At 40.5% G+C, this 222,769-nt stretch overlaps 31 protein-coding genes, 5 long non-coding RNA genes and 1 pseudogene across 104 annotated transcripts in view; 20 read left to right on the forward strand and 17 right to left on the reverse strand.

Moving 5' to 3' along the window:
- Positions 1-8,940: 8,940 nt before the first annotated feature.
- On the reverse strand, positions 8,941-10,631 carry LOC147642525 (uncharacterized). 2 transcript variants are annotated; one of them, XR_015273236.1, is made up of 5 exons: positions 10,250-10,631; positions 9,946-10,189; positions 9,780-9,878; positions 9,616-9,712; positions 8,941-9,537 (listed from the first exon to the last, which is right to left on the reverse strand). It is a non-coding gene; the product is annotated as an uncharacterized LOC147642525 (long non-coding RNA). The 2 variants fall into 2 exon arrangements; XR_015273237.1 differs by having other exon boundaries at positions 8,941-9,540.
- Positions 10,632-15,286: 4,655 nt separating this feature from the next.
- On the forward strand, positions 15,287-15,818 carry RpL32 (Ribosomal protein L32). The gene is made up of 2 exons (XM_020955728.2): positions 15,287-15,381; positions 15,445-15,818. The coding sequence occupies exons 1-2, from the start codon at positions 15,289-15,291 to the stop codon at positions 15,754-15,756; spliced, it is 405 nt and encodes a 134-aa protein (XP_020811387.1). The 5' UTR covers positions 15,287-15,288; the 3' UTR covers positions 15,757-15,818.
- Positions 15,819-15,905: 87 nt separating this feature from the next.
- On the reverse strand, positions 15,906-17,730 carry Sry-delta (Serendipity delta). The gene has a single exon (XM_020955727.2). It carries the CDS (start codon positions 17,425-17,427, stop codon positions 16,156-16,158), a length of 1,272 nt encoding a protein of 423 aa, XP_020811386.1. The 5' UTR covers positions 17,428-17,730; the 3' UTR covers positions 15,906-16,155.
- A 7-nt stretch (positions 17,731-17,737) lies between these two features.
- Positions 17,738-19,579, reverse strand: Sry-alpha (Serendipity alpha). Its single transcript, XM_020956100.2, is given in 2 exon segments — positions 17,738-18,342; positions 18,344-19,579. Coding segments are annotated over 2 exon segments (1,452 nt in total). The 3' UTR covers positions 17,738-18,126.
- Positions 18,079-21,311, reverse strand: Sry-beta (Serendipity beta). The gene is made up of 2 exons (XM_020956101.2): positions 20,985-21,311; positions 18,079-20,924 (listed from the first exon to the last, which is right to left on the reverse strand). Exons 1-2 carry the CDS (start codon positions 21,055-21,057, stop codon positions 19,903-19,905), a joined length of 1,095 nt encoding a protein of 364 aa, XP_020811760.1. The 5' UTR covers positions 21,058-21,311; the 3' UTR covers positions 18,079-19,902.
- A 298-nt stretch (positions 21,312-21,609) lies between these two features.
- pont (RuvB-like helicase pontin) lies at positions 21,610-23,601 on the forward strand. Its single transcript, XM_020955643.2, has 3 exons — positions 21,610-22,680; positions 22,753-22,951; positions 23,179-23,601. The coding sequence occupies exons 1-3, from the start codon at positions 21,864-21,866 to the stop codon at positions 23,531-23,533; spliced, it is 1,371 nt and encodes a 456-aa protein (XP_020811302.1). The 5' UTR covers positions 21,610-21,863; the 3' UTR covers positions 23,534-23,601.
- Positions 23,602-23,890: 289 nt separating this feature from the next.
- Nuak (Nuak family kinase 1) lies at positions 23,891-64,952 on the forward strand. Of its 18 annotated transcripts, XM_086839953.1 has the most exons (18): positions 38,480-38,916; positions 39,298-39,363; positions 39,451-39,532; positions 46,482-46,825; positions 46,928-47,127; positions 47,181-47,398; positions 47,483-48,080; positions 48,504-49,655; positions 51,468-52,127; positions 52,765-53,143; positions 53,258-53,521; positions 53,616-53,744; positions 54,937-55,066; positions 55,149-55,291; positions 55,571-55,627; positions 55,928-56,049; positions 59,767-63,820; positions 63,893-64,952. In XM_086839953.1, the coding sequence occupies exons 4-18, from the start codon at positions 46,605-46,607 to the stop codon at positions 63,945-63,947; spliced, it is 8,382 nt and encodes a 2,793-aa protein (XP_086696079.1). In that variant the 5' UTR covers positions 38,480-38,916; positions 39,298-39,363; positions 39,451-39,532; positions 46,482-46,604; the 3' UTR covers positions 63,948-64,952. The 18 variants fall into 18 exon arrangements, with proteins under 18 accessions (XP_086696076.1, XP_086696082.1, XP_020811827.2 ...); XM_086839954.1 differs by lacking the exons at positions 38,480-38,916; positions 39,298-39,363; positions 39,451-39,532 and adding exons at positions 42,289-42,379; positions 42,511-42,639; XM_086839950.1 differs by lacking the exons at positions 38,480-38,916; positions 39,298-39,363; positions 39,451-39,532 and adding an exon at positions 23,891-24,403.
- Positions 64,953-73,950: 8,998 nt separating this feature from the next.
- On the forward strand, positions 73,951-74,751 carry LOC147642526 (uncharacterized; annotated as a pseudogene).
- Positions 74,752-75,767: 1,016 nt separating this feature from the next.
- Positions 75,768-77,358, forward strand: LOC147642527 (uncharacterized). The gene is made up of 2 exons (XR_015273239.1): positions 75,768-76,506; positions 76,585-77,358. It is a non-coding gene; the product is annotated as an uncharacterized LOC147642527 (long non-coding RNA).
- A 14,107-nt stretch (positions 77,359-91,465) lies between these two features.
- On the reverse strand, positions 91,466-94,954 carry LOC110186515 (solute carrier family 23 member 2). The gene is made up of 4 exons (XM_020955712.2): positions 94,683-94,954; positions 93,062-93,681; positions 92,166-92,682; positions 91,466-92,110 (listed from the first exon to the last, which is right to left on the reverse strand). Exons 1-4 carry the CDS (start codon positions 94,707-94,709, stop codon positions 91,559-91,561), a joined length of 1,716 nt encoding a protein of 571 aa, XP_020811371.2. The 5' UTR covers positions 94,710-94,954; the 3' UTR covers positions 91,466-91,558.
- Positions 94,955-95,274: 320 nt separating this feature from the next.
- On the reverse strand, positions 95,275-114,839 carry Bruce (BIR repeat containing ubiquitin-conjugating enzyme). Of its 18 annotated transcripts, none has more exons than XM_086839970.1 (32): positions 114,200-114,839; positions 112,930-113,240; positions 111,810-112,869; positions 110,909-111,682; positions 110,026-110,851; positions 109,750-109,970; positions 109,466-109,687; positions 108,846-109,148; positions 108,337-108,751; positions 107,834-108,261; positions 107,535-107,767; positions 107,361-107,469; positions 105,882-107,292; positions 105,530-105,798; positions 105,303-105,478; positions 104,753-105,241; positions 104,572-104,689; positions 104,327-104,398; positions 103,331-104,115; positions 103,014-103,272; positions 102,727-102,950; positions 102,550-102,667; positions 102,255-102,485; positions 102,009-102,193; positions 101,388-101,935; positions 100,858-101,321; positions 99,413-100,774; positions 99,027-99,317; positions 98,355-98,969; positions 97,445-98,288; positions 96,485-97,382; positions 95,275-96,422 (listed from the first exon to the last, which is right to left on the reverse strand). In XM_086839970.1, the coding sequence occupies exons 1-32, from the start codon at positions 114,405-114,407 to the stop codon at positions 95,880-95,882; spliced, it is 15,012 nt and encodes a 5,003-aa protein (XP_086696096.1). In that variant the 5' UTR covers positions 114,408-114,839; the 3' UTR covers positions 95,275-95,879. The 18 variants fall into 18 exon arrangements, with proteins under 18 accessions (XP_086696096.1, XP_086696097.1, XP_086696098.1 ...); XM_086839971.1 differs by having other exon boundaries at positions 105,303-105,475; positions 105,882-107,295; XM_086839972.1 differs by having other exon boundaries at positions 99,027-99,284; positions 105,882-107,295.
- Positions 114,840-115,273: 434 nt separating this feature from the next.
- janA (janus A) lies at positions 115,274-116,139 on the forward strand. Its single transcript, XM_020956003.2, has 3 exons — positions 115,274-115,685; positions 115,767-115,891; positions 115,947-116,139. Exons 1-3 carry the CDS (start codon positions 115,544-115,546, stop codon positions 116,037-116,039), a joined length of 360 nt encoding a protein of 119 aa, XP_020811662.2. The 5' UTR covers positions 115,274-115,543; the 3' UTR covers positions 116,040-116,139.
- On the forward strand, positions 116,120-116,859 carry janB (janus B). The gene is made up of 4 exons (XM_020956002.2): positions 116,120-116,259; positions 116,331-116,483; positions 116,539-116,663; positions 116,718-116,859. The coding sequence occupies exons 1-4, from the start codon at positions 116,208-116,210 to the stop codon at positions 116,805-116,807; spliced, it is 420 nt and encodes a 139-aa protein (XP_020811661.1). The 5' UTR covers positions 116,120-116,207; the 3' UTR covers positions 116,808-116,859.
- Positions 116,860-117,202: 343 nt separating this feature from the next.
- Positions 117,203-119,585, forward strand: ocn (ocnus). The gene is made up of 3 exons (XM_020956001.2): positions 117,203-117,520; positions 117,580-117,704; positions 117,757-119,585. Exons 1-3 carry the CDS (start codon positions 117,310-117,312, stop codon positions 117,853-117,855), a joined length of 435 nt encoding a protein of 144 aa, XP_020811660.2. The 5' UTR covers positions 117,203-117,309; the 3' UTR covers positions 117,856-119,585.
- On the forward strand, positions 118,022-119,585 carry ZIPIC (Zinc-finger protein interacting with CP190). The gene has a single exon (XM_020956000.2). The coding sequence runs from the start codon at positions 118,022-118,024 to the stop codon at positions 119,363-119,365; it is 1,344 nt and encodes a 447-aa protein (XP_020811659.1). The 3' UTR covers positions 119,366-119,585.
- Axn (protein axin) lies at positions 119,502-136,910 on the reverse strand. Of its 9 annotated transcripts, none has more exons than XM_020956308.2 (12): positions 136,031-136,910; positions 131,942-132,150; positions 124,228-124,533; positions 123,939-124,171; positions 123,139-123,816; positions 122,387-122,521; positions 122,162-122,258; positions 121,883-122,014; positions 121,339-121,597; positions 121,131-121,278; positions 120,671-121,021; positions 119,502-120,605 (listed from the first exon to the last, which is right to left on the reverse strand). In XM_020956308.2, the coding sequence occupies exons 3-12, from the start codon at positions 124,324-124,326 to the stop codon at positions 120,479-120,481; spliced, it is 2,259 nt and encodes a 752-aa protein (XP_020811967.1). In that variant the 5' UTR covers positions 124,327-124,533; positions 131,942-132,150; positions 136,031-136,910; the 3' UTR covers positions 119,502-120,478. The 9 variants fall into 9 exon arrangements, with proteins under 9 accessions (XP_020811967.1, XP_020811965.1, XP_086696117.1 ...); XM_020956306.2 differs by having other exon boundaries at positions 120,671-121,024; XM_086839991.1 differs by lacking the exon at positions 136,031-136,910 and adding an exon at positions 134,285-134,697 and having other exon boundaries at positions 120,671-121,024.
- LOC147642528 (uncharacterized) lies at positions 136,093-138,788 on the forward strand. 3 transcript variants are annotated; one of them, XR_015273242.1, is made up of 3 exons: positions 136,093-136,239; positions 137,036-137,176; positions 138,656-138,788. It is a non-coding gene; the product is annotated as an uncharacterized LOC147642528 (long non-coding RNA). The 3 variants fall into 3 exon arrangements; XR_015273244.1 differs by having other exon boundaries at positions 137,052-137,176; XR_015273243.1 differs by lacking the exon at positions 137,036-137,176.
- On the reverse strand, positions 137,223-137,976 carry Xrcc2 (X-ray repair cross complementing 2). Its single transcript, XM_020956313.2, has one exon. The coding sequence runs from the start codon at positions 137,974-137,976 to the stop codon at positions 137,278-137,280; it is 699 nt and encodes a 232-aa protein (XP_020811972.1). The 3' UTR covers positions 137,223-137,277.
- Mgat2 (alpha-1,6-mannosyl-glycoprotein 2-beta-N-acetylglucosaminyltransferase) lies at positions 138,277-144,352 on the forward strand. Of its 2 annotated transcripts, XM_020956310.2 has the most exons (11): positions 138,277-138,856; positions 140,129-140,223; positions 140,300-140,428; positions 140,496-140,633; positions 140,803-140,987; positions 141,040-141,281; positions 141,338-141,483; positions 141,542-141,702; positions 141,965-142,348; positions 143,097-143,311; positions 143,366-144,352. In XM_020956310.2, the coding sequence occupies exons 2-11, from the start codon at positions 140,208-140,210 to the stop codon at positions 143,586-143,588; spliced, it is 1,839 nt and encodes a 612-aa protein (XP_020811969.1). In that variant the 5' UTR covers positions 138,277-138,856; positions 140,129-140,207; the 3' UTR covers positions 143,589-144,352. The 2 variants fall into 2 exon arrangements, with proteins under 2 accessions (XP_020811969.1, XP_020811971.1); XM_020956312.2 differs by lacking the exon at positions 141,965-142,348 and having other exon boundaries at positions 138,281-138,856.
- LOC147642529 (uncharacterized) lies at positions 139,214-139,888 on the reverse strand. The gene is made up of 2 exons (XR_015273245.1): positions 139,522-139,888; positions 139,214-139,313 (listed from the first exon to the last, which is right to left on the reverse strand). It is a non-coding gene; the product is annotated as an uncharacterized LOC147642529 (long non-coding RNA).
- Positions 144,353-144,971: 619 nt separating the features above from the next.
- LOC110186988 (succinyl-CoA:acetate/propanoyl-CoA:succinate CoA transferase) lies at positions 144,972-149,209 on the forward strand. The gene is made up of 5 exons (XM_020956345.2): positions 144,972-145,272; positions 147,514-147,906; positions 147,969-148,373; positions 148,494-148,760; positions 148,830-149,209. Exons 1-5 carry the CDS (start codon positions 145,089-145,091, stop codon positions 149,015-149,017), a joined length of 1,437 nt encoding a protein of 478 aa, XP_020812004.1. The 5' UTR covers positions 144,972-145,088; the 3' UTR covers positions 149,018-149,209.
- A 115-nt stretch (positions 149,210-149,324) lies between these two features.
- On the reverse strand, positions 149,325-154,565 carry Nlp (Nucleoplasmin). The gene is made up of 3 exons (XM_020956346.2): positions 154,393-154,565; positions 154,078-154,211; positions 149,325-150,000 (listed from the first exon to the last, which is right to left on the reverse strand). Exons 1-3 carry the CDS (start codon positions 154,412-154,414, stop codon positions 149,698-149,700), a joined length of 459 nt encoding a protein of 152 aa, XP_020812005.1. The 5' UTR covers positions 154,415-154,565; the 3' UTR covers positions 149,325-149,697.
- Positions 150,493-153,716, forward strand: LOC110186990 (sodium-independent sulfate anion transporter). Of its 2 annotated transcripts, none has more exons than XM_086839997.1 (8): positions 150,493-150,693; positions 151,529-151,828; positions 151,890-152,230; positions 152,302-152,611; positions 152,684-152,986; positions 153,037-153,182; positions 153,251-153,418; positions 153,480-153,716. In XM_086839997.1, exons 1-8 carry the CDS (start codon positions 150,678-150,680, stop codon positions 153,684-153,686), a joined length of 1,791 nt encoding a protein of 596 aa, XP_086696123.1. In that variant the 5' UTR covers positions 150,493-150,677; the 3' UTR covers positions 153,687-153,716. The 2 variants fall into 2 exon arrangements, with proteins under 2 accessions (XP_086696123.1, XP_020812006.2); XM_020956347.2 differs by having other exon boundaries at positions 150,627-150,693; positions 151,532-151,828.
- Positions 154,566-155,560: 995 nt separating the features above from the next.
- Nph (Nucleophosmin) lies at positions 155,561-156,950 on the forward strand. Its single transcript, XM_020955577.2, has 4 exons — positions 155,561-155,709; positions 155,856-156,001; positions 156,512-156,679; positions 156,734-156,950. Exons 1-4 carry the CDS (start codon positions 155,688-155,690, stop codon positions 156,869-156,871), a joined length of 474 nt encoding a protein of 157 aa, XP_020811236.1. The 5' UTR covers positions 155,561-155,687; the 3' UTR covers positions 156,872-156,950.
- Positions 156,951-156,980: 30 nt separating this feature from the next.
- On the reverse strand, positions 156,981-160,258 carry Tace (ADAM 17-like protease Tace). 3 transcript variants are annotated; one of them, XR_015273241.1, is made up of 10 exons: positions 160,045-160,258; positions 159,735-159,974; positions 159,241-159,671; positions 158,989-159,183; positions 158,718-158,856; positions 158,352-158,587; positions 157,719-158,282; positions 157,553-157,662; positions 157,185-157,347; positions 156,981-157,128 (listed from the first exon to the last, which is right to left on the reverse strand). XR_015273241.1 is itself a non-coding variant. In XM_020955572.2 (10 exons), exons 1-10 carry the CDS (start codon positions 160,121-160,123, stop codon positions 157,086-157,088), a joined length of 2,196 nt encoding a protein of 731 aa, XP_020811231.2. In that variant the 5' UTR covers positions 160,124-160,258; the 3' UTR covers positions 156,981-157,085. The 3 variants fall into 3 exon arrangements, 2 of the variants coding, with proteins under 2 accessions (XP_020811231.2, XP_020811233.1); XM_020955572.2 differs by having other exon boundaries at positions 157,557-157,662; XM_020955574.2 differs by having other exon boundaries at positions 157,557-157,662; positions 159,241-159,682; positions 160,045-160,179.
- A 76-nt stretch (positions 160,259-160,334) lies between these two features.
- Positions 160,335-161,122, reverse strand: LOC110186404 (uncharacterized). The gene is made up of 2 exons (XM_020955571.2): positions 160,711-161,122; positions 160,335-160,529 (listed from the first exon to the last, which is right to left on the reverse strand). The coding sequence occupies exons 1-2, from the start codon at positions 161,016-161,018 to the stop codon at positions 160,418-160,420; spliced, it is 420 nt and encodes a 139-aa protein (XP_020811230.2). The 5' UTR covers positions 161,019-161,122; the 3' UTR covers positions 160,335-160,417.
- LOC110186403 (uncharacterized) lies at positions 161,106-162,985 on the reverse strand. 2 transcript variants are annotated; one of them, XM_020955569.2, is made up of 2 exons: positions 162,657-162,985; positions 161,106-162,569 (listed from the first exon to the last, which is right to left on the reverse strand). In XM_020955569.2, the coding sequence occupies exon 2, from the start codon at positions 162,500-162,502 to the stop codon at positions 161,258-161,260; it is 1,245 nt and encodes a 414-aa protein (XP_020811228.1). In that variant the 5' UTR covers positions 162,503-162,569; positions 162,657-162,985; the 3' UTR covers positions 161,106-161,257. The 2 variants fall into 2 exon arrangements, with proteins under 2 accessions (XP_020811228.1, XP_020811229.1); XM_020955570.2 differs by having other exon boundaries at positions 161,106-162,605; positions 162,657-162,984.
- LOC110186916 (leukocyte receptor cluster member 1 homolog) lies at positions 162,715-164,237 on the forward strand. Its single transcript, XM_020956238.2, has 3 exons — positions 162,715-163,147; positions 163,204-163,303; positions 163,363-164,237. Exons 1-3 carry the CDS (start codon positions 163,125-163,127, stop codon positions 164,164-164,166), a joined length of 927 nt encoding a protein of 308 aa, XP_020811897.2. The 5' UTR covers positions 162,715-163,124; the 3' UTR covers positions 164,167-164,237.
- A 345-nt stretch (positions 164,238-164,582) lies between these two features.
- Positions 164,583-169,540, forward strand: sle (slender lobes). Its single transcript, XM_020956234.2, has 5 exons — positions 164,583-164,780; positions 165,138-165,224; positions 165,294-168,310; positions 168,382-168,642; positions 168,697-169,540. The coding sequence occupies exons 1-5, from the start codon at positions 164,738-164,740 to the stop codon at positions 169,156-169,158; spliced, it is 3,870 nt and encodes a 1,289-aa protein (XP_020811893.2). The 5' UTR covers positions 164,583-164,737; the 3' UTR covers positions 169,159-169,540.
- Positions 169,503-172,953, forward strand: DppIII (dipeptidyl peptidase 3). 6 transcript variants are annotated; one of them, XM_086839986.1, is made up of 5 exons: positions 169,503-169,668; positions 169,791-169,904; positions 170,275-170,525; positions 170,597-171,795; positions 171,856-172,953. In XM_086839986.1, exons 3-5 carry the CDS (start codon positions 170,338-170,340, stop codon positions 172,857-172,859), a joined length of 2,391 nt encoding a protein of 796 aa, XP_086696112.1. In that variant the 5' UTR covers positions 169,503-169,668; positions 169,791-169,904; positions 170,275-170,337; the 3' UTR covers positions 172,860-172,953. The 6 variants fall into 6 exon arrangements, with proteins under 6 accessions (XP_086696112.1, XP_086696116.1, XP_086696114.1 ...); XM_086839990.1 differs by lacking the exon at positions 170,275-170,525 and having other exon boundaries at positions 169,562-169,668; positions 171,856-171,983; positions 172,037-172,953; XM_086839989.1 differs by lacking the exon at positions 169,503-169,668 and having other exon boundaries at positions 169,777-169,904; positions 171,856-171,983; positions 172,037-172,953.
- On the forward strand, positions 172,274-174,833 carry LOC110186915 (uncharacterized). The gene is made up of 2 exons (XM_020956237.2): positions 172,274-174,027; positions 174,089-174,833. Exons 1-2 carry the CDS (start codon positions 173,176-173,178, stop codon positions 174,629-174,631), a joined length of 1,395 nt encoding a protein of 464 aa, XP_020811896.2. The 5' UTR covers positions 172,274-173,175; the 3' UTR covers positions 174,632-174,833.
- Positions 174,834-175,033: 200 nt separating this feature from the next.
- On the forward strand, positions 175,034-177,864 carry Atg13 (Autophagy-related 13). Its single transcript, XM_020955530.2, has one exon. It carries the CDS (start codon positions 175,369-175,371, stop codon positions 176,962-176,964), a length of 1,596 nt encoding a protein of 531 aa, XP_020811189.1. The 5' UTR covers positions 175,034-175,368; the 3' UTR covers positions 176,965-177,864.
- A 3,018-nt stretch (positions 177,865-180,882) lies between these two features.
- Positions 180,883-184,318, forward strand: stck (LIM zinc finger domain containing stck). 7 transcript variants are annotated; one of them, XM_020955781.2, is made up of 7 exons: positions 180,883-181,521; positions 181,897-182,010; positions 182,913-183,032; positions 183,098-183,403; positions 183,466-183,607; positions 183,664-183,922; positions 183,984-184,318. In XM_020955781.2, the coding sequence occupies exons 2-7, from the start codon at positions 181,997-181,999 to the stop codon at positions 184,178-184,180; spliced, it is 1,038 nt and encodes a 345-aa protein (XP_020811440.1). In that variant the 5' UTR covers positions 180,883-181,521; positions 181,897-181,996; the 3' UTR covers positions 184,181-184,318. The 7 variants fall into 7 exon arrangements, with proteins under 7 accessions (XP_020811440.1, XP_020811442.1, XP_086696129.1 ...); XM_086840003.1 differs by having other exon boundaries at positions 181,259-181,525; positions 182,887-183,032; XM_086840000.1 differs by having other exon boundaries at positions 181,259-181,521; positions 182,887-183,032.
- Veneno (veneno) lies at positions 184,310-187,119 on the reverse strand. The gene is made up of 6 exons (XM_020955779.2): positions 186,963-187,119; positions 186,324-186,893; positions 185,208-186,203; positions 184,967-185,145; positions 184,707-184,909; positions 184,310-184,647 (listed from the first exon to the last, which is right to left on the reverse strand). The coding sequence occupies exons 1-6, from the start codon at positions 186,999-187,001 to the stop codon at positions 184,487-184,489; spliced, it is 2,148 nt and encodes a 715-aa protein (XP_020811438.1). The 5' UTR covers positions 187,002-187,119; the 3' UTR covers positions 184,310-184,486.
- A 14,106-nt stretch (positions 187,120-201,225) lies between these two features.
- Positions 201,226-202,334, reverse strand: LOC110186795 (uncharacterized). 7 transcript variants are annotated; one of them, XM_086839939.1, is made up of 4 exons: positions 202,145-202,334; positions 201,826-202,095; positions 201,718-201,757; positions 201,479-201,647 (listed from the first exon to the last, which is right to left on the reverse strand). In XM_086839939.1, exons 1-4 carry the CDS (start codon positions 202,230-202,232, stop codon positions 201,623-201,625), a joined length of 423 nt encoding a protein of 140 aa, XP_086696065.1. In that variant the 5' UTR covers positions 202,233-202,334; the 3' UTR covers positions 201,479-201,622. The 7 variants fall into 7 exon arrangements, with proteins under 7 accessions (XP_020811733.1, XP_020811732.1, XP_086696062.1 ...); XM_020956074.2 differs by lacking the exon at positions 201,718-201,757 and having other exon boundaries at positions 201,226-201,647; XM_020956073.2 differs by lacking the exon at positions 201,718-201,757 and having other exon boundaries at positions 201,226-201,647; positions 201,820-202,095.
- Positions 202,335-207,119: 4,785 nt separating this feature from the next.
- LOC110186822 (uncharacterized) lies at positions 207,120-214,917 on the reverse strand. 2 transcript variants are annotated; one of them, XR_015273246.1, is made up of 3 exons: positions 214,229-214,579; positions 213,816-214,159; positions 207,120-207,423 (listed from the first exon to the last, which is right to left on the reverse strand). It is a non-coding gene; the product is annotated as an uncharacterized LOC110186822 (long non-coding RNA). The 2 variants fall into 2 exon arrangements; XR_002319851.2 differs by lacking the exon at positions 207,120-207,423 and having other exon boundaries at positions 213,682-214,159; positions 214,229-214,917.
- A 218-nt stretch (positions 214,918-215,135) lies between these two features.
- E5 (empty spiracles homeobox protein E5) overlaps positions 215,136-222,769 on the reverse strand; it is a 9,516-nt gene continuing 1,882 nt past the window's right edge. Inside the window, exons 2-3 of the mRNA XM_020955647.2 lie at positions 216,556-216,713; positions 215,136-215,818 (exon numbers count right to left, since the gene is read on the reverse strand). Of these exons, the coding sequence (XP_020811306.2) occupies positions 215,276-215,818; positions 216,556-216,713 (701 nt within the window). The 3' untranslated portion in view covers positions 215,136-215,275. The remainder of the gene's footprint in view (positions 215,819-216,555; positions 216,714-222,769) is intronic.

A 222,769-nucleotide genomic window follows, 5' to 3' on the forward strand; every position in this document is an offset into this window, starting at 1 on the left:
TTTATCGGAAAGTGGTCTAAAAGTTATCGAAAAAGTGTTATCGGAATGTTATCGGAAAGTGGTCTAAAAGTTATCGAAAAAGTGTTATCGGAATGTTATCGGAAAGTGGTCTAAAAGTTATCGAAAAAGTGTTATCGGAATGTTATCGGAAAGTGGTCTAAAAGTTATCGAAAAAGTGTTATCGGAATGTTATCGGAAAGTGGTCTAAAAGTTATCGAAAAAGTGTTATCGGAATGTTATCGGAAAGTGGTCTAAAAGTTATCGAAAAAGTGTTATCGGAATGTTATCGGAAAGTGGTCTAAAAGTTATCGAAAAAGTGTTATCGGAATGTTATCGGAAAGTGGTCTAAAAGTTATCGAAAAAGTGTTATCGGAATGTTATCGGAAAGTGGTCTAAAAGTTATCGAAAAAGTGTTATCGGAATGTTATCGGAAAGTGGTCTAAAAGTTATCGAAAAAGTGTTATCGGAATGTTATCGGAAAGTGGTCTAAAAGTTATCGAAAAAGTGTTATCGGAATGTTATCGGAAAGTGGTCTAAAAGTTATCGAAAAAGTGTTATCGGAATGTTATCGGAAAGTGGTCTAAAAGTTATCGAAAAAGTGTTATCGGAATGTTATCGGAAAGTGGTCTAAAAGTTATCGAAAAAGTGTTATCGGAATGTTATCGGAAAGTGGTCTAAAAGTTATCGAAAAAGTGTTATCGGAATGTTATCGGAAAGTGGTCTAAAAGTTATCGAAAAAGTGTTATCGGAATGTTATCGGAAAGTGGTCTAAAAGTTATCGAAAAAGTGTTATCGGAATGTTATCGGAAAGTGGTCTAAAAGTTATCGAAAAAGTGTTATCGGAATGTTATCGGAAAGTGGTCTAAAAGTTATCGAAAAAGTGTTATCGGAATGTTATCGGAAAGTGGTCTAAAAGTTATCGAAAAAGTGTTATCGGAATGTTATCGGAAAGTGGTCTAAAAGTTATCGAAAAAGTGTTATCGGAATGTTATCGGAAAGTGGTCTAAAAGTTATCGAAAAAGTGTTATCGGAATGTTATCGGAAAGTGGTCTAAAAGTTATCGAAAAAGTGTTATCGGAATGTTATCGGAAAGTGGTCTAAAAGTTATCGAAAAAGTGTTATCGGAATGTTATCGGAAAGTGGTCTAAAAGTTATCGAAAAAGTGTTATCGGAATGTTATCGGAAAGTGGTCTAAAAGTTATCGAAAAAGTGTTATCGGAATGTTATCGGAAAGTGGTCTAAAAGTTATCGAAAAAGTGTTATCGGAATGTTATCGGAAAGTGGTCTAAAAGTTATCGAAAAAGTGTTATCGGAATGTTATCGGAAAGTGGTCTAAAAGTTATCGAAAAAGTGTTATCGGAATGTTATCGGAAAGTGGTCTAAAAGTTATCGAAAAAGTGTTATCGGAATGTTATCGGAAAGTGGTCTAAAAGTTATCGAAAAAGTGTTATCGGAATGTTATCGGAAAGTGGTCTAAAAGTTATCGAAAAAGTGTTATCGGAATGTTATCGGAAAGTGGTCTAAAAGTTATCGAAAAAGTGTTATCGGAATGTTATCGGAAAGTGGTCTAAAAGTTATCGAAAAAGTGTTATCGGAATGTTATCGGAAAGTGGTCTAAAAGTTATCGAAAAAGTGTTATCGGAATGTTATCGGAAAGTGGTCTAAAAGTTATCGAAAAAGTGTTATCGGAATGTTATCGGAAAGTGGTCTAAAAGTTATCGAAAAAGTGTTATCGGAATGTTATCGGAAAGTGGTCTAAAAGTTATCGAAAAAGTGTTATCGGAATGTTATCGGAAAGTGGTCTAAAAGTTATCGAAAAAGTGTTATCGGAATGTTATCGGAAAGTGGTCTAAAAGTTATCGAAAAAGTGTTATCGGAATGTTATCGGAAAGTGGTCTAAAAGTTATCGAAAAAGTGTTATCGGAATGTTATCGGAAAGTGGTCTAAAAGTTATCGAAAAAGTGTTATCGGAATGTTATCGGAAAGTGGTCTAAAAGTTATCGAAAAAGTGTTATCGGAATGTTATCGGAAAGTGGTCTAAAAGTTATCGAAAAAGTGTTATCGGAATGTTATCGGAAAGTGGTCTAAAAGTTATCGAAAAAGTGTTATCGGAATGTTATCGGAAAGTGGTCTAAAAGTTATCGAAAAAGTGTTATCGGAATGTTATCGGAAAGTGGTCTAAAAGTTATCGAAAAAGTGTTATCGGAATGTTATCGGAAAGTGGTCTAAAAGTTATCGAAAAAGTGTTATCGGAATGTTATCGGAAAGTGGTCTAAAAGTTATCGAAAAAGTGTTATCGGAATGTTATCGGAAAGTGGTCTAAAAGTTATCGAAAAAGTGTTATCGGAATGTTATCGGAAAGTGGTCTAAAAGTTATCGAAAAAGTGTTATCGGAATGTTATCGGAAAGTGGTCTAAAAGTTATCGAAAAAGTGTTATCGGAATGTTATCGGAAAGTGGTCTAAAAGTTATCGAAAAAGTGTTATCGGAATGTTATCGGAAAGTGGTCTAAAAGTTATCGAAAAAGTGTTATCGGAATGTTATCGGAAAGTGGTCTAAAAGTTATCGAAAAAGTGTTATCGGAATGTTATCGGAAAGTGGTCTAAAAGTTATCGAAAAAGTGTTATCGGAATGTTATCGGAAAGTGGTCTAAAAGTTATCGAAAAAGTGTTATCGGAATGTTATCGGAAAGTGGTCTAAAAGTTATCGAAAAAGTGTTATCGGAATGTTATCGGAAAGTGGTCTAAAAGTTATCGAAAAAGTGTTATCGGAATGTTATCGGAAAGTGGTCTAAAAGTTATCGAAAAAGTGTTATCGGAATGTTATCGGAAAGTGGTCTAAAAGTTATCGAAAAAGTGTTATCGGAATGTTATCGGAAAGTGGTCTAAAAGTTATCGAAAAAGTGTTATCGGAATGTTATCGGAAAGTGGTCTAAAAGTTATCGAAAAAGTGTTATCGGAATGTTATCGGAAAGTGGTCTAAAAGTTATCGAAAAAGTGTTATCGGAATGTTATCGGAAAGTGGTCTAAAAGTTATCGAAAAAGTGTTATCGGAATGTTATCGGAAAGTGGTCTAAAAGTTATCGAAAAAGTGTTATCGGAATGTTATCGGAAAGTGGTCTAAAAGTTATCGAAAAAGTGTTATCGGAATGTTATCGGAAAGTGGTCTAAAAGTTATCGAAAAAGTGTTATCGGAATGTTATCGGAAAGTGGTCTAAAAGTTATCGAAAAAGTGTTATCGGAATGTTATCGGAAAGTGGTCTAAAAGTTATCGAAAAAGTGTTATCGGAATGTTATCGGAAAGTGGTCTAAAAGTTATCGAAAAAGTGTTATCGGAATGTTATCGGAAAGTGGTCTAAAAGTTATCGAAAAAGTGTTATCGGAATGTTATCGGAAAGTGGTCTAAAAGTTATCGAAAAAGTGTTATCGGAATGTTATCGGAAAGTGGTCTAAAAGTTATCGAAAAAGTGTTATCGGAATGTTATCGGAAAGTGGTCTAAAAGTTATCGAAAAAGTGTTATCGGAATGTTATCGGAAAGTGGTCTAAAAGTTATCGAAAAAGTGTTATCGGAATGTTATCGGAAAGTGGTCTAAAAGTTATCGAAAAAGTGTTATCGGAATGTTATCGGAAAGTGGTCTAAAAGTTATCGAAAAAGTGTTATCGGAATGTTATCGGAAAGTGGTCTAAAAGTTATCGAAAAAGTGTTATCGGAATGTTATCGGAAAGTGGTCTAAAAGTTATCGAAAAAGTGTTATCGGAATGTTATCGGAAAGTGGTCTAAAAGTTATCGAAAAAGTGTTATCGGAATGTTATCGGAAAGTGGTCTAAAAGTTATCGAAAAAGTGTTATCGGAATGTTATCGGAAAGTGGTCTAAAAGTTATCGAAAAAGTGTTATCGGAATGTTATCGGAAAGTGGTCTAAAAGTTATCGAAAAAGTGTTATCGGAATGTTATCGGAAAGTGGTCTAAAAGTTATCGAAAAAGTGTTATCGGAATGTTATCGGAAAGTGGTCTAAAAGTTATCGAAAAAGTGTTATCGGAATGTTATCGGAAAGTGGTCTAAAAGTTATCGAAAAAGTGTTATCGGAATGTTATCGGAAAGTGGTCTAAAAGTTATCGAAAAAGTGTTATCGGAATGTTATCGGAAAGTGGTCTAAAAGTTATCGAAAAAGTGTTATCGGAATGTTATCGGAAAGTGGTCTAAAAGTTATCGAAAAAGTGTTATCGGAATGTTATCGGAAAGTGGTCTAAAAGTTATCGAAAAAGTGTTATCGGAATGTTATCGGAAAGTGGTCTAAAAGTTATCGAAAAAGTGTTATCGGAATGTTATCGGAAAGTGGTCTAAAAGTTATCGAAAAAGTGTTATCGGAATGTTATCGGAAAGTGGTCTAAAAGTTATCGAAAAAGTGTTATCGGAATGTTATCGGAAAGTGGTCTAAAAGTTATCGAAAAAGTGTTATCGGAATGTTATCGGAAAGTGGTCTAAAAGTTATCGAAAAAGTGTTATCGGAATGTTATCGGAAAGTGGTCTAAAAGTTATCGAAAAAGTGTTATCGGAATGTTATCGGAAAGTGGTCTAAAAGTTATCGAAAAAGTGTTATCGGAATGTTATCGGAAAGTGGTCTAAAAGTTATCGAAAAAGTGTTATCGGAATGTTATCGGAAAGTGGTCTAAAAGTTATCGAAAAAGTGTTATCGGAATGTTATCGGAAAGTGGTCTAAAAGTTATCGAAAAAGTGTTATCGGAATGTTATCGGAAAGTGGTCTAAAAGTTATCGAAAAAGTGTTATCGGAATGTTATCGGAAAGTGGTCTAAAAGTTATCGAAAAAGTGTTATCGGAATGTTATCGGAAAGTGGTCTAAAAGTTATCGAAAAAGTGTTATCGGAATGTTATCGGAAAGTGGTCTAAAAGTTATCGAAAAAGTGTTATCGGAATGTTATCGGAAAGTGGTCTAAAAGTTATCGAAAAAGTGTTATCGGAATGTTATCGGAAAGTGGTCTAAAAGTTATCGAAAAAGTGTTATCGGAATGTTATCGGAAAGTGGTCTAAAAGTTATCGAAAAAGTGTTATCGGAATGTTATCGGAAAGTGGTCTAAAAGTTATCGAAAAAGTGTTATCGGAATGTTATCGGAAAGTGGTCTAAAAGTTATCGAAAAAGTGTTATCGGAATGTTATCGGAAAGTGGTCTAAAAGTTATCGAAAAAGTGTTATCGGAATGTTATCGGAAAGTGGTCTAAAAGTTATCGAAAAAGTGTTATCGGAATGTTATCGGAAAGTGGTCTAAAAGTTATCGAAAAAGTGTTATCGGAATGTTATCGGAAAGTGGTCTAAAAGTTATCGAAAAAGTGTTATCGGAATGTTATCGGAAAGTGGTCTAAAAGTTATCGAAAAAGTGTTATCGGAATGTTATCGGAAAGTGGTCTAAAAGTTATCGAAAAAGTGTTATCGGAATGTTATCGGAAAGTGGTCTAAAAGTTATCGAAAAAGTGTTATCGGAATGTTATCGGAAAGTGGTCTAAAAGTTATCGAAAAAGTGTTATCGGAATGTTATCGGAAAGTGGTCTAAAAGTTATCGAAAAAGTGTTATCGGAATGTTATCGGAAAGTGGTCTAAAAGTTATCGAAAAAGTGTTATCGGAATGTTATCGGAAAGTGGTCTAAAAGTTATCGAAAAAGTGTTATCGGAATGTTATCGGAAAGTGGTCTAAAAGTTATCGAAAAAGTGTTATCGGAATGTTATCGGAAAGTGGTCTAAAAGTTATCGAAAAAGTGTTATCGGAATGTTATCGGAAAGTGGTCTAAAAGTTATCGAAAAAGTGTTATCGGAATGTTATCGGAAAGTGGTCTAAAAGTTATCGAAAAAGTGTTATCGGAATGTTATCGGAAAGTGGTCTAAAAGTTATCGAAAAAGTGTTATCGGAATGTTATCGGAAAGTGGTCTAAAAGTTATCGAAAAAGTGTTATCGGAATGTTATCGGAAAGTGGTCTAAAAGTTATCGAAAAAGTGTTATCGGAATGTTATCGGAAAGTGGTCTAAAAGTTATCGAAAAAGTGTTATCGGAATGTTATCGGAAAGTGGTCTAAAAGTTATCGAAAAAGTGTTATCGGAATGTTATCGGAAAGTGGTCTAAAAGTTATCGAAAAAGTGTTATCGGAATGTTATCGGAAAGTGGTCTAAAAGTTATCGAAAAAGTGTTATCGGAATGTTATCGGAAAGTGGTCTAAAAGTTATCGAAAAAGTGTTATCGGAATGTTATCGGAAAGTGGTCTAAAAGTTATCGAAAAAGTGTTATCGGAATGTTATCGGAAAGTGGTCTAAAAGTTATCGAAAAAGTGTTATCGGAATGTTATCGGAAAGTGGTCTAAAAGTTATCGAAAAAGTGTTATCGGAATGTTATCGGAAAGTGGTCTAAAAGTTATCGAAAAAGTGTTATCGGAATGTTATCGGAAAGTGGTCTAAAAGTTATCGAAAAAGTGTTATCGGAATGTTATCGGAAAGTGGTCTAAAAGTTATCGAAAAAGTGTTATCGGAATGTTATCGGAAAGTGGTCTAAAAGTTATCGAAAAAGTGTTATCGGAATGTTATCGGAAAGTGGTCTAAAAGTTATCGAAAAAGTGTTATCGGAATGTTATCGGAAAGTGGTCTAAAAGTTATCGAAAAAGTGTTATCGGAATGTTATCGGAAAGTGGTCTAAAAGTTATCGAAAAAGTGTTATCGGAATGTTATCGGAAAGTGGTCTAAAAGTTATCGAAAAAGTGTTATCGGAATGTTATCGGAAAGTGGTCTAAAAGTTATCGAAAAAGTGTTATCGGAATGTTATCGGAAAGTGGTCTAAAAGTTATCGAAAAAGTGTTATCGGAATGTTATCGGAAAGTGGTCTAAAAGTTATCGAAAAAGTGTTATCGGAATGTTATCGGAAAGTGGTCTAAAAGTTATCGAAAAAGTGTTATCGGAATGTTATCGGAAAGTGGTCTAAAAGTTATCGAAAAAGTGTTATCGGAATGTTATCGGAAAGTGGTCTAAAAGTTATCGAAAAAGTGTTATCGGAATGTTATCGGAAAGTGGTCTAAAAGTTATCGAAAAAGTGTTATCGGAATGTTATCGGAAAGTGGTCTAAAAGTTATCGAAAAAGTGTTATCGGAATGTTATCGGAAAGTGGTCTAAAAGTTATCGAAAAAGTGTTATCGGAATGTTATCGGAAAGTGGTCTAAAAGTTATCGAAAAAGTGTTATCGGAATGTTATCGGAAAGTGGTCTAAAAGTTATCGAAAAAGTGTTATCGGAATGTTATCGGAAAGTGGTCTAAAAGTTATCGAAAAAGTGTTATCGGAATGTTATCGGAAAGTGGTCTAAAAGTTATCGAAAAAGTGTTATCGGAATGTTATCGGAAAGTGGTCTAAAAGTTATCGAAAAAGTGTTATCGGAATGTTATCGGAAAGTGGTCTAAAAGTTATCGAAAAAGTGTTATCGGAATGTTATCGGAAAGTGGTCTAAAAGTTATCGAAAAAGTGTTATCGGAATGTTATCGGAAAGTGGTCTAAAAGTTATCGAAAAAGTGTTATCGGAATGTTATCGGAAAGTGGTCTAAAAGTTATCGAAAAAGTGTTATCGGAATGTTATCGGAAAGTGGTCTAAAAGTTATCGAAAAAGTGTTATCGGAATGTTATCGGAAAGTGGTCTAAAAGTTATCGAAAAAGTGTTATCGGAATGTTATCGGAAAGTGGTCTAAAAGTTATCGAAAAAGTGTTATCGGAATGTTATCGGAAAGTGGTCTAAAAGTTATCGAAAAAGTGTTATCGGAATGTTATCGGAAAGTGGTCTAAAAGTTATCGAAAAAGTGTTATCGGAATGTTATCGGAAAGTGGTCTAAAAGTTATCGAAAAAGTGTTATCGGAATGTTATCGGAAAGTGGTCTAAAAGTTATCGAAAAAGTGTTATCGGAATGTTATCGGAAAGTGGTCTAAAAGTTATCGAAAAAGTGTTATCGGAATGTTATCGGAAAGTGGTCTAAAAGTTATCGAAAAAGTGTTATCGGAATGTTATCGGAAAGTGGTCTAAAAGTTATCGAAAAAGTGTTATCGGAATGTTATCGGAAAGTGGTCTAAAAGTTATCGAAAAAGTGTTATCGGAATGTTATCGGAAAGTGGTCTAAAAGTTATCGAAAAAGTGTTATCGGAATGTTATCGGAAAGTGGTCTAAAAGTTATCGAAAAAGTGTTATCGGAATGTTATCGGAAAGTGGTCTAAAAGTTATCGAAAAAGTGTTATCGGAATGTTATCGGAAAGTGGTCTAAAAGTTATCGAAAAAGTGTTATCGGAATGTTATCGGAAAGTGGTCTAAAAGTTATCGAAAAAGTGTTATCGGAATGTTATCGGAAAGTGGTCTAAAAGTTATCGAAAAAGTGTTATCGGAATGTTATCGGAAAGTGGTCTAAAAGTTATTGAAAAAGTGTTATCGGAATGTTATCGGAAAGTGGTCTAAAAGTTGTCGAAAAAGTGTTATCAAAATGTTATTGATTAGTAGTCGGAAAGCTATCAAAAAGCTTTAATAAAGCTTCTAAAAATAATTTTAAAAAACGACTTAAATAGGTATAAAAAATAATATAAAGATATGCTAAATATAAATATATATTTATATCATACGCTACATTAAGTTTCGCATTCGCTTTTAGTACCCCTTTCCACGAATTGCCGTCATTAAATTTCAAATGGCAAAAAAAAGATGTAAACAACGGCAGCAGCCTTCTAAATACCAACATTCAAAACAACTGCGGATCATCCTCTTCCTATGTGCCACTCTTGCTTTTAGATTCCACCGAATAAGGCAAACAAGCTAACAATAATAGTAACGGCACTTTTTACGGGAATTCCAAAAGCAAAAACAATATAATAGCAAGAGTAGTGCAAATATACGTGAACAAATGCATGGAAAGACGAAGAACAAAGAAATAAGAAAATATATTTGTTTCATTCACTCCAATCACACGGGGCTGAACTTTCCTGCCGTTAATACGGAGAGAAAAACGAAAACAATGCATGTATGTACGCCTCGCCTTGTTACACACACAAATTTGCTGGCCACTAGCGTTTGGCATTGATGCTGATTTCCTTTTAATCGATTTCCTTGTCTCCTTTAAATGGTTCTTAATGCTGGTTTTGCTAAATACGACTCTATTTTATTCAGTGTGGTCGCGTCGAACTAGAATCTGAAATGTCAAGAAAAATAGAACAAAAATTACCACGGCAATTTCACAAATAATTTTGATGCGCAAAGGGTACGAACTTTGCTAAATGCAAGGCTGCCAGATCCTTATACTTGACCATATGGCGATGCCGGGCTTTTAGCCTCGCTTCAAACTTGCCAGACCATTCGCCTTGCCGCGTATTATTAATTATAATATTAAATTATTTGAGTTTAGCGTATAGGTATTGGACACGCATTAAAATATTTCTGTTATTCTTAATATAAATATTTGATTTGCTTCTACTGCTAGCGCTGCCTTGCTAATGATGTTGACTCTGCTGCTGCTTCTCCTCCTCTGCTGGCGTAGATTCATTAATATAAATAAAACACTGATTCTGTTAAACAAACCAAAAAAACGTATAAACACACTTACCGGTCGTCTCGCTTTCACACATATTATTTTTGCTGCCGCTCCTGCTGCCTGTTTCTCTACTGATCTTGCCGCTGCTCCTGTTGCTCTGCGGGCGTCGCTGCAATAATACAAATAAAACGTTGATTCAGTTATAAAAAAAAAAACAAATCGGATAAAGCACACACCTCTGTCATCTCGCTTTTACGCATACTTTTTTATATCCGTTTCTGCTTTCCCTTTTGCTCTGCCGTTCTTTCGCTGCCCTGAATACTCTGCTGGCGTTGCTTGAATAATACAAATAAACATTGATTCGGTAAAAAAAAAACACAAAACAGAAATAAGTCCACACACCGGTCATCTCGCTTTCACCCACATTTTTTTTTTACTGCCCCTGTTCCTCTGCTTATCTTGCCGCTGCTCTGCCGGCGTCGCTGCAATAATACAAATAAAAAATTGGTTTAGATAAACAAACCAGAAAAGATGAACGCACATACCGGTCGTCTCGCTTTAACGCATGTTTTTTTTTTGCCTATGCCGCTGCCCCTGTTCCTCTGCTGTTTCAGACTCTGCCGCTGCTGCTATGCTGGCGTCGCTGCTATAATACAAGTAAATAATTTCAAGTTAAACCAAAAATAAGGAATGAACGTAAACATACCGGTTGTCTTGCTTTCACACCCATTGTTTTTAATACGAGCAGGTTGCTAGCGCCTCTAATTAAGCTATTTCACAACAACACACGGCTAGCGGACTCACAAACATGCTGCCAGGTGAGAACCAAAAGTGGCCGGCTGTTCGAATATGGTCACCGATGCCACCGCTTCATCTCGCGTCATGTCCCGCTCTGCACACATATTTCCTGGCCACTAAAGTTTTGCGATCTCTGGCATCGATATTTTTCGTTTTCTTTTTTCTTTCGCTCCTACTGGCGGCAAGACGTTTTGTTTTAAAAGGACAAAGCTTCGAATTATCAATAGTTATATATAGGCAAAACATCAATGCTGGTGTCGATATGGCGTCGACTGAAAACTCACAAGTGCGTCGTACATCGGTAACTTCAGCAACAAAAAATATCAAATCGGACTGTATTAAAAACGCGTCATCCACTCACTAAACCAGACAACGTAACCAATAGCAACGGAAAAGACAAAAAATACCAAATCGGACTGTATTAAAAACGCGTCATCCAGTCACTGAACCAGACAACGTAACCAATAGCAACGGAAAAGACAAAAAATACCAAATCGGACTGTATTACAAACGCGTCATCCAGTCACTGAACCAGACAACGTAACCAATAGAACGGAAAAGACAACAAATACCAAATCGGACTGTTTTAAAAACGCGTCATCCAGTCACTGAAACAGACAACGTAAACAATAACAACGGAAAAGACAAAAAATACCAAATCGGACTGTATTACAAACGCTTCATCCAGTCACTGAACCAGACAACGTAACCAATAGAACGGTAAAGACAAAAAATACCAAATCGGACTATTAAAAACGCGTCATCCAGTCATTGAACCAGACAACGTAACCAATAGCAACGGAAAAAACAAAAAAAAAAAACAAATCGGACTGTATTAAAAACGCGTCATCCAGTTACTGAACCAGACAACGTAACCAATAGATCGGAAAAGACAACGAATACCAAATCGGACTGTTTTAAAAACGCGTCATCCAGTCACTGAACCAGACAACGTAACCAATAACAACGGAAAAGACAAAAAATACCAAATCGGACTGTATTACAAACGCGTCATCCAGTCACTGAACCAGACAACGTAACCAATAGAACGGAAAAGACAAAAAATACCAAATCGGACTGTATTAAAAACGCGTCATCCACTCACTGAACCAGAGAATGTAACCAATAGCAACGGAAAATACTTTAAATTTTTTGAGTTAACTGTTCAGTAAAATATATGTCAACTGATAGAAACGGCCTTTTTAGGCATTTTTTGTATTTTTTATATAGAATTCCGTCCATTATTATTTTTATTATTTAAAAGCCAAATAAATTCACCATTTGTAGCTAAACATTTTCCATTGCGAGGTTAACTTGTCTGGTTCAGCGACTGGATAACCCGTTTCAATAAGGTACGATTTGGTATTTTTATTTATGGTGTAGCCGTAAACGGAACAATTAGCGAGGGAAAATATTAAAAAGTTCTTTACTTAAATTTAAAAAAAATGTATGTCCAATTAAAGACTTGATTTTTCGTATATATCTTTGATTATTATTTAAAGCCGAATAAATTCACCATTTGTAGCTAAACATTTTCCGTTGCGAGGTTACCTTGTCTGGTTCAGCGACTGGATAACCCGTTTCAATAAGGCTCGATTTGGTATTTTTATTAAAGGTGTAACCGTAAACGGAACCATTAGCATGGAAAAATATTAAAAAGTGCTTTACTTAAACTAAAAAAAATTTATCTCCAATTTACGACATGAGTTTTCGTATATATCTTTGATTATTATTTAAAGCCAAATAAATTCACCATTTGTAGCTAAACATTTTCCATTGCGTGGTTACCTTGTCTGGTTCAGCGACTGGATAACCCGTTTCAATAAGGTCCGATTTGGTATTTTTATTAAAGGTGTAGCCGTAAACGGAACCATTAGCAAGGGAAAATATTAAAAAGTTCTTTACTTAAATTTAAAAAAATCTATATTCAATTTACGACATTATTTTTCAAATATATCTTTGATTATTATTTAAGGACAAATAAATTCACCATTTGTAGCTAAACATTTTCCATTGCGTGGTTACCTTGTCTGGTTCAGCGACTGGATAAGCCGTTTATAATAAGGTCCGATTTGGTATTTTTATTAAAGGTGTAACCGTAAACGGAACCATTAGCAATGGAAATATTAAAAAGTTCTTTAATTAAATTTAAAAAAAAATGTATGTCCAATTAACGACATGTTTTTTCGTATATATCTTTATTATTTAAAGCCAAATAAATTCACCATTTGTAGCTTAACATTTTCCGTTGCGAGGTTACCTTGTCTGGTTCAGCGACTGGATAACCCGTTTCAATAAGGTCCGATTTGGTATTTTTATTAAAGGTGTAACCGTAATTAAATTTAAAAAGTAATGCATGTTTAATTAACGGCTTGATTTTTCGTATATATCTTTGATTATTATTTACAAGCCAAATAAATTCACCATTTGTAGCTAAACATTTTCCATTGCGAGGTTACCTTGTCTGGTTCAGCGACTGGATAAGCCGTGTTCAAAAAGATCCGATTTGGTATTTTTCTTAAAGGTGTAAACGTAAACTGAATCATTAGCAACGGAAAATATTATCAATATCTTGAATTATGTGTTAAAAAAAACACGTCCATTGAACGACGTTGACTTTCTAAGCATTTTGGTATGTGTTTCATCAAAGTCCGATCAGTTGTTCAGATGAAAACTGATTTCTCGTATATAATTGTTATTGTATACAAGCCAATTACACCGTCATTTGTAGCTAAATAATAATCGAAATAAACATCTACCAAAATACTTAGCAAATCCGTGTCGTTAATACGAATCTTTTTGGAATATTAAATTCAAGAAATTAATATTTTTAAATCTAGTATATTTTGGATCGTTCCGTATCTGATTCAGCGACTGGTTCTCTGGAAGTTGAAGCCTGGTTCCTTAAAGCTCGCTCTTAGCTTAGCTATTTCTATAAAATTTCAATGTAAATGTACCAAAATAAATAATATCAACCAAAAGAAAATACACCGGATTCCCTATACGACAAAATAACTTATAATATCGGCTTTTGAAAATAGATGTTCGAATACAAATGGTCAATTCAATATTTTCATTTATTCAGTAACCCAAGGTCGCTGATAATATCGTCTAAAGGAATTTACAAAAATTGGGAGTAGAAATGTCAAATAAATTAACGTTCCAAACTCCTACAATCCAGTTAATTATAATACTTCCAGGTTATATAGGAGAACAAAAAAAATCTAAAATTAAGCCGACGGCTATTTTTGGGTCATTGGATATATATGAAATAGATACAAATAATAATAACCATAATTTATACTGATTTTTTTTTAATAAATAACATATCCGCCTCTTTTTCTTAGTATTTTCTATTCTGTTAAATGCAGCTGGTGTGGCAGCCCTTCACCCCACAGCAAACGAGAGAGAATTCTGTTAATTTATGCTATTTTTGTCTGGATAAAAGCAGATCTGTTTATAAATTCCTTCATTAAAATTCCACTCGATGTATATGTAAACGTGTAAAATGGTTTAATAGACGTGTATAGCGTATAATGTTAATAAACAGCATCTGAATTCAGAGTGACCAAAAATATGTAAAAAATAAATATCGCTACATCAGTATTGGGGCAAACAAAACATCGTGAAATAAATATATCATTTTGAGAACAATATCAATATAATGCACATGGATACAATCGGTACCTTTTTTCTTTTATTTTCTATGCCATCGGTCGCACTTTTTTTCAAAATCCGCAAAACGTAAAAATGTAAACGTGTAAAATGGTTGTATAGACGTGTATAATGTAAAATGTTAATTAACTGCCTCTGAATGCAGAGTAAATATCATCGGTTTTTGGGCCAACAAAATATCGCGATTTGTATATATAACTTTGAGAAAAATATTAATATAATGCACATAGATACAATCGGTACCGGTTTTCTTTTCCTATGCCTTCTATCGCACTTTTCTCAATACTCGCAATATTGTGTAAACTTTTTCTTTTATTTTACCCGAAAAATTCTGTAAACTTTTTTTTAATTTTCTAGCACTTCTCTCTTAAGGCTCTTTTCTTAGTACACGAGAGTACAAAAACGAACCGAAGATGTTCATTAATAAAGATATATATACTATTTGGCTACTGTTAATAGAATGAAAAAACATATGTATTTACAAAAATGGTTACACCATTCAATACATTCAATTTTGAGAAATATTTCATATGCCGTTATTTATATACAGTAAATGTAACGAAGAATGTAAAATAGCAACTAAAGTAAAATAGCAACCTATAAAATAAATAAAATTAACACTTGCAAAGTTTATACAATATAAATATATTATGGTAAAAATAAACGAACCCACTACATTCCTATACTTAATTTAAAAAAAATCATTAAAAACATATTTTGAATATAAGTTGTATGCTCATAGTAACCTTCAGTGTCCTCCTAATTCTCCAGCAACTTTTATTAAGTCTTTTTTATTTTACCGGAAAAATTCTGTTAGCGCCCCCATTTTTTTTTTTAAATTCAACCGCAAAATTCTGTTAAACTTTTTTTCATTTCACCAGAGTAATTCTGTTAACTCTCTTAAGTTTCTGTGACGTAGTCGGAATTAAGAGTGACAAAAAAAAATATATAAAAAAATATACCAACAACGATATTTAGGCAAATAAAATATCACGATATAAATATATCGATATATTGATATATTTTCAACAGCCCTACTGGTCACACTCTCTTTTCGCTATTGGTTTCCGGCAAGGTCTGTACATAAAATTAGGGTACACGTGCTAAATATATAGTTTTTTATAATAATTTCTGGTCGTTGTGCCTGTAAATTGACGTCTTTTAACTCCGAGCCGTTCCGTGCTTCATTGGATTATAAGAAAAACTGGCTGATGACTGAGCCGGCCCCTAGAGACTAATATGTGTTTTTAATTCCGTCATTGCAGCTCCAAAATGACCATTCGTCCAGCGTACAGACCCAAGATTGTAAAGAAGCGCACTAAGCACTTCATTCGCCATCAGTCGGATCGCTATGCCAAGTTGTCGGTAAGTGCGAATCAATTAATTTATTATCTGGCTCTTCATATCACATTTTTGTTGTCATTGCAGCACAAATGGCGCAAGCCCAAGGGTATCGACAACAGAGTCCGTCGTCGCTTTAAGGGCCAGTATCTGATGCCCAACATCGGTTACGGATCCAACAAGCTGACCCGCCACATGCTGCCCACCGGCTTTAAGAAGTTCTTGGTGCACAATGTGAAGGAGCTGGAGGTGCTGCTCATGCAAAACCGCGTATATTGCGGTGAGATCGCCCATGGCGTGTCTTCAAAGAAGCGCAAGGAGATTGTGGAACGCGCCAAGCAGCTGTCTATTCGCCTGACTAACCCCAACGGTCGTCTGCGTTCTCAAGAGAACGAGTAAGCTTAAGGTTAAGATCATAGCCCTTGTAACGTTTTCGGAATACAAGTTTCAAACGTTAAAAACACCAGTTTGACATATTTTTTGGGTTTTTGTGGAGAACCCCATAACGTTTTTTTTTTCGACTTGTCCCTTTTCCGTAAAAGTATAAATTCAATTTGTATATTTTATTCGTATTTTATATTATTAGTATTAGTACAAGTCGATGATACGGTTTGGATCTTTATTAGTTCCATTTACATAATTAAGTGCAGTCGAATTAACCGAGCATAAATTTCATAAACTCGATGCCTCTCGGATGCCAAAAATTAAATTTTAAAGGGACATCGATATCTACAATATAATGAAGTAAAAAGAAGGGAATATGCTAGCTGTTGATATTTGCAGGAAAAAATAATGTTCTTATTTCAGGACAACGTCGTGATCGAACTGTAAGTGGTGCTCCAGCTCTTTCTTGTTTTCAAAGTTGGTGCTGCAGATCAGGCAGAATCCGCTGTTATCGTCATTGTCCGACGACATAATCACGGTAACTGCCTGCTCCGATTCGTCCACGTCCACATGCAGCTCCTCCACTACCTGCTGCTCGTCGGCGGGTGCCTCCTCCCTAACGCCATAGACTAAATCGCCTTCGTGAGTCTTCATGTGCATCTTAAGTGTGTATCGCTCAGTGAAAGACTTTGGGCACACAGAACAGTAGTGGCGCGGCCGGTTCTCCTTGTGGATGAGGGTGTGATGGTTAAAGGTCTTTCGTGACTTGAACGACACATTGCATATGCTGCAAATAATAGGGTTCTCCTCAGCTTCATGGCGCAGACGGTGGTTATATAGTAAATTGTCCTGCGAAAACCGAAGTCCGCACTTTTCACACTGGTACTTCTTCTTATCCCAGTGCATTCGCATGTGACGCAATGTGTTTACTGGGCGCGAGAAGCTCTTTGGGCAGTAGCGACACTGCTTCTCCGTCTTGCCTTCGTGTACGTTCATGTGTAGTTCAAGGTACTCCTCGTCGCGACGTATTACCCCGCAAATGGGACAGACATGATTGGGCTGCTTAGAGTGCTCTTCGCTGATGTGCTTCTGGAGCTGGTACCACGAGTTGTACACCTTTCCGCAGGTGCTGCACTCCTGCTTGACCCGTTTTCGCATAGGCTTGTCTTCGCTGTCGCCCTTGGCATAATTTCCCTCAGACTCACCCACCTCCACCTCGCAGAGGAACTCATTTTCGTCGTCGCCTTCGTACTCCCGCTTGATCTCAGTATCCGAGTCTTCCTGGTCCTTAACTAGCTCTACGAACAGGGCCTCCGCTTCGGCATCGGCATCCGTGTCCTCCTCCTCCAGCGGCACTTCGTCCTCCTCCTCCTCCACTAAAAGATCCTCGCCGGACTCCGGTGCATCGAAATCCGACTTCAGGGCGTGTTTCAGTTGATTAGTGAGCCGCTTCTGTGTCGTCATCAGGTTGACCATAATGGTGTCGTAGTCCGACAGCTCGGTGAAGCAGCGCGGACATAGACGGGAGTTCGTCTTTACGTCCAGCGGCGTGTTGATGCAGTTGGCCAGGTGCGTGAGCACTAGGGAGACAGTCTTCTGTGACGAGGGCACTTTGGCCGACAGTTTTTCATACCGACTTGTTCCAGAGCTCAGCTCTACAGCGCCGCAAAAGAAACACGAGTCCATTGCGGCTTGGGATGTCCCGGATTTTGTTTACAATTCGTGTTTTGCCCGGGGAAATTGTGTATAAAATTTAATAGAGTTGGCAAAAAATGTGAGTATCGGAAACTATACCAAAACGCTTCAAATGCAACCCTAAGCATTTTCCAGGGCTGCAAACGCGGAGCGTGAGTCGATTTTTGGAGAAACGGTGAGAATTGAACATGGTGAAGGAAAAATTAGGTGTCCGCACAAATGTTTAATTTTTGTTATTGCTTATTTTAAAAAGATGATAAGTGTAAAATATGTACATATATGATTGATTATATCAATAATATGTAATAAACATCAATGTGTTGTTTTTTATTTGAATTTTCTGAGGTGACTTAAAAAATACAATATTTAACATATTTGTAATATCATTAGTTTGTAATTACTATGTAACTAGCTCGGCAAATGAGAACTAAGAAGACCTCTTTTCTTGGACAAAACCAAAACTTTAAAAATTGCCGAAATTAGTTTTGGTCTCAAAGGATTAGAAATAGAGTGACCATCAACGTGGCATACCCAAAATCTTCATAGGACGAGCCAGTTAAATTCAGCTGTTGGTACACAAGCAAAGGGCCAAGTAGCAGTGCGTAAAAAACAATTTTAAAATTAAAAAATGTCGTAAAAATGTTCGAACTAAATCAATTTTTATTTTTGATTAAATCTGTGACGTTTCAACTACTTTTTGACGGCTTTCTTAATAAAAGTTTTGCTTCTGCCACAGTGACTTTGTTCTTTGGATAAGATCGAGGCGTCTTCCAAGGTATCCTTGCAAATCAAATTCCTCAACTTTGCTAAAACAGAATAAAGCATCTTTAGACGCTTAGCAATGCGTTTCGGATCAAGAGAAAAGGCCAAATTGACCACAGCTTTGCATTCTCGAAGGATCAGTAGTGAAGTCCTTGTGTACCTCCTTGGCATTGTCGTCGAGGAGGGAATAATTAGCAGGTAAACGAAAATGATCCACTAATACACTGCCCATCTGAACAATCAAATTGAGTTGGTCCTTATCCAGCATCTGTATTCTTTCTGCCAGCGTATCTAGAAAATTATTAATTAGTGAGGAACTGTCGACGATCTCGTGGATGACACTGCGTAAGATCAACATTTCTTCATTAAAATGGTCCTCCAGGATTTTGACGTGATGGGCAGATGAAGTTGATTCAGGCAACTGCAGAGCCGGAACGATACAGGCGTCCAAAGACTCCAAGGAGGCAAGGCAACTGCGTACGATCGTCTTTGTTTTAATATTCTGTGAGAACGCTATGGCCAGCACTCCAATCTGCTGGATACGGTCCATATTGGTGTCGAATGAGTCTATCAGATCCCGGGCAGTATGAGAGTCCGACCTCACGGCTTCCTTTATTTTTGCCACCGATGTGTTTTCAAACTCGATTAAGCCGACGAACAGCAGGTGCAAAAGGGCCTCATTAAGGTACGATTCCAGGGCAAAGAGTGCCCGTTCCAAGGAGAGGGCTTCCAGCTTCCGATGACCAGGATTAAGATCGCCTCCCTCTTCATGGAATGTGGCGCATTCGCCAAGTAAGGTCTCGCAAAGAGCAGACAAGGCTTTTTTATCTGTTAAAATTGCAACATTGGCAAACGCTAACGCATGGCGGACAATGTGATTCACTATACTGGTTAGCGGATAATCCTCCAAAAGGCTTTCTTCAAAAATGTTTATAGAGATGTTACGTTTTTGATTCAGTTTTTCTATATAGGAATCTAAACGGTTCAACGCCAAATCCATGAGCTCTACGAAGGAAGTATCCTCCAGGCTCTTTTCAGCATTGCGACTAGTTTCCAGCTGCGTCAAAGAGATAAGCAGCCGGCGCATACACCACTCCAATCGATCGAGAAAGTGCAGCTTTGTCATCTGCGACGCGTCTGCTCTGATTCCCTTCTCTAGATGAGGGATGCAAGCAACCACCTGGTGGAGGCACAGGAAGATTGTCTCGACATCTATGTTGTCGCTGCACGGAGCTAATTCCGGCAATAGTGCCTTGAGGTCGCTGGCAAAATCCAGAAAAGTGGCGCAGAACTCGTTCAGCCAGACAAGATTTCCAGTGCTGGTGGCACCCTCTGCAATTAGCTCGCTGCACGCATTTAACTGACTTAACAATGCATCCATTTTCTAGGGTGTACACTGGCAAAGATAAACCTTTAGACTAAGGATGGCCAGGCAGCAGATGGTCCTTATATACGCAAACAGGTAGATGACGTACTACGGCAGTTGAAAAAAGACATCTGTCACTTTATTACCGAAATCCAGGTAAATCAATGTGGAAAATTCAGATTAAATTCACGATTTTACCTGCATACTTGAAGAATAAAATGTCGAGGATGTGGTAATTCCGTGGCGATAATAGATATTTAAATTTATAATACATACGCACGATTATGTACTTATGCGTACAGATGATAAGCTGCTTATAGATAACTAAACATTATAATTTAATATAGAGCTGCAGCCGCGGTCTTTTCCTCCTTCACTGCCGGCTGGTGGACGCGCTTGTGCACCTTAAGTGTGTACTTGTCGACAAAGGACTTCTCGCAGTCGGGACAGGGATACCGCGGTCGATCGGCCTGATGGGTTCGCAAGTGATGCTTGTAGGTGCGCTTAGTCTTAAACTGCTGGTGGCACACCTCGCAGATCAGAGCATTCTCTTCTGCATCGTGCCGCATCAGGTGGTTGTACATCAACCAGGAGAGCGAGAAACGCTCGCCGCATTTATCGCATTGGTACTTCTTCTTGTCCCAGTGCACTTCCATGTGACGAAGCACGTTGCGCTTGTGGGAGAACTTCTTGTCACAGTAGCGGCACTCTAGCTCCGTCTTACCTTCGTGGAGATTCATGTGCAGGTCTAGAACCTCGTCGTCTTTGACTTTTAGACCGCATATGTTGCAGGTGGTAAACTCGTCCTTCTGACAGTTGTCAGTCTTGATGTGCCTTTCCAGGATCTCTTGGCTAGAGAACATCTCTCCGCAAATGTGGCACGGTATATCCATGTTCTCAAAGAACATCTCCTCAGACGAGGGCATGCTGTCCTCTGCTTCGCTAAACCGGAAATCTTCATCCAGCATTTCCTCCTTCATGAACTCTTCATCCTCTTCTTCCTCATCTTTCATGGGCTGCGGCACTTCGGACGAGGACTGTGAAGCCTCCGTCTCTTTATTTTGCGTAGAGTGCAGTATTTTGAACGCCGGCACTTGAACCCTTGGCTTGGTGACCTGCTTCTTACCCGTTGATTTGAACTCGACTGCGTCTTCTCCTTGCCGGCATCCTAGGAGCGCGTCTGCAATCTGGCGCTGAACTTGACTGAGGTTCCGCACCAGCCTGTCGTAATTGAAAAGATACTCCAAGCAGTCCCGACAAGCAGCTGAGCTAGGTGTGAGCTCCAGGCGCTGGTTTATAATCTTCTCAAAGTACTTTAAAATATCCTTAATTGGTTTGAATGTGCCTGGCACTATACAGCCTGTAAAAATTTTCTCCCATTACATTTTCCCACCAGGAAAGCACCGCATCCAGTCGTTACCTTCAATAAGCTGAAACACTCCCACAGACTTAATCTTGCCGCAAACAAAGCAAAACGGGCGCGTTGAACTCATTTTCGCGTCGCTTTAAGATAGAAAATTATGAATAAAACTAACAAATTGTTTTATATTTCTTATAAAATGCTTGCAAATCAGTTGTGTGGCCAACTCTGAGCGAAAGTAAAAATACTGCACTAAAGAGTTGCCAAAATATCGATACCTATTTAGTTTTCATTTGCTGGAGATACAAAAAAATGTCTGTATATTTTCTCCAACATTCTTGCAAGTCAGCAGTGTGGCCAAGTCTCTACGATAGTTAAAATACTGCTTTAAAGAGTTGCCGAAATATCGATACCTATCTAATATTCATCTGCTTGCAATACAAATAAATTGCTGTACATTTCTTACAAAATAGTTGCAAATAAGCAGTGTGGTCAAATCTAAGCGATATTAAAATTACTACTCTTACAAGTTGTCGAAATAACGATACCTATCTAGTATTCATATGCTGGCGATAGAAATAATTTGCTGTATATTTCTTACAATATAGTTGCAAATCAGCAGTGTGGCCAATTCTCAGCAATAGTTAAAAAACTGCTCTAAACAGTTGTGAAAATATCGATATGTATTCATCTGCTGGCGATACAAATAAATTGCTGTATATTTTACGTGTACCTAGCTTTACAAATAAATTCAAATCAGCAGTGTGGCCAAATATGAGCGATAGTAGTAATAATGCTCTAAAGAGTTGTCAAAATATCGAATATCGATATCTATCTAGTTCTCATCTGGCGGCGAAAAGAAAATTTTACTTGGCAACAAATTTGTTTGAGTTAGTAACAATCTGTACCGGTCGGAAAACATATACTTGAGGCACAAGCATGAAGATTGAAGAAGTTAAGAGCACCGTGCGTACCCAACGCATCGCCGCCCACAGCCACGTGAAGGGGCTCGGGCTGGACGAGGCCGGATCGGCCATACAGAGCGCAGCTGGACTAGTGGGCCAGAAAGCGGCCCGCGAGGCAGCCGGCATCGTTGTCGACCTGATCAAGTCAAAAAAAATGGCCGGCAGAGCCCTGCTGCTGGCTGGCCCACCGGGTACCGGGAAAACCGCCATTGCCCTGGCCATCGCCCAGGAGCTGGGCAACAAAGTGCCCTTCTGCCCCATGGTGGGATCTGAGGTATTTAGCAACGAAATCAAGAAGACCGAGGTGTTGATGGAGAACTTCCGCCGCTCTATTGGGCTTCGCATCCGTGAGACCAAAGAGGTGTACGAGGGCGAAGTCACAGAACTCACTCCAGTGGAAACCGAGAATCCCATGGGTGGCTATGGCAAGACCATCAGCAACGTGGTCATAGGCCTGAAGACGGCCAAGGGCACCAAACAGCTAAAGCTCGATCCAAGCATCTTCGATGCCTTGCAAAAGGAGAAGGTGGAGGTTGGGGATGTGATATACATAGAGGCCAACAGTGGAGCAGTCAAGCGCCAGGGACGCAGCGACACTTTTGCCACTGAGTTTGATCTTGAAACCGAGGAGTACGTGCCGCTGCCCAAAGGCGATGTGCACAAGAAGAAAGAAGTGATCCAGGATGTCACTCTTCATGACCTGGATGTTGCCAATGCCCGTCCGCAGGGCGGTCAGGATGTGCTCTCTATGATGGGCCAACTCATGAAGCCCAAAAAGACAGAAATAACAGGTAAGCTCAATTTTGTTGTATATCTTATATTTATATAATATAATATATCCTTATACACTTTCTGGTTTCCAGACAAACTACGCTTGGAAATCAACAAGGTGGTAAACAAGTACATTGACCAGGGAATAGCAGAGCTAGTACCAGGTGTCCTTTTTATTGATGAGATACACATGCTTGACCTGGAGACCTTCACCTATCTGCACAAGTCGCTGGAGTCCCCCATAGCCCCAATTGTGATTTTTGCCACCAATCGCGGACGCTGTGTAATTCGGTAAGAGTTATAGCATATCATGAGGGCTTTTCTGTACCTTCCTTGTAGCAGTAACACTTAAAGTTTCCAATGTTACGTGTTGTCATGTGTTATGTGTTGTCTTAGCAACTCCGAGACTCTTTGTTTGGAATGGGAAGGCACTACCTTCATATACTAACTTTCCCCCACATTCAAAATTTTTGTATTTCGAATAATCCCAAGTTGTTAAATTTCTAAATATATTACAGTGGTACAACCGACATTGTCTCCCCTCACGGCATTCCGCTGGATCTTCTGGATCGCCTGTTGATCATCCGCACTTTACTTTACTCCACCGCCGACATGGAGCAGATCATTAAGCTTCGCGCCCAGACGGAGGGTCTTCAGCTGGAGGAGTCTGCCTTCGGGCGCCTAAGTGAGATTGGAACCAATTCTACGCTGCGCTATGCTGTGCAGCTCCTGACCCCTGCTCACCAGATGTCCAAGGTGAACGGTCGCAGCCAGATCAGCAAGGACGACATCGAGGATGTGCACTCACTCTTCCTCGATGCAAAGCGTTCCTCGAAGCATCTTTCCGAGAAGAACAATAAGTTTATGTTGTAAGTTTAGTGCTTGCGCCAGAATTGTAATTCCATTCGCACCAATTAATAAAAAAATAACGAATTTGGTCATTGGTTTTATGTGATAATGAAATTAAAAAAAGAGTGCAAACTTCGGACAGCTTAAATTTGTCCCCATGTGTGAACATTCTACATCATGTGTCTAAACGTGTAAAATGGTTATCTAAACGTGTAAGATGTAAAATATAAAAATTTTTTAACATCGATAGTACACGATATCGATGTTTTGAAAGCAATTTCCAAACATCGTTAGTATCGTGTAAAATTTTTGTCTACACGTGTATGATGTACAATATACAATTTTTTGAACATCGATAGTGCAAGATATCGATGTTTTGAAAACAATATCCAAACATCGATAGTGCTCTAATGTTTTGCCAGCACTAACATTTGGTTAAAAACTTCGAAAAAAAAAACACGTCGCGCGGAAAGTTGTATCAAGTATATGTATTTTTTAAACCCTTCGAGGTGTAGGACTCACCCTGCGCTCCCGCCCGTAAAGTGCATAAAGAATTTGTGTATTTCTTCAACTCCTATGCGGTGTAGGCGTCTTTTCACCGCCCCCGTGCCAGTGTCTAGTGTTTTGCGCCACGCTCTGACAACGCAACGCCGGCAGTGCGTGTGTTCCAACTGGAAATAATGTGAAATCATTATGATTTATAATTGTTATAGGCGTAATTAGTTATTACGCATTGTGTTTAAATTCAATGAATCCACCCCTGATGGCGAAATCAACGTGAAATGGAAACAGTTGGGATCCAGTGGCTGGAGAAGAAGAACCAACGGCTGCTAAAACAGGGCAAGAGCGAAAGAGAGCGAAGGCAAACAAACGAAACAAAAGAAACAACACAAGGTAAGTGCGTGTGTTGAGTAATGTCAATATGCATATATGCCTGTGTGTGGGCCGCACCTCGCAGACAGAAAATGTAGCAGTGTGTGGGGTGACTTTTCGTTTTTTTTGGCATTAACTGCTATTACTTTTTGAGTAGCATGAATGCGGGAATTACATAATTTCTGTCTCATGTTCGTCGCCAGCTTAGAAAGCGAAAGCGAAAACGATACCGAACTTCCATTCTGATTGGGATTCCAATTCCATTCTTTTACTGAATAAATTGGATTGTAAGAATTAAATGCATGCATACGAGTGGATTTGATTTTTGGAGCATTAACCAGTTGCGCTTTCCATCGCGTTCGCACACACATGACTGCTCTATAAATCAAATGTGAAATTTGCGAAAAGGCAACAAACAAAAGAGCAAAAAGCGTTGAACTCCCTCGCCTTGAAAACGTAGAGGAAGAAACTTTTGCAGCTGTTTCGCGCAATCGTATTTTGTATGTCGTTTTCAAGGAATTAATTTTTTTTTGCGCGCGAGTATTGCTGGTGAAAATTGGTTAAAAATAATAAACACACATTTATATGGAATGTTGACGGCGGCGCATGCTGTGAATTTCTCGCCCACACTGCTTCTCTTCCTCTTTCACTCTCGAACGTTGCCAAGTTTTTGACCGTAAGACTTAGGACTCAGCAGTGCCAAAAATTTAGTCGGCTAAAACTACCCCATTTTCTATTAAACTAGTTTCTAATTTGGCACGCCTTTAAACTCTTTATGATATGGTTGATTCTGTTAAAAAATGTTTTTACATGTCAAAGGGTTTTCTTAAAAGTTATATACATATATATATATATATATATAGAAACGCCGTATATATGATTGGCCGAAAAGTTAAGGTTTTGTCAAATCTGATACGTTTTTAGGAACAATTAGTTGTATTTTTATACCCATGCCGAGTATAATAGTTTTAGTTGGAAGTTTGCAGTGCAATTATAGATTCGTTTCCGACCTTATTACGTATACATACGTACATACATAAATACGTATGTATATTCTTGATCTGAATAAACAAGAGTCGATTTAGTTAGTCTGTCCGTTAGTCTGTCGTTTTCTTCGGATTTTATTATAAAGACCTAGGAAAAGTTCGGTGTTTTTATACTCTTGCAGGGTATTATAATTTCAGTCAGATGTTTGCAACGCAGTGAAGGAGGCACCTCCTACCATATAAATTATATATATTTTTGATCAGGATCAACAACCGATCGATCTAGCCATGTCCGTCTGTCCGTCTTTCCGTCTGTCCGTTTCTACGCAAACTAGTCTCTCAGTTTTAAAGCTATCTGAATGAAACCTTGTAGTTAGACTTCTATATACTCTCATTCGTATATAAGTCGGATCGGACGATCATATCATATAGCTGCCATAGGAATGATCAGAAAATTTTTACAAAACAAATTATTACATTTTCAGTTATCAACAGAACTTGATCAAATTTGAGATATACACATTTTATATTACTCTACAATTTTGTGTAAAATTTTATGAAAATCGGACTACTATATCCTATAACTCCCATAGGAACGATCAAGAAATAATTCAATTAAAAAACGATCGTAAGATATAGATGATAAATGCAAATCTGTGAATGTAAAACTGTAAATATAATATGTTTATGTGAATAAAATGAAACCAGGTATTACTTTATTGTTTTTTAACATAAATATATTGAATTTATATTGTATTGATTCCTAGTCAGCGAAGTTCTATCTGCAAGGGTATGTAATATAGGTTCGTTATTTTTCAGTTGACCGAAATTGACTGATTTTTAATGATTTAAATGAAAACTTCAGAGGTATATACACTATATATATATATACACGATTCGAAATTGGCTTAATTTTATGTTGTTCTATGCTTCAGTATTTGCCGAGGTTTTTCGACTGTGCGTGGGCGGTGGGGGTGTGGTAGTTTTAGTGGCAACGGTGTCTAAAAAACATTGCGCTGGGTTGCCAAACAAAAGCGGCAGCCGTGTACTGTCCCAGCCCTGGTCGCTGCTTTGGTGTTTAGTGTCCGGGGCTTTGTGAATGTGCAGCACACAGCCTTGTAAGCGCCACCCACACAAAGACAAACCACACAAAAATGTTTATGACGTGAGCAAAAGCTGGCAAAGTCGCCCACGCCCCAAGTCGCGCTTTAGAAGCGTCATTTGCTCAGCTGAGCTCGTTTTCCATTCTATGTTTTCGCTCTTTCTGCGCCTGCCTCTTTCAAGCCGAAGCTTTGAGCGTTCATCTCTGCCTGCGATTTCAAGGTTCTTTCAGCACCGATGTTTGCATTTAATAGGTGTAAGAGGACTCTAAGTGATAGCGTAGCGTAAATTTCATACTATGATAACTTGCTGAGTTTGCCCAAAATTCACATTTATTAATTTTGAATTAAAGCTCCTAGATTAATTATTTGCTCCATTCACAAAGGTAACATTCCTACCCAGTTTGTGTTTTGTTTCTCACAAAATGGCGGGTATGCGCATGTTTATGCATTCGCCCTCCATTCTTTGCTCAAGCTCTTGATCTGAAGTTCAATTTCGTTTGTGTGCCATTCGCCTCAACTTATCAATGACAAAAAAGTCGTCGCCTTGACATAATAAACTTTGCCATTTGTGCATCATCTTCGCCTTCTTTTCCCTCTTGGGCTCGGTCTCCTTGTTGTCCTAACCTTGTGCCAATAAAATATAAAAACAACACAATATATGCACCGCACACACTCTTTTCTGGCACAAGTTTCCACTTGCCATTGTGCATTGAAGGTGCGGGTGTTGGGAGGGAAAACTGACGAAATGGGGATATTTTAGTGTGTCGAGCAGCACTTCATTTCTGGCTAGTTATTTCGGCTAACCATCTCGGTTACGCCTCAGCTGTGCCACACGGAGGCGCCGGTCGCCGGTCTGTAGCTCGCTCCCATTAATATCCCATTTCGTTATATCTACCTGTTAGTTGGCGCTGAGGTGATCAACACCTTCTTCTATATAGGAGGCAGAGAGAGAGAAAGAGAGAGAGAGAGAGCGAGCGTAGGGGGAAACAGCTGTGTGTGTGGGCATTGCGAGGTGAGTGGGCTCGTTAAAAGCGCCTCGGTGAGTCAACTCGATTCAAAACACTCGGGTTGCTAAGTTTTTTTATTATTTTCTGCGGGCATGAAAAAGTCCACATTTGATCGGCCTAAAATGTACTGGGGAAAAAGAGTTGGTGGTAGTTTGAATTATTGTAAAAAATTCTTCAGATCTTATTCTTCACAGAATATCGATTGACTTACTAGATTGGGTATGGCTCTACTACCGCATTAGTTTTTAATTCAAAAATTATAATATCTTTGACTGCTGGAATTTTCAGTGTTCCAAAATGACTTTGGAGCCTATGTTTGTGTAAACATTTGTACGTGCCGATATTATACTGTAACAAGAAAGGAAGCTAACTTCGGCACGCCGAAGTTTATATACCCTTGCAGATAGAACTTCTATGAATAAAATGATACAATATAAATGATATATATTTGTGTTAAAAAACAATGAAGTAATACCTGCTATTATTGTATTCACCTATACATATTATATTTGCAGTTTTACATTCAAAGATTTGCATTTTTCCTCTACATCAAACGATCGTTTGTATGGCACCTATATGATATAATAGTCCGATTTTCATGAAATTTGACACAAAATTTAAGACTAATATAAAATGCCTATACCTAAAATTTGATGAACATAAGTTGAAAACTGAAAAGGTTATACATTTAATTGTATTAAATTCTCGATCGTTCCCATGGGAGCTATATGATATAGTAGTCCGATTTTTATAAAATTTTATGCAAAATTGTAGAGTATAGGAAAATGGCTATATCTCAAGTTTGATCCAATTCTATTGAAAACTGAAAAAGTTAACAATTTTTTTGTAAAAATTTTCCGATCATTCCTATGGCAGCTATATGATATAGTCGTCCGATCCGGCCCGTTCCGACATATATACGAGTGAGAGTATATAGAAGGCTAACTACAAAGTTTCATTCAGATAGCTTCAAAACTGAGAGACTAGTTTGCGTAGAAACGGACAGACGGACAGACGGACAGACGGACAGAAGGACAGACGGACAGACGGACAGACGGACAGACGGACATGGCTAGATCGACTCGGCTGTTGATCCTGATCAAGAATATATATACTTTATATAGTCGGAGGTGCCTCCTTCACTGCGTTGCAAACTTCTGACTGAAATTATAATACCCTGCAAGGGTATAATAAATATTTGCAAGTAAATGGACAGCTCACTTGGACTTGCATACACTTACCACCCATTTCTGGCAGCCTTTTATATTTGGCGGTTTCATTCATTAGCCTACTAAAGTATATCCCCCTATGTGTTTGTGACTGGTTAGTGCTTATCAAAAAAATTTTAGCGGTACGCGCGGGGGCTTAATTAACTTATTGCCGCACAACTGTCATCCAAAGACGTGAGAAAGAAATACCTAAAAATGAATGATTCATGAGCTTGGCATGTCGACATTAGGGTCGCTGCTTTTTTGTTGTGTTGGCAGGCACTTGGAAAAAATTAGGGCTGCTTAATGGTTTCAATATTGAAATGTAGCTTAGGATCTAATGTAATACCTTTACATCGTTGTGCATATTTTTTAAATTTTCCTCTATATATTGTTTAAAATATTTGGGCTCCAATTTTATTAATGTGGTTTACCTTTTAAACCGTTCAAAAATACAAAATTTTAAAAATGATTGAGTAATTACATATGTACCTTACACAGGCTAGTGACAGAATATGTTATTTCAAAGGATAATTCTTGTGGACTATAAAATTTAATAAGAACGGACAATTTGTTAAAAATATATTCTAAACAAGTGAGGTGGTGTCGTTTTAGTAAATTCTCTGTGTGTACTTCGATGGGCGGTGGTCGCTGATAAACTGATGTACATACGTGTTGGGATTTTAATTTGATTTTCTTAAATTGAATTTCGTTTGGCTAACGCCGCTCTTCAAATAAATCGAGTTTGTGTAAAGACAAATGTTACTTGCAGAAATACTTTACTTAAATATTGCAGTGAAAAACGAGCTTTGATTGCATTGCTCTGACCTGCAGCCAGAGCTGTCACCTCGCTCGCTCCTTCGCTCTCTAGAGGATCTTTCACCTGGCAGTCTTTACACTGTGTTAGCTCGTTGAGGTGCCTCTGGGAGCTGCCGTCGACTTGAGTAGCTGCTCCTCGCTTGCTGACCCGCTTTTCCATCTCCAATGCTCTTCTTCTTGTTCATCAAATTATGTTGCAAACTGAAAATGTTATAATTTTTTTTTTGTAAAAATGTTCCGATCATTCCTATGGCAGCTATATGATATAGTCGTCCGATCCGGCCCGTTTCGAAATATATACGAGTGAGAGTATATAGAAGACTAACTACAAAGTTTTATTCAGAAAGCTTCCAAAGTGAGGGACTAGTTTGCGTAGGAACGGACATGGCTAGATCAACTCGGCTGTTGATCCTGATCATGAATATATACATATACTTTAAATGGTCGGAGGCGCCTCCTTTTTTTTTGTAAAAATGTTCCGATCATTTCTATGGAAGCTATATGATATAGTCGTCCGATCCGGCCTGTTCCGAAATATATATGTTACGAGTGAGAGTCTTGTTGATCAAATTATGTTGCAAACTGAAAATGTTATAATTTTTTTTTTGTAAAAATGTTCCGATCATTCCTATATAGTCGTCCGATCCGGCCCGTTCCGAAATATATACGAGTGAGAGTATATAGAAAACTAACTACAAAGTTTTATTCAGAAAGCTTCCAAAGTGAGGGACTAGTTTGCGTAGGAACGGACATGGCTAGATCAACTCGGCTGTTGATCCTGATCATGAATATATACATATACTTTAAATGGTCGGAGGCGCCTCCTTCAGTGCGTTACAAACCTCTGACTGAAATTGTAATACCCTGCAAGGGTATAAAAAGCTTGTAAGACTCAGGAATTTTTGGTGAAGGCAACTTAAAATTCTATTGATATTTTTTTTGTACAGCTAAATTATCAAAGTATATCTAATACGCATTCCGAAACGTATTCGCAGGGCAAATGCATATGTTTAATTTATTCTCATATCTATGCCACTTTCTCATGTGTGTTTTCGTCTGCCTGTGAGTGTTTAATGCCATTGAGTCGGTGTTTAGCGCTCGAATATCGGTCAAGGCTGGCTATGGTGCCAAATGAAGAGCATTTGGGCGGCATTTAGTTGTCTGCCGCAACCTCTGCTTCTCAACTGCCACAGTTGCTGCTTTCTGTCTCACTTTTAGCGAATTATGTCATTAAACCAACATGTTCGACGCAGCAACAACCAGCAACTAGATACAGAACTGAGGAAAAGGCCATGTTTGACGTTTTTATACCCTTGCAGGATATTATAATTTCAGTCAGAAGTCCCATTTTTGGAGTCAGAGCAAAATCAGTGACAGGTGAGTGTCAGGAGACCATACGGATGGGCACATAGTGCCAGGTTCCAGAGTAATGATGCCAGTATGCGCTCTCGACTTTGTTGATTAATGTTGTTGGCCACCCAGCTAAGCGTTGAGTAATGCCATGCATGTCTATCTTTTTCAATAGAACGTTACACTTGGCTAGAAGTGTGTTCGAAATAATATGGACAAATGTTACATTCGAGGCAGGTATTATTTTATTATACCCTTGCAGGATATTATAATTTCAGTCAGAAGTTTGCAACGCAGGGAAGGAGGCACCTCCGACCATATAAAGTATTTACATATCTTCTTGATCAGGATCAACAACTGAGTCGATCTAGCCATGTCCGTCTGTCCGTTTCTACGCAACCTATTCTCCCAGTTTTTAAGCTATCTGAAGGAAACTTTGTAGTAAATCTTGTATATACTCTCACTCGTATATATGTCGGAAAGGGTCGGATCGGACGACTTTATCATATAGCTCCAATAGGAATGATCGGAAAATTTTTACAACAAAAAATTATAACATTTTCAGTTTTCAACAGAATTTAATCAAATTTGAGATATAGCCATTTCATATTATTCTATAATGTTGTGTAAAATTTTATGAAAATCGGACTACTATATCATATAGCTCACATGGGAACCATCGAAATATTAATCTAATTAAAAATTACAACTTCAGTTTTCAACAGATTTTCATCAAATTTGAGATGTTCTGTTTTCAACAGAATTTAATCAAATTTGAGATATAGCCATTTCATATTACCTTACAATTTTGTGTAAAATTTTATGAAAATCGGACTACTATATCCTATAGCTCCCATAGGAACGATCCAGAAATTAATCCAACCAAAAATTAGAACTTTAACAGTTTTCAACAAATTTTCATTAAATTTGAGATATAGCCATTTTACATTAGTAAATATATATAATTTATTTTGTATGGATTCCTAGTCATCGAAGTTCTATCTGCAAGGGTATATAAACTTCGGCGTGCCGAAGTGAGCTTTCTTTCTTGTTTCATTTAAAATTTAGTTACGGTCTGCGAATGTTTTAAGAAATAACTGTAATGTATTTATCTTAATGTATAAGCGAATAACTTATAATGTCATAAAAATATGCATGCAGGTTTCTTTCAGTGCGCCTCTGCCGATGGCATTAATGACACCTCAACAAAGCTTCTATCTTCTCGTACAACTTGTTTTCATCTTGGACCCAAAATTTAGAGTAAATATGTTTTGAGATATTTGGGTAGCTGCTTTATCCACACGGCAACAATCAACCCTGCCCTAAATTGTCCGATCCCAGTCGGCGATTTCCAGGAACACTCTCGTGTCCATTCCGTCACGGTAACATCAGAAGTGGTAACATTTAGAACAAAAACATCAAATATTAGCTTGTGGACATGGAAAATGGAAAACCAAAGAGCAATCAATTTAGACATTTTAAGCGTTTAACTAAGAATATCAATTATTCCCCAAGCACTCATATCCGAGGAGTAAATCTTTTCGACACTACTAAACATAGGGTTTGGAATTATAAATTCTTCAGTTCTAATTCAGTTTAATTCATTGCTTTTGATAAGCTTATACATCAGGGAAGATCTCAAATTAATGCTGCGTGTATAATCCTATGAAGCGTAATTAGTGCAGCTAATTCAAACCCAACACAACCGCAACTATCAAAACAGAGATTTGATTAATTATATGATCCGGGTTTGGCTTCCCAAACAGTTTGGAGTCAAATTTTCTCGGCTCATACCTCTAGTCGGTTGCTCGCAGATTAGTAAAATTAATTACGTGGAAATTAAACAAACCAGAACCAAAGGGTGACAGGAGATAGTGAAATAATCCTTTGTGTCTTTGGATTACATTTTTTGGGGAACAAATGACAATCTAACCAAGAAAGATGCACGACAAATTTAACTTGCATTTGAAATATTCAATATAATGTCCTCGAGCTCCCCGACAAAAAGCATTGAATATGGTGTTAACTCATTTAAATAAGCTGCTTTTCAGCAGTTGATTTGCTTCGTCTTGGGGTGTGTTTGAAATGGCTCTCTCCCCGATTTCCTCTTCTGCCCTATAGTAAGCTCGCTACCCGATTTTATCTTTTGTCCTATAGTATTCGGAATCCAGGGCTTACAAAGAATTTGTCTCCTTAACTGAAGCTCCTTGCTTTTTTCATTTCCTACAGAGGCGTCTCTTAATCTATTTGCTGCCTTCCACTGTCAGTCACGCCCACAAGCGTACACACACCCTTGCACAGTCTTACTTTACCCCTTACCTCGAGGTACTAACTTGATTCGGGGACAACAGCTTTCTGTTCTTATCAACAATTGGAAGCAAAAGCGACTGAATTAAAATATGATTTCTTAATAAAATGTATGAAATTGTAATGCCCTGCAAGGATATAAAAATGTTCTTTGAAATCTGTGTGAAAGGCGCAGTGATAGGCTATCACAGAGGACTGTTTGTGACCGGATTACGTGGGTCCGTCTCTATTTTTCCCTGTCAGGGAGGCGAGTGCCGCAGAATTGACCAGCTGGATGTGTATGCGGGTCACATATGCTTATCCCAATTTCCGGGGCGGGTCAATTTATAATGGTCGAATATTTAATTTATGCAAAAGACATCCTTAAGTACATTAATACCTTAAACCAATGGGGCGTAAAGTATGTGCTGCTATCTGCTCGCAGCAGCGTTTTACTTTAAACCCTTTACAACTCACAATTTGACGGAACTTTTTCAACGGAAATAATTTTGAAACTTGTTTAATGAATGTTTTGAATGAGATGAACAAACGACAGTTTGTTAGCTAGGTTTAGTTTTCAGCTTAGTTGTGAGAAGATCGAGGGTAGGCAAGAGGTTCGGGGAAAAAGCATAGGTTTTGGGCAACGCCCACATGCACAGCCAGGCATAGTTTTGAGGTGGCAATTCGACTGCCACTCGCCTGTCCAATTTATTTACAAAATTTGTGTTGTTTTATTTTCTGCAGCTGCTCACTCATTTCACTTGGTTTTCATATAGCTCTAAGTTTTTATTTGGTCCAGTATGCATTTAATTATTTAACTGCAATGTGCAACTTTTATGTGCACTTGCTGTTTGCTTAATTTAAAATCAATGTGGAGATCAAGTGAGCAATTGTTTATCGATGGTTTTACTTGAACTTTAAGCTTACTTTGAGTAAACTTCTTATCTCAATTTTAAACGGCGAACTTAAACATGTTTTATTTTTCGATTAGTATTCACAGGACAATGTAAATTTCAATCTTAATAAAATGCATCACCAAACATTATTGTTGGTAATAGTTTAACCATTTAATTAATAATTGTTACAAAAGCGCCCCTCTACCCCATTTCTCCCCTCCCAGCGCCACCAGCGCAAAATCCTTTTCAAAAAGAGAACAACTCTTGAACAACTACAAGGTACGCTGAAAAGTACAAAACAACACAAAAGTTAAAAAAGCATTTTAATTACATGCGTTTTACTAGGAAGCTACGACTGCTTTCCCTGCGTTCTTGAGTCCTACAGTCTGCACTTCAATTTAATGGGTAAAAACGCTTAAGGCGGCACAAAAAACAAGCAATTAAATTAATTTTCGGTTTATTTCAGTCTGCGCACTTTTTATTTTTTGATAGGCTTGGCCCAGTCCAATGCGTCCCAAGTGGACAGCGGTCAGCGAATAAAACGGCAGTGGGCCAGCCTGCGTTTGCTAACGATTGCGCGACAAGTGACAACCGACAAAACAATAAGAATGACCTTCGACTGAGAGGCAGAGGGAAATGGGCGATAGCGATTAAAAGTGCTGCCTTTCTTAACATCTTTTCGTTAGCTTTGTTATTTTAGAACACCAAGATTTGTTGTCTGCTTATGGCCAAACCACATATTGTTAAAAGTATTAAAGTTTTCTTTTTTTGTGTAAGAAATATATGTTAAATAAGAGAGTATTCTCAGGTAAATGTGCAGTAAATCTGCACTTAAAATCTCTTAGAAATCCAATACGTATTCAAATTGTTCAACTAATTGGCCAAGAGCCATTGGGTATATTCATTGTACTCACCTCTGCTGGCATCTCGAGAGAAATGAGCATTTCTTTTGTAAAGCATAAAAAATTTCTGTCTTCAAAACTTTTCCAATCACCTATTATTCTTGCACCCACCTAACGCCTTCTTGGTTTTTTTAAAGGAGCTTTTTATAGTAGGGGAAATAAGTGAAATATGTTTTTCGTATTATATATGATTATGGTATAGTATAGTATAGTATATGGTATAGTCCTCCGATTTATATAAAATTAAAATTGAAATTCTAGGATAATGTCAAATGGCTGTATCTCAAATGTGATGAAAAGCTGTTGAAAACCGAAAAAGTTATAATTTTTAATTGCATTAATTTCTTGATCGTTCCTATGGCAGCTTTATAATATAATAGTCCGATTTTCATAAAATTTAACAAAAAATTGTAAAGTAATATAAAATGGCTATATTTTAAATTTGATCAAATTCTGTTGAAAACTGAAAAAGTTATAATTTTTAATTGTATTATTTTTCGATCGTTCCTATGGGAGCTATAGGATAAAGTAGTCCGATTTTCATAAAATTTTACACAAAATTGTTGAGTAATATAAAATAATATATTTATATAATATATTTATATATATAATATAAAAATAATATCTTAATATAATATATTTATATATATAATATAAAAATAATATCTTAAATTTGATCAAGTTCTGTTGAAAACTGAAATTGTTATAACTTTTTATACCCTTGCAGGTTATTATAATTTCAGTCAGAAGTTTGCAACGCAGTAGAGGAGGCACCTCCGACTATATAAAGTATATATATTCTTGATCAGGACCAACAGCCGAGTCGATCTAGCCATGTCCGTCTGTCCGTCTGTCCGTTTCTACGCAAACTAGTCTCTCAGTTTTGAAGCTATCTGAATGAAACTTTGCAGTTAGTCTTCTATATGCTCTCACTCGTATATATGTCGGAACGGGCCGGATCGGCCCGTTAGTTTTAAACAGAATGTGATCAAATTTGAGATATAGCCATTTCATATTATTCTACAATTTTGTGTAAAATTTTATGAAAATCTGACTAATATATTATATAGATCCTATAGGAACGATCGAGAAATTTGAGAGGAATGAGAATGGCGGTGGCTGTTGTCGGAAGGCTGACAATCGCGGTGGTGATAACATTTTTAGTTTTCAACAGAATTTAATCAAATTTAAGATATAGCCATTTCATATTATTCTACAATTTTGTGTAAAATGTTATGAAAATTGGACGACTATATCATATAGCTCAAATAGGAACGATCGAGAAATTAATTCAATTAAAAAGTATAACATTTTCAGTTTTCAACAGATTTTCATCAAATTTGATACATCGCCATTTTATAAGAAATAAAAGAAATTAATAAAATTAAAGATTATAACTTCTTCAGTTTTCACCAGATTTTCATCAAATATGACATATAGCCATTTTATTTTAATCTACAATTTTGTGTAAAGTTATAAAAAAGCCGGACTACTATATCACATAGCTGACATAGGAATGATCAAAAAATGAATACAATTAAAAATTATAACGTTTACAGTTTTCAGCAGATTTTCATTAAATTTTAGATATAGCCATATCATATCAGTCATAAACTTTGTGTCAAATTTTATGAAAATCGGACGACTATATCACGTAGGTGCCATACAAAAGATCGTTAGATGTGGAGCAAAAATGCAAATCTGTGAATGTAAAACTGAAAATATAATATTTATAGGTGAATGAAATGAAAGCAGGTATTACTTCATTGTTTTTTAATATTAATATATATATATATTATATTGTATGGATTCCTAGTCATCGAAATTCTATCTGCAAGGGTATATAAACTTCGGTGCGCCGAAGTTAGCTTCCTTTCTTGTTTTTTTTTAATGTTTCGATCATTCCTATGGCAGCTATATGATAGTCGTCCGATCCGGCCCATTCTGACATATATACGAGTAAGAGTATATAGAAGACTAACTACAAAGTTTCTTTTAGATAGCTTTACAACTGACGGACATGGCTAGATCGGATCGGCTGTTAATATATATATATAGCCATATTATATCAGTCTTAAATTTTGTGTCAAATTTTATGAAAATCGGACGACTATATCACATAGGTGCCATACAAAAGATCGTTAGATGTGGAGCAAAAATGCAAATTTGTGAATGTAAAACTGACAATATAATATTTATAGGTGAATGAAATGAAAGCAGGTATTACTTCATTGTTTTTATACCCTTGCAGGGTATTATAATTTCAGTCAGAAGTTTGCAACGCAGTGAAGGAGGCACCTCCGACTATATAAAGTATATATATTCTTGATCAGGATCAACAGCCGAGTCGATCTAGCCATGTCCGTCTGTCCGTCTGTCCGTCTGTCCTTCTGTCCGTCTGTCCGTTTCTACGCAAACTAGTCTCTCAGTTTTAAAGCTATCTGAATGAAACTTTGTAGTTAGCCTTCTATATACTCTCACTCGTATATATGTCGGAACGGGCCGGATCGGACGACTATATCATATAGCTGCCATAGGAATGATCGGAAAATTTTTACAAAAATTTTTTTAACTTATTCAGTTTTCAATAGAATTGAATCAAATTTGAGATATAGCCATTTTACTATACTCTACAATTTTGCATAAAATTTTATGAAAATCGGACTAATATCATATAGCTCCCATAGGAACGATCGAGAAATTAATTCAATTAAATTTATAACTTTTTCAGTTTTCAACTGATTTTCATCAAATTTTAGGTATAGGCATTTTATATTAGTCTTAAATTTTGTGTCAAATTTCATGAAAATCGGACTATTATATCATATAGGTGCCATACGAACGATCGTTTGATGTAGAGGAAAAATGCAAATCTTTGAATGTAAAACTGCAAATATAATATGTATAGGTGAATACAATGAAAGCAGGTATTACTTCATTGTTTTTTAACACAAATATATATCATTTATATTGTATGGTTTTTTATTCATAGAAATTCTATATGCAAGGGTATATAAACTTCGGCGTGCCGAAGTTAGCTTCCTTTCTTGTTTAATATTAATATATATATATATTTTATATTGTATGGATTCCTAGTCATCGAAATTCTATCTGCAAGGGTATATAAACTTCGGTGCGCCGAAGTTAGCTTCCTTTCTTGTTTTTTTTTTTTAATGTTTCGATCATTCCTATGGCAGCTATATGATAGTCGTCCGATCCGGCCCATTCCGACATATATACGAGTAAGAGTATATAGAAGACTAACTACAAAGTTTCATTCAGATAGCTTTAAAACTGACGGACATGGCTAGATCGGATAGGCTGTTGATCATGATCAAGAATAACATATATATACTTTATATGGTCGGAGGTGCCTCCTTTACTGTGTTGCAAAGTTCTGACTGAAATTATAATACCCTGCAAGGGTATGAAAATAAGTCTTGAGAAAATTACGTATACGCCGCGATTGCAGATGCTGCTGCTTCCGTTCTCTTTACTCCTCTTTTCTTCTCTCTTGTCTTGCCATGTCTTACCCAAAAGAAGTTCAAAATACTGCTGATAAAGTGGTTGCCGGAGGCAATTTGCGTCAAGAGTATGGTGTGACTAACAACATGCGTAACTGCACAGTGGAAACTCGTGATGGAAAACGCAGGGCGAAAAGAAAAGGGGCGGCTAACCACGATGTGTGACAATTACAATGTCAGTGGCAACCATAACAGCAGTCGACCGCAGCGCTTAAGCACAAGCCCATTCCACGCTCACCTCGTTCGGCCGTTTTGGCCCGGTCCGCAAACTTGGCCACAGAAAGAAACAAGCGTATACGCAAAAAAAGGAGCACAACAACGGCAACGACAACTCAATTAAGTAAATGAGTGAAAACCGAGTTGGTGTAGTCGACGCCGTTGCTGCTTATGCTGCAAATGTTTGTGGATGTTGCGGATGTTGCTCTTGGCAGAGTGGCTTACTTCTGTAATTTAGTGAGCGAAACACTAAATAATTATCCACTTGTCGCTGAAATCACTCTCTGTTTAGCTTAACTTATATGTAATGCCATCATTGTAATTACCAAAAGAAATTTAATTATCACAATATTCCTGCCTGTTAGTCAGTCGTGAGTCAGGACAGTAACATAAAGCTCTCCCCTGCGTTATGCAAAGTCAATTACGCTTAGCGTGTAAATGGCTCACACTGACTATCGCACACTAGTTGTAGCAAACACAATCACAAAGATTCACTCACCAGTGTTCAAGCCATGTAGTTACCATATTGCATTCCCTAGCAGGCTGGTCATTCGATTTCAAGTGCAATGAAATTTGTTACGTGCAATGGAATGATTAAAGGTTTCTTTTCTTCTTTAGACTGACACTTTGAAAAAGTTGTGTAAGTGAGCAGCGAAAGATCATAAAGCAGATGTAAAAGTCGTGGTGAGTATGGGGGACAAATGCGAAAGACTTTTTTAGGTTACTCAAGTTAAGTTTTTAATAACCGCAGATATCTTTTATCTGTTTTAGGTGTGCAGTTTCGACTCGAGCGAAAGTTGGCTATTAATGAGCGCCTTCAAAATACTTAACGCATCCGTACAACATGGCATACGTAAATGTTACGTATACGTACGAGAGTCCCCACATCCTTTCCCTGCTTCTGGCACCAATCCAGTTTCCGTCCCCATTCTGCGGCTCCCTCTCCCGCGTCGAGCTTTATTGAACCAACAAAAAGTTGAACAGCCAGCGAAAATGGCACTTCCGGTTGAAGTTGGCGTACAAACAAAACTCCAGCAATGTCACATTTATTTTTAAGGCAGCTCCCGAAGCTGACACGCACATGTGCTACTGCCACCCTCCTACACACTCCCGCACCTTGATTTCACGCGGCTTTTGTTTTAGTTGGCGACGTTTTGGCAGGCAGGTTTTTCACTTTCCTTTTTCCACTTCTCTCTCTACATTTTGAGTGACTTTTTGCTGTTGCATGTGCCAAGTGCAGACGCAGGCATGAGGCGAAAACGAGGCGAGCGAGGTCTTAACTAGGTCGATCATTTGATGGCGCACGCACACATGTAAGCTCCTTCGACACCCATTACCCATTACCAGCACTGCGTGAAGAAAACACTTGATTTCAGGTGTTTTTAGGACGTTAACACTATATTTATGGGTTGTCTTCGGAATTAATTTTTTTCCGTGTCCATCTTCCTCTGACCTGGAGGCCTGATCTTGACTTAAGTTAACCCAAAACACAGAATAAATACCGAAATTTGGAAATTGTACTTGACATATACCATCATGCGCAGTGCGGAAATTATATAAGCTCCTTTTTGCTATTAAGCATTGACTTACTGCCTGGTCCGTCTGCCTTCCTGTATATACATCTGTCGGTATGTCTAGCCGACCGACTGACCGTCTACCGCTTTCAGACGAACTATGTATACATATATGGATAGATAAATGAGCACCCAGCCCGTAGGTTGTATCCTTTCAATTACATTACTTGACCCAGATTGCCAGCACGCTCCATTTCTCAGACGTTTCCTCGACGGAAACACGAAACTGGTCGCCCACCTTTAGCTGGGCAGATATTTACTTTTTCTTCCCCTAAAAGGTAATAAACTTGGCATGCAATATTTAATGCTCGAACAGACAATTAAAAGGTTAAATAATGCACTTATGATGTTTCCACCTCCTCATCCTTATTATGACTTTCTTCGCAGCTACCCGTCTAAAGCATTTGTCAATTGCTCGTCCAACGCTGATACGTTTTTTGTATATGCAAATGCAAAGTAAAAGTGCATTGCACAAACGAAAGTATTTTTTGTTAACCTAGTCAGTAATACTGAAGTTAAGATTTATATAAACAACTATATCAATATTTCAAAATGTGACTAGAACCAAAAAGCTGTTTATTTCTTATTAGTTCCTGTCTGGTATACCCAAATAGTCAATAATTTCCAACTGGTACCATTGCCGTTTTACCTTCCTTTGTTTTCAATTGTATAAAAATCCGGAGACTAAATCATAGAGTGTGCTAGCTAGTGTGTGCTCGAGCTTACTTACAGTCCCATTTTTGGAGTCAGAGCAAAATCAGTGACAGGTGAGTGTCAGGAGACCATACGGATGGGCACATAGTGCCAGGTTCCAGAGTTATGATGCCAGTATGCGCTCTCGACTGTGTTGATTAATGTTGTTGGCCACCCAGCTTAGCGTTGAGTAATGCCATGCATGTCCATCTTTTTCAATAGAACGTTACACTTAGCTAGAAGTGTGTTCGAAATAATATGGACAAATGTTACATTCGTGGCAGGTATTATTTTATTATACCCTTGGAGGATATTATATTTTTAGTCAGAAGTTTGCAACGCAGTGAAGGAGGCACATATATATATTCAGTATATATATTCTTGATCAGGATCAACAGCCGAGTCGATCTAGCCATGTCCGTCTGTCCGTCTGTCCGTCTGTCCGTCTGTCCTTCTGTCCGTTAGTATATACACTTCGGCGTGCCGAAGTTAGCTTCCTTTCTTGTTTTTATTAAAATTTAAATAAAATATTTACATTCCCAGAACAGAGGTTTATTGCAATTCGCTTTCGAAAAGTGAAACAAATAATTTGAAAATTTACGTAAAGAATTTTCCTTAATAGCAAGTAGTTTAATTTGGACTTGCTCCACATCCTCGATCTTTGCAGATGTGAGTTATGTGTTTAATTTTTGTACACAAAGGATTATGAAACGCGGATATTATGTCCAAATAAATCAACCCTCGTATGTATATGCTGTGCAGTGATCGTGAATCGGTTCTCACATAATGCCGTTTTATCACGGCACGCGCCTCACTCGTAAAGCTGAAATCGGGAGTATCTGAGGGAGAGATAAGAGAGTTTGATTTTAAGATAAAGACCGACCGACGCATCTACCGAAACCAAGATACAAACAGAAAAATAAAGAGAATGAGGGAGAGGTTGAGTTCTCACGCTCGAGCGTTTTCGGGGAGAGAATAGTGCATTTATTTTTAGGACAACAATGGGCCCCGAAGAGCATCAGCGAGACGCGATATTCAGCGGATTTCTGTATTTTCTTCGGGAAAATCGAGGAAAATTTTTCAGCGCTGTGTCAGTCGACCGCATAGAGCAACGCGAGCAAGGCGTCTGAAGACAAGTGCGCGAATTATTTGTATATATAGTCATATATACACACATATACCTAAAAACCTATAGATATCTATATGTGCACAGATAGCCCACGGTATAAAAATATATAAAGATGGATTTATACTACATATGGTAGAAGAGGGGAGCCAAAAGCGACCATTTTTCAATTCGACGAAAAGGAAAATGTGAAAAATAAATGTGAATTTTTGAATTTTAGTCTGTGTGTGGCGGTGGATGTGTGCGTGCAAGTGCTGGTCATGAAAAGTTGCAAGAAGAAAAATAATAAGCCAGAGCCAGCCGAAAGGTATCAGTGTGTATCTATAACAGCATTATCCCGAAAAGAACCAAATACGAAAAAAAATAAAGAGAAAATGCCGAGTCTCAGTCAGAAGAATATTAAGTAGAGGGACACGTTGCTGCTTTGCGTTCTTTCAGATATATACTAGTGCTTCAGATTTGTATTTGAATTTGCTCTTGGGGTTCGGTTTTGGCTTCTCCGGACCACATCCTCGTTCGTCGTTCCCTCCCATCACCATCGTGCAATCTATGCCACTTAGTTTCGGGGTATGTTTTCTAGTTTCCTAGCTAGCTGTCTCTTTTGGCTGCTTTTACATTTTTCGTATGCTTCGCTGCTGCTTTTCTGGCTGGTCTTTTGCTCAAATAAAAATTCCTCTTGCGTGTTAGCTAAAAGTTATTTTTAAAAATTTCTTTTAATTTTGTTTTCTCATTTACCAGGAGAACCGAGACTTTAAATACGGCGGAGACGACGTTTCCGCCTGTCGATTCTCTGAAAGATTTTCAGCTTCTGGCGGAGGCATTCGCAGATGCATTAATGCTGACAAGAAAACCTCAAAATATTACAGATTTTCGCTTCTCGTTGTAATGGAAGCGATCTGAGACACGAACTTAGATTGTCCAAATTGGCGAACTATACAATTAATTTGGCAATTATCACGATTTCCTTTCCCCCCCTTCAAAGTTATTTGCTTTCATTTTCGTTCTCACTATTTTGATATGAGTGTGTGCGGCACACAAAAGCCATTTCTTCATTTCCGCGAAATGTTACGTACACGCACGGTTGCCTTAATTTGACATAAGTGCACTATATATGCCTATATATGAACGCGCATGTCATCATCGTTTATGTGCATTTATGTATTAAATTTGAGAGTTTACACAGAGGCAATAGATAATCCAATAGGTGTGATTCGATTAGAACTAATTTTACTTTTACTGGCTCTTCTGTTTGTCAATGGAGTTTGTTCAGTGATTCTAAACTAAATCATTAAAATAGACTGGGTTCTTCAGAAAAACAGATTTCTCATATGTCAGTTTATGAACTCATGTGTATCCAATAAAATTCATTAGGTTTAATCGTTCACTTGTAGTTTAGCTCCTTTGCAGACTGGTGACAGTATATGGTAGTAGTAGTATGGCCAGTTTAGTTAGGATTTCAATAATAAGAATTTATACAAGCCATAAGAAGTTCACAGTCTTACGGATTTTTAGTTGCCTGAGATTATTAGTTACTTTTGCAAGCCTTTTTGAAAAGCTTTAATTGTAATGAATGCACAGCTGGAGCACTGCAAACGTAGTTTCACCAACTTGCAAATATTAGTTTTTTATGAAAGTTTCAGTACAATTTTTCACCCACCGTTTACACATGATTCTCCTTAGAACGATAGCCGTTTTCGTATGTCGTAACGACTAAACGTATTTTTTATTTATTTATTTATTTTTTTTTGAACCGGTAGGAAGAGCAGAGCGTGAAATTCCCACATCCACCAGGAAAACTCACACACAGTCACAAATTATGCGATGGAAAATTTGCAGTATACGCGAACTCTGTGGTGTGGGTGCGAGTGCGAACTTGCCTTAGTCAACTTTTTTGCGAGCGAAGGAAATGCCGTACATTTCTTGTTCCTCTCGCTGGCTTTCTTATTTTGCTGAACATTTTTTGTTTCTGCAGTTTTGTTTATGTTTAGCCACAAACATTAAAGAAATAAAACTGCGCTGTGCGTTTAGTTTCTCCTTCCTTTCCCTGTTGTAATTATTTACTTGATTGGTATATCTAAATGGGTAAAGTAAAGGCTAGAGACAATATTTTCTCCCCATTTTGAATATGAATTCTATTGTATAAAAATTAATTCTATGTATGTGGGTGTGGAATTTCTCTGAAACTAAAATAATATGGCAATACATTCGATATGTTCGCGCTTAGTGGCTGCCACTTTCTATAACTGCTGTCAGGCACTGCTACTTCCCACCCACTTATTGACTGCCGCCCCCCCTCGAATCACATGAAGCTAAAAGTTAATGATGCCATTAAATCCATGTTGGTGCTGCAGAGGACGATTTTTATCATTCATTTATGGTCGTTACTTAATTTATGCTATTGTTACCGATTTTATAAGACATTTCCCGCCTGGCTGGATGCACAGAAAATCTGAGAACTGGAAGAAACGCAGAAAAATCTAATATTTGCGTCTGGCAAAAATAGCTGGCCGAAATGTCGCACTTGACTTGACCCAGAAAAACATTCACATTTGCATATTTACATTGCCTATCTGGATGGAATTTATTGTTGCTGTCCCTGTCGAAAGTAGCAGTAGCCGGGGCTTCAGCGGCAAATACAAATAAAATGCCAACAGAAAAAATAAGAAAATATTTTCCCTTTACGTAAACGACAAAGATGCAAAAAATTCCGAACTGACGGAAGAGCAAGCGCAGATATTTCAACAACTTCGGCCAAGGAAAATGGAAGGGAACAGCTCTGGGTGTTTATCTCTGCCGGGTGCTATTCGCCGCCCCTGCCGCTTTGAATCTCAACCCAGCCACAGTGCATAGTTAGTTGTTTCGCTAGCTGCTCAATGACATGTGCTGTCTGAGTGCCAAAAAAATAAATTGAAAAAGAAAAAGTAGAGAAAAAAAATTGAAACGGAAAGTCTGGACGCCGCGCAATGTTATTGTATCTTGAAGACGTGAAACTGAAGCCACCAGGCCGAGTTCAGCGGCCTTTGAAAAATGTTCGATGCCCTGATTTTGATTTTGAATTTGGCTTTCCCAAGCAAATGCCCAAGATATCAAATTCTAGAATAAGCTTTTCTATCTGCAAACTGCAAATTGCGAAACAAATCTTACTCTTTGTGATAAATATGTACATTCCCAAAAATATTGTACCCATTGATATAAGAAAAGAAGGAATATTTGATCTCTGTGCAAAGGAATTCGGCATTATAATTGCATGTAAAGATGAATTTATTAATTTTAGCAACAAGAAGGTGGTTAGAGTATGAAAAGCTGATCGGAGGGATTTGTGCCAAGCACTGCACATGGCCCCAGCAAAAGGCTGCCCTTTCCGTAGCTCTGTTGTGGTTACATATTAATTTACTAGCCATTAAGTTCACATTTGTAATTGGAACGATGCCAGCCTAAGGGGGGCCAGTCCCTAAAGTGCCTGCTCTTATGGCTCTGCTTTCCTCCTTTTCATGGCTTGCTGGTCATAACTGTCCGAGACAAAACGCGGCAGCTTAAGCGCAGGCAGCTGCTCACAGGTGCAGTGCCAGAGCGCTACTGCTCCACAATGCTGATAGATTAGTTCTCTAAAAGCATCGCAATCCTCATTCAGGCAGCACAATGGGAGGCTAGGGGACCTGTGTGGGAAGTGGCTTTCAAGTGACCACTTTAAGCATGTCACTTTGTGAACTTTTGGGTGAAGGCAGATAGCAACGAGTAAGTTGCTCTGATGCTCCAAATTGCATAAACGTCCCACCCAAATGAGGAGATTGGTTTATCCCTGACAAAGTGGCAAAACTCTAAGTAAAAAATTCGTCATTCTTCTATGCAATCACTAATTATAAACCGGTATTTCAATAAGTTATTGTACTTTATCGACTGGCAATGTAGAAAATAATCCCTGTTCGTTCTCTGATTTCATTCATTTCAAACTATAGAATTTTTGAAATTATTGCCTGATGTCGGGAGAAATATTTTTTCCGTCGTTGACAGCTTTTGGCAATCTATTAATAACAAGCTGTGAAAAATGTGTATATATTTTAATATTAATATTTATGAACTACTGCTGGAACCCGAAATTTAAAAGAAACAAAACTTTCATGATACTGCGCGGTAAATATGCGTTGCCGGACTTCCAGCCGGGAGTAGAAATTGGGCTTGGCTTGGGCATAATTATAAACTGGGTCAAGTGTAGGTTTCGGTCGGCTCTGCCTCTTGCACGCTTTTCAGGAAAAAGCCCAGCACGTCTACCAACAAGCTTTTTCCCGATTTTCCCGCACTTTATGCCCGAGAGCGATTGCCCCCAATGCACTTAATTGATAGATGAGTGCTGCCCGAGTGTTTGGCTCAGTTGCTAACTAAACCCTTGTTTTCGATTCCGTCTATTTCAGTAATTTGCGTCGGCTGTTAGTGGTGCTGGCTCGACATCAGACCCAGCCACACATCCAGCTTTGAAAGCAGTTGTCGCATCCGTCGAATACCTCCCAGAGATATTTGCATTCACATCTACAGCAATGGTGATTAGCCAACCCGATACGACGCCCCATGGAGCAGCGGGTGGTGCGGGCGCAGGAGCCACGACAGAATCCGCTACTCCTGGGGGACTCGACGGCACTGGCAACAGTTCAGCGCATCCATCGGGGATACCGCAGGATCAAATAGACAATATCATGAGCAGCATCCACAATACGGGCAACGTCAAGATGAACAATCACCGCAAAAAGCTGCGTCAAAGGTAAGTGTTCCTAGTGTTGGTTTCGGGGGAAACTCTACCAAACAATTTTTACTTGATAATCTCTGTTCTCATTATTTATATATATTTTCCAATTGCCTTCAGGTTTGACATTATTAAGAAGCTGGGACAAGGCACCTACGGGAAAGTGCAGTTAGGAATTAATAAGGAGACCGGTCAGGAGGTGGCCATCAAAACTATAAAGAAGTGCAAAATCGAAGCAGAGGCTGACTTGGTGCGCATACGGCGCGAAGTGCAGATAATGAGCTCTGTGTATCACCCGAACATTATCCACATCTACGAGGGTAACTACTTCTTTCTTTTTTAAATAATGTAGAGAGTGACAGAGTCCTTGTAGTGTTCGAGAACCGCGAGAAAATGGTGCTTGTCATGGAGTTTGCCGCAGGCGGCGAACTTTACGACTACCTGTCTGAGCGGAAGGTCCTTAGCGAGGAGGAAGCCCGTCGCATTTTCCGCCAAGTAGCCACCGCAGTCTACTACTGTCACAAACACAAAATCTGCCACCGGGATCTCAAGCTGGAGAACATCCTGCTGGACGAGAAGGGCAACGCTAAGGTGCGCATAACTTTGATTAGATTTGTTTACCTAACGGAACAGTTCTTGCCGAAATGTTTTAAAGACTAATTTGTCCTAATTTAGATTGCCGATTTTGGTCTCTCAAATGTCTTCGATGATCAACGCCTGCTGGGCACGTTCTGCGGCTCACCACTGTACGCCTCCCCAGAGATCGTGGAGGGTACCCCGTACCAGGGACCCGAGGTGGACTGCTGGTCTTTGGGCGTACTCCTTTATACGCTGGTCTACGGCTCCATGCCATTTGACGGCTCCAACTTTAAGCGGCTAGTCAAGCAAATTAGCCAGGGGGACTATTATGAGCCGCGAAAACCCTCGCGCGCCTCCACCCTGATTCGCGATATGTTGACGGTTTGTCCAAAAAAGCGAGCCACCATCGAGCAGATCTGCTCTCATTGGTGGGTGAATGAGAATGATAACGTGTCCTGCCTGGATCTAGCCGAGGACCTGGCCAACCAAACGCCTGTTCGGCTTGATGTGCTGCTCTCCCTCACGCCTTCAGCCATCACGCCGGACCAGTTGGTGGTGCCGTCAGCGGATGGAGTAGCTGCTGCTAAGGCTGCAGCCAACGAACGCGTCCCACGCTCGCACTCCGTGGGCTCTATCCGGGATATGGGACCACCAAATACGGAGGCGGAGCGCCGTATACTGGACATGGTTGCCGGTGAGTGGGCCTTCTCGTCGGACTGCTTATTGCTTCTCGAATCATTTGAGTGATCCCCAGAGTATGAGATAGAGGTTCCCGTGCAGCAACCCGAGTTAAAATTAATAAGTAGTTTGTAGGCTGGGTCGCTTTGTTTGGATTTGTAACCATTCAGACATAAAATAGTCCGTCAAACCGCCCCAGCCTCTTGTGTATATAAACGAAGACTAACTGGCCGCCCCACACCAACACCAACACCCACCGACCCCGAATCCGACCTACTCACTAACTGATCCCCTCTCGGACCAATCCCGAAACAAATAACCAACGCCCCTCACTCGCGAGTGTCCTTGAAATCTTTGGAACCAAAGTCATTTAACCAAACTCATTAAACCACGCCACCCTCTCTTTCTGTCTCTGTCTTCGTTTCGTAATCTTTTCTAGCCGGAGGTGAAGCAGCTTTGATGCCCTCGCCTACCAGGACCATTACTCCTGCCCAGAGCCCGGTGCAAACCAAGAGGAAACTGCAACCTACTGTGTCCATGGAGAATGCGGCAGGAAACACGGCCAAAAAGGAGAAGCCGGCAAACAGCTCTTTTGTGATCAGAGTGGGTGCACCACAAGTAACTCCACTAGCTGAGATACCACAGGCTATCGTCATACACCAGGACATGCCAATGGAGGCGGATCCGATTGGTCATACTTCGGAGGAAGCTGGCGCAGCTCCCAGTTACTCCCAGAAAGACATGCAAATGGTTGGCGATTTATGCGAGCAACTGATCGGCGGCGGCATCGGTAATACTAATATCACATCGACCATGCCACCATCAGGTCCATCAGCAGTTGCCCGCGATGCCACCAGAGGAAAACTAGGTGCGGTGGCGGAGATTCCTGAGGAGAAGGACGCCACAAAGGTGATAAAGAAGTTTGTAAATAAGCACAAGACGGCCGATCTGGTCAATGCCATTAATGAGTGCGCCTCCAAAGCCGGGCAGCCGGCAGTAGGAGCTGCACAGCCTCCTCCGTTTGTGCGCAAGTGCAGTCTGCAGGATGAATCCACGTTAAATAATTTCAACGCCGATCGCCGAAAATCCCGCATCCTAGAGACAGCAGAGAAGTTCCAGCCCCCGCCGCCAGTAACCCTGACTGCAGAGAAGCCTAAGAAACTCAGCATACCCGGTGTAAGTGTGGGCAGCTTTAAGAAGGAGTTTGAGCGGAAGGCCATCAATCCTCCGGCTACGGGAAGCCCCACTCCCGGTGAGCTGAGGGCCCAGGAGCAAGTGGCGGCCGCTGCGGCTGCTGCTCAGGAAGCTGAGGCCTTGGGAACTCCACCCGCATCGCCAGTGTTGGCCAGTCAGTCCCTCGAGGCCAGTGACTCTAAGAACTCGGTGTCATCCCTTTCGCTGGACGAGGCGCGTCGTTCCATGGAGAACTCCATTGCTCTTTTGCTGCAAGCCCAGAAGGAGTCCAGCAAAGAGGTTGATCAGCTGTGCGCCCAGACGGAGACCATCGGTGTTAACGAGCCCGTGACGCTGCAGGATCGGGAGCGTAAGTTGAAGAACGCTCGCGCTATCATCGGAAATGCAATTCAACCGGGTAAGTGATCCTAGCATGCCTATTTCTTAAAGCTACGATAGCTTCGATAGCCACTACTACAACATCCGTAGTTAAGTTAAGCTAAACCACGCAGCGCTTTCAAGTTTGACTACTAGCACAACATTACTATTATTATCATAAGTATCCGGGATCTGGTTAAAGGTCGGCGCACAAGTCGAATGGAAGTTCCGCTTGGAGATTCCATAATGATATCGATATTTTTATACCCTTCCAGTCTGCAATTGGATAATTCAATTAAAAGAAATATCAATGCACAATTATTTCATCATCCTCGATGTTGGAAAATGCACAGATATATATGTATTTCTTTGATTTGTTTCTTAAAATATGACCCTTTAGCTTCAGTTTGTCCTTTTTTTAATTATTATAAAAGGGAATGCCTTTATTATTCATTTTGGCTAAAACACTATATATTAGGTCAATTAAAAATTATAAAAATTTTATAATGGGTGCATAATTTTAAAAGAGAATGTCTAATAGATAAGTTGTTTTGTATCAAAATAATATGCAACAAAAAGAATTCCCTTTGTCATAGTTCTACAAAAATGTAGTACACTTATATTTATATTTACAAGGCATGTTTCTAAGATGGTCATAGCGTCGTTATTTTAGCAATTAATTAATTAATTTTAAAAACATAAGACCATCACACACAATTCAATAACAAATAATATTTACTACCATTCTTATGCTTAGATATGGTGGGAAATAATAAATAGAATGCAATCTAGTTGGGATTTTCTATTGTTTAACATTTATTATATAAAATTTTTTATGTATTAATTATTATCGAATTGCATATTGCAAAGATATACAAACTCTACGTGCAGAAGTTAGTGTCCTTTTTTTTAAATTCTTAAGCTGTAACAAATACTTAAAATTCTAGAGGAAAATCATATTTTCGTGTATTTTTTATATACAGGTAATTTATATCTAACTAATTAAATGTACCACTGAAAAGACTTCTGAAGCAATATATGTAATATCTCTCCACGATAAAGGTTCGACTTGTGCTGACCGCAACCCGCCAGGTGCCATCGTCTTGTTTCTATATTTACTTTTTCATATATACTTAATTAATATCCATTTTTAATGTGTATGTGAACGTTTTGCAAGCCGAGTGCTGCATGGATTATATTTGGCTTTTGAAATATAATCTCCTCACCCAAATTCATCAGCAAAACCAACAAATATACGCGATTCCCTCTTCCGATTTGCTTTTTCGCTTGGCCCAGTGGTCCACAAAAGGCGAAAAAAGTTAATTAAAAGTCCTAAAGCAATAATACACTCACCAAGTCATCGACATTGAACTCACCTGTGTTCGTCTCTCGCCTTCTTTTTTGCTGACTATCACATCGTAGGGCTGGACTACTTGGGAATGGGCAAAGAGGCGAATTAAAATACATGAACTGTGGGAATAGTAAACATAAGTAGCATTTTTCTTTCATACATTAAATATTAAATTATTGTAAAAATATAATTAAACTTTTAAAATTTGAGTAGTTCTTGCCTCTTAACAATTCCTTTGATCTCTAAATCATTCCTCACGATAAATGTGTTTTAAATTTAACGATTTCATTGATATCAAGTCAATGTAATATATTGTCTCAAATTTTGCCATAAAGTTATAAAGTTTCAACATAGTCATAGGTGTGTGTTATCTAATATATATAAGGACTGAGAATCGTTTAAGGATTCCCTCGGCTCTGATTTTTGTCCAACCCAGTGCCAAGCCCATCCTTTCCCGCACACATACTCATCATATTCATTGACTCATCATCTTAATTTTAGTGATACGCCGGCCAACACCGTTTCATGGCATCGGCAACGGCTTTGGCAATGGCAGTGGGGGCGACGGGGTGGTGGGCGGAGCACCCAAGCGTGCCCAGAGTGGCAGCAGTTTCATGGGCTTCATGGGAGCAGGAGCGGTGGCCACATCCCGGTCTATCTTGTCACCTCAGACGGCTTCGCCCGTACTGATCTCGCCCCACGCTCTGGCTGCGGCCAAGCAAACGATACAACAGCGAATCTTTGGAGGCGGCGGAAACCAGGCTGGACCCGTGAATCGGAGGCCATCCACCTGGCAGCCGCAGGCGTCGTACAGCACAGCCAGTATCTTCCAGCCGGCCCAGTCTGAGCAGGGTGTTTCGTTCAAGATGCTGCAGCAGCAGTATCAGCAGCGGTGTCAGCAACAGGATCAGGATCAGAGAACGAGTGCTTTATTTACGCCGCCCCCGTCGCCGCAGTACGCCCCCAGCCACGGGCTCTCCCCTGGTAGCAGCAACAGCAGCAGCAGCTACAACAACAACAACAGCAGATTCAACACGATGCCCAATGCTAATTACAATGTAAATTCGCGCACGAGACCATTCAATCATAATCAAGCTCAAGACACACTCAATACCAAAGCCAGTGCTACATGTGCCTTGCCAGTGGTCATGTGGCTCAAATGTAAGTCTTGGCGGCGGCTCAGAAAATACAAAAATGCTATCCATATCCGAAACCCCACCAAAAATGTGCCTTATGCTATGTGTTCCCGCAGAAAAATAGAAAAACGAAAAACCAACCAACCGAATTCGTTTCCGTTTCCTGTTGCGTTCCTCGATTACTTAAATTTTCCTCTTGCTACTTGGACACTGAGAAGGCCGGCGGCGAAACCGAACCCTGCTAAGTTTCCATCGGTTAATCAGTGTCTAAATATCCTAGCTTGGTAGTCCTCGCTTTCCTGTTTTGATCACACCCAAAAACCTATTCCAAATCTGTGGCTCTCTGTTTTTTCGTTGTTTGTTTATTGCTGTGCGCGATGTGATATGATGTTGTCGTTGTTGTTGTTGCTGCTGTTGTTGTTCGTGCTCGTAGATTTAGTTTTGGTATAATTGCCTCTACTTAACACCTAAAACCATTAGGAGCGCCTTAACAAGAGTTTTTTTTTGCCCTTGAACTGCATTCTCCACTAGCACCATTGCGTAGTCGTGTTTTGCTCACTGTTACTGATGCTTTAATTGCTTGTTCCTTTGGCACCATAAACTACACCGGGTCCAGTCATTATCAGCCCAAAACAATCACTAATTTCTATACTTCTCCACAGCCTCGCCAGGAGAAGCCGAGGGACCGCCCACTCCGCCGGCAGCGGTTAAGACGTCGACGGCCTCAATAACGCTAAAATCGGCCACTCTGCCGCGACGCAAGATTAACGCCAAGGCTGAAGTACAGCTAGACATTAAACCGCGGATTCTGGAGCAGTCAGCGATGCCGCAATCGGCGATGCGCTTTAGCACAGAGATGCAGCATCCGGTTGCTGACCTGCGGAGCGCCCCACCCCGCGAGGGCCCAATCCCATACAGCCCCATCAAGACGACGCTCCAAGCCAGGGCCACTAGTCTGGAGCCCAAGGAGCACGTCATCACCATACAGCGGCCGCCCACGCAGCAGGCCTACGGACGCTCCGGTTCAAACACAACTACGCGGTAAGTAGCAGTGCCCAGCCGAATTAACTTTTATATACATATATGCACTTTAATCCTAAGTGCAATATAGATTGAGAGGTAGTATACAATTCCTGTATTCCATGACCTTTGCAGTTCCGGCTCGCTCTCACGACAGTCGACGGTGGAATCCGAGTCTGATGCTGCAACCACGACTACGAACATGTCGCAGGCTACAGTCACCAGTCAAGGCACCTCGCAGCCCATTAAGAAGAGTCCGAGGGAGTTCATCATACCGATTGCTGTCGAGGGTGGCGGTTTTGTCACACCGCGGGAGCGTAGCGTTGAGCCCTCTGAATTGAGTCACACCACCAGCAGTCGGTCCACATTCAGTCGCCTGCGTCCTTCGCGTCGCATAGGGTAAGTTAAGGTCCACTTTTGCTGTGATGGTGGGCGTGGGTGGTGCTTACTTGCAATCGACATCTTTCCGGACTCAATTCGATTTAATATGCAGCTCACTCCTAAGCGAGGCCGGCTTCGACGAAGGCTCGCCATTCCAAAAGATGCGCACCACTTCGATAACCCGGGATGGCGGCAGCGGAGGTGCTGAGGAGGAGCCTCGCTTCACCCCCCACCGACTCAGGTTGGTGCTTCACTCTATACCTGTACTTAAAAAAATAGCATTAGCGACCAGAATATATCATACTTGATTTTTAGCACCAAATTTTTCGGATCCAACGTAACTATTATTGGTTGTATCCCTAATCCCTAATCTCGTTTAAAAATATCGAACATACACGAACTTGATTTTTTGATAATATATGAAAATTAAATTTAGGTTTTACAAATACGGTTCTAGTTGCTTCTTTTCCCTAGTGCACGTCATGGATACGTAACTTTATTGCAAAATTTTCTGGTTCTGCTTGACTGTCGTTTGATTCGGTTACTTTCATATACATATTTTTATACCCTTGCAGGGTATTATAATTTCAGTCAGAAGTTTGCAACGCAGTGAAGGAGGCACCTCAGACTATATTTAGTATATATATTCTTGATCAGGATCAACAGCCGAGTCGATCTAGCCATGTCCGTCTGTCCGTCTGTCCTTCTGTCCGTCTGTCCGTTTCTACGCAAACTAGTCTCTCAGTTTTGAAGCTTTCTGAATGAAACTTTGTATTTAGCCTTCTATATACTCTCACTCGTATATATGTCGGAACGGGCCGGATCGGACGACTATATCATATAGCTGCCATAGGAATGATCGGAAAATTTTTACAAAATTTTTTTTTCACTTTTTCAGTTTTCAATAGAATTGGATCAAATTTGAGATATAGCCTTTTAACTATACTCTACAATTTTGCATAAAATTTTATGAAAATCAGACAACTAAATCATATAGCTCCCATAGGAACGATCGAGAAATTAATACAATTAAAAATTATAACATTTTAAGTTTTCAACAGATTTTCATCAAATTTGAGGAATAGCCATTTTATATTAGTCTTAAATTTTGTGTCAAATTTCATGAAAATCGGACGACTATATCATATAGGTGCCTTACAAACGATCGTTTGATGTAGAGAAAAAATGCAAATCTGTGAATGTAAAACTGCAAATATAATATGTATAGGTGAATGAAATGAAAGCAGGTATTACTTCATTGTTTTTTAACACAAATATATATAATTTATATTGTATAATATATATTGATTCCTATTCATAGAAGTTCTATCTGCAAGGGTATATAAACTTCGGCGTGCCGAAGTTAGCTTCCTTTCTTGTTAATATATCCGATACACATCTTTTTACCATCTTTCCATTTGGCGTACCCGCAGAAGTTCAAGACCTGTCAAGAAAATTAGTCAAGACAACGACTCGCAAAGCTCAAATGAGGAGGACGAGGATGACGACGATGGCTTTGAAATACTCACGGCGGAGAATCTGTTTTCGACGCTGCTCCAGCGGGTAAGCGCTCGTTCTCCGTCCTCCGTGCTTCTTAATGCGGTTCTTTTGCTCACCCAACTTATGCTCCGCTTATAATCCTTAGGTGCGAGCCCTGACGAATCGCTTAAATGTCAACAGCGACCTGCCTGTTGGATTCCCCAGCCATTCTAGTCGCCTGCTGACAGATATTTCGCGGCAGGCCCATAGTCACAGTCCGTTCTGGAGCCAAGGAGGTCCCTTCACCAGGTGAGTGAGTCCGTCCGACACGAAGATCTTTCAACCTACAGCTGCAGTGTCAACTAGAGTTGGCAGCCAACCACTTAGTCCACTTATATATACAAAGGGGCGGATTTCGGGCCTTTTTCCTTTGATACCCTTGCTTAACCACTGAACCTACCACTAACACTGTGCTAAAGTCTCATATGAACATTAACTGCAAATTTTATGTGCATTTCTTACATGCTGCCAATTGTTATCTTGCCTTCATCCTACAATCAATACCAACGCTTAACTAATCACTCACAGTGTGCAAAGATCCCAAGTTAGTTATACGTTTAGCGAGACGGTTGAGAAAAAGAAAGTGTAAGTACCCAACAACCAACTTTTCTCGTACGATAGAACCGTGCCGTATTCCGCCCCAATGTCCAATTATGCCCATTTCTGGCCTGCTTTTAAGTGCGGGGTACGCTGGATGAGGGCCTTGGGCATTACGAATCTGCTGCGCCGATGGTTGGGCCACGTCCATCTATCCGCACAGAATTATGGCTGCTAACTGTTAGTTGCAAGCTCCTGTAATGTATATGTCCCTCGGCGAACGTATGTAGCTCCGTTGCTGTGTCCACAATTTACTGACTTGCTCTCTTTTTACGATATCCTCCACAGTCGCCTAAACAGCAGCAGCAACAGTACCGGGCTTGGCGCGCCCTGGAGGCACAGCATGTCCCGGGACTTGGGGAGCGACATGGAATCGATGTTTACGCGTACAGGGGCCACGCTCCCAAGAGGTGAATATCACAGAATAAAGAGTAAATACCTAGATCAGTAGTGAATTATACGCGGCCTAGACAGATCCATATCCATCTCCGGAGTGGATCCAGATCCTCGTACACACAGAGACAAAAACCAGAGTAGAACTAAAAAAGCGCACTGAAAAGTATGCTAAGTAAATAAGAATGCCAATCTTTACACGTACGCGTTTGTACACCTCTTAACTTATTTAAGTTCAAGTAGTTTTGATGTCTGCTAAATAAACAAAAATTACAACAAAAACAAAAGAACATATACGAATAAAATTAATTATTACTCGACTTAGTTTAAACCCATGAAATGTCCCCTGAAACCAGAACATCAAGCAATAGCAAATAGTCATTAAGTGTCTACTTCAATTATCGATTGAAAATGCCAATTAATACACAATCATTATAATAGAACTTTATTTTTCCGTTAAAAGCTATATACTTTACTTGATTTTGTTTACTTGACTTTCTGTTTTGTGTCCGCGCACAGTTCTAATAGCAAGTAAATCTCTATCTACTATATTCACTTAATAGCTGTCTCTATCAAGTGATCTATACCTAACTACTTATAAAAACGCTATCTGTCCTAGAGCACAACTCTATTGTTATTAACCCCTTAATGCCGCCCATGCTTACGTGCCTAGGAATTTATTTTAATTGCTCAAAATTGAAAGTCAGCCAAATACCCGCCATTTAAGTTATTATTTACCCCTATATGCGTTTCCTTTCCTCTTCCCTTGAGCCTACATGCTATGATGATGATGATGAAAATAAAGTTATAAAATAAAAAATAAAGAGAAGGCCAAGCGATTTGTCCAGCTAGTAAAAGTTAAAATTGTCACGAAATCGTATTCAAAGTTCTGTATAAGCCAACGCCGACTTACACACACTTACGCTCAAGTATGAGAATATATATGGTTAAATATATATTTATGTATGACAAAGCCGACCTAAATGTTACTTAAAACGCGAGAAATTGTTTATGATATAAGGGAAATTGTATTTACATTAAATAAACTATAGCGAATGAAACACCAACACAACCTTATTAATGTACTACATTTTCCAGTGAGAACTACAACCACATTGATGACAATAAAACAAAAACAGTCCAAAACAAAAAAGGAAAAAATAAAAATAAAAATAAAAATAATTGTTTATATTATTATTATTGTAGTGACCACTCTAAGAATTTGTTTTCGCAACCATAAGAACATGTTTGAACTATTTTTTTTTGGTTATTTTAATTGTTGTACAGTTTGATGCAAATGGCCCCGCTACCATAAATTTGTTTTAGTTTTTACCAAATCGTTCGACTACAAATTATCTTAAATATTTATCCTACACTCAAGCAACACACAAAAAAAAAAAAGAAAAACAATTATTCTAATGAGCTAACACAAAAATCAAAAACAAAAACAAGTTTTTAGTTGAGTTTTCCAGTTATTCTTTTTGATGTTTTATTAGTTACGATTTAAAAAACAAAATTAAACCCCCAACTTTTGTGTGTTACAAGAAATTAATTTCTTTAACAAACCCACCAAGCTCACAAACATGCAAAGCAAATACAAATACATGCGCACCTACCAATCAGCACACTCTTAGCTTATCAATGTAGTTTACCCTAAGTCTCTGTTCACGCCGTTTAAAATCGCCAACAAGCTAAACAAAAAATAATAGAAACCACTAACTTGGCACTAAAATTGTAAATTAAAACAAACAAACAAAACAAAAACAAATTTTCGAGTTCTGGGCTTTTTTCTAATAACTATATCTAACAGAGTCTCAATTGTTAAAATGCGTCCCAATGGATGCAAATCAGAGTTGATAGAGCACACACACAATCAAGCAAGCAATTAATTGACGAAGAAAAAATGTCCAAAACTTTGAATACGATAATGTACAGAACTGAAATTCTCAGCTACTAATCGAACTGTTTATGTTCATCATCATTTCGTAGATTTCTAACCCCGAAAGCCATGATCATATTCAATATCACCACAATCACAGCCGTACACAGAAATAAAAATGTAGATTGTGTCAATAATGCAAGTCCTAATTTGGTTGTCTTCGTGTTAATTTTATTCGCATAATGATGTTTCCGGAAGCACAGCATGAATATCACCTAAAGTTCTAAAGTAAAAAGAAAATTCTTGAAACCAAACTTTACATACAATATTAGAATGCTCTTTTTCTCAACCGCCTAATACATAAAATTTCATCCTTCCATTACATGTTTTACAAATACTTTATGAATAATTTTATTATTGGCCGTTTACACATGTTTTGTACTTACTTTCGTTTACAGAAGGTTTAACTACTTTAACTACTACCACCACGCCCACAAAGCATGTTATAACCATTAACCAAAGTACGTTCAGTACAACCGCCACCAAACCGCATCCAGACATGTTCGTCTCCTTCTACTCCAAGACCAACTGCGGCAACCTCAATGGCAGAGGCGCTAAACAGCCTCCACGACAAGCAGCCATAACATCCGTCGCGGCCATAAGATCCGCCAGCTCATCCATATCCACGCCTATGCCCACGTCCAGCAGTGACCTCGGTAGAGAAACCCCGACCGCAGGAAGCCCCAGGAAGCTGTAACACCACATGACGTGTGTGCGCTGCGGTTGGGGGTGCGTGGAGTGCTGCTCTAGTTTTGGCCAAATCAACTTTTTACTTTGTTTGCATAATTGTTTACTGTTTAACCAAAAATTTTATTTTTGACATTTCCCGCTGGCAGAAGCGTTCTCAAAATCCCAGCCCAAGGAACAGCAGCTAGAATTGGCTGAAGGAGGCCCAAAAGAAGACAAGACAGAAATTTGTTTACATTTTAATTTATATATTTTAGTTAATTAAAATCCACTTGATTTGGTTACCACAAAACGTTCCCTAGTACAGTGAATAATAAATAATCTTAACCACTCAGGCTGAAAGTTTTTAATAAAGAGTGGAATCATTTATTTAGATATCGATCAGGCACAATTACATTGGATAATACATTTATACTACAGAGCATTCCCCAGTAGAATGAAAAAATGTATGATTTGTGATTTTAATTTTAAAGGAATTTTAAACGTTTCGGCTAGAAACTAAACGACAGCATTCAGTCATCTTATCAACTCCATTGTCCATTCTCAGTTGAGCATTTTCATGCGCAAGAGCTTCAAGCTTTAAGCATAAGCAATATTTTATTAAAACATGAAAAAGAATTCCTAAACCTGATAACTGAGAATTAAACTGATAACGGACTAAACCATTAAACGTAATACTATTTTTATACAAACTAAGTAGTACACCAAGTAAATAAAATGTGAAACCTTTATTCGACCAGCATTTGTTACTGCCCGTACCTTGCACGTGAGTTAATTATTTTTAGTTGTGTTTTGATTACGTTAACTTTTGCTGGAACACTTTAATCCTTAACCCTTCCTGCAAGTATGTTAAGTGTTCGGGTCTCTTCTGCTTTAGAATGTGATTCTTTTGGTTGCGAAAAAGAGAAAACAAGAAAAGGTTTTAGATATCTCTGGGCGGCGGCACTGTGGCATCGATCAGTCATGTAAGTAAAGAAAGAAGGTTTATACCTATCATCAGTGCACCGGACAAGTAAGTGGCTTCATTACTGATCCATCTAAAGATTTCCTTTTACTTTCCTATAAAGATATTTCTCCTTAAATTTGTCATTTTAAACTCTTCCCATAGGTCACCAAGGCTCCATGGGAAAGCCCAGCTCTGCACCTGGCCATGTGGAAAGAGCGTCAACCGAGTCAAAAACAAATTCAGCAAACAGCGAGGAGCCACTGGACTTGGCCGACCTCGATCTGTCCCGCCTGAAGCTCAGCAAAAAGGACTTGGCGACCTTGTCTAGCATAACTCCGGGACTGCCCAAATGCTTCCAGGAGCAGCTTCTAGCTAAGCTGCCGCCCACCCAGGCCCGGAAGCTATCACGCACCCTGAGCGTTCAGTCCGGTGCACCCAGCAGTTCCTCCACGCCAAAGGCCTACAAGCGCAGTCAAAGCGGGGGCAGGGGCCATACTTTGGATCATCAGCAGCGGCAGAACGATTTGTTAGACTTTAGATCTAAGACCGATGCACCTAAGACAACTTCTGCAAGTTCTGCCATTTACCGGAGGAGCCTTAGCCGCAGCCAGACGCCTGCGCAATCCTCGGTACAAGAAGCGGAGAGTAGATCCACACAAAGCACTAAGAGCCGGGGCAGCAGTGCCTGTAGGGACGACTACGGAAAATCGTCCTTATGCAGCAGCAGCACCTACACCAGTGAAATCAGCGACAAGTATAAGTACTACTCCCCCTATTTAAGCAAGTCAAGCAACGTGAGTCCATCAATTGCTCCAACAGATGCCCAGGAGAAGGGCTATAGTGGCGGTTTGGGGCGTCCTCCGAGTGGGTGCCTCTCACCTCCACCTCAACTCCCACAAGTTCCTGTCTCAGAGGGTACCAGCTCCCTTCGGATCGGACGGTCCTCGCAGCGCCGAATCTCGCGCTTTCTGCGACCCGACTTCTTTGATGATTCCAGAGATCGGGAAACCCAAACAATGTTAATGGAGATACGGGAAAAGTCCAATGACCAGCATGACCAGGGGCAGCTACAGTCTCAGGATTTGAGGCAACGAAAGCACAGCTTACCAAATGTGGAGCAAACGGAGCCACCTTTAAATCCAGGATCCATTCCATTATCCATTCGTCATTCGCGCAATAAGAGCATGGAACTATTTACTGATCTGCATTCAAAATTAGTTCAGCCTTCTAGTGTCCGGCTACGAAGTTCAAGGTCTCGGGAGCGGGAAACGGATCTAGATAAACATGAACTGGCGGACAATATACTGCAAGAGCTGCAACTCCTTTCCGCTGCGAGAACTCAAAGTGAGCAGACTAAGGATACTGAAAAAGCGGAGCAGACTTCCACCATTAGAAAAACCAGAAAGGTGAAACCCAAGGAGACCACAGCCAGTGAACCAGAAGTAGGCAGAATTTCAACTGCAAATACGTCGACAACGATGGCTATGGTGAGGAAGGTCAAGAAGGTAGCCAAGAAGGCAGATGAGGCCATTAAAGCCACAAATGCAGATAATACTGAATTGGCTAGCTGTGCTCCCAGGGAAACCAAGCTAAAGAGGCCGAAGTCGTACCCCATGAAGGATCTCGCACAGAGTATCAAGACCCCCGCAGATCTGACTGAGCAGACCTCCTCAATCATGCCCAGCAAATTGCCCAGCAAGCTTACCTCAGCAGTGACCAATGATTCTGTCTCAACGGAACCTGCTACTCGAGAGAGTCGACTGATCAGACCAAAAAGTTACCCGGCCACAAAGTTGGCCATTCCCAAAGAGCTGCGAAAGGTTACGCGAAGCGGAGTGGCTATACCAACAATAGCTGAAACCATTCCAGTTTCCACAGTTATGACCAGTACCACTAGTTCCAAGTCCACATCGGAAGAGAAATCACTGTCGGCCACGTCCACTGGAACCATAACGACGGTTACGGATGCAAAGGACACTGGAACCTCCTCAAGCGATTCGCGATCTACCACCATTAAGAAGATTATCAAGGTCTCAAAGAAGTCTAAGCTGGTGCCACCCATACCAGTTACACCGACCACTCCGGCAACTACTGCAACAACTACTGATGTAGATAGCTCTAAGGAATCCAGTCCGGTAATCAAAGTAAAGGAAAAGTCACCTGAGAAGAAATCCAGCAAGGGCTTGCTTTATGCCCTAGGTCAAAAGTTTGAGAAACTACGAGACTCTGCGATGAGCAAGGAAAAAAAGCATGGATCCACCGGAGGAGCTGCTTCTCTGGCCTGTACCCAAAACCGGGAATCGTCTGAAAATCGCATGTCTCCAGAAAAGTCAAAGAAAAAATTTTTCGATAGCGGGAAACTGGAACTGGAACTGGAACCGGAACTGGAACTGGAACCCACGGAAGACAAGCGATTAGACAAGAGATCTCGTTTTGAAACTATGCTGCGATCCTTCAGAGAAAGATCAGTGCCAAGAAATCAGCCCAATGAAATTATGCGTCCCAAGCGGGCGGCCAGCGTTGAGGAACTGCACGCGGCCTCTCAAGCGGCTCAGGCTAAGCAAGGAAGTGCAGTTAACAAGATGTTCGGTGGTCTACTGCGCCGCTTCGATAGGGAGATCAGTGAACAGCGGCGGGTTAGGAGTACTCGTTCCACCAGCAACATTGAGCGTCAGCTTCGAGAGGAGCAGGATCCGCAGGGGGATGTCTTGCTGCCAACCTCGCCCATCTATCAAAATGTGGTCAAGGCCACTAAGGTGAATATTTGTCCACTACCAACCAACGAGGAGAACTGCAACTGTGAGACGGCCTGCCCTGATTGCAGCCAAAACACCAGGCAAAGCTTTCAGACCTCCAGCAATATACCGCCGTCAGCCGCGACAATCAACAAGGAGAAGCGCAAGGGGCTAATGCTGGATTTGGCCGGCGCCAATGGGTCGAGCAACGCCTGTTCCGGTGAGTTGTCCACTGCCCCCGCATCAACAGGGGGCATCAGCTACCGAGGAGCTAAGACGAACCCAGCTTTGCTCAATGGAAACTCTGTATTGGGAATCTACTCTAACTTGCCACCCTATCCGGGTGCCATTAAGAGCGCTAGCTCCAATAATAGCTCCAGCCAGCAGTCTACGGAGAACGCCACCAACAACAATTCGACCAACACAAACCACAACTCCAATTCCCAGACCTCCGGCTACAGGACTTCCTCGGCATACGAGATCAATAGGAACAATACGCTGCTAACGCCCTCCAGCGAAAACATTGCCAATTGCTCGTCGGACTCCCATAGCTGCCAGGACGAATGCGCCTCTACCTCTACGTTCCTCTCACCCACCGAAGAGCCGGAACTGTACTTTGACAACTGGTCCATATGCTCCGAGGACAACTTTATGTTACACGCTACACCCTCACCAACGGTCTCCCGTCTATCTAGGGCGTCCCTGTCCTCACCCACGCGCTGCTCCGAGAGCTCCGATCCTAACGAGAGTGTGATCGACCGGATCAAGAGGCGAAGCTTCTACAGTCGATTCAATGAGCATAAAAAACCGCGTCGCACCAGCAGTATAGTGGGTCCCTCGGCGGTAAGGGACTACTACCGGGAGCAGCAGGCGTCGGTTAAGGCGCGCTCCAGTCACAAGGTGCACGCCGCAGATCTAGATCCACCACCGATACGAACGCACTCTCCGGACATAGCCCAGCAGTTCTTCAGGCCCCTTAAATTGAGTCCCGTGGGAACGGAGCTCAAGCCTCCTGTCTACCGCTCACCTCTGGACTACTCCTCGTCTTCAGCGGGAGCTACTAGCAAGCCGAGGCAGAGCCTGAATGACATTCGGAATTCCTCTCCTTCGTTTATCAGCAAGCGTTATGAAACGCACGACTACACCTCCGTGCCCATGCGTTACAAGACCTCCTCGAGCTCGAGTCCTAGCAATGGAGCGATCCCAAGTGGCTACTACAACACATACAATCCAAAAAGACGCTCCTCCTACACGATAAATGGTAGCCTGCCTACCACCAACAGCACAGGTAGCGGCGCAGCAAGCAGCCACCTGGATGGTTATGCAACCATTGGTAGACGATCCATCCGGGCGTATGATCACAGGACGATGTCCCTACTTGAGCCCTCGACGGCCAGCAGCAGGAGCGGAGAAGGCACCTCCTCCTACCAGCGGAGAGAGACGCGCACTCCTGTTCGAGATTACACATCCAGCATTTCAAGGTCAGTGAAGGGAGAATAAAATTTATGTATGTCTCTTATTTTTGATAGATATAAAATTAATTAATTTTACAGATCTGGATCGCATTATCGCACTTCATCTGCCACGCGCAGTCCCACAAACATTTGATGTACCACACCGCAGAATGGTTTCTGCATATTCTGCTATTACTCTAAGCGAAAGAAGGCGCCTCCCGGATACGGACAGGAAAGCGGGCACGGTTACAGACATGGACAGGTCTTAGGCACGCCACCCAACACTACCGCCTCGTCATTATCCTCCCGCGCCAGCAGTGGTGACTCCAGGAAGACACTGCCACAGCAACATTTTCACCTGCATCCTACTCCCAATCAGATCATGCAGCCTGGCCCCTTTCAGCATCATCGTCACACAAACGAGCACAAGTTCTAGACTGGTCCCGAATAGAGAGATTTTTTTATATTTTTTATATGGAAACTAGAAAAAAGTTATACTCTAGTTAAGATATTTGGATGTTACCAATATAGTCTTAGGTTTATTGGAGCTCAGAACGTAGCGGTTATACCGGAGTTCCGGACATACATACATAAATCGTGGCTTAATATACGATTTTCAAATGATTGTGCCTTGGTTTTTTCGGTGGTTTTATATTTAGCCAATATCCATATAACGTTGATTTTAGTATGTAAATGAGTAAGCGGAACCGAAACGAAAACAGACAAAGGTGAAGATTAAGAGAGTGACATGTTCTACAGATATTTATATGTATTTTATATGCTGTATTTTGTAAGGAAATCTCGTGCCGAAAATACGTTAAACTGTCTATTAACTTTATTTTAACTAGAGTTTTTTTTGCATGCATACAAAACTGATGATTTTATTAAATTTATTCGTTTCCCTAGATCTTTTAATATTATTGCTAAATAATAGAAAATATGCAAATTGCGAGCGAAGACTCACAAACAAATAGCGAATTTAAATTAACAAATTATGGAACCAACAAAAAATACTTGAAGCGTTTTGGATAAAATCGGAATTCTAAATAAAAAAAGATGTACTAAGAGCGTGAGAAGAAGCGGTGTATTTAAAAATAAATGCTGAGTCAACGAACATAATATTTGTTATTTTAATAAATTACAAGAATTTTACAAAAAATTGATAAAAATTTTAAATTATTACATTTTAAATTGAGTATGCAGTCGTACTAACATATTCAAAACTAGCACAGAACAGTCTTCCGTATCAAAATTAATGAATTTTTGGCCTAGTTATGAATTTTTTAAGCTTTGGATTGTACAAAAAATTGTCTTAAAAACAGATAAATATTGAAAAAAATGTGAAAATACGGAGTATTACAGTTTCAGTCGAAAGCTTGCCACGCAGTGAAGGAGTCATTTCCGACCCTATATACCATACATATTCTTGATCAGCATCAACAGGCAAATTTTTCTAGGCTTAAAAGAGAGAAGCAATTTTATGGTAAATTTTTTTTTTTAATTATAAGGGGTTACAAAAAAAAATAGTTTCAGTCAGAAGCTTGCAACGCAGTGAAGGAAACTTTTCCGACCCTATAAATCAAATATATTCTTGATCAGCATCAACAGGCGAATCTATAGGTTTGTATTTTTGGCTTAGTTATGAGTTTTTTAAGCTTTGGTTAGCAAAACACATTTTCGTACAAATATAGATAAATATTAAAAAAAATTTGAAAATACGGAGTATTACAGTTTCAGTCGAAAGCTTGCCACGCAGTGAAGGAAACATTTCCGACCCTATAAACCTACCAACCAAATAAATGAATATAAACCCGCTTTCCGAATTGAAATTGATGCAATTTTGGCTTAGTTATAAAATTTTTACATTTTGATTTGTAGTAAAATTTTCCTATAAAAATATAAATAATATCGATTAAAAAATGGTATTGCACCTACAGTCGAAAGCTTAAAACTAAGTGAAGGTGTCATTTCCGACCCTATAAACCCTATATTTTCTAGATCAGCAGCAACAGGCGAATATTTCTGGCTATCTCCGGGCAAAGAAATTTTTTTTCAGAAATTTAACATTATTTTTTTTAAATGGAAAGGGGTTACATCATTAAAATTTCCAAAAATCGGCCAAAAATTCACATTTTAAATTGAGTATGCACTTTTATCAACCTGCTCAACATATAAATTAATCCGCTTTCTGAATTGAAATTAATGCATTTTTGGATAAGTAATGAAATTTTTACATTTTGAATTGTAGTAAAAATATAATTAATATCGCTTAAAAAATGGTATTGCACCTTCAGTCGGAAGCTTAAAACTATGTGAAGGAGTCATTTCCGACCCTATAAATCCTATATATTTTTGATCAGCAGCAACAGGCGAATATTTCTGGCTACCTCGGGGCAAAGAAATTTTTTTTCAGAAATTTAACGTTTTTTTTTTTAAATGGAAAGGGGTTACATCATTAAAATTTCAAAAAATCGGCCATAAATTCACATATTAAATTGAGTATGCAGTTTTATTAAGCTGCTAAAAATGAACATAAATCCGCTTTCCGAATTGAAATTAATGCATTTTTGGATAAGTAATGAAATTTTTACATTTTGATTTGTAGTAAAATTTTCCTTTAAAAATATAAATAAAATCGATTAAAAAATGGTATTGCACCTTCAGTCGGAAGCTTAAAACTAAGTGAAGGAGTTATTTCCGACCCTATAAATCATATATATTCTTGATCAGCAGCAGCAGGCGAATATTTCTGAATTGACATTAATGCATTTTTGGATAAGTTATGAAATTTTTACATTTTGATTTGTGGTAAAATTCTATAAAAATATATAATATCGATTAAAAAATGGTATTGCACCTTCAGTCGGAAGCTTAAAACTATGTGAAGGAGTCATTTCCGACCCTATAAATCATATATATTCTTGATCAGCAGCAACAGGCGAATATTTCTGGCTATCTCCGGGCAAAGAAATTTTTTTTCAGAAATTTAACATTTTTTTTTTAAATGGAAAGGGGTTACATCATTAAAATTTCCAAAAATAGGCCAAAAATTCACATTTTAAATTGAGTATGCACTTTTATCAACCTGCTCAACATATAAATTAATCCGCTTTCTGAATTGAAATTAATGCATTTTTGGATAAGTAATGAAATTTTTATACCCTTGCAGGGTATTATAATTTCAGTCAGAAGTTTGCAACGCAGTGAAGGAGGCACCTCCGACTATATAAAGTATATATATTCTTGATCAGGATCAACAGCCGAGTCGATCTAGCCATGTCCGTCTGTCCGTCTGTCCGTCTGTCCGTCTGTCCGTCTGTCTGTCTGTCCGTCTGTCCGTTTCTACGCAAACTAGTCTCTCAGTTTTGAAGCTATCTAAATGAAACTTTGCAGTTAGTCTTCTATATACTCTCACTCGTATATATGTCGGAACGGGCCGGATCGGACGACTATATCATATAGCTGTCATAGGAATGATCGGAAAAGTTTTACAAAAAAAATTATAAAATTTTTAGTTTTCAACAGAATTTGTTCAAATTTGAGATATAGCCATTTCATATTATTCTACAATTTTGTGTAAAATTTTATGAAAATCTGACTAATATATCATATAGCTGCCATAGGAACGATCGAGAAATTTGAGAGGAATGAGAATGGCGGTGGCTGTTGTCGGAAGACTGACAATCGCGGTGGCGATAACATTTTTAGTTTTCAACAGAATTTAATCAAATTTAAAATATAGCCATTTTATATTATTCTAAAATTTTGTGTAAAATTTTATGAAAATCGGATTACTATATCATATAGCTCCCATAGGAACGATCGAGAAATTAATACAATTAAATTTATAACTTTTTTAGTTTTCAGCTGATTTTCATCAAATTTGAGGTATAGCCATTTTATATAAGTCTTAAATTTTGTGGCAAATTTCATAAAAATCGGACGACTATATCATATAGGTGCCATACAAACGATCGTTTGATGTAGAGGAAAAATGCAAATCTGTGAATGTAAAACTGCAAATATAATATGTATATGTGAATGAAATGAAAGCAGGTATTACTTCATTGTTTTTTAACACAAATATATATAATTTATATTGTATGGATTCCTATTCATAGAAGTTATATCTGCAAGGGTATATAAACTTCGGCGTGCCGAAGTTAGCTTCCTTTCTTGTTACATTTTGATTTGTAGTAAAAATATAAATAATATCGCTTAAAAAATGGTATTGCACCTTCAGTCGGAAGCTTAAAACTATGTGAAGGAGTCATTTCCGACCCTATAAATCCTATATATTTTTGATCAGCAGCAACAGGCGAATATTTTTGGCTATCTCCGGGCAAAGAAATTTTTCTTCAGAAATTTAACATTTTTTTTTTTAAATGGAAAGGGGTTACATCATTAAAATTTCCAAAAATCGGCCAAAAATTCACATTTTAATTTGAGTATGCACTTTTATCAACCCGCTCAACATATAGATAAATCCGCTTTCTGAATTGAAATTAATGAATTTTTGGATAAGTTATAAAATTTTTACATTTTGATTTGTAGTAAAATTTTCCTATAAAAATATAAATAATATCGATTAAAAAATGGTATTGCACATCCAGTCGGAAGCTTAAAACTAAGTAAAGGAGTCATTTCCGACCCTATAAATCCTATATATTTTTGATCAGCAGCAACAGGCGAATATTTCTGGCTATCTCCGGGCAAAGAAATTTTTTTTTCAGAAATTTAACATTTTTTTTTAAATGGAAAGGGGTTACATCATTAAAATTTCCAAAAATCGGCCAAAAATTCACATTTTAAATTGAGTATGCACTTTCATCAACCTGCTCAACATATAAATTAATCCGCTTTCTGAATTGAAATTAATGCATTTTTGGATAAGTAATGAAATTTTTACATTTTGATTTGTAGTAAAAATATAATTAATATCCCTTAAAAAATGGTATTGCACCTTCAGTCGGAAGCTTAAAACTATGTGAAGGAGTCATTTCCGACCCTATAAATCATATATATTCTTGATCAGCAGCAACAGGCGAATATTTCTGGCTGCACTTTTATCAACCTGCTATATGTTAATATAAACTAATCCGCTTTCTGAATTGAAATTAATGCATTTTTGGATAAAAAATGGTATTGCACCTTCAGTCGGAAGCTTAAAACTAAGTGAAGGAGTCATTTCCGATCCTATAAATCATATATATTCTTGATCAGCAGCAACAGGCGAATATTTCTGGCTATCTCCGGGCAAAGAAATTTTTTTTCAGAAATTTAACATATTTTTTTTAAATGGAAAGGGGTTACATCATTAAAATGTATAAAAATCGACAAAAAATTCACATATTAAATTGAGTATGCAGTTTTATTAAGCTGCCAAAAATGAACATAAAACCGCTTTCCGAATTGAAATTAATGCATTTTTGGATAAGTTATGAAATTTTTACACTTTGATTTGTTGTAATATATTCATATAAAAATATAAATAATATCGCTTAAAAATGGTATTGCACCTTCAGTCGGAAGCTTAAAACTAAGTGAAGGAGTCATTTCCGACCCTATAAATCATATATATTCTTGATCAGCAGCAATAGGCGAATATTTCTGGCTGCACTTATATCAACCTGCTATATGTTGATATAAACTAATCCGCTTTCTGAATTGAAATTAATGCATTATTAGATAAAAAATGGTATTGCACCTTCAGTCGGAAGCTTAAAACTAAGTGAAGGAGTCATTTCCGACCCTATAAATCCTATATATTTTTGATCAGCAGCAACAGGCGAATATTTCTGGCTATCTCCGGGCAATGAAATGAGAAAAAATTAAATTGAGTATGCAGTTTTATTAAGCTGCCAAAAATGAACATAAAACCGCTTTCTGAATTGAAATTAATGCATTTTTGGATAAGTTATGAAATTTTTACATTTTGATTTGTGGTAAAATAATCATATAAAAATATAAATAATATCGATTAAAAAATGGTATTGCACCTTCAGTCGGAAGCTTAAAACTATGTGAAGGAGTCATTTCTGACCCTATAAATCATATATATTCTTGATCAGCAGCAACAGGCGAATCTTTCTGGCTATCTCCGGACAAAGAAATTTTTTGTCAGAAATTTAACATTATTTTTTTTTAAATGGAAAGGGGTTACATCATTAACATTTCCAAAAATCGGCCAAAAATTCACATTTTAAATTGAGTATGCACTTTTATCAACCTGCTCAACATATAAATTAATCCGCTTTCTGAATTGAAATTAATCCATTTTTGGATAAGTAATGAAATTTTTACATTTTGATTTGTAGTAAAAATATAATTAATATCCCTTAAAAAATTGTATTGCACCTTCAGTCGGAAGCTTAAAACTATGTGAAAGAGTCATTTCCGAACCTATAAATCATATATATTCTTGATCAGCAGCAACAGGCGAATATTTCTGGCTATCTTCGGGCAAATAATTTTTTTTTCTGAAATTTAACATTTTTTTAAAAAATGGAAAGGGGTTACATCATTAAAATTTATAAAAATCGGCCAAAATTCACATATTAAATTGAGTATGCAGTTTTATTAAGCTGCTAAAAATGAACATAAAACAGCTTTCTGAATTGAAATTAATGCATTTTTGGATAAGTTATGAAATTTTTACATTTTGATTTGTAGTACAATTTTGCTATAAAAATATATATAATATTGATTAAAAAATGGTATTGCATCTTCAGTCGGCAGCTTAAAACTATGTTAAGATGTCATTTCCGACTCTATAAACAATAGGAAGATTTATTAATCTGCTAAAAATGAACATAAAACCGCTTTCTGAATTGAAATTAATGCATTTTTGGATAAGTTATGAAATTTTTAAATTTTGATTTGTGTTAAAATTCTCCTATAAAAATATATAATATCGATTAAAAAATGGTATTGCACCTTCAGTCGGAAGCTTAAAACTAAGTGAAGGAGTCATTTCCGACCCTATAAATTCTATATATTTTTGATCAGCAGCAACAGGCGAATATTTCTGGCTATCTCCGGGCAAAGAAATTTTTTTTCAGAAATTTAACGTTTTTTTTTAAATGGAAAGGGGTTACATCATTAAAATATCCAAAAATCGGCTAAAAATTCACATATTAAATTGAGTATGCAGTTTTATTAAGCTGCTAAAAATGAACATAAAACAGCTTTCCGAATTGAAATTAATGCATTTTTGGATAAGTTATGAAATTTTAACAATTTGATTTGTGGTAAAATATTCATATAAAAATATAAATAATATCGCTTAAAAATGGTATTGCACCTTTAGTCGGAAGCTTAAAACTAAGTGAAGGAGTCATTTCCGACCCTATAAATCATATATATTCTTGATCAGCAGCAACAGGCGAATATTTCTGACTATCTCCGGGCACTGAAATTTTTTTTCAGAAATTTAACATATTTTTTTTTAAACGGAAAAATCGACCAAAAATTCACATATTAAATTGAGTATGCAGTTTTATTAAGCTGCCAAAAATGAACATAAAACCGCTTTCTGAATTGAAATTAATGCATTTTTGGATAAGTAATGAAATTTTTACATTTTGATTTGTGGTAAAATATTCATATAAAAATATAAATAATATCGCTTAAAAATGGTATTGCACCTTTAGTCGGAAGCTTAAAACTAAGTGAAGGAGTCATTTCCGAACCTATAAATCATATATATTCTTGATCAGCAGCAACAGGCGAATATTTCTGGCTATCTTCGGGCAAAGAATTTTTTTTTCAGAAATTTAACATTTTTTTAAAAAATGGAAATCATTAAAATTTATAAAAATCGGCCAAAATTCACATATTAAATTGAGTATGCAGTTTTATTAAGCTGCTAAAAATGAACATAAAACAGCTTTCTGAATTGAAATTAATGCATTTTTGGATAAGTTATGAAATTTTTACATTTTGATTTGTAGTAAAATTTTGCTATAAAAATATATATAATATTGATTAAAAAATGGTATTGCATCTTCAGTCGGCAGCTTAAAACTATGTTAAGATGTCATTTCCGACTCTATAAACAATAGGAAGATTTATTAATCTGCTAAAAATGAACATAAAACCGCTTTCTGAATTGAAATTAATGCATTTTTGGATAAGTTATGAAATTTTTACATTTTGATTTGTATTAAAATTTTCCTATAAAAATATATAATATCGATTAAAAAATGGTATTGCACCTTCAGTCGGAAGCTTAAAACTAAGTGAAGGAGTCATTTCCGACCCTATAAATCCTATATATTTTTGATCAGCAGCAACAGGCGAATATTTCTGGCTATCTCCGGGCAAAGAAATTTTTTTTCAGAAATTTAACGTTTTTTTTTAAATGGAAAGGGGTTACATCATTAAAATATCCAAAAATCGGCTAAAAATTCACATATTAAATTGAGTATGCAGTTTTATTAAGCTGCTAAAAATGAACATAAAACAGCTTTCCGAATTGAAATTAATGCATTTTTGGATAAGTTATGAAATTTTAACAATTTGATTTGTGGTAAAATATTCATATATAAAATTCTCGTGTAACAAATATCGTGCCCTTACTCCTCCGAAACGGTATTGCACCGATTTAGATCGAAATTTTTTGTGCTTATCCGGAAACTAAGAGAATAGGCCAACATCTATTTTTCGATCCCCATAAATCGTATAGGGGTAGTCCGACCTTAGCGTCCAGGCGACCCTACTGCTGCACTATCTCCAGGCAGCCAGCTGAATCAAAGCATTTCTTTTCAGAAATTCAAAACATATTGAAAGAAGAAACTTGAAAAGTTCTGAACCGTTTATGCCCAAATTTTTAGAGAACATGCGTTGAGGTTCCAGCTCGGTTATTGACTACTTTTGATGTTGATAGCTTATCTGCGGCTGCGAATGATATCTATTTTTTTAGCGTTTCCCCGTGCCCCTACTACTGCGCCCTCTAAAAGCAAATAAAAGCATTTCCTGTCAAAAATTAAAAACATATTGAAAGAAGAAATTGAGATATAAATTTTATTTTTTGTAAATATTCAGTAAGAAACGAAGTCATACCACTAAAAAAGTCGAGATTGGGTCGTTGTATTCGCAATACAGAAGCAAAAAGACGTAAGATTAAGAATATGACTGACGAAGAACGGGCCTCCTTCCGAGAGACTGAGCGTCTGAGAGCAATGCATGGGAACGCGTTAATATTGCTCGCAGGGGATTTCAGACAAACGTTGCCTGTGATTTCCCGATCGACACCAGCTGACGAGATAAATGCTTGCCTGAAATATTATATATTGTGGAAACATGTACGTACATTACAGTTGAAGACGAATATGCGTGTCTAGTTACGAACAAAGACTCAGCCGACGTATTCTCACGAAATCTACTGGACATTGGGAACGGAAAGCTGCCAGTCAATGAGACGTCGAGAAAAATAGTATTGCCCGGGAATTTCTGTAATTTAGTTACATCGAAGGAAGAATTTATCCAAAAAGTGTTCCCCAATATCCGAATAAATTATAGGAACCACGATTGGCTCAGTGGACGAGCGATTCTCGCTGCCAAGAACAAAGATGTCTACCAGCTCAATCATGAAATCCAAAAAAGCATAGAAACTGATGAAATTACATATAAGTCGATAGATACCGTTGTGGAAGCAGAGGAAGCAGTTAATTACCCTACCGAATTTTTAAACTCACTTGATTTGCCTGGAATGCCACCACACATATTGAAATTAAAAATAGGTGTGCCGATAATCATGCTCCGGAATATAAATCAGCCGAAACTCTGCAACGGTACGCGACTCGCAGTCAAGAAATTGATGAACAACATAGTAGAAGCAACGATCATAAGTGGTCCTTTCAAAGGTGAAGATGTCCTATTCCTAGGATTCCTATGATCCCGACAGATACACCGTTGCAGTTCAAGAGATTGCAGTTTCCCATTCGTTTGGCGTTTGCAATGACCATAAATAAAGCTTCAAGGTCAATCTCTGGAGTTGTGTGGTCTGGATTTGATGAAGATTGTTTTTCACACGGACAATTATATTTGCGTGTTCACGAGTCGGAAAACCAAAAAGTCTTTATATTTACGCGGAGAATGGAGAAACAAAGAATATTGTATTACAATATTATATTGTGTTACGAGTTACGATATCTATGAGTGCATCCTTCTACTTTGTGGCTACGTGCGCGAGAACTTTCTTTACTTTGGTGATCCTTTGTGATAGTGACATTCCAAGTAATGTGCTCTTTTTTGTGATAGTGACACTTTACTGCTAAATAAGTGGGAAATTTTCTCAATTACAATTTACGATGCCGAGGAGAAGACGACCTAACGTAGGTCGTCGTAGTCAATCAAATGTGCGAAGAGCTACCTCACGTGCTAACCGCACTGATGACCAGAGACAGAGAGATCAAGAAAATATTCGTATTGCTATGTCAGAATTGCGTTTTTAGTGAGTGACAATGTAGGAGATAGGCTTAGAATGCAACGAGTTCTGCACATCAAACACAACAACAGCAAGCTAGACATAATGAAATTGAGCGAATCCGCAGACTCATTGCTCCTGTGATTCTTGAACGAGCTGCATTCCACTATGATCCGGCAATTAATTATTGTGCCGACAAATCAGTAACAATTGGGGAAATGAAAACAATTTGTAAATATTGTAAGGCGTTAAAATACCCTGGTGAATCTACTGGATTATGTTGTGCTGAAGGCAAAGTAAAATTGCCACAATTGGTCCCACCACCAGATCCTTTACGCTCTTTAGTTTCTGGCATTATGGCCGCCCAGACTTATTTGTTACTTTCACATGTAACCCAAAATGGTCCGAAATCAAGAAGGAATTACTACATAGCCAAACACCAGTTGATAGACATGACATAACCGCCAGAGTTTTTAAACAAAAATTAAAATCTCTCACGATGAGGCAGTACGAAGTCTGCCGGGTCAGCTAGTATTCATATAAAAATATAAATAATATCGCTTAAAAATGGTATTGCACCTTTAGTCGGAAGCTTAAAACTAAGTGAAGGAGTCATTTCCGACCCTATAAATCATATATATTCTTGATCAGCAGCAACAGGCGAATATTTCTGACTATCTCCGGGCACTGAAATTTTTTTTCAGAAATTTAACATATTTTTTTTTAAATGGAAAAATCGACCAAAAATTCACATATTAAATTGAGTATGCAGTTTTATTAAGCTGCCAAAAATGAACATAAAACCGCTTTCTGAATTGAAATTAATGCATTTTTGGATAAGTAATGAAATTTTTACATTTTGATTTGTAGTAAAAATATAATTAATATCGCTTAAAAAATGGTATTGCACCTTCAGTCGGAAGCTTAAAACTATGTGAAGGAGTCATTTCCGACCCTATAAATCCTATATATTTTTGATCAGCAGCAACAGGCGAATATTTCTGGCTATCTCCGGGCAAAGATATTTTTTTTTCAGAAATTTAACATTTTTTTTTAAATGGAAAGGGGTTACATCATTAAAATTTCCAAAAATCGGCCAAAAATTCACATTTTAAATTGAGTATGCACTTTTATCAACCTGCTCAACATATAAATTAATCAGCTTTCTGAATTGAAATTAATGCATTTTTGGATAAGTTATGAAATTTTTACATTTTGATTTCTAGTAAAATTTTCCTATAAAAATATATATAATATTGATTAAAAAATGGTATTGCACCTTCAGTCGGAAGCTTAAAACTATGTGAAGGAGTCATTTCCGACCCTATAAATCCTATATATTTTTGATCAGCAGCAACAGGCGAATATTTCTGGCTATCTCCGGGCAATGAAATGAGAAAAAATTAAATTGAGTATGCAGTTTTATTAAGCTGCCAAAAATGAACATAAAACCGCTTTCTGAATTGAAATTAATGCATTTTTGGATAAGTTATGAAATTTTTACATTTTGATTTGTGGTAAAATCTAATATATAAAATTCTCGTGTCACAGTTTTCGTGCCCTTACTCCTCCGAAACGGCTTGACCGATTTTGATGAAATTTTTTGTGCTTATCCGGTATCTATGAGAATAGGCCATCTATTTTTCATCCCCCTAAATGTTAGGGGTAGTCCACCCTTAGCGTTTCCAAGTGACCCTACTGCTGCGCCATCTACAGGCAGCCAGCTGAATCAAAGCATTTCCTGTCAAACATTCAAAACATATTGAAAGAAGAAACTTGAAAAGTTCTGAACCGTTTATGCCCAAATTTTTAGAGAACATGCGTTGAGGTTCCAGCTCGGTTATTGACTACTTTTGATGTTGATAGCTTATCTGCGGCTGCGAATATATCTATTTTTTTAGCGTTTCCCCGTGCCCCTACTACTGCGCCCTCTACAAGCAAATCAAAGCATTTCCTGTCAAACATTAAAAACATATTGAAAGAAGAAATTGGAGATACAAATTTTATTTTTTGTTCAGGTTCAGTAAGAAACGAAGTCATGCCACCAAAAAAGTCGAGATTGGGTCGTTGTATTCGCAATACAGAAGCAAAAAGACGTAAGATTACGAATATGACTGACGAAGAACGGGCCTCCTTCCGAGAGACTGAGCGTCTGAGAGCAATGCATGGGAACGCGTTAATATTGCTCGCAGGGGATTTCAGACAAACGTTGCCTGTGATTTCCCGATCGACACCAGCTGACGAGATAAATGCTTGCCTGAAATATTCTATATTGTGGAAACATGTACGTACATTACAGTTGAAGACGAATATGCGTGTCCAGTTACAGAACAATGACTCAGCCGACGTATTCTCACGACAGCTACTGGACATTGGGAACGGAAAGCTGCCAGTCAATGAGACGTCGAGAAAAATAGTATTGCCCGGGAATTTCTGTAATTTAGTTACATCGAAGGAAGAACTTATCCAAAAAGTGTTCCCCAATATCCGAATAAATTATAGGAACCACGATTGGCTCAGTGGACGAGCGATTCTCGCTGCCAAGAACAAAGATGTCTACCAGCTCAATCATGTAATCCAAAAAAGCATAGAAACTGACGAAATTACATATAAGTCGATAGATACCGTTGTGGAAGCAGAGGAAGCAGTTAATTACCCTACCGAATTTCTAAACTCACTTGATCTGCCTGGAATGCCACCACACATATTGAAATTAAAAATAGGTGTGCCGATTATCATGCTCCGGAATATAAATCAGCCGAAACTCTGCAACGGTACGCGACTCGCAGTCAAGAAATTGATGAACAACATAGTAGAAGCAACGATCATAAGTGGTCCTTTCAAAGGTGAAGATGTCCTCATTCCTAGGATTCCTATGATCCCGACAGATACACCGTTGCAGTTCAAGAGATTGCAGTTTCCCATTCGTTTGGCGTTTGCAATGACCATAAATAAAGCTCAAGGTCAATCTCTGGAGTTGTGTGGTCTGGATTTGGATGAAGATTGTTTTTCACACGGACAATTATATGTTGCGTGTTCACGAGTCGGAAAACCAAAAAGTCTTTATATTTACGCGGAGAATGGAGAAACAAAGAATATTGTATTACGATATTATATTGTGTTACGAGTTACGATATCTATGAGTGCATCCTTCTCTTTGTGGCTACGTGCGCGAGAACTTTCTTTACTTTGGTGATCCTTTGTGATAGTGACATTCCAAGTAATGTGCTCTTTTTTGTGATAGTGACACTTTACTGCTAAATAAGTGGGAAATTTTCTCAATTACAATTTACGATGCCGAGGAGAAGACGACCTAACGTAGGTCGTCGTAGTCAATCAAATGTGCGAAGAGCTACCTCACGTGCTAACCGCACTGATGACCAGAGACAGAGAGATCAAGAAAATAGTCGTATTGCTATGTCAGAATTGCGTTCTTTAGTGAGTGACAATGTAGGAGATAGGCTTAGAATGCAACGAGTTCGTGCACATCAAACACAACAACAGCAAGCTAGACATAATGAAATTGAGCGAATCCGCAGACGCAGTGCTCCTGTGATTCTTGAACGAGCTGCATTCCACTATGATCCGGCAATTGATTATTGTGCCGACAAATCAGTAACAATTGGGGAAATGAAAACAATTTGTAAATATTGTAAGGCGTTAAAATACCCTGGTGAATCTACTGGATTATGTTGTGCTGAAGGCAAAGTAAAATTGCCACAATTGGTCCCACCACCAGATCCTTTACGCTCTTTAGTTTCTGGCATTATGGCCGCCCAGACTTATTTGTTACTTTCACATGTAACCCAAAATGGTCCGAAATCAAGAAGGAATTACTACATAGCCAAACACCAGTTGATAGACATGACATAACCGCCAGAGTTTTTAAACAAAAATTAAAATCTCTCACGATGAGGCAGTACGAAGTCTGCCGGGTCAGCTAGTAATCATATAAAAATATAAATATTATCGATTAAAAAATGGTATTGCACCTTCAGTCGGAAGCTTAAAACTATGTGAAGGAGTCATTTCCGACCCTATAAATCATATAAATTCTTGATCAGCATCAACAGGCGAATCTTTCTGGCTATCTCCGGACAAAGAAATTTTTTCATTAAAATTTCCAAAAATCGGCCAAAAATTCACATTTTAAATTGAGTATGCTTTTTTATCAACCTGCTTAACATATAAATTAATCCGCTTTCTGAATTGAAATTAATTCATTTTTGGATAAGTAACGAAATTTTTACATTTTGATTTGTAGTAAAAATATAATTAATATCGCTAAAAAAAAAGGGTATTGCACCTTCAGTCGGAAGCTTAAAACTATATGAAGGAGTCATTTCCGACCCTATAAATCCTATATATTCTTGATCAGCAGCAACAGGCGAATATTTCTGGCTGCACTTTTATCAACCTGCTATATGTTGATATAAACTAATCCGCTTTCTGAATTGAAATTAATGCATTTTTGGACAAGTAATGAAATTTTTACATTTTGATTTGTAGTAAAATTTTCCTATAAAAATATAATTAATATCGCTTAAAAAATAGTATTGCACCTTCAGTCGGAAGCTTAAAACTATGTGAAGGAGTCATTTCCGACCCTATAAATCATATATATTCTTGATTAGCATCAACAGGCGAATATTTCTGGCTATCTTCGGGCAAAGAAATTTTTTTTCAGAAATTTAAAATTTTTTTAAAAAATGGAAAGGGGTTACATCATTAAAATTTATAAAAATCGGCCAAAATTCACATATTAAATTGAGTATGCAGTTTTATTAAGCTGCTAAAAATGAACATAAAACAGCTTTCTGAATTGAAATTAATGCATTTTTGGATAAGTTATGAAATTTTTACATTTTGATTTGTGGTAAAATAATCATATAAAAATATAAATAATATCGATTAAAAAATGGTATTGCACCTTCAGTCGGAAGCTTAAAACTATGTGAAGGAGTCATTTCCGACCCTATAAATCATATATATTCTTGATCAGCAGCAACAGGCGAATATTTCTGGCTGCACTTTTATCAACCTGCTATATGTTGATATAAACTAATCCGCTTTCTGAATTGAAATTAATGCATTTTTGGATAAGTAATGAAATGAAATTTTTTTTCAGAAATTTAACATTTTTTAAAAAAATGGAAAGGGGTTACATCATTAAAATTTATAAAAATCGGCCAAAATTCACATATTAAATTGAGTATGCAGTTTTATTAAGCTGCTAAAAATGAACATAAAACAGCTTTCTGAATTGAAATTAATGCATTTTTGGATAAGTTATGAAATTTTTACATTTTGATTTGTGGTAAAATAATCATATAAAAATATAAATATTATCGATTAAAAAATGGTATTGCACCTTCAGTCGGAAGCTTAAAACTATGTGAAGGAGTCATTTCCGACCCTATAAATCATATATATTCTTGATCAGCAGCAACAGGCGAATATTTCTGGCTGCACTTTTATCAACCTGCTATATGTTGACATAAACTAATCCGCTTTCTGAATTGAAATTAATGCATTTTTGGATAAGTAATGAAATTTTTACATTTTGATTTGTAGTAAAATTTTCCTATAAAAATATAATTAATATCGCTTAAAAAATAGTATTGCACCTTCAGTCGGAAGCTTAAAACTATGTGAAGGAGTCATTTCCGACCCTATAATTCATATATATTCTTGATCAGCAGCAACAGGCGAATATTTCTGGCTGCACTTTTATCAACCTGCTATATGTTGATATAAACTAATCCGCTTTCTAAATTGAAATTAATGCATTTTTGGATAAGTAATGAAATTTTTACATTTTGATTTGTAGTAAAATTTTCCTATAAAAATATAATTAATATCGCTTAAAAAATGGTATTGCACCTTCAGTCGGAAGCTTAAAACTATGTGAAGGAGTCATTTCCGACCCTATAAATCATATATATTCTTGATCAGCATCAACAGGCGAATCTTTCTGGCTATCTCCGGGCAATGAAATTTTTTTTCAGAAATTTAACTTTTTTTTTTTAAATGGAAAGAAGTTACATCATTAAAATTTATAAAAATCGGCCAAAATTCACATATTAAATTGAGTATGCAGTTTTATTAAGCTGCTAAAAATGAACATAAAACAGCTTTCTGAATTGAAATTAATGCATTTTTGGATAAGTTATGAAATTTTTACATTTTGATTTGTGGTAAAATAATCATATAAAAATATAAATAATATCGATTAAAAAATGGTATTGCACCTTCAGTCGGAAGCTTAAAACTATGTGAAGGAGTCATTTCCGACCCTATAAATCATATATATTCTTGATCAGCAGCAACAGGCGAATCTTTCTGGCTATCTCCGGGCAAAGAATTTTTTTTTCAGAAATTTAACATTTTTTTTTAAATGGAAAGGGGTTACATCATTAAAATTTATAAAAATCGGCCAAAAATTCACATATTTAAATTGAGTATGCAGTTTTATCAAGCTGCTCAAAATGAACATAAAACCGCTTTCCGAATTGAAATTAATGCATTTTTGGATAAGTTATGAAATTTTTACATTTTGATTTGTGGTAAAATAATCATATAAAAATATAAATATTATCGATTAAAAAATGGTATTGCACCTTCAGTCGGAAGCTTAAAACTATGTGAAGGAGTCATTTCCGACCCTATAAATCATATATATTCTTGATCAGCATCAACAGGCGAATCTTTCTGGCTATCTCCGGACAAAGAAATTTTTTTTCAGAAATTTAACATTTTTTTTTTAAATGGAAAGGGGTTACATCATTAAAATTTCCAAAAATCGGCCAAAAATTCACATTTTAAATTGAGTATGCTTTTTTATCAACCTGCTCAACTTATAAATTAATCCGCTTTCTGAATTTAAATTAATTCATTTTTGGATAAGTAACGAAATTTTTACATTTTGATTTGTAGTAAAAATATAATTAATATCGCTTAAAAAATGGTATTGCACCTTCAGTCGGAAGCTTAAAACTATGTGAAGGAGTCATTTCCGACCCTATAAATCATATATATTCTTGATCAGCAGCAACAGGCGAATATTTCTGGCTGCACTTTTATCAACCTGCTATATGTTGATATAAACTAATCCGCTTTCTGAATTGAAATTAATGCATTTTTGGATAAGTAATGAAATTTTTACATTTTGATTTGTAGTAAAATTTTCCTATAAAAATATAATTAATATCGCTTAAAAAATGGTATTGCACCTTCAGTCGGAAGCTTAAAACTATGTGAAGGAGTCATTTCCGACCCTATAAATCGTATATATTCTTGATCAGCATCAACAGGCGAATCTTTCTGGCTATCTTCGGGCAAAGAATTTTTTTTTCAGAAATTTAACATTTTTTAAAAAAATGGAAAGGGGTTACATCATTAAAATTTATAAAAATCGGCCAAAATTCACATATTAAATTGAGTATGCAGTTTTATTAAGCTGCCAAAAATGAACATAAAACAGCTTTCTGAATTGAAATTAATGCATTTTTGGATAAGTTATGAAATTTTTACATTTTGATTTGTAGTAAAATTTTTCTATAAAAATATATATAATATTGATTAAAAAATGGTATTGCACCTTCAGTTGGAAGCTTAACACTATGTGAAGATGTCATTTCCGACTCTATAAACAATGTGAAGATTTATTAATCTGCTAAAAATGAACATAAAACCGCTTTCTGAATTGAAATTAATGCATTTTTGGATAAGTTATGAAATTTTTACATTTTGATTTGTAGGAAAATTTTCCCATAAAAATATAAATATTATCGATTAAAAAATGGTATTGCACCTTCAGTCGGAAGCTTAAAACTATGTGAAGGAGTCATTTCCGACCCTATAAATCATATATATTCTTGATCAGCATCAACAGGCGAATCTTTCTGGCTATCTCCGGACAAAGAAATTTTTTTTCAGAAATTTAACATTTTTTTTTTAAATGGAAAGGGGTTACATCATTAAAATTTCCAAAAATCGGCCAAAAATTCACATTTTAAATTGAGTATGCTTTTTTATCAACCTGCTCAACATATAAATTAATCCGCTTTCTGAATTGAAATTAATGCATTTTTGGATAAGTAATGAAATTTTTACATTTTGATTTGTAGTAAAAATATAATTAATATCGCTTAAAAAATGGTATTGCACCTTCAGTCGGAAGCTTAAAACTATGTGAAGGAGTCATTTCCGACCCTATAAATCATATATATTCTTGATCAGCAGCAACAGGCGAATATTTCTGGCTGCACTTTTATCAACCTGTTGATATAAACTAATCCGCTTTCTGAATTGAAATTAATGCATTTTTGGATAAGTAATGAAATTTTTACATTTTGATTTGTAGTAAAATTTTCCTATAAAAATATAATTAATATCGCTTAAAAAATGGTATTGCACCTTCAGTCGGAAGCTTAAAACTATGTGAAGGAGTCATTTCCGACCCTATAAATCGTATATATTCTGGATCAGCATCAACAGGCGAATCTTTCTGGCTATCTTCGGGAAAAGAATTTTTTTTTTCAGAAATTTAACATTTTTAAAAAAAATGGAAAGGGGTTACATCATTAAAATTTATAAAAATCTGCCAAAATTCACATATTAAATTGAGTATGCAGTTTTATTAAGCTGCTTAAAATGAACATAAAACAGCTTTCTGAATTGAAATTAATGCATTTTTGGATAAGTTATGAAATTTTTACATTTTGATTTGTATTAAAATTCTCCTATAAAAATATTTAATATCGATTAACAAGAAAGGTCGCTAATTTCGGCACGCCGAAGTTTGTATACCATTGAAGACCGAAATTCGATCCCTAGGATTTAATACAATATTAATTATATATATATGTTAAAAAAACAATAAAGTAATGCCTGCATTTTCCTCTATTTTTAACGATCGTTTGTATGGTAGCTATATGATAAAAGAGTCCGATTTTCATAACATTGTACACAAAATTCTAGATTAATATATAATGGCTAATTACCAAATTTGATGAAAATCTGTTAAAAACTGGAAACTGTTACAGAAGTTGCAAGTCATTGTTTATTAGTGTTCAAAGTTAGTAACTGAACATACATACTTACTGGTCATAGGCACTTACTGTTCAGAGTTACTTAAGGTTCATTGATACTTACTGATCAAAGTTACTTAATGTTCATTGATACTTACTAATCAGAGTTACTTACTGCTCATAGTTACTTATTATTTATAGTTAAATTAAATATCAGCTCGCTGCTCCTCTCTGCCTCTCCCCCTACCACTCTATGTTAATCGCTCTATGTTAATCCCTAGAGGCAACTGCTTCTCTCCCACGCACTCACACTCACTTTCTCTGCTCTTCTCTGCTCTGCTCGGGGACTATAAATAGAGGCGCTGAGGTCGCGCGCGCCTCAGTCTGTCCTAGGGGTACCTAGTGTTAACATCAATAGTGATAGTGCAAGTGATCAGCTTTCGACTTCAAAAATATGACGTGGCCAATGAAACACATCTGGATGACTAGGAAGAAGCTTACTTTGGATGAAGTCACCTAATCTTGGTCACTACACTGAATGGAAGTAAACAATGACGTGTCCTTTACTGCGGTAAGCTATTGGCGGTATCAGATCTAGGTCTAGACAATATATTCCTTACTGCTTTGGTCCCCTTTACACACTTAGAAACTTTCTGATATTTTTAGATACTTTAGATACTTACTTATTATAGTTACCTACTGGTCATAGATACTTACTGTTCAGAGTTACTTAATGTTCATTGATACTTACTGATCAGAGTTACTTACTGGTTAATTAATGTTAAAAAATACATACTGATCCTCTACATTTAACAATCGTTTCTCTTGCAGTTATATAGTATTCCGATTTTCATAAATATATGTTAAAAAAAGTAAAAGTTATCATTGTTTTTCTAATATTTTCCGAACGTTCCTATGGCAGCTATATGATATAGTCGTCCGATCTGGCCCGTTCCGACTAATATAAGAGTGAATACTAACAGCAAAGTTTATTTGAGATACCTTCAAAACTGAAAGAACAAGTTTGCGTAGAAACGAACAGACGGATGGACGGACAAGAAAACATATACTTTCACTGCGTTTCAAACTTCTGACTGAAATTATAATACACTGCAAGGGTATAAAAAATGGTAGTGCACCTTCAGTCGGAAGCTTAAAACTATGTGAAGAAGTCATTTTCGACCCTTTGAATCCATATATATTCTTGATCAGCATCAACAGGCGAATCTTTCTGGCTATCTTCGGGCAAAGAAATTTTTTTTCAGATATGTAAAATTTTTTTAAAAAATGGAAGGGGTTACATCATTAAAATGTATAAAAATCGGCCGAAATTCACATATTAAATTGAGTATGCAGTTTTATTAAGCTGCTAAAAATGAACATAAAACAGCTTTCTGAATTGAAATTAATGCATTTTTGGATAAGTTATGAAATTTTTACATTTTGATTTGTAGTAAAATTTTCCTATAAAAATATAAATAATATCGATTAAAAAATGGTATTGCACCTTCAGTCAGAAGCTTAAAACTATGTGAAGAAGTCATTTCCGACTCTATAAATCATATATATTCTTGAACAGCAGCAACAGGCGAATATTTCTGGCTGCACTTTTATCAAGCTGCTAAAAATTAACATAAACTAATCCGCTTTCTGAATTGAAATTAATGCATTTTTGGATAAGTTATGAAATTTTTACATTTTGATTTGTAGTAAAATTTTCCTATAAAAATATAATTAATATCGATTAAAAAATGGTATTGCACCTTCAGTCGGAAGCTTAAAACTATGTGAAGGATATCATTTCCGACCCTATAAACCATATATATTCTTGATCAGCAGCAACAGGCGAGTATATCTGGCTGCACTTTTATCAATCTGCTATATATTGATATAAACTAATCCGCTTTCTGAATTGAAATTAATGCATTTTTGGATAAGTTATGAAATTTTTACATTTTGATTTGTAGTAAAATTTTCCTATAAAAATATAATTAATATCGATTAAAAAATAGTATTGCACCTTCAGTCGGAAGCTTAAAACTATGTGAAGGAGTCATTTCCGACCCTATAAATCATATATATTCTTGATCAGCATCAACAGGCGAATCTTTCTGGCTATCTCCGGACAAAGAAATTTTTTTTCAGAAATTTAACATTTTTTTTTTTAAATGGAAAGGGGTTACATCATTAAAATTTCCAAAAATCGGCCAAAATTCACATATTAAATTGAGTATGCAGTTTTATTAAGCTGCTAAAAATGAACATAAAACAGCTTTCTGAATTGAAATTAATGCATTTTTGGATAAGTTATGAAATTTTTACATTTTGATTTGTATTAAAATTCTCCTATAAAAATATATAATATCGATTAAAAAATGGTAGTGCACCTTCAGTCGGAAGCTTAAAACTATATGTAGAAGTCATTTCCGACCCTCTAAATCATATATATTCTTGATCAGCATCAACAGGCGAATCTTTCTGGCTATCTTCGGGCAAAGAATTTTTTTTTTTCAGAAATTTAACATTTTTTTTTTTAAATGGAAAGGGGTTACATCATTAAAATTTATAAAAATCGGCCAAAATTCACATATTAAATTGAGTAGGCAGTTTTATTAAGCTTCTTAAAATGAACATAAAACAGCTTTCTGAATTGAAATTAATGCATTTTTGGATAAGTTATGAAATTTTTACATTTTGATTTGTAGTAAAATTTTGCTATAAAAATATATATAATATTGATTAAAAAATGGTATTGCACCTTCAGTCGGAAGCTTAAAACTATATGAAGATAGTCATTTTCGACTCTTTAAACCATATATATTCTTGATCAGCAGCAACATGTGAATATTTCTGGCTTTCTCCGGGCAATAGGAATTTTTTTTCAGAAATTTAACATATTTTTTTTTAAATTGAAAGGGGTTACATCATTAAAATTTATAAAACTCGACCAAAAATGCAGATTTATTAAGCTGCCAAAAATGAACATAAAACCGCTTTCTGAATTGAAATTAATGCATTTTTGGATAAGTTATGAAATTTTTACATTTTGATTTGTAGTAAAATTTTCATATAAAAATATAATAATATCGATTAAAAAATGGTATTGCACCTTCAGTCGGAAGCTTAAAACTATGTGAAGGTGTCATTTCCGACCCTATAAATCATATATATTCTTGATCAGCATCAACAGGCGAATCTTTCTGGCTATCTCCGGACAAAGAAATTTTTAAATCTATTAAAATTTCACAAAAAATCGGCCAAAAATTACATTTTAAATTGAGTAGGCAGTTTTATTAAGCTGCTAAAAATGAACATAAAACAGCTTTCTGAATTGAAATTAATGCATTTTTGGATAAGTTATGAAATTTTTACATTTTGATTTGTAGTAAAATTTTTCTATAAAAATATATATAATATCGATTAAAAAATGGTATTGCACCTTCAGTCGGAAGCTTAAAACTATATGAAGAAGTCATTTTCGACCCTTTGAATCATATAAATTCTTGATCAGCAGCAACATGCGAATATTTCTGGCTATCTCCGGGCAATGAAATTTTTTTTCAGAAATTTAACATATTTTTTTTTAAATGGAAAGGGGTTACATCATTAAAATTTATAAAAATCGGCCAAAATTCACATATTAAATTGAGTAGGCAGTTTTATTAAGCTGCTAAAAATGAACATAAAACAGCTTTCTGAATTGAAATTAATGCATTTTTGGATAAGTTATGAAATTTTTACATTTTGATTTGTAGTAAAATTTTTCATATAAAAATATATATAATATCGATTAAAAAATGGTATTGCACCTTCAGTCGGAAGCTTAAAACTATGTGAAGATATCATTTCCGACTCTATAAACCATATAAATTCTTGATCAGCATCAACAGGCGAATCTTTCTGGCTATCTCCGGACAAAGATAGTTTTATAAATCTATTAAAATTGCACATAAAATCGGCCAAAAATTAATCATTTTAAATTGAGTATGGCAGTTTTATTAAGCTGCTTAAAATGAACATAAAAAAGCTTTCTGAATTGAAATTAATGCATTTTTGGATAAGTAATGAAATTTTTACATTTTGATTTGTAGTCAAATTTTGCTATAAAAATATATATAATATTGATTAAAAAATGGTATTGCACCTTCAGTCGGAAGCTTAAAACTATATGAAGAACTCATTTTCGACCCTTTGAATCATATAAATTCTTGATCAGCAGCAACATGCGAATATTTCTGGCTATCTCCGGGCAATGAAATTTTTTTTCAGAAATTTAACATATTTTTTTTTAAATGGAAAGGGGTTACATCATTAAAATTTATAAAAATCGGCCAAAATTCACATATTAAATTGAGTATGCAGTTTTATTAAGCTGCCAAAAATGAACATAAAACCGCTTTCTGAATTGAAATTAATGCATTTTTGGATAAGTTATGAAATTTTTACATTTTGATTTGTAGTAAAATATTTCATATAAAAATATAAATATTATCGATTAAAAAATGGTATTGCACCTTCAGTCAGAAGCTTAAAACTATATGAAGATAGTCATTTCCGACCCTATAAATCATATAAATTCTTGATCAGCATCAACAGGCGAATCTTTCTGGCTATCTTCGGACAAAGAAATTTTTTCATTAAAATTTCTGAAAATCGGCCAAAAATTCACATTTTAAATTGAGTATGTTTTTTTATCAATCTGCTCAACAAATGAACATTAATCCGCTTTCTGAATTGAAATTAATGCATTTTTGGATAAGTTATGAAATTTTTACATTTTGATTTGTAGTAAAAATATAATTAATATCGCTAAAAAAAAAGGGTATTGCACCTTCAGTCGGAAGCTTAAAACTATATGAAGATGTCATTTCCGACTCTATAAATCATATATATTCTTGATCAGCAGAAACAGGTGAATATTTCTGACTGCAGTTTTATTAAGCTGCTAAATATTAACATAAACTAACCGCTTTCTGAATTGAAATTAATGCATTTTTGGATAAGTTATGAAATTTTTACATTTTGATTTGTATTAAAATTCTCCTATAAAAATATATAATATCGATTATAAAATGGTATTGCACCTTCAGTCGTAAGCTTAAAACTATGTGAAGGAGTCATTTTCGACCCTTTGAATCATATATATTCTTGAGCAGCATCAACAGGCGAATCTTTCTGGCTATCTTCGGGCAAAGAAATTTGTTTTCAGAAATTTAAAATTTTTTTAAAAATGGAAAGGGGTTACATCATTAAAATGTATAAAAATCGGCCAAAATTCACATATTAAATTGAATATGCAGTTTTATTAAGCTGCTAAAAATGAACATAAAACAGCTTTCTGAATTGAAATTAATGCATTTTTGGATAAGTTATGAAATTTTTACATTTTGATTTGTAGTAAAATTTTTCTATAAAAATATATATAATATCGATTAAAAAATGGTATTGCACCTTCAGTCAGAAGCTTAAAACTATATGAAGATATCATTTCCGACTCTATAAACCATAAATCTGCTAAAAATGAACATTAAAACTATGTGAAGATGTCATTTCCGACTCTATAAACCATAGGAAGTTTTATAAATCTGCTAAAAATGAACATTAAACCGCTTTCTGAATTGAAATTAATGCATTTTTGTATTAGTTATGAAATTTTTACAGTTTTATTAAGCTGCTAAAAATGAACATAAAACAGATTTCTGAATTGAAATTAATGCATTTTTGGATAAGTTATGAAATTTTTACATTTTGATTTGTATTAAAATTTTCCTATAAAAATATATAATATCGATTATAAAATGGTATTGCACCTTCAGTCGTAAGCTTAAAACTATGTGAAGAAGTCATTTCCGACCCTATAAATCATATATATTCTTGAGCAGCATCAACAGGCGAATCTTTCTGGCTATCTTCGGACAAAGAAATTTGTTTTCAGAAATTTAAAATTTTTTTTATAAATGGAAAGGGTTACATCATTAAAATGTATAAAAATCGGCCAAAAATTCACATTTTAAATTGAATATGCAGTTTTATTAAGCTGCTAAAAATGAACATAAAACAGCTTTCTGAATTGAAATTAATGCATTTTTGGATAAGTTATGAAATTTTTACATTTTGATTTGTAGTAAAATTTTTCTATAAAAATATATATAATATCGATTAAAAAATGGTATTGCACCTTCAGTCGGAAGCTTAAAACTATGTGAAGGAGTCATTTCCGACTCTATAAATCATATATATTCTAGTAGATCACGCAATCCTGGATTTTAAAACTAGGCATGAAATTAAATTTCTGTATTGCAAAATGCATTTTTATTAACTATGCAATTTTATATAAGCTGCTAAAAATGAACATAAAACAGATTTCTGAATTGAAATTAATACATTTTTGGATAAGTTATGAAATTTTTACATTTTGATTTGTAGTAAAATTTTTCTATAAAAATATATATAATATCGATTAAAAAATGGTATTGCACCTTCAGTCGGAAGCTTAAAACTATGTGAAGGAGTCATTTTCGACCCTTTGAATCATATATATTCTTGATCAGCATCAACAGGCGAATCTTTCTGGCTATCTTCGGGCAAAGAAATTTTTTTTCAGAAATTTAAAATTTTTTAAAAAATGGAAAGGGGTTACATCATTAAAATTTATAAAAATCGGCCAAAATTCACATATTAAATTGAATAGGCAGTTTTATTAAGCTGCTAAAAATGAACATAAAACAGCTTTCTGAATTGAAATTAATGCATTTTTGGATAAGTTATGAAATTTTTACATTTTGATTTGTAGTAAAATTATTATATAAAAATATATATAATATCGATTAAAAAATGGTATTGCACCTTCAGTCGGAAGCTTAAAACTATGTGAAGGAGTCATTTTCGACCCTTTGAATCATATATATTCTTGATCAGCATCAACAGGCGAATATTTCTGGCTATCTTCGGGCAAAGAAATTTTTTTTCAGAAATTTAACATATTTTTTTAAAAATGGAAAGGGGTTACATCATTAAAATTTATAAAAATCTGCCAAAATTCACATATTAAATTGAGTATGCAGTTTTATTAAGCTGCCAAAAATGAACATAAAACAGCTTTCTGAATTGAAATTAATGCATTTTTGGCTTAGTTATGAAATTTTTACATTTTGATTTGTAGTAAAATTTTCCTATAAAAATATAAATAATATCGATTAAAAAATGATATTGCACATTCAGCCAGAAGCGTAAATCTAAGTGAAGGAGTCATTTCCGACCCTATAAATCATATATATTCTTGATCAGTATGAACAGGCAAATCTTTCTGGCGACCTCCAGGCAAACATTTTTATGGAAATTTCCCATTTTTTGAAAAAATGGAAAGGGAGTTACATCACTAAAATTTATAAAAATCGACAAAAAATTCTATATTTTTATAAAAATTTGTTCTACAAATCAATTCTTCAAAAACTCATAACTGAGCCAAAAAAGGATTGATCTTAATTTGGAAAGCTGTCCAATGTTGGTTTTTATTAGGGAATTAAATCTGGAACTCAAATTAAAATTTAAAAAAATCCAAATTTTTGTCAATTTTTGACAATTTGAAGGATGGAACCCCTTACAAATTTTTGAAATATTAAATTATTTTTGGACATGGCTGAAAAGATTCGCCTGCTGATGCTGATCAAGAATATATATGATTTATGGGTCGTAAATGACTCCGTAACAGACATAAAAGCTTCTGACTAAAATTATAATACCATTATAATGACTTTTTTTCTACAAATCATTGCTTAAAAACGTATAACTGAGCCAAAAAATCATTAATCTTAATTCGGAAAAGCTGTTCTATTTTAGTTTTTCTGCATATTTAAATTAAAATTAAAAAAAAAAATCAACATTTTTGCCAATTTTTGACAATTTTAAAGATGTAAGCCTTATAAAATTTAGAGCATTTTTAAGAAATCAAATTTTATCGGACATGGCTAAAAAGATTCGTCTGTTGATGCTAATCAAGATTATATATTATTTATAGAGTCGCAAATGACTCTTTACGGACCTACAAGTTTCTGGCTAAAATTTAACACCATTATTTGGGTCGATATTTATCTGTATTTTTATAATAACATCCACATTAAAATTATCAAAACGGCATTTTTGCAAATTTTTGACAATTTTAACGATATACCCCCTTTCTTGAAGGCTCTGAAAAGCCAAATTAAATCCTTGTTTTTGCCTACAACAACATCTATTTAAAACAACAATTATATAATAGCTGTTATCTGTTATTTAAATTACAGAGTTAATTATCTTTGCTTTTGATTAGCTCTGCTTCTGGAGCTTATAGGTGGGCAAAAACGGAATGTGATAGGTCCAACGCCAGCTGCGAAGGGCATTCATACCACACGGGAAATCATAGTCGGTGGCCGTGCCGTCGTTAATATTGTCATCACCAAGGGGCATCTCGTTGGCCCATTCAATCAGACCCCTTTCCGACGCAGTTCCAGGTATCAGATTGTCCAGCAGGCATCCCAGAACTCCTCCCACCAGAATCGTTGTACCAAGCAAAACCGATAACGTTGAATCCACAGTCGTATTGCCGGTGTCGATTGATCCGGGATGCAATTGCATCCAGCGGCACAAAACCATGGGGAAGAATATGGAAAGCCCCAATATATAGAGATTTCTTGCTGAGCGCAAGTCAACATACTGCAGCGTAGACAAGCCGAACGCAATGATCATGCCAAACATCACGCAAAAAATCCCCCCCACAACGGAGTCAGGAATGAGTATGAAGATGGCTCCGAACTTTCCAATTACACCTTGGAGCACCATGATAAAGGCAGCCCACTGAATTACGCGACGCGATCCAATCTAAAAAGATTGATTAATGATAAAGGCACTAGTTCTACTTTTAACTTAAACTCACCTTGGTAACTCCAATTGCACCGACGTTCTCGCCGAAGGTATTGGTTCCATTCCCGGCGCCCCAGAGTCCGGCCAACACTGTTCCCAAACCCTCGGTGCCAATGCCCCGATTAATAGCATGCAGCGGCGGTGAGTGAGCACCGGACATCTGGGAGACGGTGGGATAATAGCTCAGCGACTCCACCGTGCACGCAAGTACACCCGCCAGCATTCCCAGCACGCCGGACAGCGTCACTGAAGGCAAACCGAACTGACCCGGATAGGGCACGTAGAACCACTTAGCACTGGTCAGCACATTCAGTCGCACATCGGTACGGGATGGATGACCCGGAGGAAAGACGTCCGTAGCGGTCAGGATGCCGCAGAGTCCCCACATGATCATTATTGTCAGTAAGACGGGAAAAAGACGGAACAACTGGAACTGGCGCACTTCCATTCCGTGACCCTTTCGATACGCCGGCACCGGTATGGAGACATTGGACATTATTTGCGAAAAGAGCGTCAGCATCCCAGTGGTTCTGCGTAGAAACAAAAATAGGTAATGCATTCAGTTTTCTGGCTTTTGAGTGCTCTTGCCACGAAATCTATAACTTTAACGTATGCTCCGTTGCCTTAAAAATGGGGGGGGTAATCGTAGAGTATTAATTTTAAATACCAGGGGATACAGAACAGGTTCGCAAGTAACCAACGAACCCTGCAAAACAGCTGGTAACGAAACTTTTGCACGGTGAATTTTAAAACGCGAGAGTTTATAATAATTGAAAATAGGATTTCCCGAGTTGACTTTTAAGTTTAAAACGTTTATCCCTTACTGAATTTGGTGTTGACTGTTCCGTTTTAATTTATAAATATGGAGGTTACGCTAAAAGACTGGTGTATAGGTGTATTTATACTTACCCCACCGCAATCCCCCAGTGCTTCGAGGCCGTCTCTGCTGCGTGCTCAAAGAGTGTAAGGCCCACCAAAGACACAGTGGGTACAATGGTTAATGGAGTGACGTACTTTAGGATCTTGCCCACCAGCCCCGTGTAGCCAAGGATGACCTGCACCACTGCGGACACTGCGATGGCACCGGATAGCTCGCGCATACGAACTTGCCACAGTTCCTCCCTATCGGCCTGATTCATGTCATCCATTTCGGCCTGCGACGGACACTTCCACTGCGGTAGGGACAAAATGGCAAGAGTCGGGACCAAAAAAGAAATAGTTCCACCCTGGACAATCGGTAAACGGACGCCCCAAGTGGCCTGGAAGTAGGTCACGATGCCGGTGACAAAGATCATGGTTGAAATGATAATGCCGCGATTCGCATCCTCATCGGACATGCACAACGCTGGTGTTAGTATGAAGGGTATTGAGACAATGGCTCCGATCATAGTCAGGTAATGCTGAAATGCCAAAAAGATGCTCAGGTACCACGGTGGATTGTCATTGATGGCGTATAGCAATTGCGGGTTTGGTTTCTCAGCGCCCAAAGGTGTAGTAGCAGTTTGGCCGTGGGACTTGGGTGCTTCACCCTGGAAATTAAATTCAATATGACTTAGAAACAACTGTTGAACACACAAAAAAAAAGGTACAAGTGCTTGACAAGAAGAGTATTATAATTATTTATTTAGAAGTCTAAAACGCAGTGGTAAGCATTCCATTTATATTAGCATTACAATTACAAATTATACAAACTTCGGAGTGCCGAAGGAAGAAATAAATATACATTTTTCAAATACACGGCCATATAAAACCAGCTCTACTGCAAACATTTCTGAAAAGTGAGTTTATAATTAATTAATGCAAATTTCTATTTGCTTATGTTAATGAGGAATAGTATTTGTTGGCAAGCATTAAGATATTCCGACTTTATATTGTGTAATTGCCGAGTGCGGGAAATTTTAATGTTTTATTTATGAGAATCGCCTTTTAATTTGCGCATTATTTTCCATAACTACATGGCTTAAAGCGACCAAAAGAGGGGAAGAGGGGACTCATCGACTTAAAACTGAGGTCGTCAAAAGTGATTAATTGAGCGAGAGTATGAGTGCACGAATCGCTGAAAGCGCCGGTACCTGGCTCTCAGCTTGTTAGTGTCAGCTATGTTAATTAGACCATAAATTAAAATAAGATTGGCTGGGAGAGTTAATCAATCAGGTAATAAATCAGGGCTGTGGTCGATTTCCGAATGGTTGAATGAAAGGTTGTGCCGCATAACTAACATATTATGACAAATTGACATTCTATATTGTGCAGTCTGGGAGAGTGGTTTAAAACATATTTCTGAATGAACTGTTAATTGCAGGGTGTTGTCTTCCCGGACTTGTTTCTTACCCTCCCGAAGAACTATGCAATGTCACTAGCAACTGAAAACAATTAAGCAAAATAGGCTATTGATCAGGGAAATGTCTCACAAAACGGAACTGATGAACATCTAAATAGGAACACATCGCTGCCAATCAGCATGGGCGGAAAGTCTCTTACATAACCCTCGCGCGAAAATTATAATGCTATGCAAGACCCAAACACTTACGCCGATTTCAACATTATTTAGCTCCATGATCCAGAAAGCGAGCTCGATAGAACCAATAAACTAATTCTAATCGCAAGCACGGAAGAATTCCGCTGTACGTCCGATCACGACAAGATTCCGCGACTCAATAGAAAGAACTTCTCTTGATCGAGAAAACAGTTATATCGGATGGCTAGATCTTCGAGAGCAGGGCCTTTAATTGAAGAGCAGTAAAACAGCCTGTAAGAGGGTGTCACCGACTGCAGTTGGTGAGATTTTCACAATGAATGGGGAAGGTGAAGCACTCTCAGTACTATAACTACTCTCTTGTAATGAATAGATTTTCTATTTCAACAATATAATGTATTTAAAACAGACGATACCCGACGTTCAAAGAGAGCTGGTTGGCCAAAGCATTGGGAAAAAAAAGATTAAAATATTATATATACGGCTCCAAGCTACCCTATAAAAGCGACAATGTTGGTGGTATAAAGATATCGCCCCAAAATATTTTTCTGATGTGATAAACGAATATACAATCTTCCATTTTCGTTGGGCCATGTTAATATTTTATGATCAAATTTGAATCAAGGTTGGGAACTAAAATGCATACTTTTGGGGGGAAATAATACATCGCAGTTTATTTCAATTTTAATTGGACAATGCAACTTCACATTCAGCGCTGACAATATTTAACTAAATTGCTACGTACATACATAGTTTAATACACTTTAATTAAGTTTGGTGGTTTTGTTAGTCACTAATTCATAGTTGTGATATTTTCAATGACTTCCCTCTTCGATCTTCTATTCTATTCTATACACACACGTCTAGGGTTCTGGCTATTTTTGTAAAAATCAATACAATCTATTATTTGTTTACGTTATAAGCATTTATAAAAAGAGTTCGATACATTATCTCATACATTCACGTATGAAGATTATATGGATATTTTTTTCGTTTCTTTTTATGGAAAGTTTCTGGCAATGCGTTAATTTTTTTTCTGGGAGTGTATATGTGGCGCCGGGTCCATTAAGTAAAGCACACCAAGTTTTGTTGCAGTCTCTCTCTTACAAAAAATGACACAAGTAAAGGCGTAAAATAAAACTCATAGCATATACATAAATAATAAAGGTGTCTGGGGCTGCGGAATCGAAACTTGGGGAATGCAGTATCGGCATCAGCTTCTCCTACTTCTTCCTTAGGCAGCTGTTGGATTCACGGGGTATCCTCTTCCTCCTCCTCTTTTTCTTGCCACACACTACTGCTCTCGTTCTCCGTATCACTCAAAATTTCCACGACCTCTTCGTCGCCAGTCAACAGCAGTCCTTCCTCCTTCTGGAACAAGTAAGGCGGTGTAGTGTCACCATCAGCTTCGGCTTCGGCATCGGCATTAGCATCGGCATCAGCATCGTCCGTCGTCTCGTTGAGTAGGTTCAGGTCTGGCACCATTACCTCATCCGTTCCCACATGGGCGTTGGATTGAGTGCCTGTCGCCGCTGCAGGCGGTACAGGAACGTCCATCGGTGGTAAGGTGGCTACAGGATTAAAAGGTGCATCCAAATCTTCGAGGCCGCGCGGCGGTTTCAACTTGGCCAGCTCCTCACGCAAGTGTCGATAGTGTCGGCGTAGTACCATCGAGTTAAAGGAGATGGTGCGACTGGCTCGGTCCGTGTACTGCGGCTTGCTCAGCTCTTCGATCCAGCTTTCGATCTGGGAGCAGATCTCTTCGCGCTTTAGCCAAAAGTGCTTATGGATAACCTGCAATTTTGGGAATTTTATAAGACTCTAGGTAATCCCGGGGTATTTTTGGGAATACTTACATCTCTGAAGCAGGGACTTGGATTGCGTATCTGCTCTAGCATAGCCCAGCGAACGCAGGCCTGATAGATGTTGCTGTTGTACTCCCGCGAAGAGTTGGTGCCACTCGGAGTGCCTCGGCTCCTCTCAAAGCCCGGCTCGTTGAAGTACGGCTCCGGTACCAATATCAGGGACTGGATGGAGACGAGGACCTGCAGAAAGCTGGACGTTTGCGCATTCCACTTCTCCTCGGGTCGGCCGTGCCAGGTGTTGAGCACCGAGAGACACACCTTTCCGTCGTTGTATAAATTGGGATTGAAACGCACCGAATGGCGGCCTGTCGTCTCCAGATTAATAAGCATGGGCAGGTTGGGATAGTCCGGCGGAAAGAAGACATCAAATTCAAAGCACCCATTGGCATACGGCGTGTCCGCTGGACCAGTGATGAGTACCTTCATAATGTCCAATCTGTCCGTATCACATCGCACAAATACCGAGCTACTGAAGCTAAGTGGCAGACTGGTGGACAAAGTCACCGCCTCCTGGGCGAGCCGCTTGACTCGCGACGGATGGTAGCGATCGCCGGCGAGCCGTACCATTTTCTCAAAGTGGTGTGCCACCACGAAGCGGAAGCTGTTGTTGTCCGACTCCACAATCATGTCGTATGTGTCAAACTGGCGTTTCTTCATCAGCTCTAGGTAGCGCTGCTCAATTGACTTGCTCAGTGGCTCCAGCTGCCCGCTACCATTGTCGTTGGTGTGCAGCATGTTGATCAGGGCGTCTGCATCCGTTGTCTTCTGCACGAGTACACTGGTCTCCTGGATATCCGGGATAAGCAGAGCGAGTCCCTCGTCATCGCCGTCATCAATGTTAAATGTCAACTGATGCGTCTGACCCTTTATGTTTGACTTTTTGTTGACTCTATGGGTATAACAGAGGAAGATTAGTATCTTTGGTTAAGCCAGTAAACGGAATAGACTTACTTAAGTCGTTTGGCGTATGTGTCCACGCAGGTCTTCATATTCGTGAGTAGCTCCGCGATTGGCGGTGCACTACCCCCACTGCCAGTGATCGATGGTTGGAGCAGCGAGACGAGCGTCTTGGACAGCGAGAGAGCGCGCAGAAGTTTGAGTATGGCACGATAGAGAGGAATGTGGCGTGTGATGTCGAGCACAGAATCGTTGCGCAGGTAGGAACTGAGAGCAGGGATAAGACAGGACTGTTGGAGCAGAGTCTGAAAGATGGGTGGTAGCTCGCCAGTCACATCTCGCACGTCGTGATAGGCCAGTATGTCCTCTCCACACATCTCACTGGGTATGCAGTCTCCAGGATTAATATAGCTGGCTAGGACGAGCAGCAGCACCGTCACGTGCTCCTCCTCGCTCTTTTGTCGCAGCAGCGCCTGCTCCACGTTCCAGGACTGGGTGGTGGACCCGGTGCCGAAGCCCGTGCCTTTGGCCCAGTACATGTGACTCTTGTCATCCGACGTGGCACTAGGCGGGGCTTCTTCCGCAGCATTTCCCTTAACGCCGCTGACACTTGCGTTTCCGCTTCCACATCCATTTCCACTTGCACTTCCGTTGTTGCCACTACTTGCCCCACTTGGTGACGGCTCATTTATCGGCGCCCCAATTCGGTTGTTGTGCGACTGGTGCGAAAAGATGCCTAGGCAATTGAGCACTAAGTGCATGGCTCCCACCTCGATGACCACGCGTCGGAGCAGTACCCCGTCGTCGGTAGACAGCGGCACGCTGTCCAGCAGCTGGCGGAAAACCTCGAAGGGCAGCGTGGGCAGTGAAGGCGCCAGTGACAGGCTATAGATGTCATCTGTTTCGGTGAAGTAAAATAGAAAATAAAAACTGAGATTCTAAGTGTGAGCGTGTGTATACTTACTGCCCTCTCCATCTCCCGTGACGCCTAAAACTAAACGGAGCAGGCACTGTGCCCGCAACTTGTCTCGCAAAAGAACATCCGAATAGGCGGGCAAGCGAAGAAAGAGTCCAAAGGCCGCCAGTGAATGCTGAGGCACAGAGCTGACCGTCGTCTGTTTAGTTGCCGGCTCGCAGATAGTGTCCTCCAGGTCCTCGTAGATCTCATCGTTCGGCTCCAGCTTCACCCAGTCGGACAGCGGCGGACTCTTCTCCTTCTCGTTGACCACTGAAGTGGTCTTGCGACCTGAGTGCTCCGGGTAAACGGTGGGCAGATAGTGGGCAAGCAACGAGAGACCGCCGCTGCTGGAGAACCGTTGCAGGGGCGACGGTAGCGGCTGCGCGCAGACAGCCTTAGTTTTTTTCGCATCTCCGACCTCATCGGCACGCTGCTGAGGCACCAAGTTGAGCGTAATACAGGGCGTGGAGAGCGAATGTCCAGCGTCCTGGAGAGTGGCAAGAACCTGTGACACGGTCGCATCGCCTGCTAACAGTATGTCGGGATATTCCGTAACGACCAGTTGGTTGCCGTTGGCAGCACTTGCCGTTTGCAATAAAAACTCCTCCACGTTGAATATATCTGCAAAGGAGCGATCGGTTAATGAATCTTTTAACGCAACCCCACGATTGTTCCTACTGGAAGCCAAATTTGTGGCGCAGGTTTGGGTCTCCTTGTCCTTGTTCACGGCCGCTTGGTTCTTCGCATCCTTGATGCGCTTGTCTTTGGCGGCCACTGCGGCGCCAACGGTAAGAAACTCCAGGCTCCCCGCCTCCACGTTGTTGAAGTTCATGAAGCTGTTCTTTTCTAGCTTGCCATCGTTGCACTTCACAGTCGCACTGGACGCGATACTGCCCAATGCGGAGGCAGAATTCGCATTTTCGCCAGCTCGCTGATCTGTTGGTTGTTGGTAAACTAAGTTACTAAACACTAGGGGACCAAAGCAAAAACAACGGAATTGAAGAAAGAAAATTAATGAAAGGAAGAAAAACAAAAACAAAAGCCATAGGTTGTGTGTGGCTTACCGCTAACGCAGTTTTGCATAATCTCCTGGCACGTGGTGTTAGTTGTCACAGTGAAGAGCATGTGATGAGCACTGCTGCGCTTAGCCGGATGGTTGTTGACAGCCGCTACATGTAGACTAGTACTGGCCCCCACACTAGAGTAGCCCCCCATGATAGCCGATAGCGTGTCTCTCCGCTGCAGGGGTTGCTGACTCCTCACTGAGACGGTGATGTGCTCGTTCTCCAGAAGGAGTTGCAGAACCAACTGCCTGGTGAATCCGGAGATAGTGGGTCGAACCCCCAGGCTCGATTGCAATGGCTTGCAAATTATAGCTCCGATGAGTAGCGATGTAAGCACCTCCTGGTTGCCCGGATGACAGGCACTTACTCGCGTAAAGAATTGTATGGTGGCCCTCTCCAAACGGATGAAGGACTGCTGCATGGGCAGCGTCTTGCTAAACTGAGCGGCATGGGTGTTGCAAAGCAGCTGCAACAGAGGCTTCCAGAACACCGAGCCCTGCATAGTGCCCAGCCAATCGCGCATTGGTCCCTCCGCGCAACACTCGGCGAAGAAATCCAGCACCTTGGGTACATTCGCACTGCTTAGCAGCGGCGAGCTGTGGCCTACATGCGCTTCGGCCTTGGCAAAGTCCGTCAACGAAAAATGCCCATCATCTGATGAAACAGCCTGGTTTCTAGTGGTGCCGACGGCCTTCTCTTCTTCAGTAGCAGATGCAGAAGCCAATAAAAGGGCTGTCTCTGATCCAGGCAAGAGATGTGCACAATATTCGTAGATGGCGTGGGCCAACAGCTTAGGGAGTCCAGAGTCCAGCATCTGATACACCGCTGCCGGCGACTGGCATGCCAGGGCAAGGGTCTTCAGGAATGTAGGACGTTGCAGCAAAACTGTTAAATTCTCGCTGCCCTCGCGCTGGAACCACACACTGCCGCTCTGCACCTTACTGTCGTCGGTCTGGCCACGCGCCTGTGGCTCCAGCTTCACTCCCAGCTTAACCAATAGTTGGTTGAACAGCTCTGGCTTAATGAAACACAGCGCGCATAGCAGTGAGTCGAAGCTGCTTTTTAGCGGCTCATCGTGCTCCAGTGACGAGATCCAATCGAAGCACGTCTCGAAGAGGGCCGACGAGATTAGAAGGGGCAGCTCGGGGAGTTGCTGCTGCGTCTGCACTTTCCACAGAATTGAGGCAATTACTTTGACGAAGCCGCTCTGTGGATTGTTGCAGCGCGCCTGCTTGCTGTAGTTGTCGTGGAGCTGCATTACCCAGTCTATGAGCACGCGCAACTTGTCCACTAGGTGCTCTGTAGACCCTGTAACCACTTCGTGGATGAGATCACACACCGCATCGCTGGACAGCTTGAAAACTGAAAAGAGAACGGAATGGAAGAAATATTATAGGACGAAAAAATGGGCAATAATGACTTATCAAATCAGACTAGGGACCCACCTTGAGGCGTGGTGTGCCAGAGCAGCGTCCGCAGCAGCTGCAGGCTAAGTTCGTGATTGTACGCTCCAAGCTTCAACAAAATAGTTTCTAGGTGCTGCTGCGCCAGGCTGGGAATCATTGGCATTATGTTCAGCAGCGAGCAGCACGCCTCCAGGAAACCTGGGTAGGCGGCCGGATATGCGGCGATTAGGTCCGCCAACTTGCTGTCAGGCTGCAAGGCTGCCACGTGAAAGCAACGTGACAGAATTCGAACCCAGCCAATGCTCGTCTTGGCAAAAGCATCGTCCTCGGGCATGGCGTCTGCATCCATAACTGCCAAAGAAGCCGTTTGAAGCGGCGTAGAGCAGGACGTTAGGGAATCGATGAATGGGCCCTGCGATCGCAACCCTTGCATCCGATTCCCAAATATTGTCTGGCCAAGAACGGCGATCTGCACGAGACCGACATTGCCGCAATCCTTGGGTCTTTGAAAAAAAGATTAAAAAAATATAGAATTTACTGTATTTCGCAGGGGGGTCTTTGACACTTACTTGTACAATCTTAGAACAATGCTGGTGGCCACTTCCGCCTTTGAAAGCTTTAGCCTGATGCAGGTCAGCCCAGTGGTAGCCATGGGAGCTCCTATTGGGACGGAGCCAATGCCATAATCCCGTGACAATTCCAATGCCACCGCCGACGGACATGACGCCAGACTGGAGGTGTGAGGCATCAACTGCACCTCTTTTAGTAGAATAGCTGTGGGCAGCGTTATGGTCAAGTCCACGTGCGTCTCATTCGGGTAGAACATGTAGCTCCAAGCCGGAGTGCGTGGTCTTCTATGCGTTGCATTGGGATTGGAAATGAGCACTTCGGCACTCTGGCCGGCATCGTTTTCGGACACGATGTGCGAGAAGGGAGCAAAGTTAATAAGGCCATCGTACTGAGCACCACTTCTCGGCGGCTGTGCAGTTCCGGTGGCTCCGGCAGCTCCAGTGCCCGTTCCGGTGGTCTTTTTGCAGGCACTGCTGACTCCCCCAGTGGTGTGAGTGTTCAGTTTGAGCCGCGTATTGCGGGTCATGTGCTGCATAATTAATGAGATCTGCAAAATTTACGTATTTTTTTGTTAATTATTTAAATAAACACAACTAATTGATTTTAAGGCTCTCGCTTACCAATCCTGGCTGCATGTTGATGATCGTCTTGTTGAGTCTCACCATATTGTGACAGATGATCTGTATGCCGCCGAGCTGGGTGAATGTTTGAACAGCTGCCGTCACCTCTAGAACCTTGGAGATGTACCACAAGAAGGGCTCCGAAAGCGGCAGCCGTGGCAACGTGGCATTCCTCTGTATTGTGGCTGTGGGGAGGTGGAAAGGTCGCTGGAGTACAAGAAGCTGACACCTGAAGCTATAACTTACTCTCCTCCAAATATTGACAAATGGGCGCCACCACTAATCGCGGGTTGGAGGCTTTATCGCTAAGAGTTATCATCAAACTAAAAACGCCATCGGCGATTGTTTGCGGATCATCCAGTACCACGTTAGATTTAGGCAAAAAGAAGCAGCCGGAGGTCATCATTGTAAAAGTGTTAGTAGAGCACTGCGATAGCGTTCCAAAGAGGCGCTTCATCGTGGGGAAGTGACGTAGTACTGAATCAGACCGCAGAACTAGTTATGTACAATGAGACAAGTGTAGGGATTATCCTAATCTTACCCCAATCCGCTATGCAGGGCACTTTGGTGCGATGTCCTTCGGTATTCAGCTGTTCCGCCTTAGTCTCGTCTGTCTGACTTTGATTGGACAGCTCCTCCTCCTCGGGAATAGTGACCTCCTGCGGAAATTGTACATAGCAATATGATTTATTTATGAAATTCAATAGGCAGGTCATACAGTTGGCTGCCTGGGCATCTCCGTCAGCACCATATGCGTGGATAGCTTTAACAAATTGATGATCAGCGAGTTGTCGCATATTGTGGCATTTTGCTTCGATGGGTTCTCCGAACCCAAAACATTTGCAAACAGGTTACTAAAATTGTTTCCGGCATTGTTGTTCTCGTTTCCTCGCTGGCACTGCAGCTTGTCGCCGTTGGAGATGTTGTTGTACACCAGGAAAGCTTTCGAAATTTATCAAGGATAGATCAAATCGGATAAAAGAAGTGTCGTTTCCCTCTACTTACAAACACTTTCAGTGATTTTGAGCGCTATGTTAAGATCGCCCTTGTCATTTGGCATCATCAGCAAGTCGCGAACCAGCTGGTTTTGGGCATCGATAGGTCCCTGCTGATTGCTGATGGCACCACCTGGCTGCACCAGCTGCAGGACAACATGGAGTAAAATGTCTTTAAGCCGACGCTTGCAGGGTATTCCACTGGTTTCGCTTTTGCTGTGCAGCCAGAGCAACAGCTCGTGCAGGTGCTTGCAAATTGTGGGTCCCGCCTGCAAGGACTATGGTATGAAGTTGCTGTGTCAACAGAGAAGCACTCGCATAACTTACACATCGGTTGGTAATGATGGCGGAGCTCATTCCGTAGCCGGAGAAGAATCTGAGCAGCATCTTCTCGAAATTCTCATCGTTTACGATGACCTCATTGATGCGTGTACAGTCCACATCCTCACCAATGGGCAGAGAGTTGCAGGCGAGAAACAGGCACTGGAAGCCGAGACACCAGGTGCGTAGCTTGATGTCGTTGTGCCAGGCAAGGGCGAGCAGAAGTCCTTGCACAGCGTTCGCACCAAATGGAATCTTTGGTACGTCCGAGTGAGTAATGCCACTGCTGTACGGCTTATCCGCCAGCTCGCAGTTCAAGGTGAGCCACATATGTAGCAGCTGCTCCAGATGCACCCACGTGTCCTCGTAGTGCAGATCCGCCAGAATAGAGTCAAAGACCTTCTTAAACATCACGTAGGTGTTGCGACCATTGTATTCTGTGCCGGACCACAGCTGGGTCAGGTACTCCGGCCACGGAGCAGCCTCTGGCGGCGGAGAGACAAACTCATTGGTTAGAACTTGAGGCAGTGAAGAGTAGAGATCTAAAGAAGTGCGATTCGTGAGCCTTCTAAGCTGTGTCTCCACATGCAGCTCCAGGCCCGCATCTAGGCGGGAGTCCAAAGCAATGGAGATCGATTTACAGAAGAAGTTGAAAGTGTTTTTGCAAAGGGCGTTGCTCTCCTTCCTGGTCACCGGTTTTGTCCGTTCGATCATGTCGATGTCATTTAGCATCTCGTCAAACTCAGTGTCGTCGCACTCGATCAGCGACGGAAGGTAATTGTATTTAACGGCTGCAATTTGAAAGACTAGAGCAGTTAGAGAGGGTAACCACTGTGTGTTGTACACGGTGCCACAGAAATTGGGAGAAAAATCAAAGGGTGTCAAACTAAAAGCTTGGCTATAGGAAGAGCTGCTTGATGGCTTCCCATCAAACAACCTATCCAAATACCATGTCAGGTGTATGAATAGGTAAGTGCTACGGTTAAAAAAAGACTCGATTACCCTCTTGATAAAACTCTCTTGCTGTCGGCATTAGCATCTCAAATTGTGCCTCGGAGCACGAGGAAGCAGTTGCTAAAAGAAGGGAAACATGAGTGCATTTCTGCATCAAATTCATAATGCAACAAAGACCGACTACAGGATACCCTCGCAATTGTTAGTTTTTAATTATTTCATACTTGCAGACGTATTTGTCTGCTCAGAATAGCTGAACAGAATGGTGTAGGAGGTGGTGAGAAGATACTTACCCGTATAGTCACTAAATAGATCTCGGGTTTCCTGTACAGACGTCTCCATGGTGCGTGGCACATCGTTAGTGGGCGTGACATCGCTGTCTCTGAACTGTTTGTCGGCGTCTAAGAGATCCTGTGGCAAAAATTACAACTTCATAAAACCTAACATTCACGCACGCTAAATTTACGCACTCACCTGGAGCAAACACGTAATGGCATGGACAGCCCAGGGCTGTTGCTGGTCGTTCCACACGGACAAACGAATAAGCTGCTCCAGCTGAGCGCTGGTCACAATCTTGCACAGCTGCACCGAAGGCCGGCAAGCGGCCACGAGCCTTGCAATGACTTTGCAGGTAAGCAGGAACTGATCCATGTTACAGTTAAAATCCATCTCCAGGAGAAGGGCAAAGAGGCCACGGATAACCACCTTAATGTTGGCCATTCGCAAAGTCTTCAATCCTTTGTCAAAGTTGCTGTCGCGATCGAGATCGCTGCCTGAGTTGATGTCATGGTGTTTGGGCGAGGATGTGGATGCTGCCGGTGTTTTAGATGAGCTGCTTGTCGAGCTGCCGCTGGAAGCACATAGGCCAGAGGATCCAACGTTAATCTTGCCGCCCGTGGAGGTAGACTTGCTAGCACCACTGCCTTTCGACTTGGTAGACAACTCCATAAATATACCGGGATGCTGTTGGGATTCGCACAATAATTATTGCTTTCTTCCCTAATTTTTAACAAAACAGACTCACCTCATTCTGGATCATAAAGATCTTTTTGCCCCAATCCGTGTACGGCTGCACGGAGTATTTGTTCTGCTGAATAATTCGTTTTTTAAAACATCGCAACTGCTTGCTGTTGGGAGTGTTGGTGGGCCTCGCCTTGGTAAAGTCGCTCTCGCAGCTCATAAAGTCCCAGCGAGCGGCTGCTATAAGTAAAGCACCATTAGTAGTTGAAGTGGTAGTGGCCTTTACCTTACATTTATCCTTTCGCTCGTTGTCGTCCAGGCAGACTGACAAGAAGAGAAGCAGCCAGGTGATAAGCTGCATGTCAGACGAAGTGCCCATAGTTGCATTGCGATCGGCAGCGTTCGCCGATGTGCTCGGTTGCTCAGATTGGAATTTGTAGTGCGGCGAGATGGGGGCCAGCAGCTTGACGAGCGTTTTGAGTACGGCATCGATCACAATGGAGCGACAGGCACCCATGGCGATGCTCCGACGTCCTAAATATGTCAGCAGAAAAAAAATGCTAAATACAAAAGAGAGCGAGAGATATTGGATGAGGGAATTTTTTTAGTTGATAAAATTGCTCTTTGGCCGGAAAAAACCTACCGATCCTGCGGGAAGGCCTTGCAATTCTGCGTTGAGAATAGACTACAGAAGGTATCCGCGAGGAAGTCGCCCCACCACGGCTGGAAGCAGCACATACGCACCAGCAGTGAGCAAGTGGCCAGTTGCAGCTGAGCGTCTCCGTACACCACGAGCGAGTTAAACAGCGCCTTGGCCGCTGCCACGTTGAATTTTTGGTGCACTGGCAGGATGTTCTTGATGCCGTACTCGATGGAGAAGTGTAGCAGTACCTCGACCAAGCTCAGACTAAGCACATGCAATTTGTCACGCGAGGCAGAGACCAGAACTTCCTCCGCCAGCGGCGCCTCAGGTGATGGCATGCGCAAGGCATTGGGCGTCAGAGCTCGTTCCAATCGGATCACCACATTACGGATCACGTTAATTTGGTACTGCAGCAGCATGCACTCGTCGTACAGGGACACAACTTTGTTATTGTTGTCTAGGCCGCTCAGCTCCTCGTCGCGCTGCTTGTTGATAAAGGCCTGCAGGTGAGCCACGTTCGAGAGCTCGCTGTTCCGCATCGGAGCCAGCAGATCCATCAGCTTGCAACTGGCCAGACTGTAACGGCAGTGCACATCCTCGTACAACGCATTCAAGGATTTCAGCTGCGACTGCAGACTGTGTGCTGGCTGCTTGATGAATCGCATCAGCTGGTCACCGTAGCCGTCGTGCTCCAACACCACGGGATGGCCAAAAAACCGACCTAAGGGCACCTTGCACTTGGTAGACGACATTCCCATACGTCCGATAATGGTCAACTTTAAGTAGCGACAAATTGGCGGAGGCTGAATGTCGCTAAGCACCAACGTCTTGGTCTGGATGTCGCCGACCTGCACCAGCCGCGTGCAGTCCGTCTCCTCATCAAAGCACCAAATGTCGATGGTCAAAGAAGTGAGTTCATCGCAGGCGGGGATCACCAGGTCCGTAAGCAGAATGTGCTGGCAAAAGTCCAGCACAACGAAGCGCCGCGCACCCGAGTGCATCCGATCGATGACGATCATCTGCTTGGGTGGAGGTGTAATCAACTTATGCCATGCAATCGGCTGACAAGGATTTGCGTTTAGGCTCTCCATGATCTTCTCAGCTTCCGCGGCGTCGTCCATGGCGCCGTCGCCTGTGATAGTTGCCTGATGCTGCGCAGGCTGATGGTCCAAGGGAGAGTCCAGACCTGCATTGGCCATCATTCCTGGCTTCAAATTACTGCCTAGTGCTGTGCCGTGTTCCCAGTTATCCAGCTTCCCAAATTCGTCGAACGAGATATGGTCGTTAATCTTCTTCTGGAACAGAGATAGCTTCGGCAAAAACTTGGCTATCTTCAACTTGTCCATGATAGCTGCCTTTTCTATCTTAACCTCCTCCTTTAAGGCTTGCTCCAGGTCGGCAAGCGAGGAGACTGCTAAATATGTATATTTGATAAAGATTAATAAATGATTCGGATAATGCTTCATACTGATGACTTACATGTCTTATCCTTAAAGCCGTATGCATCGAGGGCATCGTAGTGGACTTTGCTCTCGTTCTCCTTCATTTCCTCGACCAGGCACTCGACATCGTTGACCAGATCGTTGAGCTATACACAAATTATCCCGTTATATTCGATTTCTTCCCTAAAATAGTACCTTCATATCGCCTTACCAGCTCCTCATCTTTCTCCTTGGCCACCTTGAGCTTTGGCATCATCATGACATCCTCAATGACAACACTGGCTGCGGAATTACCGCCTACACTATCGATGTTGTCGATGCGAGTGGCCTCTGAGGTCTGCACACAATTAAAGTGCAGCTGTACCACCTCTAATAATCCTCGCAGCTGGTTGCTAATGCTTTTGCCTCGAATAAGGTACGGAAAAGTGCGAAAGTCCACGCCGTCTGCAAAAGCAAAGTTAAATAAGTATTTGATGGTGTTGGTCAGAATTCATTTTGGTCCGATAAAACCTATAGAGCTCAGTCGCTTGATATCCAGCCCAGTCACTGGCAAAATGGTGGCGCTGCTGCGAATCACATTGGTCAGCGCCACAGAGGAGCTTGACCCGTGTCTATTGATGTTGGGGAAGTCAAAGTCAAAGATCTCCGGCTCAAAGGGAAAGCCGTAAAGACCAAAGCGCGTGCTCAACAGGGCACAATAGGGATCCCAGCGCTTTTCTATCTCACCGGAGATCTTTTTTAACAGATGGATAGCCTGCTCGGATATACTGTTGTGGGACTCCGGGGTGGAAGTGGCGCAGGTAAGCATCATGTACCAGCGAACCACGCTGCCGCATTGCGCCCGTGGCAGTTCGTGGAAGGTATTGGATATGGCCGCCTTAAAGCTGTGATCCAGCGTCGTATGATGCTGCAGCTCTGCCGGCAGATTGGTAACTCCCCTGCAGACAGGATGAAGGTTTCAAAGATTTCTTAAGAGTTCCCAGGAAAAACAAATTTTTTGTATGGTCACTTACTCTGTGAGCATGATCAGCAGCTTCACACACTTGTGGGCCGTGCTCCGCTCGCTGTAGATGACGCAGTTGCGCAGGAGTTGTTCAATGTGCTTTTCGGAGAGGGAAATACACTCAAACTGCTGTGCTAGCAGGTCCTGGATATTTGCTGCTGTCTGCTTATTGATCTGTTCCTTGAGGCGCTCGGATTTGGGTGACCGGAACCGATTGAGCCGGACGAAACAAATCCAATTGAGCACATCGAGTGCCATGTTTTTGGCCAACGGACTCGAGCCCGGATCGCTGGCTATTCGCAGCAATTGCTCCAGCAGATGGTTGCTCTCCAGCATGGCTATACGCTGCATTCGGCTGTTGGCGATCCGACTGTGCGACTTCACCGCCCGAACACTAATGGAGATCTCGTGCAGCCAGTCGCAGCCTGCGAAGAGGACAGACAGAGTTACAGTAATAACTGGCTAGATTGAAATTCACCCTCATAGAAAACTGTGGCCACATGTGGGGCGGGGTAATACCTTCCCTACTTGGTGGCAGTTGCTCCGTTCCCTGTCCCCCAGACGGAGCAACTGAAACGGGCGGACCCAAAGGCTTGGGTTTCGCGACATGGGATATGAATACCGGAATATTGCTTTGCGGCTTGAGCTTGAGTGCTTGATTAATATTAAGGGCGCACGAATTACATGCGGCTTTTGTCACGGGATATACTTTGAGTACGGCTCTCTTGATAATTCGGACCGCATTGGCCAGAGTAATGCCGTTCTTGCTTCGGTCCACCATTGCTTCTACTTGATGCGAGCGTTTCTGCTGTGACGAAGAAGCTGCAAAATACGGTGGGTAAACTCAATCAACTTCATAATTCGCGAGTCATCTATGCAACTATTGCTACTACAGCGTTCCACAACTTTCAAGATATTTAAGAAGGACATCTGAATATAACTGTTCGCCCTCCTACGTATATTCTCGCAATACCTAAAAAACAATATTGCTACTTTTTGTACGCTTATTGCTAATTGCTTACAATAGAAAAGTGAATCTTAAGCACAGCATAAAAACCAAAAAACGTCCAGTGTCTCTACATAACTGGAACTTTCCTCAATTCTTTTTTCCCCCTTTTTTCACACGCACGCAAACATACCCCTTGTCTTGTTCTGACCCTCCTTTGATGGATCGGATACCGTCTTGATGTGCAGTAAGAAGTTTCGCGTACGCGTCTTAAATAGTTTGGGTGAGGTCAAGGTGGCAGTGCCACCTTGATCGCATAAATCGATACACGACGACAGCTCGATGGGCCCAGCCAAGACCTCCGCGTTATGGGCCAGTAGATACTCCTCACTGAGCACGGGATTCTCATTGGCAACTGCAGATACGAATAAATTGTTGATTAACAAACGCCAAGGGTTTATTTAGAGAGGTACTTACTGTAGGAGAGATCAATGTTGTCGTCGATTACATTTGGCTTATAGTTGGAGTGAGGTCCCTTCATTCTATAGCCAAATCCATTGGTGTTCTGTTTGAGGAGCGTCACCTGAATGCCCGCGGGGTTGGAGCATTGCTGATAAACCGTGAACTTAAGATCGATGTGGCCCAATGACACGGGCTGGGCCAAGTTGAGTTCTATGATATGTTCGTCCCAGGTAGTTCTGAAAAAGAAAATTCTCGATAAATTAACCATCTCTAATACAACGGCATACCTACGCATCGTTATGTAGTCGCCAGGTGCGGGTGAAGTCACGTTCATCCCCGCCATGTCGCAAGTTCTGCGATTGCTTTCGGTGCTTATGTACCTGGCCGAGATCATTCCAGCAGCTGGGTACTTCTGCTGAGTAGACGGTCAGCTTGTCTTCAAACTGAGTAAGGGCATAGAAGACTTTCAAATCGTCGAGGGTCAGATCTGCGGTTTTGTAGGCGAGTAGGTTGGCACTAATGGCGGCAATGGAGGCCGCCGAAGGAGATGTTTGGATATGGGAGCTCTGTCCAGCGGTGGAGGGCGCCGCCGTCTCTGTGCCCACATCCACGCAGATGGAATCACTTGCCAGAAGAGTTTTGCTTATCAGATCCGCGCCAGACACATGCCGGGTTCCATCCGTTACACTTAGATCGGCCGCCGCCTGGGTTAAGGTTGTGCTGCACTCGTCCTCCATTTCCAGCAGCTCGTCGCCAGAATCATTGTCACCCTCGCTTAGCGAAAAGAACACGAGTCCGCCCTGGCGGGAACAGCAGCAAAGCCTATCCAGGTTTCGGCAGTATACTACCGACTCAAAATGCTCGCCCTCCTCCTCAATCACCATGGTACCCTGGAAGTCGGCGAGTGAATATATCTCTACGCTACCATCGGCACACACAACGCAAATGGAGCCAGCGTCCTGTTGCTGCGCGGAGGAGTTGAAGTGCGGCAGGATGCACAGTTGCTTGGGGCACTTGGCCCGACTGAAAGTCATGGCCAATGTATAGTCATTCGATATCTGAGTGTCATCGTAATCGAAAACCAGGAGTTGGGCTGCAACATTTCCCTCGGCGTTATCTGCATAAAACATAAAACTTGAAATCTTGTAAATGTAGTCGAGGTTATTCCTCTTACCCATGTCCATTGCCTCATCCTTCCGCTGCTCCTCGTCGTCTTCCTCCTCTTCCTCCTTGGCGACTGTGGCCATGATGATCTTGCTGCCCTCTGTTTCTGGGGCCTTGGTACGCAGCAACTTCACCAGCAGCTGGTTGCACTTTGGCGTCGTGGGCAGAATCTCGGCAATCTCGATGATCTCCTGGATCGAATGGGCCACACTGTTTGCCTCACTGCTGGCACCATCCAGCGCATTCATGCGCTTTACACTCGTCCAGCTCTCCACCACGCAGTCTATTTCCTCGGTAGCCGTCATCTTGTCGCTGCTGCTGCTGCCGGTGGAGCTGCCGTTGATCGTGATGTTGTTATTGTTGTTGTGGTTGGACGAACTCCCGCCTAGTGAGTTTGCTTCATTGTTGTTGTTGTTGTTGTTGTTATTGTTGTTGTTCTGGTGAGTTATCTCCGCATCGTCGACAAGCTTGTCGATCTCATTACCCATGCCAAGATTGCTGACATTAACTGTGTTCGATCCGACCATCAAGCCGACAAGGGGGTCCTCGAGATTCTGATCGAGGATCTGAGACAGTGTGCACAGATCGAAGTCGTATAGCACAGAAGCGTCGTCGGTGTTCTGTCCAACTCCATTGTTCTTGTTGTAGGTCATTAGGGCGGAAACGAATCCGTTGCTATCGAAGCCGTCGGCGAATTTCTCGTAAGGAGTCATGGCCTTATTATCATCATCCTTGGACTCAAGATTAACTTGGGTCACAACCGCGTTGCTGCTTTCGCTGGATGCTGGGAAAAGAGTTCAACAACTTATTAGTCCAATCTAAATTTGGTTAAATCAAACAATAAAAAAACTACTAAAATAGTCTTATTTAATAGACTCAAAACAAAATATGGAAAGATTAATTTTACTCACCAGTGACCATTGGAGACGAGGACTTCATCAACTGCCCACCAACGCTCGAGACGCTACCGCTGTCATTGCTAACCGTCGCAGAGGTCTCAGTGTGCCGATCGACCTCCACGATATTGAGCACCACCATGCGCAGAGCCACTTCACCGCTACTCTGGCGTACGCTGACCCCCAGTACGATCTTGGAGCCAACGACTCCGGCCCGCAGAGTTGAGGTTGAGGTGATATGTTGGGCATTCATGCCGCCAAACTTTCCCCCTGATCCGGCGTTTGATCCCGAGTGGGAACCAGATCCATTACCACCGCCTACACCACCGTAATTCGCAGCGGAGTAAACATAGTTAACCTTAGTGCGGGCCCTGGCATTCGGCAGAACGCAAATGGCCGTAACCCTAGCCCACTCAAAGCTCTCCTCGAATACGTCTTTAAGTAAGGTCGGTACATGGATGCTGTGCATTAGCTTCAGGTGACGTTCAATGCTCCACACACTCAGCTCTCCTGTTTGCGAGCAACTAGTGCAGAGCACGTTAGCGTAGTCACTGTTGGAGATGATGTCGAATCCGAGTCCGGGCGCTGCCAATGCCGGATTTGTGGCGTAGGTGATGGACAGTGGCACATTTTGCGTATACTCGCCCTTTACGAAAGGACACAGGGGTGAGTGCCTTTCGTGCTCGCTCCAGGGCTCGTCGGTCTTCTCCCAACAGACGAGACACACGTTGCAGGTGAAGCACATGGCGCGATCCTCACCGGAGGAGGAGGGTTGGTGGTAGAAACCAGCCTGGGCCATCTGATCCGGCAGCGCCCACTTGTAGTCCATGTGAGGCCACTTCTCGAACGTCTGACGACGCAGTGCCTCCGAGTGCATGAGCACACGCTGGAAGTTGCTAAAGTTGAAGTAGTCCGGCAGGCGGGAGCCCAACATCATTTCGGTGAGGCGCTCGTTGATAGCAGAGGCGATGGCAAGCACAGGAATGTGGCGCTCCAGACGCTTCAGCATGATGACAACATTGCTGGCCACCAACTTGAGGCTAGAGTAGGTCACCTCCAAACAAATAGTATTCCACTAAAAAAACAGAAAACATCAGTTTACCTCAAATGTTAATGTTAGAAGACAAAATCTTACCCGTTGGGCCTTGATGCCTTTCTTGGCATTCTGCTGTGCCTGGTTGATCTTCAGAGTCAGTTCGTTGCTTATGTCGCAGGGACACTCCAAGCCCTCGCTCTCTAGCTCAAGTATACAGTTCTGAAAGATTATTGCCTCAGAAAGGATAATCTCCAGTTTGATGTATTCGTCGCTCTGCCCAATCGGCGCCTGCAATATGGTGTCCAGCAGCAGAACGCCATTATAGTCTCCACGGAGTCCAAGGTTATGGCCATCCCAGAACAAGATCTTATCTTGCAATGGCATATAGCGACCATTCACGAGACTGTCGCCTTCAAGAGATATAATGAAATACATTAAAGGATCAAATTGTCACATTAAGAGCTGATTTCATCAGAAACAAGATTGTAGTAGAATTGCAGGGTACTAGCAAGGATAAAAAAATAAAACGAATTCGGTCCTCCTAAAATATTTTAACACATAGATAACTGTATATACTGTTTGAGGCAATGTTTAATTGTTATTTATTTTTAGATAACACTCAAAATAACGATAATAATTAAACCCCTTTTATATACATATGTATGTACATAATTTAGTTAGAAAACAGATGGAACCGCTGAAGTCATGAAAAATATAATTAGTATGACCGGAACATTCCTAAAAAGACACTTCCGTAGAACGAGCTTTTGGAGCCTCGGGGAAAGTATATGGGGGTCATCAAACAGAACTGCGTAATAGAGGCAAAAACAAAAACGCATGCGGGTGGCAGGTTTCCGTTTCGGAAACAATAACAAACGCATTGCGATAGGACGAGCCGTAGCAAGACACTTTCGTGGGGATCTATAACTCCGCCTTTGCGGATTCTGTCCAAAACAAAAAGCTTTTTTCCAAATTAATACCCAAACGCATACACAAAAACGGCCGACACACAAGCTGGCGAGTTGCAAGTGCAAGGCAATTACATACAGAAATGCAATACAGTGGCCACTGGGTAACTGGGCAAATTTGAGTTGTAGTACGAGATCTTTGAGAAGCTTTGATACAAAAGAGCATTAAATTGTAGAAGAAAACTATTATCATGTCGGATAAAAAAAATACATAAATACAATCACAATTCTAAAAAATAAAGCCAAAGCAATTTATTAAAAAAAAAAAAAAAAAATAGAATTTTAACTTTTTTCTCTGTGTGGGTTCTAATTCGCAGTTCTCCACTGTATTAACATTTGCTTGTGCTTGTGTGCGCGCCCATGCCCATGTATTTGTGGCTATTTTTCCCCAACTTCCTCACCATTGGTGCCAAGCACATAAGTCTGCAGAATTACACCGGAGTTGGCGTCCAGGACCTTGACGAGGTTTCCGCAATCGAAGAGCAGAAGAACGTTGAGCTGCGGATGATACAAGATGTTGCGCATCTTGCAGGGAGCGCCAGGTAGCTCCAGGTAGCCGTCCTGCTTTAGCACTCGCTTCTGCGGTTGCTGGTGCTGCTCCGTTGCCATTCCGGGAATGTGGGGGTGCGAGTGGCATGCACGCGCCACTGCAGTTGTGTGTCCTGGATCCGAGTTCTCTGGATTTATTACAATTGTTCTTGATTCGGGACGAGAAGACACAGCGCAGCGCTTTTCCTTTTGCCCTTCTGTTTCTGACAGATGTAGTGTTTGCCATTCGCCGTGTACGTGTGTCGCCTGGACTTGCGAATTGTCAATTGTCAAACGGCGGGCAATTTGAATGAGAGTGTGGGTGTAACGTCAAATCAGCCAAATAAATACATTTAACGAAACGAAATATTTTGGAGAGGTATTGAAATAGAGGAGAATAAACAGCCCGGGCTGCCTGATACCACAATATTTCTGTTAATACGAAAAAAAACATAAAATAGTTTCTATATGAATAGAAAATAGAAAATAAATCGATTAATTCAGTGACAAAAATAGTGTTGTCAACTACTAGTCGTCGTTGCTAGCTGGACGGGCCAACTAATAAAGCAACAAAGAGCTACAATAGCCAATTTTACATAGGAAAAAATAATACCTTACATACATAAGTAGCATTAATAAGTTTAATAATCGATGGTGCAAAAATCTCGCAGCGCAGCGCCGTGTACGTTTTTCGTCTATGTTTGCGAATTGTCAATTGAAATCGGCGGGCAATTCAAACTAGATTGTGGGTGCAACGGCAAATCTCCCAAATAAATAAATTTGACAATACTTGCTGCATAAGTTACCCAAATTCTCAATTTGTGAAGGATGGTATATTTATATACAATATATATATTTTTCGCAATGGTAACTTTAAAAAAAATATCGAAAAATACCAATATCGCAACATCGATATTTGGGCAAACAAAATATCACGATACAAAAATAAATAATTTGGAAAAAAAATATCGATACGTGGACATTTCGATATATTTTCACAACCATAGTTTTACAGCCAAACAACAAAAAACCAAAAAAAATCTCGTCTTTTCACCTGTAAAGACATTTCGACAGAATTTGTGGCCGGCATATATATATATATATATATATATGCTTAAGGTGTCATCAGAGCTTGAAGAGTTTATCCGGAATCCGGAATCCTTCGCCCCGTGCGGTAACTGTGGACTACCATAAACACTGCGAAAGCCAGCGGCAAAATGTCCACCGAACTAATTGAATCCGTTCCACTGGTTAAAATAAGTCCCCAGGGTATATTTAAATATATTCTTATCAATATCACTGACGGCGGCGAGTTGACAAAGACCGTAGTTCGTGGTTTCGACGATTGCGAGTGGCATGGTAAGCATCTACAGTGTAGATTCTACACATTTTCTAATCTTCACCACTCCGACATTGACATTAATGCTACGTTAATTTTAGCTGACATTTTTGAACGGGAGGAGGTAATCTTTTCGGCTCAAAAGCTCAAAGCCGAATGCATTGGAGGCGGACGCATCGAGCACGATCCGGAGAAAAAGTATATGAAGGTATACGGTTACTCTCAGGTATGTGAAGGCATCCTTTTTGTTTTAGACAATAGTAAAAACGATTGTTTTTTAGGGATTTGGAAAAGCGGACCACAGTCAAAGCAAACAAATCTTGAAAACGAAATACCCAGACTACAGGATCGAAATCTCTGATGATGGCTACTAACCCCGAATTAATTAAAAAATAGAGTCTGATATGTTTCTAGACTCAGTGTGCCAAGACATTTGTGAGGTGGTAATAAAGATATAGATTTCATAAACAGTCATCCATTAGCCGTGTTTCCGTTTGATTTAATTTTTTTGGACCCCAAATAATTTAAATTGTAAAAAAAAAATGAAATTGTTAAGAAAACTTGATCTGATTCCGCGATGTGTCCTTCCTTTGCGTAAGCTTGAAAACGAAACTGTGTACTTGAGGCTCAGTTTTATATATTTCTATTTTTCCTTTTCGCCTCAGAAAAAGGATTTTCAACCGATTTGCCGAACCTATTAGGCATTCCTAGGGTTAAGATACCAGAAGGCCAAAGTCGTTATTTATTGCTTATGGCTCATTCGCATGGCTACACAAGGTTTGGAAGAACCATCGTCAGGGGGGCTGATGTTCCACATTGTGGGTCGGATGTCGATTTTACGTACCTTTTAAATGACTTCACGATTATTTTTAGTGAAAATATTCGACCAAGCGTTGGAGGAGATGGAGCCACAAGGAATTTGTGCGAAATGTCTTGGCGGTGGAATGATTCACAATGATGTGAGCGGAAAAAAAATACGAATATATGGCTTTAGTTCAGTAAGTATGCACAATGTTTCTTGGAAAGCTGAATTAGTAGTTCTTCCGACGTAGACTTTCGGGAATGCTGACCACTTCAGGACAAAAAACATACTGCAGTCGTGGTCCACATTCAGGGATTTCGAAATCATCATCAATAATTAAGCTTCGGAAATCTTAATCTCACAAAATAAAAATGGCAAACGGAATGCATAAATTCATTGTTTTTTTCTGAATTTAAATATAGGCCTCAAGATAACATTGGAAAAAGCTCGGCTCATGTTTGATCACATGTAATATGCAGCCACGAACTGTCACAAGCACCAAGTTTCTTAAACAGAGCACGGCATCAGGATCATTATCGGGAATAAACTGGAGAAAATGTAATTCATATCCAGCTGAAGGGAAATATTAATACAGAATTAAAGGTTTAAATATTTTTTCATTTGAAAATTTACAATCGCTTACTATGATTGCAAAATTTATTTCAAAGCTCACAATATATTTGTGCGATTAGTCCGTAGTGCCATGACATTTTTGATACTTTTAACGAGGGGATTTGAACCATAATTTATAAACAGTTCAGTCGATCTGGAGCTGGCATACACTTCATACGACGCCTTTTCGGAAAGTAGTATCCAAATTAAAGCGTTTAATATATAATAAAATGAGAAATTTAAAATTTTTGGTCCCTATCTCGCAAATAGTTCGTCCCACTCGCATGCTGAGTGTTGACAGGGTAAACGCTCTTTTGTTAAATGTACCAAGAGTTCAGCTTGCGTCGGGAAAAAATCAATATCTTTTATTGCTGATCTATATTCATGGTCAAACAAGATTCGGCAGGACCATCGTCCGCGGAGACGCAGATAAAAGCCATGGTCAGTTGTCTGGGGCTCACAGGTTCATAGATTTCTCTATTTATTTATCGGCTTTTCAGAGGAAATTTTTGAGGAAACTAAAAATAAAATGAATGAGATTGGCATATGCACAAATTCCCTTGGAGGCGGCTTTATAGAAAACACGGAGAAGAAGAAGCAGATACAGATCTATGGATGCTGCAAGGTAGGTAACGTGGGTTTCCTAAAGAAACTATGATTATTGAGATTCTCAACAGACATTTGGAGAAGCGCCTCATGGCAGGACTAAGGACATTTTGCTTTCGTGGACCAAATATCAAAACTATAATATCATCTTGCCTAAAAACCAAGATTAAAATTTGAATAAACCACAGAAACGACTATTAAGCCTATTTAAATTGAACAGTGCTGGTAAACGGGTTAAAAGTCTATTTCTTATTTGGTGCAAAAAGCCGTCACCACATTTCGCGAATCTGGTCACACTAACGGATGTTTTGTAAATAATTTGGCAGAGTCCCCGAAATGAATTGTTGCATTTGCCAGTTTTCTGTGCGCACTCCTAAGAACATATATACCGAGACAGTCGGGAACCCGCCAGTTCTGATAAGCGAACTGGTCCTGCAATGCACCAAGGGAACCAACTACGCCCTGACCAAGGAGTCATCAACGATATGCAAGAAGTGCTGCGAAAAGCTGGCACGCTATCACAAGTCAATAAAAATCGCGCGGAAGCTACGTCAGGAGATCCTAGAACTCATTCACAGTCCGTTTCTTGCCAAAGACCTGAAGCATTCGCTGCTGAAAGATGATGCGGTGAAAGTCGAACGCATAGCCAAGTTTGATGGAAATATTGAGGACGCTGCCGACGTCGAGGAGCAGCATTTTGTTGAGGAGGAGGGCGGGGAAGAAATTGACAGCGCAACGGAGACGGATTTTGTTCACCAAGCGACTATTGAGGAGGAGGTGGGAGAGGATGAGCACACCTTTATACTTAATGAGGCAGATGGCGTAGGCCAAGATGAGGAGTTCCACTCGATGGACCTAGAGTTAGATATTGATAACGAGATAATCATAAATGAGGAGACCACCGAGGAGGAGATCGAGCCGCAGACAAAGCATGAAGCAGAAGATGCTGAATTCTTCAAGGAGGACACCATGAGTGAGTTCGAGGACCATCTGGACGGTACAATAGAATATATAATATCCGATGCCGAGGACCACGAACAAGACTTGGACAGTTCAGGTGACTACATAGTAAATATACAGTGCCCAAGCTGTCCAGATAAGTTCACCAGCCGGCGCGCCTACAATGCTCACACAAAGCGCGAGCACTTTCCAGGCTACGTCTGTGATCAGTGCGGCAAAACTCTGCAATCTTACTCGGGATTCATTGGGCACCTGCAGAACCACGAGCCAGTAAAACAGTTCGCATGCCCCGTCTGCCCGGAACGTTTCAGTCGCAAATTCCGGCTGAAGCACCACATGGCCTGGCACACAGGTGAAACACCCTATCAGTGCGAGGTGTGCTCAAAGCGATTCGTCCATAAGGTAGCACTTTACAAACATAAGATGATCCACGACAACGAGACGAAACGGTTGGAGTGCCAGGTTTGTGGATTTAAGACACGCACCAAGGCTCATCTTGAGCGGCACACCCGCTCTCACACGGGCGACAAACCCTTTGCTTGTCCTGTCTGCAACAAACGCTTCTCCCAGATGTACAACATGAAAGCCCATCTGCGGGAGCACGAGAGCCCGGGCACCAATCGCCATCGACGCTTCCACTGTACTAAGTGCACGCACACGTTCATAAACGAACAGAACTACATAAGCCATATGCAGCGTGACGACTGCACGGCAGTCTAGAAATTGCGCGCACAATTGAATATTGTATAATATGTTTAGATAATTCCACAAGGCGTTAATTTCAAAGCGAGCATACAGCTGCAGTACTATCATATGATTACCATCCGGCTGAGGAGAAACAGCTCAAGGCAAGGAGTACATTATGTTCTATCCATGTACTTTTTTTTTATTAAATCTATATGCATTTTTCTCACAAATAAAATATGTTTGATATAATAAATTTATCCGTTATTTGCATATTTCTGCGGTTATTTCAGTTTTCTTAAAAAAATATGTATAGTATGTGGTGTATGCATTAACTTATTTAAATAAATCAATCGACCGACCGGTCAACATCATACGTCTCGGCCAATTGGCCTTTAAAGAGTCGCTGGACTGGACTGATCGCTTTCGAAAATGAAATGTACCTATTGGTTAATGGTAAATCGGTTGATGCAATTGACGCAATTACAATTAAAATACATTGTATAAATACATAAATTTCAAGTGTGTGTTGTATGTATGCTGTGTGTTATAGATTATACAAAAATAAAACAGATTATCTTTTGATTTTTGTCGCGTTAAATAGAACTTTGTTAATATCATCATCATATCATCATAAAATGCACATCACAAAAATATTAACAAAATTTATTGCAGGCAGTCCGTAGTTAGTAAAAAGTAACAAACAAATCCCAATCCAGGAAAATCCATACCTTAAATCTTCTTAATACATTCGATTTTGTGCAGTTCCTAATAATCTCTCAGCCCTGTTTCGGGCCCATTCAACAACCCAGCTGCGACTGATTTTATGAACTCGCCTCCACGGTATAAACAGAAATTTACGGTCTATTTATGTGGGATTCAAGCTCGTTTTAAATAGTTGACGATTTACAAATTTAAGTGGCTTGAATTTATCAGTTTTGGTTGTTCAGAGTAGTTTGTGATGCTTACAAAAGCTTGTCGCTTTTGATTTTCGGTATTTGCTTCTCAAGTTGGTATGTGACCCTAAGATGCTTCGTACACTTGGTGCGTCCGCTTTTTCGTTCGTATTTTACCGAGTGCATCATCAGTGCATCAAACCACTCACTCCCAATTTGCCTTAATACAAAATCTACACTAAATGCTTAATGCTTAATCGGATGGCTTGACAAGACCCATCGCTTTGTCTCCGAACAGAGGCAGTATGTCGGAGTCGTTAACAATCTCTTCCTGAATCACTGGACTGTCCGGGTCTTCGCAGTGCGTCTTGAAAAAGAATCTAAAAAACAAAAGATTTAAAGTGTGTGAGAATGAATACTTCGATTGCCGAATAGTGAATACTACCTAAAGTGACCCCTTCTTGGTAGATAGTCCTTGAACTGACGCAGGGTAGGCTGGGTACCGGGTATTTTTATTCTGTATGGAACTGGCTCCTCGCAGAATGAAAACACTACTATCGTCTCCGGAGGCTTAGCCGGCAGAGGAGGAGGCGCAGCATTAGTCTGAAGTTGAAGTTGGTGTTGATGAGGCAAGCTAATGCTACCGCTGCTGCTGCTGCTAAAGGAGGACATTGACGGTTGCGCCAGGTGTCCCTGCTGCATAGGCGGCTGGGTATATCGTCGAGAGCGTCGCGGCTCGTCTTCCAGTCTTCGTTTCGCCTCCTCTAGCTTCGAGACTGTGCTTGAGCCGGATCGACTGCTTTAAAGTATATAGGGTTTTTATTAATTTTTTTGCATCGGAGGAAATTTTGCTTTTAAAAGTGGTTCTGGTTCCAGTAGTATGAGAACCGTATTACCCAACCTACCTCGACTCTTTGTACTTGGTAACAGTGTCGGCCGAGAACATGCTAATACCACTGTCTGTATTCATTGAAGGCCATTTATTTGTTAACTTCCTCGAGGAGCAGGAACTGTGATCTGGCATGGACTTCGAATGCTTCATGGACTGCCCACCTGTTGATGGAATCTTTGTTAGGTCACTGATTCTAGAAGCAGAGATTTTATTAGCCATACTTAGGCTCATCGCGCCATCGCTAACCATGCCCGAGTCATGTGTGGCGGTGCGCCTTCGCGATGGAACGGGCGGACAGGGGGACATTGTTCCTGGAGAGCGGTGCGGCGTTTGGTCCTTCCATACTCGCGACACATGCTGGTCAAGAATGTCTTGGTCGTTGTCCTCGTCCAATGCGAACTTTTCGCGAATCGCCTCGGCAAATGCCCGATCGCTGGCGGTGGATCTTTCGTTGGTCAGCAGCGTAGCTCCGGGATTCCGCTGGGAAAGTAATAGGCGAAAAGAACGTTGTTAGATTACAATACCCGAAAGAGATTCTATAAAGTACTTCTTTACTTCTCCGAAATACGCCATGAATAAACATTAATTATATACGGTGATAAATTATTAGAATATGAAAATATGATACACATCTAAATAAAATTATAATATTCTAGATAACTATAAAAAATATAAAGTAAAAAAAACCTATTACAAAAAAAAAGAAGTTAAAAACAAATAATTTTACCTTTACTGTTATGTTAAAAACCGGCCATTTTATCTTACCTCGCGCGCTCTTTCCTCCATGTCTCGCTTTCGTTTTACTTCTTCCAACTTAGGTATCAGAAGAGCCACAAGCTCATTCTCCTTCAGTGGTCTGTGCTCGTTCGAATGTAGTCGTTGTGTGCGAGGTATAACCTGGTTTTTATAATATTAATAACAAAACATTATTTACAATATTTAACAGTGCTACGCGTATCTGAAGCTCTTACAGAATTCCTTTTAAAAGGGTCCATCTGTAACGTTTAAAAAATCAAAAAGAAACAATAATAGACCAGTGTTTACCTGAAAGGTATTGGTCTCCTTATTTGCCATCGCGCTCTGGCGAATCGCCTTGCTTTCCGTCGAGCTATGTCTACGTTGTATGTACGGGCGACCGTCCCTGAAACGAAGATGTATTAAAAATCAGGCGAGCTGTCAGCGAAGAGTCCTGTCTTCCGCAACTTGACATTCAATCTATCATCCCGTCATAATCGCTGGCCGGCCCACTCCGTTGGTTCCCCTACTCACATTGAACAACTGGAGAGCGACATGGTGTCAGAGTCGGTACGTCCGCCGGAACTGACGCTGGCCCTCTCCGAGTCAACCCGCGAATTTGGCACATAGGAAGTGTTCGTGCTCGCTGGGTACACATAACCGTGGGCACTACTCGCATGCAGATCGCGAACACAACCAGGACATATAGTTTCCATGCAATGGCGTCCAATTTTATGATCGTGTTTACATAAGTGTGTGGGGGAATCGTCGGGATCCACAAACAAAAATGTTTAAATCAAAAGAACACAATGTAGTGTAACGGCAGTGTAGAGTTTTAGGTCCAATGAGTGAAGTGGGGCAGGTGCACAGTATTCAGTATGTAGTAGTATGCAGGTGGGTGTGGGGCGTGCGTATTTGTGTGTATTTGTGAACGTTCGATTACACCATATGTTGAAAAGTAAAAGAAATAAAAGTAACAAATTAGGAGTTAATCACAGAAAATCATTAAATTTAATACGAACTTAAGGACAAAAAAGAGGGAATGTGGATCGCGTCTGATGTAAAAATAAGTGGTTTAAAATAGCAAATTAAGTCAGAGTTCCTTAAAATTATCTTCCCTTTGGCTTTCAATTTAAAAGTAATATATTTTGTAATATTAAATGTCTAGATTAGGTCCGAGACTTAATATTTGTGCGTTAATGATATTGATTGTAAACAAACGAACTAGCCTACGTGAATTGACACCAAGAGCTAGAATTACGAGTGAGAAAAATGTGTGAACATACCCGGGAGGTCGGATTTCCAGTCTTCTTTTTTGTGTTGCTATTAGTAGGTCCCGAGTAAGTCGTATCGGGTAGTCGGGCGCTCGCGCCCCTGCCCCTCCGGATCCACCTCCGTCCTGCATTTGCACCTTCTCGAAGTCGTCACAGAGTGACAGCACCGAGTCCTCATGCAACGTGGGCAGCGTGGAGCTGCGTGGCAGTGTGTCGGTGGCGCTGATGGAGCCGCTTGAACTGGCCGACGTCGAGGGACCGTACACACTGCCGCTGGCACTACATGTGCCAGCAGGCGGCCCGCTCACGCTGCTCACTGGCAGGTTAATGAAGGCACCGGGCGGCACTAGCTGTTGGAGCTGTCGCTGCTGCTGTTTTGCAGTGGCTGCAGGAAGGGCGCACGCCCCGACGAGGCTACTGCCACCACTACCGCTGCTTCCGGCACTGCCCGATCCCGTCGCGCCGCTGCTGCTGCAGCGCTCCTGCAATGCGGACATTTGCTGGATATACAGAATGTACATATCCGAGCAGAGAAACGTTGGGTATATGTTGTCCCGGATGGTAACCTCCACATGGTGCTGCATAGGATCGAAGATGTGCGGGCTAAGCGAGATCTCGGGGTTCGTCTTGATTGCCTTAATCTGGGCGCGCAGGTCATCGGAGATAGAGAGCTTACTCTTGCGCAGAAATCTGGGAAATCAAGCGGAGGCATAGGTATATGAAGTTTCGTACTATTTGAAGACATCGAGACAAAACTACGCTCTTTACTAATACTATTTTCATTAACTGGTGAAGGTATGAAGGAATCCCACCTATAGATAGCTCCGATTATCTGCTTGACTTTCTCCGGGTCCGTCTGCTGCTTGAGACCCTCGCACGCAAAATAGAAGTTGAGGTGGTCGTTGTAAGCGGGCGCCTCTTCCTCGACGTACTTCTTGAAGAGCTCGACCCCATCTCGATCCTCCAGCAAGTGGTTTAGCGTCCGAGCCCAGTTCAGATAGGATGGTGGCGAATTCTTCGAGGTCTCTCCTGCCCCTTCGGTCATCTGATTGACCGAAAATTTCAGTAAGTCAACTTTTATTAAACAAGTCACCTTTTTACCTTTTTAACACGGCTCTCTTCTCCTGGTACAGGTGGTCGTGGCCCACTACACTCATTATCATCATTTTTCCGGAGTCCCAATGATGGATGGCCACTCATGCCACTCCAAATTGGCTGCACAGGACGAGCGATCGCTGCTAATTATTTACCTATTCCTACTATAAGAATACCAGTTACCAGTTACCAGTTACAAAACGTTTCTGTTATCTTTTCTCTGTTTTAAATCACAAACGCCCGGTATTTTACAAATAACTGGTACATGGAAGGTGTGCACGTCTGCGAATTTGGAAGGCAATTAGACAAGGCCTACAAAGAGAGGAAAGACAGGGACATGTATAAGAAAAACCACAAATGTGATGCAGCATTATATTTAAACTTATTTATATTATGTTATAAAAATATATATAGAGCAAAAGCCGTCTTGAGCTGTCTTATCCGACTCGTTCCGATTTACATTGTCCATATACATATACCACATAATAGAAAACTATTTAGTAGGGTTCAATCGAGATAACTAAAAAAACTTGATTATATGCTATAGATATGCAAACGGACATTTTATTCGGAATTACAGTCTTAATTGGAATTCTAATGCGAATTTTTCAAGGACGCGGAAGCCAAATGACCACTTAGTGGCACCTCAATGGCAGTTGCTTTCTTATCAAAGGGCACACACAAATTGCAGAAGGAGGAATCGAACGGCGGCCATTTTGAGAGCGCTTTTGATTGGTTGACGGCATCGACCAATGCAGCATTCGGGGCGCATGATAAGGGGAAAGAAGTAGGAAAAGGGAAAGGACAATAATCCATTATGTACAAAATTTGAACACAAAATCCGAACACACACACCCACCCTAATACCGGGGATGGTGATGGGTACTCTACAAACCCTGCTTCCACTGGCGTTGTCTGCCGCGTTTGAGAGCTGCCTAAAACTAGAAAGTAAACATCGCATCGCGCGTTTGGTAAATCAAAAATATTCCCTTTTTCCTGGCCCTTCCGTACCCATTGCACCAGCGAGTAAACCATTGCTTCAAATTCAGCTACTTTCTAGCGAAATCGCATATCATCTTAAAGACATTATTAAACATTATTTTAAAATCGTAATAAATCACCACATCTCAAGCTACAAATAAATTCATTCAAACTTTGATTTGCATATTTTAATGTTGGATGAATTTTCCTATATAGATTTACCAAAAGTACCTATGGCAGCTATGTATAAGATACAGTCCGACATGACCAAACGGCTTAAAACCGTAAATCAGCACTATATTTTAGGTTCTATTCGAATATTTTGAAAAACGAAGTTATGTCCATTTTTGTATTATTTTCCTATTAAAAGATTGTTTTAGGTTTATGACTTTGTTAATTGTTTTTAAATATAATATTTTAATAGAAATTTTATAAATATCAGTAATGGTATACCTCAGAAAAAAAAACATGTTAATAAAAATTTCGAAATTATAATTATTTTTCTTTAAATTTCCAGATCGTTCCAGCTATGTGTGATTTAAAGGCCTAATCTGACCCGTTCCGAGTTATATAGCAATGGAAATAGAAATAAAACTATTTGACATGTTACAATAAGATAGCTCAAAAACTGAGGCTGGTACATAAAAACAGAAATGAGTAGATTGACACGATTATTGATGCTGATTGAGAATACTTTCTAGGACCAGAAATGACGCCTTCATTGTTTTGCAGATTTCTGATTACAACTAAAACATCCTGAACGTGTACAGTAATTCACAAAAACCTTAAGGGTTTATAGCTCTATCTCCGTGGCGTTAAGGTGAACCCCAGCAGCAGAATGTAGCGCAATTGGCATGATACATAAACTGTAATTTTCAAAAATATTAAATTTTGTATTCTCAGTTATAAATAGGTAGATTCGCGCGGAGTGAACGGGCATCTCTGGAGCAGACGGCTGCCATCAACAAAGCAGCGACAAATAAAACAACCGGGAGCAAGGGACATGAGCAAAAGCCTGGCAAAAAGGAAAAGACGAATGCTGGGAGGAAAAGGGGAAAGCAGGGTGGCTGACAGGAGGTGGGAAGGTTCGAACTTGAGCCGAGCAGCACTTTCCTGCCAGTCGTGACTTACAAACACACATCCGCACACAGGCTCAGTGATACAAGGGGATGAATGCTGTTGTTTGTTGTCGCTGAAGAGCCAGGACAAGCGAACAACTGAACAGCCACAAAGCGCTAGCGCCAGAGGAGGGCCAAGGAAATTCGTCAAAACGCCATTTGCATAGCACTCCATTACGGCGAAAAGAACAAAGACAGGCACAATTAAAACGTTCGGCACCACAAAGGACCGAGCCAGAGAGCGACTACGTTGAGCCAGCAATGGCGTTGTTTCTAGGAGCAGGACAAGCTTCGACCACTTGATGGGCGCGTCATTCCCCGTGGCCATGCCATGAAGAAGATGCCGAGAGGCAAAGGAATTCAGTGCCTCTTTAGTGCATCTTATAATCCTTCCTTGCCGTTTATCTTAGGTTTATCAAATACCAACATCAAAGAATCAGCTCGACCCTAATGACATAATCCCTACTAAAAGTATCTCGTTGACACTTAGTAACTCGACTTTGTTCACATTTTTCATAAACTGAGTTGTTCTCGGTATGGTCAGCATTTCTTTATGGTCATATACTGACTAAACTCTGAATTTCGTATCTGAAAATTCATTCATGAGTATTACAGGTTTATTTGGAACAGGTAATTAATTGAAATAATTGCATAGTTTCGGAAACCCTTAGCAAGATATATGTACATATGTATTCCTTCATTCATTCATGTTGAGCACCAGATTTAAAGGTTTTTTAACGAATCTTGAGATGTAGCCTTTGCTTCTATTGCAGATAGTATTTTATTTGGAATGAGACGGATCGGAGGACTATAGATATGTAGTGATATGAACGATCGAAAAATCATAGTTATTAATATATGACATAATTGAGATAGGACCAAGGTGTACATTTGCAGAAAGATTTGGGAAAATTAATAAGAGTTTTCCTTTTATGTATTACACATTTTGAGTACTGTGTATCAAAAAGAATCAGATGTTAAAAAAAAAAAACAAACAAACCATAAGGGGGTAATTTTGAAATTTTCAAAATATCAAAATAAGAGAATATCATATATACATTTAACTTAGATTTATTATTATTATTATCATAACTAAGCCAAAAATGCATTTTATTCAATTTGGAAAAATTTTCTGTCGCTCGCGTGGCTAACATCTTTCTAACTTAATAGGCGGATTATTTCCCAAAATATAAACAGACAAAAAAGATTTCCGAATAGAAATAACGACACTTCCACTATCCAATTCTAAACTGCAAAGATTAATATATAAACTCCGGCTTATTTACCTATACAAAATAATAAGGTGAGAGCCATTGATTAATTTAATTTGATTGATTAGTTTTTGATAAGTGTTTTGGATTTTTAATGACAACATGAACATGAGAAACACATATATTTCGTTTTTATAGTTTTAATATTATATTCTGTCATAATCATAATCAAATTACATATTACAGAGATTGTACATCCGCGTAGTCCATTGTTTCCGTTGTCTACCAAAAATATTAATTTTTCATTGACGTTCCATCGCAGTTGAAGGCGAATTGTAAAATAATTAAGTAAATACCTATTGATTTCAGATGGCGAAGAGGGGAGTGAGTTTCAAAAACAACAAAGGATCAGGAGCATAGCTGCTCAAAGGCAGATGATTATTTTTCTATCCCTATTGGATTGCATACGCATGACCGGATAATTCCCTATTCTTTTCAAGTTATGAGTTCTGTGATTGGCAGGTAAGTCTACCGTGAGATAAGGGCTTTGCAAAGGCTGCCGCAGGCTATTCTTACAGTTTTCCTTGAAAACGGTTGCCAGGTGTCCGCGGCAGGTTGAGAATTTCGCTCCTGTGCTAGCCCCAAGCTAATTGTCGTCCCCTGTGGTAGGCTAGGTGACATAAGATCTCTATCGGTGCACTCACAATACCTCGACAGGTTGCTCACTTCAGAATCCAACGACTCTAAGGATTATTTTCGACACTAATTGTTGACAAATCTTGCCACGAGCCAGGGAGCACAAGGTATTCGGTGACAATGTCTTTACGAGCGGCAAGTCAAACTGAACGAGTCCCGACTCCGGAATCCTCAATTTTTAATTCAGCGTTGACAGCGCTTTCAGATTTCACCCTGGCAGTCACGTATGTGTGCCCGGGATGAATCAGACAGTGTATATAAGCCATTTACCTCTCTTTCCACCACCCGCATCCTCGTGCTTTTTCCATTCACAATTGTTGCATGCGGACATGCAGGGTGGCGATTACGTCGTTTATATACAGCCGTTCAATTTAATTGATGAGGAATACAAATACAAATCTGTATTGAAGAGTTACAGCACTCTTTTCACTTTTATTTAAATTGTATTAACCGCTGTATGTCTAAGACAGAATTAGTTAGATTGATACAAAACATCTATGTAAGTTCATCTTTACATATTCGTCACTTGGCGTTGCATTCTATCCTACTTAATTTTTTCAATTTTCAAATTTATTTTTTACACAATTGATGTTTCTGTCTGTGCAGGAGTCCTGCCAGGCAGAGCTTCCGAACAGCTGTTGATAGGCAACTGCCCAGCAGAGGGGAAGCGAAGTCAGTAAGAGGGACGACCTCCAATATAATAATGCTTCATGTACATTGTACAACTACACACAAAAGATGTACTTTTCAAAGTGTCCGCGGTTGCGGAGGTGCGAGCGAGACGGCATAGAGGAATAGGACTCATTGTGTGTGCAACCAATATGCGCAGGTCCAGGCGCAGTCTCCAGACCCTCCGATAAGGATCCTGGCCCACTGCCAGAGACCCAATACAAGCGGCGAGCTGCCCGCCCATCCTGATTGTACATAAGCAGAACAGCAGAGTTGGGTCTTGTTCGCTTCTACTTCGAATGCTCGAACGGAGTAAGGGTTGCGCTCGAAAGCCCACTCACTCCATTGTACCTGCAACCCTCTGGATCTCTTTGCTCTCTCCCGCCCTTCCGGGCAGGCAGGCAGCGGCAACCACCATTAACTAAAAACAAATGTGGAAATTATTTTTGAATAAGTTTGAGAACAATACAACGGGGAGGGGCGACCGGCAGCAGCCTCGTTTGTTTAATGAGGTTAAGAGACTGCCATTGCTGCCAACTGCCAGCTAAACTGAGCGTCTGATGCCGGTCTAGACTGCCAGCGAACTTACGGCGAATATTGCCGAAGGTCAATAGTGGCACTTTGTTAGTGGCAAAGTTGCCAGCAAAGCCAGAAAAGTTCGTTACGGAAACGCACACTATTCAGGTACGATGCCCATTGCAAGGCCGCCAATGTTGCCCTTTTGGGTTGACTGTTGATAGTTAAGTAAGTAATGATCAAGCTTTAAGAGTAAAGTCTCTTTTTAACCATATTACTTAAAAGTGTAAAAAAATACCTACAATTTTGTCAGTGTTTTTTACTAACAGTGTTTGCCTCCGATTAAAATAAATACCTAGTTTTATAGTGGGACTTCAAGACATAATACCTGAAGTGCTCATTATGATGGGTTTTCTCAGTAACTTTATGTACCCATTTAATTAGACAATTTATTTATATCATTTCCGAATATATATGTTGTAATATGCTCTCCCCCAAAACGGCTGAATCATATCGTAGTTTTTAATTTTTTCAACAATTTATTAGTACCCTCTAATAAAGTAGTCATTTAAATAAATTTAATTCAATAACTCAAAAAATATTATAAAAAAACTAAAATAAATATTCTGGTTTCTTAACCTAATAAAGCTAGGCTTAGTTATTTCCAAAAGCCATATATATTTCGATTCATCTTAATTATAATAAATCAACATGTTGAACAAATTGAAAGAAAAAAATGTAAATTGTAAATAACTAACTTAACATGTAGTTTTAATACCCCTATAAAATAGTTTGCCTTGTGGAAATTTATGCATTTTTGGCTAAGTTATGATACTTGAAATACTTTGATTTACATTAAACATTCAACAAAAAAATTTATATACTTAATCGAGCGGCAAGGATGCTGGCAACCTATTAAAACACAACGCCATATTTATACCCTTGCAGGGTATTATAATTTCAGTCAGAAGTTTGCAACGCAGTGAAGGAGGCACCTCCGACCATATAAAGTATATATATTCTTGATCAGGATCAAGAGCCGAGTCGATCTAGCCATGTCCGTCTGTCCGTCTGTCCTTCTGTCCGTTTCTACGCAAACTAGTCTCTCAGTTTTGAAGCTATCTGAATGAAACTTTGTAGTTAGCCTTCTATATACTCTCACTCGTATATATGTCGGAACTGGCCGGATTGGACGACTTATCATATAGCTGCCATAGGAATGATCAGAAAATTTTTACAAACAATTTTTTAACATTTTCAGTTTTCAACAAAATTGGTTCAAATTTAAAATATAGCCATTTTATTATACTCTTCAATTTTCAGTAAAATTTTATGAAAATCGGACTACTATATCATATAGCTCCCATAGGAACGATCGAGTAATTATTATAATGAAAAATTATAACTTTTTCAGTTTTCAACAGATTTTCATCAAATTTGAGGTATAGCCATTTTATATTAGTCTCAAATTTCGTGAAAATCAGACAACTATATCATATAGGTGCCATACAAACGATCGTTTGATGTAGAAGAAAAATGCAAATCTGTGAATGTAAAGCTGCAAATATAATATGTAAAGGTGAATGAAATGAAACCAGGTATTACTTCGTTGTTCTTAACACAAATATATGTATATAATTTATATTGTATGGATTCCTAGTCATAGAAGTTCTATCTGCAAGGGTATATAAACTTCGGCGTGCCGAAGTTAGCTTCCTTTCTTGTTTAAATTTACGTAAAATTGACAACCTTATTTTGAAATAAAAAATATCGCTCATGAATCCTAATCCTTAATTCGTAAATAAAAAATGCCTATCCATAATCTGCTATCTTAGATCCATAAATATGGCCTATACAGTTTACTTATTTACCTTTCGAATTAATTTATAGCCCAAAGAAGACCCTCGTGCCCGATTGACTGGCAGAGTATTAACACATTTTTCCCCGAAAATCTATATCTATCTATCTATCTATCTATAATCCCGGATAATTCCAGCTTAAGAAAGTTACAAGTAATGCAACTTTGATGATATTAAGCGTATTAAAAAACCTGTTAAAATCCCCAAACCTGTTATTCTCAAGCAAATTTTGAACTAGGACATCAACTGATCGGAGCAGAACTTGGCGCAATTTAAATATATTATATTGATATGTTCACTGTTATTAATATTTATTTATTTAATATTTATTTGGGCTCTGCTGCGAGAAAAACCTACAAGAGTGGTTCTGTGCTTCTTTAGCATTTGAAATAATCTGAATTGGAACACGGCCAATGGAAAAGGTCGATAAAAGATTTCTAACAGTGGTCTAACCCCATAACATTTACCTCACTAAAAAAAAAGGCATCAATCAAGCAACTCTTACTTCCCTCTCAAATACATACATATGTATGTATGTTAGCGTATATGTACATAACTTATTGAATACCATTTGAATTAAAATTCTTGGGGGGGACAAAAATACTTCTCGCACGACTGAATACAATTTACGCTTAAATAAATATAAAGAATGTATTTGATGATAACTTACGAATTTAAGGGTTTGTAAGCACTAGCCGGTTAAGCTCCAAGGAGAAGAGTCACAGCTTGAGACAATAAAAAATCAAATTACTGAGTCCTTCAAGTTAGGTGAATTCCTTGCTGTCCGGTTCATAGAAATGTGCAACTCTTTGTTCCACTTGTACGCTTTACTTCCTATATACTTAGCTTATATTATTGTTAATGCAGTACTTGCTGTACCTAGAAGGAAATAGAAACAATTGTTACAAAAGATAATATATAGTTAAAAATTGTAATTGTAAAATATATAGTTAAAAATTGAAAAATTGTTAGATGAGCTGTAAAAACTGTTGTTTTATCTTTACAGGCAAAATTAGTTTTTGCAGGCCACATAATTTATTTTATTTAAGTTCTGCTGATTCACCACTTTCACAATGCACAATTTAAAGGGAGCTGTTCCCTGCAAAAACATACATAGTTGCTTAATAGATTTTAATAGTATAAATGTTATCATTATTAATATATGTATATGTTTTTAGCATTACCAATCAAGTTGATGTACCTTTTCGTCCATTTCTTTTCTTTTTTAATGGAATGGTAAAGATTGTGTCGCTTAATAAACTTATTATTTTTTAGCAATAGTTTAAAGTATTTTATTTTAAGAGTACAACTTTTAAAATATTGAAAAAGCTAATCTAAGCTAATCAGGCGAATCATTAGAGGCATGTCATTTTTTTTTTTTTTAATTTTCAAAATTTCAGTGTCTAAAATTAACAAAAATGTTTATTTTTTTTTTAATTTTAATTTGAGTGTGCAGATTAAATAGCCTAGTAAAAACTAACGTTGGGCAGCTTTCTGAATTAAGATTTATGCTTTTTTGGCTCAGTTATGAGTTTTTAGCATTGATTTTTAGTTAACAAATTGCCATAAAATTATAGATAAATATCGACCGAAAGAATGATTTTATAATTTTATACAGAAGCTTGTATGTCTGTGAAGGAGTCATTTCCGACTCTAAAAATCATATATGTTCTTGATCAGCATCAACCGGCGAATCTTTTTAGCAATGTCCGAAAAAAATTTAATTTTTTTTTTTTTAATTTTTAACATTTAACATCGATAAAATTTTCAAAAATTGACAATAAGTTAATTTTTTAACTTTTAATTTGAGTATGAAGATTTATTAACCTAATAATAACTAACGTAGGACAGCTTTCCGAATTAAGATTAATTTTTTTGGCTCAGTTATGAGTTTTTATACCCTTGCAGGGTATTATAATTTCAGTCAAAAGTTTGCAACGCAGTGAAGGAGGCACCTCCGACCATATAAAGTATATATATTCTTGATCAGGATCAACAGCCGAGTCGATCTAGCCATGTCCGTCTGTCCTTCTGTCCGTCTGTCCGTCTGTCCGTTTCTACGCAAACTAGTCTCTCAGTTTTGAAGCTATCTGAATGAAACTTTGTAGTTAGCCTTCTTATACTCTCACTCGTATATATGTCGGAACGGGCCGGATCGGACGACTATATCATATAGCTGCCATAGGAATGATCGGAAAATTTTTACAAAAAAAATTTTAACATTTCCAGTTTTCAATAGAATTGAATCAAATTTGAGATATAGCCATTTTATATTAGTCTTAAATTTTGTGTCAAATTTCATGAAAATCGGACGACTATATCATATAGGTGCCATACAAACTATTGTATTGTATTTACTATACTCTACAATTTTGTATAAAATTTTATGAAAATCGGACTACTGTATCATATAGCTCCCATAGGAACGATCGAGAAATTAATACAATTAAAAATTATAACTTTTTCAGTTTTCAACAGATTTTCATCAAATTTGAGGTGTAGCCATTTTATATTAGTCTTAAATTTTGTGTCAAATTTCATGAAAATCGGACGACTATATCATATAGGTGCCATAAAAACTATTGTTTGATGTAGAAGAAAAATGGAAATATGTGAATGAAAAGCTGCAAATATAATATGTATAGGTGAATGAAATGAAAGCAGGTATTACTTCATTGTTTTTTAACACAAATATATATAATTTATATGGTATGGATTCCTAGTCATAGAATTTCTATCTGCAAGGGTATATAAACTTCGGCGTGCCGAAGTTAGCTTCCTTTCTTGTTTAAGCATTGATTTGTAGCAAAAAACTTGTCATAAGAATATAGATAAATATCGATCCAAAGAATGGTATTATTTTGGTCAGAAGCTTGCATGTCTGTGAAAGAGTCATTGAAATTGTTTTTCTTTTAACTTAATGTAATGCTTTGAATCGGAAGAAAAAAACTATATTTTAGGCTATGTTTATTATATATAACTATGCATATGTTGAAATATAACGAAGTCATACCGATTTCTCCATTAATTTATAATCATTATACTTTTGCAGGGTATTATAATTTCAGTCAGAAGTTTGCAACGCAGTGAAGGAGGCACCTCCGACTATATAAAGTATATATATTATTGATCAGTATCAACAGCTAAGTCGATCTAGCCATGTCCGTTTCTACGCAAACTAGTCTCTCAGTTTATGAAAATCAGACTACTATATCATATAGCTTCCATTTCTTTTAACTTAATGTAATGCTTTGAATCGGAAGAAAAAAACTATATTTTAGGTTATGTTTATTATATATAACTATGCATATGTTGAAATATAACGAAGTCATACCGATTTCTCCATTAATTTATAATCATTATACTTTTGCAGGGTATTATAATTTCAGTCAGAAGTTTGCAACGCAGTGAAGGAGGCACCTCCGACTATATAAAGTATATATATTATTGATCAGTATCAACAGCTAAGTCGATCTAGCCATGTCCGTTTCTACGCAAACTAGTCTCTCAGTTTATGAAAATCAGACTACTATATCATATAGCTTCCATAGGAACGATCGAGAAATTAATGCAATTAAAAATTATAATTTTTTCAGTTTCCAACAGATTTTTATCAAATTTGAGATATAGCGGTTTTATATTATTCTAAAATTTTTTGTAAAATTTTATGAACATCGGACTACTATATCATATAGCTCCCATAGGAACGATCAAGAAATTAATACAATTAAAAATTATAATTTTTTCAGTTTTCAACAGATTTTTATCAAATTTGAGATATAGCAGTACTATATCCTATTGCTCCCATAAGAACGAGCGAGAAATTAATACAATTAAAAATTATAACTTTTTCAGTTTTTAACAAAATTTGATGAAATTTGAGTTATCAGTTTTATGTTTCTTTACAAATTTGTGTAAAATTTTACGAAACTCGAACTACCATATAATACAGCTGCCATAGAAACGATCAAGATATTAATAAAATTAAAAATTATAACTTCTTCAGTTATCACCAGATTTTCATCAAATATAAGATATAGCCATTTTATTTTAATCTACAATTTTGTGTTAAGTGATATGTAAATCGGACTACTATATCATATAACTGCCATACGAACGATCAAGAAATGATTACAATTAAAAATTATAAAGTTTTCAGTTTTCAGCAGATTTTCATTAAATTTGAGATATAGCCATTTTATATCAGTCTTAATTTTGTGTCAAATTTGATTAAAATCGGACGACTATATCACATAGGTGCCAAACAAACGATCGTTAGATGTGGAGCGAAAATACAAATCTGTGAATATAAAACTGCAAATATAATATGTATAGGTGAATGAAATGAAAGCAGGTATTACTTCATTGTTTTTTAACATAAATTAATATACTTTTTATTGTATGGATTCCTAGTCATCGAAGTTCTATCTGCAAGGGTATATAAACTTCGGCGTGCCGAAGTTAGCTTCCTTTCTTGTTTTAATTTACAAAAGTAGGTACATATACAGACTCAGGGCTGCTTAAAATTTTGTAAATATATTTATTAAAAATTATATAAACTGAGAGCACATTTTGTAAGTGGACGACTGATGTACTAGGATACCGTACAGATCTTAGTACTGCAAAAAAATACGAGGGGTCTGCGGATGAATTTTAAAGGTGGCACACAAATCGATCATCAGTCATAAGCTCTGATTAACACTAGGGAAAATTCTGTCAAAGGATTCAATCTAGTAGACCAAATAATGATATTACATACCATTATATTCGTGTTTCCTCGGTTTCACTCAATACTAATGAGAAACTGGTCCTGGCAAAATCATGGCGGCCCGGGCGCTAATAATAAATGGCGGTGACGAGGTGGGTTTGGACGGGAGTAATTTGATTGTAGCTTTTGCGGCTGGACGCTTCGATTCAGATAACGAACGTGACGAGGAGGATGCTTTCATTTTGATTTATATGCTCAACGTAAGTAACAATTAATGGCGATTGCACGCGTGGAAGGACGAGAGTTTAACAAACAAACAAACGTAAACAACAAAATGTGTTAACAAGGCGCAGGCACGGCTCGGCGACCGGACTAAACGCTAACGAAGGCCAATCGGGGTAGCACCCAGCACTTGGTTCTTGGCGGGGATCGGAACCTTTAGGGAGCACTCTACAGTCCAGTCTCCAGTCTGGCGACTTGGTCGAGACGGGTGATCTATATGGCTATCTGTGGCTTGGCTGTGGACATGGCAGGAGGTGTCTCGTTCTCTGGCAACTCTGATCCCCTGGCCAGAGAGTAAATCAAAGAAAACACCGTCATCTAAAGCATTTTCACTGTGTCCCCTTCAACGCACAGAAAAACTTCTATTAGTTTTCGGGCATGGAAACACTTTTCTGTCTGCTTCTTATTTTGTGTATTTTGTTGCTGTCACTTGTGTGCTGTGACCTGCTGCTGCTGCCTTTTGATTTTCATGGACGTGATGTTGCAGATTCGTAGTGCTACGACTGTAATGAACGCGGACACTTTTTTGGGGCTTCGGCACTAGATATTTTGTGGTAAATAATATATTTATTTAAGGCAACACAAATGTTAGACGGCGACACCGAGACGAACGATTACATGCTAGAGTTGCGTGGTTCGAAATCGAACTAGTTCGATCAGCGGTATCAGGGATGGCAACTGTGGAACCGGTTATCTACCTGCCAGAGCTGGCAAAATATTTACAGTATAAATTAAAAATAAATATCAATATAAATATAAATATATTTATCTAAGGCAATTCAAATCTTAGACGCCGAGACCGAGACGAACGATTACATTCTAGGGCTACGTGCTTTGAAATCGAACTAGTTCGACAGCGTTATCAGGGATGGAAAATGCGGAGCCGGTTTTCTGCCTACCAGAGCTGGCAAAAAGGTAAAACCTTATTAATTACAAATAAAAAACATTATACACCGGTGAATGTTTTATAAATAACACTTCTCTTTAGTAAATTTGTTCTTATCAGTCTATCAGCTTCATTGTCTAATTTCTATTATACCATTGCTGAATGACACAGACTTTCTATTCATAGCTAGGTTCCCCCGAAGTTTGCTCATCTGAATGTTGTAATCTACTTTAGCTCCCGCGATTTTCTCGTTGTATTTGGAATTGAGAAAGCTGGAATCCACCGTGTACATGCCACATACGAGCGCCTCTTTGCAGATCCGATTTAGATGCATCTGGCATTGCCGGTAGTACCTGTACTTGGTCAGGTTTTGCTTCCTCTCCGCTGCATCCAGCCAGTAGAACTCGCTGAGCGTGTCAATTGCTATCAGTTCCACACTGCGGTCTCTCAAGGTCTCGTATGGGATGTTGAATAACGTATACTTCACATCCGCGGTGGTAAAGCACTTCATGAAGCTGACCCGCGCGACGCACTCTTTTGCGATCTCGGTCAGCTCCTCCGCGGCTGGCGGCTTGCCTTCTAATGAAAATGCCTGTAGCTCTGCGCGCACGACCTTCGTTAAAGATTCCCGGGTGATTTTGTGGCTCAGGTTGATCAAATATATGCTCCATTGCCGTCCACCAAATGCATAGGGTGCCACACAATGCGCAATCAGTTGTTGGAGAACCAAGCTTCTACCACTTTTTGGGGGACCGGAGATCTCCACTAACGTTTGATCTTCAAAGCCGCACGGGCCAAAAACTGTGGAATGAAGCTGTCTTGAAGTCATTAAAATTAAATTGTTGTTTACCCGAAATTAGAGCCGGTCGACCCGTCTCTTGGTGAAACAATCGATACTATCGATTGCATACAATTTTATAGATTTGACTATAAGTATTTTTATAAAATAGCTTGTTGCCTTTTAGCCATGTCATTGTCCCAGGCAACTAACTTTTTTATATAAATTACATGTAAGTAGTCAAAAATAAAAAATTACAAAAATACTATCTATATAAATTAAATGTAAATAGTCAAAAATAAAAAATTACAAAAATACTGGAAGAGTAAATATTGACACCCGCAACATATCGATGTATTGGCACTATCACTCACGAGACCCAGCTGTTTATGTTTCTCGGCGCGCACAGATACAGATACTCGTTCAGGCAACTTAAAATACTCGGTTTAGCTTTTGTTGTTGGCCAAACGAAAGCGAAAAGTGAATAACAAACTCACATCCAGCACAAGTACAATAGGCATTAGCATTGCAAAAAAAGAAAATGTTCGTAAAGTGCGGGCACAGTGATGTGATTTAATGAGAAAAGTGCTGCGCCGCAGCAGCTGGTCATAGGTGTGTGTCCGGAAAAGTATATTTTATTCGTCGCCTGGTCGCAGAAAGACAAAGTTACAGTTATTTTACCGTCTTGATCTGTTCGGAATGAATATGTAACACTTTCGAAATGCCGCAGAATGTGGAGGAACCGTGGCGCCTACTCGTGAGCTAACCAAATCATTACGCTGCATTTGGCCTTTGAGGGGGCGTCTGAAAAATCGATTGACCGTAGTAACTGGCGACCACAACACAAGAGCAAATCAAATAATGATGATTGTGTTAGAGTCCCCTGAAGCAGCTCGGAGCTCAGCTGACTTTGCCGGAACATTAACCAGAGGTGAGTCCAGTGCTCGCCCAATTAACAAGCCCACGACGAATGACAAAATGTAAAAAGCAACAAGAAACAATGCATTTGCTTGTTGTTCGTTTTTGTTTTGGTTTTCCGACCATTTATTTCGTAACATCTAAACCAAAAATACCTGTTCGACCTCATGGCGCGCCCCCCGCTGCCTTCACGCCCCACATTTAGCGCTTGAACGCAGTAGTGGATCCCGCATACACGGAAACATTTTTTGCTTACTTTTCACCAGTCGAATTTCTTATCTACTTTAATCAATTTTCGAGAATTTCAAATTGAAATTTCGCTTTACGGAATCTACCCTACTGTTTTCTTTTAAATACCTATAAGGCAGAGTTTTAAACATATTTTCATCGATTTTATTTATTTAATTCGTTGTCAGACTTCATGAAGCACCATAATTCGTTGCCTGGCACTGAGGGCGAAATTGTAGTTTCTACAAAATAAATAATAAATATTATAAGCTTAATCATCACATCTTAACTTCACGTAGGATATAACAGCTTTTCTTCTTAAAATAGGTGAAGTATATACCACCTTTAATCAATTGATAGAGATACAAGAGGCCCATTGAGAAATAAAAATTATCTAATAATATAGACCTTTAGCGGAGGCCCGCGCAATTACATTTGAGATATTCTTACATTATCTTCCTAGTGACAGAAATTATTAAGTGTTTCCTCTTTCTGCCACAGAGATTACAATTCCTCCGAAGATAATATATTTTGTTGAGCTACTGCCGCCCGCCATCCGAATCTATTTTTATGTCAATTGGCGAGGCCTCGGCTAGTGGACGGACGGCAGACAGAGACGTGCGCGCCGCCCCTTTACAGGCTCTCGAACTGCGTGCCGTGCTCCATACTGTGACTACGTGTTCCCGTAAGTGCCTCCAAGCCCCTCTCCAGCCTCTTTTATCCTCGATCGGCTAGTGGGCTTCTATTGCTAATTAAAGTCAAGTGCCAAGTATGGCTCTGAGATCGCGGCGCGACGGAGGCTGCTCGACATACAATTGAGTTTGCCTACTTGTTGCCTTTCTGATTAACATTCCCGTTCTTAATCCCATTGCGCACTTAGAGTACTAAAAAAACTCATTAGAACAAATTGAACCTGCATATACAACAGTATTGTAACTTTTTACATTTATAAAATAGAATTCATATGATGTTTTTTCCCCATCTCTGCTCTCCTCTTAACAAACTTTCGAATTTTGGCTTTTCCATTATACCCTAGCTCTTCACTATTCCATTTCAGATGTCAAAGTGAATACGCTCTCTCAGTAAACACTAGCTAGTACTCCAGGCGGAGCGAAACGAGACCGAGAGACGCAGATATGTCGAAAACGAGGGGTAAATACAGGGAATCGTGGGGATATACATACATATATCAAAGTTTGCCAAGCTAAATCTGTTTGATGTTGAACAGGTCGCATTCTGATTCCACTTCCTAATACCGGAGCGATGGGGCGCAAGCGCAACAATTTCTACATGCGGAGCCTCTTCCTACTGGCGCTCTGCATCTTCGGTCTGCTACAATACCACAATTTTAACTACTGTGAGTCGTTAGGTCTGGGCTCTGCCGTCAGAACAGTGTATTCACGTCCCTGATTTCCCTTTTGTAGTGGACTCGCGGGACAATGTACTGGGTGATACGGTCACCAACGACTCCGACGACGCCATACTGGCCATGGTTCCCGCCACACTTCACAAGTATCTCACACCGCACTCCCGCAATCACACTATTTCGGGAGCCGGATCAGGTAGGTAATGGTAATGTTGAAAATGTCAACTGGGATAATTAAGAAATTGGGCCAAATCAAAGTTCTTTAACCATAAATATACTCTAGCCTATGTTTTGAATATGCACTAAATGAATAAATAATTGGCGTTCACTTTTGTTTCTGATTTGCTTTCTTTTCTTCTCGGCAGCCCTGCTCCTTAATGCGAGCAGCCCCGGAGGCGTGACTGCCACCACACTAAGCTTTGACGTCTACCACCCTCCGAATATTACGGAGATCAAGCGTCAGATCGTGAGGTACAACGATATGCAGCTCGTGCTCAACGAGGACACATTTGGGCCCCTGCAAAACGATTCTGTGATAATTGTAGTCCAGGTGAAAAGCTTTGCGCCTAAGATAATCGGCTTTTAACAGTTCCATTCTAAAGGTTCACACGAGGATAACCTACCTGCGCCATCTAATCGTTAGCCTGGCGCAAGCGCAGGACATCTCAAAGGTATTACTGGTGTTCTCCCACGACTACTATGATGACGATATCAATGATCTAGTGCAGCAGATAGACTTTTGCAAGGTCCTGCAGATCTTTTATCCATACTCTATTCAAACGCACCCAAACGAGTACCCCGGAGTGGATCCCAACGATTGTCCGCGGAACATCAAGAAGGAGCAGTGAGTTTCCCATCCACAGATAATGATGACCTATAACAATGTAATATTTTCCACAGGGCTTTAATCAGCAATTGCAACAATGCTATGTACCCTGATCTCTACGGACACTATCGGGAGGCCAAGTTCACGCAGACGAAACACCACTGGATCTGGAAAGCGAACCGTGTGTTTAATGAGCTGGAGGTGACCCGTTTTCACACAGGTAAGCAGGCTTTTCAATGGTTCATAGCCCCGATCTTATCAGCTACTTTTTCCTGAAGGCCTGGTCCTATTTTTGGAGGAGGATCATTACGTGGCCGAAGACTTCTTATACTTACTGGCCATGATGCAGCAACGAACTAAAGACTTGTGCCCGCAATGCAACGTTCTGTCCCTGGGTACCTATCTGAAGACCTTCAATTACTACACCTACCACAGCAAGGTAAGATCTGGAGCAGAGTGCTTACCCATGCAATGCTTAGAAACCATTGGATGCGAAAGGGAGAGTGCTAACCAATCGAATATATCCTTTTAAGCTTATGTTGCTAAACACACGCATCATACATATTACTTACACAATGTCGCATCCATCCATTTGTGGTTAAACATCCGGTCATGAACGTCCACACAACAAACGAGTTTATCATTGTACTACTGTAATTTATCATATCTGTATCTATTTTATTCCGAATTCTGGCACGCAGACTAAAAAAAAATCCTATGCTTCCTCGCTGATCTCGACAAGCAGTCTATTAGGATACAATAGGAATAACAATAATAGAAACTCGGTGCAGTTAGCCGGGTCGTCCACCTATTCTTCCTCATCATCTGCAGCGCAGTCATCATCTACGTCATCTCTCAAATCTGCCAAAGTCTATGTAGGCGACACCACTGACAACCAGAAAGCCAGTGATTTAAAGAGAGATAATACCAGTATCAAACGGGGAAACCTCATCAACACTGTCACCGCCACCGCCGCCACATCCGACACCAACAATGAGCAAAGTAGCAAAGATAGCAGCAACAAAAATGGTGCACAAACATGGAACTATCATGTCCTGCCGTCATTGTATTCCGTCTATCAGAAGGTAGCAACATCGCACCGCTAGCACAGGGCGTTAATTCCCGTTAACACCATCCCAGCCTTTACAGCTTTAGAACAGTTTTAGTCACGCACTTGCCTGCCTGTCCCCAGCACCATAGTTATTTAACGTAGATGTTTTCCTCGTCCCTATTGTTTGTTGCATAGTTCATTCATTTACGCTTTAGCAATTCTATATATTCTATTATATTTACATCCTAAAGCAATGCACCTCAGGTGTGATGGGAAATCTATTGTTGTATAGATCCTAAAGCAATGCACCTCAGGTGCTTAAAGTATTCAACATATTTTTTCCATCATTGTCTGTTTGGTTGGTAAATTTGTGTACTGTTTTGTGTTTAATTGTACTTGTCTATATGTGTCTGTGAATGGCATGTCTCAACTCCGATCCGTTCCATTCTCTGACCTGTTCTGGCAGTTGCACGCTCGCATTCGCTCCCAGAAGATCGATAGGCAGAAAATCATCAGTGACTATCCCCAGGTATTTGTTATGGTGTGTACTGAGCCCTGTTATTCGGCACTTTTAACTCCAACTAGTGATTAGTCCAAAACGATGGCGTCGCAGTATGGAGTGGCCATCTTAAATGCAATTTAAACAGCTGGCTAATCAAATTAAAACAAATTTGCATGCCAAACCCACTCCTTTCGGCCTCCTTTTGATATATTCTGTTAAAGTTTTTCCTACTGCATTATCTTTTATTCTACGTTTTTATCCGAGATGTTTTTATCTGCAGGTGGAGGTAATGCCCTGGGTCAGTAGCAAACACAATATGGGATTTGCCTTCAATCGCACCACCTGGACAAATATCCGAAAGTGTGCCCGCCACTTTTGCACCTACGACGATTACAACTGGGACTGGTCGCTGCAGCACGTTTCTCAGCAGTGTCTCCATCGCAAACTCCATGCTATGATCGTCAAGGGGCCCAGAGTTTTTCACATTGGAGAATGGTGGGCTGTCAGTATTATGTTGCTTATGTAAACTTATTCAATGATCACTTGCAGTGGGGTCCATCATAAAAACAAGAACTGCGAGTCTAACCAGGTAATTTCGAAGGTGCAACATGTCCTGCGCATTGCCCGGAACTCACATCAGCTCTTCCCCCGCTCCCTGACCCTGACGGTGCCCAGTCTGATGAAGAAGTCGAAGCTTCGCAAGGGTAACGGTGGGTGGGGCGACCTCCGGGATCACGAGCTGTGCCTGAACATGACGCTATCGAATAGGTAAAGGAACCGTGAACGAAAATATGATCGTACCAGTCAAAAGCCAAGAAACGTAGCTTTTAATGTTGTCTAAGTAACAATACGAAGCAGTAGCCTTAAACACTATAAACGAACAAGAATTCAGCAAATACTCTGTATCAGCTAACTACCCGAAATTAAGCAGAGCCAGAAAAAAGCCCAAAGATACTCGCCTTGGGCGCAGCACAACTCCTATAACTACGATTAAGTAAAATAATAATCTAGTCACGACCTTACGCCATTATTAAAAGCGCATTGTTGCAATCTCCTCTTTATGTCGTGGACAACCACTTTATATTGTTTAGCCTCCGTCCAGACTTCAAGACCGGAAGAATTTGATTTCCATACGACGGCAAAGCAATCCTTATAACAAAAGAACCAGAAACAAATAAGGAATATATCTACTCTATCCCCAAATTGTGCCGAAACCGTTTAGTAAATGGTCATGATGTAGTTCGAGTTAGTTAAGCCAGCAAGTCGCATAAACTAGTCATAGCAAGGTATTGTGCACTCAAATAAATAAATATATTAGTTTACCCTTTTGATACATCTTATGGTTATATGTTTTAAGCCTGTAAATAGTTGAATTGCGTTGTATAATTGCATACATATTTTTAATATAAAAACTAAACGGAACTAAAGTAATTTGTTATTTTAATTCGTTAGTCGAATACGCTTTTATGTAATAGGAATTTTTCATTAATCAAAACGAATAATCGTCGAAATAAACCCAAATAAATTCTCTACCAATTGTGGGCGAGTTTTTTATTTGATCTTGTTAGTGGGCGCTTTTAGAGAAAAAAAAAAACATTTTTTGTTAAAAGCAGTATTAAAAAAAAAGCATTCACAGCTGTACAATTTAACAAATAATTACTTTCTTTTATTGGTACTGGTTTAGAAAAACGTGTGTAACGTCCCTCAATTATTTTAAATAATTTAACTTTTCGCGTTCAGCACTAAGTAGCAAAGTATCTAGCCTAATTAAAAACTAGTTAAATGATATACAATTAATTTTCGGTTCTTCAAAATCGACCCAAATTGATATCAGATATTTTGGAAGTTGAAAGTGCTATCGTCAGATTGACAAAAGCTAAAAGCTAGTCTATCGGTCTATCGAAACTTCCTTTACAATGACATGCTGCCCTAATTAAAAGCTGCTCAAAATTCTTTTTTAAAATTGAGGAAAAATTCTAAAAACATACACTAATCCTAACTAACTGGCAAAACCACCGAGGCACAAATGAACCGTACCCAACAAAAACATCAACCGGAGAATAAGCAGAACTAGATGGGATCGACCAGGGCTGCGAGTAAAGGAACTTTTGCGAAAAAGCTTTTATCTCGCGATTGAGCTTGGGCGCCTTTTGCCACTAGCCATCGCGGTGTCGTAGCGGACGGAGCTTTATATCAATTATAAAAAAAACACCTTCGCCGCGTAACTACTGTTCGCATCCTGTTCATCAAGTGCGTGTCCTAAGTTGAAATAATGAGTAAGCAATTGGCGCGCCATGTGGGTCAGCTCAGCAAGCTCCTAAGCAACGCGACGGCGGCGGCATGCACTACTTCCGCCCACAACAACTACTTTACCTACGTGAATGAGCTGTCGCATCCCATTGCCCGCGACCCACCGATTGTGAAGCCGGCTGAGGCTGTTGCCTGCATCAAATCTGGTGAGTTCCTACTTTCAAAAAGGGGTTGGGGGCACCAGAAAACGGCTTTCATCGATGAGAGCTCGCCTCGCGCGATGGCAATGTCTTTGGTTATGCAACATTTTAGTGGGCCTGCTTAGGAAACCAGAACAAAAAGGCAGCACGGGGTTGCGGGGCCAGACACCGGAATGCAAATATATGAGTGTAGGTTCATGTGTGCGTTTGTGTAACGCTTGTATGTAGTTCGAACTGCTTGCCGCCGACCCACAGGGACGGGCAGCTACAGGGTACCCAATAAACACATCACTTATCATTGAAAACAATTAAATGTTTGTGATTTCAACAGCATTTTTTTTTTATATGTGTATATAATATATATATATGTATATATCAGATACCAATTGTGTTTGTATTTAATGACCCTTGACGACATGTGTATGTTAATGTTTGACTTAAAGAAATGTGATAGCTTTCCGTTATCTAAGAACAAAGCCAGGTACCCCCATCCACCCATACACGTTCGGAACGAACATTTAAACGAATTTAAAAGTTATTTGTTGACACTCACACATTCAAGCGATTCAGATCTGAAAATTATATTAATTAAATAGATAGAAATCAACTGTGCCTGCATGTATTTTCAGTATGTACTTGTATAGGAGCATCTGCGTTGTGGAAGTGATTCTGGGCGAAAGTTGTACTTTGTACCCGAAACAGAAGCAGGCCAGCAATGGCAACAAGCCCGCCTGATGCAAAGCTCAGCTTATGGTACATATGTATGTACATAGATGATGTGCATGTGTCGTTCGAAAACAAGCCCAGGCGACCGGCCTTTAGCTGTCGTTCTGATAACAGTCTTTATACTATACTATAGATGGAGGCAAGGTTATGTAACGAATATATCAGCCGGTGTGTGTGTTCTCGCTCAGTAAACGATCAATTCGTTGGTGAAAGCATTATCACAAACGGTCTCCCTCAACTGGAATACATTTGGACACGCCCACAACGCACAGGGAACATCATAATTTCTTAGCACCTTTATGGCCTCTCATCAGCATGTCCGTGCCAATTGATAAACATAAGGAGCGGGGGCAAAATGTGTGGGGATCGTGGGGGTAGCGACATATCGCACGACATAATCAAATATGTATAAATGTATGTGTTTACCAAAACGTCACCCTGCATTCAGGCCCTCTAATTTTAGCCAAAATCGCCGACACGAGTCATGGCAGATCTGCGACGCAGTTTTATTTGGAAAAGTTTTTCGCTTGGCACGTTTCTTGCAGATAATAATAGGTACAGTAGACACACGGCCAAAGCGAATATAAATTTATTCAGGCTATACGGAATGCAAAACTGTCAATCCACACGTTTGTGGTCGACGTGGCTTGATTTTATACTTCGTTAAAGGAACTCGTGCGAATTTTCATGCGCAGTATTGTAGTTTTCTTTCAGAGAAATACAAACGTTGACATACCAGACTTTATATCGCGCTTCCGAAATAGAAATGCAAGCCGTATGCATCGAGAGTGCCCCGCAAAAAACATATGTAGAAACATTTTAAGCATAAATCTTTCACATTCGAATGTAGGCTAGAAACGGGTCAAGATAATATAAGATCCAATATTGAAATTTTGCAGCGTGACGATGTAAAGAGTATCCTTTCATTAAATACAATATACTCTAACTATATCACCTACTACCTACCATCTTAAACTTACGTGAGAAACATGGAAACATGGTATACAAAGATTCCCTTTGTCACAAACTTGAAAATTTTCCACCATCCAATCGCCGGTTATGATATGAAAGCAAGCATTCTAAAGAGATAAAGATAAAACATCGATCAGTAAAAGAGCAAATACATCTAGAAAATAGTATAGCTGATGGGCTAATAAAGGTTAATTCTACACTTTTGTGAAAAAGTCGTAAAAATAAAATCAAACTATGCAAAGATAATTTTAAATAATTTAAATTTCGTTTTGATCGTGAATAAAATTCAAAAGACGTCACAGAAATTTAGAGATTTACCTTCCAAAACAAAACAAAAGTGACAGTAGTACCATACACTGTGAATGAGAGCCAAAACGTTGTGGAATAAGCTAGTTGCCAAGATCGATTTAGTCCATGCTTGATTCGGAACATGTTTAGCAGATTAACGATTCATATATGTTGCCTAATGAATTTAAGATCTAGATTAACATTGCATGGTCCAAACTTAATGAATACTTATATAACTTGCGATGTTCTTACCTCTACCAGGGGACACGGTGTTTGCACAGGGTGCTGCTGCCACGCCCGTGGCGCTGCTGAATGCGATGGCCAAACACGGGAAGGAAAATAAGCTTGAAAATGTGACAGTGTGCCACATGCACACGGAAGGTCCAGGAGAGTACGCTAAGCCGGAGTACAAGGACATTTTTCGCTCCAACTCGTTCTTCATGGGTGCCAATGTGCGAAAGGCCGTGGCCGAGGGACGTGGCGACAACGTGCCCATTTTTCTGCACGAGATCCCAATGCTCTTCTATAAGAAAATAGTGAAGCCCGATGTGTCCTTCATCCACGTGTCGCCGCCCGACTCCCACGGTTACTGTTCGCTAGGCACCAGTGTTGACTGTGTTCGGGCTGCTCTGCTAAACTCGAAGCTTATTGTTGGTAAGTGGTCGCACTTTGGCATTAAACAGTGATTCGAAATCTTACTGATCCCTTGCTTTCAGCTCAAATTAACCCCAAGATGCCGCGAACGTTTGGCGATGCCATTATCCACAAGTCGCATTTCGACTTCGCCATCGAGACGAACGACGACCTGCCGCAGCACGGTACTGGCGAGATTTCTGCTGTGGAGCAGAAAATTGGTAAACTGATCGCCGAGAACCTGGTCAAGGATGGTGCTACGCTGCAGATGGGTATCGGTAGTATCCCTGATGCTGTACTCGCCGCCCTGCACAACCACAAGGATCTAGGAATCCACTCCGAGATGTTTGCCAATGGCGTCGTCGAGCTCGTGAGGAAGGGCTGTGTCACCAACAGCAAGAAGAAGATGCACCAAGGTCGAATTGTCGGATCCTTCCTTATCGGTGACCAAGCTCTATATGACTTTGTCAACAATAATCCCTTCATTGGTACGCAGTTCAATTTTAAATATAATCTATTATTCAACTTCTCAGTATTTCTAAATAATAGATTTAATTTTAATTGTTACGAGATTATAATAATTGTATTACCCGTTTTACACCTGTCAGAAATGTATGCCATCGACTACGTGAACAACACCAGCATCGTAAAACAACAACCCCGAATGACGGCAATCAATAGTTGCATTGAAGTAGATCTGACAGGACAGGTTTGTTCTGACTCGATTGGTACTCGTTTTTACTCTGGCTTCGGTGGCCAGGTGGACTTTATCCGTGGCGCCGCGGAAGGACTGGATGGACTGGGTGTTCCTATTATTGCTATGCCCTCGACCACCAATAAGGGCGAGAGCAAAATTGTCCCCACTCTGAAGCCTGGTACGTTTACCTTGCATTTTCACTAAGAAGCCTTTATAAACCGGCATTCTAAACATCAATCTTTAACAGGCGCTGGCGTCGTCACTTCTCGCGCCCACGTCCACTACGTTGTCACGGAACACGGCATTGCCTCACTGTTCGGAAAGAATGTGCGTCAAAGAATGTACGAACTCATCCAAATCGCCGATCCCAAGCACCGCGAAGCCTTGGAAAAGGACTGTTTCGAGCGCATCAAGGTGATGCCATGCCCAAATTAAGCATCACCACCTATAGAAAACAATTTCTGGGTAGCATCCCTGTGTAGCATTATTTGAAGGCATTCCCGAAATTGTTTTATCATTTTTTTAGATCTGCAATGACGATATAGCCCTTAGCATTACCAAATTTTTGAATCCAAATTGACGAGCAAAGAATTTCAATTGAAAAATAAAAATATAAACGAAAACAAACCGATGTTTAAGTTGTATGCAGTGCCGCTCACTATGAAGTAAAACTATGATTATATTTGAATGTGTTTTTTTTTATGGCCAGAACAGGTGGTCAACATTTTAAAAATAACTTCAGTTGTATTCCGACGACAGTTTATTTTCATAATGTAAATATGAATGGGCGCGTACAGGTAGTGCGGCTTAGCTTCGATTTCTTTTAGGATATATATACAAATCTGTGTGTTCGAGTAGTGCGTCGCAGTCACAGTTTAATCTGTTCCCAACTGGGAGCACAACTGAGGGGCAGACTTTTTGTTTAGGATAACACGAGCCGAGCACACAACGTTGTTTTTGAATTTAATGTAGGTGTAAAAGGAGGTGTTCAAAAAGGAACCAGACAGTATCCTTAGTATGCATCTCATAGTGTATTAGGGGGCCTAAAACTGTTTTTTGCTTTAAAATCTACACAACTCATCTAACACCTTGATGGATGATTGGCGTCATAGGGATTACTTCTTTTTGTTGTTTTTAGCATTTTTACCGTCAGCGGTGTTCTCTATCTTGGCTCGCTTCTTTGGATGCTCGTCTTCCTCATCCTCGCCGATGTCGTCCTCCTCATCCTCCTCCTCCATGTCAACCACCTCTACGTCGTCCTTGATGTTGTGTCCATGAATATAGACAGGTCCGCTGCCCTTGATCAGCTTGAACGTCACCTTCGACTCGTAGAACTCCACGTCGGGATTGACGGCACGCGTCTCTCCGGCCTTCAACACAGCAATGGGAATTTGCACAGAATCCTTCACTGTGTTCACCTGATGAAATAAATGGTAATTCGGAGATAAGTAAATTAGATTGGACCAAGATCGACTCCCGTCATAAGCATGCCATGAGGCGTTGCAAACTGATGGTTGCTCAATTTGCAGATGATAAACATTCAGTGTAGCGGTTTAGTCACGTTTCACCCAAGTTTAACTAAAGTTTACCAATTAATGTCCTTCACTTTGTCCATTACCTGCGTAAGAGATCAGATTGGCCTGTATAGATTCCCGCCAATGGCATTTAAGGTAGCTCACAGATAGATGTTAAACCTAGATTTGATCTAACTAGAAATACACATCAAAGTTCATCACCGCTGTCCTACTTTATCGCTCTGCACCGCAGCTCTTCGTCTCTATCTCTTATCTTTGTCAGACGAGCAGAGTACCTTCCCCCAACTGTCCAGTAGATAACTGTCTCCGCTGCCTACGCATTCGCATATTCGGCGGTTTGCGGTAGTAACCCCGTCGACTGACAGCCGCTTAACCATTCGTCTGCCCACGCTGGTGCGGATCGGTTCGTTCCTACTCAGAAGAGCCTTGCACACTGCAGCCACTTCCAAGTCCAAATCTAGCTCATATAAGAGCGAAACTAACAAGTGGCCGCTAATTAATCATCGACAGCAACGTGTTGTAATAAAAATCAAAACTTCTCGCATTATTAAAACCTAGCCATGCGAGATAGTGAGGGTAAGTGCTTTACCTGAGGAGAAAACATAAGTGAAAGCAGCGCGAATTCTAGGAAACTCATCGAAGTACAAATCTATTTAAAAAGTGTCAGAACTTGATATCTCAGCAACAATTTAATAAGTTTGTAATCAGCCACAAGAGTTTTAAGAATTAAATTACATTCTTTTGGGAAAGATGTGTGAAATTCACAAGAACTAAAAAATATCAAATATTAAATTAAGGAATAATATAGTTAATCGAGGCACTTTGGTTGTTAAAAACATGTCGGCATACATATATAGAATAAAGTAGTTTTCTTGCAAAGAGGATTAGAAATATTAACTTAAAAGTTCATTACACAGAATGTTATTCATAAATTTAAACAAACGGAAATTTTAAAGATGTATGTCAGCGCGTCCACAATATTGATGACACAATACAAGAAAATTAAATGCTTTACTTTTGGATTGAACTTGTCCATCAGTAGGACTTTTGTCTTATTTTTTATAATAGATTCAGGAAATACAAACGACTCAAAGATATTTAAGATATTAATGGCAGCTAAAAAAGTTCCAAAGCTCTTTAACTTAACCTTCTTTGGAAAGACAGGCTTGCTTCTTCTGGATGAACTTGTCTATCAGTTTGTCGACATCTTAAGGTATTTTTCCAGAAGTCACAAGACTGTCCAGCCTTAAAAAACCATCAAGGTACTTCAGATCATGTGCAGAGATTATAAAAATGTATACATAAAAAAAATTTTTCAATCAAGTAACCCACTTAACTGAGGAAGATATCAAGATTTCACACAGACCCCACCGCGGGTAAATAACTAAACTACCTATTTTTGTGCCTCCAGAAGATCTCTATCGGGAGCGCCTGCCAGATGTCTGCGGAGCGGTAGGCTCCAAGGCCCGAAACTGCTGCAGCATGCGTACCCTTCACAGATACCTGCCCGTCACAGATTGGTTGTCAAAATATCAGTGGAACTTCCTGCCCATGGATCTTGTAGCGGGTCTCACTGTGGGGCTTACTGCAGTGCCACAGGCTATAGCCTATGGAGCTGTGGCTAACCTGCCACCCGCCTATGGACTTTACTCAGCGTTTATGGGTGGATTTGTTTATATACTGCTAGGAACCTGCAAAGACATCACAGTGGGTGAGTTCGACTGATCAGCAGTCGTTAAACGAAAAGTTGTAATTCCCAAATCCCTAACCAGGACCCACAGCCATCATGGCGTTAATGGTGCGCCCGTATGTAGATGGGAATCCAGCGTATGCGATACTACTGTGCTTCTTATCCGGCTGCATTATAACCATCATGGGACTGCTTAACCTGGGAGTTCTTATGCGGTTTATTTCGGTGCCAGTGACGACGGGATTTACGATGGCCGCAGCTATAACAATTGCTACAGGCCAGGTTAACAGCCTGTTAGGCATTAGCAGCAGTGCTAATGGGTTTCTCGATTGCTGGATACATTTCTTTGGTCATATAACAGAAACGCGCCGAAACGACGCTATCCTGGGGTGTAGCACACTAGTCCTGCTGCTTCTTATGCGGGTTAGTAACAGTGGATAAGTTTAACATTTTTTATAATTGAAATATGTATCGATGTTTGTCCTATTAACTAGCAACTTAAAGACCTCCCATTTCGTTTTGGGGGTATCTTGAAGTATATTTCGCTGTCCCGCAATGCTGTAGCAGTGTTGGTGGGGATCCTCCTGTGCTACCTGCTTAAGAAAGACGGTAACTTGCCATTCATTGTCAGCGGAAGCATTACACCTGGCCTTCCGCCCTTCCGCCCACCACCATTTCACACGGTGGACGCAGATACTGGAGAAGTCATCAACTTCGGAGGTATGGTGTCGAACGTAGGGTCCGCCTTGGTATCCATACCACTGCTTTCCATATTGGAGAGCATTGCTGTGGCAAAAGCCTTCTGTAAGTTTGTCACTAGCACGATCAATAGTTATTTAGTTAAGTAGGCCCACGAGCCCCATTTTCGAATTTCAGCCAAGGGTAAGATAGTGGATGCATCGCAGGAGATGATTGCCCTGGGCATATGCAATGTGCTCAGCAGCTTCTTCTCATCCATGCCCATTACTGGTTCGTTTACCCGGACAGCTATAAATAACGCCAGTGGAGTGAAGACGCCACTGGGCGGGGCTGTGACTGGTGCCCTTGTTCTCATGACCCTCGCCTTTCTAACATCCACCTTCGCCTACATTCCTAAAGCCACGTTGGCAGCCATAATAATAGCAGCTATGTTCTTTATGGTAGAATATGAAACTATCGGGGAAATTTGGCGTGCAAAAAGTAAGATTTTCGAAACTTTTCCATCACTTAGTAATTGTTAACTCTTTCAGAGCGCGATATGCTGCCGTTTCTAGTCACAGTGTTTTGTTGTGTCTTTTGGACATTAGAATATGGAATGGTAGTTGGCATCATATTTAATGCTCTGTTTCTTCTTTACAAGAGCATGAAGCCACAGTGTAACTTGGAGATCCAAAAGGTACATTTCAAATATTACCTTTCCTTTTTAAACAGATATGGGATACATTTTTGTTTTCAAACCAACAGTTTAACGGCATCGAAGTGACTATTGCCGACCTCAAGGGTAGTGTGGATTACTCAGCAGCAGAATGTTTGAAAATGACAATTCTGTCTCACGTAACGGATAGAAACGGTAACACGTTGGTGGTCATTAAGGGGCAGGAGATCGCCTCAATTGATACGACCGTGGCGCTGGTAAGACCTACTCACCCACTTTCGTGTGACTTGTAATTTCTAACCCCAAACCCCTTCATAGAACCTCAAATCGCTGCGCGAAGATCTTGCCCTTCTGCAGTGCGAACTGCTGTGCTGGAACTGGAGCATTCCCGCAGCCGGAGTGATTTGCCGGATGGATACTAATCTGCGTAGCATGTTTAAGTTCTCAGAAAGCTTTTCCGACCTAATGCAAACAATGACAAGCAAAGCAGACGATTCGTGTACATTCGTCAACTTGAATCAATAAAGGTGTTATTTTGTTAGACAGAGATAAAAAGTCGAACTTTTCTAACCATAATGGGACATGAAAAAGATATGAATACGTTTCTGTTAAAGTAGAAGCCTACTGTATTTCAAATGCTAAATAACATCTAAACCGATGTTGCGCATGGAAGGAAGTACTTAGCAGTGTGCACATGTATGTATGTACCTTGCACATTTCCCATACACTGTGATAGTGCAGAAGTACAGACATAATTATCCTAACCTTAACAAACACGGCAAAATGCGAAAAATGGCCATCTTTGGTGGTTGGATGAAAATGGGAAGCCGGTCGACTCCGCCGGCATAAACGAAGCAGACACCGGCGCGCGCATACCAAATTAATATGGCAAACTATGTACACACACGGGACTCACCTCGACCACGTTGAACTCATTCTCCTTGGCCTCGGCGCCAAGCAAAATTTGTTTGATCACCAGCTTTTGGCCGCGTCCGTAATCCTCGTCCATGTCCCATGTCACGCTGTCCTTCTCGGCGGTCAATGTAACTCCTAAAAACGAAATACATATATGTACATACATATACACAGGAATGGAAGAGTGTGGGTGCAGACAAAAAACACCGGCAAGCGTCGCCGGTTGTTGGCCGCTTAGGGTAGAAATACAACGCCCGTCGGCCATTTCTTGGCTTTTCCGGTTGCAGATTACTCCGCACACGCAATGTGTAATTACCGTAAAATGATTCTTCAGCCATTGTACTTATTTGATCAATATAATTTCACAAACGTAGCGGCGAACACGTGTTGAGTAAAAAATTTTGCAAAATGGTAGATGGTTGTTCGTTAGAGGTACACGAAAGATCGATAAAAACATCGATGCATCGATACTGATATCGGATTTAGTATATTCTTTATTGAGTATTAATAAATATATAAACTATAATTATAACTTATAAAGCTCTACATTTTATTGAAAAGAGACGCTTCGCTTAGCTTTATGTTTCCCTCCAATTTCTTTAGTTCGCAGACATCGATTTTTTTCGATGTGAAAAGTTAATAAATTGTAAGTAATTGAAGGGAACCTAACTTCGGTAAGGCAAAGTTAGTATGTGCTTTCATTTTTTAATTGGATCAATTATTTATTGATCTAAATGTTCATGGCGAATACATAAAACACTGCATTTATTTCTACAAGGATTTCTGTGCTAGTCTTTATTAAGTTAACAAATCAGCATACTGAATTAAAAATTTAAAAACATTAAACTTTTCTTAAATTTTTGAAAATTTGAGAAAAAGGTATATATAGCGTTGAACAAAAATCTTGGTAATGATGCTAATGATTGATACTGATCAAGAATATACATATATTATGTATTGATTTCAATTTTCATGGCGAATCGATATATATATTTTACATATCAAAAATAAAAAACAATATATTTCATTCTACAAGGATTTGAGTGCTAGTTTTTATTAGGTTAACAAATCAGCATACTGAATTAAAAATGTAAAAAATTAAACTTTTCTTAGATTTTTGACAATTTGAGAAAAATTTTATAAATGTAAAAAATCAAACTTTTCTTAGATTTTTGAAAATTTGAGAAAAAAATATATATATATATTTATATATATAGTTTTGAACAAATATCTTGGTAATGATTCTGATGATTGTTTCTGATCAAGAATATACACATATGAAAAATGTATAAAATATATAAAATATTACTTCTTTAAAGCAGTAAACTTCTGGTCAAAATTATAATACCACAACAATGTGTAACTTATTGATTTAAAAAATCTTTGCAAAATCGCGAATGCATAACGCTTAAAATACTGAATTGCAAAATGCGGCGCCAGTGAAAATGAGGCCTCGTCGTCCCCGATAAAATGAGAAGACCATCGTCTATCGCATTTTCAAACCATCGATGGTAACATCGATATATTTCTGCTCTGCATCGCATTTGTAGGCACGTGTAGTACAAAATTTTTTAATTATTTGACTGTACGTTTGCTGTCCAAGGCCTAGAAATGGAGTCTGAGTCGTTTTATGGTAAGCCTTGATTGTCATATGCTGAGGGGCATCTAATCACAAGGCCCGGTATGCGAGAAGCATAGGTTTATCTGGGTGCCCTCCAGCCGGCAAAAAATTTTAGATATAGCTTAAATCCAACCCTTGTCCCGCTTCTCAACTTTTAGGTGTTACTCTAAGCGAGAAAGAGCCTATCGCACAGTTCGACGTCCCAGATATACCAGAGGAGTATATCGTACATTCCCACAAGCTCATCATAAAACAGATCTCTCTCGGATCTGAGGCAAAGACCGGCGAGTTTAACGTTGTCCAGGTGAGCCCTGTTGTAGAGTGTTTGACAGCAAGAACGCTTTATTAAGAAGGAGTATCTTTTTGCAAAGGGTATTACAATTTTCGACAAAGGTGCGCAATATCAAATCACTGATTTGAAATCAGTGGTCATCGATTTCAGTATATTTTCATCGCTTCTTAGATTTGGAAATGTTTAGAGACTATTAACTACGGAAGAATGTTAATTGTAATAGTTCAAAGGGTATATAAACTTCGAATGGGCTAAGTTGACAGCATTTCTTGTTTCTATTAACTTTAGTACAGTCGTTGACAACTAGCAAATCGGTTAGACAGATCTAATGTCTTATATATTTAAAAATACATTAAATATTATTCTCCCACGTTACGAAAAAAGAGTGCATATCTTTATTTCTTAGCAAAAATCGTTAAAACATTTAATTGTGACAGTTAGCTCCCAGAATGCACCTAAACACTGAAATTTGAGATTCAGATAGGAAATTATGAACCTTGTATTTATATTGTATTTTTGTAGGCCGAGACAAACGTAAATGACGATGGCGAAAAGAAAACTGTGAAGATTCCCATTGCCGTTCTTAAGGCCGGTGAGACTCGTAGCTTAAGACCAAACGTTGAATTTCCAAACGGATCAGTGACTTTCAAGCTGGTGCAGGGCACTGGACCCGTCTACGTATGTGGCAAGGTAGGTCCACCGTTATTTCGAGTACTTTTCGTGTTGCAACTGTTATCATTTTAGGCGGAAATGAACTTTGGCGAGTTTGACGACGGCCAAATGTACGGAGAAGAGTATTCAGATGAAGAAGAAGAAAGCGAAGTGGAATTTGATGAAGAAGCTGCTCCTCAAACAAATGGGAAGAGCAATAAAAAGAAGTAAACCCACAATAAACTACCAAGTAAGAAAACAAATTATACACACAAGGAAATAAATAAAAACCAACGCCGTAGATACTAAATATGCTACGTTGGATTAAGTTGGCTCGACATTTGGGACTATACTATACGGAATTTTATTCTTTTGTGTTATTTGTAAAAGTCTTGAGAACCATGCTCACGGAAGAGGACCGAAAGGCGAGCCGCTTTATTAAATTCTAGTTGCAAGCTCGCGCCACTGAAATCTTTTGGCGCGGTACTCTGAAATTACAAATGTTTACTGCATGTTCGAAATACCAAAAGTTGTTTAAGCTTACCGTATGTGTATGACACGGCGCCTCTCGTCGCTTGGATGAATAAGGTCTAACTTCTGGCTCCACTCGATTAGCTTCATTTCGTGACGGAGTTTCTTGCGATCAAAATAAGAAATGACACAGCTAATTGGAATCCAAAAAACTGCGGTGACAAGCACCACGGCCACTGAAAAAAAAACATTGAAAAATGTTTCATATTGTATTCTACTCAGGCTAAAATTAAAGTCTTCCCTGGGTATAATTAAAAAAAAAAACGTACAGCAAAGACTTTGGTTGTTGATATACTAAACGGTACTGTTTGTTTCAAGTTTTAAAATGGATATTGTATGTTTTTTAAGTTTAAACCAAACCTTAAGAAATTTGTTGCTTACTTACTGACAATATTATCCTTCAAAAACCGCAGAGTCTTTGCCACATTTATTTCTTCTATAATATCCCAAAAGCGTTCAACAACGTCTTGTATAGTCTTTTCGCAAACGCCCTAAAAGATAAAAAATTTTTTTTTAAAGTTCAGTGGGCATAGGCTTACGTTCGAACCTTATTACAGAATCCAGTTATGCAAGGCGTGCCATCCGGAAGGACATCCGGTGGTTCCACAGGGAAACACGTCTCGTTGATGCTCATTCGACAGCAGCGCTTACAGGCATCCGCGATTATATCACACATACAGCTTTGCAGGCCCTGAGTCTCACAGTACGGGACGCATTTGCCATTCCGACACTGTCCACGCTCCTGACAGGTTGTTCCGTCAGCCATGGCCGGCGATTTGGGGCACTCAGCATGGGCTCCAGTACAACGAGCCTCCTGTTCACAGGTCGCGTACTGCGCGTCTCGACATTTCATCCCGGAAGCCATGAACTGGCAGTTCTGACAACACGGTGAGTTCTTGTCGCTGCACATAGCGCCCTGGGTTCTGCGCAGCTTGCAGTTTTTGTCGCAGCACGAGTCGTTGTCTTCCGTGCCAAGCAGCCCGGCATCACACTGTTCATCGCCTTCCACGCGCAGGTTGCCGCAGAAGGACTCCTCTGGCTCCGAGAAGCACCTGCCTGACTTGGCTTGAAGAACTTTGCGGATGGAGCGAAGCGAGCACGGTGAAAATTTCTGGAATAGGTCAGACAACAAAACTTTGCATTTAGAAATTATCATCCATATTCATATAATTGTATTTACCTTGTTGTTCACGTCGTAACCGCTAACAGAATAGGTGTACATGAGAAAGCTGCCGCCCTGGGAGGCACTGGGCGAGCACTCGGGTATGTCGGGATCGTGCTCTGAGCCCCAGTTGTGTCCGAACTCGTGAGCTGTCACCAGATCCGCCTCACGAGTGATGACCCGCTGTCCGTAATGGTTACGGGAACTGCTTAGCCCAGAGTTTAAATATAGAGTGTAGCCATTTTTGAAGTACTCTTTAGGATTGGGAAAATAGAGAAAAAAATTAAGTTTCCGAGGAAGCGAAGATATATGTTTTAGAAATCAACCAAATTGGGAAAAGCAAGTAAAAGCAAAATGAAAACGTGAGATTCTGAAGTTAGGAACCTGGAGTACAAATGCCGCCAACGGAGTTGCGGCGCGGGGACCCAACATAAGCCAAGCCTAAGATGCCGCCTTCGAACTTGAGATCGGTAAAAAGATGGGCTAAACAAAAGTCTTTATGGCTATACTCCCTCGAAAAGACCTAACAAGTTAAATGGCAGCCATTGGGAATCGGAATGAAAGTGAGAGAGAGCACAAGACAATAAGTTACTTATATGACAATGAAGATCAGCAATTACACGACCAACGGGCATCGGCACGTAGCCAAACTTACCTCCAGCAGGTTGCGCACATCCCACTTCTCGCGGATCATATTGTAGTGGGCCTCACCTCCACGTAGTCTCGTTGGCTCCGAGTGCACAACAATCTTCTTGATCACAAAGCCCATGCCTTTAAAACCCTCCTGATCAGAGCGGTCTTGCCAAACCGTATCGTTGTAGATCTTGTGCACCCGATCGATGAGACTAATCTGAACGATTTTTGAAGGTATAGGAAAAATGGAAATAGATCCCATAGGCATGCTTACCAAGTAGTTGATTGTGGTTTTCGTGTTACCTCCACCCATCTCTTGAAAGAATCTATAGTCTGCCACTAAAAGTAGAGGACATCGAGTCTTGGTGGGTGTATATTCATACTGGTCCGACTGGCGCTTCTCCCGCGAATGCAACTCATTGTCCAATTCGTCGCTTTCTTTATCCTCCAAGTCGAGACCCTCCTTTATATAGCCACAAGTTTTCGGGATGGATCCGGCGTCATTTTTGTGCAGCTTCACATCTGAGGACTTGTACGCCACCATGGTGTCCTTTTTGGCGTCTGGTAGGTGCCTCCATGAAGGCTCAATGTGATATGTTTCCTCCGGTAGGTGGATGGACATTGTCATGGTACCGCCTTCAATGTGAGCTCGCACTGAAGACTCCAGCTCGCCAAAAACACGACCCGTATAGAAGCTGTCGTGATCTATGTGAGATCTATGTGTTTCAGTGCAACAGAACAAGGGAAAGGGTTTTTTTTAAATCTTACCCATGTGCACTACGGTTTCATTACCATCCGCATCCACGGCGTAGGCCCGAAATTTACTATGGAGCACATCTTTGTGCGGATGCAAAATCAGGCGGAAGTTCTTCCCTAGAGTGGTGAACTCCACCTCCTTGATGACATTAAAGGGGTTGGAGCTGTGTTTGGCTCCCCGCTTGACCACTCTATGCAGCACATCATCCTTGTGGAATACTTCGTAGTGGCGCAGGGTCCTTTGCAAGGCAGCTGCAAAAATGCAGCCGCGTAATCATTACTCTGAAGTTTCAAATAATCATTTTGATCTGGGAATGCTTACCGCAATTTTCGACACAAAAGCAAGTAACGAAAACCAAAATGATCGCTTTGGCACAGCTACTATCGTATCTTGTAAACATTTTCCTCCCGCAATTTCAGCATTATCGATTTTTCGTTTGCTGGCGTGACCAATGGTGTATTTCAGAGGATTCTTGCCTGTTAAATTTGAATGGGGGCGGTTTTTTGGAATTGGTACAGGGTGGTAACTTGGCAGTGGCAACCGCGCACATTCAAACTATATACTACTCTCAAAAGTTTTTTTTTAAATTCTTTCACTGTTTGCACGAAAACTTTTTTCCACAAAAAAATATACCGGAAATTTTTAATGCAACATAGTTCAAAAATAAATGTATGTGTATATATTTCAGGCAAATTTAATTGCGATGAGGTGGTGACCGGGGGTCTGCGACTGCGGGAATGGGGGCCAACTTGTTGTCCACTCCGTAAAACTGTCCATTTAAACTCTTTCGTCTTGGTTTTGGCATGCTAAAATACAATATTTAGAAAATGTCATGTCTTAATGGTTTTAAGAAAAATATAATAATTGAAAACAGAATAAAGCGTTGGTACTGGTAATCCGATTTGGTTCTTTAATGGTAAAATATACGACTGTTGACGTTTTTAAAGAAAGCGATTGAATGATAAGAATGTGAGTTCAAAAACTTACTTGCTTATATTTGAACCATATGCAGAAATTGTTACGTAGCTGCTTGGGACATTGTCCAGAAATTTACGGTACCGACAGCGCATATACGGGTTTTTGCGAATAGAGAGATACGGCACTAGATGCTCCAACTGATACTTAAAGCTAGGAAGGACCACCCAGTTTTCATCAGGTCGATGTAAAAAATCGCGTGGTGTCTTGTCCTCGTCCACCTGTCCCCCCTCCACTTCAGGTTGGAACTCTTTTATCAGCTGCCTTATGTCGAATTTTACTGGAAGGTTTGTGAAAGGATCGCAAATGGTACGCGACATCGTAAACAATCCGAATTACCAAAATTAATTTGTACGACAATAAAATGACAACAAAATGCCTGCTGCCAGTAACTGATTTATATGAAATACCATTAAATCGTATATTTGGCTTAATAAATTAGATTGTTACAATTTCGTAAAATGTACATAATCAAATGAGAATGAGCACAATAAGAGACAAGAGGACATTGCATGAATAGACGTTAATATTTAAACCTTAAGTTGTAGTTGTTAGCTGCTTATTTTTGCAGTTCCGCCATGTTGGCCTCAAAAATGGCCGTGTTGATTTTGTGCTTTAGGGCGATAAGCACCTCTCGGTTGCCAATGGCACGCATCTCGTTAGCCACATACTCCCCATAAGTGACGAACTCATCGCGGGACGATGGCAGACTGACAACCGTGGGCGATGGTGGACCGGGAATGGCTGCACTGGCAGGCTTCGGGGATGGGGATGTGTTAAGTTTGGGTAATCGCAGATTGCTCATCGTAATCCCAGGTGAAGCAGTCAGCACACTGTTGGCAGTTCCATTTGAGCTGTTCTCCAATGCGGGGGTTAAGATGTGGGGGGTTGAGCCGGCGTCAAAGTACACACGTTTTGGAGTCGGCGGATGCAGTTGGTGGTGTGTGTGCTCATCAAAATAACCATCTTCATGACAAGAGGTATCGCGCCTCTGGATTTTAATAATGCGAGTAGGTACAACGTGCATTGAGTTGTTGGTACTACTCTGTGATGGTGCTGACTGGTAGTGAAGCTCTCCATTCTCACTTGCCTGGAAGCTAACGGCCTCCATGGCATTGGCCGAGTGGTGCATGTCAATTAGCGACTGCTGATGCTGGTGATGGTGATTTTCCAATGGTTCCGCTTCTTCTTGCTCACCTATGCTGACGTACCGCACGTTAAGCTCCTTTCCCAGCTTGGGCTTGGATTCCGAATCGTCTATCTCCTGCTCTTCAATGTCATCCACGTCTTTAGTTGTCTCCTCAATGAGTTTCTCCAACTCCTGGGCCCGGCTACTCGCGTGACTCTTGCGCAAATACTCTTCGTTCATGTTGCTGTTGCTATTGCCCCCGCTGTTGCTGTTGTTCACCGGAGTGCTCCTTTCGCTGTGGTTCTCCGTATTGACCTCTCCTACCGTAAACTTTCTTTCGTCGCCCTGCAGATCAGCTTTTAATCGACCTTTCGTGGATCGACAGGCGTAAGGAGAGCTGAGGAATACAAGGTTTTTAAAACCGAACCACTTGGAGTTGTACGGCTCCTTGCGCTTCATGCGACTGATCTCACGGTGGTACTGCGTACGCAGCGTGTGAAACTTCTTTTCTAGTTCGTTCACCGGAATATTTCCGCCGAGAACTTGGCTGACTTCGTTCAAGAGCCGCTGCTTAACGTCCTTCTTTCGGTACTCGTCGCATGTCATGTCCCACAGACCGCGACGGGAGCGGTACTCACTGATCAGCAGCAACGTCTTCTCTCGCGTCCACTCCATTTTTAGCTCAGCTGCCGCTGCCGGGCAAACGATGTCACCAAGGCAGAACAATGAGATCTGCTGCTCCCTTTGATCGAGAAACGAGAAAAGCACAACAAACGCTCTTGTTAGACATTTACACACAGGCGGGTTTTTAATAGCCTCCAAGAGTTACCTCAAAGCGGATCGCCTGCACTGGCGCTAGCTGCGTTTTATTTTGGCTACTCCAAAACAGTTGCGAGCTGGCGCTGGGGTGCTATTTTTGCGGATGTGTTTGGGAATATATTTTGCCCAGGCGCCAGCTTCTTTTGTTGGATTGTTCGACCTTAATTTGTGGAAACTTGACGGGTACAGATCCAGAGTCCAGTGAATTGCGAAATGCTTGGCCTCCGCTTGTTTAAAGTACACAATAACAGCAAAAATTTCCTCCCCTCGTTAAAAAACATTGTGTATCCATGCGGACAGTGTGACCAGGCTGGGTTTACAAGATTCCTTTACAATATACTGGAATATATCAAAAAATGCGATAGTTTCAATGGAGTACAGGGAACTAAATTTTTTTTAAATATCGACTAGTCGATATTTACCTTAATATATTTTTACACATCGCTAATGTCTTTTGTTGGAATACAATAAATATACAATGAATATTTTACCAAAAAAACGGTGCGTATAAGTGATTTAACGTAGCTGAGGTTTTTCTAACTTTATGCCTTTTGCAGCTGGCATGTGCGCACCAAGGATAACATTGCCCGCGTGCGCCGGGATCAGGCAGCAGCCGCAGCTGTGGAGAAGATTCGGCAGGACAAGTTGGAATTTGCTGTAAGAGAACAAAAAAAATTGTGTGTCTTTGTCTGTTTACGGCCATATCTTCTATATAGGAAAGCGAAGCTCGCATAAACTTCTTGCGTTGCCAGTCGGGACTTCCAGAAAAGGTCTCTGCCAAGCAGGCTTTCGGCCCGGACAAGAATGATGCCAACCCTGAACAAACCAAGGGTGTGGACCTCTTTTCGGATTACAGGAGCCATGTAAAGACGACTAACAAGGACCTGGAGAAAGAGCAAAAGGAGGAGCAAGAGAAGTACGAGAAGCAGATCGGCTACCTCACCTATCTAGGACAGGACACAAACGAGGCCCTGAAAGTACGCAGCTGGTACGAGGTGGCTCCTAAGAGACCAGAAGTGGGTAATACCAGTTCCGCTGAGAGCCATCTAAAGCAGAAAATGGCTCACGATCCCCTCACCTTGATCAATGCTCTCCTTCCTCCCGCGAAAAAAGATAACAAGAGGGCGGTGAAAAGAAAACATGAAAGGACTACTTCTCCTCAGCCAGTACCACCAACCTGCACCATGCCCTCCACCCATAAGGTCAAGAAGCAGAAGAAGGAGAAGAAGCGAACTAAATCGAGCGAGATCAAGGTAAAAAAGCATAAAAGGTCAAGTCGCGTATCGGAGGCCGAAGAATCTAAGCTTACAGAGTGTTACAAACGCGAAAAGCTGGAGAGACTGAGAAAGGAGCGTCTGCGTAGAGAGGCAGTCGAGCGCCAGCGCTCTGAGGCTCTTTTCGCTCCCAAAGAGACGTCCGTGGCACCTAGTGCAGCATCTACACCAATTCCAACGCCTAGAATAGTACAAAAATACAATAGCCAGTTCAATCCGGAGCTCGCCAAACAAAACATGCTTTGAAATAAATTGTATTTTAATTGAAATAAATAATTGATAATAATAATAATAATAATAATAATTGAAATATAAAATTCTAATTAGTCCAACCGGATTCACTTTACTATGGCATTTGAATATTTCTAAATATGCATTTCAAACTATTGTTCGCTTGACATTGTTTAAAATCCGGTTTGAAGGTAACGGCCAATTCTACGCAGAGAAAAGGGTCAGTGTTGGGAAGCGCCAAAGTCAAGATAATTATTTACTGAAAATAATAATAAATCAATTTATAAATAGAAAACTGCATACGAAATAAACTTGTTTTCCACAGCACCATTGATTATTCTTAGCTTGCTTAAAACTCGATATAAATGTGATCACCATTTGAATTTTAACGGGCGCAGTAGGGCCGCCGGGAAAAAGCGCAACAGCGGGCCAGTGCTGTAAAATATTCAGTGTGGCACATGTCGATTTCACTTCATTTGTAATTTTCGGCGTTTGATTCTCGTTTTGTCAACTCATTCGCTTGCAGGACGAGAAACTATAAGTTTAATTTAGCTTGTAATATTCTGAGTACGGAAAGCAAAGTCAAATGGAGGAGAATACGGAGAACTTGGAGGTTCAGGAACTGCGCGGTGAGTGGCTTAAATGTGTGGATCGAGCGCGAGTCCTAGCAGACAAACGTGAAAAGCAACGGGATCTATGTAGATGCCGGCGTCCGAATTCGTGACCTTATTTTGCAGGGCATGCATCTAATTTTTTCGTTGAAAGAAATCCACATAAATCAAGTTAATTTGATATACAGGAAGTACAAGTAAAATGGGGGTGGGGCAATACAAAAAACACGGAGGCTCATGCAACGGGATCCGTGTGCATATGTTCATATGTATGTATTTACATGCATATGTACATCGTTGCCGGCCATTGCACCGTGTGCTCCGCTTTTTTCTCGCTTTTTCATATCCATGTTTTTTTGTCTATCATTTCTGTAGTGACGCGGGCTCGCACTCGCAGGATGTCCTTGCTGGACACAGATAGTCGGCCAGGAACGCCGCAGTTCGACACTGCATCAGATCGGGGTAAGTCTTAGTGAAATCACTAAATCAGAGGAGTCAGCTGCTCTCAATGATTACTGTCCTCTTTGATAGGTACAGCTTCACCACGCCCAACTCGCCGCACGCGCCTGAACTCGGTCACCTTGGACGTTAGGACTCCGACTCGGTCCACACGTGCCTCGCTGGCCCGCGGCGAAACCCCAGAGCCCACCACTCCCTCCTCCGTGAAGAGGACGGCCCGCACGCCGGCCAAAACCAAATCAGTACGCCAACAGTTGACGCTCACAGAAGAGGCCGAGGAAACCGAAGTAAAGGAAGTGCAGAAACCAAGCTCGCGAACAAACACGCCAACTGGCGAGAAGAGAGTGACACGCTCCATGTCTCAGACACCGCCAAGCGTTACCCGACCTTCGTCGCAACCCGATCTGAACACTTACCCAGAAGACAAACAAAAGCGGGAGGTGGAAAGTGTAGAGAACCCACATGTGGCGAAGAAGGAAGTGAAGGCGCCAGCGTCAGTAAAAGTGTCTACACCCAAGGTGTCAGTTAGGCTGGAAAAGCTTAAAATTGATGAAAAGGGAAGAGATGACAGAGTTTTAACAGAGGAAATCAAAGAGAAGATAAGAGCATTTCCTATAAACCCGTTGGTGGTCGATGGACAAAATGATAAGGATCACAAACAGTTGGTGCTGACTCTGGATTCTGAAATATCCCAGACGGTATTGAACGTTAACGAAATCACGGCGTCCATTCCCATAGCCGAGCCAAAAACAGTTCTTGATTCCCCTGAGCCATCAGAGAACACTAAGAAAATGCAACCTGCAACAGCGTATTTGCCGGTCCAGCCTCTTGAAAAAAATGATTCAATGGAGGAGCAAGAGTTTTTGGATGCAGAAGAATCCCTGCCGGTAGATGAGAGAGTGTCATTGATGGAACACGATTCTAAAGGTGAGCAGCAGGTTACGCCGAAACCAGATATAGCTGAAAACGAAATTATTTGTGAGGAGAGTCCAAAGCACAAAGAAGCAATAATTGAAACTCCTAAAGAAGAACTCATTGCGGATCCTGAGGCGGAAATCAAAGTTCCAGAAATTCTAATGATGAGTGTAGATGAGGAAATAAAAGTTCCAGATAGGGAAAATTCGGTCGTTATTTCAAGCCCGGACCCATTTGTTGGCATTAATTGCTGTGGTGAGCAAAAGAAAGTTGTCGGCTTTAACAATGATACACAGGAGACTGACGTGGAAAAGAAACGATTTCCCAAGACTCCGGGCCGCGAGAAAGCCCCATATTCCTTCACCTTTACCCCGAAGCCATTGAAGACAGACGTAGACCAGAGGCGGAATAGCTCCACGCCCTTACTGAAGGGCCAGGAGTCACAGTTGGCCCTCAGCAAGATGGAGTTGCAGACACCGCCGCTTCAAATAGACGCCATTAAGCCATTCGATGAGCTGGAGAAAGAGAAGGAGCTATCATTGGTGCAGCCAGTGAATATGTCGCCAAAGAAAGCTGTGAGCGAAATTCTCGCTCTCCTGAATAGCGATGAAGAGCTGGAACAAATTGGGGCCAAAGAGGAAGAGGGCGATGAGTGCGAGTTCATTGGTAACGAAGCGGTGGAGGCGCCTGCTGATTACCAGTCAGGAGACTCCATGGACTCATCGGAGCATCAGGAGATTGAGGAGAATGAAATTCACCACGACGGGGAATCCGTGGGAAGCCAGGACACCGAAGACGAGTCTGCTTGCGATACGGATGAATCTAATGACTCCTTTGTCGTTTCCGACGACGATGTGGAGGAGGATTTGGACCCACTATGCTACTCCACTAACGAGGAGGATGATGTGGAATATTTCGAGTCGAAGGACAAGAAGAAACGTCGCCGTATTTTAGTGGCAGAGTCTAGTGACGATGAAAACAAATGTAAGGAGCAGAACAAGAGCAAATTGGCAAAGTCCAAGGACCAGACGAATTGTTCGTCCGATGCCAGCAAACTGAGCGAGGCTGCCCAAATGATGAACGGCAGCGCAGAGAAGTCTTCGAACTCGGAAAGCGAACTGGAAAACTCGCGCATCTTTGCGCTTAACGAATTGAACAAGTCGGAGAGGTTCAACAAGACAGCCACGCGCCAGGACGCTAGCGTACTGGAGCTAGATTCCACAGATCAAGAGGAAGAGAAGGAGGAGGGCTTGACAGAGAAGAGAAATAGGAGTGTCTTTGTGATCGTGGACTCCGAGGACGATAGGGGCCCCGCTGACGAAGACGCAGACGAAGTTGAAGAACATGAAGCTGCTGCTGAAGCTAAGAGTGTGGAGGCAGAAGAGGAGGAAACTGTGGAAAAGTGCACCGGCTTTCAGACCCAAAAATCCTCGAAATCGGCGGATGAGCTTACCTCCAGTTGTCTGCGTCACCTGGATACAATGTTCAACCCTCTCCAAAAGTCACGTCGACAGTCCTTGATATTGCCCAGTCATGAATTGACTGCCAGAGAGCCGAAGATGAAGCGACGCAGTGACGTGGTTGGTAGTGACTTCTGTCCCTCACAATCCTTCGTGGAAATGATTGCCGAACAGAAACGACTTAAAAACAAGCGCAAACGCCTCTCCAAGAGCTTTTCAGGCGCTGCCGAAGATCTGGAGGAAATGAGCGGAATTTGTCATGAACGAAAGCGCTTGAAAAGCTCGAAAGGGGACTCAACAGAGTCTTTGGACGATGACGATGACCCCAACGCAGAGGCGGGTCTCGTGGAACATTCTGCTAAAAAGGAGACATCTGAACCGGATGCCTTTAAGGAAGAAGAATTCGGGGAAGGACCGATGCAGACTGAAACCATCCCAGAATTAACCCCTGATAAGGAGGAAAAGGTTACAAAAAATGTTTCTTTGAAAAAATCACCAGCAAAGAAGACGCCGTTAGATAATTCACAATCCACAGAACAATACAAGCCAACACGGGAGGCTGCAGAGGATAAAACGATTCCGTCTGTTAAACGATCAGTATCCAAGGGGAAGCCTGAATCTTCCAGTGAGCTTAGGACTGCAGAATATTACCTAAATTACTGCAACAACGTCCTACAGAAAGCCAATGAAGCTTTCCTGAAGAAGAAAACAGAGGTGAGTTAATGAATAAGTATGAACTAAAATGATTATAATCTAAAACATAACTTTTTATAATTTTTTCAAAGGACATTGCCGCAGGAAGAAAGCAAAAGAAGCAAAAGCGACCAGCTGTGTCACCGGCTGACAAATCCGAACAAGCCATAACACAGACGACGGGAAAACAAACTTCTAAGCCAGCCCTGGCCATATCTACATTCCAGGCGTGGAAACAAGCTTCTAAGCCTGCCCCTCCGCCTAAGAAGGATTTAAAGCGTCTGCAGGCAGCTCGCCAGGCGGTGGGGCATGCTGTTAGCCTCCTGGCGCCGACCAAAATCGCCGATAAAGAGGTGAGCTTGATCTCGATATTTTAAGAATTGAATTAATCTCTCGCTCCTCTACAGCCACGTTCTCTGGTACGTAAACTGTCACCGCAGCCGCCCCTACAGGCCAAGAAGGAAAGCAAAAATATAAAGAAACCCAAAAAGCAGAAGTTGGTAGAGACATCGCCACTAAAGAGTTCCGATGAGGAAAACCATGTCGTGCGAGGCAATCGTTTCCGCACGAATGCCGGCTTTGTGACAGTGTCCAGGATCGATTCTCCACCAAGAGCACCGATTATTGAGCTAATTAAAACCAGCTCGGGCATAATGCGTGTGGAGCCAGCCACACCGAAGCAGAAATACTTTCGCGAGTCGCCGGTTACTCCGAGGAACCACGCATTTCAAGAAGAGCCAGCTTCCTCTGGACACCCCAGGAAGCGAGCCAAACAAAAGGCGTTGAAGGCAACCGCAACTGGCAAACAAAATCCAGCTATGCAGTCTGCGTTGCGGTTCAAGGAACAGGCTTTTGCCCGCAAGTTTTAAGTCAAAATGCAAGTGGAAACCTAGTATTAAAAAAAGAAACTATAGTATCAGGCCAGAAGCAAGGATACGCACTTTATTCTTTTCTTTTTCTTCTGCTTCATAAGTAATCGTTTTTCAAAAATATTTCTGAACAGAGTTTATAATTTTTTTTGTTTGTATTTTACGTTTTATTGAATTAATGTTTTTCTATTTTCTTTTCTTCTTCACATGCAGTAATTTTTGGAGCAAGTTGCTCTTCTTTTTGTTAGTTTAAAAAATTGTATCTATTTTTTGCGTACCATAGATCTTGCCATGATGAAATTTCGATTATATTCCAATCACTTATATCACTATTACTTATTCTTATTGAAATAAATATATATATGTTTGTTAGACCATAAAATTATTTGGGTTGGAGACTTTTGGAAATGAACAGATTCAGTATAGTCTTATTTTTTTTTGCAGCTGGTATTTAGGGCTGGCGGACGAAGTGCTCCGGGAGTTCAATTTGACCAATAAAAAAACAGCGAAGTAAGCCTACATTCATTACATTAACCTATGTATTTTATATTTATATTTATACAGTTAGCAGTGAATTCACAGTATTGCATTTTCCTCAATATCGATGATTGTTTGTATGTAATTTTTTCCAGTTGTCAGACCTAGCAACAAAAGTTCATCTTTGATTGGTCACACTGCATGCATTTGTACAACTTGCAAAATTTTGTCGGCAAAATCATTTTTTATTTCTTCGGTTCTTTCACAAGGTACGTAAGTTCAAAGCTCGACGTAATCTGTTTTTCCGGCGCCATAAGCTTGTCGGCGGAGGAGTGTTTTGTTTTGCGATTGACTAACCAGCACGTTTGATTTTGTTGAAAATCCACATTGTACTGTGTGATCAGTGGCGTCCTAGCTTGTTATCCATGCGGTATCCATTTTGGCCGGCTCAGATTTAAGTCCCGTATATTCCTATTGGTTAACGCCTGCTTAACTGCCACTGGTCTGCTGGTTTGTGGGACAGTCCCGAAAAGAAAGTGCATCCATCATAAGATTTTTGTTACGTTTATTCCCCCCCCCCCACCAACTTGATTTTTCTTTCAAAATTTGGTATAATGCGTAGCATTTTACATTTTCCAGTTTGGGCGACGAGTTATGTAAACTGTCACATAAAAGTTGGCCCATTTCGAAATTCCCCCAGTAATGTTTTGGCTGAAATCCGTACTGAGGTGCCGGCAGCATCTAAACAGCAGGCTCTGCCAAATCCGCTGTAACCGAATCGATTCCGGGAGAACTCCCGCTCTCTATGGGGCGAATACTCCGCGATTGTCCAGAGACGCATCCGCCGTTTGTAGCTCTTTTAGACTCAGACCACTATCGATCCGCTACAGGTATATGGCAGGCTTTATCTCTGTTATCCAGACAACTATATCTAACCCCCTAAACCCCTCTGTCATTGCAGTTGCAGCGTAAATATTCCCCAGCCCGCTGACATGGCTAATAAGACCGCGCACTTCGTCCTGCCTAACACGCAGCCCATCGCCGACTTGGACTGTAAAACCGCCTTCGAGAACCTGACTGAGAAGGAGAAGCTCTATGCTCACCACTTTAGCAAGGCTTCTTGGGACGGAGGCCTCATCGCCGTCATCCAGTCGAGTCCTGAAGCACCGCTTATTTTCTCCTTGCTGCACCGTATCTTTGTGGCAGAGAAGCCGTCTGAGCTGAAAGTCAAGGCTCTACAAGCAGGAGTCAGTTCTGATGAGTACACAGGCTTCCTGGTCTATGCCTGCGGTGTGTTCGCCAACGCGGGCAACTACAAAGGAATGGGCGATAGCAAGATCGTGCCCAATCTGCCCGAGGCGAAGTTTGAAAGCATTGTACGTTCCTCAGCTGCCTACGCAGCCGAGCCACGAGTGGGTAAAATCTTCGAAAAAGTCAAGGACTTGGTATATGCGCTGGAGTCGCGAAACGAGATATTGGGATTTGCTCCTGATGGGATAACTACGTACTGGTCGGACAACTGCACCAAGGAAGATTCTGTGATTGTCAACAAGTGGCTAACCTCCAAGCGCATAGAACCCTACATGTGCCGCACGTTTAAGGTGCTAGAAAATGGTCAAACCATCTACGATGTCAAGTTGGGATCAGTGGCGGAATCCCCGCAGGACGGGATCACACTGCCGCTGGAGGAGTTCAAGGGCAACAAGTTCAGAGTGACCCGGGGAGACTACCGAAAGCTCCTGCAGCGCGTCAACCAGCACCTGTTGGAGGCCCAAAAGTACGCGGCCAACGATAATGAGTCCAAGATGATCGAGCACTACGTTCGGTCCTTCGAACAGGGCTCGCTTGCCGAACACAAGGACGGCTCGCGCTGGTGGATCAAGGACAAGGGGCCTGTTATTGAGACATACATTGGCTTTATTGAAACCTACAGAGATCCGGCTGGAGGTCGCGCCGAATTCGAGGGCTTTGTGGCCATGGTAAACAAAGAGAGCTCCGCGAAGTTTTCCGAACTTGTAAATCGAGCCGAGAAGCTTGTGGAGTACCTGCCCTGGACGAAGCCGTACGAGAAGGATTCTTACTTAAAGCCTGACTTTACCTCCCTCGATGTCCTTACCTTCGCAGGTAGCGGAGTGCCTGCCGGCATTAATATTCCAAACTGTAAGATGGATTTCTACCTGACCGTCGAGACATTTATATTAATTTCATTTTTTTATGTAGACGATGAAATCCGTCAGGACGAGGGTTTTAAGAACGTCTCATTGGGCAATGTGCTGGCCAACATAAACCGCAAAGACCCCATTCCCTTTCTTACCGGAGAGGACCAGACTTTGATGAAGGAGTATAAGGTAAGCGCTTTCGAGGTTCAAGTAGGTCTCCATGAACTTCTTGGTCACGGCAGCGGTAAGCTGTTCCGGGTCGACGAGAACGGACTCTACAACTTTGACAAGGAGAACACCAAGAACTTGATCACTGGCGAAAGCATCTCGACGTGGTACCTGCCGGGGGAAACATACGATACGAAGTTTGGGGCGATTGGATCTTCATATGAGGAGTGCCGTGCTGAAGCCGTGGGACTTTATCTCTCCCTGCAGCGGGACATTCTAGAGATCTTCGGTTTCAAGGACAAGGTGGAGCAGGACAACATCATCTACGTTAACTGGCTCAGCCTGATTTGGAACGGGATGGGCGTGGCCCTGGAAATGTTTAACCCTAAGTCCAAGCTGTGGCTACAGGCCCATTCTCGCGCCCGGTTCGTTATTATGAAGGTACTTCTGGAAGCTGGTGGCGGGCTGGTGAAAGTTGAGGAAACCGAGGGCGGAAAGAACCTTCTGTTGACCGTAGATCGTACCAAGATCGAGACCGTAGGAAAGAAGGCACTAGGGGACTTTCTCACCAAACTCCAGGTTTACAAGTCGACGGCGGACATCCAGGCGGCCAATAAAATGTACGAGCACTATTCGGAGGTGAATGACAGCGGATCGCATCCTTGGGCCAAGTGGCGGGACATCTGTCTGGCTCACAAGAAGCCGCGAATGATCCTCGTGCAGGCCAACACTGAGGTGGGAAAGGACAACAAGGTGCAGCTGAAGACCTACGAGCCAACCCATGAGGGCTACATCCAGTCCTGGGTGGAGCGTTACCCCACCACGGACATCGATGATCTGCTGGAATCCATTGCGGAAAAAGACAAGAAGTACTTTCCGACGGCCTTTGAAAATTGATTATGCATTTAATGACTTCTTATAGATTTAAATTATGATTTTGAAGAAATTATTAAATTGTCATTTAATGACGAAGTACCCATTTTCCATCAAAGCTAGTTTTTGCTTAGTTTAAGATTTTTTTTAAATATGAAAATATTCTCCGCAGGAAGTGATTCGACCTGACGTTGCCATTCACAGGGATGCGATGACAAGGATCTACCTGAGTAGATACTTAGTAACGCAGACATTATATAAAAGTTGTCATTGAGTTTTGTGTAATATTTCCCACTTCCCTGCCACTGTGTTTCAAATATATTGTTTACCTTTCCTCGCCATGGAAACCGTTAAAGGTCGATGTTGCCAGCGAGACTATGACGTGTTCGCAGTCGGAAAAGCCAAATTTAAGGTGTCGCAGTGCATCCGCTTAGAGCGCGATATGCACAGCTTCAGAGAGTTCCAGGAGATGCAGCACGACCTGGATAAGATTAACAGTCTGAAACTCTCCAAGGAAATGACACGGGATGCATTCGACAGGACGGCCATGACACATGAGATGCAGCAATTAAAGAACGCGGAGTTCGTGGAGAAGAAGCGCCGTCAGCAGTTGCGCCAGGATTGCGAGGAGCTCCGGGATTTGGCAGAACAACTCCGTCTGGCTGCCATTTCCAAGCAGATAGCCGATGACCTAGCGGAACGGAGTCGCATCCGCCAGCTGGCCGTTCAGGATGAAGCAAAGGAGGTGTCCGAAGACCGCTGCTTGTTTGAGGCGAAGCGGCGCGAGGCAGAAGTAGCCCGCAAGGAGCAGCAGCGTTGCCTACGTGAATCCCTCGTCAGCCAAATGGAGGAAAATCGCTTACGTCGCCAGCGGCAACACGCTCAAGGGATGAACGACCGGGAGCAAAGCCAGGCCAAACAGAAGCAGATCCAGGAGGAGGATCGTGCTATTCAGCTTGAACTGGAAGAGCGAAAAGTGCAGAAACGGCGTGACATGTTGCGGTCCATCGAGGAGAACAAGCAGCAAAGAGAGTGGGAACGGGCACATAATCTGCAGGAGCTGGAAAAACTACTCGAGAAACAGTCGGAGATCGAAGACAGAAAGTTGCTGCTGGAGGAAGTACGTCTGCAGGCACAGCGAAAGAAGCAGGAAATCAGCGATCGCCTGGGCGAACAGGTTCTCCAAATCGAGGTAATATAGTAATTCAGTGATTTAATTCCCCTTAGCGACTCTGACACCTTTTTAATTGCAGAACCAGAAGCGTTATCGAGAAAACCTTTTGCAGGATCTGCTGGAAGCGGAGTACATAGCCAAGAGTGACGAGCGCTTCCGTCAGCAGATTCAGCAGGAGCAAATGTCGCGGCGTCGAAGCAAGCTCGAGATGGACCGTTATCGTTTGGAATTGGAGCACCGCAAGATGGAGGAAATGCAGTTGAAGCGCACTGAGATCGAGACCCGCCACCAGGAGGTGTCTGGCACAAACTTGGAGGCCGAGAAACAGCTCGAGAGCTACCGCAGGCGTAGGGCGCACGGGGCCTCCCTGCTGGCCATGATGGACGACAATCAGCGCAAGCGAGCAGAGGCCACCGCCGAAACCGTTAAGTACTTCGACATGAAGGCCAAGTCCGACGCCGAGTTAAAGGACCGGATTAGGCGAGAGCGGTTGCTCATGTTGGGCCAGGTGCCAGCCTCTGTTCTGCGATATTTGCCAAATCATGTGCTGACCTCTACGGATCGAGAGCACTTCTTCGTCTCGGGGGAGGATCAGCAGCCAATGCGCGGTGGTGATATGTAGTCTATGTTGGCCCTGTAATTGTCCTAATAAATCAATTCAAATCTTCATCCACCCGCCACCCAATCGGTGTACGTGACGTGTATCACCGCCGAATTCGCGATGTTGCCAGACAGAAACTGAACTGGAAAAAATTAAAACTAGTTCCAAACAATTTTATGGGATAAAGAAAAGTAAATAAATACGAAAACAAATTTATAACAAAGATATTACAAAATTACGAAGTTAATAATTATTTGAACGCATCATCAAAAATTGTTTTGGTACTTTTATGATTGTTTCAGAGTTTTGTTTGATTTCTTGCAATATCGCAGTCAATATATAAAAAGCGTTATAATCGAGAAGCCATGAGTTCCGAACGAAACTAGTTCACCTATTCCAATTTCTTGAAGACGCCTTCCAACAAGGTGGCAGCTCTACTGGGCCACCGCGCCCGTATGGCAACACCGTAGGCAGTGTCTCAGTTTTTTTCAGTTTAATTAATAAAGTGGGAGTGATCTGTTTGCAAAAATCAAAACAAACACGGAAATCGTTTCACAATTTACAGTGTTTTGGCAAAATGCCAGGGCAAGTGATAATTGTGTTCTGCAGTGCATAGAACGCAGAGTACGCTGCGAGAAAAACGAAAAATTCGACGGAAAACAAGACGCGGAAATAAAAGAAGAAGTGACAGCGAACTTTGTTCACACACACGCACACACAAACAAACAAAAACGCAAATCAAAGGAAATACAAAGAAAATGTCTGCCCTGCGCTTGAATGCGGCGGAGCGGGACCTGGAGAAGTTCATCAAGTTCCTGGTCCTAAAGTCCACCCAGGTGGTGGTGCAGTCGCGGTTGGGGGAAAAGATGCAGACGCAATGCAATCCACTGGCGGGCAGCGACTGGTTCAACATCGCCGTCCAGGATCACCCGGAGGTGCTAGACGAAACCAAGAGGGCATTGGGTCTCAAGACGGGCGAAAGCATCCTACAGCGGCTTCCGCTCTGTGTGGAAATCTCGCTTAAGACTTCCGACGGCGACCAAATGGTGTTGGAGGTGTGGTCCCTGGACCTCCTGCAATCCGCCACAAACGGCGCCGCTCTGGCCTCAGGAGAACCCAAGGCCGACCTCGCAACCGCCAACACTGAAGGACAGACTCTGAAAGCGGCCCACGCCATCTACAACCGAATGGGCATTATGCTCAAGTCTCTAATCTCGCTCACCCGCACCACGCCCGCTTACAAACTGTCACGCCGGCAGTGCCCCGACTCCTATGGCATCTTCTACCGGATATACGTGGACAGGCCCCAGGTGCACACGCTGGGCGAGGGCCACAAGCACGTGAAGATCGGCCAGCTCAACACGATCGTGGGCTCCCTGGTGATGTCCGTGGCCTACCGCACCAAACTGACCATCTCGCCAACGGCCGCCCAGTCGGAGAGCAACACCATCATGCTTAAGTCGGACCACTTCCGACCTGCCACCGACGTCAGCTCGGCTGGCTTTCAGCAACAACAGTTGTCAAATGGCACTGCCGTGGTTAAAAAGCTGGCCTTGAATCCAGCCATGGGCTCTGGCGTTGATCGTCGCTGCATCGACATAGAAAAGCCGCTCCGTCCGGGAGCGTTCACGGATATGGGAAAACTAAAGCAATACACGGAAGACGATTTCGTTCTACCCGAAACGCCGCCTTTTGAGTGGCTTCTACGAGGACGGGGCTCTGTGGAATCTCTTAACCGCTTAGACAATAATGTGGTCGCCAGTGTCTTGAGTGCCAATAACAACAACAATCACCAAGTCAACAATTTCAACCAGAGCAGCAATATTAACAACAACTCCACGGGATTTAAGAGCTTCGAAAAGAATGTTGGGAACTATGTGTCGCCAATCAAGAGTCTACTGATCCCCGCCAGCTCCTCCTCCGCCTATCGCCACCACTCTGAACCGGCTCTGCAACCTCCGCCCGATGATGATAACCTGCTTAAGGAGCTGCACTTTCCTTTCGCCTCGCCCACGTCTCATGTGAACGATCTGGCAAAGTTCTACAGGGAATGCTACCACGCGCCACCATTGCGCGGTCTCAACGAGCTGCAGGCGGAAATCTCCTCCTTGGCTTCAGCGGCAACCACACCACCCTCCACTTCCTCTGTACCAGCGTGTGGAGCCATAGCAGCAGTAGCCACAGCGGTAGCTAACAGCCCCGCCGATGCCAGCGCCATGGATGACCTGTCCCGGCAGCTGGAACAGTTCGAGACTTCGCTGGAGGACTACGATAAGCTAGTATCGCAATTTGGACTCACGGGCTCTTCTTCAACGGGTAGTCGCAGCAGCGGCGGCCTTCAAATGAGCAACTGAGCTAACATTTACATTTTAAATTTACTTTAAATTATTTTTAACGGGGCGGTCATGTTCGGTCAAGTAGCTACCTTCCATCGGCACGAGAGTCAGTAGAATAGACACAGTGTGAAAAATAATATATTTTATTTGGTGTAACACAAGCACATTATCTTATCAGCAGTAGAGCATCTCAGAGTTGCATATTTTGTGAGTAAAGTTCCCAGAACGAACACCCGCCCAAACTATGTATAATTTATGAATGCCATTGAGTTTAGTTGAGTTTGATAGGCTGCTATTTTACGTTACTAAGCTATGTAAATAATTTTATAAAGCCCCAACAGGAGGCTCTAGTTCCCTCTAAGTTGTACATAGGACTAGAGAGTAGGGAGAGAGCTCTCTGTTACGTTTTAAATTTTTTACTGCAGCAATTTAGTCTTAGCTGCAAGTGCATATTGCATCGGCCCTACCTATAGGTTTTTGCATATGTTTGTAAGTTGGGCGCTCTCGACGCTTGTTTGTTTCTTTGTTCAAGTGCCTTTTGCCTTGCTTATAAGTGAACAGAAAATTATAATATAAATAATATATCTAGCGATAGATAAAATCAATTGTTCATAAGTTTAACCGTTTCTTTTGCAAAACGATTAAAATCGAGAAGCGAACCCAATCGAAGGACTTCAACAGTAACGAAAGATGTGTACATATGTCGATTCTAACCTAGAAATTGGAAAAGAACAGTTAGTGTCTATTAGTTGTAATCGTAATTTGCTGTTACCTATATATATTTATTGATTTTTGAAAATTCAAAAATATTGCTAACATAAACGGAGTATACATTATCACTACGCAAGTAAACGATAGGAGTAAGAGAATTTATACATACAAACAATGAATAAAAGCAATTGTTAATCAAGACACAAATCAAAATGTTGAATACTCAGGAGACTGGACTCAGGGCCGTGTCACTAGTTTTTCATGATGTCCCATACCTTGCCTTGTCAGAAGTTGCGGCTATTGGTGTATCTTATACACATATCTAAATCACACCCCGCGGGGGCAGAGACCATGTGACGACTTACGACGCAAAGATTTATGCAAACAAACACTCCCCCCGAAAGGGTTTTTCCACCGCCTCAAACCGGTTATCACTGTTTTTATTTTGCATATTCACCTGCTTTATCGAACTGTCCGGAATTCTATCGTAAAATCAGAATAGGCGGGGAGTGCTGCACCTGACACTACCTGGCAGATTGCGGTGGCTATTATCAATTAGCATGCGATTAATGAATTCGATCTCCCCGCAGCTGGCGTCTCTCCCATAGCTCTGTATAGTATATTTAAGCTTATCGGTAGTACTAATCCGCAGCCTGGAGATTACAGCTTTTTCGCATTTCAGACGCCATTTCATCGCGAATTAACGTCACTATTGGCAACGGCAACGGCATCGCAGAGGCTAAATAGTTTTATTTTTAACTAAGCACATATAGCATACGTATACGCTTACAGTTTGGTTGATGTTTTTGACGCCTTTGCTTGCTTTGCTTTGCTTTGCTCTTTAGCCGATTCTGGCCTTTTCTACCCATTGTCAAAGTGCAAGGCGTCCGGCAACATATGTATGACCTAATGGATTGTCCTATGTATTAGGAAACTAACTTTGGAAAGCCCAAGTTTATATATCCTTGCAGTTTGAAATTGAATTATAGTATCGTTGCGAAAATCAATGTAATAATGAAAAAACAAATATTAAAATATTCGCATTCTTACAATCGTTACTTAATTTGTATAATTATATTGTATGTATTAGGTTAATAAATCTGCATAAAACTTAGCGGTCGCACCTTGGCGACAGGTCGTCGCCAGATTGCATTTGTGTAACGAAGCCGTCGTGTTAGAAGCGCGTCGAATATAGTATGAATTTGTGTTTTCTTTCCGTTTTAATTGTCAAACATTCCGCCGTGTGCCTTTGTTTGCATTCGCTGTTACCAAGTGACCAATTGGTAGCAGCGCCAACAATTAAATGTATTGGATATACTTCGCTCTTTCTTTCGTTATTTTCCCTGTCGATGTCAACGCTCCAAGTTTTACTGCCCACGAGAACCGGATTGAACTCTCTCTGTGCCCATGGTTGTCTCTTTTTCCCTCGCCCACGCACCTTAGCTTAAATTATTTCCACAGTCCAGCTTCCCAAACTGTACCCTTGGCTCAAATGAATTGCTGAAGTTCTCAATTACGTGTCCTGGAAAAACTGTATATTCAGGGAATTCGATCTAAGTTATATATTTTATATCGGAGTGTTTCTCCTTAAGGAGTAAGCACTGTATCTCTTAAAGGCAACGGAATTTTTCAATTGTATTCACGTGCCGAAGCGAACGCTGTCGGTCAGTTCAAGCAATAAAAAACCCCGCAAGGTGGATTTCGGTTTCGACATTGTTTGATAAGCTCTCTCGAGCAGTAATAACGATAAACAACAAACAGAAGGCGATAAGGCAAGGCCCAACAAATGCAATGCGAACGCGGTCAGCGCTATAATTGCGTTTTTATGCAATTTGGCCGCATATTTGAAATTTTTATACCAAGCTAACAAAACGATGAATGGACGCAGCTTTGAAGCTCCGGGTTGTGTTTGCAAGCTTTTCGTGCAGCTGCAACGGTACGGCGCACTCAGTGGATCGTGTGGCCCACACATGCATAGGAACACGCAGTGGTGTACCTACGGAAGGGGCTAATGGGGCGAAGACCCCAAAAAATCTTCCAAAATCTCAAGCATAGAACTTTGGTAGGTAAGCTCAGAGTTTTAAATTGTGTGGGATTGGTTTTGATTTTTTATTGCATCCTACTTGGGTCCCCGATAAATATCCCTCGTGTCACCCTTGCATATCACAGTATAAGTAGTCCATCTGGTTCGCCGGCTTTGAAACGCAGCTGCAATAATAAATAGTATAACTGTAGCTATTTTTAGACTCCCACTCTCCACATGCACATAAACATAATCACCACATGTTGCTCATAAGCCTTGGCGAATTTTTGGGAAACAACAGCATAAAAAATGCGTATGAAAAAATAAACCTACAGCCTGTTGCTACGTGACGAAAGTCTTGTTCCACTCCCGTCGAAAAGGGAGGCCCATACGCTATTCCCCCTCCCCTTTCGACCCGGCTACGTGAGCGGGCGGGTGACAGTGTGTGGACTGGGAGTGGTGGATCCAATGTTGTTCTTATTATACCCTTACCGGAGGTATTTAGATAATAATCATAATAATTGAAAGGGAATTTTTTTGCCCGTTATATGGCATTAACTGTAGATAATCATAAACATCTAATGACAATTTATAAAAATTGTCAAAACCTCTACATTTTATGCACCATCAAGAATGTTAATATTTGTCAGGGTAGACAAACTTCGGCTTGCTTAGGCTAAGCTTCTTTCTTGTTGTGTTCTGCCATCTCCCTCGCACGCCTTGCGGCCTTGCGAGTGCTTTGTTTGTTTTTGTTATGCTGGAAGGAAAAAACTCGATTAATAACAAACAATATAAGTAAGAAAGCTATAGTCGAGCTACGACACAAAAAAAAGCGACTGATAAACAAAGAACTCTGATCGATGCCCGACAACTTGTTTTAGTGCTGCTATACAGCAAAAACAGAAACTGCAGCTGGAACTATATGTCTTTTCCGGAAGTCACGGCGAGGGTGCTATTCGCTTACACAAAGCGGAAGTTTGTCGTAAAAAAGAAATGAACTCCAAAAGAATGTGTTTAAGCCTAGAGATAGCAAATTCGTCCATACATACATATGTATGTATGTACATACTAGCGCTAAATTCTACAGGAAATGCATGCAAATCAAGATAGTTCAATGTCAAACTGGTTTTCAAAAGTTAAAATAAGCATGTGTAGCATTTGTTTATAAACAAAATCAAAATAATGTGTATAAGGAGCAGTAATGCTGATAAGGCAGGCGTTACGAAACGAAGCACTGGCAAGCACTGATAAGCGGCTAAGACAAAGGGGTGCTAAAATTCAAGAGTGCTGATCAAAAGTTTTTTAAAAAATTATTTTTAAAGTTTGCGCCAATTCGGCAGACATCGATATATCGATATCTTTATTAATATTCATTACGCCACAAGATAAGTTTGAACCAGTTCACGTCGTCTGATGACGTGCTTGTGTTTTATTATAATTCTTATTAAAATTAATATTCGTTGATAAATATTTCTACCCGGAATTTAAATTGGTAATAGATAAGAAAAAATTAAAACAAACTCTTAACTATTTAAATGGTATTTTGTATTTAATGAGTTGGAGTGGTATTTAATGGTATTTATTCGATTGCATGGTATTACTTATCGTTATCGGTGCACTACTCCCGTCTTCTTCCACGACGTTTTATTTTTCTTAATTCAACTTTAAGAAGTTCATTTATTTATTTATTAAATTTAAATCGTAACTAATCCAGACTATTGGAATAACTCAACCTACATGTATTGATACTGCTGCTTCTTCAACTTTCACAGAAGCTGTTAATTAAATGAAGTGAAATTGATTGGACGGAGTGCTGTGGCCTTAATAACAAAGAGTTTGTTGTAGGTAACCCAAGAGTGTTTGCATGGAACTTAGTGTTTAAAATGTGCAATATGTATATTTTTGTAGGCGATGAAATTCTTTTACTTGTTTAATTTGGCAAGATCCCTTTTGTTTTTGTAATTTTCAGTGTTTTTTTTTCTGATGTGCTAGTGATGCTCGAATTCTAGCGGGAAAGAATTCTATACAAAAAATTAGTTAATATGTACTTAAAAATTGGAGTTGAGAATTTCCAGGATTTCTAATGCTTTTATTTAAAAAATACGAATAAATATTTAAAACCTGAAATTAACCGGATCTGACCACAAAAGCGCTGACTCGACAGCACTGCCATCCATAAGCAACAGATTGATCAAGAGTTTCTTCTGTTTTTGCAGTGTTTTCGCTCGTGATCTGGAATCGTTGTTGTGCCCAAAAGCGTTCTGAACTCACAGGTGCAAGTGAAAGCCAGTTGTTGCAAGCGAGAAAACCAACAGAATGCCGCCCGTGCAGTAAGCTTTTGTTTCGCCCCACATATCTGAACGTCCTTGGGCCCGTAGCGCCCACCATCGATTGCATCACTAGCTTCCTCCAATTTTGCATATGGAAAAATTAATAATACCCTTTAGGGCTGCTAAACATACAAATTATTGGTGCTTTTACACAAGTTAATCCACTAAAAACCCGGGTGGGTCCGGTCCCTCGCTTCGCATTCAAATGCACTTTTTCTGACAGATGTTTGCTTCATCAATGACGTCATAGTCTCATTCAAATTTATTTTTAAACACCGTTTGTGTGCGTGTGTCTGTGTATTGTTTACTATTTGCTAATGCCAGTGTGCGTGCTAAATTAAACAAGTGGGCCGTCTTGTGTTGGCGGCAAAACCAAAAACGAAAATCCAATGGAACTTCGACTGATTAAAGGCGGTGAATGGGTACAGAAACCATCTATGGCAACCATTAACGTGTACTTTCTTGAATCCACTCGTTATTTTTGTTTTAACTTGTTCCCTATAATCATGTAAAATCAAGATTTCCCAAATATTTAGTACTTACACGGCCAAAGGTAGCACATCCGTATTGCTTGGCGTTTCTACTCCAACTAGCATGCGAAACCCGCTACAACGAAAGCTACAAATTCAAGCAATCCACTCATTAAAGGAATGCTTTCCAGTGTGTTCATTCAGCGGAAATATGATTCAGCCAGCGTCAACAGAGCCGGCGATAAGGTCCCTCATTCTCATTATTCTGACCAGTTCATCGCTTCCCGCCCTGCCCTAAAGTTGCCATTTATTCGCTCTTCGATTCTCAAAACCATACTCAAATCATGATGTACTCCAAGGCTGAAGTGTAATGATCTCCCGCTCATACTAACTACTAATTCTATAGCTATGCTGATCTCCCGAACTTTCCAGAGTCCAGGCAGTCAACATGTCGCTGGGTGCAATGCATTGCACGCGGTGCGCCGATGGATTTGAGCCCACCGAGAAGATTGTCAACTCTAATGGCGAACTTTGGCACACGCAGTGCTTTGTGTAAGTTCAGAAGTACCTATCTCCATCGGAACTCCTTAATAATGAGACAAAATAATTTTTTACAGCTGTGCCCAGTGTTTTCGGCCCTTCCAGGATGGCATCTTCTACGAGTTTGAGGGCCGCAAATACTGCGAACGCGACTTTCATGTTCTCTTCGCTCCGTGCTGCAACAAGTGCGGCGAGTTCGTAATTGGGCGAGTCATTAAGGCGATGTCCGCCAGCTGGCATCCACAGTGCTTCCGCTGCCAGCTGTGCGCCAAGGAGCTGGCCGACTGTGGGTTCATAAAGAACCAAAACCGCGCCCTGTGCCACGAATGCAATGCCAAGGTGAAGGCGGAGATTACCGGCCGCTATGTATGCCAAAAATGCCAGTGAGTCGTAATGTGTAGTTTGGCGAGAGGATTGTTTCATTGATTATTATTCGCCTTTTTAGCGGTCTCATCGACGAGGAACCCCTGCGATTCCGGGGTGAAGTCTACCATGGCTATCATTTCAGTTGCACGGCCTGCGGCACTGAGCTGGACTCTACGGCCCGAGAAGTGAAGAGTCGTCCCGGCCTGGCTGCCAACGATATGGTGGGTATCATTAGGGGAAACATTTAGTGTCTACCATTCATTCATTTCTAAAACAGAACGAACTCTATTGCCTACGCTGCCACGACAAAATGGGCATTCCCATTTGCGGCGCCTGCCGTCGCCCCATTGAAGAGCGTGTTGTTACCGCGCTGGGCAAACACTGGCATGTGGAGCACTTCGTGTGTGCCAAGTGTGAGAAGCCCTTCTTGGGCCACCGACACTACGAAAAGCGGGGCTTGGCCTACTGCGAGACGCACTACCATCAATTGTTCGGCAACCTTTGCTTCGTCTGCAACCAGGTCATTGGTGGTGATGGTGAGTCACTCCGTTTTATCCGTGTATTCCCCCCAAGAACTTATCCACTTCTTTGAAATAGTTTTCACGGCTCTGAACAAGGCATGGTGTGTGCATCACTTTGCCTGTTCTGTCTGCGACACGAAGATGACACAAAAGTCTAAGTTTTACGAGTACGATGAGAAGCCGGTATGCAAGAAGTGCTACGAACGCTTCCCCAACGAGTTGCGACGCCGCCTGCGCACCGCTCACGAGATGACCATGAAGAAGAACCCTTAAGCATCTCAACCGAGTTCACACGAAACACAGTGCCTTTGCCTATCAATTTTAACATTCGGAAACTAAAACCCAACTTTGTGCATGTTGTAACTTCTTGTTGTGCGTAACTTCTAATTTAAAAGTCCATAATCGATGGCAGCAACGGATTTTTATTGTGTATTAACAGCTCTTAACGTTGTTATTAAATTGAATTTTATTTATACGTATATAAATGGTTAAAAAAAAAGTATGTTATGGGTGTATTTTACGTTTTGGAATAGGTTTTTTCCATCAAGATATATACTACATATACTATAAGTTAGTTAATTACAAGCTCATTAACTTTTCGATCAACGATCGGCTCTTTATAATCGCTATGTCGCTCTGAATGCTCAGATACATAGCGCCATCAACGTGAAGTAGTTGGTGCACCTTGATGGTCTCCGATAAGTAGGCAACCTGTGCTAAACTTGGTTTATGCGGGAAGCCTGTGAGTGGGATATTAGATATATATTATATTTACATTACATTCAGATATATCGCAAACCATCGATCATGCAAATGTTGGTGGTGCACGGAGTGGTAAAGTCCATGGGATACCGACGAATATCTTTCTCGGCTACATCCGCTGCATTGGTGTAGTCCAAGTACAACACTCGATACTTAGTTTGCATGGGTGTAACATTCACTTTTTCCACTCGGCCACGATACCAGGAGCCCTCAAACTTGGCCAGTACAATTTCCTTGAGACTGTTGGGTAAAGATGTTGTTGTAAATTGGTTAATCAAAAAGGAAAGATGCTTTTACGATGGCTTGTACGGCTCCGAATCGGTGATCTCCGCCATACGCGAGTGCAGGGTGGAAAACTCGGAGGCAAACGAGGAATCGAAGGCTCCAAAAATACCTCTGGCTATTTTCGAGACATCCACTACGTATACGTCGATACCTTCTTTGCTTGAAATGTTAAAGCGGAGCATTTTAAATGGCTGAAAGGAAAAGAGCACTCGGATTATTTGTTCTTATTTTAAGGATTTATAATGATGATTACCGGTACAAGCACAGCGCCATTAATCCCTTTTTCTTGACGTTTCGGCTGAGAGTGATGGGTCTGCACCTCCAGTTGCTTCTTAAGCTGTACCTCATTTGTAGCATCGGGACTTGGCATAGTGGGCCTTGAGTCCAGACATCGCATTAGAAAATCTTTGACAGCTTCATCTTTTCGCCCATTGTCCATGTCCATGGTTTCATTCACTGTGGGCTCTTGGGGCAGGATCAAGCTCCGTATCTTAGAAGTTTTCTTGGCACCTTCAGTGCTTTCTTCCGATTCTTTGGCACTGTCATCATTCTGCGGATTAGAATCAGTCCGATTAATATCTTTGGTTTCGTTTAAATTCTCCTCCATTTCGATCTTAGTGCTTTTGCTATCTTGAATAGGAATGCTACTTCCATTTCCTTCTCCAATTTCCATTTTTTTTTCTGTAGAAGTTTTATTTTTATTATGGCTCACTGTCACAGATTCTTGGCTTGGATTGGGTTTATTTAATGCCAGATCAGCATTAGGGTTCTGTTGCTTGGGTGTCTCTTTCTCGATCCGGTTTTTGTTGCCACTGAACGGATTCTCATATATATTCTTGTTTATACAAAACTCACAGATCCGGGTATTGAGGGACATTTTGGTTTCCGGATCCAGCAGCTCAACGTTGATGGCGCCAGGGGCTTTCGTATACACGACCAAAAACTTCTCACCTTCGAATCGGGAGATGAACTCGATGACATCCTCGGTAATGGCATAGTTGGGAACGTTCTTCAGCTGCACCTGGACACTAAAGGATGGCAGTGAAAGCAGCTCTTCGTTGATCTCGCGCATGTCTGAAAGATTTCGGGACTTGACGATTCCCAGGTCGAAGAGCAGAAGTCGCGCGGTGTGGTGGCCCGTTGTAGTCATCACAGAAGCTCGCTGAAAAATGCCGTTGTAACGGGCTAGACAGTAGCCGTGGGGGCGTGCCTTCACCATTATGGGCATTTCATTCCCCATGACATTGACCTGAACAGCAGAGTTGAAAACAAATTAGAGTTTAAGAATGATATCTACGTAATACCCTTTAAGTTTGTTGTCATTTTCTTTCTAAGTTCAATTGCGATATAAACATATACATATACAAACCTTCTCGCACATTTGGGCAAATGACTTTTCAGCAATTTCGGAGGCATCGCGTATGTAGCAGCGGTTCGGGGAACGGAATCCTGATATGAATACGAGGCTATTGCTCGGAGGCACGATCGCTTTTGGTGGCGAAACATTCTTGTTTTTCGCTTTGAAAGTGTTGTTATTCGAGACGATGCTGTTGCTGGCGTGCGGGATCGGTTCACTGGTAGCAGGAACACTTTTAGGGGCAGCACCTACAGCGATGTGGCCGATCTTAGTTACAGTACCAGCACATTCCAGGTTCGGTATATTGAGTGGCAGGGGCGATGGGCGGCCACTCTCGACTACTACCTTATCAGGCTTATCCAAGAAATTCGCTCCCTCCATCGACAGTTCCTCGGAGCTCTCGCCTAGTTGAATCGAAAACGATTTCGGATAGACGAGGGCGGGCAGCGGGAAGCAGATGTAGCGGTGGCGCTGCCAATCTTGAAGCTGACATTCTTTGGAGCAGTAAAAGTCGCCGCAGCGCTGGCAGGCTCTTTCAGCTGCGACTGCGCATAAGACGCAGTGTCCTTTTTCAGCAGGAAGCTGCAATAGTTCCATTTTAGGGGGTTCCCGGACTTTAACTTTCTATAACCCATTTTCAAAATCCCTTACCTTGGCACCGGCGATTGCTACTAGGTTTTTGGGCCCCATTTTTTTCCGTCGTTAAAATATTAAGCACTTTTAAAAGGTAAATTTTTTTTATGTTAGCACAGATTCGATTTTACCAGTGTTGTCAGCTAAGCTTATTTCAGCCTAGATCTGATTTAGTATATTTAGTCTTGTTAATGTTTAAATACTCCATTCTCACTGCTGAAGCGGAAAAATATGCAAGAATTTAAATTAACTATTGAGCTTTTTGTATAAATAGTTTAAAGCATGAATTTCTCAGGGTCTTTAACGACAGTTAGTTAGTTATTTATTTTCACTATTTTATTTTAGCTTTCGAAGTTTTTTAAATTGTTTGGAAAAGCTTCAAAAGCTAAAATAGTATTGTGAAAATACCAACACTAGCAAGAGTATGAAAAAACCTATCGATAGGTTGTCTTTCTCACTTGATGATGATTGACCGTTACAGCTTGAATCTGTTTGTAAGCTTTGGACTTCCAACGAAAGTGGAATTCCTCCTAGGTTTCTAGTTCATCTTCTCGTCTGTGCAATTATTTTGTTACCGCATTTTTCTTCGTATCCTCGCCATGTTTGAACCCGCGCAGTTAATCATTGGCACCGATAATTGGATAGTGGATGTCTTTATTCGTTCAGAGCTTCTTCAGCTCTAATTTATAGCGTGCATTATATTCGGACAGTTTAATTTGGTATCGACATTTATTAATTTGCCTCGGCTGTTTTTTTTTTTTTTTTTTTTCGAATTTGACCACTCAAGGCTTTCAACACTCTTAGCCATAGGTTCAGTTTCCCTTTCCTGCCGGGCTTCATATTTGCATGCTCGAAGCGCAAAGAGGGACAGCATCAGCGGTGCACATTAATTAGGATGGTTCATTAGACACATGTCCATCAGAAGTGGCCCAGGTCCAGGACGGAAACTGAAGCCGAGACCATGACCGGGACAAGGGCTCGACGCCTGCGCCGCCGGCTAGGGAATATATTCCGAACCGAGCTTGCACGTTGTGTTGCCTGTTTTATGTAATTAAGCCAGGCGCTCACTATTCAAGTTGCTGCTGGGTGTAGAGACGAAATTAAGGAGTCGGGACGAGGGAAACCTGTGCACTTAACAAAATAAAAAAGGGTTTCTTTGCAGTGTTCTAGTATAAATTCAAATAGTTGAAAAATAAAGTAATCATAACGAAGTTCAAAGGTATGTTAAAATAATTATAAACTATTTCGTTGAACCCCTTTCGACATAAATAGAGTTAAACACTAATTGTACATCCAATTTCTATGGACTTTCTAAAAAAATTTATTAAATGTATCCTAAATTGTATCAACAATTTTGTGAAAAAATCTACTTTGAATTAAATATAAACCATTGTAAAACCATTGTTTTTTTCCAAGTGCTTTCCGTATACGCCTCGGTGTATCACGAATTGGCAATTGAGGGCCGAAAGGCTTTTAAGTTCTGGGCAAGCGCAATTTTCAGACAGCCTCCGCCGCATCAAGATCCGCATCCTCGTCCTTGTCTTCTGCGGAGCGACGTTCGCTCGTCAGCGTTTGAGCCAATAATTATGGTTATTAATCGGCCCGGGAATTGGCTGCTAATTTGCAGTTTAGTTACAAATTCTGGCCGCCAGCGTACAATTACCTCCTTAAATTATAGCCTCAAAATAAACAAAACACCGCAACGCCAACGAGAATTGCAACGGCCAGGACTCTGCCAGCCAGTTTACTTTATTTCAGAACAGTTCTGTTTCAGTTTCAGTTTCGGTTTCGGTTTCAGCTGTTGCCCAAAACTTCGCACCAGCCAATATACACTAAAGAATTAAGAGATTTCACTTTTCAATAAATTAAAATTTTTTTCCAAGATCCTGAAACCCTTTTGTACTGAAATGCATTTGGCGTTTTACTACTATTTTTCTTTGTAGAATTAATTTTTTTATATTCAAACTCACATAATTTTAAAAAGAATTAAATGGTAATTAAAAATGTATTGCAGGTGAAATCTAGTTTTCCAAAATATCCAAATTTACAAAGTTATTTTTTAATACTGAGTGGAAATTATGTAAAATTATTTTCGGTGCCGAGTCCACGCACCTAAAGCTTTAGCGTGTTTGCTTATCACGAGTCTTATCGCCGATTAAGCCAGGTCAATGCTGCACATCAGCTAATGATCCCCCAGAGCTCCGCCAATCGCTCCGGCTCCAGCACTTGATAACTCCTGGAACTCATAATTAGACGCCAGTTCGGGGGCGTTACTCAATCAGGAGTTGATGGCACAACCCTCTTCCTTCCATTGGGCCCAGCGCAGCTGCATCATCATCATCATTATCGTTGCATCGTAGAGCACTATCCTGCTGGCCGAACTACAACATAATTTCCAGACGTCGTCGGCGCGTCGCTCTTCCAATTTCGGAGGCTGCGCTGGCAACACTTTTGGACGGCCAATTCAAATCGTGTGCTGTTTATTTAAATAACCATAATTTACCGCACCATCCAGCCAGCGCCCCTTTGTGCCCTGCATTTGATGCTATGTATTTATTAACCCCCACACACATACTGTACAGAACCGAACCGAGGCGATCCTTGGCTTTTATAGCCTGGCACATGATTTTCCTGGGCTGTGAGAACATAAAAATTCAATTTAATATGCTCTGCTTGCTCCGTTCGGATCATTGTGGTAGCTTCTCCCTTTTAAATTGCTGATTCTGATTTAGCCGGATAACGCCTTGTCTTTGGCCAACATTCAATGCATACAACGACTGGCCATCTAAATTTGACATGGGTGTTGATTTTTGTGCCATATTTGGGCTATATCGATCCCGATTCGTGACCACATAAAATCCAATTTAGAGCGACTGAGATTCAGTAACATACTTTTTGGCTTACGGGAAATACGAATTTTATTTATTATAATATTTTTTAGAGGTGCCCCAGAAATCGCTTTAAATTTAAAAATTATATGAAGCAGAAATTTAACCTGCAACACTTTGTTGCACTCTTTTGAACGGTTCCTTAGGTGATTTTCCTTAAACTTATCTAATATTTATCACCCTTTTATTATTTTCAAGTCTATTTATTATACTTATTTATGTGAAACAGCTATTATGAATGAAAAACTATGACTTTTGAAAAGTATAGCAAAGAAACTAATACAAAGAAAAGAGGATATCCATCAAGAAGTACTTGAAATAAAATGTATTTGCATAATGCCTAAGCCATTTTCTTCATCGCCAAGTGCCAGGACATAACGCGCCTAATCGCATTATAAACAATTGCAATTTATGATCCCACCGTTGGGAACGTCCCAAAGTGGCCATGGTCAAGTAAAATGGCCAAGTTGCCTGGCTCCAATAATCTGCGGCGATCTTTGCCTAAGTGGATCCTCAACCCAGCCGATTGGTGGTTGGTGGACTCAGCACGTCAAGTTTAGAAAAATGAGCTTGTTAACGCTCCATGATGAGCCCAGTTAGTGTCTAACCCGGAGCCAGATCGATCCCATCCGATGGCCGGCTCAGATGGAGATGGATGGCTGATGCGGCAAAGTCGTCATAGTCGCATCCGATCCAAAGACTAGTCATTAGGGCCTGTGGAAAATTACAACACGATAACACGTAATCATTAGCGTGGCTCCGGGACAGTGTGAGCAAACAATTTTGGGGCTGAGCTGCCAGGCCACTCAGTCAGTTCCCAACTTCAATTTGCAGTTTCATTATCAAACGAGCCAAAGAACATAATTTGACTGAGGCCAAACATTTGGCAACAGCAAACGACAAACAACGAGAGCCAATTTGCAGTTCTGGCCAAAGCCGGCAGTGGTGGTAGTCCGTCTATCGATCACGTTTCGAACTGAAAGCCACGATGGCTGTGACGATCGAGGGCTGCACAGTGGTAAAATATACTCAAGAAGTATACAGAAGAATCGTTAATATATATTAATTTATTTAAACATTATCAATTGAAGATATATTTCAGTAGTTATTTGAAAACAAAACGAGGTACTGTTTAAGATACTGACAAGTAAAACAATAATTTCTCATGATCGATTTTGGTTTTTGGGCGTTACTTTTAAAGCTTCAAGACTCTGCAATTCAGAAAGAATTCTTAACATTAGGCAAAGTTAAGTGGTATGTATGTATTTTTTCCATATCCTCTTTACACTGTGCGATGCGACTTGGCCGGTAATGCGGCGCTTGGCGGCTGCAGTTGCAGTATCAAAGTTTGTCCGAGACGCCTTTGCTGCCCCAAGAGAAGTGGGGCTCAAGGGAGGGCGGACAATTTAGAACTTTTATACAATTAATTGCAACAGTTTTGTGCGAGGAATGCGCCTCGGAGCGAACCGTTGCTGCCGTTCTGCCGTTCTAACCACTTTTGGCCCGTTAATTTAAAAATTGTGCTCACGTTCCGGCAATTTGCTGACCACCCACATGCAAATCCACCACAACTCCATACTATACCTTTGATCCCACTCGGGACCTCGTTCTCGAGGAGTGCGATACGATTCGCAGAAAATTTGCAGCCCCGACAGCGAGTGAGCGCAATGCAATTTGCATCGAGCATTTGATTTGATTCGAGTTGAGTTTGCATTGGGATTGGGGATTGGGTGTGCGGATTTGTGGTCTGCTGTTTGTCTAATTTGACACTTGGGGCAGTCGCCAATTTGCCTTATGGGTTGGTGTGGCTGTAGAGTCCACATAGCACACACATACAATCGAGGGGGGGGGGGGGTGCGGGTCTTTGTTAGCATTCGGTGCACAAGGATTGGCTGCCAATAATGGGTGCTAATGCTGGGTTTCGTCTCGAATTGGCCATCTTGTGTGCATGATTGAATCAACTTGTTTTCGAAGGGAACCATAATCCGTCAGATCCCAGATTGTTAGTTCTTGTAGAGTGCTGGTTAGCAAAACGCCAAATGGTTAATTATTTTTAATGAGCAAAATGCGATAAAACATGTAAGACGATAATGGAAAACGTTTTTTTTGTAAAAGTCTATTTGATATCTCATTCAATTGAATAAGTATATATTTTGTGGAGATTAATTGTTGATGTAAATTTTTATATTTTATTTAATTTGTAATGCAAATTAACTGACAAATTTGCGAATGCCTATGAAGAAACCAATCGACTCAAGCTGGAATTCGAAGTCAGAGCCAGACCCAGAGTACACTCAAAGTCAGTTGCAAAGTTGCAGTCACGAGCATCATCAGCGGCTTCTATGTATGCCACGTTACGATTGCTGGGCTGGCCGGCTGGGCTTCCCTGTATGGGCTGTCCGAAGAAGACGAGCCACGGGAAAGACGGGGAAGACAGGAGAGGAGTCCCCTGGCCGAGTTGGTCAGTCGTCTGCTGCTGCTGCTGGATACTCGAGTCCGAGTCAATATATATTCCAAAGGAATTCCGCAAATAATTGCAGAGCGTCCAAAACTTATGGCAATTGTGTGGTTGGGCGGGCTTGATACGATTCACTCAGAGAAATTGGAAATATTGACATATTGAATATGAAAATATATACAAATTATCCTCAATACCCAATCCCCTTTTACGTCCCTTTTCTTTCCTTCAAAACTCTGATAAAATATTCCAAATTCATATACATTTTTGAAATTCTTACTCTACCAAGTTCTCCTATTTGTTTCCAATGTTACCTGGCCCATACAGACGGGCGGCTCACGTCGCATACATCACGTGCAGCAGACAAAAACAAAGCTGAACACTTTTTCAAAAGCTCAGAAAAAAAGACTCGAAAACATTTCGAATGCAAATAAAAAGTCGCGCCAATAAACTAGACTTCGCGACGGCGGCGCAGACTCAGACAATGGCAATGCAACCGGGATTGGGATACGTAGTTGTGACTGGCACCGGGACCGGCCCTGGGACCTCTGGTGGTGGAGCCAGAGGAGCCACGGTCCGCTGAACGACGTCATGATGTCTCGCTGGGATTTCGAATTCAGCCGGCCCAGCCCCGCCTGCCTCGGAGTCTCCCGATCGCGAAATTGCATACAAATCGGTTGTTTGGTAAATTTAACATAAGCGCGTCAGTAGCGCCTCTGGTCCGTGTCCGTGAGGCTGTCTTGGCGAGCTTCGAATAATTCAAGGCGGCCAAAGGCAGTCGGAGAACCAAACAATCACTCCCGTGCACAGTGTGGCAAGGAATCCATGAATTTGTTGGCAATTAGCAAGGCTCAAGGCTGGGGACTGGGATTACTTGTTGAAGCGAAGCGAATAAAGCTTTTTAGGCTCTTAACAACAATCTCTATTTTATGCTACATTTTTGTTTTTAACCTTTTGTTGCATTTGTTAACCGTGTTGGCATAGTATTTGGGGCTCGTGATGGTAGTGCATTAAATTCTTTAGAAATTCCTTGAAGTTTAAGAGCCCAATTCCTTGGATCTGTTGACCAGGGTTCTGGCCGCTCCTATCCTGTCGTGTACACATCATGTAAAAGGCATTCCCTACCCCTTGGAGCCGCTATCCTTCCCTCCCTTCAGTGCGCCCCTCCCAAACGATTTCCGTGTTCGCGGCGCATGTTGATCAGTGTCGGTGTCCTCGTCGTCTTTCCAACTGATGCTGCTGTTGTGGCATTGCTGATGTGGCGGTTGCCGCTGCTGCTGCCGCCCATTTGAGTCAGGCGTTTGGGCGCTGCAATTTGTTTGAGTTACGGCGCTTGTAAGCACACTTTAAGGATCCATTGTATTCCAATCAATAAGACGGCATGACAATGGGACAGAGGGAGCTCGGCTTCGGTCCGCTCCGGCATCGGGCCCCCATTGAATGTCGCAAATGTGTGTGGAGCGCCGTTTGTCGCCGCCTTTTCAGGTCCTTTGGGTATTGAGTAGGGACTGAGATTTTTTGTGGTTTGTGGTTTTTTCTTTTTGGGTATATATGAAATTTTGTAATTTGCAATTGAAGCTACAGCCTTGTGTATCTTACAATTATTACTCTTGCAATTATTTACAAATTGATTTTCCGTCCTGTTAGTTTTACCTTACATGTTTAACTTGAAACTTTAGATAGATCAACATATATATTAAATTTATATTAAAGTCCAAATTCTACAGTGTCAATTTATACTTTGTATACATCTCTCTAAAATATGCTACAAATTTCTTTAAATTCTACATATATCCTTTTCGAGAGTGGATCTACCTTTTTTTTTATAAAACTCCAAGTGAACTAATTCCAAAGGTGATCGTTCCTTGCTTATTTTCCCAAGCCATTTGCAATTCAATTGCGTTGATGCGATATTGGCGTCGACTTCCTTGATCGATTCAGTGATTAACTGGTTCTGCATTTAACTTCGCAGGCATATGTTACATAGATCGAGCATTAGCACGCCTTTGTGGCAGAGCCAATTGCCACCTCAGCAATCACTCCCAGCCCGGCCAATTGACTTCCAATTAAATGTGTCAAGCGACTTGGCGGCCGTGCACACGCCAGCACGGAGTGCGCAGAGCTGACTACTACATTGTTCGACCGATTCTTGGCCAGAATTGCATTAGCATATCGCAGCACGGGAACCTGGGAGCGTATGTTAAATAAGCTGCACTCACAAAGACCGCAATCAGAGCCAAATTTATGAGCAGCTACATACAAGTTTTCCAGACACTCTACGAATATATCCACATAAGTTCAATAAGCAATATACCCTAAGCTTTTTTTGTGTTGAACTTTTGATTGGTTTTAAAACTGATTTCAAACGCTAAATTTACGTTTTATATAGAAAAGGTTTTTGAAAGCACTTTCAACAAGAGTGTAAGAGTTAGAAAGCCGAAGTTTATATGCACTTTTAGATTACAATTAAAGTTATTCAATTTGTACACTTCATTTTATCTCATTTTTTTTCGAAAAGTCAAAGTTTAAAAATCTTATAACATCTTTGTTTTTGTAAGATTAAAAAATCTGCATATTCAATTAACACTTTTATAAATTCAAAATTTTTGCCAATTTTTGAATTCTTTATAATAATGGAAATTTAAAAAAAAATTAAATTTGTTTCGGACATGGCTAGAAAAACTCGCATGTTAATGCTGATCAAGAATATATATGATTTATAGGCTGGGAAACGACTCCTTCACAGAGTTTATACCCTTCTTATTTCCACCATGTTCCACCAATATTTTTCTAAGTGCAGCTAGGTTGAGGAAGGGATTAACGAGGATTAGGAGCCTTGGTAGCCGCATACAATTGGCCATTCCAGTCTAGCTGACGATCTGACAAACTGACGTACTGACTGAATGACTGCCTGGCTAACTGACAGATTTCCGCAGAGGAGCCTTAGCTTCAACTCCAGCTGATGGCATTTACGATAAATTTACCCAAGTCATTTGACAACGCTGCTTCGGTGCAGTGCAGCCAGTGGGGCATCATTATGTGTGCAGAGCCACAAATATGCAAATGGGCACAGCGGCTGCTGATGATTGTCGAAAGCTGTGGTTAGTGCCAGGAGAAGCGGCAGAGGCAACAACAAAACAAACAAAATGTCGCACATTAAGCGGCTGAACATATCTCAAATGTCACGTATACGTCATGTCTGCCGCACCGCTGACGAGGCAGCGGCAATTAATTAATCCTGCACTCCGCGCCAAGGCTGGTTGGCTGACTAACTAGACAGTGCTGCAGGTTCAGGCCCACATCTTCATTCAGGGATCGCCTCATTCATGGGTACCCACTCGCTAGCATATTAAAACGTGTCTAGAAACAGGTGAAGATGTTCACATAAATTACCACCTCTTCATTATTCGGGCGTGCGCAGAGCTCAGCACACGGGGCCAAGGTTGTGGAGAACTTGCCTCAAGCTGAGATGTATTTTACGCAAGAAAATATTATCAGTTGCGTTAAAAAGAATGCTGAACTTGAATTAGTTTAAATTGCATTCGCTTGCGATCTTGAAATTTGCCAATTTAATTATTTTGAATATAGCCACTGTGCCGCACAATACCGCTGCAACACTGTGGCTCTCTGGCTCTGAGTGGTCTTAATGGAATTTAATTTCTTGTTAGCCACAGCAACTGCAACTGCATCGCGATAAGCCGGAGCCTTACCGGGATCCTGCGTGGCTGACCCTATGATGCCGCACAGCTCAGAGCCTAGAGCCCCGGAGCCCCGGAGTCCCGGCGCGGAGCAGCCTCGTTTCCTGTGACACAGTTCTGGCAATTAGTCATGGGAATCACGTATACGCCCTGCGTGTCTGGCAGCCATTTTATGTCGAAACGGCCATCAACGTCAACGCTGGGACTTTTGTAATTTTAATTACTTCCCCAGTGCTCGTCTGAGTTATTGGCTGCGCAGGAGTAGGGAGTAAGAGCAAAGAAAGGACTTGCTTGCCAGATTGTTTTACAACATAATTAAGCAGTTTTGTTGTGGGCGCATTATGAAGCGCAGCCGAGAGTGCAGCGTGTTACCTGTGCTATGGGGGCACGGGCATTAAAAACGTCACTCACCAACGCCCCTGTCACTGTGCGAAATATGCTCCTCCTCAGCTGGAGTGGGTACCACTCTGGCCAAGTTCTGTTCCTGCTTGCAACTTTATTTTCATGCCCCCGGCAACAGCAACAACAGCAACGACAAGTCAACAACAATTCGATACACACTTGCCACTTGCCACTCCCGGCCAAGATCCCCCTGCCGCCGCGAGCGACGGAACCCATTCCATCCGATTGGCGACTGCCTGGTGTGAAAGCGTGTTGCCATCCTCCGATCCAGATTCCGATTCCACTCAAGATTTAATGCACTTGCAAAAAACGGACTTAACTAAATATTTGTACACTTGAATCCCAAACTGAACTCCTTATTTGGAGAGTGTATCTGAATATTTGGAATGCTAGCCAATATTTCTCCGAGTGCAACCATCTGGGAGATGAGTCCTGAGTTCGGACCTGGATCCAACTCCGTCCGGACTCCGTCCGTCTGCTAAAGCGTTCAGCATCGATTCGTTATGATTGCATGTTAAATGGCTCCCGCTGAGTTATTACGAGACAAAATCCTTATTTATCGCTTTCTGATTTATTTTGTAAACGATTTTCATGCCCATCGCCTGTGGACGAGGACGTGGATGAGGCTGACGATGAGGCTGAGGATGAGGATGAGTCTTGGAGTTGGGCACCAGGACCTGGAGATGGAGATGGAGTCGCAGTTGGACTTTGGCTGGCATCTTGATGGGCTGGCTGGTCAGGTTGTTTGCTCAGCAGAATCTCTCGGTTGGCTTTTTCCAATTTTTACTGATTTCAACGCCTTGTTTTTATGGCCAGCAAAGGGTTCTCTCTCCTCTTTTGGCCCTCCCTTTTATTACTTACCTGTTGTGTGTGCGTTTCCCTTATCTCTTTCGAAATGCTTGCTGCTTACTTAATTTTGACATATTTATTTTTATTGTGCACTGTACACACGGACAGTGGGAGTTGTTTCCGACCAACACCTGGGGTTGAGTGGGATTGTGCGGGTCAAGTTGGGGTCTCCAGCTTGGTTATTTGATTTGCAGAAAAAATACAGTGTTATTATTTATTTGTGTAATGTGTCCAATTGAAGTGGGAAATTTATTATATATGTATGAAGGAAACGGAGTGGTTAAATAATATGTATAATATTGTATAAGCTAGTAGTTACTATAATGGGACTTATGTTCCAAGCTGAAATATTTTTAATATTATTATAATATTATTATAATCGAAGTACATTTCCTTTAAGTAAACTTTTATTAAACGTAATCAGCAGCCATCGTCATGGTTTTTAAGAATCTCAACAAAAACATATTTAAAAGTTCATTCTTCTTTTTTCAGGCTTTCCTTCCTCTTCTTCGACTTCCATAAATGTGGACGCAATCTTTAGTTTGGCATTCTATAAACAAGTGTCACTCAATTGGCCAATTTCTCGACACTTTAAACTCGTCCGGACACTGAAACTCAACTCCAATTTCCCAGTTATGCCCAATGAATGCGGGGAACTGAGAAAAATATCCACAGAGAAAGGGATGAGCAAGAGGAGCGGTGCCTGGGGAAGTGGTCGACGCCTTCGGTTAACAACCGAAACGAAAGAACCGAACATGGCTTATTAAAACGCAAAACGGCTTTTTACGATGGCAATAAATTGGTGGCGGGAATCGGCCGGGGAGATCGGTGGGGCATATGCAAAGCCAAAAAGGAGCTGCAAGAAAGCAGCCAACAAGAGAGGCCAGCGTTTATGGCTTAAATTAATAAAATAAGCTTTGTCAGACAATTTACAATGCGTCTTCAGCGAGCAGATTACGAGCACGCGGACACGATCCAAGCTGCCTGTGGAAGAAGCCTCATCATCATCATCACCACCATCCGCATCGTCATCATGTGGCCGGGAGAGCAGCCAAGTTAGTGGAGATACTAACAAGGCAGGAACTTGCCGCACTCATTGACACCAAGGCTTCCAGCACCCTTTCACATATTTATATTATAATTCCCCCGAGACTAGATTACACCTTTTTTAGTCATTTAATTTAAAATTGGTAAAGACAAAATTTAGATATTTGCATCCTTGGGGAAATCAAAATTTTATTTAGAAGTTTGCAAAGCATTAAAGACGTCACGTTGTGCTTGTGCCCCTTTGAAGGGTATTCGGTGTTAACAACCAGCGAAGATCCAGTGGCGACATTGAATGTAGCCTGACTGTCTGCCCCAGCCTTTGGATATTTCTGGCTCTTGGTGAGACAGTGGCGGAGGACAGGATGCGGAAGACCACGGGGAGCGGCGGCAGGAGTCGCGAGAGTTGCGGTGTTTGTTCGTTAATTAGTGAACATATTTCGTATAATCGGTGTCATATTAGTTATAAATTGGATAAAAGCGTAAAACGACAACTTAATTAATTTTAAATTCAAATTTATAAACATGAAACTTGGTTCTCGGTTCTTGGTGATAACGATTGGGGAAGCACTCGCAGTCCGGGCTAATCATTCGAGGCATAGAACTAAGTCGACGGTGCGTCCCAGACATACCCCTTGCCTGCCGTGGTATTCACTCTGCCACAGCTTCATTTAAATTCTGTTCTCCGCCTGTGCCTCTGCACAGCATCCTTTTGGCAAGTTCCGAGAATCGCGGACCGGCTGACCGGGCCCACAACATTCGATTAGGTCTGCCGTGTCGGCCGCTGATATATTGCCAATGATCATCAGCGATCATCATTTTGTTTTGAGCAGATTGCATTCCGCGGGGAACGGAGCAGGGGAGAGGGAAGCGGGGGAAAAGAGAAGAAGGAGGAGTGAATGATGCTAAATTACGTTATAACTTAATTCATTAATAAATTTATAAAATCGTCGTGTAAGTTGCTGGTCAAAATGCATGGCATTGAATTTACCAAAGGCCTTGGCCTCGATCAACTCAGAACGCATAGAATGATGATGGATTTTCGTATATAAATTCATCGTTGGTTTTTTTAGTGAGATTTAGTTGATCTCCACTCCAAGTCAAGCCGATTGCCTCAAAAAACTGTAATTAATGTGGCTTTTTCTCTATTTAAAGACGATTTGCCTAATTTATTTCGATAAGTCACAATTATTAAGATATCATTATCAGGCCTCGAGCTCAGGTCGTCGTTGCCTGTGGGCAGATTGAACAAAGATCGCGCTCTGAATGAATCCAAACACTGAATGAATAAATGCGAGTTTCACTTCCTCCTTGGAATCTATGACCGAAAACACATTTATACACTTTCTGGGCGAGAAGCGACTTTTGTCGGTGGTGTAAAAATAACACTTCGCCAATCGAAGAACGCTTTTGAAATATTTTTCATAACCGTTGGGGTTATCAATCAATAATTGTATTTTTTTTTTTCGTTTTGAGTGGAGAGTGAAAGATAATAAAAAAAAGGGAAAGAGGAGGAATGTCACATTTGACAAGGGTTTCAATGAATGAAATGAGCTTTGTCGTCTTTCGGGCCGATCATTGATTAATGCGATGTTTTCAGGGGATTAAGGTTCCATAAATATTTAAGCTGATAGGACAACTACTGTCTACTTGGTTTTTTTTACTGTATAGATATTTATCGAGTAAATAATTAAACCCGTGATACATGATGCTTTATTCCTAAACTAGTTCTTTAGTGTTCTTAAAAATACATAAAATCGATCCACTGTTAAATATTTCTTAATTTACATACAAGTACATAAGGCTGACAGAATGATTTATTCTGTAGGGCGAATTTTTTGGTAACTTTTCATTGAGAGCTTGCTGTTTTTTTGCTCGGTTCACCGCTCTGCTCCTTGAGTCCCCCTTAAACTTTTGATAAAGTGAAGACTCGAAGCGTTGACAGCTCGGGTTCCCAGCATCCAGCTCGCCGCATTAATTTAGCTAATCCTGCCGGAGACGATGATGATGGGCTGCTGACGATGATGATGCGCGGACTGGACAGGAAGAAGACGAGGATGAGAAGCAGACAGAATCAGTGGCCAGCGCTGACTGATTTTATATGGTTATAATTCTGGCTTTTGACAGCAACAAGCCTCGTTTGTCGTACTGCAGAGTGTTGTTGGCCATTGCCATCCCGAGGAATGTCAAATTAACACACAATGCGCCAGCTAATACATTAAACAATATATGGCCAGATATCGGAGATAGATATATGTACATGTGCGGGGTGCAGAGCTGCGCCTTCCCCACAAGTTGTGTACTCGTAAATTGTATCAATCGTGTAAGTAGCTGCCAACATTTAAGAACAATTTTGTGAATCACTTAATTTATGCAAGTGCTACAAATCGCAACCTTGTTGCAAAAGCAAGAAGCAAGAAGCAAGAAGCGGGAGCCAGAGGCATTTATCCAATTCGGGAAACCGATCCCAGCCGACACTCGACAAGGCTAATAAACGATCATTTAATAAGCGTTTTAATGCCAAATTTACGATCGTTTTATTTGCATAAATTACCAAAGTTGCCAACTGTATGCACATTAATTTCCCCAACAAATTGCCAATAAAATGTTATTTATGTTGCTATGCGAAATATACAGGCAGTCGTCGTCCACCAAAATTCCTTCAACGCAGATCGCGAAGGGCACGGAGTGGAAAGGTAACGACGACGATGACTATATATCCACATTATCCATATATCCCGCCTATATGGACAGTCAGCCAGAGTCAAAGGTAGTAAAGTTTATGAGCTTTCGGTTGGCGTTTTGTTCGCTCACCTTATTTCGTCTTGTTTCGTTTTATATGAATTTCGCCCTAATAGAGTCATAAAATTCGGCATTCAATGGCCGGGAATCGCTGTGATTCTACAATAAAGTCCTGAAAACCCACTATATACACTATCTTGATCTATAAACAACTAATTAAAAGGTAATAGTTTATTCACGAAATATGGAGCATAGGATTATCCCCGACAAGTACTAGTATATGTGTAAAGGTTTTCTAGCTCGATCATGATATTTGTTTTTAGCATTTTAATTTGTGCCTATTGGGAAAATGTGTGGTGCGAATCATCAATGGATCTTCCGTGGAGCCCGGGAATCCAGGTGACCATCCTCTCGGTCATGTCAAAAACCTCAAAGGCCTTACAGAAGTCGGCGAACAGTATGTGGTTCGAATCCGAGTGATCCATTTCCTTCATCATCGAGTCCACAATTCGCATTATCTGGACGTGGTCCAGCAGATTCGAGAACAGTTTGTGGACAACAATGACCAAATCGTATTTGGTGATGCGACCGTCTTTGTTATGATCGTACATGTTGAATAGCACTGGGAAAAAATACGTTAATATATTATACGAACAAGTATGCTTTCGCTTAAATCTGCTGTTTCGCCATACTGAAATCTGTGTTGCTTTCTTTTGTTGAATTCACTAAGGACTTTGTGAGCAGAAAAGACGTTTCATTAATATTCTTTGTGTATATAACTTTCATATACGAACTCTTACTCTTCAGCTTCTTATCCTTAATCGCGTTCTTAAGCTCATCGGTGGTCCTTAACGAATGGGCCTGAAAGGTGCTAAGGAATAGGGCAAAGTCGAGAAACGTGATAGTCTCCTTATCCTTGAACATGCAGTTCAAGATGGTGGGCAGCAGGGGATTCAATTGCAAAAGTCCCGAGTAGAAATTGTACTTGTGCAGCCTATTGGGGGGATTCTTGCCACCGCCGGCGAACGCACAGAAGCGATTGTACAGGTACCTTATCTGACTACGACTCACTATATGGAAATGGGCTGCGATTAGATCCTCTTAAGGATCCAAACTCACATGTAGTTTCGCTCCTAAGAGTATCCATAATGTCCTGCGGCACTGCTGGACACAGCGAGGCGGTCTTCCTCAAGCCCAAGCATCCCATTCCAGACTGATGCTTCCAACTAAATCAGATTTTCCAGAAAATGTACAAATCGTGTACTAGGAAGCATTTCACAAGTGTACATAAGAGGCACTTGCTACTTGATTTTCCATTTTCCTTTTCTCATTTTCCCTTTTTCCATTTTGGTTTTAATTACTACCTTTCGAGATCAGTTTAGATTAACATCGGATATCTTTATTTCGCTTTTTTTTATGGAGATTCGACCATAAAAAACAAACCGATTAAAATCTCCAAATACAAGTAGCTGCGACAAGTAACAAGTTGAGCCCTCATTACTTATAAAGCATATTACCCCACTGAAAATCAAAATTAAACCGATTTAATCTCTCGTTCTGAAACCAACTCTGTCCGTAATGAAAGTCAAGTATCCGTTTGTTGTTTCTAAAATTCCCTAAAGGCTCCTGTAGAAAACAAATGTGTAAAATGGTGCATGAAATGTATGTCTTTTGCCTTGTGTGGTTTAGGAAATGATCTCGAAGTTTTAAATGCCATATTTCAAGAACTGTTTAATAATATTTTACTGACAAACAATTTCTGTCTTGGTTGCAATATGTTAGCTTATTAGTATATATAAAATGTGTAAAGGGAAAATATAAGATGTTCATGATTTCCAGAGTATTAAAATTCCCTTATTTTCGTCCGCTGGTAGGGCAAATTAAGGTAAGACTCGGGGATCATAGTGACATTTTTGTTTTTGGCAGCTAGAACCCTCCAACGCTGTGTGGTCCGTGATCCGAGGGTCACGTCCAATATGGTCGCATATCTGGCGGCCAATTTGCGGCGAAAATGTGTGCCACATAACAAGCAATTAAGCTCGAACGGCGACAAAGTACGTGCCCAAGTTCGGGGGTTTAGTGAACCCGGTCGCGAAAGCGATAAATTTATGACAGATTTTCAAAAGAAATGCTCTCTGGGCCTGGACACGGACTGCGTGTGGCTTGGATGGGCATAAATGGATATGGCGATGGCGATGGCGCGATTCTCCGCCGGCAGTTTCGGAACTCTCTGCGACGTGGCGGCACTTAACACTACGCATCATTTTAATTATTTATTTGGTCATAAAACAGTCGAAGTCTGGGGAGAGGCAGGGCTGGCCGACTGCCTTCGGTTCGGGTTGGGGCGAGTGACCAAGTTTCGGCACAGTTTTCGTTAGCCGGCGGTTGGCCGGTTCGAAATCGTTAAATTTAACAAATTGCCAGCGATTTTTATCGCAATCCAAGCCCACAAAACTCTTTCCTGTCTCCTGCCCTGTCCTGTCCGGGAGTTCTACCCATAGATTGTTTTCTGCTTTCTGGCGAACAAGGCAACTGGCAAATTTATTTATGACCAACGGCCAAGAGATACAGTATTTATAGTTAAAGTTTTTTAGTTTCGGCCATAACGCACAATTGGCGACAAAGCTATGGCAGAGGGGGGCACGGAGATATGTAGGTACTTGGTAATTTTCTCTTATTAAGTTGCAAGCTAGGGTTCTCTCGTTCTAAGAAGCCGTCAGATCTTTAATGACCTCCTAATCTCTCTTTCCTGATCGCATAAACCCATATTTATATTGTTTCCGACAAACGGTACCTAACATTCTAGCGACTGATGTAATGTTGGTCTTCATTTCCCAGATTTCCCAAAAAAGTGTCAGTACTATGCAATTCACACTAACAGCAATTATATATATGTTATACATATTAACAATTGTATCTAGCATGCCGACCGATAAGAGTTACATACTTCACTCTGCCCCAAGTTCGTTTCCTAAGTCTTTCGATTTCGCTTTTCGCCGCGTTCAACTAATCCTAAGCCAACTAATTAGTGAAAATAGATGGAATTAAATCGCATAAAACAACTTAATTATTATTGCACAGAGTTTATTTGAGGCATGGAAATTACCGAACTAATTGCCCCGGCTTTATATGCAATCGCCGCGGCGGCAACAACGATTCTCACTGGCGGCCAGTTAAGCGAAGCCACCAGGCAGTGGGACTGGAAACATGTTAACTGAAAATAACCTGTAATTATAAAAATTATCTGTAAATTATATGGCGCACTTACATACAATTGCACACACGAATCCATGTGCTTGTCATAAAAATCCGAAGCGGGCTTTTGAGTTAAATCTGGCTTTAAATCTGGCTCAAATTTCATTCGCTTACCCGGCTGGCAGCACTAGTTTAGCTACTGCCTGGATGCACTGCGGGAAAACCACTGGCCTTTTCAATGGCCAGAGAATATGTGAGAGAGCCCTGCGTAATAAAATATTTTGCAGTGTAATTTATTCAATCATTGCCGTTGTAATTGCAGACCTCAGATACGTGATCATAGCCTCCATTTAGAAGAAAATTAAATTTAAATTTCATTGGCATGTGTGAAACTGTCACCGAGTCGCTCTTGTTTGTCTTTTTTGCTCAATCCGGTTAAGTATTTTTCGGGAACTCTTGTTGCTGTGTAATCTGCCAGGCTGTGATTCTTCGTAATTGAAACGAGTTTGCCACAAGTGAACATGCTTGTTTCTGCTTTTTTCAGGGGTAATTCAGCATACAACTACGCTGCCTCAGATGTTTCGCAGCTGAGTTGAGTGTCGGTTATAAAGTAATTAGCCTCAATTTAATGTTTATACTTTGTTGATTATGATTATGTTAATTATACGACTTTATGTGACTTATGGTGAAAACAGGGAAACATTCCGATTCCGATTCCGGTTGCCCGGCTGTCATCATCACGCCATTATCATCACCATCATGATCATTACGGTCATTACGATGGTGGTCGCTGTGACACTGATGAACTCGAAAGTGTGACAACAAGTCGGCGGCGGATTGCTAAATATGTTTAGCTGGCCAGTGGACAATGTGGAAACTGTTCAGGTTTTCATCCAGGGAGTGGATATGTAAGTGTGTGCCAGCAAGTTTGTTTCCTCAGTCTTTCGTTTGGCTCATTCTCTATCAAAATGTAATTTTATTAATTAGTCAAAACAACTCAATTTCCTTGTAAAACAGCAGCATCATGGGCAGCTGCTCAGGCTAATTGCAACTCTCCATCAGCATCTCCCGATCCCGATCCCGATCCCCATCCCGATCCCGATCTCGAGCCTAAGTGAGCCGATGCCAGGCCCATTCCGGATCCTCATGGACACTCATGGAAACACTTTGAAACGAAAACACGATAAATGGGTTTAATAATGGCGGCAATTAAATGGATACACCGCGCTCTCCACAACTCCATACACACGAATATGTAGCATTCGGGAGGAGATGGAGCAGCATCTCAATTACTGCTGCTCCGCATGGCGCTTCACGGTTGAGAAATTCGACGCCACTTTCAAAAACGCATCACTCAAATGCTCATCTGCAGCGCACTCTGCTGTTGATGCATTTTTGGCTCTCTGTTACTTATCCAAGGCGTTGATTCTGTTTTCCCGGCTTGGGTTTGTGTTTTGGGAGCTCTCAGGTCTCAGGTCTTGGGTCTTGGGTCTAGGGTCTCGCGTCTGGGTCTGGGTCTTGGGGCTTGTTTCGGGGCAATTCATCAGCAATTTATTAAAACTCATCAATACTCATCAAAGGCAGAAACAAAGCAAACAAGAAAGACTTCAAACTGCGAGCTGATTAGATTCTTCAAAAAGAGAAAACTGCCGGTGCCGAGACAGAATGCCTGCGGTTAATTTGGCGCAGCTACATAAATTGAAATAGATTTGTTTTAGCTTTTATTATTACCAAGGAGGAGGAGTCCGAGGTTCGGTTACTACTCTTTTACACTTGGCGGAATATCAAAGTCCACATCAATCAGATCAATTATAGATCAATCCATATTCGTATATACTCATTTTACCTACGTTACTCTTCCCATCTCGTCTCGGGTTGAGCTGGCAGCTTTTCACCTTGTGCGCCCGTGATTTGTCTGCATTTTCAGCTCATTTATTTGTAGGCACTGGGAATCGGTGTTGCGGCGTCCGTCCAGATCCCCGCCAACCGATCCGGTGTCAGGCTGGAAATGTGTACAAACAAAATGTTTTGCATATGTCAGAGAGGCACTCGGAATGCCCGTGGCCATCAATCCCGCGGGGGCCTCAATTTGGGAAATGCATCAAAGTTGGCAGCTTGAACAGCTTGATTAGTTGCTGGCCGGCCGGCTGGTCGGTTGGCCAAGTGCATGTCGGCTCATTAGCCGCCGCCACTGATGGCCCCGACTCGATGATGAGATCTGTTCGAGACCTGGGGGGCGGGGCAACAAGGGCAAGGGCGAGGGCGGAGGAGCTGTGAAATCGGGCATCAGACTCCGGTGTCTACCATCAAAATTAGGTTTTAATAATTGGCTCACATTTATTGGTTGGCTTAATTTGATTGTGTTGTGTGCCGTCGAATGTTTATGCATTCGAGTCGTCGATTAATCATTGCTCATTGATCGTTCTCTCCATGTCGGGGGCGTGTTAGCCTTAATGAAGCTGGCTAATGCGGGAGGCGATGCTGAAAGATGAGCTGGCTTGAGGCTGAGAACCAGGCAAAAAGCGAGGATTCTTCAGTTGATTGAATAAATTGAAGGGAAAAATAACAAAACATGCAAATATTGGAGTTTTCATTAATTTATTCGAGAATAGGTTTGAATATAATCTTTGAGAACTTTGTACTTAATTTTAATTAAAAGAAGCAAATAAAGTAACTTTGGGAAACTAAAGTTTGTATACCCCCGTAGTTTGCGGTTGATAAAAATTATAATACCATGCAAATCTTATAGTTTTCTCATCTCAAAAAACGACAAAATTAGATGGTATTATGACCCTCCAAAATTCTTAAAGTTTATTCAGAAATAATTTGGTGTCAAGTCTCTTGACCGGTTCGATTAAAGAGTCGTCTTCCAGCACGCGCAGGAACAAGAGGCAGAAAATAACAAGGGGGACTCAACTTCATTAACAAGTTGGCAACACTTTGGTAGACCTTTTGTCGCCAGCCGGTCTCGGAATTGAAATGGAAAATGGACTCGGACTCCAACTCAGTCCCAGGGACGCGAACTCCAAGCGGGCTCGCAATCTGTGTCGCCGGATCAGCGGCAAAAGTGTTTGGATATTTGTTTAATGAAAAGCGAAACCAACGAGGGACGATCCTCATTCCCAGACCCAACCTTCGACGGCATCCTGCTCCTATCGTGCGGCAAATATCAAGTCATTGGTTTTAGTCACACTTAACCCACACTGGGAAAAATAAAAAGTTCAATATAAATGTATAGTATGTACGTAAAAATTAAATTCGAAATCTGGTGGATAAAGTAGAGAAATCTTACGCATTTTTTAGATTAAAATTAAATTTTGTTACTAACTAGTTAAGATAGATTTGTATTTTTTGTGAAATTCTCAATACATCTTTACATTTTTTTCTTGAGTGCTTGATCAAGGAACTTGGTTCGTCCCTTATCCGGCATTTTGCTGAGCAATTAATTAACTTGAGCATTTTTAAATGTGTGTTGTGCTGGCTGACTTTGTGGCCTGTTACCATTTTAATGCCCGCCAACAAACAACAGGGCCAAGATCAGGGAATAAGAAAATCACAAAAAATCAGCCCAGAGCCCGAACAAGTTCCTTAACATGTCTAATTAGTTGTTGTGTTGCCTCGCTGCTGCTGCGTGCGATTAAAAAAATGCATGGCACTCATTTAGTGTTTTCTTAAGCTGAGACATAAATTTGCAGGCAGTTAAAAGGCTAATGCGAAAGCAGAATTTTTGCTGGAATCGTCGTCCGCAGATAAACTCATTTGCAGAGCGGATGCCTCGGGGATATTGCCCTAAAGCCGGCTATTTTGGCCTTGACTGGATAGAGATTGAACAGAAAGAAATAAACAGACTTTTGTACCGTTGATCTCACATATAACTTTATACATTTTAAACAAAAGGTTAATTTGTCCAAAATTGAATTTGTTTTATTTTTTTTGATAAATCCATTTCGCTGTGCACTCCCCATAATCACTTAGGGTGAGGATTAAGCTTAATTTGGATCAGTTATTGATGACTTCCCCAATGGGGCAGCTGCTCGTAGCTTGTGGCTGGAAAATGAATCCATTTGGCTAGCTCTCGGCTAGGAGCTTGCTTCCATTTCATCTGCATCAGTGTTTGGGTTAATTTGAATTTAATTGTTGCTCGGTCCCGGTTCCAGAGTCCCGGGAGTCGGGAGTCATTGGCGGGCATTTACACATGCTGGCCCCGAGAGCTATGTGTTTGGGTAAAGAATTGTGGCCACGACTTCTCCGTCCAGTCCCCAGCTCCGTGTTAGTTCCAGACGCAGTCCAACTGACTCCTAGCTGGAACTTCGTGCCTCGTCTTGTGGCTCTATGTCATTTTAATGGCCGGCGCTGCTGCTGCTGCTGCTGCTGTTGTTGCGTTTCTGTTCCTGCTGCAAATGACCAATGGCGTTTCCAACTGGTTGTTGATGCAGCTGTGCCCCATGTCCCCCTCGCCTCATCCCGCACCCCTTCTCCTGGAGATCGCCACCCTTCACCCGATCACCAAAATGGAACTGCGTGCGAAATTGCTTCAGCGAAGCGAATCGCATGCACTGAACACAAATTTTATAGGTAGAAAAAGTTAATCAAATCTACTTTTCGCTGTGTAATTAATTTCGAAAAGTATTTAAAAATATACGAGTCCTAATAAATCAAATTCAAAAACCAATCACACCCAGTATAATATATAAATATAATTTTAGTCAGAAGCTGGAAAGTCTGTGAAGGAGTCATTTCCGACCCCATAAATCATATATATTCTTGCTCAGCGTCAATAGGGGAATCTTTTTTGCAATGTCTGACAAAAATTTAATTTTTTCAAAATTTTGAAAATTTTATAAGGGGTTACATCGTTAAAATTGTAAAAAATTGGCAAAAAATTGCATTTTATTAAACTTCAAATTGAATATGCAGATTTTTTAACATAACAAAAACTAACATTGGACAGCTTTCCGAACTGAAATTAATGCATTTTTGGCTCAGTTATGGCTTTAAACCATGATCTGTACCAAAAAAAATTGTCATAAAAATATAGATAATTATCGAACCAAAAATGGTATTATAATGTTAGTCAGAAGCTCTAAAGTCTGTGAAAGAGTCATTTCCGACCCTAGAAATTATATATATTCTTGATCAGCATCAACAGGAGAATCTTTTTAGCCATTTTCCGACAATAATTTACATCGTTAAAATTGTCAAAAATTGGAAAAAATTTGGATCTTTTAAAATATTAATTTGAGTATGCAGATTTAATAACGTAATAAAAACTAAGATAGGACCGCTTTTCGAATTGAAATTAATGCATTTTTGGTTGAGTTATGATCGATCACAGTATCTGTAAATTACAATCTTTGGCTTTCCTCAAGGTAGTTTTTTAGAGCAAATTAACTCAAAAATAGAGCGACTAGCATTTGATTCCTCTTTAGGAATTATTAAATTAATTGTTTAAAGGCAATTTAAGGTTAAATTTTGTACATGTTTAAAAAGTGAATTTGTTTATAGTTCTAAATTTATATGTTTTTTTATTAATTTTTTTCAGTGCACCAATCAGCTTGAGTTGTGGCAGCCGAGACGTCGACGTCTCGACTCTTGCCTCCCGGTAGCAGGCAACGCTGACAGGCCGCCGGGTGACGTGCCAGCCATCGTCCACTGTCCACTGTCCGCTGTCCACAGTCCACTGACCATCGACCATTGGCCATCGCACATCGCACATCGCACATCCAGTTGGCCCGATCCCGATCACCACCGTCTCTGGGGCTCCATTCGGGGCCCGACTTCGGGGCCAGCATGGCAGGCAGTTCGTTTTCGGGGCAATTAATCAAGCTCCATAAATTAATGTAACCAGAAGTTAATTAACTTAAGTTTATTTGCACGGCTCTTGCTTAGAGGCGCACTCATCATTTGCACAGCGGCGTAATTTACCACAGCGCCGGGATTCCTGCTATCTAGCAGAAGGAATTTAGGTTTCTAGATATTGCAGCAAGTGTTAAAGTAGTAACCCGTATCTAGTCGAAGTATGCATATTTTTGTTCTTTAATCTGTCACAAAGCTTAGCTATAGATATATCCCATAGAATTACTCCCCAGGTTATGGATACCACGGCACCTTGCAGCCTGCAAAAGGTGCTACCTCGGCAGCCTAATCCCCAATTCATTTGGCAATTTGCTAGATTCCCCTAATGAGCAGCGAGTGCAGCGAGAAGTGTGTTAATTAAGTGCCTCAATGTGGCAGCTGTTGTGCGACTCTGATTCGGCATTCACTGGCATCCATCGATGGCGTGGTAGGGGCACAGGTGTCAGCTATCCTAGGCCCGAGTTCCAACAATTGCGACCCCATAATTTAGCCAATTGTCAGCGGTGAAACTTGGCTAACTCCGGTCGTTGCTGCCTGGGCCGCACCCATTAATTATTTTAAAGTAGTTGGCTGACGCGAGTAGTTGGCGCCGGATTTATTGACTGTGCCACAAAACTTTAAGCATTCAGAGCGCCTTACGGAAGGGGCCTCGAATGGGATTTAATAGCAAATGTCGGCAATTTGTCGGCGGCGACAAAGCAAAATGGCTTTTAAATTGAGCCTCACTCATGTTCGGGGGCGTGTCTAGCGCCCACATGCACTTATTGATTTTGTTCGGAGGGCGGGTCTGGATGGGGTCGAAGGTTAATTAGTTAATTGGGCAGGTGAACCCTCTGGCAGGAATTGGTGAAGGGGAGATAGAAAAGCCAGAAGATGCGTGTAAGGGGGAGGACTGCAAGTGGATGTCTAATTACAAGACATAAATAAGCAAGTAAAGCTATATTTACTATAGAATTTATTGCTTCACATATAACCCTATCTTCTAAGGATCTGAATGGTGAGTCACTCATCAAAACTCATTATCATTTCAGTGTCCAGAGTCGACCGATTTAAGATTTCTCCGTCAATTCATCAAGCGAAGCCTGCTCCAATTGCCACACCCTCTGGAACAGGGGTTATTGGAATGGAAACGACCCAGAGATTCATGGCTAACACACCTACAAAAGGCAGCTTCGTAACCTCTTCTCCAAAAGTAAGGGGCCTCCCTGAAAGAAGAGCGAACGGCGCCCGATTGGGTCCCCGAAAGCGTATTTTAATACAAATCGCTTGCCATTTATCTCCGGCTATTAATTTATAAATATAACTAAGTTGGTTTCTAAATAAAAACCGGAGAAATAAGCTCGCGTGCACCGAGTGGGCGTGTCTGAGGAGCGCGCCAAATGGGCGCTCATTAATTTCCACAAAATGAGGGAATATTCCCTCCAAAACCGAAGAACCGAAGAACCAGAGGAAATGCATCAAATTGAATTCGTTGACGTTGGCGTGCTCACAAAAATAAATAAATATTCGTGGCTAATTAATGTTAATTCTCACGAGGGCAGCCACACATAAATTTTCCACTTCGAGAAATGCACAATTATACAAAATTAACAAATCATTTGTGTGGCAATCTGTCAAAGACCGTATTGTTTATACTTCCTACACTTTACAACGGCTCCCTCTCGACATACACAGCATTTGCAATTTTACTAAAATGGCAATTATTAAAGTGTTTAATTAACATCGACAATGGGTACGGCTTGTCCAAATTTCTGGGGCGAATATTTAATACTCTGCTTTTGGCTTAAGCATCTTTTCATCTTCTAATATTAGCTTGGTGAAAAATATATATTATTTAGTATTTTTTCATTCTTAAATAGCGGAACTTAAGGTTCTAATTACTATAAAAAATGTCAGCCAAGAATAATATCAGCTTTGAATAAATTTAGTTTCAAAGTACTTTTCCTTGGATTGAGTTCTCTCAACTGCCTTAGGGTACTCGCCACTTAATTAATGTTTATACAAAAGTATTTGTTTACTTTTTCGCCGGGCCGATCATTAAATTGCAATTACGTAATGGCAAAACTGGCAGCAGTTCGGGGTGTCGTCATCAGCGTGCTGCTGGTGTGCATTTCCAATTAAAAAGGCATTAAAAAACGTGGTCCGATGCCTGAGAAATTGCAATTGGCATCGTGGCGGACAGCACCCATGCCCACCTGCCAGAGGAGGGACTTCATCCCGTCGGGAGATGGGATGGGATCACTGCTCCTGATCCTTTGGCTCCGGAGTCGATCAGCGTGTTATTTATGGCGGCGAGAAAATTAAGTTTTCCTGCTGGCTGACAAGGAACCAATTTGCCAATTGACGCCAGAGCCTCTCGGGCAACTCTTGAGCTTCGATTGCTATTTGGTATTTGGTATTTGGTATTTGCTATTTGCTATTTGTTATGTGCCATTGGGCATTTGGTACTTCTCGCTTTTGGCCCAGTCTTTCAATTAATTTTATGGGCCAACGAACAAGAGGCGCCACAGCCGAGACTGAGCTTAGAGCTGAGAGCTGAGAAATCGCTGATTTACGACCTGGAAACGAAGGCGACTGGGGTCCAACACTTTGCAATTATTAAACGTAGAATTTTAAGTGCTGTTCCAAGTACTGCTGCCGTTATTGCCATTGCTGTCTGATACCGCGTCTCCATCGACCGCCCACGATGTGCGCCAAATGAGTTTTAAACTGCAATTCCGTTTACATTTGGCAAACTTTTTCCCATACAAATTGCCGCTAAATAGCTGAACAGCCCAAAGCCCTGCCTGACACAACATCGTCAATGCGCGACGCCTACGACGATGCCAGCACGTTCGTTTCCCTCTTAACCCTCTAATGTATGGTCCAGAAAAATTCAATACAGTATTCATTTTTATATTTTCACTTTACTTCACTTCACTTTTACTTCTTCTTTTCAATTGTAGTTCTAATATAGTTCACAAAAATTAAAACATCTGGAAGATATACGAAACATAGAGGGGAAAGGCTTTATAATAAAATATATAAAAAGTAGTATTTACTTTAATTTAATTTATTTGTTATTGCCTTGGAAAAATATAAGAAATTGTAGTTCTTTTATAAATGGCACATCAATGGGTTAATGTTGCTGCTGTGCCATTGTGGTGTTGCAGCTGCTGCTGCACTGCAGTAGTGTCAGGCCGTCAGACGCCCTGCCACCCTGCCGCCCCTTGCCCCTACCCTTCACCTGTCAAATTTGCAGTGCCTGGGGAACTAATGACGCCCTTAATATGCTCCAAGTGCCTTGCCTGAAAGCCATTTCCCTTTCGCTTTGTTTTCAAAGTCATCGCCAAGCCATCGCCACCGTCTTGCCTTCGTCATAGTCATCGCAATCATCGCGGCCGGCAGACACGCCAAAATCAAACTAAGGAAAGAAAGGGTTTGCCAGCGGAAAGCCCCCGAGGAAAATCCAGGTGGAAAGTCGATTTAACAATGCACTTCTTAGTGCCGCAGAAAGGGTTCGAAAGCTAATATTAACATTAAATATTTTTTATTATATTATTTATTAATAATTATTTGACAGGATAAATAGGACATAACGCCAATTGCGGAGAATTGAATTATGGTTAAGTTTTACGACTTTTAAAAGGTAAAGTCTATTGTTTTCTTTATTTTAATACCTATTCCTTCGAGTAATTTACCAGCGTTAAAATGCAATATGATTAAACCTAAGGAAGTGCGTTATTAATTATGTACTTACATACTTTTCACTTGGCTTTTTTCCTGTTGACTGACATAACCAGCAACATGTTGACCGAATTCCTCTCCTGAGCTGCTGTCCAATGAAAATATTTGTAAAAAGGTTCGCTATCAGAGCAACAAACAAAGGGGGGACACCGGCACCGAATCCTCCTCCTCAAGATGCCACCCTCGAATGGCCACCGAGACTCGGCTAAATCTGAATCCTGAGCAGGTGTCGCGGCTAGACAACTTCATTTTGTGGGTCGCGCCTATAGAGACACATAAATTTGCCGCCCATGAAGGAAACGCTGAAGACCGACTGATATATATAATTGCACGTGTGGGCAGGGGCCCCTTTTCCAGCTGCAATTAAGTAATTCTCACATCGTTTATGCAAAATACGAAATTTCCATTCACCCCCGTGATACATACACTATATACACCTCGATATGGTTCGGGTTCTGGTTCTGGTTCTGGTGATTGCTCGCGTGCAACCTCAACACCCTTTGCTTGTAGTCAAGTGGCCCATAAATTGTTGGCCAAGTTTTCACGGGGCCCGCCCACTTTTCGTTGCTTTGCTGCTTTGACAACGGCAATTACCTTGAACTTTTTTGCTGGGCCTCGGAAACCGAAAACCAAAACCGAGCCCAGTTAAAAAGAATTCTAAAAAATATATATTTACGAGTTTGTGGCATTTTTTCCGCGGCCTCGTATTTATTGTTATTTTTTTCGGCCAGATCTCTCATCCCGTTTTGTCAGTTTAATTTTTAGTTTAGTCCGCCGTTTCGCTTTAAATGAACCTCAAATTGCCGGGCCATTAGCTCCGGTTGCTCCACATGCATACTATGTACTAAGTATATACAAGCCCCGGGACATATCTGTACAGCAAACATACTTTATGGGCCATCGTTTGCATTTCGAATATCAATTTCGGAGTCGATGCAATCAATTTTGGCATTTTTAGCTCGCCGTTAGCAGCTGCTGCTGACATTTATTTCTGGCCGCCTTATGAGACCGAAATTCGTAATTATTGATTGCAATTTTGGGGAGACGGCGAAGGAGTAGTTCCATCAACAACTCAATAAGGGAAAAGCCTTGTTAGCAGTACTATTTTGAAGCCCTTCTGTGCCGCCAAGGAGTGATTGCCGGTTAAGGTTTGACGGCTGATCGATATTTATTGTGGACACGTAATGAGTTTATCATGCAATGCCAACGAGTTGCCGATAAATAGATGTCATATGTGTGGATATATGGGGTATGTCCTGCTGTATCCAGGACGCTAGGTGCTATGAAGAGAGAGCTCCCTTGGGTTCCCTTCCCTATAAACCAGACACCTTCCTTCATTTCTTGTCATTCTTTTATTATTTATGCTTTAAATTACAAACAATATATAAATTAATCTATACAGTTGACAAATAATTTACAAGATATTCAAGGAACACAAAATAGCGACGTTGGAAGCTTGGCAAACTTAATCAGTTACTGCTTTTCCCGCTCGCGCTCACGGTCCCTGTCGCGGTCCCGATCCCGATCCCGATCCCGATCCCGATCCCTTTCCCGCTCACGTTCCAGCTCCCTTAGGTAGAGGTGCTGCTGCTGCTGCAGGAAGTGTTGCTGTTGATGCTGTTGCTGCATCAGCTGCTGCTGTGGACTGAGGGCGACAGGGGACGCGGCACCCCCGCCGCCGTGCTGGAGGAACTGCTGCTGGTGCTGGGCCAGCTGCTGCTGGAATTGTTCCCGAAGTCGCTGATGCTCCTCCGCATCAATTTCGCTTCCATAGTCGTCCATGTCGATCACTTCGTCCTCGTCGTCGTCCTCCTCGATATCGTCGTCCTCCTCCGGATCTTCGGCGTCCTCGTAGCTGTGCGGCGACCCAGAGCCATCGTGCTTGCCGTCATCCTCGCCATCGCCTGCGCCTCCGCCCCCCGAGGAGCTGCCCTTATTGCTCTTGGTGTCGCTTCCATCGCCCTCCTGCTGCATCCGCTTGTGCTTGGTCCGGCGGTTTTGGAACCAAACCTTGACCTACCAAAATGGATTTAAAAGAAACAAATTATAGTTTTTAAAAAATGTATAGACCACTTTAATATTTGATTTCTAATGAGGTTCCTTCGATAAGAGCCCCCATTTAGTATCAATATATGTATTTCCCGAAGTGCACAATCAAGGAACCATCAAGTTTGGGGTAGTCTCTGGTCTCTAACCCTTCCGCCTAGCCTTTGTTTTTCTTTTTTCGGCAGGTCGTAAATAAGTTTAACGAGTCTTTTAATTCTATTTACGGCCTGCCTCCCAGCTATGCCCCCGGGGGTGCTCCGGAGTCAAGTGCTTTTCCCGTCCCATCCCTTAACATCCAGTGCCGCCCCTCGCGGCTCTAATAACTCAGTAACTCCGGCAGTTCTTGGGCTAACGACCAGACGACATGCAATCACTTAACCCTAACCCCGGGCACGGCAAAGGGTTTGAACGGGCCAACGGTGGCCAAGGGGTTGCTTATTGAATTTAATGCGCATTCAGAGAGCAACAGCAAGAGCCTGGGCCAGTGGCCCCCCATTCTGAGGAGCGTACATTTAAAAACATATAAGGATATAGTTTTTGTGGTGGAACCAAAGAGTAAATTAACTATAGCACAAATTCTGTTCAAATTAAGTTTAAAATTTAAGTTTTGCTAATATTGTGTCAAATTTCTGTGCTATATTTCATTATTAATTAGTTCTTAAAACTTCACATCACTACTTTTGCATGATTTCTTCCCCACAACTCACCTGCGTCTCGGTCAGACTGAGTCCTTGGGCCAACTGCTTGCGCTCAGCTCCCACCACGTAGTGGTTGCCCTCAAAGGCATGCTCCAGCTTGAGCAACTGCGTCGGGGAGAAGGCGGTGCGAACGCGTTTTGGTTTGCGAAATGGTTGGAACAGGAAATCTGCAAGAGATCGAATGTATTAGAGGAAGGAAGGATTTGTTTAATAAATAATTGTAGTATATTATATAAAATCTTAAAGGGCTCTTCTGTGTTCTGTGGAGCTTTAGAGCCAGGGTACCGATGCCCTCTCTCACTGCCAATTAGATGACGTTGCGTCTCAAATTGCTGATTATGAATTCCGCGAATGCCGCTGGACAAAGGATGCCGCACGGCACACTTGGCCCTCCTTGCCCCAGCCGCACACACCTCACCTCCACATGTTGCACAACACTCTCATTACAAAACAATAAACAAATTTCCAGACATGGGCCACCGGAGCGAACACAAAAGGCTTCTGGTTCGTGCCGCTGTCGGCGCTGTGTCCGGACCATGTCCCGGAATCGGAATCGGAATCGCTGATAAGGCCAAAACAATTGGCCAGCTTGGAGCTCAGCTCAGCTCTTGGCTCAGCTCAGCTGGCCCTCCTTTTTTCCCTGGACGCCAAGCCGAACACTTTAGCGCGCCTAAAAGCCGCCAACGACGCCTCTCTGGGAGGAGCAGCAGGAGCTGGCCATTGTTCTCCTCTCCATTTCAGCGGCACAACGTGATATTTTGACGTTTATCACGATTTCTGGGGAGGCCAGCTCCCTCCAGTTCCCCCAGCTTGCTCTCGGCCAACTCCAAGCTTCAGCTTCTGCTGTGCAAGTTAACAAATTTTGAATTGAGCCACAATTTGAATATTGATATGGGGCAGAAGCTACTGTGCGCGATGCAGCCGAGATTTCTGCAGGAGGAGAAGAGAAACTTCTTTGGATTTTAAGAGAATTGAGGGCTTCTTATATTATCGTTATGATTTTATATATTTGGCAAGTGCTAATCTACCAATTTATTACATTTTGTGCAGAATTTACTATTCCTTATAAATTCAATTTTATTCTAAATTCCTTATTATTATTAAGGAAACAATATTATTACAGGATCAGCTTGGAATATTGAATTTTTCATTTTATTCTTCATTATCGAAATCTCCTCCTAAGAAAACCTTGCTGTATTTCAAATTTATGAATTTCTTGTACCCGATATGACTTTTTGTCAATAGAAATACAATCCATATCCAATCGTTGCTCTGTAAGTTTTGTTTTTACAAGACACCTTTAATTCAGTGCGAAACCTGATCCCCAGCTCAGTGTTCTTCGCCTAACCAGACTTGTTGTGATATCATTTAGCTACAAGGTGTGCCAATTACTAAATAAATATTGACGTAGCAGGATCGAATTTGGAGGCAGGAAGTCCCGAGTCCGTACAGCACACAAAACAGTGGCTAAGCCCCTGGGAAAATAAACAGCTAATGAACAGAAGGGAAAGGGCGCGAATCTATTAGACACAAGGCCGGAATGTATCTTGTATCTTGCAACTCGTGCATTGTATCTTGTTAGCGCAGAACAAAGGACCCAGCCGGAGGGACACCAGAACTTGTCAGTTCGACACTTCATAAATGCATCCTCGAGCCATTGATGGCCGATGGGCCTGAGTATCTGACAGATGCGACTGCCTGACTGCTGGATGCTGGATTCTGGATGCTGGATGCTGCGGCCTGGCTCCGTTGTGCGTGCCTGGGTTTTGCTATGTATAAACTTGACAAACGATTGCCGGAGGAAGCGAGCCACTGCAGCCCGAAGAGTGCTCTAGTTTCTGTTTCTTTTTTACGAATCGCTTGACATTTGTTACATTTGACAGCTAACAATGTAGCTACAAGATACACGACTGCCCAGCGCCTTAGAAGTGCCACTATATTGGTGTCTTCCGTACACAGCGGGAAATTTTGTATGGATCTAAATAGAAAATGAATGTGTGAAAGTGTGTGGAATTCATGACTGATGCGCTGATTGATATAGAGTTTCATGATCTATTATTTATCTTCAGTATCCAAAAACGAAGGGATGCAATATATTTTAATGCCAGAACTACCGAGGTGGCCTGGCAGAATTCCTATTTTCTTTTCGTGTATCTCCATAATTGATAATGCCGCCGCTCTCACAATGGTCACTTAATTATTTTTTTCCTTTAGCTCCGGCAGCATCTTTCAATGAAGTGTGTGCTGTTTTTTAGGTGCGGACACAAAGGAAACCGCCGTGCGAAAATACGCGCAATTGACAATTAATTGATGTGTCCGCTCTGGGCTGCCGGCCGTGTCTGTTGCTGCTCGCAACTCCTGCTCACACCCTTGTCAGCTGTCATTTTTATATATGTACTTTATTTTTATGTTTTTTAGCCCCTGATGGATCAACGCGATAGTAGCATTCGTTTCGTTTTCGTTTGTCCGACTGACTGTCCTGATCTTTTTGTCCCCTTATTATTTATCACTTACGTTTGTGTTAACGCTCTGCGCAATTGTGATTGTTTGCTTTTTTATGGAGTTAGGGTCTAATTCTTATGCTCTCATGATTTTTTCATTAATTTATTGCATTCCGCGAGGACGTTGGCCCGAAATCGATAATTGAAATCAAACGCCATGACAGGCCATCCAGTCGATGGGAATCGCCATTTGCAGTTGGGATATGTGAATAGGGTTTCTTTATGGGCTTTGCGAAGAAGATGACTCTATTTTCAAGGGGTTGTATGTTTTTTTAACTGGGGTGGGTAATGTAATGTAATCTAGTTAAAGTCTACCACTGCGAAAAAAGGGGTTTAATTTATGAAAAACAAAGTTAATTATGTCATGGAAGGCTTACAAAAAATATCTAACTTCGGCTTGCCAAAGTTTCCATTGCAGTTCGCAATGGAATTATAATTAAGCTTCAAATACTTGCATTCTTTTAGTAGATATTTATCCATATTTTTATATGCGAATGTGTTCGGCAAATCAAAATTTAAAAAACTAAAAACTGGTTTTTATTAGGTTAATAAATCTACGTACTCAAATACAAAGATCCATATTTTTTCAAATTTTTTTCCAATTTTAACGATGTAACCGCTTATAAAATTGTGAAAATTTTGAAGAAATTTAATTTTTGTTGGGCATGGCTAAAAAGATGTGCCTGTCGATGCTGATCAAGAATATATACGATTTATAGGGTCGGAAATGACTCCTTCATTGACTTCTGACTAACATTATAAGACCATTCTTTGGGTCGACAAACTTTGCTACAAATCAATGCTCAAAAACTCATAAGTGAGCCAAAAAAGCATTAATCTTAATTCGGAAAGCATTCCTATGTTAGTTTTTGTAAAGGTAATAAATCTGCATACTCAGATTATAATTTTAGAAAATTCACATTTTTGTCAATTTTAACGATGTAACCCCTTATAAAATTTTTAAGATTTTTAAAAAAATTAAATTTTTATCGGGAATGGCTAAAAAGATTCGCCTGTCGATGCTGATCAAGAATATATAGGGTCGGAAATGACTTGAAATTATAATACCCTTGACAGGGTCTATTTGTATTCAATTTTACTTTTATTCGATATTGTTAGATATAATTATGATTGAGGAAAAGCATTATATCAAAACTGCAATCTGTAATTACGCTTTGGTCATCCAAAATTGATGTTCCAGGATTCTAACCCTTTTTTTAACTTCATTAGAAGGGAAACGCCCAAAAATAATAGCAGCACGTGCAGCCTGAATTGAGTTACTGACGCATCATCATCTGTCTCCGGATCGCGATCCCCAAGCCCAAGTTACCTGGCGTTACTCATGCACGGGTTACAAGACAAACAAAGAAGAAAACATTTACAATTAATGAAATCGTTATGCGAAACATTGACATTTCACGTTCATAAATCAAGCGAAAATTACGGGCAGAAAGTGAGAGAAAACGCAGAAGCCGCGCGGGAATTGGGGAAAAAGGGAGAAAATAATGAAACAGCATACAACATAATTAAGGCGTAACGGGGATATGTACACTTCAGCAGGTGAAAGGCGGCGGCTTGTGTGAGTGTGCCGAAAATTATTTTCATTTAACAGCCTAAAAAACTCAACATGAAATAACTACACAAAAAAACATGGCAGAGTGCGGAAAATAACATGGCATGAAAATTCAAATGGTAATTATGAGAGCAGCGTACGAAAAAAAAATAAATAAAAATGGTTCTAAAGAGTAATAAATGACATTGTTTCTGAGATGCACTTTGCGGTTGCTTTTCATTTTCTATCTCTGCGTTTTTTCACTTCGTTCTTGGGTTCTTTGCTTGGTTGCCCCAAAACCTCAATTAAAATCGCATTAACATTTCACTCGTTGCACTCTTTAGTGTATACAGATAGAGAAAATTATAGTGAAACCATATTTAAATCTGTACTTTTTCTTAAAATGTCAGAAGAATGAGAAGTATGTCTCGATTCCTGTAGCTTTCTCGAGAGGGTGCTTACTTTTCTATGCAAAATTAGAATATAGGAACTATAAACTCTTGATACGTTTAATTAAAAATGTTGTAAATTGTATAATTCCAAATTTTTTATTATGTATCGAACACACAGTCATGTCTTTCTTCAAGTGCTGCTGTTGCAGTGTATCCGTTACACATACGCCGCATGGGCCCGGCAACTGGCGCCGTCTGTTGGCCATTAATGGTGATTCCGACTCCGCAACGCACACTCACGCACACTCACACACACTCACATACACGCACACTCACACACTTGACTGGCCATTTAGGTACGCTGCTTCACCTAACGATGTGTGTAATGTTGTTTAAACAATTTAATTAAAATGTAATTTGTTTGGAAATAGTTATCACAATGGGTTTGGTTGGGCTCAGATGGGACTGCCTTTCTCCCGACCGACTGTCGCCGGGCCTGTTCCCTCTGCTGCTGATGATGATGAGGCCGATACACGTCTAATTAACTTGTAATAAATGTTTGCCATTTGCTTATTTAACTTTAATTATATACCAGAGCGGCAACAGCAGCGATAACTGAATAATTGCTTGATTGAGGTTCTCTTCTACATATAATGGCGGCGGGAGAATCGGATCGGATCGCGGCAAAAGGGGTTCGAATATGAGCTTTGGGAGTGGTTTCTCTGCCTCTTTCAGCGGCCATTTGAAATGGCCATAATGACTAAAAGAATTCCTGTTTGAGAGAGCGAAAATTGTTTACGAAAAACTGGTATTTATATTTCAGGTTTCAAGCCAGCATTAAGCTCATTATACCTATTCAAAAGTATTATAATTTTTAGCTCTTGCACATATTCATCAAAGAATAAGTTTTAATATGAATACTATTGTATTTCTTACGAAGACTTAAAAAAGTTAAATGGACATATTCAATTAGTTGAATTTTTGTTTTCATTTTGGCTTTTTCAATCTATTATGAATCTTTAAAGTGCAATTTTTTATTCACGTTAATTATCAGTAATTCATGGGTAAATAAAAGCAAGTCTGTAATAATTGTAGTTCTTATTACACTTCATTAACTTAAGTTGCCATAAATTAATTTACTACCTTTTTACAACCGGTATTTTTGTCTTTTTATACATTTGCAAGGTATTATGAATTTAGTCAGAAGCCTGTAAGTCTGTGAAGGAGTCATTTTCCAGCCTATAAATCATATATATTCTTGATCAGCATCAACAGGTTAAAGTTGTCAAAAATTGGCAAAAATTTGAATTTTAAATTGAGAATGCAGTTTTGTTAAGCTAATAAAAATTAACATAGAACAGCTTTCTGAATAAAAATTAACCCGATTTTGGATAAGTTATGAGGTTTTTAAACTTTGCTTTGTCGATAAAATCGTCAGAAAATCCATTTATGTATAAAGGGTATTTAAGCTTCGGCATTTTGAAGTTATTTTCCTTTCTAGTGTAATATTCATTTTAAATAATAAATCAATTATATGTAATTGTTGAGCTCACTCGATTAACTTACAAGTGCTTCAATCAATTGATTTTAATTGTTAAATGTACCTAATATGCATATGTTTACAATTTCTCACGTCTGGAAAATTGACTTGAAGAGCAGAACTATAATTACGCGATGCATTAATAGTGAAACCTATTAAAATCGAGTTCTCTAATTAAGTTAAGGTTACTAAATACTAATGTTACTGAGGCGGAATGACGGTGTTTAAAGACTACAAA

Source organism: Drosophila serrata, unplaced genomic scaffold (genome assembly GCF_035046125.1).
Source record: "Drosophila serrata isolate PLE 108 unplaced genomic scaffold, ASM3504612v1 contig_382, whole genome shotgun sequence".
Classification (NCBI taxonomy): Eukaryota; Metazoa; Arthropoda; class Insecta; order Diptera; family Drosophilidae; genus Drosophila; species Drosophila serrata.

Excerpts from the sequence above, each read along its gene's own strand:
- RpL32 (XM_020955728.2), top strand. The coding sequence starts at position 15,289 with ATGACCATTCGTCCAGCGTACAGACCCAAGATTGTAAAGAAGCGCACT. Across the intron at positions 15,382-15,444 it reads ATCGCTATGCCAAGTTGTCG|CACAAATGGCGCAAGCCCAA; the intron begins GTAAGTGCGAAT and ends TTGTCATTGCAG.
- Sry-delta (XM_020955727.2), bottom strand. The coding sequence starts at position 17,427 with ATGGACTCGTGTTTCTTTTGCGGCGCTGTAGAGCTGAGCTCTGGAACA.
- Sry-beta (XM_020956101.2), bottom strand. The coding sequence starts at position 21,057 with ATGAGTTCAACGCGCCCGTTTTGCTTTGTTTGCGGCAAGATTAAGTCT. Across the intron at positions 20,925-20,984 it reads AGTGTTTCAGCTTATTGAAG|GCTGTATAGTGCCAGGCACA; the intron begins GTAACGACTGGA and ends AAATTTTTACAG.
- pont (XM_020955643.2), top strand. The coding sequence starts at position 21,864 with ATGAAGATTGAAGAAGTTAAGAGCACCGTGCGTACCCAACGCATCGCC. Across the intron at positions 22,681-22,752 it reads CAAAAAGACAGAAATAACAG|ACAAACTACGCTTGGAAATC; the intron begins GTAAGCTCAATT and ends TCTGGTTTCCAG. Across the intron at positions 22,952-23,178 it reads CGCGGACGCTGTGTAATTCG|TGGTACAACCGACATTGTCT; the intron begins GTAAGAGTTATA and ends AATATATTACAG.
- Nuak (XM_086839950.1), top strand. The coding sequence starts at position 46,605 with ATGGTGATTAGCCAACCCGATACGACGCCCCATGGAGCAGCGGGTGGT. Across the intron at positions 47,128-47,180 it reads CATTATCCACATCTACGAGG|TGTTCGAGAACCGCGAGAAA; the intron begins GTAACTACTTCT and ends GAGTCCTTGTAG. Across the intron at positions 53,522-53,615 it reads CGTCCTTCGCGTCGCATAGG|CTCACTCCTAAGCGAGGCCG; the intron begins GTAAGTTAAGGT and ends TTTAATATGCAG.
- LOC110186515 (XM_020955712.2), bottom strand. The coding sequence starts at position 94,709 with ATGGAGCTAAATAATGTTGAAATCGGC. Across the intron at positions 93,682-94,682 it reads TAAATAATGTTGAAATCGGC|GGTGAAGCACCCAAGTCCCA; the intron begins GTAAGTGTTTGG and ends TTTAATTTCCAG. Across the intron at positions 92,111-92,165 it reads GTGCAATTGGAGTTACCAAG|ATTGGATCGCGTCGCGTAAT; the intron begins GTGAGTTTAAGT and ends CAATCTTTTTAG.
- Bruce (XM_086839967.1), bottom strand. The coding sequence starts at position 114,407 with ATGGCAACGGAGCAGCACCAGCAACCGCAGAAGCGAGTGCTAAAGCAG. Across the intron at positions 104,399-104,571 it reads TCTATTTAGTGACTATACGG|CAACTGCTTCCTCGTGCTCC; the intron begins GTAAGTATCTTC and ends CCCTTCTTTTAG. Across the intron at positions 103,273-103,330 it reads CCATCATTACCAACCGATGT|GCGGGACCCACAATTTGCAA; the intron begins GTAAGTTATGCG and ends TAGTCCTTGCAG.
- janA (XM_020956003.2), top strand. The coding sequence starts at position 115,544 with ATGTCCACCGAACTAATTGAATCCGTTCCACTGGTTAAAATAAGTCCC. Across the intron at positions 115,686-115,766 it reads CGACGATTGCGAGTGGCATG|CTGACATTTTTGAACGGGAG; the intron begins GTAAGCATCTAC and ends CGTTAATTTTAG. Across the intron at positions 115,892-115,946 it reads AGGTATACGGTTACTCTCAG|GGATTTGGAAAAGCGGACCA; the intron begins GTATGTGAAGGC and ends ATTGTTTTTTAG.
- janB (XM_020956002.2), top strand. The coding sequence starts at position 116,208 with ATGAAATTGTTAAGAAAACTTGATCTGATTCCGCGATGTGTCCTTCCT. Across the intron at positions 116,260-116,330 it reads GCGATGTGTCCTTCCTTTGC|AAAAAGGATTTTCAACCGAT; the intron begins GTAAGCTTGAAA and ends TTTTCGCCTCAG. Across the intron at positions 116,664-116,717 it reads GAATATATGGCTTTAGTTCA|ACTTTCGGGAATGCTGACCA; the intron begins GTAAGTATGCAC and ends CTTCCGACGTAG.
- ocn (XM_020956001.2), top strand. The coding sequence starts at position 117,310 with ATGAGAAATTTAAAATTTTTGGTCCCTATCTCGCAAATAGTTCGTCCC. Across the intron at positions 117,521-117,579 it reads AGACGCAGATAAAAGCCATG|AGGAAATTTTTGAGGAAACT; the intron begins GTCAGTTGTCTG and ends TCGGCTTTTCAG. Across the intron at positions 117,705-117,756 it reads AGATCTATGGATGCTGCAAG|ACATTTGGAGAAGCGCCTCA; the intron begins GTAGGTAACGTG and ends GATTCTCAACAG.
- ZIPIC (XM_020956000.2), top strand. The coding sequence starts at position 118,022 with ATGAATTGTTGCATTTGCCAGTTTTCTGTGCGCACTCCTAAGAACATA.
- Axn (XM_020956307.2), bottom strand. The coding sequence starts at position 124,326 with ATGAGTGGCCATCCATCATTGGGACTCCGGAAAAATGATGATAATGAG. Across the intron at positions 124,172-124,227 it reads AAGAGAGCCGTGTTAAAAAG|ATGACCGAAGGGGCAGGAGA; the intron begins GTAAAAAGGTGA and ends TCGGTCAATCAG. Across the intron at positions 121,279-121,338 it reads CGATGGCGCGATGAGCCTAA|GTGGGCAGTCCATGAAGCAT; the intron begins GTATGGCTAATA and ends TTCCATCAACAG.
- Xrcc2 (XM_020956313.2), bottom strand. The coding sequence starts at position 137,976 with ATGACTTCAAGACAGCTTCATTCCACAGTTTTTGGCCCGTGCGGCTTT.
- Mgat2 (XM_020956310.2), top strand. Across the intron at positions 141,484-141,541 it reads GGTGACCCGTTTTCACACAG|GCCTGGTCCTATTTTTGGAG; the intron begins GTAAGCAGGCTT and ends TTTTTCCTGAAG. Across the intron at positions 143,312-143,365 it reads GTTTTTCACATTGGAGAATG|TGGGGTCCATCATAAAAACA; the intron begins GTGGGCTGTCAG and ends GATCACTTGCAG.
- LOC110186988 (XM_020956345.2), top strand. The coding sequence starts at position 145,089 with ATGAGTAAGCAATTGGCGCGCCATGTGGGTCAGCTCAGCAAGCTCCTA. Across the intron at positions 147,907-147,968 it reads AAACTCGAAGCTTATTGTTG|CTCAAATTAACCCCAAGATG; the intron begins GTAAGTGGTCGC and ends CCTTGCTTTCAG. Across the intron at positions 148,761-148,829 it reads TGTCCCCACTCTGAAGCCTG|GCGCTGGCGTCGTCACTTCT; the intron begins GTACGTTTACCT and ends AATCTTTAACAG.
- LOC110186990 (XM_086839997.1), top strand. Across the intron at positions 151,829-151,889 it reads CTGCAAAGACATCACAGTGG|GACCCACAGCCATCATGGCG; the intron begins GTGAGTTCGACT and ends ATCCCTAACCAG. Across the intron at positions 153,419-153,479 it reads TTGATACGACCGTGGCGCTG|AACCTCAAATCGCTGCGCGA; the intron begins GTAAGACCTACT and ends ACCCCTTCATAG.
- Nlp (XM_020956346.2), bottom strand. The coding sequence starts at position 154,414 with ATGGCTGAAGAATCATTTTACG. Across the intron at positions 154,212-154,392 it reads GGCTGAAGAATCATTTTACG|GAGTTACATTGACCGCCGAG; the intron begins GTAATTACACAT and ends TTTCGTTTTTAG. Across the intron at positions 150,001-154,077 it reads ATGAGTTCAACGTGGTCGAG|GTGAACACAGTGAAGGATTC; the intron begins GTGAGTCCCGTG and ends TTATTTCATCAG.
- Nph (XM_020955577.2), top strand. The coding sequence starts at position 155,688 with ATGGAGTCTGAGTCGTTTTATG. Across the intron at positions 155,710-155,855 it reads GGAGTCTGAGTCGTTTTATG|GTGTTACTCTAAGCGAGAAA; the intron begins GTAAGCCTTGAT and ends CTCAACTTTTAG. Across the intron at positions 156,002-156,511 it reads GCGAGTTTAACGTTGTCCAG|GCCGAGACAAACGTAAATGA; the intron begins GTGAGCCCTGTT and ends GTATTTTTGTAG.
- Tace (XM_020955572.2), bottom strand. The coding sequence starts at position 160,123 with ATGTTTACAAGATACGATAGTAGCTGTGCCAAAGCGATCATTTTGGTT. Across the intron at positions 159,672-159,734 it reads TGAAACCGTAGTGCACATGG|ATCACGACAGCTTCTATACG; the intron begins GTAAGATTTAAA and ends GATCTCACATAG. Across the intron at positions 158,588-158,717 it reads TGGCGGCATTTGTACTCCAG|AGTACTTCAAAAATGGCTAC; the intron begins GTTCCTAACTTC and ends CCAATCCTAAAG.
- LOC110186404 (XM_020955571.2), bottom strand. The coding sequence starts at position 161,018 with ATGTCGCGTACCATTTGCGATCCTTTCACAAACCTTCCAGTAAAATTC. Across the intron at positions 160,530-160,710 it reads TATGGTTCAAATATAAGCAA|CATGCCAAAACCAAGACGAA; the intron begins GTAAGTTTTTGA and ends ATTGTATTTTAG.
- LOC110186403 (XM_020955569.2), bottom strand. The coding sequence starts at position 162,502 with ATGGAGTGGACGCGAGAGAAGACGTTGCTGCTGATCAGTGAGTACCGC.
- LOC110186916 (XM_020956238.2), top strand. The coding sequence starts at position 163,125 with ATGAATATTTTACCAAAAAAACG. Across the intron at positions 163,148-163,203 it reads AATATTTTACCAAAAAAACG|CTGGCATGTGCGCACCAAGG; the intron begins GTGCGTATAAGT and ends TGCCTTTTGCAG. Across the intron at positions 163,304-163,362 it reads AGGACAAGTTGGAATTTGCT|GAAAGCGAAGCTCGCATAAA; the intron begins GTAAGAGAACAA and ends TCTTCTATATAG.
- sle (XM_020956234.2), top strand. The coding sequence starts at position 164,738 with ATGGAGGAGAATACGGAGAACTTGGAGGTTCAGGAACTGCGCG. Across the intron at positions 165,225-165,293 it reads CGACACTGCATCAGATCGGG|GTACAGCTTCACCACGCCCA; the intron begins GTAAGTCTTAGT and ends CCTCTTTGATAG. Across the intron at positions 168,311-168,381 it reads TCCTGAAGAAGAAAACAGAG|GACATTGCCGCAGGAAGAAA; the intron begins GTGAGTTAATGA and ends ATTTTTTCAAAG.
- DppIII (XM_086839986.1), top strand. The coding sequence starts at position 170,338 with ATGTTTTGGCTGAAATCCGTACTGAGGTGCCGGCAGCATCTAAACAGC. Across the intron at positions 170,526-170,596 it reads CCACTATCGATCCGCTACAG|TTGCAGCGTAAATATTCCCC; the intron begins GTATATGGCAGG and ends CTGTCATTGCAG. Across the intron at positions 171,796-171,855 it reads CGGCATTAATATTCCAAACT|ACGATGAAATCCGTCAGGAC; the intron begins GTAAGATGGATT and ends TTTTTTATGTAG.
- LOC110186915 (XM_020956237.2), top strand. The coding sequence starts at position 173,176 with ATGGAAACCGTTAAAGGTCGATGTTGCCAGCGAGACTATGACGTGTTC. Across the intron at positions 174,028-174,088 it reads AACAGGTTCTCCAAATCGAG|AACCAGAAGCGTTATCGAGA; the intron begins GTAATATAGTAA and ends TTTTAATTGCAG.
- Atg13 (XM_020955530.2), top strand. The coding sequence starts at position 175,369 with ATGTCTGCCCTGCGCTTGAATGCGGCGGAGCGGGACCTGGAGAAGTTC.
- stck (XM_020955780.2), top strand. The coding sequence starts at position 182,825 with ATGATGTACTCCAAGGCTGAAGT. Across the intron at positions 183,033-183,097 it reads TGGCACACGCAGTGCTTTGT|CTGTGCCCAGTGTTTTCGGC; the intron begins GTAAGTTCAGAA and ends AATTTTTTACAG. Across the intron at positions 183,608-183,663 it reads GCCTGGCTGCCAACGATATG|AACGAACTCTATTGCCTACG; the intron begins GTGGGTATCATT and ends TTTCTAAAACAG.
- Veneno (XM_020955779.2), bottom strand. The coding sequence starts at position 187,001 with ATGGGGCCCAAAAACCTAGTAGCAATCGCCGGTGCCAAG. Across the intron at positions 186,204-186,323 it reads TTGCCCAAATGTGCGAGAAG|GTCAATGTCATGGGGAATGA; the intron begins GTTTGTATATGT and ends TCTGCTGTTCAG. Across the intron at positions 184,910-184,966 it reads TCGGAGCCGTACAAGCCATC|TCTCAAGGAAATTGTACTGG; the intron begins GTAAAAGCATCT and ends TTTACCCAACAG.
- LOC110186795 (XM_086839936.1), bottom strand. The coding sequence starts at position 202,232 with ATGGGATGCTTGGGCTTGAGGAAGACCGCCTCGCTGTGTCCAGCAGTG. Across the intron at positions 202,096-202,144 it reads TCTTAGGAGCGAAACTACAT|TGAGTCGTAGTCAGATAAGG; the intron begins GTGAGTTTGGAT and ends ATTTCCATATAG. Across the intron at positions 201,648-201,717 it reads AGAAAGCAACACAGATTTCA|TGCTATTCAACATGTACGAT; the intron begins GTATGGCGAAAC and ends ATTTTTTCCCAG.